Raw genomic sequence first — 275,841 nt, 5'->3', positions numbered from 1 at the left:
ATTTGCATCGTTTTGGTGCTATAGGTAATACATTGTCAGTCAATTTGCCTTTTTTTTTTTTTTTTTTTTTTGTTCTGTGCCGGCCGTCTGTTACACAAGAGTAGGCTGTATTGTAAAAAAAAAAGCCTGAGTGCCAGTCTGTTTGTGCTATCATGCCAGCTCCCTGTCACTCATTGTCATGGCAATGTTTGGCTTGACAATGATAGCAAGGGAGTTGGCTACAGATGGAAAGTAGCTGAAAGCTAAATCTGGTGCGACACATCAATTCTCAGTGGTTTGAGACTTATGTTTTTGTTGTGCATTGTCCCTGCCAAATAAACGTATTACACATTTTACAAAAAAAAAAGCACAAACAGGTCTAGGACCAGGCTAATGTTTCAGCACTATAGCTGTAGCAGCATATCATAGTAACATAGTGCATCTCACTACTACAGAGCTGACACAATATTAGAGGTGTACAATCATAACCAAATGCTTACTGCACTAAAACCTTAGGACTCTATTCAATCAGATCCCACATCTGCATAGGGGTTGTTTTGGCGGTGTCGGAGGTGGAGCTGCGTTAGTGCTGTGAAATCCACAAGCGGCTTTTGGCATTACACCTGAAGCGGACATTGCCGTTGGCTGCATTGGAGCCGCATTAAGAGAAATCCCATGCAGCCTTCTTAAAAAGGTTTGAACACTGGAATGTAAGATGAAGCCTACACCTCGATTAGGATGACAGAAATCCTCGTCATTTCGTTGAATGATTTTCAGCTTGAGTGTCATTATTTCTATACAGCCTACACTTTCTCATTCTGCACTTCTAATACCAGTAGGACGGATGTGGCTTGTTGAAAATGATCACAAGTAGCTGCTGACCGATTTGACACCTCCAACACCGGCCAAGCATCAGGTGTCGGCTATCACCGGTTAATGCTTGATCTGATTGAATCTAGGCCTTAGACATATTCCTGAAGTCTATAGAGTGCATAGCAATGCCACACTGAAGTGAATTGAATAAAGATTTACCAACTCATGTCTTAGATCATTTTTTTGCCTGGTTTGGTTGTATAGCTATAACATTTCAAAATACAAAATATTGTTCATTTCATTTATCATTTATCAATTAAGAATACACTGTGACCCAGAGGAGGCTGGTGGAAGGAGCTATAGGAGGACGGGTTAATTGTAAAGACAGGAATGGAATAAATGGAACACTATTAAACATATGGAAACAACGTTTGATTCCGTTCCATTTATTAAATTCCAGCCATTACAATGAGCACTTCCTCCTATAGCTCATCCCACCAGCCTCCTCTGCTGTCACCATAAATTGGTGGCTGACATAGTGTTCAGTTGGCTCAGCAGCCACTTCCTTCACAGTGCTCAACAGAGAGACTAGTATTGTAGAGCTAATAAATAGGATAGCATATATGACTCTTGATGTACTGTGTTTTTCTCTATTATGTCAGGTAGGAGTTCTATTTTGGCTATGCATTCATTACGTAAGGAGATAATCAGTGACAAATTCAAATATACCTGCAAGTTGAAGCTGCATCACTGCTGGGTATCCTGCTGTCGAACCAAAACTGTCATCCTGATTAAAGAAGCAATAAAACTGGCCTTCTTTCTACTATCTTTTTGAGTATCTGGAGTGTCAGCATTTGTGGGTTCGATTGCAGGCTCAAAATGGCCAGAAACAAATTACTTTCTTCTGAAACTCATCAGTTTAGTCTTGTTCTGAGAAATGAATAGTATTCCATGCGAGAAATTGCTAAGAAACTAAAGATCTCATACAACGCTGTGTACTTCTCCCTTCACAGAACAGCGCAAACTGTCTCTAACCAGAATAGAAAGAGGAGAGGGAGGCCCCGGTGCACAAATGAGCAAGAGGACAAGTACATTGGAGTGTCTAGAAGGCCAGCATCCTGGAATCGCCTCTTCACTGTTGATGTTGAGACTGGTGTTTTGCGGGTACTATTTAATGAAGTTGCCAGTTGAGGACTTGTGAGGCGTCTGTTTCTCAAACTAGACACTAATGTACTTGTCCTCTTGCTCATTTGTGTACCGTGGCCTCCCACTCCTCTTTCTATTCTGTTTAGAGACAGTTTGCGCTGTTTTGTGAATGGAGTACTACACAGCGTTGTACCAGATCTTAAGTTCTTGGCAATTTCTTGCATGGAATAGCCTTAATTTCTCAGAACAAGAATAGACTGACAAGTTTCCAAAGAAAATCCTTTGTTTCTGGCTATTTTGAGCCTATAGTTGAACCCACAAATGCTGATGCTCCAGATACACAACTAGTCTAAAGAAGGCTAGTTTTATTGCTTCTTTAATCGGGACAACCGTTTTCAATTGTGCTAACATAATTGCAAAAGGGTTTTATAATGATCAATTAGCCATTTAAAATGATAAACTTGGATTAGCTAACAAAACATACCATTGGAACACGAGTGATGGTTGCTGATAATGGGCCTCTGTACGCATATGTAGACATTTCATTAAAACAATCTGCCATTTCCAGCTACAATAGTCATTTAATTAACAATGTCTACACTGTTTTTCTGATAAATTTGATGTTATTTTCTTTCAAAAACAAGGATATTTCTAAATGACCCTGAACTTTTGAACGACAGTGTATATACACTACCAGTCAAAATATTTAGAACACCTACTCATTCAAGGGTTTTTATTTATTTTGACTATTTTCTACATTGTAAAACAACAGTGAATACATAAAAACTATGAAATAACACATGGAATTATGTAGTAACCAAAAAAGGGTTCAATAAATCCAAATATATTTTATATTTGAGATTCTTCAAAGTAGCCACCCTTTGCCTTGAAGACAGCTTTGCACACTCTTGGCATTCTCTCAACCAGCTTCATGAGGAATGATTTTCCAACCGTCTTGAAGAAGTTCCCAAATATTGAATCTCAAATATTGTCACGTCCTGAACTTGGTTATCTCTGTTTTCTTTATATTTTGGTTAGGTCAGGGTGTGACTAGGGTGGGTACGCTAGTTTTTGTATTGTCTAGAGTTTTTGTAAGTCTAGGGTTTTGTAGATCTAGGTTTTTTTATATTCTATGTTGGCCTGATATGGTTCCCAATCAGAGACAGCTGTTTATCGTTGTCTCTGATTGAGGATCATATTTTGGTAGCCATTTCCCTTTGGTGTTTGTGGGTTTTTGTCTATGTGTAGTTGCCTGTCAGCACATAGCGTCACGTGTCGTTTTGTTATTTTGGTTAGTTTGTTCAGTGTTCATTCTTATAATAATAAAGAATATACACATACCACGCTACTCCTTGGTCTCCTTCGTACGACGAACGTGACAGAAGAACCCACCACAAAAGGACCAAGCAGTGTGTTAATGAGGAGCGGACATCCTGGGCACGGGAGAAAGATGAGTGGAGGACAGCCTGGACCTGGGAGGAAGTAATGGCAGGGGACAAGGCCCTGCCATGGAAGCAGGTGGAGATAGCGCAGGAGGAATGGAGACAATACAATGGGACACGGTTAGCATGGAAGCCCAAAAGCAAGCCCCAATAAAAAAAAATTGGGGGGCACACGAGGAGATTGGCTGAGTCAGGTTGGAGACCTGAGCCAACTCCTCGTGCTTATCGTAGGGAGCGTGGTACTGGTCAGGCACCGTATTATGCGGTGGAGCGCACGGTGTCTCCAGTGCGCTATCATAGCCCGGTGCGCTCTATTCAAGCTTTGGCCGGGCTAGAATGGGCATCCAGCCAGGACGGATGGTGCCGGCTCCTGGTCTCCAGTACAACTCCTTGGACCAGGATATCCTGCGCCTGCTCTACGCACTGTCTCCGGTGCGTCTGCACAGCCCAGTGCGTCCTGTGTCAGCGCCCTGTATTGGCAGGGACGAAAATAAATATCCAGCCAGGACGGGTTGTGCCAACTCTACGCTCCAGACCTCCAGTGCGCCTCCACAGTCCAGTACGTCCTGTGCCTGCTCCCCGCACTTGCCCTGAGGTGCATGTCATCAGCCCGGTGCCACCTGTACCGGTCCCACGCACCAGGCCTCCAGTGCGCCTCCACAGTCCAGAGCTTCCGGTGACAGTTCCCAGTCCGGAGCTTCCGGCGACAGTTCCCAGTCCGGAGCTTCCGGCCACAGTTCCCAGTCCGGAACCTCCAACGACAGGCCACAGTCCGGAACCTCCAACGACGGGCCACAGTCCGGGGTCTGCAGCGACAGGCCACAGTCCAGGGTCTCCAGCGACGGGCCCCAGCATGGGGTCTCCAGTAACGGGCCCCAGGCCTGGGTCTCCAGCGACGGGCCCCAGCCCGGGGTTTCCAGCGACGGTCCCCAGTCCGGGGTCTCCAGAGACAGTTTCCAGTCTGGGTCCTCCGGCGATGATTGGCAGTCCGGATCCGTGTAAAGATGGGGGCTGCGTCCAGAAGCGGAGCCGCCACCGAGGGTAGATGCCAACCCGGACCCTCCCCTATAAGTTCAGGTTTGCAATCAGGAGTCCGCACCTTTGGGGGAGGTGTCACGTTGTAACGAATCTCTTCGTCGTCTGAGGAGCAGTAGGAAGGATCGGACCACTATGCAGCGTGGTAAGTGTCCATGTTAACTTATTCGACTGAACACACGAAACAAAATAACAAAGTGAAAGGAAGAAACAAAACAGTTCTGTCAGGTGAATACACAAAACAGAAAGCAACTACCCACAAATCATAGTGGGAACACAGGCTTCCTAAGTATGGTTCTCAATCAGACAATGATTGACAGCTGCCTCTGATTGGGAACCATGTATTTCAATAGTCATGCAGTAATGTAACAGTACAAAACCAACTTTTATTTGAAGCCTTTATTGGAGGTTTTGTACATGATATTTGCAGAAAGAGTACGGTTTGTGATAAATCACTTCTAAGCATCAAATTCTGATAGGTTATACTGGTATTACAGGAACTAATATCTCTTAATAAATAATAGATCATTCTAATAGAAAGCTAACAAATCACTATACAACAACAACAGCTGCAATGACAACACATTTTTTTTGCATCATGACAGTGTCAACACTGGAAAGTGGAACGAAAATGACCATAACTTCTACAGGGAGAGGAAATAACAAATCAAGTCAACGTAGTGACATAATGTTAATGAACAGAGACAGACTACTAACCTAATAGAGGAAGAACCTTCCAATGGCTTCCACTGTCCACCTACTATACTGTTTACTACAGCTAAAATGACCACGAGTACAGAGTAGCTTCACATTGGCATGTCCAAAGTCAGGTTAATCACCGTCAAAACATTGATACAGCACGGCATATAGTCTACTAACTACTGATTGCATGAAGATGTTTCTTATTTTAAAATGGTGGTGAAGTTTCCAAATTCTAAAATTGCTTTTCAAAATACGGAAAGTAAATCAGTCTTTTAGCTCAGTGTTCCGGAAATGTTTACAAGCATTGAGACAAAAGATGACACTAAAATGACATTATAATGACACTAAAAACAGACAAAACAAATATTTTTGAGGGGGGAATGTTATTCATAGATCCCATCCCACTATCCTCACATTTGGTGCCTTTATACTCCTATCTGTAATATGATGAGCACTCTACACCAAACACCAGCCTAAATAATTCCTCAATTTCCAACTACACTACTCTAATCTCCTCTATGACTGGCTTCCCTTTAAAGGAAGTGCAAATACAGCATCCTGAGATGGCAGTTTACATCTACTGCTCATAGTATCAACAGTTATCCAGCGTACACAATCTCTACTCTTCCATCCAATCATTAAGGGTGTATGTACAGTAGTTAAAACATTGTGGTTCTTGGTGCTCTGGTTTTGAGGGATCTTATGTAATTCTATTGAAACATGATATCTGAATTACATGACTTGGATATGCTAGAAATAGATGCTGCCATTTGTTTTCTTCAGTCTTATGTGTAGAGTAGAAGGGCTTGTTATGTCTTGGGTCCTGCCTATTCATGTATGCCAGTTGGGAGAGTTTGGAGGTTAGGAGGGACAACTGCAGCCAGTGAGCTGTTCAGCTCAAACATCTTGTTGCTTATCCATGTCTTTGAGGGCTTGAAGAAGGCGTGTAGGGGTGAAGATATTGGTTGATCCTGCAGCAGAGAGAGAGAGAGAACTACACATATTTTCTGAGTTTGAACTAGGCTCGTCTGTTAATTATAGTACAGTACAGTTCCAAATTGGAATGACATTGAGAGAAATACACAGACAGCAGAAATCACATATAAATACATGGGTTCAGCTTTTATATGCTTCTCTAAAACATTTTCAGCCAAACGACAAAAAAATACAGGGGCAAAAAAGCTTACATTTAAAAAAACGTTGCAAGAAATATTACATTGCTAAAAACAATACCGACATAGTGCCTTGTTGATTGTTAATACAGAAATGGGAGCTATTGACAACTGTCTGCATACAGCACACCACGAGGACAAATCTCCAAAGGACAGATACAGAGAGCACAGACAAGATAAACAGAATAGACGACAGCACCACTAACGAAGTACACACATACAGACAAAGAATAGAGGTGAGAACAAACAATCCACTGAACCGTGAGGAACAAAGGGATAGATCACAAATAGTAGAATCAGAATGTGCTTTCCTATGGGCCCTAGTCAAAAGTAGTGCAATGTAACGGAAACAGGGTGCCATTTGGGATGCACACCAGGGGACAGAGTCTTTGGCACGGTTTCCCGAAAGCGTCTTAAGGCTAAATTCATTGTTAGAACCTTTGTAGGGGCACCGTTAAATCTCCAAGCTGTTTCCCAAAACCATCGTTAGTAAAGTTGCACTTGAAAACTCTCGTTATTTTCCGACTGCCTCCAAACAGCGTCGTTTGATGCTTTTTTGCCCTTCCGTGTCACTTTATACATAGACGATCTCCACTAAACATAGAATCAAGATGTTTATCTGTCGCTCTGTGACCCCCATAACTTCGAATCGAAGTTGACTACAAATACAAAGTTGGCAATGAAGGATAACAGAAAACCGAGATGACTGCTTCAAAAAATAAATACAGTAGGCTACATAGGCCTCTGCATATACAGTATTTCTATCATATTGAAAATAATTTAAATGTTTAGTCAATTGAGTTCTATTTTGCTAATTGTAGGCTAAACTGTCTGGAATTTTTTGCTTAAATATATTTCATGATGTGTAACAATATGTGCGCGTTGATGTGTCAGATTTGTGATTTAATGCATTATTAGGCTCCAGGGTAAGCATTAGAATAATCCGCCACAATATTTGCAGCCATAAGGTGATAATATCTCTCTAGGACCTGATCCGTTGGCAGTATTGTGGAATAATTATAATGTTAAGGTAAGATTTCAATGGAGAAAGCTGATCCGAGAGCAACTGGGCCTTTCTTTCGAACCTATCAGTATTGACACATGCTCCAACGACACACTTAGCCAACATTCTTTCTGCGTAGTGTTTTGGGAAATGCATGTTACGTGTTCTGTTGTTGTAAGAACGATGCATCTTTAAAAAAATTGAACGCCTAAGTTCCATTGCTATCGGGAACCCGGGCCCAGGGCCAGAGGAGGGGAAGTGGGGTGAGGCTGAGGGAGATCAGAAAAGGTGGCTTCACATCACAACAACTATCTTTACTTCTCAGTGTGTGTTCTCATTCTGCAGGGGCAGGCTCTGGTTCCTCAGGGGCAGCGTTGGGGTCCAGGAAGTCAGGGTGCTGCAGCTCCTTTAGGTATTTGGTGGGAGTGAGTGTGTGGGTGGAACCTAAGGAGGGACAAAGGCTTTCACATTGCACCCTAATCTCATTCTCTGTATTTGTGTAAAATCTCCATTGTCCCCTGACAGATAACATTATTCTAACATGACTGCGTTGCCATGAACTGTAAGTGGAGATGGAGTTGTCGCACTTGATCTGATGCATAATGGTAAGGTCCCCTGAAAAAGATAAATATTAGTGGCAAAAAAAATGAATGTAAAAGCAGTTAACATGTGTGAAAGGACATTCTCCAGATAACATGAATTAAGCTGGTTTTCTTGTCCTAAATGGCACCCTAAAGTAACACACTATATAGGGAATAGGCTGCCATTTAGGATGCAAGTAAGTCATTTAACTTGACCTGGACTCCGCATTTGATAGATAACTCATCTGCAGATCAATGTAATTCAGTACCTTCGTAGAGTAACTGTGTCCTGTCCCTGCCACTGTTGGTATCCATTCCCTGCTGTCACAACACACACACATCCTCTATCTGATGCATTCTCAGAAATACCATCTGATCTGAGCCCACTAACACACTAAGCCGATTCCACCCAGTAGCAGCAGCAACAGCTGAGTCAGACAATATAGGATATCAACTGTGTGACGTCATGGGAGCCCATGAGCTCATGTTGAGCAACATTTCTATAGGCTATGAAATTTGCGAGAGATATTTAAGTGCATATTTTCTCCCACTGCCCCTGTTCGAGACAGGTGCATGAACGGTCCATTCTAAATCAAAACAAATTTCACACAAATATTATTTAGAATATGTGAAGATTAAATTAAGAATAGTCTGATGGGTGACAATATTGGCCTATCACTTGTGAATTATATAATATCACATGTGAATGATGCCAAGCATAAGAAACTGCCTTCTTTTTGTGAAACTTTTTCGAATCATAGTCACACCTCATGGAGCCCATATGTTTTGATGAGGTTTGTACCACAACTAAAGTGGCCAAATAACTTCTTAAAATTAAGCACATTGATATGCTTTACAAGGGGTTTACATCCTAACTGACGTACATAAGCAGCGTGTGAGTTTCAAGTTTGGGGAAGATCATTTTCACCATAAAAATGCAACTTTATCATAAAAACATTACATACATAATCGCATTGATAATGGTGTTTTCCCACTAATGGAACATCCTCACTGCTGTATGCGTATTGCTGAATTTATAATGTGAGAAATACCTAATAGTTATTCAACATTTTAAGCTTCATGTTCTGGTCAGTTGCGTCAGCCACATTTTATTTACAAAAAAAATGTTTTGATGCTAGTGATTGTATTAATTTGGAACCTTACTGCACCCCACAACTGTCCCAGACTAGGGGGGATAGTATTGATATAGGCTAGTGCTTTTGCTGTTTGTGAGGCCTATTCATCTTGTTGGCTGACAAAAACTAAATATGGACAGTTCTTCCAATATCTTCACTATGACCTCGGAATTGGATAAAGACATGTGCAGTTGCGTCCCGATGTGTCTGTGATGGAGAGCCATGTGCGTGAGAGGTGATTCGGGGCGCTCAGCACTCAGGGAGAAGGCCAAAATGGCCAATGGCCGCAAAAGGCATGGATTGTTTTAGGGTGCTTTACGGCCACACAAATCACATTTTATTGGTCACATACACATGGTTAGCAGATGTTAATTCAAGTGTAGCGAAATGCTTGTGCTTCGAGTTCCGACCGTGCAGTAATATCTAACAAGTAATCTAACAATTTCACAACAACTACCTTATACACACTAGTGTAAAGGAATGAATAAAAATATGTACATATAAATATATGGATGAGCGATGGCCGTGCGGCATAGGCAGGATGCAGTAGATGGAATAAAGTTATATACACATGAGATGAGTAATGTAGGGTATGTAAACATTATACAGTATAAAGTGGCATTGTTTAAAGTGACTAGTGATACGTTTATTACATTCAATTTTTATTATTAAAGTGGCTAAAGATTTGAGTCAGTATGTTGGCAGCAGCCACTCAATGTTAGTGATGTTTAACAGTCTGATGGCCTTGAGATAGAAGCTGTTTTTCAGTCTCTCGGTCCCAGCTTCGATGCACCTGTACTGACCTCGCCTTCTGGATGATAGCGGGGTGAACAGGCAGTGGCTCGGGTGGTTGTGGCCTTGATGATATTTTTGGCCTTCCTGTGACATTGGGTGGTGTCGGTGTCCTGGAGGGCAATTTGCCCCCGGTGATGCGTTGTGCAGACCTCACTACCCTCTGGAGAGCCTTACGGTTGTGGGCAGAGCAGTTGCCGTACTAGGCGGTGATACCCCCGACAGGAAGCTCTCGATTGTGCATCTGTAAAAGTTTGTGAGTGTTTTGGTGACAAGCCCAATTTCTTCAGCCTCCTGAGGTTGAAGAGGCGCTGTTGTGCCTTCTTCACCACGCTGTCTGTGTGGGTGGACCATTTCAATTTGTCCATGATGTGTATGCTGAGGAACTTAAAAACTTTCCACCTTCTCCACTACTGTCCCGTCAATGTGGGTAGGGGGGTGCTCCCTCTGCTGTTTCCTGAAGTCCACGATCATCTCCTTTGTTTTGTTGACATTGAGTGTGAGGTTATTTTCCTGACACACACTCCAAGGGTCCTCACCTCCTCCCTGTAGGCCGTCTCGTCGTTGTTGGTAATCAAGTCTACCACTGTAGTGTTGTCTGCAAACTTGATGATTGAGTTGGAGGCGTGCATGGCCACGCAGTCATGGGTGAACAGGGAGTACAGGATAGGGCTGAGAACGCACCCTTGTGGGGCCCCAGTGTTGAGGATTAGCGGGTTGGAGATGTTGTTTCCTACACTTACCACATGGGGGTGGCCTGTCAGGAAGTCCAGGACCCAGTTGCACAGGGCTGGGTTGAGACCCAGGGTCTCGAGCTTAATGACGAGTTTGGAGGGTACTATGGTGTTAAATGCTGAGCTGCAATCGATGAACAGCATTCTTACATAGCTATTCCTCTTGTCCAGATGGGTTAGGGCAGTGTGATTGCAATTGTGTCATCTGTGGACCTATTGGGGCGGTAAACAAATTGGAGTGGGTCTAGGGTGTCAGGTAGGGTGGAGGTGATATGATCCTTGACTAGTCTCTCTAAGCACTTCATGATGATGGAAGTGAGTGCTATGGGGCGATAGTCCTTTAGCTCAGTTACCTTAGCTTTCTTGGGAACAGGAACAATGGTGGCCCTCTTGAAGCATGTGGGAACAGCAGACTGGTATAGGGATTGATTGAATATGTCTGTAAACACACCAGCCAGCTGGTCTGCGCATGCTCTGAGGACGCGGCTAGGGATGACATCTGGGCCGGCAGCGTGGTGAGGGTTAACACGTTTAAATGTTTTACTCACTTTTTGAGCTTAAGCCATGACCGTTATTGGTAGATGGTGGCATTCTGTCATTGCACCACACTATCACAAGGGGGAGTTAGAACGCTGATATATCGGTAGTCTAAATTGTAGCACAAATGGACTTTAATGGGGGTGTTTTCAGTCAGAGTCGGTGGTGCTGGAGTTAAGAGAGAACTTGGGTACAAAATGTGGGAATTACACTTTACATGTGGACTGATGATTTTCGAAAAAAAGCCACAGTGGGCTTTTGGTTTCTCTCCCTCTAAAAATAGAAATAAATCATTTTAAATAACAAACTGGCTTTACTTACAAATTAGTAAGAATGCCTCACCCCATGTTCAAGAATGGCCTATTCCCCTTTATTCAGATTACAACTGCTCACTTCAGGTTATTTGAAAACAAAATAATCTCAAAAATATTGTTATTTTTTAAACAAGCCACAGAAAGTTGGTTGCAATTTCAGTTTAATCCACCAGAAAAGACAGAACAAATAATACAACAAATAATGTGGTTAAACTCAAATATACTAATTAATAAAAAATAAAAAATAAATGAGAACCATTACCATGTGGAAAAGGGAAAAAGTAAGGAAACTGTCTGTCTGCCCTGCATTAAAGATCAAAATTGGTTAAAGAAAATTGTGATAGATAAAAAATATATACCAGTTTCATTTAAGGATGTAGACTGCAAAATAGTTGGGAAGAGATTTTCTATATACCGATTCCATGGCACATGGTTTATGAATTGACACACAATTTTCAGTTTATTATAACCTACTGCAGGCCTGAAACCTTTGGGTTTAACCTTCTGAATTAATGATTATATCGAATATAGAAGCCGCTCTCTTAATCAGTTCCAAGAGCCGATCTGTTATCCAACGATTATTATTACTTCTACTGAATGACAGAGCATAAATCAATCAGACTTTTATTTGGAAATGTTAGGATTATTTTGTACAGCACCATATTTTCCTAACTGAAACCCTTAATTGAAATCGCTTTAGCTAGCCGTGATTGTAAAATGAAATCAGCTGATGCATTGGTCCAGAGCCAGGTAGTATAGATGGAGAGTCATGTCATTGGTGGGGAGTCAGGTGGCATTTGCGGCATTTACTCAAGTGAAGAAGGGGGCGAGGAACGAGATGAAGTCACGATCCATGCCAGGCACACCTGTGAGCTCTGGAACTCCACCTCTTGTTTGTGGACTCCGCAAACAATGTGTCCTTGATGAAAATACCTGTCTATTCACCCTGATTAACTCTTCAGTCATATCACAGTTTAACTATTTGCTTATGGGCACCCGTGCTTGAGGCGTCACTACAGACACCCTGGTTCGATTCCAGGCTATATCACAACTGGCCGTGATTGGGAGTCCCATAGGGCGGCTCACAATTGGCCCAGCAATGTCTGGGTTTGGCCGGTGTACACCGTCATTGTAAATAAGAATTTGTTCTTAATTACCTGACTTGCCTAGTTAAATAAAGGTTAAATTATGGTTTTGACTACACCTAGCGACCTGTTTAAATTATATGAGCAAAAAATATTCAATTTTATTTGGAATGGCAAGCCAGACAAAATTAAAAGGGCCTGTTTATATAATGAATATGAATTCGGAGGGCAGAAATGAGAAATTTCTTTATCAATTGGAACCTTTATGAGGAAGAGGGGAAAAGTAAGGAACTTGTAGACCAAAATGGGATAATAAAGCATTTAAAGGCTGACATTGGTTGATTTTAATACTTCTTACAGCCAAAATTCTAACTCCACCCATAACTTTTGGACTTTGAAAAATTCCCAGAAGGCATGGATTGTTATAACCTAGTGCAGGCCTAAAACCTATGAGTGCAAACATTGTTTCCATGATGGGTTGTTTGCAGGACAATAGACTCTTCAACATTTACAAGAGGATAGTTCGGGCTAGGTGTGAAAAAAAAATCTCCCCAATGTATTAAGTACTCTAAAGTTTTACATTTCTAACTACAAACATGCAACCGCATAATGTTGGATAAAGCATATACTGTACAGAATATCTTCATCAACATCTTTATGCTTTTGTTAATAAAATAATGATAAAAATACTCTCTCAAAATGCAGATGTTTGTCAAGTATCAGCAGGAAAATAGACTCTTGCCGAGTTTAGGGACTTTAAATATATTAATGGATCCATAACGAATTACTATGGGAATAAATATCACTGAATGACAGCATGCTTCATTTACCACAGTGTGAAAGAGTGATAGCCCCTCTACATAAGGACAACTCAGAGTATGCTATTCTGTTCTTCTGAAATAGACTACATTTTATTCATATCATACTTCTTTTGACCCGTCTAAAATAAATCATGGATTTATTGTGAAGGTGTAGGCTATATTACATGGATTTGTTAGACTTTTAAAAATGTAATGTTCCAAAGGTCTGCATCAGTGGCTTGTAGGCTATGTCTGGAAACCAGGAGATAATAAATGTGTTTATGTTAATTAACGGTCAATTACGTGAGATCGACAGTTATTTGCTTGACAATCACCGTCTGACGGAAGTTTGTGACCGCCATGCCCTACATGAGACCCCCAGCTGTTCCGGATGACTGTGATCCCACTCTCCGTAGCAGATGTGAGTAAGGTTAACAGGTCGCAAAGGCCGCGTGGCCAGACGGAATACCAGGACATGTACTCAGAGCACACACTGACCAGCTGGCAAGTGTCTTCATTGACATTTTCAACCCATCCATGACCAGGTCTGTAATACCAACTTAAGCTGCCTAAATGACTAGCACTCACATATATAGCCATGAAATTCTTTGAAAGGCTGGTCAAGGCTCATATCAACACCACTATTCCAGACACCCAATTCGCATACCGCCCCAAAAGATCCACAGATTATGCAATCTCTATTGCACTCCACACTGCCCTCCCCACCTGGACAAAAGGAATACCTAAGTGAAAATGCTGCTCATTGACTATAGCTCAGCATTCAACATCAAGCTCATCACCAAGCTCAGGACACTGGGACAGGACATCTTCCTCTGTAACTGGATCCTGGAATTCCTGATGGGCCGCCCCCAGGTGTTGAGGGTAGGCAACAACACATACGCCACGCTGACCATCAACAAGGGGGCCCCTCAGGGGTGTGTGCTTAGTCCTCTCATGTACTCACTGTTCACCCACAACTGTGTGGCTGCGCACGATTCCAACACCTGTATCAAGTTTGCTATGACATGACGTGCTCTCCTCAATGTCAGAGACAAAGGAGCTGATCGCAGACTACAGGAAATGGAGGGGCGAGCACGCCCCCATCTATATCGATGGGTCTGTAATGAAGCGGGTCGAGAGTTTCAAGTTCTTCAGTGTCCACATCACTGAGGAATTAACATGGTCAAAGCCACTGCTCCAAAACCCCCATAAAAAGACTATGGTTTGCAACTGCACATGGGGACAAAGATTGTACTTTCTGGAGAAATGTCCTCTGGTCTGATGAAACACAAATAGAACTTTATGGCCATAATGACCATTGTTATGTTTGGAGGGAAAAGGTGAGTCTTGCAAGCATAAGAACACCATCCCAACCGTGAAGCACAGTGGTGGCAGCATCATGTTGTGGGGGTGCTTTGCTGCAGGAGGGACTGGTACACTTCACAAAATAGATGGCATCATGAGGCAGGAATATTATGTGGATATATTGAAGCAACATATCAAGACATCAGTCAGGAAGTTAAAGTTTGGTTGCAAATGGGTCTTCCAGATGGACAATGACCACAAGCATACTTCCAAAGTTGTGGCAAAATGGCTTAAGGACAACAAAGTCAAGGTATTGGAGTGGCCATCACAAAGCCCTGACCTCGATCCCATAGAAAATTTGTTGGCAGAACTGAAAAAGTGTGTGCGAGCAAGGTCTTCAAACCTGACTCAGTTACACCAGCTCTGTCAGGAGGCATGGACCAAAATTCACCAACTTACTGTGGGAAGCTTGTGGAAGGCTACCCGAAACGGTTGACCCAAGTTAAACAATTTAAAGGCAATGCTGCCAAATACTAATTGAATGTATGTAAACTTCTGACCCACTGGGAATGTGATGAAAGAAATAAAAGCTGGAATAAAATCACTCTCTACTATTATTCTGCCATTTCACATTCTTAAAACAAAGTGATGATCCTAACTACATAAGACAGGGAAATTTTACTAGGATTCAATGTCAGGAATTGTGAAAAACTGAGTTTAAATGTATTTGGATAAGGTGTATGTAAACTTCCGACTTCAAATGTACATAGCTACCTAAATTGCCTCGTACCTCTGCACATTGACTTGATACTGTATTCCCTGTATATAACCATGTTAATTTTACTCGTTATTGTTATTCGTTATTTACTGTATATTTAAAAAATATATATTTATCTTTAACTCTGCTTTGTTGGAAAAAGACCCGTAAGGAAGCATTTCACTGTTAATCTACACCTGTTGTTTACAAAGCATGTGACAAATACAGTTATATATTTTATTTGATGACCAGGAATACATCCAACTCGTGCAACCAGCCCATGGATATTGCCTAGGCCTATGTATTTATTCACAGTTTATATTCCCATGTTAGATAAAGAAAAACAGGACACAAAACAGTAAAACATGTAACCCTACATATGCTGCCAACTCACCAATGATTGCTTCCCATTTTCCATTGGCTTGTGTGACCTCGTAGACGCAGCGCATCTCGCTGAAGGTCATGCCTCCGATGATGAAGATGATGACTCGGGGACCTGTCTTCATCTCTGTGGGGCCCTTGTTCTTATGCCAGTTACCGTACCGGGCACTGCAATGAGAGGGGAAGATATTCAAGTAACCATATTTGGATAGTCCATTTATGATGAGACATACTGTTGAGATGCTACTGAAAGGCTAAAGAAAAGCTGATGAGATGTTGATAATAGTCTACTGACAGTTTGTTGAGCATCTGTGGATGGACCAAAGTTCCTCTGTCCAGTGTCTGTGTTCTTTTGCTCATCTAAATCTTTTCTTTTTATTGGCCCGTCTGAGATGTGGCTTTTTCTTTGTAACTCTGCCGAGAAGGCCAGCATCCTGGATCGCCTCGTCACTGTTGACGTTGAGACTGGTGTTTTGCGTGTACTATTTAATGAAGCTGGCAGTTGAGGACTTCTGAGGCGTCCGTTTCTCAAACGATACACTCTAATGTACTTGTTCTCTTGCTCAGATGTGCAGCGGGGCCTCCCACTCCTCTTTCTATTCTGGTTAGAGACAGTTTGCGCTGTTCTGTGAAGGGAGTAGTACACTGTGTTGCACAAGATCTTCCGTTTCTTGGCAATTTCTCGCATGGAATGGCCTTCATTTCTCAGAACAAGAATAGACTGACGAGTTTCAGAAGAAAGTTCTTTGTTTCTGGCCATTTTGAGCCTGTAATCGAACCCACAAATGCTGCTGCTCCAGACACTCAACTAGTCTAAAGAAGGCTAGTTTTATTGTTTCTTTAATAAGCACAAAAGTTTTCAGCTGTGATAACATAATTGCAAAAGGCTTTTATAATGATCAATTCGCCTTTTAAAATGATAAACTTGGATTAGCTAACACAACGTGCCATTGGAACACAGGAGTGATGGTTGCTGATAATGGGCCTATGTAGATATTCTATAAAACATCAGCCGTTTCCAGCTACAATTGTCATTTATAACATTAACAATGTCCACACTGTATTTCTGATCAATTTTATGTTATTTTAATGGAAGAATTATGCTTTTCTTTCAAAAACAAGGACATTTCTAAGTGACCCAAAACTTTTGAACGGTAGTGTATATTTATATATACAGTGGGGCAAAAAAAGTATGGGAGAAATATATTTATCCCCCCCCCCCCTAACCCCCCATCACAGGTACCTAAGTAGTGGCTTGGATCAGAAAACCAGTCAGTATCTGTTGTGACTACCCTTTTCCTCATGCAGCACAACATCTCCTTCGCATAGAGTTCATCAGGCTGTTGATTGTGGCCTGTGGAATGTTGTCGAACTCCTCTTCAATGGCTGTGCGAAGTTACTGGATATTGGATGGAGGTGGAACATGCTGCAGTACACGTCGATCCAGAGCATCCAAAACATGCTCAATGGGTGTCAGGTCTGGTGAGTATGCAGGCCATGGAAGAACTGGGACATTTTCAGGATCCACAAATTGTGTAAAGATCCTTGTGACATGGGGCTGTGCATTATCATGCTGAAACATGAGGTGATGGCGGCGGATGAATGGTATAACAATGGGCCTCAGGATCTCGTCACGGTATTTCTGTGCATTCAAATTGCCATTGATAAAATGCAATTGTGTTCGTTGTCCGTAGCTTATGCCTGCCCATACCATAACCCCACCGCCACCATGGGGTACTCTATTCATAACGTTGATATCAGTAAACCGCTCGCCCATACAATGCCATTCACGTGGTCTGCAGTTGTGAGGTCAGTTAGACGTACTGTCATATTATCTAAAACAACGTTCGATACGGTTTATGGTAAAGAAATTAACATTAAATGATCTGGCAACAACTCTGGTGGACATTCATGCAGTTAACATGCCAATTGCGTGCTCCCTCCAAACTTGACTCCCTGAAAAAACTGAACATTTTAGAGTGGTCGTTTATTGTTCCCAGCACAAGGTGCACCTGTGTAATCCTCATGCTGTTTAATCAGCTTCTTGATATGCCAGACCTGTCAGATGGATGGATTATCTTGGCAAAGGAGAAATGCTCACTAACAAGCATGTAAACAAATTTGTACACAAAGAAATACATTTTTTTGTGAGTATGGAACATTTCTGGGATCTTTTATTTCAGCTCATGAAACAAGGGACCAACACTTTAGACATGTTGCGTTTATATTTAGGTTCAGCATAAAAACTATCAAATCAAAGTGTTGGGATATTGAGGCTGTTCCACTAAGACCTAAAACGAAAAATGTCATTAAGTAATTGGAATCTCAGAAGGTACAGAGCACAGAGGTGATGTAAAATGAATAGGGTTTATCTGTATACCTTGATGGAGCGCTGCTGTGGGTGGATGCAGTGCGTTGGGAGATGTAGGGGTACTGCTTTGGATCCAGTTTGTCCTCAATGGCATCCTGTAGAGAGACATAATTAGGTCAGTGGACTAACCATACCCCGGCTCAACCCTAGCTTTATGTCCATACCCTGGCTCAACCCAAACCCTAACCCTAGCTTTATGTCCATACCCTGGCTCAACCTAAACCCTAACCCTAGCTTTATGTCCATACCCTGGCTCAACCCAAACCCTAACCCTAGCTTTATGTCCATACCCTGGCTCAACCCAAAGAGCGAGAGACCATTTCTTCCATGCCAGTCTTAACCCACACTAAATTAATGTATGTTAGACCCTACTAACAAATTGATCATGTATATAACAGTCTACAACTGATATAATAATTTGTATGTTTAAGATTATGACTAAAGTATTCTACCCTGAAACCATTTAATTGTATGAAATGTGTTAGAGTCATAATTCAATCATGTGTGTGACTAGGCCATTGTGTTGCTATTTCGCAATATGAGCTGGGTATAGTTGAGACATTCAAAGCCAACTGAAATGTCGACTTGTGATAACTCTGAAACCTGTGTGTGTGTGTGTGTGTGTGTGTGTGTGTGTGTGTGTGTGTGTGTGTGTGTGTGTGCGTGCGTGTGATAAAAAGTGTTCTCATTTTGAAGTCAGACCGCTCTCTGAATAAAGTATTGATCTATTGCAGACTGGGACTTTGTCTAATTCTTCATTAACCAGGGCCTTACAACCTCTGGGAATTGGTCAAAGCTATAGTGATAGTTGAGAAAAACCATTGGGATAAAAATTCTCGTGACAACAACAGCAAGCTGGACTTGCCTCCATGATGTCCTTGATGAGAGGGGTCCATCGGGAGAGCTGGTAGGTCTGCTCACTCACTCGCTCCTTCCGGTCAGTCTTTTTCACTTTGCGGGTCGGGTTCCCCTAGGAAGTTCAGTAGATGATTGACGTACTGAAACACTATTCAGTTGAACCCAGATAGCATATAAACACTGCAGATATCATATTTATGCCACTATCCCAAAAATGGATCCCCAATCCACATGTTAAAATGTTTTACTAGTGTGTGAGAGAGTTGTGAGATAGTTCCACAATGGTTCATGGGTCATATTCATTGGGGCACACTGTAGAAAAACATAACAAAACATTTTACAACAGAAAACAAAAACAAGAGTTGCTTGTTAGACAAGTTAGCTAGTAGTTCCTCCCTGTTTCAGTCCATTTTCTTCTGTTCAGTGCCTAATGGATATATGTCCTGGTGTTACTAAAGTATGGTACTATAGGATCTCACCTCTAAGATGATGGGCATGCCCATATGGGCCATGTTGGCGATGATGTCACTGTCCTCAGGAGGGATGTTAGCATGCTGGAGGAGCTTACAGAGGTTCTCCTCCGAAACACCTGACACACACGCATGCACAAACACAGACATGGACACATGCACATGCCCAGAAAAACACACACGTGCGTGAAAACATGCACAGACATGCAGAAACATGCACACACCCACACAACAAAATCTGAATTGTAATGGTAACAGAGAAGTGGAGTCATGTACATCGTAAAATACAGACACACAGGAAATAGATTTCTCTCTCACCGTTCTTCATGAAGATGTACAACAGGATTATGCGGATCTTGTCGAAGACAGTGACATCTTTATCCAGCAGGACAGGTACGATGGCCCTCATTGGGTCCTTGATCTTCTCCCCCTCTGCATCTGTACCCATCGCTAGATCCTGGGGTAGGGCAAGACAGTTGGAGGGGCACGGGGTGGATTAGAGGATGAGAGGTCTAACAGATATACAAAACATTAGGAACACCTGCTCTTTCCATGACATAGACTGACCAGGTGAATCCAGGTGAAAGCTATGATCCCTTATTGATGTCACTTGTTAAATCCACTTCCAATCAGTGTAGAGGGAAGGAGACAGGTTAAAGAAGGATTTTTAAGCCTTGAGATAATTGAGTAATGGATTGTGTATGTATGCCATTCAAAGGGTGAATGGGAAAACAAAATATTTAAGTCCCTTTGAACATGGTATGCTAGTAGATGCCAGGCGCACTGGTTTGAGTGTGTCAAGAAGTGCAACGCTGCTGGGTTTCACGCTCAACAGTTTCCCATGTGTATCGAGAATGGTCCACCCACCACCTGCACGCTGACACTACAGTCAAATGGATATAAAGAACTCACTAAAGACTAAAGGAAATGGAGGTCATGACTCATGATATGTCGTGAAGGAATTATTTTGTTTCTTGTTCCCTCTTCTTGTCCCTATTAAGTATGCTGCACGACTATGGACTTCAACGGGATATTAATTATTGGCAGAGGTAGCCTAACGGTGACTATTACTGGTCACATGTGTCATGTCATTCAAACGGGACAATATAGGCTAACTGCATATACATTATTTGTGTTGATGAAAATATTATCTGACTAATTATAGACCCAATTTATTTGTAATTGTTTTTTTAATTATAGTTTTGGAATTGGGTTTGTAGGTGCGCTCGTCTCCATGCCAGTCGGGTCGGCCTGCCGGGTTGGGTCTCTCCCGGGTCCTTGGAAAATCCCTTTGGTCGAGGGCAGGGGCCTCCGCCGACCAGTGGCTCGAGAGCACCTACCTGTAGCGGTTTGTATGGGTTTATTCTGTTTGGATTTTCACATTGATGTGGTGACTAGGTGCCTGTCCACTTTCAGCATAAAGATTCCAAATTCCAAAGATCCCTCTCTTTTCCTCCTGATAAAGGATTAAATTTATTAGCCGTATGTTTTTTATGTCGGTGCTGAGAACTCAGTTGGGGAAAATGACTCGAGCTGGTCAGACGTCCATCATAATATGGCCCGAATAATCAAGATTGATAGATTAATGTGCCACTATAACCTCGCCCTGGCTCTCAGACTGGGATTCAAATATTGAGAGGTGGTTCTGTTTGATTTTGCTGACTATAATATGAAGCAGAATGAGATTTGCCCTGGTTTTGATTAAGAAGCCAGCTGTCATTAATGAATCCTCTTCTTTCTTAAGTCTATTTTGTTCTTATTAAACAATGAGCTTGTTAATTAAGGGACGTTTGATACATTTTCTTTTCTCCTTCCCAGCCCACTATTATTATTATTATTATGACTTTATCATTAGTATTATTAGGCTATAATGAATTAAATAGGCTAGTAAATTACTTGTCAGCTAATGGTTTTGCTGACTGAACGAACTATGAATGCCGTTTTAATTGCCCTAATTCAATTTGGGAAAAGGCCTCTGGGAAGGTAGACCGTACCAGGGTAGCTAACGGTAAAATCTAAACGTTTATTTGGACTAATGAACACAATGGAAGATGCGTCATAGGAGACGATGGCCTAGACAACGTTAAATCTATCTCCAAATGCGGTCAATATATCGTCGCTTTTTCAATTTTCAATGGGTTACCTTAAGCATGGTTTCATACGTAGTGAACATAATTTAAGGTTAGAAATGGGGAGGATTGAACGGTTTGGTGAAGAATAATGATTTCCATTTTCAAGACTCCACCTCCTCTGTGGCTTAACCAATCAGTATAACGTACTGATTCATTCTTTGTCAGGTGTTTTTATTCTGTTATGTAATGTTGGCTGTATACGGTGTGTTTACGTTTTCCTTTATCTTAATGTTGTCCAAACGTGAAATATTCCCAGATGGTTCTCATTGCTCTTTCATTGCATGTTGCGAATCCTGTAACAACAGCAAACCCCAATGAGTGATTTAAAAAATAACTACTATTCATTTGAAAGGAATTCATTTGCCTATCAAATGTACAAAAGTATTGGCTCAGTTAAAAAATTAAAAAAAAGGTACAGAAAAGGTACAGGACTTCCTCCAAATAGCCCTTTTAAAGAATTACAAGCTGCAAGATCAGCATTAAACCAACGGTTTACAGACAAAGCAGAAGCATCTATTTCCCAGTCTGGGCACAGATTATAGGAACATGGAAATAAGAAAGTCGACTGGCAAAGAAGAGAACTTCACCAGACGCTTTACTTTCAATTAAAAAGGATCAAACTACAGACTCCAGCAATCATCTGGCTGACGTACAACACTTTCTCGATAAACTATCTCTCCCAACAATACATGTGGGAGACAGAGAATTATTATGCAAGGAGATATCCAAAGACGAAATACAAGAGATGATTCAAACCCTTAAAGATGGGGAAACCCCCAGGACATGATGGGTTTGGACCAGAGTTTTATCGGAATGGTCAAGGTTTCATAACGGAACCCCTTCTCAAAATGTATACAGGCTCCTTTTTGCCAGGGGCGAACTCCCTCCCACTTTAAGCCATGCGAATATTGATGAAGACTGCTCTAACTATAGGCTGGTGTCCCTTATTAGTGTAGACAGTAAGATCTTAGCCAGGAGACTAGAAAGATTTCTACGAACTTTAATAAAGCCGGACCAAACTGGTTTTATAACACAAAGACATTAATTTACAAATATCAGTCATGAGCATAATACAACATTGTGAGTAATCAAAACATTGAGCAGTGTCTCTATCGTTGGATGCCGAGAAAGCATTTGACCGAGTAGAATGGCCATGCCTATTTAAAGGACTCCGCCTCTTTAAAGTTGGAGAGAATTTCGATAACCAGATCAAGTTGCCCTACAGGCTGCTGTGATAACAAACGGAATGCAGTCACCCACTTTATTTTTGGGTAGAGGGACATGCGAGGGTTGCCCACTGTCACCTCTGTTATTTTCCTTGGTATTAGAGCCCCTGGCAGAGGCTATAGGTACCCAGGATGGTCTTACAGGTGTCAAGATTGGAAAACAAAACTCACATTATATCTCTATATGCAGATTATAGTTAGCTATTTATTTCTTATTGACTTAAGAGGTATAGATCTTTTTTTGGCTTCAAAATATTTTAATAAATCAGAAACTATGACACTAGAGAGCTTGAGTGACAACAATTTGAATGACTTCCAATTCAATTGGACAAAAAATGGTTTTGTTTATCTTCGTATAAAAATGTTGAATAAACCTCACAACTTGTCTAACAGCAACTTTGCACCTGTACTTAGGGCAGACATAGATAGGTGGATGGACTTTCCATTATCATGGTTGGCTAGAATTCATCTGATTAAAATGAATGTTTTCTCTAAGACTTGATATGGCACTGTAAACTGCAGCTACCATATAATTTAAGAGGCTTAGCACTACCTATGTCATGCTCGCATAATTGCAGAATGGTTAAGAGATTAACATTGCACTAATTGGGTCAGTAACGACTCCTGCTTCACATCTCCATACTCATTAATCAGTGTTATGACTGAGAGCATCCTGTCGGGCTGTATCACCGCCTGGTACGGCAACTGCTCCGCCCACAACCGTAAGGCTCTCCAGAGGGTAGTGAGGTCTGCACAACGCATCACCGGGGGCAAATTACCTGCCCTCCACGACACCTACACCACCCGATGTCACAGGAAGGCCATAAAGATCATCAAGGACAACAACCACCCGAGCCACTGCCAGTTCACCCCGCTATCATCCAGAAGGCGAGGTCAGTACAGGTGTATCAAAGCAGGGACCGAGAGACTGAAAAATAGCTTCTTTAACAGGCCATCAGACTGTTAAACAGCCACCACTAACATTGAGTGGCTGCTGCCAACATACTAACTCAACTCTAGCCACTTTAAACAATGCCACTTCATAATGTTTACATACCCTACATTACTCATCTCATATGTATATACTGTGGAAGGACCACCAGAAGGCAGGCTGGGCTCACGGATAGTAGCCCAGCAAGGCATGGGAGACAAGGTAACCAGAGGCAATTAAGCACAGCTGACGGTACTAATGACATACTCTCCTTCCCCTATAAGAGAGAGAATGGAACCAGCAGAGAGAGAGGGGGGGGACTATCTCTGGAAGATGGCCACCGAGAGAGAGGAGCTATCCAGGAAGAACCACTAAGACTGTGACAATCCTGTGACTTTTGTTGTAGTTTAAAGATAATCCTATTGTGTTCCTGTTTCATCTGGGGAAGAGGATGTATGTTTTTCCTTGGAAGATTTTCATTGATTATATTGGAGTGTTTGTGTTGACCAAATGCCCTCAATAGAGAACTGTGTTCAATCAAGAAAACCTACTCCTGACTCGTTTATTCCACCTTCCCGCTTTAGAGTGACGCCCAATTACTTGGTCCGCTCACAATACTGTACTCTATACCATCTACTGCATCTTGCCATCTTGATGTAATACATGTATCACTAGCGACTTTAAACAATGCCACTTTTATATGTTTACATAGCCTACATTACTCATCTCATATGCATATACTGTACTCGATACCATCTACTGCATCTTGCCTATGCCGTTCTGTACCATCACTCATTCATATATTTTTATGCACATGTTCTTCATTCCTTTACACTTGTGTGTATAAGGTAGTAGTTTTGGAATTGTTAGGTTAGATTACTCGTTGGTTATTACTGCATTGTCGGAACGAGAAGCACAAGCATTTCGCTACACTCGCATTAACATCTGCTAACCATGTGTGATAGATTTGGTGATAGAAACTCAGTCAGCACAGAAGTGAAACATAACCTGACTCTTAACAATACCTTTATGATCTGGAGAGATATTTGCAAACATCTTGGGAGAAAGAATTGCTTTTCTGCTCTGACTCCCCTTATAAATAATGAAGTATTTTCCCCTGGCGTCTCTGATAGCATTTTCCACCTCTGGTACCAGAAAGGTATAAGGTCAATATCAGATATATTTGATGGTGACACGTTGCTATCGTTTCAGCAAATCCCCCCCAAAATGTGCTGTACCACATCTGCAAGTAAATTGGACAAAGACTATGCTCGAAGCAAGACAGTTGGTCATCTGCAACGAGGTGCAAGAGATGCAATATAAGATTATGCAAAAAGGGTTCATAGTACTCCCCTTATATGGAATAACATGAAAGCAGAATTTTCTGATAGTGTAAGAAGAAAAAGGCACTCGTGACCATCTGTTTTTGGATTTAGCCTATTAACTACGATTTTTTCTGTGGAAATTTGAAAACTGAACTGGAAGGCATGTTCATATGTGCTATAAGAATGAACCCATGGCTATTTGTATTGGGTGTCGTCGGGAACAGGCCCTCACTTACCTTAGCACAGCTCAATCTTCTTAAAAAATTACTATTTGTGGCCCACAAATGCATTCTACTTAACTGGATAAAAGACCAGCCATCAACAATAAAGCAGTGGTATAGTGAGATCTTTAAAAAGTGTTCTCCACTGGAGAACATTAGTGCTATATTTAGGAACACGGAAGGAGATTTCGATATAATATGGGACCCCATTTTGCTATCTCTTCCCCCTAATCTTACAGATACCCTAAGAAGTGTCGATATAAACATTTTATGAGTCTGTTGGTCAAATGGACCCTTGTCGCTTTCTTGTATAAAATGATTATGTTGTCGTATAGGCCTCAATACTTTGCTAATGGTATTTTACACACTACAGCCACACCTTTTGTGACAGTAACATTAATAAAGGCATGTAAGGAACATAGATTTGAAAAAAACATGAGCTGGCGCACACCCAGAAAACCTTGTTTATGTGGAGGTGCTGACTAATTTCAAATAAACTATAAATGATCAAAATAAAGAAAGTTGCACACTCCATATATTAACTCCCAGTAATTTAATGGGCATTGACCAACATTTTGGCAGCACTGTGCCTTCCTCAGGGTAATGTCATGAATACTTTAACCAGGTTATGTAGACAAACAGTGCAATTAGTGCAACCAATGACAATAGTGAGGGGTGTGATTAAGTTAATTAAAATGAATTAGTGAAACTGTTAAAAAAACAATAGTTTATGGCATATTAAATATATTACGCTATTGTTATCATATTAGAAACATAATTGAATATTGTACATCATATTAGCATCAAAATACATTATTGTTTAATTAAATTTCACATAATTGTTTCATATTTCATTTCAGATTTGTTACATGTAATCGTTTGGTTCAACCTTAATGTATAATGAGCATCATCAATGGGGGAAAATAGTAGGTGTACGCTAATAAGCTGTAGAAAGAATATATACGTTTATAAGACTTGTTCATAAAAGAAAGAATTGTTCATAAGAAGGGCCTGAGATCAAAGTCAACATTCAGACCAATCAGGGGTCAATGTTTTTAGATAGCATATCCAGTAAGCCTCCCTTTGTAGTAGTCAGATCTCGATGTTACCTCCTCTCCTTGGTAGAGCAACATGCTCAATGCCTGTGTATTTGAGGGAGGAGATGGGATGGTTAGCTTCAACAAAGTGAGCTGCTCCTGGATAGTCAATGTTCTTACACCTGATTGAGCTGCGGTATTCAGCTATGCGTTGTTTTAATTGTCTTTTCGTTTGTCCTACGTAGGCTTTTCCTAATGAACAGGTGATGAGATAGATTACTCCTTTGGTCTTGCATGAGATGACACCCCGAACAGGGATTTTTCGACCTGTGTGTAGTGTGGGTGTCTGAAGAAATACCGTTTTTATGGTGCTCTTGCACTGTGCACATGAGCCACATTTGTAGTTCCCATTTGGGATAGGTGTCAAGACTGTCTGAGTGGGCATCTCACCTAGCTATCTCCAATATTGTGACCACGCTTATAAACCACCAGTGGGGGTTCCTTGAAGAGGTGTGTGATTTTTATGTCTGATTGCAGAATATGCCCGTGCTTTTTCAGGATTGCTTTCATTTTCTCCGAACCCTTGGTGTACTTAGTGCAAAAGACAGTTTTTCTTCTTTGGTTGAGTTTTTAGTAATTCCTCTCTTGGTTTTTGAGATATTTTCATCATTGCAGCATCAAGAGTTTTGTCCTTGTAGCCTCCCATTTTGAATGTATCTGTCTTTTTTTAGCATTGCTGTCAAAATCTGTCTGGTGGCCACAGATTTGTTCAACCCTGCATAACTGGCTATAGAGTTTGGAGTTCATTTAGTTCCTGGTGACTTCCTTCCCAGAGCACAAAAACATAATCTATGTATCTCTTCCATAGGAGTATTTTAGAAAGTCAGGGGTGTGTCTCTGTTTTTTATAAAGGAGTGCTTCCAATGGGTCTACCTGGAGGAGGAGACACTTGTTTGTGTAATTTAGCGACTGTATAGAAAGTTGGTATGTTGGGAAATTTCACACATAGAAATTCAACTTATTTGTTGGTGATTTGTCCTGATTCTAAACAGTTTTCCACTGTGGATGAGATTTTATACTGGAATTCTAGGGTAGGGTCACAATTCAGTTTGCGATAGAAGTCACCTTTAGATAGTTGTTGGCGACATTCATTGACATAGTCACATTTGTTATTAGATTATTAGTGTACACCTAATATGTTCCCCCTGTTGATGATGCTCATTATACATTAAAGTTGAACCAAACGATTACATGTAACAAATATGAAATTAAATACAAAACAATTATGTGAAATTGAATTAAACAATAATGTATGTTGATGCTAATATGATGTATAATATTCAGTAATGTTTCTATATGATAACAATAGCGTAATATATTTAATATGCCATAAACTATTGTTTTTTTAACAGTTTCACTCATTTATTTTAATGAACTTAATCATTATGGCACACCTCTCACTACTGCCATTGGTTGCACTGATTGCACTGTTTGTCTACATAACCTGGTTCAAGTATTCATGACATTACCCTGAGGAAGGCACAGTGCTGCCGAAAAGTTGGTAAATACCCATTAAATTGCTGGGAGTTAATATATGGAGTGTGTGACTTTCTTTATTTTGATAGTCTATGTAAGGAACATTAAAAAAAATAATGAGAATGAAATTAATGTTATATTTTTTTGGATTAAAGTCATTAAAAATGAAGAGCAGAGAATGGAAATGGAATGTATAAGTCTTATTGTTTTGGCTATGTTTTGGTGTTTGTTGGTTATGCTATGTTTTGGTGTTTGTTGGTTATGCTATGTTTTGGTGTTTGTTGGTTATGCTATGTTTTGGTGTTTGTTGGTTATGCTATGTTTTGGTGTTTGTTGGTTAAGCTATGTTTTGGTGTTTGTTGGTTATGCTATGTTTTGGTGTTTGTTGGTTATGCTATGTTTTGGTGTTTGTTGGTTATGCTATGTTTTGGTGTTTGTTGGTTATGCTATGTTTTGGTGTTTGTTGGTTATGCTATGTTTTGGTGTTTGTTGGTTATGCTATGTTTTGGTGTTTGTTGGTAATGCTATGTTTTGGTGTTTGTTGGTTATGCTATGTTTTGGTGTTTGTTGGTTATGCTATGTTTTGGTGTTTGTTGGTTATGCTATGTTTTGGTGTTTGTTGGTTATGCTATGTTTTGGTGTTTGTTGGTTATGCTATGTTTTGGTGTTTGTTGGTAATGCTATGTTTTGGTGTTTGTTGGTTATGCTATGTTTTGGTGTTTGTTGGTTATGCTATGTTTTGGTGTTTGTTGGTTATGCTATGTTTTGCGTTACCTTGTTTCATTTTGGAATTCAAATATATGTACAATCTCTTTACGATGTTGACCTGAAACAAGGAAAATGATATAATAATAATAGTTGAAAAAGATGTATCTAAGAATGGTCCCACCACCCAAAGGACATCCAGCCAACTTGACACAACTGTGGGAAGCATTGGAGTCAACATGGGGCCAGCATCCCTGTGGAACGCTTTCGACACCTTGTAGAGACCATGCCCCGACGAATTGAGGCTGTTCTGAGGGCAAAAGGGGGTGCAACTCAATATTAATGTTTTGTACACTCAGGTTATATCCCGTATAGTGTATTTTAATAGCTCGTGTGCTAGTCTATTTGTGCTATAATGCCAACTCCCTGTCACTGGTTGTTTGGCTTTACAATAACAGCAATGGAGTTGGCAAGAGTACAAACAGATCACAAACATTTCACTTAAATGTATTCCAATTCCCTGGGCTCCCTGGTTATTCTGCTACCTGCTCAACACGACACAGCTTGTCCACCGTGCCCTGATATCGGTTCATACAGTCTTCAGCCAGGTGGAGGTGGGTAGAGTACTGAAACACAGGGAGGGGTGGACTCATTAGTGTACACAGTAGCAAAATCAATTTGCAGCCCGAAAAAAGGAAACAAGCACTTCTTATTGGACAACGTCAAGGTAGTCCCTCCGCGTTTCAGTCAATTGTCTCCCATTTGGTGTCACACATTCATAGTCTTAATAGTCCACAGTGAAGGTCTTCTATGTGTTATATGGCATAGCTGCCTGGGAAACCAGTTGTCTGTCTGAGCATATTGGGTGTATTATTTCTGTGCTGGGACATCCATACAGTATCATATGGCTCATCATGCTTACCTTGCTTAGCTCTTTCTGATACTGCGGCATCTTCTTCAGCATCTGAGACAAGTCTTTCATTGTGGTCTGTAGCAAACCCAGAACAGCACATCACTGTTAGACACATACAGCAGTCTATACAGTACAGAGGGTTACGAAGGACACATCGCAGTTCAATAATGCAGTAGGTCGGTAGGACTAATAAAGACTGAGTTGCATGTACCTTCTCTCCTGTGTTCATCTTTTTGGTGGCTGAGAATTCTTTGAGGGAGCGGGTCACAGCCCTGTGTGAGAAGGATTGATTTAAAAAAAGAGAGATAAATAAAAGACCTATACAGGGCAGCAGGGCTTCCGTGCATCTGTGTGTCCGTGCATGTATGTGTGTGAGAAACCACGGGACATCCTATTTTTTAAAGACTTACGTGGTGACTTCGGCAATATGCTTGTGTCTGAGACTCATCCACAGGTCATCATCCTCATCCAGCAACACTGCCTTCTCCTTGACCTCCCCCATCCCACTGGTGTCATACCTGACAGACAGAGACAGAGCGAGAGAGCAAGAGACGAAAGCGAGAGCAAGAGAGAGAGAGAGAGAGAGAAACAGGGAACAGAGTCAAACACAGAGAGGTGTACAACATAAACGCTCATAACAGCAAAGATTGATATGCCCAAATGTTTACTTATAGGAAGCTACCGAACAAGATGACAATTCCTATCCAAACAAAACGAGAGATGGACCTATTGCGAGGCTGTGCCAGAGATAGATCCTATAACATAGGGATAGAGATTTTATAATTCACATAGGGATAGAGATCCTATAGTTAATTCACATAGGGATAGAGATCCTATAATTCACATAGGGATATAGATCCTATAATTCACTTTGGGATAGAGATTTTATAATTCACATAGGGATAGAGATCCTATAGTTAATTCACATAGGGATAGAGATCCTATTGTTAATTCACATATGGATAGAGATCCTATAATTCACATAGGGATATAGATCCTATAATTCACATAGGGATAGAGATTTTATAATTCACATAGGGATAGAGATCCTATTGTTAATTCACATAGGGATAGAGATCATATAATTCACATAGGGATATAGATCCTATAATTCACATAGGGATAGAGATCCTATAATTCACATAGGGATATAGATCCTATAATTCACATAGGGATAGAGATCCTATAATTCGCATAGGGATAGAGATTTTATAATTCACATAGGGATAGAGATCCTACTGTTAATTCACATAGGGATAGAGATCCTATAATTCACATAGGGATAGAGATCCTATAATTCACATAGGGATAGAGATCCTATAATTCACATAGGGATAGAGATCCTATAATTCACATAGGGATATAGATCCTATAATTCACATAGGGATAGAGATCCTATAATTCACATAGGGATAGAGATCCTATAATTCACATAGGGATAGAGATCCTATAATTCACATAGGGATAGAGATCCTATAATTCACATAGGGATAGAGATCCTATAATTCACATAGGGATATAGATCCTATAATTCACATAGGGATAGAGATCCTATAATTCACATAGGGATAGAGATCCTATAATTCACATAGGGATAGAGATCCTATAATTCACATAGGGATAGAGATCCTATAATTCACATAGGGATAGAGATCCTATAATTCACATAGGGATAGAGATCCTATAATTCACATAGGGATAGAGATCCTATAATTCACATAGGGATAGAGATCCTATAATTCACATAGGGATAGAGATCCTATAATTCACATAGGGATAGAGATCCTATAATTCACATAGGGATAGAGATCCTATAATTCACATAGGGATAGAGATCCTATAATTCACATAGGGATAGAGATCCTATAATTCACATAGGGATAGAGATCCTATAATTCACATAGGGATATAGATCCTATAATTCACATAGGGATATAGATCCTATAATTCACATAGGGATAGAGATCCTATAACTCACATAGGGATAGAGATCCTATAATTCGCATAGGGATATAGATCCTATAATTCACATAGGGATAGAGATCCTATAATTCACATAGGGATAGAGATCCTATAATTCGCATAGGGATATAGATCCTATAATTCACATAGGGATATAGATCTTATAATTCACATAGGGATATAGATCCTATAATTCACATAGGGATAGAGATCCTATAATTTGCATAGGGATAGAGATCCTATAATTCACATAGGGATAGAGATCCTATATGTTCTCTGTAATTCTGTGGTGCGAGGCCCAGTGTGTTGTGTGCGATGAACCCATTGCTGTGCCAGGCTGTGCCAGCGTGGGAGTGTTTACTTGTAGACGTCGTTCTCGATGCCCAGCAGGTCATAGCCCATGGCTTGGAGGGTGAGTTCATGGAGGATGGGAGAGACTGGGTCAAAGCCTCGGTCCAGAATCAGGAGTTGAGAGCGAGATTTGTCCGGACCCTAGGCAGGGCGGAGAGAAAGAGGGGGCCATATTAGCTGACAGGGACAGAGAGACAAATGGCTGGACAAAGAGTTTTACATTATGATTTGACTGTGCTATTGCAGTTTCATAACCTCCAAAACGTCATAACAATCTACAATAGATTCAACTATTTCATTATTGTGAATGATACATTGATTTGACATAATGACATGTTTCACTGTAACCTAAAGGACAAAACACACAGTGCTGGCGAATGGGTAAAAGCAGCAGGTGACTGACCTATCGTACTTGTTTAATACCGTATTTACATTACAGTAGGTGTACTGTAATATGAAATACAGAATTATACTTGCAACCAAGCTGCCTGTAAGATACTGTCAAATTCACAGAAATCCCTTTACAGTGTGTGTTATATCAGTTGAATCAGTGTGGCTTGTTGGTTGGCTGCTCTCCTGTCTCACCTCTCCCATGGTGGGGTCGTCTGCCTTGTAGCCGTCTAGCTTGTCCTGCAGGAGCTGAGCCAGAGTGGCACAGTCTTTGTACTCCCTGAGTCAAGACAACAGAGTGGGCAACAAACAGGCTGTTAGCTTTCCATCACACATACAGAAGACTGACTCCTTCTAAGAATAATCTCAGAGGAGGATGAATAGGCTATGTCCCAATCCACAAGGATGCTATGTTTGGAGGTAGGTAGCTGCCTTGGGATTGATACATAGCCTATACATTCCATTCTGGTCTGTCTGGGACTCAAATGAACCACCAGCCACCACTACAGAAGCCATTATATATGAAACCGGAGCAGTAAATTATATTGCTGTAGCTCTCTCGCTCTTTCTTACCCTCTGTATCTGATGCCAGGGTATTCCTTCAGGGTATTGCAGAGAGTGGCGATCTGCTCAGCACAACGCGCCAACATGTTGTGCTTGATGTCAGCCTTGTAGGGGCTGTAGAAGTCCTGGAAGGCATCGGTCTTGTCCAGGGAAAACACCTAGATACACACAGAGAAATAATCAGATCAATCAAATGTATTTTATTAGGCTGTTTTTACATCCGCAGTAACAACTTGCTTTACAGTTACCCGTCCTATACACAAAAATGTTGGTCACTTTCGCAAAAATCCTAGGCTTTCCAGAAATCCTGGTTGGAATATTCCCGGAATCAGGATAGAATAAGCAAGAAATCTGTGAATCCTCCAACCAGGAATTTATGAATTTGGGCGAAATTAACAAAAGTTTGTTACCCTATCCAGTGGAGATGCAGGGCCAGACCTGCAGGTGGCACTGTAGCAGTGTGTGAGACTGTGTGGGTGAGACAATATAATCCTATTTGACTGCATTGATTCCCAAATGACTGACAATACAGTACGGTGTTGTAGGATCAGATGGGACATATTTCATTAATTCCCCCAGCCTTGAGAAAGGCAGTTAAACCCCAACAACAACTGCTCCCTGGGCTCCGACGATGTGGACATTAATTAAGGCAAAATGTGCTTTACAGAAAGAAAAGTAAAAAAAAAAAAACATTTAGAAAATAAAAGCTGAAATATTTACTACATAACAAACATAAGATAAGAACTAAATAATAACACAAACTGAACAACTAAAAAGCACCCTAAGGAAAAGCAAAGCAAAAAGAGAGGTGTGTTAAAATCTATTTTAAATATGTCCACAGTTTCGGTTCCCTGGCAGGCTATTCCAGAGGCTGGGGACATAATAACTAAAGGTTGCATCTCCATTCTTCTTGGTCCTAGGCTTTGGTATAGATAAAATGCCAGCGCCAGAAGGCCTGAGGGACCTAATGGCTACATAACTTAAAAGCATGTCTGACATGTACTGGGGTGCGCAATCGTGGATTGATTGAAAAACCAATAGAAACATCTTAAAATTCATTCTAAAACTCACAGGCAGCCAGTGCAGAGAGCTTAAAACTGGTGTAATGTGTGCTCTCTGGTCTTGGTCAGTACCCGTGCTGCAGCATTCTGTATGTTTTGAAGTTGACCAATGGTTTTCTTGGGTAGACCAGACAGGAGAGCATTACAGTATTGAAGCTTGCTTGTAATAAAAGCATGGATGAGTCTCTCTGTATCAGCCTGAGAGAGAATGATTTGATTTGATTTGAAATGGCCACACCTTGGCAATGTTCCTCAGGGGGTAAAGAGCTATTTTGGTCACATATCCATTTGAAATTTAGTTCAGAATCTAAAATAACACCTAGGTTTAATCTTTGATTAAAATGTGAGGCTAGATTCTCTCTCTGTGCTTTGGTTCCAACGATAAGTACCTCGGTCTTGTCTTGATTTAGCCAGAAGAAGTTGTGAGCCATCCAAGTATTTAAATCACTAATACAGTGTAATAATTTATCTGTGGAACTAAAATCCTCTGGTGACACAGAAATGTAGACTTACGTATTGTCTGCATAGCAGTGAAAATCAATGCTAGGCTTTCTGATAACACTGCCAAATGCCCCATGACATACAGTAAGTGACAGTTTATTTCAAAACTAAAACTTCCTATTTCTTCTCAGCCATGCCTCCCTTCATCCACTCTACTAAACCAATAATGTGTGTCAGTCAGGCAGGCTCTCTCTATCCCATGCACCACTGCAACCAGCACCTTCAAACGCTCGAGCCCATCTGTTGACCGTCACATGACAACAATCCCTCCCGCTGTCACACAACCCTCCTCCGGCTCCCATTGGCTCCCTGGCCAGCATTTTTGATGCATCCGCCAATGAGGTGAGGGATTAGAGATGGACTGGGTGGGAGGGAGGCTGGGCGATGTGGCATCCCCAACACACCCCTCATCTCCTTCTCATCCCCACACCGTCCCCTGTAGGATTAATTATAGAGGACAACAGAACAGCAGAGGATTGGAGGCACAGCAAAGCCATGGCCTGGCTAAAGCCACTCTGCTCTGGAACATTCCATCAGGAGAAAGAGGAGAGGAGACTACCCCAGCTCATTGAGCAATCCCTCCCCCACTCCTCCCCTACTCTTCCTATACTCCTCCCCCTCTCCCACTCTCCACTGGTGTTTCCTTCTCTGTGTCCCCTCCTGTTCACCCCCCTAATCATAATCCTTCCCCTTTCCTTCTCCTCCTCTCTCTCTCTCTATGTATCTCTCCCACAGTCTTTCTATCCCTCGCCAGAGACAGAGGGGCAGATAGGCTCTTACCTGTGACTCATAGGGCAGAAAGGCGATGTGGATCTCAGTCAAGGTCTTCATGGCTTTGGACGCACGGGATTTTGTCAACAGGTTGAACAATGTATCTGGGATTGCTGGGAGTTGGGGGGGAGTGAGAAAATGTTTTATGCAATTAAAGGATGAAAATAATAGGGAAATAGAATAGAAATCTATATACTCCTACAAAAAAAAGGTGATATCTAGAACCTAAAAGGGGTCTTCGGCTGTTCCCATAGGAGCACCCTTTGAAGAAACCTTGTTGGTTCCAGGTAGAACCGTTTTGGTTCCAAGTAGAAGCCTTTCCATAGAGGGTTCTACATGAAACCCCAAATGGTTCTACCTGGAACCAAAAAGGGGTTTTCCCTGGAACCAAAAAGGGATCTCCTATGGGGACAGCTGAAGAACCATTTTGGAAGAGAGAGTGTATTGTGTAAGGTTGACATTGAGTGTTGGCATTGTGGCAAAGAGGAGTTGTCTGCTAGTCTGTTCCCAGTACTCGAGGAGAATCAGATATAAAGGCATCATCAGACTGCTCCAAACTCAAATTCATATACTGTATACAATACGTGATGGTACAAAGTCATCCCATGTCTCTCCAATATTACTCACTGTCAGTGAAGAATACGTGAGCTCCTCTGTATCTGGGCGACCGCGGGTCTCTGAAGTCATCTATGAGTGCCTCCACAGTCTGGGTAGGGGAAGGAACATCACACATCTTGCCAAAGAAATCTAAAGCTTTATTGCTCCTTCGTGTCTCAGATGGTAGAGCATGGCGCTTCCAACGCCAGGGCTGTGGGTTTGATTACACTGGAACCGCCCAGAAGTAAATGTATGCATGCACTACAGTAAATCACTTTGGATAAAGACTTAAGGGGCGGCAGGGTAGCCTAGTGGTTAGAGCGTTGGACTAGTAACCGGAAGGTTGCAAGTTCAAATCCCCGAGCTGACAAGGTACAAATCTGTCGTTCTGCCCATGAACAGGCAGTTAACCCACTGTTCCAAGGCCATCAATGAAAATAACAATTTGTTCTTAACTGACTTGCCTAGTTAAATAAACGTTCTTTTTTTAAACGCATTTACTAAAACTAAATTCCAATACCTCATCATTGGGAGTTATTAGGTAGATGGCCTCCATACTGGGGAGAGGCTCTCGCTTCTTGCCAATGTCTTCAACAACTGTACAGGATAGGAGAGAAAAGCACAGTCATTCAGTTAGCCTTTGAACTGATGCTGAACGTTGAGCGTGCGTGTGTGATGTTGACGGAGTGGTACTCACTGGTGATGCCATCTGACATGATATCTGTCATCTTACAGCAGGATGACATCATCCTCATGCTTAGCTTGTCTACTACCAGAACCTGGGGGAGGACAGGGACGAGGTTTACAGGGGGTCAAGGGTTGTATCCTAAATGGCACCCTATTCCCTATATAGTGTGCAACTTTTGACTTGGGCTCATAGGGCTCTGGTCAAAAGTAGAGCACTATAAAGGTAATAAGGTGTAAGTTGGGCGCAGACAATTACTATCATGTACTATCACATACACAATCATTCATAACCAAGAATGTCATTGATGTAAAATATTTGGCATGGGTAACCAGATCCTCAAAAAGTTCTACAGCTGCACCATCGAGAGTGGTTGCATCACCGCCTGGTATGGCAACTGCTCGGCATCTGACCGTAAAGGCGCTACAGAGGGTAGTGCGTACGGCCCAGTACATCATTGGGACCAAGCTTCCTGCCATCCAGGACCATCCAGGACCTACATACTGTTCCTAGGCCGTCATTGAAAATACGAATCTGTTCTTAACTGACTTGCCTAGTTAAATAAAGGTAAAATTAAAAATTAAAATACTAGGCGATTTCAGAGGAAAGCCCCAAAATTATCAGACTCCAGTCACCCAAGTCATAGACTGTTCTCTATGCTACCGCACTGCAATAGGTACAGGAGCTCTAAGTCTAGGTCCAAGAGGCTTCTAAACAGCTTCTGCCCCTAAGCCATAAGAACACTGAACAATTCATCAAATGGCCACACAGACTATTTACATTGACACAACCCCCCCATTTGTTTTTACACTGCTGCTACTTGCTGTTTATTATCTATGCATAGTCACTTTAACCCTACATACATGTACAAATTACCTTGACTTACCTGTACCCTCGCACACTGACTCGCTACCGTTAATGTTCTTTTTAGTGTTACTTTTTATTATTTTTTATTTTATTCTGTAAATATTTTCTTAACTCTTTCTTTAACTGAATTGTTAGTTAAGGGCTTGTAAGTAAGCATTTCCCGGTAAGGTCTACACCTGTTGTATTCAGTGCACGTGACAACGTTTTATTTTATTTGCCCATACCTTCCATTCGCCCTTCTTGTGCACCTTCTTGATGACATCATTCATAATCTCTGTAAACGGAGGAATAATTGATTAGCACACACTTCAACTTACATTAAACTCTTCTGTGCTCAAAAGCACAAGCACTGTAGGCTATTGGCCCCTTGTGTCACACCCTGATCCGTTTCACCTGTCTTTGTGCTATTTGCCCCCCTCCAGGTGTCACCCATCTTCCTCATTGTCCGCAGTGTATTTATACCTGTTTTCTGTTGCCAGTTCGTTTTGTTTCGTCAAGCCTACCAGCGATTTTTCCCGTGCTCCTTTCTTTCTCTAGTTCCTGTTTTCTAGCTTTCCCTGTTTTTGGCAATCCTGCCTGCCCTGATCTTGAGCCTGCCTGTCGTTCTGTACCTTTCAGACTCTGCTCTGGACTTCTGACCGCTGCCTGCCCTGACCCTGAACCTGCCTGCCGTTCTGTACCTTTCAGACTCTGCTCTGGACTTCTGACCTCTGCCTGCCCTGACCCTGAACCTGCCTGCCGTTCTGTACCTTTCAGACTCTGCTCTGGACTTCTGACCTCTGACTGCCCTTAACCTGAACCTGCCTGCCGTTCTGTACCTTTCAGACTCTGCTCTGGACTTCTGACCTCTGCCTGCCCTGACCTTGAACCTGCCCGCCGTTCTGTACCTTTCAGACTCTGCTCTGGACTTCTGACCTCTGACTGCCCTTAACCTGTCGTTTGCCTGCCGTCCTGTTTTTGTAATAAACGTTTGTTACTTCAAAACTGTCTGCATCTGGGTCTTTTCCTGAGCCTTGACACCTTGTATACAGTTTAGTCTCCCAAGGTCACCCTTCCGAATCTCGTCTCGTTGACTCAAACTAATGGAACAACTTGAGCGAAGCCTGGGTATCTAAGCATAATGCTTCAGGTATAAAAGGGCATGTTAGATATTTTGGTCTAGTGAATTGTTAGTTTATGTGGGTGACAGATGGTGTTAGCAGTGACGGCACAGCCACAGTTGGAATTTAATGGGCTCCGGTGAGGGGTCTGAAGTGAGCAGTTATACCAATGTAACACTCATTACATCTGTGAGAAGTCTGGGAACCTGGTGCCCCATTGGAACCATCTGGGAGACAGTTCATGCATCCCAAATGCCAGTCTGTGGTAATGGAGAGGGGGGAAGGATCAGCTTTGAATCTATAGTTTAAAAGCTGGCCCATCTATCTACTGGAATGAGTCAGTGAGAGAGACACACAGCAATCACAAGACCTAATCTCTTCCAATCCTCTTACGCCACGGAACCGCCAGGGTCGCTATTTCTGGGCTCTTTCTGTGCCACCGGATGTGATGTCACAGGGAAACCTGTTGACACACACGCGCATGTTCGATTTGGCTAGTATCCTAAAAAAAACTCCATTAAATACATTCATCAGTGTTATTTGATTTTAAATAAGTATACGTATTAAATGAGTAGTAGCTACAGTGCCTTCAAAAAAAGTATTCACACCCCTTGACTTTTTATCCACTTTTTGTTGTGTTATAGCCTGAATTTCAAATGGATTAAATTGAGATTTTGTGGGACTGATCTACACACAATAACCCACAATGTCAAAGTGGAATTTTGATTTTAGAAATGTCTTGAGTTAAGTATTCAAACCCTTTGTTATGGCTAGCCTAAATACTTTCATGAGTAATAATGTGCTCAAAAAGTAATATAATGAATTGCATAATAAGTGTTTAACATTTTTTATGATTACCCCATATCTGTCCCCAACACAAACAATTATCTGTATCAACCACAAAGACCAGGCAGGTTTTCCAATGCCTCGCAAAGAAGGGTACCTATTATTAGATGGGTACAAATAAAAAAAAGCAGACACTGAATATCCCTTTGAGCACGGTGAAGTTATTAATGACACTTTTGGTGGTGAATCAATACACCCAGTCACTACAAAGATACAGGTGTCCTTCCTAACTTAGTTGCCGGAGAGGAAGGAAACCGCTCAGGGATTTCACCATGAGGCCAATGGTGATTTTAAAACAGTTACAGAGTTGAATGGCTATGATAGGAGATAACTAAGGATGGATAAACAACATTGTAGTTGCCTTAATGACAGTAAAAAGAAGGAAATCTGTACAGAATAAAAATATTAAAAAACATGCATCCTGTTTGTAATAAGGCACTAAAGTAATTCTGCAAAACATGTGGCAAAGAAATTAACTTCTTGTCCTGAATACAAAGCTTTATGTTTGGGGCAAATCTAACACAACACATCACTGAGTACCTGTCTTCATATTTTCAAGCATGGTGGTGGCTGCATCATGTTATGGGTATGCTCATCAACGGCAAGGACTAGGGAGTTTTTTTGGTAGGATAAAAATAAAATGGAATAGAGCTAAGCACATGCAAAATCCAAGAGTAAAAACCCTGTTCAGTCTGCTTTCCAACAGACACTGGGAGACAAATTCATCATTCAGCAGGACAATAATCTAAACTCAAGGCCAAATATACACTGGAGTTGCTTACTAAGATGACATTGAATGTTCCTGAGTGGCCTTGTTTTAGTTTTGACTTACATCTGCTTGAAAATCTAAGGCAAGACTTTAAAATGGTCACGATGGCAACACCCATCCGTAGCACGCGCTCCAGCAGGTGTATCTCACTGAGCATCCCTAAAGCCAACACCTCATTTGGCCGCCTTTCGTTCCAGTACTCTGCTGCCTGTGACTGGAACGAATTGCAAAAATCCCTGAAGTTGGAGACTTTTATCTCCCTCACCAACTTCAAACATGTGCTATCTGAGCAGCTAACCAATCATTGCAGCTGTACATAGTCTATTGGTAAATAGCCCACCCATTTTCACCTACCTCATCCCCACACTGTTTTTATTTATTTACTTTTCTGCTCTTTTGCACACCAGTATCTCTACCTGTACATGACCATCTGATCATTTATCACTCCAGTGCTAATCTGCAAAATTGTAATTATTCGCCTACCTCCTCATGCCTTTTGCACACAATGTATATAGACTCCCCTTTTTTTGTACTGTGTTATTGACTTGTTAATTGTTTACTCCATGTGTAACTCTGTGTTGTCTGTTCACACTGCTAAGCTTTATCTTGGCCAGGTTGCAGTTGCAAATGAGAACTTGTAATCAACTAGCCTACCTGGTTAAATAAAGGTGAAATAAAATAAAAAATTAAAAAATAGCTGTCTAGCAATGGTTAACAATGAACTTGACAGAGCTTGAAGAGTTTTAAAAAGAATAATGAGCAAATATTGTACAATCCAGGTGTGCAAATCTCTTAGAGATTTACCCAAAAAGACTCACAGCTGTGAACGTTGCCAAAGGTGATTCTAATACAGTATGTATTGACTCAGGGCGTTGAATACTTATCTAATCAAGATATATTATGGTTTTATTTTTAAATGGACTTTTCTTCCACTTTGACATTACAGAGTATTTTGTGTTGGAAAAAAAAGAGAATTCAATTGATTTTAATTCAATCAATTTTAATCCGAATTTGTACCACAACAAAATGTGGGAAAAGTCAAGGGGTGTGAATACTTTCTGAAGGCTCTGTATATCCTTCATCCCCAGCTTAAAATGATTGTTACATAGAGCATGGATCCTAAAAGCCAGTGACAGAAGTATTTGGCTGTTGTGTCAGGATACACGATTTAAAAAATTGTTCCAAAAGGGCTCTTCCGCTGTCCCCAACCCTTTTTGGTTCCAGGTAAAACCTTCTGTGAAAAGGGTTCCACATGGAACCCAAAAACGGTTCTACTTGGAACAAAAATGTTTCAACATGGAACCAAAAATAGTTATTCAAAGGGTGTAGCATAGTATGGCTCTCTGCTTTCTAAATTAATCTTAACATGCATTACCTCCATATAAAGACAAAACAAGACAATGTCACAAATATATAACAATCAATCAACTCAATCATTGTTAACATTTCAGAAATCAAGAACAAAAATGTGCCTATATGCTTCATTCAAACACTGTTGTTGTTTTGAATATGGGTCGGGTGGTTTGATAATTGAGGTGACATGTCTATCAGTGAATGAGTTCTGTATCCAATTACCCAACTGGATTAGTTAGGGGAAATTTCCCCAATGCCCCATGAAAGAGTCAGTCAGCATCAACAAACGAAGAAGCTGCTTTGGGATGGGAGATAATGTCTGTATCTCAAATGCCGCCCTATTCCCTATATAGTGCACTACCTTCGACCAAGGCCAATAGGGTTCTGGTCAACATTTGTTAACTATATAGGGAATAGGGTGCCATTTGGGACGCATCCACTAAACTCCTCCTGTTTGTCTGAGCCGGACAACCACAACTATTGTGTCTCAGAAGGTAAACAGAAGAGCCAACCTACTGGGCCAAAACTGGTCGAATCAACGTTGTTTCAATGTAATTTGCCAATGTATTGTGACGCGGAATCTACGTAGAAATACATTGGATTTGAAAAAAGTAATCAACATAAACATGTTTTTTTGGAGAGTTCAACTTCAACCAGGATTATTATGTCATCGTGGTAACCAAATTTCAACATAGACAAACCTTGTATACAATATGTTGAATTTGTACCTTTAAAACAACATCAGATCTTCAAAGTTATATCCACTATCAGAAATAAACAATAGGCTGTGCAGCATAATTGGTCTATCCACAGCTACACTTTGGTCTCCCATCTCGGGTTTTAAACAAGACCTGCTTAGCTATGATATTTGTAACTGACTATTACCAGTGTGATATTGTGAGAGTTAAATAATATAACTAAATCAAATCAAACTTTATTTAAAGTGCATTTAAAGTTTGATTTGATTTAGTCCTACTCTTTCATTGAGACTTGTTGGGGTGAGATGGAGATGTGAAACCAACATATCAATTATTAACTAACCCACTGCACACAAACTGGTTGATTCAACATTCCTTAAACGTAATTAGTCAACGTATTATGACGTGGAATCTACAATTTGTCACTGACTATTATCAATGTGCCATTGTGAGAATGATTGCTGAGAGATCTCCACTTGAAAACTAAGATTCACTCTTACTATCGAGGTAGATTTAAAAGAGCAAAGTAAATGGGACCATACTTTATCACTCATATCTCATCCATTATGCTATTTAGGCCTATATAGCAATTGCAAAGTCATCAACGGCTATTGTTTCAATTCAACCCAAAATTCAACTAAACATAGACAATACAATAGGCCTAGGGCTTTAAGCTGTGAATGCAATGATATTTAGTGATATTGAATTGTGTTCGGTTGTCAGGGCAACCAAATATCAACTTTTGAAGCAGCTGTATCTTCTGCTTGGATAGTTCAATCTGTTCCACTGACTTATTCTGGCTTTAATTCCAGCTTGTTGCAGCAATAATGTGCGCAGAATTTCAAAAGGCATTGATCACTTGCACCATGTACTTTTAAAGGGGCAATCAGCAGTTGCTACATACATTTTTGGATCGACACATAAATGATATATATACCTATTGATTCTTGAAGAATATAACTTATAAATGCCTCATGAGTCTAGCTCAACTGTTGTACCCCCATCAGGAACCAAACTATAAGCTTGTTTTACTCCGATGTTTGTAAACAAAGTAAATGTAAACAAACACCACATAGCCTCAAAACATGGTTTAAACTATAGTTTTAATATCATGGATGGTCAGTCCTTTTCCGTCGCTCTGTCTATGAATGAACGAGTGGTTAAATTTCTCCAACCCCCATTCCTCAGCTTTTTACCAAAACAGGGGTGGTGTCAGTGATAGATATTTGGTTGACAACTAAACCAAAAATCTGACATTGTTTTTCCATTGGAGTTTGGTTGTGCTTTTAGATTGTTGAAAGCAGTGAGAACACATTGGAAATTCAACAAACTTTTCTCTGTCTTTTTGAGTGGGTGATTTCCATCCATTTCTAATTTATTATACAGTATTTGCCATACCCATAGATATTTATGTCTGTATGACAATAAAAGTCTTCAGGATTAAGAGCAAAACAATCCATAAAATGTAAGGGACAGACTCAACAAACTGTGAACACCAACAGTACTCCTTGTGAACACAGTACTACAATGTGTGATTTTCAGGACGTCCAGCATAGCTAGCAGTTGGTGATGCTGAATGTTACTGGTGGCTGGGTGGAGTTGGAGACCACAGCTCACATTACACCAGTGGAACAAATTCTGAATCACCATAGCACCATCCTGTCTCACCTCAATCAAATACAGTGGGTATCTGTGGAGCAGGGTTGGGGAGTAATGGATTAAATGTACAAAAAAAGGTAACTGTAATCCTTTACGTTACCAGTAAAATAATATTGTAATCAGATTACAGATACTTTTGAAAAACTAGATGAATACTTTAAATTCAGAAAGGATGTTTCAATCTTTTTTTCTTTTGACACTTCTCTGTTTTCTCAATGACATTCAAATCTGCATTGAAAAAAGGCTCAAGTTTAAGGTGGTTCCACCTGAGCGAGTCTGACCACAAGTCAGAGACCACTATGATGACACACCGAATGTGTTTGATTGATCAAGGGAAAAGAGCGGGAATAGGCTTTTGTAGGCGTCAGTCCAAGCCATGGCTTCCAATGGTGCGACTGCTGTCGGCATCCAAAGATTATCCAACTTGAATAAACACTTGGAGGTTAGAATGACAGCAGTGGTTTAGTCTACGGCGATACGGATATCACTTATTATTGATATCTACATAGCGCATTGATGTGAATCACACTGCTGCTCTCTCATTTTGCTATTTGCGCCTTACGGATTGTGGTTGTTGTGGATGGCTGTTCACAAATCTAAATGTGTATTTGAACCCAATAATGGTTGAACTCAAATAGTTTAAGCTGCCTATTAATCATTGTTTTTGAAACCAGTCGACAGCCAGTGAAAAATGCGCTCTTGCAACATCTGCATAGTACGTATCCCAGCTTTGGGAATAAAAGAGGGGCTTTTAATTGCTCAGTCTAATTCATGCTGAAAAAAGAAATACATCCATAGGCCTAATGGACACATGCTCAAACTCGCACACTTTTGATAGATTTAAAGGGGCAATCTGTAGTTGCTACATCCATTTTTGGACTTGTAAAGATATAATGTAATCGTATTATTATATGTAGTAGAAAGCGATGGGTAGAAGAAGTGTACATATCCAACCCATAAAGTAAAATTTAATATCCATATATGGCCAGCTATGTAAACGTTAACATTGAACAACATCTATTGCAGGATAAATCAATTGGTAACATACATGTTTGTATTCTTCTAATGCCACTTAAGGGGAATGTAATCTAAAAGTAACTGAATGTAATCAGATTATGTTACTGAGTATGGATAATCCAAAAGTTACGTTACTGATTACAATTTTAGACAGGTAACTATTAACTGTAATGGATTACATTTAGAAAGTAACCTACCCAAGTGACCTACCAAACCCCACTGAGGAGGTATTAAATAGCAGATACCCACGCAATAACAACACACGTTAACCCCAATATCTCTATTCCCCTGTCTACCATACCATAAATAAATAAAAGACTGCCAGCCAAACATTTAACATATTTAAGACTGAAGTTGCATTGTGGAATTATTGTTTTCACTTTTTCATGCATGGATAAGGTCTTGCTTTTTATGTGCATAATGGGGAAACTAGGTTATATGCCCGTTCTTGAATTAATTGCCTTCAACACAGCAGATTTATTTTAAAAGCCACAATACAAAGTAATAGGCCTACACCAGTAGAGGCTGCTGAGGGGAGGACGGCTCATAATAATGGCTGGAACGGAGAAAATTGAATGGCATCAAACACATGTAAACCATGTGTTTAATCCCACTCCAGTAATTCTGCCCCAGGCATTACTATGAGCCTGTCCTCCCCAATTAAGGTGCCACCTGTGGCCTACACGTTTTCATCCACAAAAGAAGAGATTTTCCCCTTTTGTGGTGGCTTTAGGAAACTGAGTGTGGAGCTGTATTGTGGTGGATCCACGCAGCAAGGAGCACTATGACAGTGGAAGAGCTTAATCCGTATGGATTTAGCGCATGTGGATTTACCCGAAACTACAATTTCATAGTGCAATTTACTACAAAACAAATGCCAGTATTGAACAGTGCACATGATTAAAACCCAATATTAAAATACCAACATTTTGCTATATCTAATGATACAGAGATATAGGATAATTGAGAGTGCGGTAGTGCGCCTTTACGCACTTTGAGCAATCCTATCGAACGCGAGACGCACTAGATTTTTTACTTTCAATAGGTCTACTTCTGGACCAGTTTTTGGCCAAAAAATTTATTTAAATTATGTTTGAAATACAAATTGAGATCTAAATAAAATAGTAATTCAAACCAACTAAATAGCCTAAATTAATAGGATGTCCAAAATAAAGCAAAACATAAAATAGCCTAGGCCAACGCCACAATACAAAATAACCATAGCGCATGGACCTACATAATAAGTGATTAAACAAAAATACATGTTCTTACTTTCTCCCACAATGGCTTTTAGTCCGAGTGGTGCCATGGTGATGATGTCTCTGTCGTGGCCGTGTCTCTGCCTCCCCTTTTCTTTCCCTCTCTACTCTACCCAACCACCGCTAATACTGTGTAGGACTGTAGGCCGCGGGACAACATCCAAAGTGATTGCAGAGGGACTGTATTGCTTCGAAAATAATCCCTTCCACGCCTCCACAAACATGCCGATTTCAACTGTCTGTCATACAATGCCACGGACAACCTACTTCAACTTTTAATAGACATCCACATATTCTATGTTTAGCTGTTTGCAGTGGTATTATTTATCAAGTGAAATAAAGTTATTGTATTTATTAACTATTTTAATAGGTTAGAATAAATAGCAGTTATGGGCCTAGTAATTTATATACAACAAGTAGGATATTGTACAACCCTAATGGAAAAAAAGTAATGATCAGACCATTGAATTCTTATTTTAACATACTGTATTTTCACAGCAACTGCAGTAGGATAAAACACAATAGACTACATTGGCTACATTATCAATAATACCCACAGATGTCCACACAGGGGCAGTAATGTCTAAGTTGTAATGTCTAAGTAAATATACGCCTTTTATTCATCCTTATGCCTCATTCACACTGACAGTGTATTTGCGCAAAACTCAACATAATCTGGATATGTGTACAACAAAAGTTCAACATTCACCTTCTGCCAGCGGAGTAAAGTGCTTAAGTAAAGATGATTTAAAGTACTACTTAGTTAGAGTTTTGGGGTATCTGTACTTTACTATTTATATTTTTGACAACTTTTACTTTAACTTCACTACATTCCTAAAGACAATTATGTAATTTTTACTATATACATTTTCCCTGACACCCAAAAGTACTCATTACATTTTGACAGTAAAATGGTCCAATTCACACACTTGTCAAGAGAACATCTGGCAGACTCACTAAACACAAATGCTTTGTTTGTAAATATGTGTTGCAGTGTGCTCCTTGCTATCTGGAAAATAAATAAAAAACAAGAAAATTGTGCTGTCTGGTTTGCATAAGATAAGACATTTGAAATAATTGATACTTTTACTTTTGTTACTTAAGTATATTTGAAGAATTCCCTTTACTTTTGATACATAATTAAGTATATTCTAACCAAATACTTTTACTCAAGTAGTATTTTCCTGGGTGACTTTCACTTTTACTTGAGTCATTTTCTATTACTTTTACTTTTACTCAAGTATGACATTCTAGTACTTTTTCCACCACTACCTTTTGCTACCATTTCTGAAAATCCGTACACGCGTAAGTTCAATAAATCCAAAAGTATGCACCACGCAGAACGCACTGCGACTGCCTCTCCAACGCAATGCTGCAAGGCAAACACAGCATTCCATCAGAAATAAATATTTTTCTGGTGTACCAAAATGCAATGACGTTGTCAGTGTGATCGAGGTGTAAGGTCATGTCTTGTGCATGAACCAGGGGTAGGCAACCCTGTTCCTGGAGTGCTGCAGGCACTGCAGGATTTTGTTTCAACTAGTCAGCACACCTGACCAACTGAGCTAATTGATCAGTTCACTGATTGCCTAAATTTCAAATGGGGATGTGTGAAACTTAACCCTCACGCCTCGATCACACCTACAGTTTCATTGAGCAAAAGGGTATGCAGCATCATCTGGATATGTGTGCAACAAAACTTCAACATTCACCCTCTGCTACCATTTCTGTCAAGCTGTCTACGCATACAGTTTGACGCATACGTTGGGTTCGATAAATCCAACCCAACATTAGATTTTATTGGTCACATACACATGGTTAGCAGATGTTAATGCGAGTGGAGTGAAATGCTTGTGCTTCTAGTACCGACCATGCAGTAATATCTAACAAGTAATCTAACAATTTCACAACAACTATCTTATACACACATGTGTAAGGAATGAATAAGAATATGTACATATAAATATATGGATGAGCAATGGCCAAAAGGCATAGGCAAGATGCAGTACCCACACAGAATGCACTGCAATTGCCTCTGCAACGCAATGCTGCAAGGTAAACGCAGCTTTCCATTGGAAATCTGTACTTCTGGTGTACCATAATGCAATGACGCGGTTGGTTTGATCAAGGCATCAGCCTGAGGTGTTCCGCTTGTGTCGCCTCATTAGCTAGCTTTTTGCATGACGCCGACTGATAAGACGCTTCAGAAAGGCAGTCACACTAGATACCTATGCCTTGTTAGCACACATGACCGCCCTCCTGAAGCGTCTTCCCAGTCGGCACCATGCGAAAAACCAGCTATTCGCTGGTGCAAGTGGGGACACTTCAGGCTGAGGAGTAACATGCTGACCAGAACAGGCACGTGCGTGCACCATCGCGTGCATGTCGATTTTGTCCATCCACACCAGACGTGATCATCAGGACACACAGGTGGAAATATCTAGTTGCAAGACGACGCTGACAGAGATGGTCGCCTCGCTTCGAGTCCTTATGAAACTATGCAGTATTGTGTTTTTAGATGCATTATTTCTTACATTGTTACCCCAGGAAATCTTAGTCTTACATACAGCTGGGAAGAACTATTGGATATAAGAGTGACATCAACTTATCAACATTATGACCAGGAATACGACCTTCTCGAAGCGGATCCTCTGTTTGGACCACCACCCAGGATAATCAACCTGATCCCAAAAGCCGACCCAAAACAACGGCGCCGCAGAAGGGGCAGACGGAGTGGCCTCCTGGTCAGGCTCCGTAGAAGTGCACATCGCCCACTGCTCCCGAATATACTACTCGACAATGTTCAGTCTCTTGACAACAAGGTAGATCAAATTCGAGCAAGGGTTGCCTTCCAGAGAAACGTCAGAGATTTTAACATTCTCTGTTCCACGGAAACATGGCTCTCTCTGGATATGTTGTCGTTACAGCCACTGGGCTTCTCCATGCATCACATCGACAGAGATAAACACTTCTCTGGGAAGAGGAAGGGCGAGGGTGCATGCTTCATGATTAACAACTCATGGTGTAATCATAACAACATACAGGAACTCAAGTTCTGCTCAACCGACCTAGAATTCCTTACAATCAAATGCCGGCCATATTAGCTCCCAAGTTAGTTCTCGCCAGTTATTGTCACAGTGGTGTACATTCCACCTCAAGCAGACACCAAGACGGCCCTCAAGGAACTTCACTGGATTCTATGTAAACTGGAAACCATATATCCTGAGGCTGCATTTATCGTAGCTGGGGATTTTAACAAAGCAAATTTGAGAACAAGGCTACCTAAATTTTATCAACCAAGTGATTGCACTACACGCGGGTGGAATACTGCAACTCTAACTTCCGCAATGCATACAAGCCCTCCCGCGCCCTCTCTTTGGCAAATCTGACCACGATGCCATCTTGCTCCTACAGTCTTATAGGCAGAAATTTAAACAGGATGTACCAGTGAATAGAACCATTCAACACTGGTCTGACCAATCGGAATCCACACTTCAAGATTGTTTTGATCACGCATACTGGGATATGTTACAACATCGATCTACTCACTAACTCTGTGAGTGAGTTTATAAAGAAGTGCATTGGAGATGGTGTACCCACTATGACTATTAAAACCTACCCTAACCAGAAACCATGGATGGATGGCGGCATTCACACAAAAACTGAAAGCACGAACACATTTAACAATGGAAAGAGGTCTGGAAATATAGCTGAATATAAACAGTGTAGTTATTCCTTCAGCAAGGCAATCAAACAAGCAAAATGCTGGTACAGGGACAAAGTGGAGTTGCAATTCAACGGCTCAGACATGAGACATATGTGGCAGGGTCTACAGGAAATCACAGACTACAAAACAAAAACCAGCCACGTTACGGACACCGATGCCACGCTTCCAGACAAACTAAACACCTTCTTTGCCTGTTTTGAGGATAATACAGCGCTACCGTTGCGACCCACAAACAAGGACTGCACCCCCCCTCTCTTTTTCCATGACCGACGGGAGTAAAACATTTTAACGTGTTAACCCTCACAAGACTGCTGGCCCAGATAACATCCCTAGTCGCATCCTCAGAGCATGCGCAGACCAGCTGGCTGGTGTGTTTACGGACATATTCAATCGCTCCCAATCCCAGTCTGCTGTCCCCACATGCTTCAAAATGGGAAAAGTCTATATACTGTCTGTACAAATGAGGTGAGATAAGAGAGATAAGGCAATAAAATAGGCCGTAGTGGCAAGGTAATTACGATATAGCAATTAAACACGGGAGTGATAGATGTGCAGAAGATGAATGTGCAAGTAGAGATTTTGGGGTACAAAGGAGCAAAATAAATAAATAAATACAGTATGGGGATGAGGTAGTTGGAGGAGCTATTTAGAGATGGGCTATGTACAGGTGCAATAATCTGAAGTTAGTGAGGGAGATATGAGTCTCCAGCTTCAGTGATTTTTGCAGTTTGTTCCAGTCATTGGCAGCAGAGAACTGGAAGGAAAGGCAGCCAATCTAGGAATTGGCTTTGGGGCTGGCCAGTGAAATATACCTGCTGGAGCACGTGCTGCGAATGGGTGCTACTATGGTGACCAGTGAACTGAGATAAGGCAGGGTTTTACCTAGAAGACTTGTAGATGACCTGGAGCCAGTGGGTTTGGTGACGGGTATGAAGTGAGGGCCAGCCAATGAGAGCGTAGAGGTCGCAGTGGTGGGTAATACATGGGGCTTTGGTGACAAAATGGATGGCACTGTGATAGACTGCATCCATTGTTGAGTAGAGTGTTGGAGGCTATTTTGTAAATTACATCGCCGAAGTTGGGGATCGGTAGGATAGCAGTTTGGGTCTAGAGAGTCTCCCCTTTGAAGAGGGGGATGAACGCGGCAGCTTTTCAATCTTTGGGGATCTCAGACGATGTGAAAGAGAGGTTGAACAGGCTAGTAATAGGGGTTGCAATAATTGCGGCAGAAAGAGAGGGTCCAGATTGTCTAGCCCGGCTGATTTGTAGGGGTCCAGATTTTGCAGCTCTTACTTAGCATCAGCTATCTGGATTTGGGTGAAGGAGAAATGGGGGAGGCTTGGCCGAGTTGCTGTGGGGGGTGCAGGGCTGTTGACCAGGGTAGGGGTAGCCAGGTGGAAAGCATGGCCAGCCGTAGAAAAATGCTTATTGAAATTCTCAATTCTTGTGGATTTATCGGTGATGACAGTGTTTCTTAGCCTCAGTGCAGTGGGCAGCTGGGAGTAGGTGCTCTTATTCTCCATGGACTTTACAGTGTCACAGAACATTTTTGAGTTTGTGCTACAGGATGCAAATTTCTGTTTGAAAAAGCTAGCCTTAGCTTTCCTAACTGCTTGTGTATATTGATTCCTAACTTCCCTGAAAAGTTGCATATCACGGGGGCTATTTGATGCTAATGTAGTACGCCACAGGATGTTTTTGTGCTGGTCAAGGGCAGTCAGGTCTGGAGTGAACCAAGGGCTATATATGTTCCTGGTTCTATTTTTTTAATGGGGCATGCTTATTTAATATGGTGAGGAAAGCACTTTTAAAGAATAATCAGGCATCCTCTACTGACAGGATGAGGTCAATATGCTTTCAGGATACCTGGGCCAGGTCGATTAAGAAAGGCCTGCTCGCTGAAGTGTTTTAGGGAGCATTTGACAGTGATGAGGGGTGGTCGTTTGACCGCAGACCCATTACGGATGCAGGCAGTGAGAAAGTGATTACTGAGATCTTGGTTGAAGACAGCAGAGGTGTATTTGGAGGGCAAGTTGGTCAGGATGATATCTATGAGGGTGCCCGTGTTTACGGATTTGGGGTTGTACCTGGTAGGTTCCTTGATAATTTGTGTGAGATTGAGGGCATCTAGCTTAGATTGAAGGATGGCCGGGGTGTTAAGCATGTCCCAGTTTAGGTCACCTGAAAGTATGAACTCTTAAGATAGATGGGGGGCAATCAATTCACATACGGTGTCCAGGACACAGCTGGGGGCAGAGGGTGGTCTATAGCAAGCGGCAACGGTGGGAGACTTGTTTCTGGAAAGGTGGATTTTTAGAAGTAGAACCTCGAATTGTTTGGGCACAGACCTGGATAGTATGACAGAACTCTGCAGGCTATCTCTGCAGTAGATTGCCACTCCGCCCCCTTTGGCAGTTCTATCTTGTTGGAAAATGTTATAGTTAGGGATGGAAATTTTGGTGGTCTTCCTAAGCCAGGATTCAGACATGGCTAGACATCGGGGTTAGCAGAGTGTGCTAAAGCAGTGAATAAAACAAATTTGGGTAGGAGGCTTCTAGTGTTAACATGCATGAAACCAAGGCTTTTACGGTTACAGTAGTCAACAAATGAGAGAGAGCGCCTGGGGAATGGGAGTGGAGCTGTGCACTGCAGCGCCTGGATTAACCTCTACTTCACCAGAGGATGAGTAGGACAAGGGTACGGGTAAAGGCTATAAGAACTGGTCGTCTAGTATGTTCGGAACAGAGAGTAAAAGGAGCAGGTTTCTGGGTGCGATAGAATAGATTCAAGGCATAATGTACAGACAAAGCTTTGGTAGGATGTGAATACAGTGGAGGTAAACCTAGGCATAGAGTGACTATGAGAGAGATATTTTCTCTATAAACATAATTTAAACCAGGTGTTGTCACCGCATGTGTGGGAGGTGGAACTGAAGGGTTAGCTAAGGCATATTGAGCAGGGCTAGAGGCTCTACAGTGAAATAAGACAATAATCTCTAACCAGAACAGCAATGGACAAGGCATATTGACATTAGGGAGAGGCATGCGTAGCCAAGTGATCATAGGGGTCGCCGTGTCTCCAGCCAGCTTTCCAATTTGACTGGTACCCTTTACCACATGGAACCCTACTAATCCATCACGGCTGGTCTGCTGACGGAACCGCACGAGGAGGCTACAACAGATTTCTTCCGTTGCGACGTCCCTCTAAGGCCCTTCTGCTAGCTTGCTAACCCTGGCCTGCTAGCTGTCTGAGCTTAGCTGGCTGGAGACACGGCGATTCAGACAGCTAGCGCCCAAGAAACTGGCCGATGGACCTATTCAGCTAACAGTCCTATATGCTCTAGACGCTGCTTTCGGGCCTCCGCTACGGAGGTGCCTGTTGGAAAAAGAACCCCCAGGCAGATTACCTCGGTAGTCCAGTCGTGATGGATTAGCAGGGCTTTGTGTAGTAAAAGAGGTCCAGGGCAATTGGCAAAATAGGTATTGTAGCCCAAGGAGTGGCTGATGGACCTCTTCAGCTAGCCGGGAGATGGGCCTAGCATGAGCTAGCTCCAGGCTATGAGCTAGCTCTTGCTTCGGGACAGAGACATTAACCAGGAGTAGTTACTCGGATTGCACCTGCGATAATCCAGGAGAAAAGGTCCAGAGCTTGCGTTAGGAATCCGGGGATATGGAGAGAAAATAAGTCCGCTATGCTCTGGTTTGAATCGCGTTGGCGAGAGATTTCCAAGCTAGAGGTTAGTTGATGACCGCTGGCAGTGGTTAGCTGACTACTAGCTAGTAGCTAGTTAGCTGGCTAGCTTCTGTTGGGGGATTCCAGTTTGAAAGTAAAGAAAAATACTTTAGAAAATAGCAGATCCATACCACATTGGGTGAGGCGGGTTGCAGGAGAGTATATTGAAGTTGACGTTTAGGAAAAATATAAAAAAGATATGCGAAAAACGAAGACATATACACGGGACACGACAAGATGACAAGAAGAGGACAAAGACGTCTGACTGCTACGCCATCTTGGATAACTTCCGACCTCAACTGTATACACAGGTGAGGGCACTTGGAGTGTGGTGTCAGGAAAACAACCTCTCACTCAATGTTAACAAAACAAAGGAGATGGTCGTGGACTTCAGGAAACAGCAGAGGGAGCTTGTCTTTGGCATCCCAATATGAATAGCATAGCTGGCAATACACTCTTAACCCCTGCAACCAGCGAGTACATAAAATATCCTCCATTCAGGCTGCAAAGGCATCTGTTTCCTCCTAAACTAGTTGAATGTTGTGCCACCGAAAAGAAATCTGGAAAAATATGCATTTTACTTAATAAAACACAATTTCGATTACCATGCTCCCAAAGAACAGTGGCTTCCATCATTCTTAAATGGAATAAGTTTGGAAGCACCAAGACTCTTCCTAGAGCCAGCCGCCTGGCCAAACTGAGCTATCGGGGAGAAGGGCTTGGTCAGGGAGGTGACCAAGAACCCGATAGTCACTCAGACAGAGCTCCAGAGTTCCTCTGTGGAGATGGGAGAACCTTCCAAAAGGATAAACATCTCTGCAGCACTCGCGAGACAGAAGCCACTCCTCAGTAAAAGGCACATGACAGCCCACTTGGAGTTTGCCAAAAGGTACCTAAAGGACTCTCAGACCATGAGAAACAAGATGCTATGGTCTGATGAAACCAAGCTTGAACTCTTTGGCCTGAAAGCCAAGCATAATGTCTGGAGGAAACCTGGCACCATCCCTACGGTGAAACATGGTGGTGGCAGCATCATGTTATGGGGATGTTTTTCAGCGGAAGGAACTCAGACTGGGGAGAAGGTTCACCTTCCAACAGGACAATGACCTGAAGCACACAGCCAAGACAACGCAGGAGTGGCTTCGGGGAAATCTCTGTGTGGCCCAGCCAGAGCCTGGTCTTGAACTCAATCGAACATCTCTGGAGACCTAAAAATAGCTGTGCAATGACGCTCCCCATCCAACCTGACAGAGCTTGAGAGAATCTGCAGAGAAGAATGGGAGAAACTCCCCAAATACAGGTTGCCAAGCTTGTAGCGTCATACCCAAGAAGACTTGAGGCTGTAACCGCTGCCAAAGGAGCTTCAACAAAGTACTGAGTAAAGGGTCTGAATAGTTATTTAAATGTAATCTGTTATTTATTTTTGCTAAAATTTCTAAAAATCTGTTTTTGCTTTGTCATTATGGGGTATTGTGTGAAGATTTATGAGAGAAAAAACAATTGAATACATTTTAGAATAAGACAGTAGTGTAACAAAATGTGGAAAAAGTCTGAATACTTTCCGAATGCACCATGTATAGTCTGATATACCACAAATTTCAGCCAATCAACATTCAGGGCTAGAACCAGTTATATGATTGTAAATAAACAAATTTTGCCTATCTGATTAATTATAAATCCGACAGTTGAGTTTGAGTGATGAAAGTTGAACACATGGTGTGAAATCGTTATAAATGGCCCATTTGGGAGATTGACTTGTCATTTCAATAGGCATAGGCTACAGACTAAAATCGGCGTTCATATGATTGCATTTAAACTTTGCTTTAGTTTGCCTAGATAGATGCAGGTAGCCTATTGTTTTGTTGTTGAGAAATGTCATGGCGACCGCGGTCTAATCCGCAAACAAAATATTTTGACGACATCGTTTCCAATGTATCCCAGTGGGTTGAACCACTGGACAGATTGAGTCAACACATACAGTAGACTGTTAATACAAGACGTCAGAAATAATAACGCCCTCTAGGGGTCTCGGCGCTAATTTAATCATGATTTTAGGATAATTTGTAACGTATTTTATAGCTGAAACTCATCAGTTTGGTTTATAGTACAACATCGAATAAAACCCCACATTTAATGTAAGTATTTCACAGCTGGTAAGACTACCATCTTTCAGCTAAAAATAATTCCGTGTGTGCTATAATTTGTTTACAATCTCTTGACACGCCCTTTATGGCAGTGAATCGGCCCCATATGTCGAAGGACTACCTCTGTCGAAACCACACTTTCGACATGCCTAAAGAAATGTCTGACTGGCATAGTTCAACGAGTAGTGACTCACATTTAGGGTGTCTCCCTCCTGCTCAAGGCGAGCTCAACTTTTATTTTCTTTCCCTCCACCCTTTCACCACTGCTTGCATTCTTCCAATCATTCACCACGCTGTGTGCACGCGATTTCAAAATAGTTCCTGTTAATTTGTTTAGTATATTTGTGCGTTCTATTTGCCTTTGAAACGAACGGCATTGTTGTCACTGGATTAAGTTTTATTTGTTGTTATGGGGGACTTGATTTCGAGCCACCTGGATGAGGGCAAGCGGGAGATCATTAAAGGTGAGTGCGTTGGGATTTTGTCAACATTTGCTTTTACCACAGTAATGCATGTTTTGTGTGTACATACATACATACTTCAGATCATAAATACGTGAATAAGAACTAGGGAACTGAACAGTATAGCCGTCATAGTAAATGTTACCAGCAGCATTTTAGTGGTCTGAATGGAAACACTGTCGTTCTTTATCATGAATATAGCAGGTAAAGTAAACTACTAGGCGTGTGTCTAATATATGGAATAGTTCGATTCCAGTTCTCAAGTTTTAGTGTTACCATAGCTCTCGAAAACCGCTCTCCATTGGTAGGGTTTTCAGCTTACATTCGCCCAAGGTTGGCTCCATGTGAACAACAATTCTGATGCTGTCTTTTAACGTTCAGAAGCGTCAATCAGCGCTTTTCAAACTGGTTTTCAAAAGATATTCTTATCTTTTAATATAAAAAGATACACATACTCTCGCAGTTTTGAACAGATCCGATCCACAAGTTGTGTGCCCCCAGTCAGCATGGTTTCAGACTTGACGTAACATAGTAAATGTAATTCCAGGATACTTTTAAATGAGTATATTTTAGGTTTGGCATGGGTACAAAAGACAAAGGTTTACTTAAGGCAAAAGCGAAAGGTGGGTCGGTGGACATACAATTGAAGTCGGAAGTTTACATACACTTAGGTTGGAGTCTAACTCGTTTTTCAACCACTCCCCAAATTTCTTGTTTACAAACTATAGTTTTGGCAAGTCGGTTAGGACATCTACTTTGTGCATGACACAAGTAATTTTTCCAACAATTGTTTACAGACAGATTATTTCACTTATAATTCACTGTATCACAGTTCCATTGGGTCAGAAGTTTACAAACACTAAGTTGACTGCCTTTAAACAGCTTGGAAAATTCCAGAAAATGATGTCATGGCTTTAGAAGCTTCCGAGTCAATTGGAGGTGTACCTGTGGATGTATTTCAAGGCCTACCTTCAAACTCCGTGTGTCTTTGCTTGACATCATGAGAAACTCAAAAGAAACTCCCCAAGACCTCAGAAAACAAATTGTAGATTTCCACAGGTCTGGTTCATCCTTGGGAGCAATTTCCAAACGCCTGAAGGTACCATGTTCATCTGTACAAGCAATAGTATGCAAGTATAAACACCATGGGAACATGCAGCCATCATACCGGTCAGGAAGGAGATGAGTCCTTTCTCCTAGAGATGAACGTACTTTGTTGCGAAAAGTACAAATCAATCCCAGAACAACAGCAAAGGACCCTGTGAAGATGCTGGAGGAAACAGGTACAAAAGTATCTATATCCACAGTAAAATGAGTCCTATATCGACATAACCTGAAAGGCCGCTCATCAAGGAAGAAGCCACTGCTCCAAAACCGCCATTAAAAAAAGCCAGACTACGTTTTGCAACTGCACATGGGGACAAAGATCGTACCTTTTGGAGAAATGTCCTCTGGTCTGATGGAACTGTTTATCCATAATGACCATTGTTATGTTTGGAGGAAAAAGGGGAGGCTTGCAAGCCAATGAACACCATCCCAACCGTGAAGCACTGGGGTGGCAGCATCATGTTGTGGGGGTGCTTTGCTGCAGGATGGGACTGGTGCACTTCACAAAATAGATGGCATCATGAAGGAGGAAAATGATGTGGATATATTAAAGCAACATCTTAAGACATCAGTCAGGAAGTTAAAGCTTGGTCGCAAATGGGTCTTCCAAATGGACAATGACCCTAACACGGAACACAAACCGGCTGCGTGCGTGTGCAAATTTATTTTGCCCCCCCACCCACCCACACCAAACGCGATCACGACACGCAGGTTAAAATATCAAAACAAACTCTCTACTCTTTACAATTACATTAATTTGGAGACGGGTCGAAAAGCATTAAAAATGTATGGCAATTTAGCTAGCTTGCTGTTGCTAGTGTAAGAGTATAACTTTAAACTGTCCCATCGCCCATACCCGGGCGCGAACCAGGGACCTTCTGCACACATCAACAGTCACCCACGAAGCATCGTTACCCATCGCTCCACAAAAGCCGCGGCCCTTGCAGAGCAAGGGGAACCACTACTTCAAGGTCTCAGAGCAAGTGATGTCACCGATTGAAACGCTAATTAGCGCTCACCGCTAACTAAGCTAGCCGTTTCACATCTGTTACACTAGCTAATCTGTCCTGGGATATAAACATTGAGTTGTTATTTTACCTGAAATGCACAAGGACCTCTACTCTGACAAATTAATCCACACACAAAACGGCCAACTGAATCGTTTCTAGTCATCTCTCTTCCTTCCAGGCCTTTTCATCGTTAAACTTATATGGGGATCGCATCTAAACCTTCATAGTATTACCACGACTACAGGCAAAACAGTCCGTCTTCCGTCTTTCAACAGTTCGTCTTTCAATATAACCAATGAGGAGATGGGAGAGGCAGGACTTGCAGCGCGATCTGCGTCAGAAATAGGAATGACATTTATTTGCTGTTGTTATCGCAGACACTCTTTGGCTCGCGCATTAATTGAATAACATGGATTTTGACATTTTATTTTGCGACGCTCGCGCACGTGACGTGTCCGGTCTGGTCAGCATGTTAGCATTCTTCCAAAGTTGTGGCAAAATGGCTTAAGGACAACACAGTCAAGGTACTGGAGTGGCCATCACAAAGCCCTGACCTCAATCCTGTAGAAAATGTGTGGGCAGAACTGAAAAAGCGTGTGCGAGCAAGGAGCCCTACAAACCTGACTCAGTTACACCAGCTCTGTCAGGAGGAATGGGCCAAAATTCACCCAACTTATTGTAGGAAGCTTGTGGAAGGCTACCCAAAACGTTTGACTCAAGTTAAACAATTTAAAGGCAATGCTACCAAATACTAATTGAGTGTATGTAAACTTCTGACCGACTGGGAATGTGATGAAAGAAATTAAATCTGAATTAAATCATTCATAAATAATTGTATTTACCATAGGTGGGCATTAATATGTAGTTGACCCCCCCCCCCCCCCCAGGCTTTCTACTAGATGTTGGAACATTGTTGTGGGGACTTGCTTCCATTCAGCCACAAGCATTAGTGGGGTTGGGCACTGATGTAGGGCGATTAGGCCTGTCTTGCAGTTGGCGTTCCAATTCATCCAGAAGCGATGGGGTTGAGGTCAGGACCCTGTGCGGGCCAGTCAAGTTGTTCCACACCGATCTCGACAAACCATTTCTGTATGCACCTCATTTTGTGCATAGGTGTATTGTCATGCTGAAACAGGAAAGGTGGAAGCACAGAATTGTTTAGAATGAGTTAACTAGAACTAAGGGGCCTAGGCCAAACCATGGAAAACAGCCTGAGATCATTATTCCTCCTCCACCAAACTTCACAGTTGGCACTAATCATTTGAGGCAAGTAGCATTTTTCCTGGCATCCGCCAAATGCAGATTAATCTGTCAGACTGCCAAATGGTGAAGCGTTTCCACTGCTCCAGAGTCCAATGGTGGCAAGCTTTACACCACTCCAGTTGACGCTTGTCATTGTGCATGGTAATCTTAGGCTTGTGTACGGCTGCTCGGCCATGTAAACCTAATTCATGAAGCTCCCGACAAACAGTTCTTGTGCTGACGTTGCTTCCAGAGGCAGTTTGGGACTCTGGAGTCAGTGTTGCAACTGAGGACCGACAATCTTTACTCGCTTCAGCACACGACGGTCCTGTTAGCTTGTGTGGCCTACCGCTTCGCAGCTGAGCCGTTGTTGCTCCTATATGTTTTCACTTTACAATAACAGCACTTACAGTTGACCTGGGGCAGCAATAGCAGGCTAGAAATTTGACGAACTGACTTGCTGGAAATGTGGCATTCTATGACGGTGCCACGTTGAAAGTCTCTGAGCTCTTCAGTAAGGCGTTGCACCTTCTTCACCACACTATGTGGGTGGACCATTTCAGATTGTCAGTGATGTGTACGCTGAGGAACTTGAAGCTTTTCACCTTCTCCACTGCTGCCCTGTCGATGGGGGTGTGCTGTCTCCTGAAGTCCACGATCAGCTCCTTACTTTACTTTTGTTGACATTGAGGGAGAGGTTATTTTCCTGGCTCCACTCTGCCAGGGCCCTCACCTCCTCCCTGTCGGCCGTTAGCATCTATGAATGGGTTAGTGTCACTACAGACGCTAGTCTGATTAATCAGGCTGTAATACACAATGAATTGGTATATACAGCCTGTAACTTTTGAATGCAAATTCCTTAAATGCTAGAATGTTGAATAAAAAGTTATACAAAAATGTGTGGATTGTTCTCAATCTTCCCATGATTCAGAGTATATTATTTTCATTGTCATGGAATGCTTGGTTGAATAGTTATTGACAAGAGAACCGAATATCCAAAATAAAACTTTACCTTGTTGCCAAACCATATACCTACCGGCTCTCTAAAAATGTGGTGAACAATATTTTCCTGTGGATATTTTGTCTCAAAGTTTGAGCAGCTGAAGGACAAAATGCACAGAGAAATGTTAAGCTCAAATGTAACTTTTTTTCAGCATTCTGTCTTTTATGGAACATATTCACGATTTTGCACACGTTTCAGGCTCTATATACCAATTCATTGTGTATTACAGACTGATTAATTAGACAACACAGAGACATGGTTTAAAGTGTGTGTGTGTGGGGGGGGGTAATTGTTAATTTTCTATGTAAATCCCCTTTACTTGAGTTGATAGCAATGTAAAGCCCACGTGGCTGTGGCAATGGTGACCATAAGGACTGAGTTTTATCTCACTGTATAATCATACTCTTGTGCAGCAGTCTGTATAATCCCAGTAGCTTCAAGGGTCTGCCTGTAGAAACTTGTCCACAGGCAGCTGAGAGGATGTGCCTTCATCAGAGAGGAATAACATAACGCATGATTAACAGGGTTTCTTTTCTGAGTAGAAAAGTCTTGGGCCGGCTGTCAGTTGTTTTGGGCCATCTACAGTACCAGTCAAAAGTTTGGACACACCTACTCATTTCAGGGTTTAAATTTATATTTATTATTTTCTATATTGTAGAATAATAGTGAAGACATCAAAACTATGAAATAACACATATGGAATCATTTAGTAACCAAAAAAGTGTTAAACAAAGCAAAATATATTTGAGATTTTTCAAAGTAGTTACTCTTTGCCTTGATGACGGCTTTGCACACGCTTGACATTCTCTCAACCAGCTTCACCTGGAATGGTTTTTCAACAGTCTTGGAGTTCCCACATGTGCTGAGCACTTGTTGGCTGCTTGTTGGCTGCTTTTCCTTTTCCTTTACTCTGCGGTCCAATTCCTCCCAAATCATCTCAAATTGGGTTGAGTTCAGGTGATTGTGCGGGCCAAGTCATCCGAACGGATGTTAGTATTCGAATACTTGAGTATTCATTTTGTTGAGGGGGGGATATTTGTCCATATTTTAACACTGAAGCCTTTTTCTAATTTAAAATATCCATGTGACGTTACATACAAGTGTATACCATGACATTTCTAATTATTCATTTGAAAAGCTTGTCGATTTATTAAAGTCGTTTTTATGATGTGCGTGGTGCTCCCCCAAAAAAGACATGTGGCCGACCAGTAGCCTTGACCTGTGTAGCTTTGCCAAGTTAATTGGCCAACATAAACTACGAAGAGACTCAATGTGTAGCAAGTGGAGTGCAAGTTTACTAATGCAATGCAAGATGGAATAAAATTACGGAATTAAAAGTAAGCGACATGAGGAGTAGGCTACAACGAGCAACCAACAGGTAGGCTGCTGTTTTTTCTGAACCGGGCTGGGGAGAAAGCGTAGCAGGTGGCCTCCGTTAACCTAGCTAGCTTCTCTTGGCTACTCCAGTCAACAGGCACTGTTATATGGGATGATAAATAACATTGTGGCTTTCTACAAGTCTTAGCTGTAGCCGAGTTGCCTTGGCGTCTCTCTCTCCCTCGTTCTGCTCGCTACAACACAACTGCAGTGGCAGCTTCTCCCTCACTCAGCAGGGCTTAGGTAAAAATAAGTATTTAGAATATCAGGATATCCAACACACATTCATGATACTATTCGGATATGATGCAATGATGCATTCAGGAGTTTATTTAGTTGTCATGATATAAGGCCACCATTGATTTTGTTATAAAATTTGAGGCACTCCGATAGCATAAACTGCTGCAAAATGTGTAGAATTGCTGGAAATCTGCTTTAAAACTGCAAAATGTTATCTTCGCCACATGGAAAAAGGTGTAGAAATGTGCTTTAAAACAGCTTTCGGGCTCCGACTGGCACAGCGGTCTAAGGCCCCGGATCTCAGTGCTAGTGGCATCATTACAGACACCCTGGTTTGAATCCAGGCTGTATCACAACCAGCCGTGATTGGGAGTACCATAGGGCGGCCCACAAATGGCCCAGCGCCGCCAGGGTTTGGCCGGTGTGGGCCGTAATTGTAGATACAAATTTATTCTTAACGGATTTGCCTAGTTAAAGGTAAAAAATGTATTATGATAATAATACATTTTGTCACTGTGGCCAACAGGAGGGCTTCAATAAATACAGTACCATTGGCCATGCCACTGTCACGCCCACCACCTAAGCCCCATTTTGATCCAGAAAAGAACCCTGGGTAAGGGTGTGTTGGGCAACAGGAGAGAATGGAGGCTCCCTCCCAACATTGACATTTAGGATCAACACCTACCGAGCCGTAGCACACCAATGCTTATATTTTTCATTGAGGTATCCTGACTCCTAATCAACTACCGATTTTTCTTTTGACTGGCCATGTGGCTTTGTAAACCCTGGCTGCACACAATACATCAATATGAAGAATGTCGAGCTATCTTATGAAAAACCAAACATTTTTGTAGATAACAAGTGAAGTCTTTCTCTATTCCAAGTAATCCTGTGCCATTAGCAGGGAAACATCTGAGAGAGTGATCCTCTTGATGATAAAGGGAGCAACGTTCTCTTTTGGAGTCATACTTTTAATGCGTTGGCCAGTCAATCCAGAGACACATATCAGATGTGGAATTACAGGAATGCATGAAAGAAAGCATGTGTGCTTGTGGCTGGAAAACTAGAATATTTGGGGCCTTGGGCTGCAGTCAGTCTCTTGCGAGTCTCGGACAGAGAGCGGAGCGCCACACAGTCTCTAAAGTACTGACTGTCAAGGGCCTGAAGACGTCAAGGTATTCTTTCAGTCTGCTCTGAGGAAATGTCTGTTCGTTATTATGTGCTGAGGCGCACATACACACACATAGGTGCCCGCCTGTTTGCGCACACAAACCACATATTTACCTTAACAGCATGCCAGACAGAGAGGGACAGAACTCCTACTGAAAATCAGTCACTATATTCTGGATGTAGCCAAGGTGACTGTTCCCTTAGTTTGGATAGTTAATAATTGAATCATCAGATATCATTGTGTCATGACTCATTTCCCTGTTTTACTGGCTGCTTGGTGCGTTCTTCACGTGTATATTCTGGTCCAGCTCTGTTGAGAGAGTTAGAGTTGCCTTGATGCTGATAGGATCTACAGTCAGGGAATCCCTCCACACGTGGCCATGTTCCAAGACTGAACATCATAACTGTATTCCAGTAACCCTTGAACGAGGTCATCATCTTGAGACTAGTAGGATAGGGTTGCAGCAAGAGCTGTGGCGGTCATGACATTTTGTCAGACGGTTATTGTCTTGAAAATGACTGCTGGTCTCACAGTAATTGACCGTTAATTAACATAAACATGTTGAGAATCTCCAGGCTTCCATGCTTACAAGCCACTGATGCGTACCTTTGAAAAATCTATATTTAAAAGAATAATAAATTAATTTTAATATACACCATCACAATAAATCCATTATTTATTTTAGGCAGGTCTGAAGAAAGAACCGAAATATGAGTAGGCCTACTGTATGTTATCTGGCTATGCGCCATGTAAGGTAGTTAATTTAGTGGACAAGATTTGCTTAAGTCCCATGCCATTATTTTATATGATTTTATAGTAAGAATAATATTATTGAACTTAGCTGCATGAAATAGAAAGGATATTGTTCCCATTCATATGCTCAGTCGCTATGGAAGTGGCTATGTCGAGCGTAAAAGTGATAATTTGAAACAGCTCCTATACGCTAGATTTAAAGTTATTGGCTAATTTAGTTGTGAATGATACAAACCTTTTAGAATGTCTTAGAAATATATATGGGCTGCGTGATGTGATTAGGTTATTGACTATTTGAAAAAGCTTGCTCTCTGTTCCTTCCCTCAGACTGAACACGCTGTTCTCTCAAGGGATCATATTTTCACCCATCAGACTATTCTCAATTTAATCTGGTCTTTACTGATATGTAAAATTTGTTTAGATTTAGAATGGCACATTATCAAATGGGCAGGGGGAAAAAATACATGTCACCCGTAAGCACTTGAATAGTGAATGGAAGCAGTTTGTTTTCAAATCATGCCAGGGAGCCAACTCTGGTTTTCATAGTGGAACAGCAGAAAAATAAAAAGTTGCAGCTGGGATCCTCCTCATTTTAGTGGCAACCATCAAAACTCTACTATCACAAAGGAATGCAGATAGAAATGTCTGGGCTTATAAGAATACTTATTTCACTTCATTCATCAACCACTGTTTGAGGAGCATGCAGCCTCTCTCTGCATGAAAGGTGACATTCTGCCCAGATTCTGTATGCCATGGGCTCTCCAACCGTGATTCCTGCTGCTACCCAGTGGTTAATTTGGGAAACTAAGTGAAATCTGTTCGTGAACACTGACAGTAACTTTTTTGCAACAAAACATATTAAACTGTTTACAGCCCATATCTCTGCGCACTTGAGAAAGAAATTAAGGCGAGAGAGGAGATAGAAACGCTCGGTGGTGAGATATTCTGGAGCTAAAAGGTCATGTTTCAGCTAACATAAATGGAATAATGTTTCCCTGAACAAAGGGGGGTCAAAATCAGAAGTGTCCACCAGCTGCATTAAGTACTGCAGTGCATCTCCTCCTCATGGACTGCACCAGATTTGCCAGTTCTTGCTGTGATATGCTACCTCACTCTTACACCAAGGCACCTGCAAGTTCCCGGACATTTCTTGGGGGAATGGCCCTGGCCTTCACCCTCTGATCCAACAGGTCCCAGAAGTGCTCAATGTGATTGAGATCCGGGCTCTTCGCTGGCCATGGCAGAACACTGACAGTCCTGTCTTGCAGGAAATCATGCACAGAACGAGCTGTATGGCTGGTGGCATTGTCATGCTGGAGGGTCATGTCAGGATGAGCCTGCAGGAAGGGTACCACATGAAGGAGGAGGATGTCTTTCATGTAATGCTCAGGGTTGAGATTACCTGTAATGACAACAAGTTGGACAGCTGATCCAGACCATGATGGACCCTCCACCTCCAAATCGATCCTGCTCCAGAGTACAGGCCTCAGTGTAACGCTCATTCCTTCGGAGGATGAACGCAAATTCGACCATCATCCCTGGTGAGACACAACTGCGACTCGTCAGTGAAGAGCACTTTTTGCCAGTCCTGTCAGGTCCAGCGACGGTGGGTTTGTACCCATAGGTGACGTTGTTGCCGGTGATGTCTGATGAGGACCTGCCTTACAACAGGCCTACAAGCCTTCAGTCCAGCCTCTCTCAGCCTATTGTGGACAGTCTGAGCACTGATTGAGGGATTGTGCGTTCCTGGTGTAACTCGGGCAGTTGTTGTTGCCATCCTGTACCTGTGTGATGTTCGGATGCACCGATCCTGTGCAGGTGTTGTTACACGTGGTCTGCCACTGCGAGGACGATCAGCTGTCCATCCTGTCTCCCTGTAGCACTGTCTTAGGCGTCTCACAGTACGGACATTGCTGCATGAGGCAAATGGTGGTCACACCAGATACTGACTGGCTTTCTGTTTGCACCCCTACCTTTTTTGTGAACAACAGATGCATATCTATATTCCCAGTCATGTGAAATCAATAGATTAGGCTTAATCAATGTATTTCAATTGACTGATTTTCCTTATATGAACTGTAACTCAGTAAAATCTTGAATTGTTGTTTATTTTTGTTCAGTGTAGTTCACATATGCCAGTTGTGGACTAATCGAACGGCTGAGAACTGTAGGGAGAAGGAAGAAGGTCACCTAGAGTTTGAGAGCTAGTGCATACCCACCCACCCATAGGCAATTTAGCTGTTTAAGTGCAGTTGTTCAACATTTACTTCCCTAAAGTAATTAAGTAGTCAATTTGACTAGGATGTGGTTGGTAAAGATTTTGGCTGCATTCCAAAATGACACCCTAGGGTAATTCCACGCAAAAATATTTTTGGTATCTCAGATTGTTCTGGATATTCTCACACAGAAACTTCATTAGGAGGAAGGATGTTTGATATGCATTTTACATTTTGTATCACTTTTTTGAAAATGATTTTGAAAGTTGCCATTTTAGGCCCTTTTTAGACCTATACATGCCTCTTGTAAGAAGACTCTGTGAACCTTACATGATACAGCAACATATTGGTGTCATTTTACTCCCTATGTGCTCTTAAAAATGAAGTATGTCTAGATTCTTCATAACATTTTTCACATTAATTTATTCAACATTAAAAAATATTAATATGAATATCTCAAAAGTACTTAGTTTGGAACAATTAGCTCTTCAAACACATTACATTTCTGCTGCCTTTGGCCGCTTTCATGATTTTCAAAAAAATGGTTTGTGATACAAATGTAAAAAGCATATCAAACATCCTTTCTCCCAGTGAAGTTCTCCCTATTCCCTATATAGTGTTGCTATGGGGGACTTGAAAGTAGTGCACTAATATAGAGAGTAGGGTGCCCGTTTGGCTCTTTTCAAAATTAGTGGCTTATAAAGAGATTAAAGTGCTATTTGAGACTGAGCGTTCTCCTGTCTTGTCATGTTCCAATGACTCACAGTAACCCAGCTTTCACCCAGACTCAGCACTGCTGAGGCCCCCAACACAATTAGCTGGGACACGACGGCACACCAAATGAACAACCGAGCACAGCGTCAGCTAGTCTCACAATAACAGAGCCAAGATGCTCCCCATTTCTATTTCTTCCATCTTTTTAACTCGTTTATCTCTTCTTCTCCATGAAAATGGATTAAAGGGGAAAATGAAGTGTTTCTTTGAATTGAGGATGGTAATGTGGTGAAATGCAATTACCTTATTGCTCTCAGCCTCGGTGTTACTGCTTAACGGTGTAAAGATTAACTTTACAGTATACACAATCATGAATTTGACCTGGATTGCCAAACTAACACATTAAATAATGTGGCCCTGGTGAAACTCCCACATAGTTGCCACATAGCCGGGCTGAACATGTACACAATGCACAGAAGGATACTCTTCAATCCGGGCACAATAGCATATTGTATCTGACTGCCAATTGTCTGCAATAGTGATTTGAATTACAGTACTGATTTTCTCCATTTCAATTGCTCTTTTGTGTCTCCTAATTTGGGGTGGCAGGTAGCCTAGTGATTTGTGCGTTGGGCTCCCGAACAAGGCAGTTAACCCATTGTTTTCTGGTAGGCCATCATTGTAAAATATGAATTTGTTCTTAACTGACTTGCCTAGTTAAATAAAGGTTAAATACGTTTTTTTTATATATACACATACACACACACACACACACACACAGTGGGGCAAAAAATTATTTTGTCAGCCACCAATTGTGCAAGTTCTCCCACTTAAAGATAAGAGGCTTGTAATTTTCATAGTAGGTACACTTCAACTATGACAGACAAAATGAGAAAAAAAATCCAGAAAATCACATTGTAGGATTTTTAATGAATTTATTTGCAAATTATGGTGGAAAATAAGTATTTGGTCAATAACAAAAGTTTATCAATACTTTGTTTAAATACCCTTTGTTGGCAATGACAGAGGTCAAACGTTTTCTGTAAGTCTTCACAAGGTTTTCACACACTGTTGCTGGTATTTTGGGCCATTCCTCCATGCAGATCTCCTCTAGAGCAGTGATGTTTTGGGGCTGTTGCTGGGCAACACGGACATTCAACTCCCTCCAAAGATTTTCTATGGGGTTGAGATCTGGAGACTGGCTTAGGCCACTCCAGGACCTTGAAATGCTTCTTACGAAGCCACTCCTTCGTTGCCCGGGCGGTGTGTTTGGGATCATTGTCATGCTGAAAGACCCAGCCACGTTTCATCTTCAATGCCCTTGCTGATGGAAGGAGGATTTCACTCAAAATCTCACGATACATGGCCCCATTCATTCTTTCCTTTACACGGATCAGTTGTCCTGGTCCCTTTGCAGAAAACCAGCCCCAAGCATGATGTTTCCACCCCCATGCTTCACAGTAGGTATGGTGTTCTTTGGATGCAACTCAGAATTCTTTGTCCTCCAAACATGACGAGTTGAGTTTTTACCAAAAGGTTCTATTTTGGTGTCATCTGACCATATGACATTCTCCCAATCTTCTTCTGGATCATCCAAATGCTCTCTAGCAGGGGGACACGTCCGGCACTGCAGGATTTGAGTCCCTGGCGGCGTAGTGTGTTACTGATGGTAGGCTTTGTTACTTTGGTCCCAGCTCTCTGCAGGTTATTCACCAGGTCCCCCCGTGTGGTTCTGGGATTTTTGCTCACCGTTCTTGTGATCCTTTTGACCCCATGGGGTGAGATCTTGCGTGGAGCCCCAGATCGAGGGAGATCATCAGTGGTCTTGTATGTCTTCCATTTCCTAATAATTGCTCCCACAGTTGATTTCTTCAAACCAAGCTGCTTACCTATTGCAGATTGTCTTCCCAGCCTGGTGCAGGTCTACAATTTTGTTTCTGGTGTCCTTTGACAGCTCTTTGGTCTTGGCCATAGTGGAGTTTGGAGTGTGGCTGTTTGAGGTTGTGGACAGGTGTCTTTTATACTGATAACAAGTTCAAACAGGTGCCATTAATAGAGGTAACGAGTGGAGGACAGAGGAGCATCTTAAAGAAGAAGTTACAGGTCTGTGAAAGCCAGAAATCTTGTTTGTTTGTAGGTGACTAAATACTTATTTTCCACCATAATCTGCAAATGAATTCATAAAAAATCCTACAATGTGATTTTCTGGATTTTTCTTCTCATTTTGTCTGTCATAGTTGAAGTGTACCTATGATGAAAATTACAGGCATCTCTCATATTTTTAAGCGGGAGAACTTGCACAATTGGTGGCTGACTAAATACTTTTTTGCCCCACAGTATAGTAGAGTCCTGTAAAATGCCACACTGTATGTTACAGTATGTACTAGGACTATACAGCACACGCATTACAATCGGTTGAGGGACAAGTATTGCGTAGGAGTGACCCCCATCTGATGTGAGATAATACACATGCCCTGTCAGCACTCCCTTCCTCCCCCTCACCGCTCTTGACAGTGGGGGAGAGACTTCTTATTCTTCATGAAGAACAAGAAACCCTCACCCATCCTTGCACTGCAGAGAGAACTCACACACACATCTGAATCACATTTCTCACACTCGGGCTCCAAACCTCTAGGGCACAGGGTTGGTTATTATGGGATCTAGTGTCAACTAAGGCTGCATCTAAAATGGTACCCTATTTCCTATATTGACCTATGGGCCCTGGTCAAAAGTATTTCACTATATAAGGGATAGGGTGCCATTTGGGATGTATGTAAGACAGAAGCCCACAGTACTGTAGGTTAGTTTTCATACATCACAATGTTTTGAAATTGAGTTTCCATTTTTGATTCAGGTAAAGTTTTACGAACGGCAGCAACAGCACAAAGTCCGAGTTGGAGAGTTTGCTGTTCATCAGGAAAGATTTCAGTGGACCTTTTCACCTTCACAGAAAAGTTCCAGGAAAGTTTATTCAACTGTAGCCTACAAGACACTAAAGGCCAGTTGAATAGGGGCAGTATTATCTATGAGCCCAGATACCGCATGCTGTCGAGTTAGACATCATGTACTGAGAGAAATTAAGTTTTTCATTAAAAAAAAAGAAGTCCAGTGGTCCTGCCACCATGTGATCATGCCTCACAAACAGTAAATCAAAGGACAGTGTTGAGAGCATGTCAACTGTGTCATGCGCCAATTCAACCGCTCACACCTCATTGTGAATATTGTTAAGTGTTATGAAGTCTGCCAATGCCATACAGACTGCTCTTTCAAGTTACCTTGTGACTTCAATCACTGGTAGGTTTTCTAAACATTTAACAGAGGACAAAGACTGCTAATCTGGCTGTATAATGTCATTGTGATTGCTATTCTAATGTCATGTTTGGGTACAATGAGAAGTGTCACTGTCTCGCCTTGATCACATGAAACTAAGTCAGCATGTGACTCAATCAAGTGACACACACACGCACTGTTGTATTTTGTGGTTGTTGCTCCTCAGGCCTGTCATTCCAAGCTTTCAAAAGTGACTGTCAACATGGGAACCATTCCCAGGCCAACTCTCTTTCCTAGCTCCCTCTCACTGGTTGAGTTTTTCAAAGGGATTTTTTTTTTTTTTTGCTGGAGTGGGTCTAAGCCCTGAACTGATTTCCAGGTTTTGTTCCATCAGTAGCACTATGAAGACACTAGAGCCCCCCCCCCCCTGACTAAGTTGCTATTAATAGTTACGTAACGCAGCCACTTCCTCACCAGTCAGCCAGCTGGCCCACCAGGACATTCCCCGAGCTTTGTGTCATCTTATTCTGGGAGAAATGGTTGGTCATACTCGCATCCTAAAAAATAAAAACGCCATTCACTGTTTACTTAGTTCTAATTACCACCTTTTAATGACTTGGCCCCCTGAGTGGTGCAGTGGTCTAAGACGCTGTATCTCAGTGCCAGAGGCGTCACTGCAGTACCTGGTTCCAATCCAAGCTGCATCACATCCGGCTGTGAGTGGGAGTCCCATAGGGTGGCACGCAATTGGCCCAGCGTCTTCCAGGTTTGGCCCGGGGTAGGCGGTCAATGTAAATACGAATTTGTTCTTAACTGACTTGCCTAGTTAAATAAAGGTTACACAATAACAATGTTTTGATCAAGAAGATCTTCATCAGGTCAAACAGAAAAGTTTTAATTACAGTGTTTGGCCCTTTCTGTTCTTTAACCTTATTTCATTCCAATAAGTAATAATTAATTTTGGTGGGTGCTTATACAGTATTTGTCCTATTTCAAATGTTGTTGTTTTTTGCATATGGTCACAGCCAGTATTACTACTTCTGACCTGACCATATTTTTGGCTTTTTCTGCAACAGAGTTGCAGTGCATTAGACTCACTTTAGCTTGGTCCCAGATTTGTTTCTGCTATCTGGCCAACTACCTATGAAATGGTCATGTTTGGCATGACAATAGCTGACAAGGAGAGCAGAAATATACTGAAACACAGGCTCTGCTCACTCCACCGAGAGGTGACCTATGTCCGAATAGTTGTGGCCTGTTTAACCATCCATTGTCTTTGACCTATAACTAAGGGATTAAGCAGTCAGAATCTGTGGGAGAGAGTTTAGTTGAGCAAGCATCTGGTGACTGGATGGGTTTGGACTGACTGGAGGAGTGGAGGAGTCACTTGCAGTTTTAGTCCTCTGTCTACAGTCAGATGTTTGTTCAAGATGGATTGTGAGTCACTGCACAAACAGTGATACAGCTATGAAAGGCTACCCTAAAACCACCACCAACGTGTCACCTGCTATTCTTTCTCTGTACCATGGTCCTCAAGTCTCTGATAGACCCACACTCGACTCTGAGACACAGTACAGGGCATGGACAGCGAGAGAGTGGTGGGTGGCCCAGTTGAGTGGAGGAATGACAATGGATAGTTATTACTTTATTCCCTCTTCCACTGAGACACTGGGGGCCTATCAGCGCATCTGTTCAGTAATCTGATGGAAGGCCTGTGTTTTGTTGGAAGGCCATAGGAAGGAGTGGCACAAGGTGGACTTTGCTGTGAGCCTATCATTCCCACAAAATAATTGGTGATATTTCAACCCCTCCCCATGTCTTCTTTGCCTCGTTCCTTACTAACCCGGTTCGTTCTAATGTCCAGTCCCCCCAGACGCTGCTCCTGCTTGCCTAATGTCTTTACCAGAGCCCTTAATTATACTGTAGCCTCAGTCTTTAGAAAGCAAATCTGATCCATCTCTCATTATTTTCACCCAACCACCTCTCTCCCAGTCCCAGCAAAAGAAACATTCCATAAACTTAATGCAGAACAGATGGGATCAGAGGGAGATTATCTCTGCTCCAACTATAATTACTATCTAACATTATCGTATTTCCCGTGTAAGTGCTATAGTATCAGAAATACACATTTTGCCAATTTTGTTTTGGCAATACCATTTAGTCACTCACTCGGTTGGGCTACTACTCACACTCAATTATTTGAAGCAATTTTTCTCCTCAGCTGGGTCTTGGGTTGATGGTCTTAGATTGGTCTAAAGAGCAGCAGATGGAAGGACTCTTGCCGTCCTCTTTCAGGAGAACCCAAACTCTTTGGCACCAGTCAGGTGGTTCTTTATTTCCCCAATTGGCCTCGTTCCATTTCTCTCTTTCTCTCACCTTCTGGTTGCGCGTCCCAAATGTTACCCTGTTCGCTACACAGTGCACTACTTTTGAGCAGAGCCCTCTGCCCTGCCAGCAGACCATTCCTCGCCACGCTACATTTATAGCACCACTCTCTAAATAGACAAGAAAAAACAACATTTGACTTATTTTTTTCTTTATTCCCTTCTCTCCAAAATAGCCAAGACATAAAGAGACGATAACATCAGAAATAGCCTAGACATAGAGACCGATAACATCAGAAGTAGCCAAGACATAGAGACCGATAACATCAGAAATAGCCAAGACATAGATACGATAACATCAGAAATAGCCTAGATATAAAGAGACGATAACATCAGAAATAGCCTAGACATAAAGAGACCGATAACATCAGAAATAGCCCAGACATAAAGAGACCGATAACATCAGAAATGGCCTCGCTCGGTATGAGAGTCACATAAAGAAAATAGTTTGTTGGAGAAGGTCCATGATGGTGAAATAAATCGATAGTTAGATAACGGGATGTAGTCTTTGGTATATCATATTTTTTTGACAATATTGCAATATAGTTTTTGTGCTTGTTGGCTGTACCTGCACCAGAACTCCAGTATTTGTCCTTCATAGCTTGTTCTCCATCTTTTTATATTGGGACCCAATTTGGTTTCAGCACCGAAGTATCATGATAATATCCTATATTTTGGTATTTTAATATCCTATATTATGGTATCCCCATTAGCTGGTATCCCCATTAGCTGTTTCAAAAGCAGCAGCTACTCTTCATTGGGTCCACACAAAACATAATTTAATTTATTTTTTTTACCTTTATTTAACCAGGCAAGTCAGTTAAGAACACATTCTTATTTTCAATGACGACCTGGGAACAGTGGGTTAACTGCCTGTTCAGGGACAGAACGACAGATTTGTACCTTGTCAGCTCGGGGGTTTGAACTTGCAACCTTACTAGTCCAACGCTCTAACCACTAGGCTACCCTGCCGCCCCATAATACAGAACATCAATAGACAAGAACAGCACAAAGACAGAACTACATAATAAAAAAAGGCACATTTAGCCTACATATCAATACATACACACAAACTATCTAGGTCAAATAGAAAGATCCCTGGCAATTTCCAGCTCTAGTCCAGGATATAACTTTGAAGTCAGGGCCTTTTCAGTTTCACAAACAAATTGATAATGTGCCAGATTTGTTTCCATGCCAACTCCATTACTGGGTAGAGTAAAAGGATCTGTGAACTGAAGGCTAACTCCGGGTAATGCAAACATGACTGTGGACATTCTGATAAAGGACCGTGTGAAATGCTGTACATTCTTCAAAGCCTGTGTTTTACTTTCCACTTGGAATTTTTGTTTTGTTTTACACCGTGATGAACGTAGTAAATAGGAATTGAGGTAATGGTGTACTGGAACGAGAGAAAAGTTTGCTCTCTCAAAGACTATTACATACAGTTGAAGTCGGAAGTTTACATACGGCTTAGCCAAATACATTTAATCTCCTTTTTTTTTTTTTTTTTTTTTAACAATTCCTGACACTTAATCCTAGTAAAAATTCCCTGTTTTAGGTCAGTGAGGATCACAACTTTATTTTAAGAATGTGTAATGTCAGAATTAAAGGTCAACCGATTAATCGGAATGGCCGATTTTAATTCGGGCCAATTTCAATTTCATAAGAATCGGAAATCGGTATTTTTGGGCTCCGATTATTATTTATTTTATTTTTTATACCTTTTTATTTAACTAGGCAAGTCAGTTAAGAACACATTCTTATTTTCAATGACTGCCTAGGAACTGTGGGTTAACTGCCTTGTTCAGGGGCAGAACGGCAGATTTTCACCTTGTCAGCTCAGGGTTCCAATCTTGCAACTGTACAGTTAACTAGTCCAACTCTCTAACCATTGCACTCCACGAGTAGCCTGTCTGTTACGCGAATGTAGTAGAAGCCAAGGTAAATTGCTAGCTAGCATTAAACTTATCTTATAAAAAACAATCAATCATAATCACTAGTTATAACTACTAATCCAGTTGAGCAGGCCAATATTAACCGGGTGAAATTGTCATTTCTCTTGCGTTCATTGCACACAGAGTCATGGTATATGCAACAGTTTGGGCTGCCTGGCTCATTGGGAACTAATTTGCCAGAATTTGACGTAATTATGACATACATTGAAGGTTGTGCAATGTAACAAGAATATTTAGATTTAGGGGTGCCACCAGTTAGATAAAATACCGAACGGTTCCGTATTTCACTGAAATTATAGTTTCCAGATTCGATCATATTAATGACCAAAGGATCGTATTTCTGCGTGTTATTATGTTATAATTAAGTCTGATTTGATGGAGCAGTCTGACTGAGCAGCAGCAGGCCCGTAATCATTCATTCAAACAGCACTTTCGTGCGTTTTGCCAGCAGCTCTTCGCAATCACAGCGCTGTTTTTGACTTCAAGCCTATCAGCCTAATGGCTGGTGTAATCAATGTGAAATGGTTAGCTGGGTGTGCGCTAATACTGTTTCAAACGTCACTCGCTTTTGGAGTAGTTATTCCCCTTGCACTACAAGGGCCGCGGCTTTTGTGGAGCGATGGGTAATGATGCATCGAGTGTGGCTGTTGTTGATGTGTTCCTGGTTCGAGCCCAGGTAGGAGGAGCGAGGAGGGTGACGGAAGCTATACTGTTACACTGGCAATACTATAGTGCCTATAAGAGCATCCAATAGTCAAAGGTATATGAAATACAAATGGTATGCAGAGAAATAGTCCTATAAATACTATATTAACTACAACCTAAAACCTCTTACCTTGGAATATTGAAGTCTCATGTTAAAAGGAACCACCAAATTTCATATGTTCTCATGTTCTGAGCAAGGAACTTCAACGTTAGCTTTTTTACATGGCACATATTTTATATGGCACACATTTTTACATGGCACATATTACTTTCTTCTCCAACACTTTGTTTTTGCATTATTTAAACCAAATTGAACATGTTTCATTATTTATTTGAGGCTAAATTGATTTTATTGATGTTTTATATTAAGTTAAAATAAGTGTTAATTCAGTATTTTTGTAATTGTCATTATTTCAAATAGAAAAAGTAAAAAAAAATCGGCAGATTAATCTGTATCGGCTTTTTTGGTCCTCCAATAATCGCTATCGGTATCGGCGTTGAAAAATGATAAATGGTCGACCTCTAGTCAGAATAATAGTAGAGGTAATTATTTATTTCATCACATTTCCAGTGGGTCAGAATTTTGCGTACATTCAATTAGTATTTGGTAGCATTGCCTTTTTAAATTGTTTAACTTGGGTCAAACGTTTTGGGTAGCCTTCCACAAGCTTCCTACAATAAGTTGGGTGAATGTTGGCCCATTCCTCCTGACAGAGCTGGTGTAACTGAGTCAGGTTTGTAGGCCTCCTTGCTCGCACACACTTTCAGTTCTGCCCACAAATTCTCTCCAGGTTTGAGGTCAGCGCTTTGTGATGGCTCCTGCAATACCTTGACTTTGTTGTCCTTAAGCCATTTTGCTACAACTTTGGAAGTATGCTTGGGGTCATTGTCCATTTGGAAGACCCAATTGCGACCAAGCTTTAACTTTAGCTTTAACTGGTGTCTTGAGATTTTGCTTTCTATATAGCCACATAATTTTCTTTCCTCATTATGCCATCCATTTTGTGAAGTGCACGAGTCCCATCCTGCAGCAAAGCACCACCACAACATGATGCTGCCATCCCTGTGCTTCACGGTTGGGATGGTGTTCTTTGGCTTGCAAGCCTCCCCCTTTTTCCTCCAAACATAACAATGGTCATTATGGCCAAACAGTTCTATTTTTGTTTCATCAGACCAGAGGATATTTCTCCAAAAAGTACGATCTTTGTCCCCATGTGCAGTTGCAAACCGTAGTCTGGCTTTTTTGGGGAGGTTTTGGAGCAGTGGCTTCTTCCTTACGGAGCGGGCATTCAGGTTATGTCGATATAGGCCTTGTTTTATTGTGGATATGGATACTTTTGTACCTGTTTCCTCCAGCATGTTCACAAGGTCCTTTGCTGTTGTTTTGGGAATGATTTGTACTTTCGTACCAAAGTACGTTCATCTCTAGGAGACAGAACGCGTCTCCTTCCTGAGCAGTATGATGGCTGCGTGTTCCCATGGTGTTTATACTTGCGTACTATCGTTTGTACAGATGAACGTGGTATCTTCAGGCGTTTGGAAATTTCTCCCAATGATGAACCAGACTTGTGGAGGTCTACAATTGTTTTTCTGAGGTCTTGGCTGGTTTTCTTTTGATTTTCCCATGATGTCAAGCAATGAGACACTGAGTTTGAAGGTAGGCCTTGAAATACATCCACAGGTACACTACCAATTGACCCAAGTTATGTCAATTAGCCTATCAGAAGCTTCTAAAGCCATGACATCATTTCCTGGAATTTTCTAAGCTGTTTAGAGGCACAGTCAACTTAGTGCGTTTTAACTTCTGACCCACTGGAATTGTGACGCAGAGAAATAAACTGTCTGTAAACAATTGTTGGAAAAATGACTTGTGTCATGCACAAAGTAGATGTCCTAACCGACTTGCCAAAACTATGGTTTGTTAACAAGAAATTTGTGGAGTGGCTGAAAAACGAGTTTTACTGACTCCAACCTAAGTGTATGTAAACTTCCGACCTCAACTGTAACATATTAATTCAGAGTACACTAACTAATACATCACTGTTAACATGGGGAATGTGTCATTAAGTAAGCATTGTCGGAGCCAGAATGGCCTATAGAGCAGGAGCCTCTTGTTTGGAGCATGTGGCTGTGTGTCATTATACACCACTTAATTTGTAACAACTGACCCCGCCTCTCCTCCCTTCCCCATGCAGCCCGGACAGGTGAGGTGATTGGAGAGTTTGGCCGTCTGTATGAGCAGCAGTATGCAGTGGCCCTCTTCAACAAGGTCCGCTTTGACATTGAGGGAGGAGGGGGGCCCCAGCCACAGCTACTGCGCCGTAAGGTAATGAACACGTCCTCCTCTCCTGTCCCTGTTTTTTTTCTCCTCCTCTTGTTCCCCTCTTCCATACTCCTTTATTCCTACTGTGCCTTCCCCGAGAAGGCGATGGAATAATATCTGCAGTTTCTCATGAAGTGCTGACATTTGGAACACTTTGCCCACATTATGTTGAACCTGGAGCTCACATCACACTACATCAAATGAATGGCAGTCTAAGAGGGACTCAGGACAGATGCTGATTTACACTCCCATGCTTTCAGTGTGATCTGAAGATTTTAAGTGTGTTTAGATCACGAGATGGTTTATTATAAATACAGAATGACAGTCGCCTTGATTTTTGAAGGCCACTTCCACTTCAGCCAAATGAGTCTGCTTTAGAGTTACATGGTACGGAGGGAAAGATCTCAGTTTCCCTTGTATGGCTCTGTCTCTGTGTAGCAGATGTTAGCTAGCAGGCTAGTGAAGAACAAGCAGCCATGCTGTTTCGTGGTGACCTCATCTGCAGTGAGATCTCAAGTTAACCGTGCTACTGACAAAGTGAGAAGTAAGCTTGAACAGCTGCTACAGTTGACTTTAGGGCGAGTGGCGTCACACCTAGTAAACTCTTTATTTGTATTCTCCTGGATGTCCAGTGTCTCTAGCCATGGTTTAATTCACCTTTTTCAAGCCTGCACAGTGCCATTACCTTCTTTAAAGAGAAACCGTTACATTCTGTCTGGTGCTACCGCTGCACTCAGAATGCTACTGTAACTACATGAAGCTGTGTGGAAGTGACCGAAGTCTTGATCCGCATCAGAAGTGCAACACTATTCCGTATGCAGCTCTTTTCAAAAGTAGTGCACCACTAAGGAAATCAAATCAAATGTATTTATATAGCCCTTTGTACATCAGCTGATATCTCAAAGTGCTGTACAGAGACCCAGCCTAAAACCCCAAACAGCAAGCAATGCAGGTGTAAGAAGCACGGTGGCTAGGAAAAGCTTCCTAGAAAGGCCAAAACCTAGGAAGAAACCTAGAGAGGAACCAGGCTATGAGGGGTGGCCAGTCGTCTTCTGGCTGTGCCGGGTGGAGATTATAACAGAACATGGCCAAGATGTTCAAATGTTCATAAATGACCAGCATGGAATAATAATAAGGCAAATATTAACTAATCACAGTAGCCAGGTGGACTGGGGTGCAGCAAGGAGTCATCATGTCAGGAGTCCTAAATGGTCAGTTGGTTTTTCAGAGAAAGAAAGACATTAGAGAGAGCATATGTGGGGTGGCCAACCTTCTGGCTGTCCGGGTGGAGTTGAAAACAGCAGGTCAAGATGTTCAAATGTTCATAAATGACCAGCATGGATTCCATAATAATAAGGCAGAACAGTTGAAACTGGAGCAGCAGCACGGCCAGGTGGACTGGGGACAGCAAGGAGTCATCATGCCAGGTAGTCCTGAGACTTGGTCCTAGGGCTGAGGTCCTCCGAGAGAAAGAGAGAATTTGAGAGAGCATACTTAAATTCACACAGAAGACCGGGGAAGTACTCCAGATATAACAAACTGACCCTAGCCCCCCGACACAAACTACTGCAGCATAAATACTGGAGGCTGAGACAGGAGGGCTCAGGAGACACTGTGGCCCCATCCGATGATACCCCCGGACAGGGCCAAACAGGAAGGATATAACCCCACCCACTTTGCCAAAGCACAGCCCCCATACCACTAGAGGGATATCTTCAACCACCAACGTACCATCCTGAGACAAGGCCGAGTATAGCCCACAAAGATCTCCGCCACGGCACAACCCAAGGGGGGGGGGCGCCAACCCAGACAGGAAGATCACGTCGGTGACTCAACCCACTTAAGTGACGCACCCCTCCTAGGAACGGCATAAAAGAGCACCAGTAAGCCAGTGACTCAGCCACTGTAATAGGGTTTGAGGCAGAGAATCCCAGTGGGGAGAGGGGAACCGGCCAGGCAGAGACAGCAAGGGAGGTTCGTTGCTCCAGAGCCTTTCCGTTCACATTCACACTCCTGGGCCAGACTACACTCAATCATATGACCCACTGAAGAGATGAGTCTTCCGTAAAGACTTGAAGGTTGAGGCCGAGTCTGCGTCTCTCACATGGGTAGGCCATTCCATGAAAATGGAGCTCTATAGGAGAAAGCCCTGCCTCCAGCTGTTTGCTTAGAAATTCTAGGGACAATTAGGAGGCCTGCGTCTTGTGACCCTAGTGTACCTGTAGGTATGTACGGCAGGACCAAATCAGAAAGATGGGTAGGAGCCCATGTAATGCTTTGTAGGTTAGCAGTAAAACCTTGAAATCAGCCCTTGCCTTAACAGAAATCCACTGTATGGAGGTTAGCACTGGAGTAATATGATCAAATTTTTTTTTTGGTTCTAGTCAGGATTCTAGCAGCCGTATTTAGCACAAACTGAAGTTTATTTAGTGCTTTATCCGGAAAGTAGAGCATTGCAGTAGTCTAACCTAGAAATAACATAAGCATGAATACATTTTTCTGCATCATTTTTGGACAGAAAGTTTATGATTTTTGCAATGTTACGTAGATGAAAAAAAAGCTGTCCTTGAAACAGTCTTGATATGTTCGTCAAAAGAGAGATCAGGGTCCAGAGTAACGCAGAGGTCCTTCAGTTTTATTTGAGACGACTGTACAACCATCAAGATTAATAGGGTGTCATTTTGGATACAAGTTGTTTAATTGTCTGTGGTGAGTAAGTGAGGTTCTTGAGAAATGCCTGCTGTTTTCCTGAGAACAACAATACTGACTGGGTGGGCTTATGATTGGGTAAACTAAACAACACTACTCCCAGTGTCTAGGCTACAGTTGAGATATCACGTATACACAGTAGTATCACACATGGCATGCAGTATAAGTATACCTGATGTTTCTAAAGGAACGCAAAGGCTTAAAGTTTTAGGCCACTCCTTGGCTTTCTGGAGTATTACAAAATCATGGAATTTATTGTTGACGTAAAAATGTACTGCCCATGAATATGGCTCTATCCACACAGAGGTGATGTCCGTTCATGCCAGTCATCATTGGGATGTGTACTGATTCCCCTGTCTGTCCCACTCAGACCCCGCTGGAGAATAGGTCCATCTTTTCTGGAGCTCTGTTCCAGTTTCTGGAGGAGAACAAGAAATGGAGAAACCGTTTCCTCTTCGTTCCTGACTCCTACAACATGAACTACTATGACAACAAAGCGGTACGGGAGAATTTAATTCAAATGTCCCACGTCTATACACACACACAGTGTACTCGTCAAAAGGTTTGACACACCTACTGATTCCAGGGTTTTTCTTTATTTGTACTATTTTCTATATTGTAGAATAATAGAGAAGATCTCAAAACTATGAAGTAACATATATGGAATCATTTGAGATTCTTCAACGTAGCCACCCTTTGCCTTGATGACAGCTTTGTACACTCTTGGAATTCTCTCAACCAGCTTCATGAAGTAGTCACCTGGAGTGCATTTTCATTAACAGGTGTACCATGTTAAAAGTTCATTTGTGGAATTTGTATCCTCCTTTATGCGTTTGACACAATTAGTTGTGTTGTGACAATATAGGGGGGTATATAAAAGATAGCCCTATTTGGTAAAAGACCAAGTCCATATTATGGTGAGAACAGCTCAAATAAGCAAAGAGAAATGACAGTCCATCATTACTTTAAGACATGAACGTCAGTCCATATGGAACATTTCAAGAACTTTGAAAGTTTCTTTACGTGCAGTCGCAAAAACCATCAAGCGTTATGATAAAACTGGCTCTCATGAAGACCGCCACAGGAAAGGAAGACCCAGAGTTACCTCTGCTGCAGAGGATAAGTTGATTAGAGTTAACCGCACCTCAGATTGCAGCCCAAATAAATGCTTCACAGATTTCAAGTGACAGACACATCTCAACATCAACTGTTCAAAGGAGACTTGCATGAATCAGGCCTTCATGGTCGATTTGCTGCAAAGTAACTACTATTAACTTCTTGAAACTCCCCAAACCGGATCCGGGTTTGTGACTAAGCCTCAGGCTCATTAGCATAACGCAACGTTAACGATTTCTGAAAATCGCAAATAAAATTAAAATAATGCGTTTGCTCTCAAGCTTAGCCTTTTCTTAACAACACTGTCATCTCGGATTTTCAAAATATGCTTTTGAACCATAGAAATGGACTAATTTGTGTAAGAGTATGCAAAGCTAGCATAGCATTTTGTGTAGCATGTAGCACGCAACATTTTCACAAAAGCCAGATAACCAAATAAATAAAATCATTTACCTTTGAAGAGCTTCTGATGTTTTCAATGAGGAGACTCCCAGCCACATACCAAATGCGCAGTGTTTCCTGAAAGCGTCTGTGTGTAGGAGAAATCGTTCCGTTTTCTACATTGCGCCTGGCTACCGAAACGAACCGAAAATGCAGTCACCTACAACGTGAAACTTTTTCCGGATTAACTACATAATATCGCCGAAACATGGCAAACGTTGTTTGGAATCAGTCCTCAAGGTGTTTTTTCACATATCTCTTCATTGACATGCAGTTCAGCTTGCTTCTCTCTCTGTGCCCCATGGAAAAATACTGGCAGGTGACTTTTGCGCACCAATTTTGGCGCAGGACACCGGGCGGACACGTGGTAAATGTGGTCTCTTATGGTCAATCTTCCAACGATCTGCCTACAAATACGTCACAATGCTGCAGACACCTTGGGGAAACGACAGAAAGGGCAGACTCATTCCTCTTGCGTTCACAGCCATATAAGGAGATCATGAAAGACAGAGCCTCAAAAATCCTTGTCATTTCCTGGATGCCAAGTCATCTTGGTTTTGCCTGAAGCTCACGTTAAAGGGCACGCACAGAGAAGATATTTGTATTTCTGGACACGTCAGAGTGTTTTCTTTCGAACAGTAGCAATTATATGCATAGTCGAGCATCTTTTTGTGACAAAATATCTTGTTTAAAACGGGAACGTTTTTCTTCCAAAAATGAAATAGCGCCACCATAAGTGTAAGAGGTTAAAGGACACCAATAAGAAGAAGAGACTTGCTTGGGCCAAGAAACACGAGCAATGGACATTAGACCGGGGAAATCTGTCCTTTGATCTAGTGAGTCCAGATTAGAGATTTTTGGTTCCAAACGTGTGAGACGCAGAGTAGGTGAACAGATGTTCTCCGCATGTGTGGTTCCCATCATGAAGCATGGAGGAGGAGGTGTGATGGGATGGGGATGCTTTGCTGGTGACACTGTGATTCATTTCGAATTCAAGGCACACTTAACCAGCATGGCTACCACAGCATTCTGCAGCAATATACCATCCCCTCTGGTTTGCGCTTTGTGGGACTATCATTTGTTTTTCAACAGGACAATGACCCAAAACACAACTCCAGGCTGTGTAAGGGCTATTTAACCAAGGATATTGATGGAGTGCTGCATCAGATGACCTCGCCTCCACAGGTCCCGACCTCAACCCAATTGAGATGGTTTGGGATGAGTTGGACCGCAGAGTGAAGGAAAGGCAGCCAACAAGTTCTCAGTATATGTGGGAACTCCTTCAAAACTGTTGGAAAAGCATTCCAGGTGACGCTGGTTGAGAGAATGCCAAGAGTGTGCAAAGCTGTCATCAAGGCAAAGTGTGGCTACTTTGAAGAATTTAAAATGTTTTTTTTTTGTTTAACACTTTTTTTGTTACTACATGATTCCATATGTGTCATTTCATAGTTTTGATGTCTTCACTTTTGTTCTACAATTTAGAATGTAGTAAAAATAAACACACACCCTTGAATGAGTAGGTGTGTCCAAACCTTTGACTGGTTGTGTGTTTTTAAAAAAAAAAAATATATATATATATATATACACACACACACACACACACACACACACACACACACCTTAGCTCAGTTGCATTATGATGGTGTATTTTATGTCCGTATTAGCTATTAAAATGCTACTATATCTGCAAGTATCATTCTCTTAAGTATACCATGTCCTTGTGTTCCTGTCCAGTCTCATGAGAGAGGGCTGCACCCCAAGGGAACCATCAACTGTGCCGGATACAAAGTGCTGACCTCAATGGATCAGTACCTGGAGCTACTCAACAATAGCCTGCCTGGTGAGAACATGTTACGACTGAAAACCAGGGCGTGAGGCACATGTTGCAACTGCTCACCCATTTGTCATATATAATCCATTAAATTGGAAGGCTTAATACTGTTCTGATTATGAACATCTCAATGCCATTTGATGTTCTGAAGAACTTGAGGCTATAGGTGTGATCATATGTTTCTCAATTTCACAGTGTTACTTTTTATTTTGACCTTTATTTAACTAGGCAAGTCAGTTAAGAACAATGACGGCCTAGGAACAGTGGGTTTAACTGCCTGTTCAGGGGCAGAACGACAGATTTGAACCTTGTCAGCCCGAGTTTTTGAACTTGCAACCTTCCGGTTACTAGTCTAACACTCTAACCACTAGGCTAACCTGCCGCCCCAACTACCTTAAACTACTAGTATTCAAATACCATATAAAACACAGGAAAATCTGCTTTTTGACTATACTGGGCCTTTAAGTTGTTTTCAGTGTGAGTGTATGATTCCAAAACCATGCAGAAAGGGCTATGTGGACACCGACTGATAGAGGAATGCGTGTGTTTCAGATGTAAAGGCTAAAGTGGGCAACACTCCCTTCCTGAAGTGTGCCACCGAGTTCCTTCTGATCCTGTGGCACCCGTATGCCCGCCACTACTACTTCTGTGTGGTATCGGAGAAAGAGCAGAAGAAGTGGCATGCAGTTTTTCAGGACTGCGTGAGACATACCAATGATGGTGAGTCAAACCTTACACAAACATTCAACAAACATTCAAACCTAGACACACTGTAGAGCCCATAAAAAAATCCTATAATTCACATTTAATTATGTGGTAGTGGAGCACATATTAAACACAAAATTACACAGATCTTAGGGTCATTCCACCAATTCACCTCATTTTAAGTCTGTCATGAAGAGCATCTGTTAAACCTAAAGAGCAACTGCCCCTAAACTACATTTTTGAAAACAGTCCATGAGGCATTGATATGAATCATAAAGTTTTGTTCTACTGACAAAATTCACTACTAAGTGTAAATAGGATAATTTTGGTAAAAAGGTCAGTCTTGACTGCATCACGATGTAAATTAAGGTTAGGTTTGTTTCAACCCTGCCCACATGCCCACAGCTGGCAGCACACAAGTAATCATCAATTCAGAATGCAGCTGCACGCAATGTGTGTGGTGTGTCTGCGTAAGGGTTGGATGTGTGGAGAGTGCAAATAGTCTCTAAGGTGAAGATGGTCTCAAGGGTGTAATACTTACAAGGTGCAGGTCTGTTCAGGGAGACCGCTAAGGATATCTGTTCAACAGTCTGAAGGTGATAGAAGCTGTAGCAGAGTGAACAGTCAATCGATCGGGTGACTGGATTCCTTCATAACCTTTTGGGCCTTCCTCAACCACCGCCTGGTGTAGATGCCTTGGAGGACAGGGAGCTGGCCCCTAGTGAAGTTTTGGGACGTCTGCACCACCCTCTGTAGAGCCTTGCGGTTGAGGGCGTTGCCATACCAGGCGGTGATGCAGTCTGTCAAGATGCTCTCATGGTGCAGCTGTAGAACATCTTGAGGATCTGAGGGCCACCTCCGCCTAGCTGACTCTCAACACGGGGGCCTTTGAGGGGTGTGATCAGACCCCTCCTGTACTCCCTGATTTTCTTAAGTAGCCTGAGGTTGAATAGGCGCTGTTGCGCTGGCTTCTCTACGGTGTTGGCGTGATTGGTCCATGTCAGGTCCTCTTTGATGTGCATGCCGAAGAACTTGCAGCTTTTCACCCTCTCAACTACAGCCCCGTCAATGTCAACAGGGGTGTACTAACTCGTTACCAAACTTCTGTCTGGAGTCGAATGCGTTGGATGCAGGGGCGGGGATTTGTACCCCCTTTGGTCCCTGGGGCCAGGACTGGGGACACTGTATTGGCCAGATGGTATTTGAGCTGCTAGTGGAGAATAACTATCATTTTATTTCAGTATAGGCCGTTATGTCACTGGCTACAGTGTGCAGATAAAATTCCATTGTTATTGTGAGACCTAATTTATTTTATTCATTGTATTTTCTCTTTTGTCTATATTATTTATTTAATTTAAATTGTATTTTTTTTATCATTCTGCTTAAAAACATGTAAATAAATGATGTCTTGGTGGGGTGGGTGGGGGGATAAAGGGCTGGATATGTTATATTGATGTCAATGTCTCCATGTTCGCAAATTCAAAAACGTACAAATAAAGAGCTTCATCAATACAACATATCCAGCCCTTTATCCCACCCACCCCACCAAGGCATCATTTTATTTACATGTTTTTAAGCAGAATGATTAAAAAAATACTCGATCAAGCTCAATGGTTTTGCTGACGTTGAGGGAGAGGCTGTTTAACCTCCTCTCTGTAGGCTGACTTGGCAATCAGGCCCACCACCGCCATGTCGTTGGTAAACTTAATGATGGTGTTGGGAGTCGTGCGTTGTCACGGGTGTACAGGAGGCCACTGAGCACACACCCCTGTGGGGCCCCCCGTTTTGAGTCAGCGTGGCGAGGTGTTGTTGCCTAACCTTAGCACCTGGGGTCTGCCTGTCAGGAAGTCCAGGATCCAGTCGCAGAGGGAGGTGTTCATACCCAGGACCTTGAGCTTATTGCCATGCCTGGAGGGGACTATGGTGTTGAAAGCTGGGCTGTATTCAACAAAAAGCATTGGCACATATGTACAGTATTCCTCTTGTCCAGGTGGGAGAGGGCATTGTGCAGGCAATGACGATTGCTTCGTCCTTAGATCTGTTGTGACGGTATGCAAACTGTACTCGGCCCAAGGTGTAAGGTAAGGTGGAGCAGATTTGGTCCTTGACCAGCCTCTCAAAGCACTTCATGATGACGGAAATGAGTGCTACAGGGTGACTTTTGTTTGCTTGGGTACAGAGAAAATGGTGAACATCTTGAAGGATCACAGGGAAAGGTTGAATATGTCCTTAATCACTCCAGCCAGCTGGTCTGCGCAAGCTCTGAGGACACGGCCAGGGTTACCATCTGGTGCGGGTGCTTTGCGAGTGTTCACGCGCTTGAACGTCTTACTTACGTCTGCCACAGAGATCGAGCGCTCACAGTCCTCTTCAGCAGTGGGGGTCCTCATTGGAGGACCCAGGTTGATTGCCTCGAAGTAGAGCATGAAGTGTTTAGCTCGAGGTTAAATTATAAAATTACTATAAGTGCATTTTAAAGGCAAAATAAGATTGTCAACCCTGTTACTTTATCTTAAGCCATCAATCCCCTTGTGACCGGGGGAATGGAAGTTTGTTCTGTGCAACAGAAAACATTTCTAGTCTGTATCTATGGGTAACAGGGCTGACGTGTTATGCTCGACCTGCTCAGTTTACCACCACAAATATGTTTGTTTTTTTGCCAAACCAGCTCACCTGCTTTTACACTATGATTGAACTATTAGACGTTCAATGTTTCATTTGAATGTATCATTCTATTTAAAGGAATAGTTTCGCCATATTAAAACGAGAGTTCAGTTCACGAAACAAGGTTGGCCTTAAAATGAGGGACACATTTTTATTAACCTGAAATGAATCACCAACCACATGAAATCACTCACTGTCGTCAAAGAAACCAAATAATAACAGCCCTTACAATGACAGTGAAAACTCTGAGAAATGTTGGCATTTCAGCAAGCTTTAAAGTCAGAAGATATATTTGAGTTTTAGCAAGTCCGAGTTATAGAATTGTCCATGTGCTCTATATTAAAGGGCACTTCATTTAATGTAACAGACTTTTTTTAAATGCAATATTTGTGCACAATTTCCACTTAAAATATCAAAGGGATGCAAAAGGCACCCCTTTTTGCTTTGGTTATGTAGCTAGACTAGTTGTGGATGTTCTGGAGGTTGAATCAACATAAAATATGCCTTGCAGTAATAACCTTTCAGCTTCACTGTGAAGTCAATTTTCCATTTTGCAAGATGCATCACTAGTTGACATGTTCATTGGTTACTCCCTAACTTTAGATGCGTTGCCCTTCCGACAGTCTTCCTCTTTTTCCATTGTTTAGCTTTGTTTGCTTGCATTTCATGCCTGTGGATGAGTCTAGGCTCTGATTATCCAACCTTTTGTCTGCCCTGCACAATGCACCAAATTGTAAACAAGACCGTGTGACACATGCACAGACAAGTGCCTGTCAATGTTAAACCTGTAGTTTTACATACCCGTTCTCAAATCATGTGTGTGACATACTGTTTCATGTTCAGAAATATGGTCAGAAGTCAGAGGCAGCTCACCAGTCGTTACAACAAAAGGGACAGTTAAAGAGTGGCAGGCGGGTACTCCCGGCAAAATGTCTCTGCTGTCGTTACGGGGACCAGGTAAACAGCCGACATCATGTGCGGTCTATTCCATAGTCAAAACCTTTCCAATGCAACATCCACCGGAGTTTCTGTTTCAGTCCACTTGAAGATATTACAGCTAACTAACTGTATGTTACTGCAGATGTCAATGATCGTGTGCTGTGGTTGCTAATTATACTGTAGAGAAACGGATGCATGCCCAATGAAGTCATGCCAAAACCATAGAACTATGTATAATCTATGTAGTTATACTTTAGGCTGTACCAGCATCGTCGTTGCATGGCTCTTCAGAGCCAACATGGGTGCCCTAACCGACCCAAGACACTCAATAGGTCCCTAGAAGTTAGTTAACATAATGTACTGGACTGCAAAACCTACTAAGCTCTTTTATTTGACCCATATGTGGATAGGATCTTGCATGAGAAACATGGGAGCCATCATGAAACGGTGAGGCTGGTGAGCAGAGAACAGCTAGAAGCCACAGTGCCTGGGATGAGTGGGTTCAGATGACATCACTTCACCACCAGTCAGTGTACTTCACACTGCTACAATGTAAACTACCTCACTCACATCTCTCCCCCTGTTTGAGATATGGCTACTCTGGTATTAGGGAGCAGCTGTGACGGGACCTGGGTTCAAATACTATTTGAAATCGTTGAAATATTTTCTGTGTTTGCTTTAGCTTGCCACAAGTGCCAGATGGGCAGGGTTAGGTACTATTCCAGTGGTCCATGAAGCAAGGCAAGCTCAATCAAGCACAGATGAAGTATTTGTAAATGATTTCAAAGGGTAGTCGAACATAGATTTGGCTGTGATCGACCCTACCTGCTGCTGGAGTTCGCTCTGCGTGCACTGTACATGGACAGGTGAGCTAGCTGTCAGTGGTACAGACCAGGCAGTCAACACAACCAGAGATGGAGAACAGAAGAGACAGAGGAAGGCTCCGTCTGACTCACATGCTCTGGTACTCCTCAACACAGGACTCACAGTGCCTTTGATAGTACTCCAGGGGGAGTTGAATGTTGTGGGAGAGTTGTAAGAGGGTTCATATGAACACCTTGGTCAAACGTGGTGCACTATAGGGAACAGAGTGCCTTTTGGGATTGACATGGGTCAGTCAAAGCACATGGATTGACTTACTAAGCACTCCCATTCCAAAATCTGTGATGGCTTAATAGAAGTTATGTGACTAAATTGAGTTGTTAGTCGGCATGCTAAGCACAGTCTGTGAGGGAGTATGTGAGTGGGCGGACAGTTTGTTGTGTGACCTAACAAGTCAGGGTCGGCAGGCAAATTAGCCCAAACTGGAGGCATGAGCTGGCAACATGTTCTTGGTTGAGGTGAAGAGATAATGAAGGAGGTGACAGGCACCAGGGGCTTTCCGTAGACCCCTTTTTTAGGCAAATGGTTACATGTAACAAGCTCTAACTCGATAGAGTGAACTTGGTAAAGCAATCTGTTAGCAGGCAGCTGTCATTCTTGGGATTCTCGACCGACACAACTTTGTTACTTTTCTAATCCGATTTAGTCCTCAGTGAAAGATCTCATCTGCCTGGCGGCCAGGGCTTCCACAGATGTACAGTACAGCTCTTTCTTTCTGTCATATCAAGGAGTCTAGAGTCAGTGTTTCCCAACTCCGGTCCTCGAGTACCCCCAACAGCACACATTTTTGTTGTAGCCCTGGACAAAATCACCTGATTCAACTTAGTTGACAAGTAGAATCAGTTGTGCTTGGGGGCCGCAACAAAAAATATGTACAGTTGGGGGGTACTCGAGGACCGGAGTTGGGAAACCGATCATGCCCCAAAATTCACATTGTACTCACTTTAAGTACTATAAGTTTGCCTTCTCCCGAGCCAGATCAGCCCATAGAACATGAGTCCATCTCCATTTTCTGTAGCATCAGGCAAATACTTCAAGAACTATTTGATATGTCCCTGTAGCCTTGTATGACCAGAGCAAAGACACAGGCCAACCTAAAAACAACGCATCATTAAGTGTATACAAGCTCCAGCCTGAGCCTCATAAAGAAGGGGACCACAATGTTGTGATTCTGTAAAGTGCACATCTTGTGTGCTTCCCAAATGGCACCCTGTTCTCTAGATAGTGCACTACTTTTGACCAGGACCTATAGTGCCCTATATAGGGAATAGGGTGCCATTTGAAACATGCATGTCTTCATGTAGTCAAACCCTGAGTGGTCGGTCAGAGCAGTGTATGAACAACTGCTCTGTAGCTCGATGTTTAGACTGCAGGCTCAATAAAGTCTGGTATGTGGCGGCAATTAATTTCCTCAGGCGGTCTGCCCTGCTTTGGCTCTACCCACCCCCACCCTCCTTCCTAGAGCAGGCTGGGGGCTAGGGGCCGAACACAGAGGGACCCTGTCCAGCAGACGGACACCCTGCTGACCATGAATGAAGACTTCACCTTCAGGGGCCATAGGATTTACTCCTCATTCATCGCTTATGTCCAGCACTAGGGCTGTGTTCCAAATGGCACCCTGTTCCCAATGTATGTAGTGCACATTCTCATTTACAGCAACGATCTGGGGAATAGTTATAGGGGAGAGGAGTGTGGATGAATGAGCCAACTGGAAGCTGGCGATGATTTCTTTAGTGCCTCCTACTGGCCCTCCAACACCACTTCCTGCAGCATCCAGTGACTGACCAGGGCCAACACAGCTTAGTTTCAGAGGTAAGCCAGCAGTGGGATGCAGGGTGGTATGGACCTATCGTGGCCCAAACACAGTCGTGAAGAGGGCAGGACAACTCTTCTTCCCCCTCAGGAGTCTGAAAGGATTTGATATGGGCCCTCAGATCCTCAAAAAGTTCTAAAAATGCATCATCACTGGCTGCATCACCGCTTGGTATGGCAACAGCTCGGTATCCGAACGCAATGCGCTACAGAGGGTAGTGCGTTCGTCCCAGTACATCACTGGGGCCGAGCTCCTTGTATCTATATCAGGTGGTGTCAGAGGAAGGCCCTAAAAATTGTCAGACTACAGCCACCCAAGTCCGTCTGTTTTCTCTGCTACCGCACAGCAAGCGTTACCAATGCACCAAGTATGGAACCAACAAGACTCTGAACAGCTTCTACCCCCAAGCCATAAGACTGCTGAAAAGTTAATTAAACGGCTACCCAAGCGTTCTGCTTTTTACTGCCGACCTACATGTACATAGTACTTCAATTACCTAACCAAACCTACATATACTGTACATTTTACTTCATTCACCCCAACCACCTTGTACCGGTACTCCTTGTGAATTGCATCGTTATTGTTATTTTATTGTTGTTCTGTTTCTATTTTCTTTATCTATTTGTTAATTTTCTTACTTTTTAACTGCATTGTTGGGAAAGGGCTCGAAAGAAAGCATTTCATGGTAAGGTCTACAGCTGTTGTATTCGGCGCATGTGACAAATACGATTTGATTTGTATCTGTCAGTGGTTTCTATTGTCCTCTGTCTACATTGACAGTTGTGATCATGTTACTTTGTCCAACTGGAGAATATGATACTTCTTTATGGGAAACCCCACTGTAGGACTGTATATGATCTGGAAAATGTTGCAATGACTGGAAAAGCAGCTATGATCACCATGTCCGAAAAGCATTATGATATAGGGATTTTTAAGTTGATTAAAATCTCCATAGTCAGCTCTGAAGCTGGACCCTCTGACAACAAAGCAGACTATTAAAAATAAAATAAAAACTCACACAACACCACTCACTATAAGAAGGTGTTGCTGAACCACAATCAGCCTCAAACTGACCAGGCCATTCTTTCTCTACAGATGCTGATCAATTGATGTACAGTACTGGAATTTCAGCATAAACGTGTCTTTTAGTCTAGTTTGACTTTAGATCTGGGGTACAGACTTTATTGGGCTGGCAAAAATCCCCTCCACGTTCTCATGAGGCAGTGCCAAGATAAATGGCCTGGCTCCCAACCTCACACTCTTTCAACACACACACACACACACACACACAGCTTTCAGGGAGGGAGGTAGTCTGGGGCTGTGGACTTCCTGCCTGTAGCTAGAAGCTCTACTCCCCCCCCCCCCAATTCCCAGGCCCCACTCTCACTCACACAGCCCACACACCCCCCCACCCTGCACAACATACTTCCTGTCTTTGTCATGGCTAGAGTTAATTTATGAATTCCCCATTTTTATCACAAGACAGGATTTCACATGATTTGTTCTGATGCTGTCAGACTAGCTCTCTCCTCATGTAAAGTACAGTGCATTCAGAAAGTATTCAGACCCCTTGACTTTTTCCACATTTTTGTTGCGTTAGACTTATTCTAAAATTGATGAGTTTGTTTTTATTTAAGCCATCTACACACAATATCCCATAATGACAAAGGGAAAACAGGTTTTTAGATTTTTTTTTGCAAATTTATAAAAAAAAAAAAAAACTTATTTACATAAGTATTCAGACCCTTTGCTATGAGACTTGAAATTGAGCTCAGGTGCATCCTGTTTCCATTGATCATCCTTGATGTGTCTACAACTTGATTGGAGTCCATCTGGGGAAAATTTGGAAATGTACACACATGTCTATATAAGGTCCCACAGTTGACAGTGCATGTCAGAGCAAAAACCAAGCCATGAGATCGAATAAATTGTCCGTAGAGCTCCGAGACAAGATTGTATCAGCACAGATCTGGGGAAGGGTACCAACAAATGTCTGCAGCATTGAAGGTCCCCAAGAACAATATCCTCCTCCATTCTTAAATGGAAAAAGTTTGGAACCACCAAGACTCTTCCTAGAGCTGGCTGCCCAGGGAAACTGAGCAATTGGGGGAGAAGGGTATTGGTCATGGAGGTGACCAAGAACCCGATGGTCACTATGACAGAGCTCCAGAGTTCCTCTGTGGAGATGGGAGTACCTTCTATGCAGCACTCCCCCAATCAGGCCTTTATGGTAGAATGGCCAGACGGAAGCCACTCCTCAGTAAAAGGCACATGACAGCCTGCTTGGAGTTTGCCAAAAGTCACCCAAACACTCAGACCATGAGAAACAAGATTCTCTGGTCTGATGAAACCCAAGATTGAACTCTTTGGCCTGAATACCAAGCGTCACATCTAGAGGAAACCTGGCACCATCCCTAGGGTGAAGCAAGTTGGTGGCAGCATCATGCTGTGTGAATGTTTTTCAGCGGCAGGGACTGGGAGACGAGTCAGGATCGAGGGAAAGATAAACGGACCAAAGTACAGAGAGATCCTTGATGAAAACCTGCTCCAGAGCACTCATGACTTCAGACTGGGGTGAAGGTTCACCTTCCAACAGGACAGCGACCCTAAGCACACAGCCATGGCAACACAGGAGTGGCTTTGGGACAAGTCTCTGAATGTCCTTGAGTGGCCCAGCCAGAGCCCGTACTTGAACCCGATCGAACATCTCTGGAGAGACCTGAAAATATTTGTGCAGCAACGCTCCCCATCCAACCTGACAGAGTTTGAAAGGATTTGCAGAGAATGATGGAAGAAACTCCCCAAATACAGGTGTGCCAAGCTTGAAGCTTCATACCCAAGAAGACACAAGGCTGTAATCGCTGCCAAATGTGCTTCAACAAAGTACTGAGTAGTCTACATACCAGAGTCTGATTCCTGATCCAAACACAGCTGGATACATTAATAAATTTGTCAGGTTGACTCTTTCAGTCGAGGTGGAGAGGATCTAAGCGGGAGGTTTGTGTGTGTGTGTGCGCGCCATCTATTAGATGTAGCCTTGTTCACCAGTCACACTGGCCCAACGAAGATGCTTTACCTTTGCCATCAAAACAAACCCTGTTGCCAAAACAACATGTACAGTTATCATGCGATTACTGGCACTTTGTGTAGCTACTACTTTAATATATGGAAAATGATTGGGTGACAAAAACAGGTTTTTAGAAATGTTTGCACATTTACAAATAATAAAAAACATTTATCAGTCCCCAGTCCACCTGGCCGTACTGCTGCTCCAGTTTCAACTGTTCTGCCTTATTATTATTTGACCATGCTGGTCATTTATGAACATTTGAACATCTTGGCCATGTTCTGTTATAATCTCCACCCAGCACAGCCAGAAGAGGACTGGCCACCCCACATAGCCTGGTTCCTCTCTAGGTTTCTTCCTATGTTTTGGCCTTTCTAGGGAGTTTTTCCTAGCCACTGTGCTTCTACACCTGCATTGCTTGCTGTTTGGGGTTTTAGGCTGGGTTTCTGTACAGCACTTTGAGATATCAGCTGATGTACGAATGGCTATATAAATAAATTTGATTTGATCAGATTTACACAAGTATTCAGACGCTTTACTCTACTTTGTTGATGCACCTTTGGCAGCTATTACAGCCACGAGTCTTCTTGGGTATGATGCTACAAGCTTGGCACACCTGTATTTGGGGAGTTTCTCCCATTCCTTTCTGCAGATTCACTCAAGCTCTGTCAGGTTGGATGGGGAGAGTTGCTGCACAGCTATTTTCAGGTCTCTCCGGAGATGTTTGATCGGGTTCAAGTCCGGGCTCTGGCTAGGCCACTTAATGACATTCAGACTTTGCTGTGTGCTTAAGGTTGTTGTCCTGTTGGAAGGTGAAACTTCGCCCCTGTCTGAGGTTCTGAGCACTCTGCAGCAGGTTTTCATCAAGAGCTGTCAGAGTGACCATCGGGTTCTTGGTCACCTCCCTGATCAAGGCCCTTCTAACCTGATTGCTCAGTTTGGCCGCACAGCCAGCTCTAGGAAGGGTCTTTGTGGTTCCAAACTTTCTCTATTTAAGAATATTGGAGGCCGCTGTGTTCTTGGGGACCTTCAATGCTCCATAAATGTTTTGGTATCCTTCCCCAGATCTCTGCCTCGACACAATTCTGTCTCAGAGCTCTATAGACAATTGCTTCGACTTCATGGCTTGGTTTTTGCTCTGACATGCGCTGGTTTACTGTGGGAATTTATGTAGAGGATTGTGTGCCTTTCCAAATCATGTCCAATCAATTTATCACATGTGGACGCCTGTCAAGTTGTAGAAACATCTCAAGGATGAGCAATGGAAACAGGATGCAGCTGAGCTCAATTTCGAGTCTCGTATCGAAGGATCTGAATACTTATGTAAATAATGTATTTCAATTTTTTATTTGGAATACATTTGCAAACATTTCTTAAACCCAGTTTTCACTTTGTCATTATGGAATATTGTGTGTAGAGTGAGTTTTTATTTAATCAGAGTAAGACTAAAGTAACAATGTGGGGAAAAAGGTGTCTGAATACTTTCCAAATGCACTGTACTAGACCGTTCTCTTTCTGCACAAGTTGCAACAGAATCTAGGAATGCATGGAAACTCATTTTCAAGTATATTTCGGTCAAACCTGAATTCAAGATTTCAATTGAGATTAGCCTGGTGGAACCAGTCACAATTTGGTTTGAAATGTGAGCACAGCAGTCTGCTTGACCAGGCTGGTGCTGATTTATGATAAATTATCAAACTTGTACAATGTTTTCAAATCAACCTTCACAATGTCCACTTCCACTAACAATGCTAATCCTCTGTGGTTACCCCATAGGTTTGTTGGAGGAGAGTAAGGTGCAGACTCCAGCCTTCACAGACTCGGTGAGGCTTTTTCGCCAGGCCCATGGGCAGTATGGCACCTGGGAAATGATGTGTGGCGCACCTCCACAGGTAAGGATGGCACAGCCAATGACAGTGGCTGTGTCCCAAATGGCACCCTCTTCCCTATATAACAGCACATTCTTGAGCTTTCCTCAGTACGAAGTCCTCGTCCACCCACTGTGCTGTCAGGCTCTGCATGCTAATGAGGCTGACATCGCTGGTCCAAATGTCAGTTGTGAAGCTAATAGCAGTGACGCCCATAGCAAGTAGCTCCATGGATGTGCGTTTCAACTACACAGGGCAACATCTGAAAAATAGCGCCTAATCGGTAGTGTGTACCGGGGCTCGAGATGCTCGACCAGTTGGCAAAAGCCAACATCATCCACAACAGAGAACGGTTGATTGTCAAGGGCAATGAATTCCATTATCTTGGCGTGAATGGATTTTGCCTTTGAGTTGTCTCGCTGAAATGTTTTTACTCTTTCAAATGATTGCTCAATACACACAGCAGACATTTTGGGCTAGGTTAGGAATGCTGTGTTGCACGTGTAGAGCTATATTTTTCATGTTGTCATTACATCATCTACCTACATTATATAGTTATGCACGTCAGCTTTGACATCGGCAGTAAATTAGACATCAGGCCGATGTTAGCATTTTTAGCTAATATCGTCTGTTTTCGATATGCTTACCGATTTTCTATATTGCGCATCCCTAGCTGTAACGTAACAATGTGGAAAAAGTCGAGGGGTCTGAATACTTTCTTAGTGCACTGCACTACTTTTGACCAGAGCCAAATGGGTCTATGTAGGGAATGGGGTATAATTTGGGATACAATCAGGGATGTAGAGTCCAGCTGAGAGATGATGTCACTATGCCCCCTGCCCTGGTGACACAGCATCCTGTGGGCATGAGCTCACTGTGCCCCCCCCCCCCACCTTTCCCCTCTGCAGAGCTGAGTCTTTGTCTGTCTGTGTGAGTGTGATGTCTGTAGCTCTTACATCAGGGCCTGGGGGCCTTGACTCATACCCATCATTCTTAGTATCTCATAGACAGATTGCTCCAGTGGGAGATGGAGGGAGCCAAAGGCCAGACGAGGAGCCTTAACCACAGTCTATGGGAGTCAGGACTCCCATAGACCCAAAGGTCAGACACAACAGACAGACAGACAGACAGACAGACAGACAGACACAGCCTGTCTATATACAGTGTACAAAACATTAGGAAAACCTGCTCTTTCCATGAGACTGACCAGGTGAATCCTATGATCCCTTCTTGATGTCACTTGTTAAATCCACTACCAATCAGTGTAGATGAAGGGGAGGAGACAGGTTAAAGAAGGATTTTTAAGCCTTGAGAGTTGAGACATGTATTGTGTATGTGTGCCATTCAGAGGGTGAATGGGCAAGACAAAAGCTTGAAGTACCTTTGAACAAGGTATGGTAGTAGGTTCCAGGCACGACGGTTTGAGTGTGTCAAGAACTGCAATGCTGCTGGGGTTTTCACACTCAAACGCTTCTCATGTGTATCAAGAATGGTCCGCCACCCAAAGGACATCCAGCCAATTTGACACAACTTTGTGAAGCATCGGAGTCAACATGGGCCAACATCTTTGTGGAACGCTTTCGACACCTTGTAGAGTCCATGCCTCGACGAATTGAGGCTGTCCTGAGGGAAAAAGTTGGTTTAACTCAATATTAGGAAGGTGTTCCTAATGTGTTGTGAAATCAGTGTATACGAGATACATTTTGCACTCCTCTAAACGTCAATCAAAAAGAAAGGAAGACCAAGGCACTCTTCATATAATTAATTAAAATGCCTCACGAAGACCATGCAGCCGAAACACGTTGTTTAAAAAAAAAACTTTGTTTCTATTGAACATGCCATACTAATAAAGGCATTTTAATTAATCATAAGAAGATGGCCTTGGTCCGCTTTTCTTTTTGATGACCAATTTACCCCTTTTACCAAAGATCACCTTCTATCTACCAAAATGTACTATTGTGTACTATTGTGTACCTTAGTGGCGCTTCCCTTCCTTCTCTTTCTCCATCATTTTAACATTGTCATGAAGAGCACATGTTCAACTTATTAAAAAACATGTTTTTCAATCTCAAGTCGTTAAATTAAAAAATGACTATAAGTAAGTGCCAAATAAAGTAACAGAGTTGACAATTTCATCTTAAGTCAGCCATTAACCCCCCTGTGACAAGGGAAATGGAAGGTTGTTGTGTGCAACAGGAATGGGCAATTGAATGCAAGCTCCACCAAAAAACTATTTATTGGTCAAATAATTCTAGCCTGTCTATCTGTGGGTAACAGGGTTGACGTGTTACGCTTGACCCACTCAGTTTCCCACCACGACACACCAGAAAATGGACAAAAAGAGTAGAATGAGCTATGTTTATTTTTTTTATTTTTAAAAGAATAGTTTCACAATATTAAAATGTGAGTTCAGTTCACGTAAACAGGGTTGACCTTAAAATGTGGGACATTTTCTTCCTGAAAATATGAAATATAATGATTTTCAGAAATGACTTGGTCAAAACAACAAAATAACTATGGCTTTACACTGATGAAAATGCTTAAACATTCTGGTGCCAAGTGGGTTAAAATCTTCCTAGAAGTCAGTGCACAGAGGGACATGCCCAAAATCATTCAATAAAAATATGATTTATTGAATGTTCAATGTTCTATTAAATGAAGTGCCCTTTAATATAACAAGCTTTTAAAATGTAATGTCGACGCACAATTTCTATTTAAAATATCAAAGGGACTCATTTTGTGGAATGACCCAATAAATGTGAAAAGTATGATTTTTTTTTTTTTTTCTGTCAGCAGTGCACTGTGATACTGTTATTATACCATATCAATGTGTCACACACCCAACAGTATATCTAACCTTTTGTGTCAGTAAAGCCTTGTTCACATTGGTCAGTTTAAAGTGACTCAAATCCCCCAAAAAATGTATATCGATTTAGAATCTGAATCGACAACCAAAAGCCACATGGAATCGGATATTTCAAGCCACATTTCAAACCACCTTCATAAGTGGTTTGAAATCTGATACAAATCTGATTCCTATTATTTGCCCTCAAGTGGTTTTTAGACTGTTATTTTGCATATTTTGTTTTTTTGCTAGCTACTCTGTTGATAGTTTGACAAGAACATGGTAGCAAACTGTTTACAAATTAGTGAATGTGCTAGAAAGTTAAATGGCTACCTAGCTAGCTAGTTGGCTGTTGTTGCTCGACAAAACGGACTCATTTGAGGCATTTAAAAGTGTTCTTACACTATGATTTTGAACATTCAAAGCAACTGGGAAATGTCCTTGGCAGGCATTGTCAACTTAACTTGCTACATAACTTGCAATCTGTGCACATCTGTGCACTCCTTGGCTAACATTTTTACAATACCCAAACAGTGGTTGTCATTCATTGTGCCCTGCTGTGACACACCACCAATGAGACACCTACAGATAAGACCAGCACTCATCTTTCTGTTTCCAGTTGAAATACACCAGAATGGTAGAACAGAGATTCTCTGGCAGCATTGCCAACTCTACTCCTACACATTCCTCTGTCCCATATCATCAAGATCAGTAACTCGCATCCAATGCAGCCTAGCCCAAAGCTCTTGACTTCAAGGCCAAATAAGTACAATAGAAGATAGTCATGATAAATATGTTGTGATGAATGTGTTGGGCCCCTTATATTCAACTCTGGACCTCAAAGCCAGTTCCACTTATTTTAGACCTGGGGACACCAGGTGGGTGCAATTAATTATCAGGTACACAGAAAACCAGCAGGCTGCGGACCTCATAGGGTAAGAGTTTAATACCACTGATCTAGAGCAATCAGGCTAGAAAAACCAGTTCTCAGGTTTCGATAGCTCTGACATATCTGTAGTGTAGAGTGCCGACCACACCTGAGAGGGAAAAGTACAGTAGACTAATATACAGACTTCTGGAGGATGCCCTCCAGCAGATACAAAGCATGAATAGGACCTACAATGAACCACTTCCCATGTATAAATAAATACTTTGCCCCGAGGCCATAGATTAGCCCCACTGCCCAGAGGTGGGTAGAGGGTGAGCTGGTATGACCTTTGTAGGTCATAAGAATTGTATCACTCTGGAAGTATGGCTGTATTGGTCTTGGTAGTTCATGAATCACTTTGCGTCTCGTTTTGGGAAATGTGTCTTGCATCTCAAACAGCACAGCGTCACCACACTTATTGTTGTCATCTGATCTTGAACCCACTACCATCCCTGTAGATTCTGGCCAACTTGGTGATGGAGACACTTCTCCCTGAGGTCAGGGATCTCATCACCCCGGGACTAAAAGGCAAAATGCACGAAAGGCAGAGGAACTGGATGCTGGTAAGTCCTATCTCACACAACTGACCAAATACCCCTTTATAATAATAGGGAAAATGTCTTCTAAACCAGCTTCTGAGTTCCCTGTTTGTACATGAATCCATGTCATGTTGGGATGCAAAAATGCTGGTGATTTACATCTTTGTATTCCATGTTCACAAAGGTGGATAATATGGAACTTTGGTCAACGTTTCGGCCCAGTGGCTTTTCTCAATACAAGATGCAGACATAACAATCCTCTGTGTGTCCCCATGCAGATCTGCGATGCTGTTTATGGTCTGGTGGTGAGGCAGGCCCAGGCCCAGTATGAGGTTGTGGTGCAGAGCTGTGAGGCTGGACGCCCCCTTCTAGAGGCCTCCATACGCACAGATATGGACCAGATCATCACCTCCAAGGAGCACGTCAGCAACAAAATCAAAGGTGAACCCTCGGTGACCTGTGTGGTCCAGCTGTTAGAGCTGCAGACCCCAGCTCATGCACACTAGAGTCGGCATGAGTTGGAATCCACACCACTGCACTTCTGACTTGCCAACTTTTCCACCTTTCATGTCTCCTCTTCATTATTACATCTTTATAAAATAAATAAAATATCCCACAATAAATATATTTAAAAGGTTTGAGCCCCCCACAGTAAGATGAAGTTGAGCCCTAGTCCCAGACATTGACCCAACGTCAGTTTTACAGTCCACCCAGTAATGGATTTTGGGGGAGTAAGCAGATCCTAGATCTGTGCCCAAGCCAGGTCAACTTGCGACCAACAGTAGGTAAATACCGGTAGTTGCAGTACAATGGTAGATTCTAGTTCATACTCTGAATACCTACAGTACATGTCTGGCCTGTATGTCATTCTGGGCTCTTTGCCAGTGGCGTGACAAATATTTGCCAAAAGTTAGGCAGGTGGTTGTCACAGCCACAGACAGTTTTGTGCAATGTTGACAGCCTGCGTCAATTGAGTTGAAGTCAGGAAGAATAGCAGCATTCCATCAACAGTTACATGGGGGACTTAGTCTTGCGCAATAACAGTCTTATATGGAGAGGAACTGAATTCCTTTGGACGAATCATATCTTGAGAAAAGCATGTGTTGCACAATGAGTCACAGTGGAACTTCTGCCAGTTTATAAGGTCATGTAGACTAGTCTGTGTGTTGACATCCTCTCTCTCTCATTGTGTTTCCTCCCAGCGGTGGCGCTGCCAAAGGCAGAGAAGCTGCTGAAGGTGAGTATCCAGCCCTACATCAGCTCTATCCTGGAGGCCCTGATGGAGCCCACCAGTCGAGGCTTCTCTGAGGTCAGGGACGTCTTCTTCAGAGAGCTGGTGGACATGAGCAAGAACACAGTGAACGACAGCACCAAGGAAAAACTGGGAGAGGTGAGAACGTTGTTATTAATTTATATGGGTGTCAGTCTAATGATCCAGCATAACAGTGTAGCTGTATGCTTTTATTCCACTCCTTTGAGGTGATATCTGAAGTGTAGCATACAAATTGATGAGTGAATTGAAAGACGTATATCATCCAAGCCTGGTCTATATGGTCTATGTTAATTCTGTCAACCGAGCCTCACTCTTCCTTCTCTCCCTCCTTCTCTCCCTCTCTCGTCAGCACATGGAGAAGATCTCTATGCTGGCTTTCCACCCGGTGAAGATGCAGAGCTGCTATGAGAAAGTAGAGGACCTGAGTCTGGACGGCCTGCAGCAGAGGTTCGACGTCTCCAGCCCCTCCGTGTTTGTCCAGAGGGCACAGATCCTCATGAGAGAGGTACAACTTAACTAGCACATATTGAGGATGACAGTTTTACTTGCAATGGCTGTGATAGGTTGTCGTACCTAGCTTAATTGAATGTGATCCAAATGCAAATGTAAACTACACCCTCCTACACCTTATTACATTCTGCAAAATGTGACACAACCTCTTACCGATGATGTGGACAGTTAATCACTAAACTGACATATGGGGTATGAGTATGGTGAGGTACTAATTAAATAATTGCTGAAATGTCTCCATTTGAGTTCCTGGCTGGTGTATGAGTTCTGAAAGGATGTGGCCTGCAGGTCTATTTTGTGGTTGTTGGTTGTGCTGTTTTTGGTTGGAGAACAAGCACATTCTGGTTAGTGAGTGGTGGTTTACTGCCATTGGCTGGCTGGTCTCTGTTGACAGGCTGTTGGTTGTTGTAGAGATATCCTAGAGCCAAGTATTCACCACTCTGTCCCCCACTGTGAATCACATAGGCTGTCCTATTTGTAGTGGCTAGAAGCTGCTGGGGGTGAGACCTCTCAGACAGGGGCTAAGGTCTCAGAGAGTTCAACAATTGAACTTTGCTTTGCATCCAAGATTCTGTTTATAGTTCAGATATACAATAGCAAAGATCTACCCTCAGGGTTCAGAGTGTTATTAGTTTAGAATGGAGGGAGGGAAGGGTTTTATTGGACAGGATTCAACTAGTATATAGAAAGCAATCCTATTTTGTTATGCTACACTTTAAAAGGAATTGTTGGGAAGATAGTGTCCCCTTGTGGTGAATATATGAAAACTGATGGAATGTTTTGTTCTTGGCTTGGCATTTTGTGATTTCAGCAAACAGGCAAATCATGGACTTTATCTATACACTGTCGGATGACTGCTTAGTGGAGTTCACCAGTTTATTGAGTTACCAACATGCCCACATGATGATCCATTTTATAAACCGATTTGTCTGCGTTCTCTTTCTGTCTGGTAGAGTATAGACCATTTTAAAGATAGGTTTACTTGCAATGACTGTGATTTGTGGTTGTTTTTCCACTGTAAGTCACTCTGGATAACAGAGTTTGCTAAATGACTAAAATGTAAACTGATTAACAAACCTTTATCTGTGCAGCAAATGGACGATGCGGTGTACACCTTTGAGCAGATCCTCCACCAGAGTCTGGAGGACCAGGGGCCAGAGGGTCTCTGTAAGAACATCCAGCGCTGCCAGGACCGGGTCATCAAGGTAAGGCAGACAGGAAAGGAATGGCTGTTGGCCCAGTGCACACCATAACATAGGCACAATGACTAATCAAGACCATTGCGCTCTCCCCCAAAAAAGTTTAGTTGGTGCGTAAAACCAGTGAATCTAGATAAGCACAAAACATGTCTTATATGGCACGCTAGGCACATGGATGGGTAACATTGTATTTCTATACATTTTATTTAACCAGGTAGGCCAGTTGAGAACAGGTTCTCATTTACAACTGTGACCTGGCCAAGATAAATCAAAGCAGTGCAACAAAAACAACAACACAGAGTTACAAATGGGATAAACAAACGTACAGTCAATAACACAATATAAAATGTGTATACAGTGTGTGCGAATTAAGTAAGGAGCTAAGCCAATAAATAGGCCATAGTGGCGAAGTAATTACAATTTAGCAATTAACACTGGAGTGATAGATGTGCAAGTAGAGCAGACAAAAAACAAAACAACTATTGGGATGAGATAGGTAGTAGGTTAGATGGGCTATTTACAGATGGGCTGTGTACAGCTATACCGATCGGTAAGCTGCCCTGACAGCCGATACTTGAAGTTAGTGAGGGAGATATAAGTCTCCAACTTCAGTGATTTTTGCAATTTCTTCCAGTCATTTATTTATTTCACCTTTATTTAATCAGGTAGGCAAGTTGAGAACAAGTTCTCATTTACAATTGCGACCTGGCCAAGATAAAGCAAAGCAGTTCGACACATACAATGACACAGAGTTACACATGGAGTAAAACAAACAGTCAATAATACAGTATAAACAAGTCTATATACGATGTGAGCAAATGAGGTGAGATAAGGGAGGTAAAGGCAAAAAAAGGCCATGGTGGCAAAGTAAATACAATATAGCAAGTAAAACCCTGGAATGGTAGATTTGCAATGGGAAGAATGTGCAAAGTAGAAATAAAAATAATGGGGTGCAAAGGAGCAAAATAAATAAATTAATTAAATACAGTAGGGAAAGAGGTAGTTGTTTGGGCTAAAATATAGGTGGGCTATGTACAGGTGCAGTAATCTGTGAGCTGCTCTGACAGTTTGTGCTTAAAGCTAGTGAGGGAGATAAGTGTTTCCAGTTTCAGTGCTTTTTGTAGTTCATTCCAGTCATTGGCAGCAGAGAACTGGAAGGAGAGGCAGCCAAAGAAAGAATTGGTTTTGGGGGTGACTAGAGAGATATACCTGCTGGAGCGTGTGCTACAAGTGGGAGATGCTATGGTGACCAGCGAGCTGAGATAAGGGGGGACTTTACCTAGCAGGGTCTTGTAGATGACATGGAGCCAGTGGGTTTGGCGACGAGTATGAAGCGAGGGCCAGCCAACGAGAGCGTACAGGTCGCAATGGTGGGTAGTATATGGGGCTTTGGTGACAAAACAGATTGCACTGTGATAGACTGCATCCAATTTGTTGAGTAGGGTATTGGAGGCTATTTTGTAAATGACATCGCCAAAGTCGAGGATTGGTAGGATGGTCAGTTTTACAAGGGTATGTTTGGCAGCATGAGTGAAGGATACTTTGTTGCGAAATAGGAAGCCAATTCTAGATTTAACTTTGGATTGGAGATATTTGATATATTTCCCGCTCAGCCCAGTCAAAACTGTTCGCTGCTCTGGCCCCCCAATGGTGGAACAAACTCCCTCACGACGCCAGGACAGCGGAGTCAATCACCACCTTCCGGAGACACCTGAAACCCCACCTCTTTAAGGAATACCTAGGATAGGATAAAGTAATCCTTCTCACCCCCCTTAAATGATTTAGATGCACTATTGTAAAGTGGCTGTTCCACTGGATGTCATAAGGTGAATTCACCAATTTGTAAGTCGCTCTGGATAAGAGCGTCTGCCAAATGACTTAAATGTAATGTAAATGTAAAATGTAATGATATGGGTCTGGAAGGAGAGTTTACAGTCTAACCAGACACCTAAGTATTTGTAGTTGTCCACGTATTCTAAATCAGAGCCGCCCAGAGTAGTGATGTTGGACAGGCGGGCAGGTGCGGGTAGCGATCGGTTGAAGAGCATGCATTTAGTTTTACTTGAATTTTAAGAGCAATTGGAGGCCACGGAAGGAGAGTTGTATGGCATTGAAGCTTGCCTGGAGGGTTGTTAACACAGTGTCCAAAGAAGGGCCAGAAGTATACAGAATGGTGTCATCTGCCGATACACAGAGTCGAAAGCCTTGGCCAGGTCGATGAAAATGGCTGGACAGTACCGTTTTTTTTTATCGATGGCAGTTATGATATCGTTTAGGACCTTGAGCGTGGCTGAGGTGCACCCGTGACCAGCTCGGAAATCCGGATTGCATAGCGGAGAATGTACGGTGGGATTCAAAATGGTCTGTGACCTGTTTGTTCACTTGGCTTTCGAAGAATTTAGAAAGGCAGGGCAGGAAGGATATAGGTCTGTAACAGTTTGGGTCTAGAGTGTTTCCCCCTTTGGAGAGGGGGATGACCGTGGCCGCTTTCCAATCTTTAGGAATCTCAGACGATATGAAAGAGAGGTTGAACAGACTAGTAATAGGGGTTGCGACAATGGTGGTGGATAATTTTAGAAAGAGAGGGTCCAGATTGTCTAGCCCAGCTGATTTGTAGGGATCCAGATTCTGCAGGATTTGGGTGAAGGAGAAGCGGGGGGGCTTGGGGTGCAGAGCTGTTGGCCGGAGTCGGGGTAGCCAGGTGGAAAGCGTGGCCAGTTGTAGAGAAATGCTAATCGAAATGTTCTATTATCGTGGATTTATCGGTGGTGAGTGTTTCCTAGCCTCAGTGCAGTGAGCAGCTGGGAGGAGGTGCTCTTATTCTCCATGGACTTTAATGTCCCAAAACTTTTGGGAATTAGTGCTGCAGGATGCAAATTTCAGTTTGAAAAAGCTAGCCTTTGCTTTCCTAACTGACTGTGTATAATGGTTCCTGACTTCCCTGAAAAGTTTCATATCAAGGGGACTATTTGAAGTTTTTGCAGTGTGCAAGGACAGTCAAGTCTGGAGTGAACCACGGGCTATATCTGTTCTTAGATCTACATTTTTTGAAAGGGGCATGCTTATTTAAGATGGTGAGGAAGGCACTTTTGAAGAACAACCAGGCGTCCTCTACTTACGGGATGAGGTCAATATCCTTCCAGGATACCTGGGCCAGGTCGATTAGAAAGGCCTGTGTGTTTTAGGGAGCGTTTGACAGCGATGAGGGGTGGTCGTTTGACCGCGGACCCATAACGGACGCAGGTGATGAGGCCGTGATCGCGGAGATCCTGGTTGAAAACAGCAGAGGTGTATTTGGAGGGCAGGTTGGTCAGGATGATATCTATGAGGTTGCTCATGTTTACAGATTTGGGGTTGTACCTGGTAGTTCCTTGATAATTTGTGTGAGGTTGAGGCCAACTATCTTAGATTGTAGGACGGCCGGGGTGTTAAGCATATCCCACTATATGCCCTGGACACATATAGTGTCCAGGGCACAGCTGGGAGCTGTGGGGGGTCTATAACAAGTGGTAACAGTGAGAGACTTATTTCTGGACAGATTCATTTTTAAAAGTAGTAACTCGAACTGTTTGGGCATAGACCTGGATAGTATGACAGAACTCTGAAGGATATCTCTACAATAGATTGCAACTCCAACTCCTTTAGCAGTTCTATCTTGACGGAAAATGTTGTAATATGGGATGGAATTTTCAGAATTTTTGGTGGCCTTTCTAAGCCAGGATTCAGACACGGCTCGGACATCAGGATTGGCGGCGTGTGCTAAAGCAATCTTAGGGAATAGCAATCTGATGTTAACATGCATGAACACAAGGCTTTTATGGTTACAGAAGTCAACAAATGAGAGCGCCTGGGGACACACAGGGCCTGGGTTAACCTCTACATCACCAGAGGAGGAAAAGGATAAGGCTACGGCTAAAGGCTATAAGAACTGGTCGTCTAGTGCGTTCGAGCAGAGAGTAAAAGGAGCAGACTTCTGGGCGTGGTAGGATAGATTCAGGGCATAATGCATAGACAAGGGCATGGTAGGGTGCGAATACAGTGGAGGTAAACCTTGGCATTGGGTGACGATGAGAGAGGTTGCATCTCTGGAAGCACCAGTTAAGCTAGGTGGGGTCTCCGCATGTGTGGGGGGTGGGTCAAGGGAGCTAATCTAGGCATGAAGACTGGGACTAGAGGCTCCGCAGTAAAACAAAAACAATGAGAACTACCCTAAACAACAGTATACAAGGCATATTGACATTAGAGGGAGGCATAAAGCAATCACAGGTGTTGATTGGGAGGGCTAAGACAACAACGGGTAAAAAGCTAAGACCACAATAATGTGTAAATGGTGATGAATGGGCAGAGAGGGTCAGTTGGCTACACACAGGGCCTGAGTTCGAGGCTGGCACCGACAGATAAACAAAATAAAGTACTGTGTTAATGAACAGTCCAGTTGGCATCAGCTGTGTAGCCGAGTGATCATAGAGTCCAATAAGCAGCAATGGATGAAAAAGGGAGCTGCTCGGCAGTCATCACTACACTATGCGAGCGAGAGACACGGCGCTCAGAGAGCTAGCAGGCCGGGGCTAGTTGCTGGGTCCTCACCAACAACAACAACGCAGAGGCCGGTTGAGAGCACATTTGCCGAAATACGTCAGCAGACCAGTTGTGATGGATCGGAGGGGCTCCGTGACGAGAAAGGGTCCAGGCCAATTGGCAAGCTAGCTGCTACCAAAAACAAACACGTATTGCTGCTACTCCATCTTGGAAAATGTAGGATTGAGCTGATTGATACTACATAAATGTTCTTTAAAAAATCGTAACATCTCCTGTCTTTTATTTCCCTCCTGTCTGTCCACAGAAATTTGACTATGACAGCAGCACAGTCCGGAAGAGGTTCTTCCGAGAGGCTCTTCTTCAGATCTTCATCCCTTACATGCTGAAGCAGCTCACTCCCTCCGTCGCATCTGTAAGTCTATCAGCTGTAGCCGGCCAGACAGTGTGTCTAGGACGGGTCAAATGCATACATTGTGTGAAACTGACATTACACTTCCATGCAATAGCATTCCCCTTGACTGTTGACTTACTGTTTCTCTGCATGTCTCTCCTGAGTGTATTCCTGGGTGTGTATGACACCTTTTATGGGTCCTCTGTTCTCATACTTGTTCCTCTGCCGTGTCCAGGAGCTGCCTCGTTTCCAGGAGCTGATTTTTGAGGACTTCTCTCGTTTCATCCTGGTGGAGAACATCTTTGAGGAAGTGGTGCTGCACTCTGTCATGAAGGACATCATGATGGGTGAGTCTCACAATGGAAACAGTGGCTTTGTCCTTAATGGCACCATTACTCCCTTTGTATTGCATTACTATGGGCCCTGATCAATAGGAGGAATAGGGTGCCATTTGGGACACAGGCATATACTTATCTTATATTTCAATGCCTTATGTCAGGGTTAACCAACTGGCTGTGATTTCATTTGGCCCTCCAAGTTATCTGAGCAAAAAATGTATTCAACATAAATAGGGTTCAACATAAAATACTATAGAAACACAAACAAATCTGCACCCAGTGAGTGTACAAAACATTAGGAACTTCAGCTTTTTCCATGACAAACTGACCAGGTAAATCCAGGTGAAAGCTATGATTCCTTATTGATGTTAAATTCACTTCAATCAGTGTAGATGAAGAGGACGAGATCAATTAAAGAAGGATGTTTAAGCCTTGAGACAATTGAGACATGGATTGTGTATGTGTGCCATGAGGAGGGTGAATGGGAAAGACAAAAGCTTTACGTGCCTTTGAACGGTGATGGTAGTAGGTGCCAGGCACACCGGTTTGAATGTGTCATGAACTGCGACACTGCTGGCTTTTTCACGCTCAAAGGTTTCCCATGTGTATCAAAAATGGTCCACCACCCAAAGGACATCCAACCAACTTGACACAATTGTGGGAAGCATTGGATTCAACCTGGGCCAGCATCCCTGTGAAACGCTTAATTGAGGCTGTTCTGAGGGTGAAAGAGGTGCAACTCAAAATTAGGAAGGTGTTTCTAATGTTTTGTACACTCAGTATATGTGAGCATATGTGAGCATTTAAACGGTTCTGAACCGTTCTGATTAAGGCCTTGTTTTTCGGCTTGGGTCAATAAGAAATGCAGAGGCCATGAAATCGGGGTTTGGGCATTATATTTAATTAATATTATATGAATCCTGTAAATTGAAATTGCCTATTTGTTTCTCAGAATTCCAAATGTCTTTCAACAAAATAATATTGAAGTACATATAATGTTAAAACAAATAATGCAACTACAGAAACCATTTCACAACAATCTGAGATGGAAGGTGTCATTAATTTCTGAAATTAAATGGAACGAACCTCCGGTGTGTACAATGTCTTAATGACCTTTCTCTCTCTTTCTCTCTTTCTATCCTTTCTTCCTCCCTGTGTAGCTGTGAAGGAGGCAGCAGTCCAGAGGAGACACAACCTGTACAGGGACAGCATTGTATTGACCAGCAGTGACCCCAACCTGCACCTGCTGGGGGACAACCCTGCCATTGATTGGGCTGGGGAGTACGGGACAGGACCAGAGGAAGGACAGGGACAAGATGAGGTAGAGGGGGAAGAGACTGGTGATAGTGGGGAGGCCCATAGGAGGCGCAGGATGAAGCAGGTGGTCTCTATGATCCAGCTGGATGGCTCCCCCATCCTGGTCAACGAGTCCTGCCTCGAGGTGCCCAGTGTGGATGGCATCCCTGAGGAGAGGGAGGGAGAGGGGGAGGACCAGGACGCTCCATCGTCTCCAGAGATCGTCCACCAGGATCCAGTCAAAGTTAATGCAACCACTCCAAAAGAAAAGAAGAAAGCCCCTCCACCACCTGTCCAGCCAGAGAACAGTCCATCCGCTGCCCTAACGAACGGCTCCGTCCTGAAAGGAGGAGAGTCGGCGACGATCGTGAGTGTGGCCCCGGAGGTGCAGACCAAAATCTCAGAGGATGTGACCCAGGAAGCTGAGCGTGAGGAGAAGTACCTAGAGATTGAGAGCTCCTTGCAGGACTCAGAGAACACAGCATCAGCCATCGAGAGTGCCATACAGGAGATAGAGAATGCTGTGCAGGAAGAGGACAGCGAGCCAGGCGTGGAGGTGGCTGCAGTTTCACAGGAGACCGCAGCAGAAGTGTCCCCCTCAAGCCAGGAGGTTAGAAGTGTACCCTCAAGCAAAGAGAAGGAATCTCGGAAAACAGTTCCGGAAGAGGCTTCGGCACCAGCAGCTCTAACCCAAGGGGATACGTCTCCTAGTTCAGAGGCGGTATCTTCCCTACCCTCAACGCAGACGGAAGCAGTAGCAGTAAAACCCATAGCACAAGAGGAGATCCCCATACCAACAGCCCTGGACACAGAGCTCCAAGTGCCTGCACCCACACAAACAGAAATTCCTGCAGCCACAACAACAGCCCTGGAGAAAGTCCCTGTCCCTGCACCAATGCCAGAGGAGTCGGAGAGCACTGAGAGCACTTCAAATGTCCAGAGAGCAAATCCACAACTCACGGTGGATTTGAACTCCCTGCCCCCTCCACCTCCACATGACGACAGTGGCTTCCAGTCTCCCACCAGTGAGGCGGTGGAGAAGGCTGCCCCCAGTACAGAGGAGCCAGAGGCAGCAGAGGTGATCCCTGAGGCAGGGAGAGAGGGAGTGACTGTGGCCCAGGAGGGAGCAGCAGCGCAGAAGAAGGACTCAGAGAAGGCAGACGGCCCCAGTGTGGAATGAGTCATTGGTTGGGCTGTATGCCGGTTGTCAATTTGGAATTTGTTTTTTTACCAAGACCGGGATATTATACACAATTAATCTCACAATAGCATAGACAATTTCATCAATGGAAATGGTTTGTATACAGTAGTTTTGCCAATAATTTTACCGCTTAGTTTTCGTTGTCAAGATTATTCTCTTAATAACAGTTACTTTTTTTCACCAATATTATCCACCTCTACCAAATCATCAGTCTGTATGTACATTGATCGGGGGTTCAGGTGCAACTTCAATGCCTGTATATGTTGTTTTCCTATTGTTTCTATATTTTGACAGATTACGTCCACATTCCAGTTGATAGCATGTGCATTGTGGCTTGAGTGCCAGATGTTTGTGCGCTCATGCCAACTCTCACTGTCACTCATTGTCATAAAAAAAACATGGCTTGGCAATGGCAGCTTTGGAATTAGAAAGGCCACAAACTGATCTGGAACCAGATTTAGGGACTCACTCCATTGTCCTTTTTTTTACTATATATTCACTGGGTAGTGAATGAGGAGCACAATAGAAAGACCCAGTTGTGTCCATATTATGGTGTGCTGTAAATATGAAATTAACTCACACACTTCAGGTGTTCTTGGTGGGGTATATAACGTTCAATATCATCATTGATTTGTCCTCTATGATCTGCACTACTGCACAACCACTTGAATTGGCTTTACCCTGAATCCAAAAGCTGTCAAGGGTCTGACTTATCTAGTTTGTGTTCAATTGTATTTAGAGTGGACCATGACAACATGAGCAAAGCTACAGTATAGCTAGCCATGGCTAAATTCAAAATCACAGAGTATTTATTCCAATAGGTTCAACGACTGATATATGTCCATTGTTGTCATCTTATTGGTGTTCTTTCATTGTCGCTTTCGTACAGTTGCTCTCTACTCTGAAGTTTCCTGTCAGTTTTTGAATCTCTTTTTCTATCAGAGTAATTCCAATACTTTTATAATTGTGCATCAACCTCCAATAATATTCTTCTGACGTGTATTTATTGAGATATGTTGAAAAGGTGTCTGGGAAGCAAGCAATTTGTGCAAGCAATTCTGTAGTAACAGTGCCTTATGAAATACTAGAAAACATCTCATTCAAAGTACTTTTTATTTTCTGTTTCAAATTGAAATGACAATCCGTCAAACATATTGATGTTAACTGTTCTGTTATCGCAAGACATGGAAAGCAAGGCAAACGAGTAATGGTATTTGATATGTTGTCCTTAATATTTGACATTCTTATTGACATGAATACCTCAGTTAAAACATTGAGCTATTCCCAACAGAGAAAGCATCTGTACATACTGTATTTAATGCTATGTTGACTTCATACGTTTTTGACCCTTTTCACTGTCATATAGTCTTTCCACAGATGCTCGTCTTAGCAGCTGTGACAAGTTTTTATTTTTTTACTTTCTCTTCAGTGCCTTCATTGATACACATAATATGATCTCCTCAATTATTTGTATTTATTATGTATTGCACTCTGCATTTACGTCCCTGTCCCGCATCTCTTTTGATGGCTGTACTTTTAGATTTATTTTACTCAATGTTATACACAGGACTGTTACTGATAATAAATCATTGTTGATTCAATATGTTTGTATGTTTTTCCTTTGGAACACAAAGGTTTGTTAAAGGGGCAGTCTGGGATTTGAAAAATGACGTGGACATCTTGCCACTTTTTTTTTGTTAAACAGCTCAGGGATGGGACTGGAGATATTTTAACTACTCTCAAATTTTTAAATTGGATGGACCATCAATGATTGTTGGGTTCAAGTGGAGCAGTATTTAGTCTTGCATTCACATTAACTGTCATATTTCCATCTGGGCACAATCTACAGTTAGTCTGAAGAAAGACTTGCTACTACGCCTTGCATCGTTGCACCTTCCAGAATAGGACAATGTAGTAGCCTGCCATAGATTAATTGTGGTTTAAAAATGTTGTCTTGGGAAATGCCAAATGTATAGACCGGGGGTACACAACTCTTAACCTAGGAGGTCCAGAGCCTCCTGGTTTTCTGTTCTACCTGAAAATTAATTGCAAAATTAATTGCACACACCTTGTGTCACAGGTCTAAATCAGTCACTGACTAGAGGGGAACAATGGAAAAAATGCAGTGGAACTGGCTTTGAGTTTGAGGGGTACAAACTAGAGCCCTCATTCACTTCTGGACCTGGAAGCCAGTTCCACTGTGTGTTTTTTCCTCTAACTAGGGACTGATTTAGACCTGGGACACCAGGTGGGTGCGGTCAATTATCAGAACAGAACCAGCAGGCTCTGGACCGGACCTCGTAGGGTAGGAGTTAAATACCCCTGCTCTACAAACTATAGGCCTACTACAAATGTATAATATGTATAACCCACATTAAGTATTGATCTTCCACAAACCAAACACTTGAAAAACGATAATATTTCAAGAGATATTGGTTCAGCCACATAATTAAACAACAATGTTTTGTATCTCTTTTCCAGACTTAATTGATCTATTTCAGCCTTTTATTGTGTAACCTTGGTGTCATGTCATATTATGAATGAATCATCAGTGTGCCCTTATACAGATTTATTTTAATCCTTTAAAAAAATAGCAAAGGGCTTTTTATGAACACATTTCTTTCAGAACCGGGGAGGCACTAGAGGCACTATAGTCCATTAAAATGCACCTGCTTCGGTACTGTGGCTTGTATTTGCGGCTGTGCGTACGGTAAAGCTGATTAGGCGCGCATCGTGACGACATCTACGTAACTCTCTCACTACACTATAGAAACTCTGTAACAGACAGCAGCCCTGCCCTCATTCGTTTCTTCAACCGTCACACATAAAGCGACATAATGGGATCCTGCGCAAAACACATAGCAGACGAAATCGTTGACCAGCGCTCTATTACCGAATCTGGTTCTTGTAACTGAGCGCCTTTTCTACTCCGCATTCTGACTACATATTTACAAAAGCTGAGCACCTTTCCAAAGCTTCTTTCTGTTCTAAGGGGATGGGGGAATGATCAACCCGACTCCCCATCTCCAGCTCAGTTGTATCAGTTGTAAGAGCGCTTTGCAGTATGCCATCCCCGAGAAGAGGTGTCGATCACCGACGGAGAACCGCCGCCACGCTTCTAACCCAGGTTGCTGTCTTTGCAACCTTCGTTGCTATGAGCGCATGCATGCCAGGTAAGAACAGCTCTTTTAATATTTAAGTCTGCGTGTTGTGCGCACATTTATGAAAGTTGATCCCGATGTGGATGATGTCATATGCTGTCAATGTAAACATTAATGCGCAGGTGTTACCGCGTTCCCTACAAAAGGTAACATATGGTAGGACTCTAGGCCTCCACAAACTCAACAAATGGATTAAATACTATTAATTTCTGATCATATGCTTTTTTAGATTTGAAAAAGGGATATTTTAATTGGCATATATAAAGTATGTTTATATGTAGAACAAACATGCCTCTCTGAAATATAGAGTAAGGAATCATATCAGTTCTTCAAGGTATGTATATGCAATGCTCTAGAATACTTGGCAACTGATCCCCATTGTGATTGTTCTGGTCATTTCCAAGTAAAAGGACCCATGACCATGTCATATTGGGTGTCAATGAAAGCTAAGAGTCTACTGTATCTCTCTCACACACATATATTATACATTTTTATTAAGGTTTGTCAACCATTTTCCACCCAAAACATTTGGAATAAGCTAAAGCTTTTATTTCTGGTCAAACAGATGGAAAAGGGGTCTTAGACAACATCTACCATCATATGTCTTAAAAGGTATTAGAAATACATCAAAACACTCTTAAATCAAAGACCCATGCCAACTAATTCCAGCACTTAGTGTGTTCAGAAAGTATTCAGACCCCTTGACTTTTTTCAACATTTTGTTACGTTAGATCTTTTCTTAATCTACACACAATACCCCATAATGACAACGTGATTTTGTTTACTCAGTACTTTGCTGAAGCACCTTTGGCAGCGATTACAGCCTCCTTGGGTATGACGCTACAAGCTTGGCACACCTGTATTTGGGGAGTTTCTTCCATTCTTCTCTGCAAATCCTCATGCTCTCAGGTTGGATGAGGAGTGTCACTTTACAGCTATTTTCAGGTCTCTCCAGATATGTTCGATCGGGCTCTGTCTGGGCCACTCAAGGACATTCAGAGACTTTTCCCGAAGCCACTCCTGCGTTTCCTTGGCTGTGTGCTTAGGGTTGTTGTCCTGTTGGAAGGTGAACCTTAACCCCCGTCTGAGGTCCTGAGAGCTCTGGAGCAGGTTTTCATCAAGGATCTCTCTGTACTTTGCTCCGTTCATCTTTCCCCCGATCCTGACTAGTCTAGGAGTCTGTCTCTGAAAAACATCCTCACAAGCATGAGGCTGCCACCACCACCCTTCACCGTAGTGATGGTGCCAGGTTTCTTCCAGATGTGACGCTTGGCATTCAGGCCAAAGACTGCAATGTGACCATCCGGGATCTTGGTTACCTCCCAGAACAAGGCCCTTCTCCCCCGATTGCTCAGTTTGGCTGGGTGCACCAGCTCTAGGAAGAGTGTTGGTGGTTCCAAACTTCTTCCATTTAGGAATGGAGGAGGCCACTGTTCTTGGGGACCTTCAATGCTGCAGACAATTTTTTGGTACCCTTCCCCAGATCTGTCCCTTGAGACAATCCTGTCTCTGAGATATACGGACAATTTCTTGGACCTCATGGCTTGGTTCTTGCTCTCACATGCACTGTTAACTGTGGGTTGTCTTTCCAAATCATGTTCGTTCAATTGAATTTACCCCAGGTGGACTCCAATCAAGTTGTAGAAACATCTCAAAGATGATCAATGGAAACAGGATGCACCTGATCTCAATTTCGAGTCCTGTCGCAAAGGGTCTGAATAATTATGTAAATAAGGTATTTACGTGTTTTTATGATTGAGGCCACTGTGTTCTTGGGAACCTTCAATGCTACATACATTTGGATGCACCTGAGCTCAATTTCGAGTCTTCTAGCAAAGGGGCTGAATACTTATGTAAATGTCATTTTATTTTAATGCGTTTTCAGAAATCAGTTTTCACTTTGTCATTATGGGTTATTATGTGTAGATTGAGGAAAAACATTTATTTAATCCATTTTACAATAAAGCTGTAACAAAATGTGGGAAAAGTGAAGGGGTCTGAATACTTTCCGAATGCACAATACTGCTGTTGTATTGTGAAATCTTGGGTCGATACATTTAATTAAGATTATAGAAAGGTGAATGGCTAATAAATTAATAAATAAATGTACATAGATGATTACACTGTATTACTTGTAAGTTATGTGCAATGCAAATACTTCAAGGAATTCATTATCATGAGGTGTCCCTCAGGCTATGGCATATGCATATCTGGCAGTAATATTTGTGTTTTCCCTCCCCCCACCCAAAATAATTCCCACCTTTTTTTATATTATTAGTAAATGCACAGAAGTTAGGAATTGATTGAGATTTTATTTTAAAAATATCTTATTTGGGGGTATTTCTCACAGTAGAGGAGAAAGTGCATCTCTGTCTCTACTAGAGGGCGACCGATTATGATTTTTTTTAACGCCGATACCGATTATTGGAGGACCAAAAAGCCAATACCGATTAATCGGCCTTTAAAATAAAATTAAAAAAAATATATATATATATATTTTATTTGTTGTTGTAATAATGGCAATTACAATAATACTGAATGGGCACTTATTTTAACTTAATATAATACATCAATAAAATCAATTTAGCCTCAAATAAATAATGAAACATGTTCGATTTGGTTTAAATAATGCAGAAACAAAGTGTTGGAGAAGAAAGTAAAAGTGCAATATGTGCCATGTAAGACAGCTAACATTTAAGTTCCTTGCTCAGAACATGAGATCATATGAAAGCGAGTCGTCAATTATCCCAGGTAAGACGTTTTAGGTTGTAGTTATTATAGGACTATTTCTCTCTCTACCATTTTTATTTCATTAACCTTTGACTATTGGATGTTCTTATAGGCACTTTAGTATTGCCAGTGTAACAGTGTAGCTTCCGTCCCTCTCCTCGCTCCTACCTGGGCTCGAACCAGGAACACAACGACAACAGCCACCCTCGAAGCAGCGTTACCCATGCAGAGCAAGGGGAACAACCACTCCAAGTCTCAGAGCGAGTGACGTTTGAAATGCTGTTAGCGCGCACCCCGCTAACTAGCTAGCCATTTCACATCGGTTACACCAGCCTAATCTTGGGAGTTGATAGGTTTGAAGTCATAAACAGCTGCTGGCAAAAGCACGGAAGTGCTGTTTGAATGAATGCTTACGAGCCTGCTGCTGCCTACCATCTCAGTCGACTGCTCTATCAAATCATATACTTAGTTATAATATGATAACACACAGGAATACAAGCCATAGGTCATTAATATGGTCGAATCTGGAAACTATCATCTCAAACAAGATTATTCTTTCAGTGAAATACTGAACTGTTCCTTATTTTATCTAACAAGTGGCATCCATAAGTCTAAATATTCCTGTTACATTGCACAACCTTCAATGTTATGTCATAATTACGTAAAATTCAGGCAAATTAGGCGGTCCAAACTGTTGCATATACACTGACTCTGCGTGCAATGAACGCAAGAGAAGTGACACAATTTCACCTGGTAAATATTGCCTGCTAACCTGGGTTTCTTTTAGCTAAATATGCAGGTTTAAAAATACATACTTCTGTGTATTGATTTTAATTAAGGCATTGATGTTTATGGTTAGGTACACATTGGAGCAACGATATGCACCCCATCGATTATATGCAACGCAGGACACGCTAGATAAACTAGTAATATCATCAACCATGTGTAGTTAACTAGTGATTATTGTTTTTTATTGTTTAATTGATTGGCTTACTTTTATAAAGGCATGGAGTGTAATTATCAGGTGGTTAGAGCGTTGGACTAGTTAACTGTAAGGTTGCAAGATTGAACTTAAAACATTTACATTTAAGTCATTTTGCTTATTACTTACAAATTGGTGAATTCAGTGACATCCAGTGGAACAGCCACTTTACAATAGTGCATCTAAATCATTTAAGGGGGGTGAGAAGTGCAATGTTGAAATCAGGTGTCTCCGGAAGGTTATTGACTCCGCTGTCCTGGCGTCGTGAGGGAGTTTGTTCCACCATTGGGGGGCCAGAGCAGCGAACAGTTTAGACTGGGCTGAGCGGGAACTGTACTTCCTCAGTGGTAGGGAGGCGAGCAGGCCAGAGGTGGATGAACGCAGTGCCCTTGTTTGGGTGTAGGGCCTGATCAGAGCCTGGAGGTACTGCGGTGCCGTTCCCCTCACAGCTCCGTAGGCAAGCACCATGGTCTTGTAGCGGATGCGAGCTTCAACTGGAAGCCAGTGGAGAGAGCGGAGGAGCGGGGTGACATGAGAGAACTTGGGAAGGTTGAACACCAGACGGGCTGCGTTTCTGGATGAGTTGTAGGGGTTTAATGGCACAGGCAGGGAGCCCAGCCAACAGCGAGTTGCAGTATCCAGACGGGAGATGACAAGTGCCTGGATTAGGACCTAAACTCTGCGGATGTTGTAGAGCATGAACCTACAGGAACGGGCCACCGCCATGATGTTGGTTGAGAACGACTCCAGGATCACGCCAAGGTTCTTAGCGCTCTGGGAGGAGGACACATTTCCCCGGGAGGAAGAGCAGCTCCGTCTTGCCGAGGTTCAGCTTGAGGTGGTGAACAGGATATGTCTGCCAGACATGCAGAATGCGATTCGCCACCTGGTCATCAGAAGGGGGAAAGGAGAAGATTAATTGTGTGTCGTCTGCATAGCAATGATAGGAGAGACCATGTGAGGTTATGACAGAGCCAAGTGACTTGGTGTATAGCGAGAATAGGAGAGGGCCTAGAACAGAGCCCTGGGGGACACCAGTGGTGAGAGCGCGTGGTGAGGAGACAGCTTGGTAGGAGCGACCTGTCATAGGACGCAATGTGAGTTAACTCGGAGAGGGTGGAGAGGAGATCTGATGGTTCACAGTATCGAAGGCAGCCGATAGGTCTAGAAGGATGAAGCAGAGGAGAGAGAGTTAGCTTTAGCAGTGCGGAGCGCCTCCGTGATACAGAGAAGAGCAGTCAGTTGAATGACTACTTGAAACCTGACTGATTTGGATCAAGAAGGTCATTCTGAGAGAGATAGCGGGAGAGTTGCCAAGGACGGCACGTTCAAGAGTTTTGGAGAGAAAAGAAAGAAGGGATACTGGTCTGTAGTTGTTGACATCGGAGGGATCGAGTGTAGGTTTTTTCAGAAGGGGTGCAACTCTCGCTCTCTTGAAGACGGAAGGGACGTAGCCAGCGGTCAGGGATGAGTTGATGAGCGAAGGTAAGGGAGAAGGTCTCCGGAAATGGTCTGGAGAAGAGAGGAGGGGATAGGGTCAAGCGGGCAGGTTGTTGGGCGGCCGGCTGTCACAAGAAGCGAGTGTCAGAGCACAGGGTAGGGCAGTGTGAGCAGAAAGCGGTGTTTTGACTTAGCAAACGAGGATCGGAACCTTCTTTTCAAAATGGTTGTCATCTGCAGAGAGGGAGGAGGGGGGGGAGGGGGAGGAGGATTCAGGAGGGAGGAGAATAGCTTCCTAGGGTTAGAGGCAGATGCTTGGAATTTGATTTGCTTTAGCAGCAGAGACAGAGGAGGAAAATGTAGAGAGGAGGGAGTGAAAGGATGCCAGGTCCGCAGGAAAAAGTTTTCCTCCATTTCCGCTCGGCTGCCCGGAGCTCTGTTCTGTGAGCTCGCAATGAGTCGTTTAGGATAGGGGACATAGAGAGTCAAAGGATGCAGAAAGGGAAGAGAAGAGGGTTGAGGAGGCAGAATCAGGAGATAGGTTGGAGAAGGTATGAGCAGAGGGAAGAGATGATAGGATTGAGCGAAGGTTGGGACGGCGCGATACTATCCGAGTAGGGGCAGTGTGGGAAGTGTTGGATGAGAGCGAGAGGGAAAAGGATACAAGGTAGTGGTCGGAGACTTGGAGGGGAGTTGCAATGAGGTTAGTGGAAGAACAGCATCTAGTAAAGATGAGGTCGAGCGTATTGCCTGCCTTGTGAGTAGGGGGAAGGTGAGAGGGTGAGGTCAAAAGAGGAGAGGAGTGGAAAGAAGGAGGCAGAGAGGAATGAGTCAAAGGTAGACGTGTTCGCCCAGGACTGTGAGAGGTGAGCCCCTGAATTTGATGAACTTCCGAGGGAACCTGGAGGGCGATAAATGATAAGGATGTTGAAAGGGCTGGTAACTGTGACAGCATGGAATTCAAAGGAGGCGATAGACAGATGGGTAAGGGGAGAAAGAGAGAAAATAAGGAGGATGCTGACCAGAAGCTCTCGGGGTGTGCGAGAACACGTGGGCGGACGAGAGAGAGCAGTAGGAGTAGCAGTGTTATCTGTGGTGTTCTAGGACGTCATTGAAAATAAGAATGTTGTTCTTAACTTAAAGTTAAATAAAGTTGTTAAAAAAAAGAAGAGAAATTGGTACAAAATACCGATTTCCGATTGTTATGAAAAGTTGAAATCGGTCAACCTCTAGTCTCTACCTCCCCTGGCTGCAGGGACCACCGACACTCTTTGGTTAGCCCTGTCTTTTTGTGTCTCCCTCAGTCTCTGTCTTGTATCTCTGACATAGTAGAGATATTCTGCCAATTTGTATTACCTTTAGATTGCCAAATAGCAATTTAGTTTATTCTGTGTTTTGGTTTCATCTTCACAATTAGTCAAGTAGGTTTTCATTTTTGTAACAATTTGATGAATTTCCTTGTTTGGATAATAGGGTTGTTTAGTGTTTTTAACCACTGACAAAGGGGACTCTTTCAGGGTTCAGCTCTTGGGCTTCCAGTGCTTTGAATTGTAAGAATGTTTTGGGGCTTAATCTGAAATGATGCCAAAATGTTTGTCCTTTTATATTTACAATTTAAAGGGAATCGTCCGAGTTCCGCTCTGCATGCATTATTTGGTACTTTCTTTTGGATATTTAATTCTGCAAAATTCTGTATGTGGATTTTCTTTTTTCTCCCAAAGCTCATAATTGTAATTACAGGTTGGACCACAAACCTCACTTCCATATAGTGCAATTGGTAAAATTACACTATTGAATATTTTGCACCAGATTTGGATATGAATATCTATTTTTGAGAAATGTCTTTTTATGGAGTAAAATGGTTTGCAGGCTTTTTCTTTTAGTGCATTAACTGCTAGACCAAATCCACCAGAGGCACTGATTTTTAGTCCCAGGTAGTTGTACAATTGGGCATATTCAACCATGGTATTTCCTAATTTGAAGGAGTGTCTGCTGCTCTGATTCCTGGCCTTTTCCTGGAAAACCACAACTTTGGTTTTCTGTAAGTTGATGCTGTATTCCCAAATAATGTTACGTTGTTCCTGTAGACCTTGCTCTGTTGGTGACAGTAGGACAAAGTCATCTGCATAGAGCAGGAATCTGACTTCATCTTTGAGGGTGTGTCCAGGGGCTGCAGATCGGTCCAACATCACTGCTCGTTCGTTGATATAGATGTTGGACTTAAACTGCACCCTTGTCTCACCCCTCGCCCTTGTGCAAAAAAATATAGTTTTATTGTTCATTTTAATGCTATATGTGTTGTTCAAGTAAATAGATTTTATGATGTCGTATACTTCACCCCCAACGCCACTTTGGAGGGTTTTGTAATATTATCCATTATGCCATATGGAATCAAAAGCATTCTTAAAAACAGCAAAACTCAGAGACATGCAAAGAACTAAGAAGCAACATCACAAATACGCTATAGATTGTGTCGTAGAATTACAACATTGTTAATCACACTACTCTTATATTAGAATGTAATCCTATATTAGTACTCACACTGTCTTGTTTTTCTTAGAGGCAACACAATAGGATTGTTAGAACTTTCATGTGTCTGTGTGAAGGGAGAGAAGCCTGAGATTTAACGCTGACAAGTAGATTCACGCTTGGTGATAACCTAAAGACTGCATTACATTCCAAACCATGATTAGTGTCTGTGTTCCTGTCTGTCGGTAACAGGGAGAACCAACCACCTGTTTATTTAAGGAAAGGATTTAGTATTCTAGGTTGCATTAGTATTTTTGTGTAAGCAAGCAGTAAATAAACTAGACATGTTTTCCACAATGTAAATCTTGATGTCTGTTGCATGAGAGCACAATCTACCCTTTTGTATAATTTCAATGTATCTGTTCTTCATCACAAGGACTCAGGAAGACTATAAAGAGTTGTAACTGAATCCTGTTTACACCATTGGGTGGTTGTTAACGTTCCATTACTGCAATAATTACTAATAAAGTTTGATTGTTTTTGAAGAACTCTAAGTCTCTCCTTTGATTAGAATAATTCATGACAAATGCTACACAAAAATACATTTTACTGTACTATATAACATAATGAGCACAGATCTGTGTCAATTCATGTTTAACCCAATCAAATAGAGTGCATTCTGTGAAGATGATGATTTTCTATGCCATTCATGGTATGGCATGATCTCGCTCCTCAGAACAGAAGCAGAGAACATGTTGTGCTCTGAGTTTCCACTCTGATTTCCAGGATCGTTTTGTGTTTTCATTTCGCCTGCTTTATTGGAGTGCAGGACTGTTAACAGTGCCTCTCACCGCCTTGATTAGTTCCTTTCATCCCTGTTTCCCTGGCCCGGGCACAGGAGAGGTGATAACATTATCTGTGATATGAAAAGGGTTGCAGTGAGTGCAAGTGCGCGGCATAGCCCTGCCACGTCTTAGTGCTGCTGTGTTTGACGGGCAACATGAACCTGGATTTACTGATGTGAGCTCTTAAGCACCGGAATCAATGAGTTGGGCTGTGTCCCAAATTGCACCCTATTCCCTTTATAGTGTGCTACTTTTGACCAGGGCTCATAGGGAGAATGTATTGTGTGGTGTGCTGCAAAGTCCACTTTATAATTCGGGATTCCCCCTATAGCTAGCTCGCCATCTAGCTAATAGCTAGCTCGCCATCTAGCTAATAGCTAGCTCGCCATCTAGCTAATAGCTAGCCCGCCATCTAGCTAATAGCTAGCCCGCCATCTAGCTATGCATCGATGGAGGCACAGTGGGGCTGCTCATGTCGTGGCCTTAAGGGTGAATGAATGGCTGGCTTGCTAGCTAGGTGGCAATAGAGAACCACAGTATGAGTTGTCATAACCATATAACCTAGCAGTCAAGCAAGTAAATAGTTCCAATTGTTTTTCCTTCATACATTTTTCCCAAAGGGGATTTTTGAAATATTTAAAATTAGCGCTGTGTTTTGTGTAGGCTTACCCTGGCGTGAAGTTTTGTTAACCGTGTAAATCTCTCTAGGACAAGGTGACTTTTCAATATATTTGCCTGTATTTACCCCCCCCCCTAAAATTAAATGCTAATTAGCTGTTAATCTGGCTATCATAAAGAACTACAAATTCCATGATGATCTGGATGAGACTGCCTAATCAAGGCAAGGGTAAGAATCTCTGGATTAAATATGTTAGCTAAATTTAGTATGAATAAATATATTTATTTAAATTGAACATTCTGTAAACTTTCTTGTGCAAGTTTTAAATAGCAAAGGTATCAGCTAAAAATGTTGTGCAGGAGGTTGCAGGGATTTGTAGTCTTGCATGATGTCTACTTTGATGCTGATTAGCGTTTACGGAATCTGAGGGTAACTAGAGCCGAATATATTAAAGTCACCTTGCCTGAGAGAGATTTACATGGTTATCAAAACATCACGCCAGCCCTTATTTTAAGTGTTTCTAAAATTTGCTATGGGAAAATGAATGGTGGAAAAAAGATTGGAACCATTTCCCTGTTTTGACTGCTAGGTTTTCTGGGTATTATGACACCTCCACTGTGGGGCTCTATACTGTAAAACAAAACACTTTGTTTGGACTGTGTAGAGCAGGGCTCTCTAACCCTGTTCCCATGTTGCAATTACTTAGTGCGCTGGCTACCTGACTGACTAACTACCCATTTTATGTAATTGTTACTGTAGCCTGCACAACTTAATTTTTTTCACAGCTGTCACATCCTGTTGTGCTCCAGAGCAGTTTGTTTGTCAACAACAACAACAAAAAAATCCTAAATACATCTGTGCTCTCATTTGCCCATGTTTCTTGGGGATCCTGAATGGTTTTGTGATACTCTCAACTCATCATGTGGTACAGTATCAAACACATTCATAACTGTTTTATAACACCTCAAATGTCACTTTACTTATGGTGCCTGTGCACCACACTATAACTGCATATGACATGGTTATGCCGCCCATCATTCAATTCAATGCAATAATGTGACAGAGTTTGGTAGATTATATAAGGATGTTATAACATCTGGTATGTAGAAACGTATGTACAGTAGCATGTTATACTGACAAGTTGTCATGCAGACTGTGTAATAGCAGTTGTTTTTAACAGTTGACATTCTCTTTTGGAATCAACCTGGGTATGTGTGAGCTGGATAGAAGGGATGAGAGCTGGCTCCTGTTAAAGCTGTAGAAATTAGAACCTGATTTAGGACTGTGTGGAAACAAGAGAAATGGAGCTGTACAGTATACTGCTCCTAAAGGATATCTGCTGGGCTGGCACTCCTGTCCTGAACACACTGACTAACCATATGGCAGCATTATGTTAGGTCTGAAGAGGAGATAACAACTACAGTTGTATTCAGCTCCTAAAAGAGCTGTGCTGTGCTGGCACTCCTGTCCTGAACAAACTTTCACCTTTATGGCTAAATGTCCCCCAAAAAATGTTTTTGTTGAGAAGTCGTTTAGGGCATTCTGTTTTTGAGCGAAGTGGGTTCAGACTATAGGGAAGCTTTGTCCCTGTGCCTTGTCATTTTGGCAGAGAGAGACCCTATTGTTAATTTTAATGTAGATATGTGGGTTTGTTTCTCCAGTCTTTTTGATAGAAAACAGCTCTGGCATCACACAAAGTGTAGACATTCCGTTGAGTCCCAAATGGAAACATATTCCCTATAGAGTGTACTACTTTTGAACAGTGCCCATAGTGCACTGTATAGCGACTAGCACGCCATTTAGGATGCAGCTTCTGACTGTTCAAGGAAACCAGAGGCTATGTCTAGCACTTGGAATACCAGAGCACAATTTTCAAAGGCTCTCAATGATAATTGATAATTAGAGAATTGACATTTTAAAGTGTAGGAAACGCTCATAATAAATGCATGACCGTCTGTATCGATTGCTTTGTCGCAGTAGAGATGTCAATTTGTTGTATTGCTGCTGCCCCAAGAGTAGGGGAGGAGGGAGGGAGGGAGAGTTGAATTAAAAGGTTCTGCCTAAGTTTATTAGAAGCTGTGGAGCGTAACTGTGACAACCCGACCAGGGCAGGTCTGTTCCTTCTCCCGAAGGCGTTGGTTTTCAGAGCGTGACTGAATGTAGTTTCATATCACCTTCTTATTCTCGTCTCACCCAATCTGACGTCTGTAGAGGTCTGTGCTTGAGTCTCAACAAGCGAATGGACTTGATGTTAGACTGGCACAGCAGTCTTAGGGCCTTTTTCACAGTATGTGAACTAAGATCTGATTTAAACCTGAAGAAACCTTAATATTTTTCTTTCTAGGTATTTTCTGGTCGATCCTGTGCTTTTTGTATGGAAGTGTCTGACGTCACATGGTGAACTAACTGCTACCTGTCAGCAGCTTTCAGATCTTATCGTGTCACAAGACCAAACGCTCCATACGGTGGTTCCAAAAACATGTCTGTTGTGCGCGTGGCTGCGTGCCCCCAAGTAGGCTCGTCAGACTTGTGCTGGCTTGAAGATTAATCCTGTCAACGTGTCAGTGAGATGTTTAGTACTTCTGCTGATGTGGTGTGTGCTGCTGGCACTGGGAGGACCATCTTAGACTGTCTTTCTCCCAGCCTTCTCTTCCTCTCCAATTCTATGTCTCTCATTCTCTTGGTCTCTCGCTTTCTTCCTCTTGCTCTCTGTCTTCCTCTCGCTCTCTCTCTCTCGCTCTCTCTCCTATATTTTTGAGTCATTCCTCTTTCATGCTCTTATTGTCAATAACATCTCTGGTGCCGTAGGTACATTTTCAAGAACTTACTTATCTCTCAATGCTCATAAGAGTATTCTCTCTCTCAACCCTTTGTTACTCTTGAACCATCTAGGACAGGGGTGGTTTGAGTAAATCATTATTTTATGTTAAAAGATCCCTTTTTTCTCAGGGGAGAAACGATCTCAATCGACATGGCAATGACTCAAACTAAATCAAAACTGTGTATAAATGATCATGGACCTCCAGTTAGTCTCTCTACTCTGTCCAGCTTGCTAACATTTATCGAAACTAAAGCAAATTTTTGACAGTGAAGTACAGCCCTAATCTATAGGGTAACTAACTGCCTGGCTTTATAAATCATCAATGTATCTACAGAAATACAGTGCATTCTGAAAGGTTTCAGACTCACTCCTTTCCACATTTTGTTTTGTTACAACCATATTCTTTCATTTTTTTCCCCCTCAGCAATCTACACAATACCCCATAATGTCAAAGCAAAACAGGGTTTTAGAATTTGTCGCATTTATTTTTTATAAACTATTACATTAACATAAGTGGGGAGAACAAGTATTTGATACACTGCCAATTTTGCAGGTTTTCCCTACTTACAAAGCATGTAGAGGTCTGTAATTTTTTATCATAGGTACACTTCAACTGTGAGAGACGGAATCTAAAACAAAAATCCAGAAAATCACTGTACGATTTTTAAGTAATTAATTAGCAGTGGTTAACTTCCTTGTTCAGGGGCAGAACGACAGATTTATACCTTTTCAGCTCAGGGATTCAATCTTACAACCTTACGGTTAACTAGTCCAACGCTCTAACCACCTGCCTCACGAGGAGCCCGTCTGTTACGCGAGGTAATTTGCTAGCCAGCATTAAACTTATCTTCATAAAGAACAATCAATCATAATCACTAGTTATAACTACACATGGTTGATGATATTACTAGTTTATCTAGCGTGTCCTGCGTTGCATATAATCGATGCAGTGCGCATTTGCGAAAAAGGACTGCCGTTGCTCCAACGTGTTCCTAACCATGAACATCAATGCCTTTCTTAAAATCAATACACAGAAGTATATTTTTAAACCTTCATATTCAGCTAAAAGAGATCCAGGTTAGCAGGCAATATTAACTAGGTGAAATTGTCACTTCTCTTGCGTTCATTGCACGCAGAGTCAGAGTATATGCAACAGTTTGGGCCGCCTGGCTCATTGTGAACTAATTTGCCAGAATGTGATGTAATTATGACATAACATTGAAGGTTGTGCAATGTAACAGGAATATTTAGACTTATGGATGCCACCCGTTAGATAAAATACGGAAAGGTTATGTATGTCACTGAAAGAATAAATGTTTTGTTTTTGAGATAATAGTTTCCAGATTCGACCATGTTAATGACTTAAGGCTCATATTTCTGTGTGTTATTATGTTATAATTAAGTCTATGATTTGATAGAGCAGCCTGACTGAGCAATGGTAGGCACCAGCAGGCTCGTAAGCATTCATTCAAAAAGCACTTTCGTGCATGGTGCCAGCAGCTCTTCGCTGTGCTTCAAGCTCTGTTTACGCTGCCTTCAGGGTGGCTGTTGTCGACGTGTTCCTGGTTAACGCTGAGCCCAGGTAGGAGCGAGGAGAGGGATGGAAGCTGTACTGTTACACTGGCAATACTAAAGTGCCTATAAGAACATCCAATAGTCAAAGGTATATGAAGTAGAAATCGTATAGAGAGAAATAGTCCTATAATAACTACAACCTAAAACTTCTTATGTTAAAAGGAACCACCAGCTTTCATATGTTCTGAGCAAGGAACTTAAACGTTAGCTTTCTTACATGTCAAATGTTGCACTTTTACTTTCTTCTCCAACACTTTGTTTTTGCATTATTTAAACCAAATTGAACATGTTTCATTATTTATTTGAGGCTAAATTGATTTTATTGATGTATTATATTAAGTTAAAATAAGTATTCAGTATTATAGTACTTGTTATTATTACAAATATTATTATTTTTAAATCGGCCAATGTAATTGGTATCGTGTTTTTTTTGGTCCGCCAATTATCGGTATCAGCATTGAAAAATCATAATCGGTCTACCTCTAGTTTAAATGGTGTATTTAAAATACAATGTACAGCAGTATAAATATTTTATTAGCTATGTTGAGGAGAGATTTGAATATGTCCACAATCACTCCAGCCAGCTGGTCTGCACATGCTCCAAGGATGTGGCTTGGGATACCGTCTGGGCTGGCAGCCTTGCGAGGGTTAACACGCATAAATGGCTTACTCGCGTTGGCCACGGAGATCGGGAGCACACAGTCCTCGTGAGTGACAGGAGCCCACATCGGCGGCTCTGTGTTTTCCTCGACGCGGGTGAAGAAGGTGTTTAGTTTGTCCTGGAGAGAGGCGTCAGTGTCCACATCGTGCAGGCTTTCCCTTTATTGTACCTGAGTGCCTGGAGTCCCTGCCACGTTTCTCATGTCTGAGCTGTTGAATTGGGACTCCACTTTGTCCATGTACTGTCATTTTGGCTTAAGGAGGTCGTAGCTGGTCTGTTTGTACATGTCCATGTTCTCAGTCACCCTGCCATGGTTCCATGCGGTGGTTCGCACTTTCAGTTTTGTTATCCAAACCAAAAACCGTGGATAGGTTCTAATTGTCACAGTAGGAACAACATCCTCTATGCATTTCCTGATGAACCTAGTCACTGAGTCATAGTATATTTCGATACTATTCCCAAAAGTGACCAGTCCCCCTGATCAAAACAATTTTGAACCATAGATTCCGACTGGTCAGATCAACGTTGAACAGTCTTTACCACGGCTGCCTCATGCTTAAGTTTCTGCCTATAGGCGGGGAGAAGCGGGATGTCGGCTTGATCTCATTTCATGGAAGGGAGGGCTGGGAAGGGCCTTGTAGCCATCATGAAAGCAAGAGAAACAAGCAGAGAACATGTGTTGATAGAATTTCGGGAGCTTTATCCTCAGATTTATTTTATTAAAGTCGCCAGCTACAATAAATGCTGCCTCGGGATTTGTGGTTTCCAGTTTGCACAAAATCCAGTGTCGTTTTTGGAGACGTCGTGGTGTCAGCTCGGTGTACATATATACCACAGTGACAATAACCAAATATAATTATCTCTGGAGGTAATGTGGTCACCATTCTAGATCGGGAGAACAAAATTACTTGAGTCCCTGTACGTTATCACAATCGCTTGGGGGGAAAAAACGCCCATTTTCTAAAAAAATAACAAACATTTCATTAACTATGAAGTGTAAACAATAGCCACTTATTTCCCTTCATAGTTTGTTTGCCTAAGCATGCCCATCAACCACATACCATTTTTCTTCTGCAAACCTTGCTTTTTTGTGTCATCAATTGGACAGGAAGGGCGAGTCACCCCACGTTACTATGTCCTGTATTTATAGGAGTACTGAAAAAAAAAATCACTAAGAGGACACTTGACATGTCTAATACCATCTTCGCTCTTGAATTCTCCTTTTGTTTTCTGAAGAGGAATAAACCAAAGTACTTTGAATCATAGATGACTATTTACGAAAGATACTTACTTTACGCAACAAAGATTTTCCATTGCAGTGTTCCATTCCCATAAATGCTCATATCATATGAAGGTAATTGCATTTACACGTCCTCAAATTAAGGTTGAGGGATCATTTCTAATAATATAGCCACTCAGGCACTGGAATAGAAGCCTAACTCATTCCCGGCCGCTGTCAAACAACACTGATCAATGGTAATAATTTGAATCCATTCTATTTTAGTCAGTCTCTTCATCATTTAAACAGGAATATTAGTGTATAGAATAAATCATTAAAATCAGCCTAAACTGTATTCTGTATCACCTGAATCTTTGATTTAACATTTTAATGTTGATCAGTAAATCAACATTGCAGTAACCAGATGGACATTATATTATATTTTTGTTTTCGGTACCAGAAACATAAGGGTGCTACTACTCTGTTTATCCATACTAATTATTTTAAGTGCGTGTCAGTTTGCATGCGCAGTCCGGATTAACGGAGGTAAAATAATGTGAAGTGCATTAAGGACAGAATAAACTTGTTTTTGTCATATCTTTACACATTTCTGCCTAAAAACCATTTATCTGCTCTCCTGTGACATTCGGCACGGCTAAACAAGGACATAAGAAGTCTACCTTGAATATGGATTACCAGGCCAATCCAGTTCAGTGATTGCCATATGCAAGGTAGACTTGTTGTGTCCCTGTATTGCTGTGCAAAATGTCACAGGGGAGAAAATTAATTTAAGGATTAGGTTGTGTGGAAAGGAAATATCTGCCAGGCAGCTGAGGATAACTATAATACAACAGACTGGTTCTCAATGACCTTCAATGGTTCACATGGGTTCACACCTGTAGGTTCTCTCAGGGGAGATCACACTCACTACTGGACATTGTTGTAATGGAAATATTCAATATCTACCATAGAAATAATTACATTTGTATTACACTTGTACAATACTTCAGACCTAACAATACCTCAGACCTAATCTTGTCCCCAGCCGGATTTCCCTTTATGTGGTAGAAATTGAGCTTTGGGACGAGGTTACTTCAGACTCTACACCAGGGATCATCAACTAAATTCAGCTACTGGCTGATTCCTTTTTTTTAGTCGGTGGGCTGGAACTTGACTACAAATAATTATTACACTGCAAATTGACCACAAGATGCCCAAACAGATGTATTTGACTAAAACATAGTAATTTCAAACCTTGCTTATATTTGTATACGATCACGTCTCTCTATGTGTGGGAATACTTGAACAGATTTTCACTATTCAAATCAATTTTATTGGTCACACATTTAGCAGATGTTATTGCGGGTGTAGCAAAATGCTTGTATTTTAAGTAAAATCACTTAGTATTTTTTTGTTTTTGTATTCCAACAATGAAAATGCAAAAAAAAATATACACTGAAGAAAAATATAAATGCAACAATTTCAAAGATTTGACTGAGTTACAGTTAATGAAAGCCATTCAGTATCTGGTGTGACCACCATTTGCATCATGCAGATCAATACTTCTCCTTCACGTTGAGTTGATCAGGCTGTTGATTGTGGATGTTGTCCCACTCGTCTTCAATGGCTGTTGGAGGCAGTTTATGGGAGAGAAATGAACATTAAATATCTGGCAACAGCTCTGGTAGACATTCCTGCAGTCAGAAAGCTAATTGCACACTCCCTCAACTTGAGACCGCTTTGGTGGAGTGGAGTGGAATTCTATTGTCCCCAGTACAAGGTGCACATGTGTGACGATCATGCCGTTTAATCAGCTTCTAGATATGCCACACCTGTCAGGTGGATGGATTATTTTGAAATGCTCACTAACAGGGATGTGAACAGATTTGTGCACAGCATTTGATAGGAGCTTTTTGTGTTTATCGAAGATTTCCTTGATCTTTTATTTCAGCTCATGAACATGGGACCAACACATGACTTGTTTATTTTATAAACGGGGGGGGTTAAATTAAACCAGTTGGGGGACCCTGCCCTACAGTATAGCTTGCTCACTTACAAAACACCATGAACAATTCTATGTAATACACTTGAGACCATGGCCACTAGACACAGAGGGCAAGCAGTTGCCTATTTCAGGCCATTTCCCCCAGAGAACATTTTGAGGTAATGTGACATATTATTATTAGAGCATTGAGCTGCAGTATGACTCATATTTCTGTTGCCACTGTGTCCTTTGTCCCTCCTGGCCACCAGATTGTTGGAAATTGCATCTGGAGATGACTAGTTTGCATTAGTTTCAGGTGCAAACATTTCTGTCTCAAATGCATTGTGTCTTGCTATCAATAGGGAATCGATCAATAATATATGCATAACTGGCTTGTGTCATTACACCCATATGCCATCGACCAGAGCTAGAAGGGAGCCAGACTGAAAAAGGGAAATCTGTGATTTTCAATTCAATACATAATGACATTTACTCATTTCATATAACAAGACAGGAGACAAGCAGTGAGGCTTTTTCTCGTACTGTGTGAATAGAAAAGTTAAGCAGATTATCATGGCTCAACTACAGTGCCTTGCGAAAGTATTCGCCCCCCTTGAACTTTGCGACCTTTTGCCACATTTCAGGCTTCAAACATAAAGATATAAAACTGTGTTTTTTTGTGAAGACTCAACAACAAGTGGGACACACTCATGAAGTGGAACGACATTTATTGCATTTATACGGAGACTTGATTACACACAGGTGGATTGTATTTATCATCATTAGTCATTTAGGTCAACATTGGATCATTCAGAGATCCTCACTGAACTTCTGGAGAGAGTTTGCTGCACTGAAAGTAAAGGGGCTGAATAATTTTGCACGCCCAATTTTTCAGTTTTTGATTTGTTAAAAAAAGTTTGAAATATCCAATAAATGTCGTTCCACTTCATGATTGTGTCCCACTTGTTGTTGATTCTTCACAAAAAATACAGTTTTATATGTTTATGTTTGAAGCCTGAAATGTGGCAAAAGGTCGCAAAGTTCAAGGGGGCCGAATACTTCCGCAAGGCACTGTATATAGCCGTTTTTTTTTACTCAAAGATTTACAATTGGAGATGAGCGGCGACTAGTGTGGACTGACTGGAGCGCCCACGTCACATAAAATGTCATTTCTTAAAATTAAAAACACGATTTCAGCACCCACAGAATAGCCTGCCATTACACACAACATTGTTCTGCATCATAAATCATGTGGAGTTCAGTCGGCTACTATATGGGACTATTGAGCTCCACATTGGACGCATTATAATACCCATAAAACCTAGCGGTCAAACACTGAAATTGTTCCAATTGTTTTTCCACCATTTATTTGATTTATTGTGGATTTTAGAAACACTTAAAATAAGGGCTGTGTTTCGTGTAGGCTTACCTTGGTGTGATGTTTTGATATCCATGTAAATCTCTCGGACAATGTGGCTTTTATCAATATATTCGGCTCTATTTACTCTGATTCAAATATGCAAATTAGCATCAAAGTAGACATCATACAAGACTACAAATCCCTGCAAGCTCCTGCACTTCATCTCGAGCTGACACTTTAGCTGTCATGTAGCTAGCTAGTTACCTTAATCCAAAACAAAAGATATATTGAACATTTTAACATTACTCTTACATATTTTATTTAACTAATTTGTTTTTATTCATCCTTTTGGTCTTGTACAGAAGACTATCCTAGTAGCAGTCAGATATTTATAATGTGCCATGAATAGTAGGCTAGTTTTTGCAAAGCAGCAATATAAATAGTAAGCTACCTACCTAGGTGATATTAGCAACATACCTTTATTTTACCAGATCCTTTTCTCCTTCAGCCGGTGGAGGTCTTGATTTAATGCCTTATCATTTCTGACAACTATATGAACAAGGGGAAATCTCTTTCAATTCGTGGTAATAGAATGGACTGCTGTATTAAAGCAATTTCCGAAGTAAATTGTTGACATGTCCTGTTGCAGATTTTAAGCCAGTTTAACACACAACACATCTATCCACAATCATAAATGAATAAGCATATTTATTTGAGAAAAATGCACCTGGTCACCCATCGATCAGGTCAAACACCTGAACTCCAACAATTGTTTTTAAAGAAATCAAAATGGTAAACAATACATACTCACCGGCCAGTTTTAGGTACGCCATCCATTCTTGAAAATGGGCCGCACCTACAGACAGTGAGTCATGGCTTGTTATATGATTATTTTTTAAATGTTTTATTTCACCTTTTATTTAACCAGGTAGGCTAGTTGAGAACAAGTTCTCATTTACAACTGCGACCTGGCCAAAATAAAGCAAAGCAGTGCGACACAAACAACAACACGGAGTTACACATGGAATAAACAAACATACAGTCAATAATACAATAGAGAAAGTTTATATACAGTGTGTGCAAATGAGATAGGATAAGGGGGGTGAGGCAATAAATAGGCCATAGTGGCAAAATTATTGCAGTATGGCAAATTAAACACTGGGGTGATAGATGTGCAGAAGATGAGTGTGCAAGTAGTAGTACTGGGGTGCAAAGGAGCAAAATAAATAAATAAATACAGTATGGGGATGAAGTAGTTGGATGGGCTATTTACAGATTGGCTATGTGCAGTGATCTGTGAGCTGCTCTGACAGCTAGGGAGGCAGTTATGAGTCTCCAGCTTCAGTGATTCTTTTGCAGTTTGTTCCAGTCATTGGCAGCAGAAAACTGGAAGGAAAGGCAGCCAAAGGAGAAATTGGCTTTGGGTGTGACCAGTGAAATATACCTGCTGGAGTGCGTGCTGCGGGTGGGTGCTTCTATGGTGAACAGTGAGCTAAAGTGGGGCTTTACCTAGCAATGACTTATAGATGACCTGGAGCCAGTGGGTTTGGTGACGGATATGAAGGCCAGCCAACGAGAGCATACAGATCACAGTGGTGGGTAGTATATGGGACTTTGGTGGCAAAACGGATGGCACTGTGATAGACTGCATCCAATTTGCTGAGTAGTGTTGGAGGCTATTTTGTAAATGACATTGCCAAAGTCCAGGATCGGCAGGATAGTCAGTTTTACGAGGGTATGTTTGGCAGCATAAGTGAAGGATGCTTTGTTGCGAAATAGGAAGACGATTCTAGATTTAATTTTGGATTGGAGATGCTTAATGTGAGTCTGGAAGGAGAGTTTACAGTCTAACCAGACACCTAGGTATTTGTAATTATCCACATATTTTAAGTCAGAGCCGTCCAAAGTAGTGATGCTGGACAGGCGGGCAGGTGCTTGTCGCGATCGGTTGAAGAGCTTGCATTTAGTTTTACTTGCATTTAAGAGCAGTTGGAGGTCACGGAAGGAAAGTTGTATGGCATTTAAGCCCTCTGGAGGTTAATTAACACAGTGTACAAAGAAAGGCCAGATGTATACAGAATGGTATCATCTGCATAGAGGTGGATCAGAGAATCACCAGCAGCAGCAGCAAGAGCGACATTATTGATGTATACAGAGAAGAGTCGGTCGAGGAATTGAACCCTGTGGCACCCTCATAGAGACTGCCAGAGGTCTGGACAACAGGCCTACCGATTTGACACATTGAACTATGTCTAAGAAGTCGTTGGTGAACCAGGCGAGGCAGTCTTTTGAGAAACCAAGGCTGTTGAGTCTGCCGATAAGAATGTGGTTGTTGACCAAGTCGAAAGCCTTGGCCAGGTCTATGAATACAGCTGCACAGTATTGTCTCTTGTCTCTTATCGAGGTGCACCCATAACCAGCTCGAGGTGCACCCATAACCAGATTGTATAGCGGAGAAGGTACGGTGGGATTCAAAATGGTCGTTGATCTGTTTTGTTAACTTGTCTTCCGAAGACCTTAGAAAGGCAGGATAGGATAGATATAGGTCTGTAGCAGTTTGGCTCTAGAGTGTCTCCCCCTTTTGAAGAGGGAGATGACCGTGTCAGCTTTCCAATCTTGGAACAGGCTAGTAATAGGGATTGCAACAATTTCGGCTGATAATTTTAGAAAGAGAGGGTCCAGATTGTCTTGCCCTACTGATTTGCAGCTCTTTCAGAACATCAGCGATTTGGGTGAAGGAGAAATGGGGGAGGCTTGGGCAAGTTGATGTGGGGGGTGCAGGGCTGTTGACCAGGGTAGAGGTGGCCAGGTGGAAAGCATGGCCAGCCGTAGAAAAATGCTTATTGAAATTCTCAATTATCGGTGGCGACAGTGTTTCCTAGCCTCAGTGCAGTGGGCAGCTGGGAGGAGGTGCTCTTATTCTCCATGGACTTTAGTGTTCCAGAACTTTTTGGAGTTTGTGCTGCAGGATGAAAAATTCTGTTTGAAAAAGCTAGACTTTGCTTTCCTAACTGCATGTGTATATTTGTTCCTAACGTCCCTGAAAAGTTGACTATCGCGGGGACTACTCAACGCTAATGCAGTACTCCACAGGATGTTTTTGTGCTGGTCAAGGGCAGTCAGGTCTGGAGTGAACTACTGGCTATATCTGTTCCTGGTTCTACATTTTTTGAATGGGGCATGCTTATTTAAGATTGAGGAAAGCACTTTTAAAGAATAACCAGGCATCTTCTACTGACGGAATGAGGCCAATATCCTTCCAGGATACCCGGGCCAGGTCGATTAGAAAGGCCTGCTCGCTGAAGTGTTTTCGGGAGCGTTTGACAGTGATGAGGGGTGGTCGCTTGACCGCAGACCCATTACGGACGCAAGCAATGAGACAGTGATTGCTGAGATCCTGGTTGAAGACAGCAGGGTGTGTTTGGAGGGCAGGTTGGTAAAGCAGGCAGACAGGCATTGAAGCATTCAGGTGCTGTTCGATTGAATGATAGAATAGGAAATTGTGACTAAGCAACTTTGAGCGTGGTATGATCATTGGTGCCAAGTGCCTGATCCAGTGTCTCAAACGGCTAAACTCCTGGGCTTTTCATGCACGACAGTGTCTAGGGTTTACCGGGAATGGTGCGACAAACAAAAAACATCCATTCGGGGGAGTCCTGTGGGCAAAACGGCTTGTTGAGTATAGGCCGGAAGAGAATGGCAAAAATCGTTTAAGCTAACAGATGGGCCACAAACAGAAAAATAACGGAGTAGTACAAGAGTGGTGTGCAGAACGACATCTCGTAATGCACAACTTGTTGATCCTTGTCTTGACCACACCGGGTTCCACTCCTCAGCTAAAAATAAGCTAAATCAGCTTCATTGGGCATGCAATCATCAACACTGGACAATTGAGGAGGGGAACAACATCGCCTGGAACATGACCGCGAGATCAGTTTTCTTGAGTGGCCTGCTCAGTCTCCAGATCTCAACTCAATAGATCATATTTGGGATAAGATGGAATGGGCTGTAAGCAGCATGAATGGACCGCCTTCCAATCTGCAGCAACTGCGTGATGCCATCGTATCAGCATGGACCAACATCCCTGTGGGACATTTCCGACACCTTTGTAGAATGCCCCAAATAATTCAGGCAGTTCTGGAGGAAAAGTGGGGTCTGACTCAGTACTAGATGGGTGTCTCTAATAAACTCTTGAGTGTATCCCTTTTATACATAACATATAAACATCTGAAATTTTAAGTAAACATTAAATTATTTATTAATCAATGCCACAAACCTGGGACATCCCGAAGCACCATATGAAGCATTATTACTATCCGAGAGCGCACAGATTCTTATGCTTTTCCATTTTAGGAATTAGACCAGCACAAATGGCATGTAAAAACAGTATATTTTGGTGGATGAGTTAGAAATGGAAAAACTGGACAAGGAAGGTAGGTTTTATATAAAATACTAGGTCCGCTCCAGCAGAATGAGAAACATACTCAAAACAAGGAAGCCATGCCTAAACGCAGCTATATCAACACATTTCGTGTCAATTTACCAGGTCCATGTTGCTGCTGTTAATTGTGAGCAGCACGTTTACCACTGCATTCAGTCTGAACCCCAGAGTAAGCAGGAGGACAGCATTACACAGGTGAAAGAGGTAGCAAAAACGGTACACCACAACACCTACTTTTTTTTTTTAATGCTGTTGAGTCTAGATGTTATCAAATCAGGAGAAGAACAAGTGAAGGAAGCAGCGTAGGGAAAATGGGGGAAGGTAGGTTGGGTTTAAAGAGGAGATGGAGAGTTCCCGAATTGTCCGAAGTTCTGGCATCTTCACCTGTGGGATCAGGGGAGGGATGCCGAGGAGTGTTTCTGTCTGTAACAAAGCCCTTCTGTGGGGAAAAACTCATTCTGATTGGCTGGACCTGGCTATACCCTCCCAGACCAACCCATGGCTGCACCCCTGCCTCATGTGAAATCCATAGATTAAGACCTAATGAATTTGTCAGTTGACTGATTTCTTTACATAAAATCTAACTCAATAAAATCTTATAAATTGTTGCGTTTTATAGATTTGTTAATTATAGAGATTACGCCAGAAGATGAATGTACTTGTTGAACAGAGCTATAGCCAACAGTCTTGCGTGTTAATATGGTCATCACTCACTCACTGTTAAATTTGTCAAGGTCCCGACATCAGTGTTAGCTATCCTGCTACAGCGCTTTTTCATGTTGGGATGCGCACGCATCACTCGAACGTGCTGTTTGATGGTAAACAGAAAATGGCTCTAAACAGATGGAGCAGAAGTGAGCCAAGGGCCCAATATAGAACTGTCTTTTCTATAACACCCTCTGGAAGAGTGTAAGGTTGTGTCCCAAATGGAATCCTAGTATTTCCTATATAGTGCACTAGGGCACTGGTCAAAAATAGTGCACTGTATGGGAAATAAGGTGCCATTTGGGACATACTTAAGTCTTAATACTAAACAATTAGCCTAAAAGAGGATGCTAATCAGTCTGGACTCTTCCTGTTGACATGCCTCAAACGGATAGACAGACACAGCTTGATAGAGGCAGAGTCTTCTATTTGTAAATGACATGACAGGACACTGCCTGTCATGTTTTCAGATTAGCGCCCCGGTCGCCACCCTTCAGTGCCCTAGGTACACGGGGCTCAATGTCTGGCCTCTGACAGCAGCTTACAGCTAGCTTTCTGACCTCACACAGCCTGCCTAGCCCTGAGGATCACCAGCCCTAATAGGTGGCAGGTTGTGAAGGATCTATCGCACGTGCCGTAGTGCTTTGATAATCCCCATAGTCATATTTTAATTTGAGTCAATTAACCCTTATGTGGTGTTCGTGTCTGTGGGGCCCATTTTTTAAATGTTTACTGAAAGAAAAATGATCAAATGTAATTATTTTTTCAACTTGAGACACATTGGCCTTTGCTCATTTTATGTGAAGAACATTGGCTGCAGAGAGACAAGCTAGCTGCAATCCAGACAAGTGGGTGGACCGCCTTCCCTTGTTTTTACTGTTGCTGAGCAGCTTCTGCCATTTAGGGGCCGTTGCCCCTTCAAGCAGTACATACTGTCTAAACCCACAAAATATGGAATCAAGATCTGAGCTGCCTGTGATGTTGCTTCATCATATGTGTGGAACTTGCAAGGGTATACGTGGCAGTTAGATGGAGGAGCCCCTGAGAAGAACCAAGGGATGTGGGTTGTCCTGGATGTGACACAGGGACTCCGTGGCCACAACATCACGCAACACGTTTTTACTTTGCACAAGCTGGGACAGGAGCTCCTCGAGGAAGCCGACGATGGTAGGAACAGTACGTAAAAGTACAATACCATAAAAGGAGGGGTGGACAATTTAGACAAGGTGGTGACTGGCTCCAGCTGCAAAAGAAGAACCCTACGCTGGCCGTTTGTGATATTCATCAACGTCTCGGCGTACAACACGTTTGTCATCTGGATGGCATTGAACCCAGATTGGAACAGAGCTCCGGAGGGGACGGCTCTTTCTCGAGGAGCTGTGTAAGACCTCAAATCCAGAGGAGGCAACATATCCCAGGATTCAGGAGGAGGATACTGGTGCCCGACCCACAGAACCAAGAACTCCAATAGCGGAAGTAAGTATGAGTGATGGTGTGTGTGTCTGGACTCTCTTATTTTGGCTTGCTGTAACTATATATGTGAGTGAGATGTTAGTAAAATTCCTCAACTGTTTTCATCATTCTAGATTACAGCCGGTAGCAACGAGAAGAAGCGCTGCGACGTGTGTGTGTGGCCCAAAGAAGGGCAGGAAGACACACAGAACACATGCATCAAGAAATAAATTTGCAACACACACACACACAGTAAAACTCTGTCCATGTGGTGTGTAGACTGGCCTTAATTTGTGTTTATTGGGGCTCATTTATAGTTTCCATAAAATACAGTGTCAAATTTGTCCTTCCAATTTGTTCAATTCAAAGCAAAAAACATCAATAGTGATAACTTTTGCATTTATATTTGTTCAATATAAACATGATTTTATATATTTAAAAAAGGGGATAGCACTTTTATTGATGTATATGTGATCTAGCAGAGGTAAATGGCAAATGTTAACCATGTATGCTGTCTATATTGCTTGTAATTGATATGTCAACATTTTAAGTCTTTACGTAAAATTGTTACAGCTGTATTGTTTTGAAAGTCCAACAACGTTATTGGGTTATGAGACCCGCAAACATTGGGTGAATAACAAAAAACATGACCCATGACCCATGACACAAGGGTTAAATTTATATTCTGTTTATGAATTAATTGGAGTTCCCATAAAATTATTGCCATTGTTTTTCTATTCCAGGTCTTCAGTAGTTTTAAATGGAATTAACTTTGGCAGACAGTTCATAGGCATAAAACCCCTTCACATCAAAATGGAGTAGACAGTCTACTTGACTCACCTCAGTTAGGTAGAGTTGGAGAGATTGCAGTACTACATTTACGTCTTCTGTTTTGCATACAGTATGCTGCTAGATGGACTACAGCGCTTCCCAAATGGCACCCTATTCCCATAATACTAGGTCAAAAGTAGAGCATTAGATAGGAATATGATGCCATTTGGGATGCAATGTGTGCTGCCAGATGAACACGGCAACCTCAAGTGTACCCAGAGAGGATTTGGTTATATGCGTCAGTTGTGGATTTATTGACCCACAGATAGGTGTGGAGAATGATGGAAAACTTGTAGTCAGTTGTGCCTGCTTAGGCGGCAAGCAGCTGGATGCTGCCTATGGAAGACCATCACTAGTTGACATGGATGCTTTGTAAAGAACTGGGTCTTGTTGTTTGTTCATACCCCTCACAACCTATTTTCCCCTTTCAATGTTTTTGTCATTTTTAATTACATGGTTTACAGGGTAATCTCAAGTAGTTGTTGTTATTTTTTATTTTTTGTAACACTGCTGAGGAAACCGTATTCTGTTCTCTCTCGTTGTTTCTTCTAAAGTTTCATGTCCATAGCCAGGGTCTAGACTAGCATATTGTTGAGAGACCGTGCTCTCTAAGGAAAATTAGATGGGGGGGGGGGGATTATAGCCTGCTGGTGCTGAATGAAGATTACAGGAGATCCGCTCTCTGTCAGAACCAATTGAGAAGCCTGATTTGTCAAGTGCAAAAACAAGCCATTTGGGCCAGATATTTAGTTAATTAGTCAGATCAGGAAAACTGAACTTGTGTACCAAATTGCACCCTATTCCCTACATAGTGCACTACTTTTGACCAGAGCCCTGGACGAAATAGGCTGCAATTGGGGACGTAGACCATGACAATGAGGGAGAATAAATATAGGTCAGTATTTGTAGCTTTTTTTAGCTACTTTAAAATTACATTCAGATGAGATTCAAGGGTTTGTTTTTGCTTTTCAGGGTCAACTCATGAATATCTCATTGATAACGCTTATCAAAAGCAGACTGGAGCATAGTTTACTACTTAAAACAAACACTATGTCCTTTAAAGTTTACTAACCCACTTAAAATAAACGTTCTCTTCTCGCTATCGTTTGTCTTAATCTTAGTTTGTCTTAATCCCACCTTCCCCCACCCCTTCTCTCCATCCTCGGATTCTGCATTCACAGTTTGACTCACACCTGATGTCACGCTGTCTGTTGCCATGGCAGTCGTTATGGCAACCACAGCAGCCGAGAGTTTCAGTGAATGGCTGACTTCTTTTTGGGCGGGAGAGTCAGTAAGGGGTTAATATTGATAAATTTACTTTTAATTATTTGCTTCCCTCAGCCTATTGAATGCTTACAGAGCATTGGCAGGCAGAGAAGAACAAGCCTACTGCTGGTTGTATGAATCCTCTAACAGCCTTGCTAAGTCGAGCCCAGCCAAGACCTCTCACACACACACACACACACACACACACAAAGACTAAGGCTTCATCACAATTGGCTATTCCCTGGCCTATGTAGTGCACTACTTTTGACCAGGGCCTGTCATTTGGTCGGTTAGGAGTTTAATCAGCCTGCATAACAGTAAAAACACCAATCTCAACATGACACCAAACATACAACCCAACAGGAGTCAGGAGCCTTGGGCAGACTGACTGACTCACTCACTGTTCTGGTCACAGTGAGGGTTACTATTCCATGAGAAAAGGGCCTTTAGCTAACAGCACAGTCTTTTCCCTTATCTTAGCACCCACCTGCTGGCCCATGTAGTCCCCCAGCCCAGAGAGCCTGTCCACCTCCACCCCACTACACACCGGCCAGGTGGCGACAGAGGCCACATGACCATGGCCCCAAAACAACATCGAACACCGGTCAAGAAATACTGTAGTTTTTAATATTCTGTTCACATCAGAGTGAAGGATTTCAACCTCCTCCATGGTAGCCTAAACCTGCAGAATAATTTCTGACCCTTAGATAACAAAGTCTACAAACTAAAGACTGCCCTCAGACTTCTGAGGAGTTTGGTTTCTCTGACTGAGATTTGGTACAGTGAGGAATTTGGCTGGTTTTCCTGAGAGGTAGTGAAGTAGACTAGGTGTATCCTCAGCTAAAACTAGAGCTGTGACTCAAATGTCACCCTATTTCCTACGTAGTGCACTTATTGTGACCAGTGCTCTGGTCAACAGGAGTGCATTACACAGGAAATAGGGTGCCATTTGGGACGCATTATCTATTCTGATTAGCTGCAGCTCAGTGAGTGGTAGGGCTGGCCTGGAGGCGTATTATATTAGATGACGTACTGTCAGGCACCAGTAATTATGATTCTATTTTTTCCTTTGTCTATTTTCTCTCTTTCTCACTCACTCTTCCGTTGTCACCTTAGGCACCCTGATAATAGCTAGGCTATAGGACTCATGAGATGCCTCTGTGCATAATGTTATATGTTTAGTTCTCTAGTGTGTGTGTGTCCAATTTGTGTGGAAGCCTCAATGGGTATTGTCATAGAGACTGGTGTTTTGATTGACAATACATTTGATTGGCATTTTTACAGGAACATGTTAAAGTAAAATGTCTGCTGACGTTAGCACCAACAGTCAGGAAGAGATGGGCTCGCCTTTTCACTGTTAGCGCAGGTGCACTGGCGTTAAAATCCAAATGGATGTGAATACTAATGTTACTCTGTGTCTTACTATCTCCACAGGGTCTTCTTCAGTATGCCCGCGGAGCTTAGACTGTGCCCGAGCAGGGCGTCATTTCTGCCAGCCGGGCAGCTCACACTGCGGCCCCTGCCTGAACCCGCTGGTAGAGAACTCACATGGCAGATGCATAGTGAAGAGGAGACACACTCACGCCCCCCATTTTGGTATGTTCACTTATCCCTACTAATGCCAATGCATTGCTGTTTCACTGCTAGTGTAGAAACAGTAGCCAAAGCCACAAAGCACGTCTCGTTGCAAGCCTTGACCAAGCCTTTGGGCCAAATATCCCTTCTCCTTCCGAAATTCAAAAGATGCTGAATGTAAGTGTACCCAATGTTCCCTCTAAGCTTCTCCCTCAGGACTGCCGTGCAGAATAAATATCTGCCTGCGCAGAGAAGCACTAGTTTGAACTTCACTCAACTTTCTAGACTTTTCCCTGTTAGTTAACACTATCAACATTTCCCTTTACTGTGGTAATTGTGATTGAATCAACGCAATATTAGCCACTTCCAATGCAACATACCGAAACAAAACGAACTATGCCAAGACTTGGGGTGTTTCTCAAAAAGCATTCTACCATGCTCTGAGCACGCAAATTGGAGCATGGAAGGTTCGGAGTATGTCCAAGTATGCAAAATGGAGCATGGTGGGCACTTATTGAATGCGTACTCAATTTCTACATATTTTGAAGCATGCATCAATGCAAGCTTCAACAGAAAGTATGCAATAAAAAAAATAAAAATGCAACCAATTAAAAAATGTGGTAAAATTTCTTAAACAGTTATTTCATTATTTGAGCTGAAGCGAGAGAATATACACTCCGCCATCGGAATCAAATGTTTGATATGTTGATAAATACATGCTGTGTTAATTTTGGCATGTTTACCTGCCTACATACCGTAGATCACAAGCCCATAATAAGTCAATAGGGCGCTCTAGCTAGCTAGCCACGAAGAATTGGTAGGTACCCCCAAAATATTTACATCTACCTTGCATAACATTAATTTGTCATATTTGCCTGTTTAACTAGCAAGCTAGTTAGATTATTACGATTGAAATACCTACATTTACATTTAAGTCATTTAGCAGACGCTCTTATCCAGAGCGACTTACAAATTGGTGAATTCACCTTCTGACATCCAGTGGAACAGCCACTTTACAATAGTGCATCTAAATCATTAAGGGGGGGTGGTGAGAAGGATTACTTATCCTATCCTAGGTATTCCTTGAAGAGGTGGGGTTTCAGGTGTCTCCGGAAGGTGGTGATTGACTCCGCTGTCCTGGCGTCGTGAGGGAGTTTGTTCCACCATTGGGGGGCCAGAGCAGCGAACAGTTTTGACTGGGCTGAGCGGGAACTGTACTTCCTCAATGGTAGGGAGGCGAGCAGGCCAGAGGTGGATGAACGCAGTGCCCTTGCTTGGGTGTAGGGCCTGATCAGAGCCTGGAGGTACTGCGGTGCCGTTCCCCTCACAGCTCCGTAGGCAAGCACCATGGTCTTGTAGCGGATGCGAGCTTCAACTGGAAGCCAGTGGAGAGAGCGGAGGAGCGGGGTGACGTGAGAGAACTTGGGAAGGTTGAACACCAGACGGGCTGCGGCGTTCTGGATGAGTTGTAGGGGTTTAATGGCACAGGCAGGGAGCCCAGCCAGCAGCGAGTTGCAGTAATCCAGACGGGAGATGACAAGTGCCTGGATTAGGACCTGCGCCGCTTCCTGTGTGAGGCATACTCTGCGGATGTTGTAGAGCATGAACCTACAGGAACGGGCCACCGCCATGATGTTGGTTGAGAACGACAGGGTGTTGTCCAGGATCACGCCAAGGTTCTTAGCGCTCTGGGAGGAGGACACAATGGAGTTGTCAACCGTGATGGCGAGATCATGGAACGGGCAGTCCTTCCCCGGGAGGAAGAGCAGCTCCGTCTTGCCGAGGTTCAGCTTGAGGTGGTGATCCGTCATCCACACTGATATGTCTGCCAGACATGCAGAGATGCGATTCGCCACCTGGTCATCAGAAGGGGGAAAGGAGAAGATTAATTGTGTGTCGTCTGCATAGCAATGATAGGAGAGACCATGTGAGGTTATGACAGAGCCAAGTGACTTGGTGTATAGCGAGAATAGGAGAGGGCCTAGAACAGAGCCCTGGGGGACACCAGTGGTGAGAGCGCGTGGCGAGGAGACAGATTCTCGCCACGCCACCTGGTAGGAGCGACCTGTCAGGTAGGACGCAATCCAAGCGTGGGCCGCGCCGGAGATGCCCAACTCGGAGAGGGTGGAGAGCAGGATCTGATGGTTCACAGTATCGAAGGCAGCCGATAGGTCTAGAAGGATGAGAGCAGAGGAGAGAGAGTTAGCTTTAGCAGCGCCTCCGTGATGCAGAGAAGAGCAGTCTCAGTTGAATGGCTAGTCTTGAAACCTGACTGATTTGGATCAAGAAGGTCATTCTGAGAGAGATAGCGGGAGAGCTGGCCAAGGACGGCACGTTCAAGAGTTTTGGAGAGAAAAGAAAGAAGGGATACTGGTCTGTAGTTGTTGACATCGGAGGGATCGAGTGTAGGTTTCTTCAGAAGGGGTGCAACTCTCGCTCTCTTGAAGACGGAAGGGACGTAGCCAGCGGTCAGGGATGAGTTGATGAGCGAGGTGAGTTAAGGGAGAAGGTCCCCGGAAATGGTCTGGAGGAGAGAGGAGGGGATAGGGTTAAGCGGGCAGGTTGTTGGGCGGCCGGCCGTCACAAGAAGCGAGATTTCATCTGGAGAGAGAGGGGAGAAAGAGGTCAAAGCACAGGGTAGGGCAGTGTGAGCAGAACCAGCGGTGTCGTTTGACTTAGCAAACGAGGATCGGATGTCGTCGACCTTCTTTTCAAAATGGTTGACGAAGTCATCTGCAGAGAGGGAGGAGGGGGGGGGGAGGAGGATTCAGGAGGGAGGAGAAGGTGGCAAAGAGCTTCCTAGCTGATAATAGTTATTATATTTGCTTTGTGAATATCTTGTTTTGTCTTGTTGCTATTGTCCTGGCTGGAAGAAGGTTCAGTAAATGGGGAGGTGAAGCATGAGGTAATACAGTAGGGTGAGTGCGAGTGCTTCTCAAATGTAATGTTTTATGCTTTCTCCACATTCTCGTTCTCACAAGCGTACTCAAGAGAACATCGTCAGAATGCCCTCACAGCATGAGAGCGGAGCACTGTATTATGCATATTGAGTATGCAAAACTAACTATGCAAGATATTTTGTTGTAAGCAGAATGCATCGGAGTAAGATTCTATTGCATTGACAGATATGACAGGCCCAAACTCTACACAGATTGGTGTGTCGTAACCAATCAGAGCTGGAGTAGGCCTATTTGCAAATATACCATTGCCACATATGGATCTGTGCCATTCACTTTGAACTGGACTATGTTTACAGCATGACCGGTGTCATGACTCTCCTGTGAGGATCCAAAGATCAGGCTACAATCGATCAGCATCTACAGAGCCATTGGTGTGTGGGTTTTATGACACCTCAAGTCGATCGTAAATTGTAGGCAGCAGACAACTCCTTTTGGTCTTTAGTATTGGTGAATGGAATCTCTTTGTTACGGAAGGTTTTGCAGCCCAAAAACTCTAACGTCCAACCGTGAACACTAGGGACAGTATATTTCAACATCCGAATGTGGGGAATGATGAGAGATGGAATATGGGAAATTAATTTATATATGGTCATGTCATTAAAAATTATATAAAAGTGATATAACAAAAATATATTGTAACTAGAAGAGCTTTCACACTGTGTATATCAGGTTTACATCCTTTACGCTGTGTAGGAAATATCAAAGAGGACGATAATAATTTTGTTAAGATAGGAATGTGATTTTTAGATTTCTAACGAGATCATAGTTTTTGATGTTTTGCCCGTCAGTATGACAGAAATGCCTCTTTTTACCTAAGTGTATAAAAGACTGAGTTAAGAATTAACATACCAGACTAAAGCTGCAGCTCGGTCTCCATTGGTCACGACCCTAAAAAAACAACACAAGTTGAAGAAGACAAAGTAGCCTCTAATAATCAATGTTACAGTACTTAGAACAGCTACTCAACCCTAACTAAGAAAGTGAATAGGACCATCCGGTTTTCTCTTCAAATCATCGTCGACTACACTGCTTTCATCACAACTCGGGATCATCGACACAGCTGATTAGCTGTCCTCAGAAGACCACTCTTCCAGAATGAGTGAAAGTAAACACAGACAACTAAGGAGAATGACATTGTGACCTCTTGTGGACATACAGAGACTTACACTAACGAACTAAGGAGAAGGCCCAATCGAACCCTTTTCACAAAGCAGAACCCTTTTAACGAAGGCCTGGGTCCAACAGAGATACACGATGAAGACCTTCAACACGCAAATACATGCATTACTTCTTACCCAAATGTGCACCAGTTCGGGGCAAGGTATTAGGATTACTGTGAGCATAGTTCCCGACTGTATCTAAGTGTTGTCTCTCTTTAACTCTCCATCTTTTGTAACAAGTGTCATATTGTGTTAGTCCACTAGGGACCTGTTTTCATCTTAAGTTTCAAATCAGTAAGTGTGTGTGTGTGTGTGTGTGTGTGTGTGTGTGTGTGTGTGTCATTTAGTTTGTTAGTAAATAAATCATCAAATCAATTTGTGTGGTACGGAATGATCAGTAAGACTCAGGTTTGTGCAGTTTCAAGAAGTCTGCAACGTTCAGAAAAACTGATATGAGGTAATGGTTATGTGACTTATCGATTTATATAACTTGTGTATATATTCTTCAGTTTAATTCGGAAGATGAAACTCGTTAAACAACTTCCTCCATGGTTCCCCAAATTCCTACTGAGTTAATTGTTGCATGATTAATTTAGTCTGGTAACAATTAAACATGGTAGGTAACTATGAGATAAATAACACTCATCACATAAAGGAAAGTCGCGTCACGACAGTGGTCATGAGTAGATGCACTTGTTTTGAGATCAAAGCGAGAGCTAAATGTAGCCGCGTGCACTTTTGTTCATATCCTTTGCTAGTTAGTGAGTTATTAGCCCAGTTATAGATTATTTGTAGTCAGCAATGGGGGAGTGATTGCTTTATACAAGAGCTGCAATCATGTGTATTTCAAGCCATCCTTGAAAACTGAGTCAGGTAAAGTGCTTTTTCATGTTTTTAAAGGAGCAGTGTTGTATTTGAGACAGGCTTGAAGAGCTAAGTAGCCAATATGTGGAAGGTAGCATAATTTGTCTGATTCTCTGTAATAGTGGTTTAGGAATAATGATTCATTTTATTGTGTACAGTGGCTTGCGAAAGTATTCACCCCCTTGGCATGCTTCCTGTTTTGTTGCATTTACAACCCGGAATTTTTTTTAAAATGAGAGGGTGGGGTTGTTGTATCATTTGATTTACACAACATGCCTACCACTTTGAAGGTGGAAAATATGTTTTATTGTGAAAGAAACAAGAAATAAGACTTGTAAAGCCACCTTTTTCAGCAATTACAGCTGCAAGTCTCTTGGGGTATGTCTCTATAAGCTTGGCACATCTAGTCACTGGGATTTTTGCCCATTCTTCAAGGCAAAACTGCTCCAGCTCCTTCAAGTTGGATGGGTTCCGCTGGTGTACAGCAATCTTTAAGTCATACCACAGATTCTCAATTGGCTTGAGGTCTGACTTTGACTAGGCCATTCCAATACATTTAAATGTTTCCCCTTAAACCACTCAAGTGTCGCTTGAGTATGCTTCAGTTCATTGTCCTGCTTGAAGGTGAACCTCCATCCCAGTCTCAAATCTCTGGAAGACAAACAGGTTTCCCTCAAGAATTTCCCTGTATTTAGTGGCATCCATCATTCCTTCAATTCTGACCAGTTTCCCAGTCCCTGCCGATGGGAAAAAACATCCCCACAGCATGATGCTGCCACAAACATGCTTCACTGTGGGGATGATGTTCTCGGGGGGGAGGAGAGGTGTTTGCGCCAGACATAGTGTATTTTTTTGACGGCCAAAAAGCTCAATGTTAGTCTTATCTGACCAGAGTACCTTCTTACATATGCTTGGTGAGTCTCCCACATGCCTGTTGGTGAACACCAAACATTGTTGCTTATTTTTCTGGCCACTTCTGTAAAGTCCAGCTCTGTGGAGTGTGTTGCTTAAACTGGTCCCATGGACAGATACTCCAATCTTTGCTGTGGAGCTTTGCAGCTCTTTCATAGTTATATTTGGTCTCTTTGTAGCCTTTGTGATTAATGCCCTCCTTGCCTGGTCTGTGAGTTTTGGTGGGCGGCCCGCTCTTGGCAGGTTTGTTGTGGTGCCATATTCTTACAATTTTACAAAATTATCCCTGACCTGTTTTGAGTGCTCCCTTTACTTTCAGTGCAGATTCAGCAAACTCATACATGTATGTGTGTGTGTGTGGGTGGGTGGGTAGGGTCCAGAAGTTCGGTGAGGATCTTCTGAAGAATCAACAACAAGTGGGATCATGAATGTTGATATTTCAAACTTTTTTAACAAATCCTAAATGACTAATGATGATAAATACAATCCACCTGTGATGTCCACCTGTGTGTAATCAAGTCTCAAGTCGTATAAATGCACCTGCACTGTGATAGTCTCAGAAGTCCGTTAAAAGCGCAGAGAGCATCATGAAGAACAAGGAACACACCAGGCAGGTCCGAGATACTGTTGTGAAGAAGTTTAAAGCCGGATTTGGATACAAAAAGATTTCCCAAGCTTTAAACATCCCAAGGAGCACTGTGCAAGCGATAATATTGAAATGGAAGGAGTATCAGACCACTGCATCTCTACCAAGACCTGGCCGTCCCTCTAAACTTTCAGCTCATACAAGGAGAAGACTGATCAGAGATGCAGCCAAGAGGCCCATGATCACTCTGGATGAACTGCAGAGATCTACAGCTGAGGTGGGAGACTCTGTCCATAGGACAACAATCAGTCGTATATTGCACAAATCTGGCCTTTATGGAAGAGTGGCAAGAAGAAAGCCATTTCTTAAAGATATCCATAAAAAGTGTCGTTTAAAGTTTGCCACAAGCCACCTGGGAGACACACCAAACATGTGGAAGAAGGTGCTCTGGTCAGATGAAACCAAAATTGAACTTTTTGGCAACAATGCAAAACGTTATGTTTGGCTTAAAAGCAACACAGCTCATCACCCTGACCACACCCATCCCCACTGTCAAACATGGTGGTGGCAGCATCATGGTTTGGGCCTGCTTTTCATCAGCAGGGACAGGGAAGATGGTTAAAATTGATGGGAAGATGGATGGAGCCAAATACAGGACCATTCTGGAAGAAAACCTGATGGAGTCTGCAAAAGACCTGAGACTGGGACGGAGATTTGTCTTCCAACAAGACAATGATCCAAAACATAAAGCAAAATCTATAAATGGAATGGTTCAAAAATAAACATATCCAGGTGTTAGAATGGCCAAGTCAAAGTCCAGACCTGAATCCAATCGAGAATCTGTGGAAAGAACTGAAAACTGCTGTTCACAAATGCTCTCCATCCAACCTCACTGAGCTCAAGCTGTTTTGCAAGGAGGAATGGGAAAATATTTCAGTCTCTCGATGTGCAAAACTGATAGAGACATACCCCAAGCGACTTACAGCTGTAATCGCAGCAAAAGGTGGCGCTACAAAGTATTAACTTAAGGGGGCTGAATAATTTTGCACGCCCAATTTTTCAGTTTTTGATTTGTTAAAAAAGTTTGAAATATCCAATAAATGTCGTTCCACTTCATGATTGTGTCCCACTTGTTGTTTATTCTTCACAAAAAAATACAGTTTTATATCTTTATGTTTGAAGCCTGAAATGTGGCAAAAGGTCGCAAAGTTCAAGGGGGCCGAATACTTTCGCAAGGCACTGTATGTATGTATGTATGTATGTATGCTGAGATCATGTGACACTTAAAGTCCACCTGTGTGCAATCTATTTAAATAATTATGTGACTTCTGAAGGTAATTGGTTGCACCAGATCTTATTTAGGGGCTTCATAGCAAAGAGTGTGAATACATGTGAACGGACCACTTTTCCTTTTATTTTTTATATTCTTGAAACAAGTAATTTTTTTATCTTCACCAATTTGGCTATGTCCATTACATCCAAATAAAAATCCATTTAAATGACAAGTTGTAATGAAACAAAATAGGATAAACTTCAAGGGGTGTGAATACTTTTGCAAGGCATTGTAAAGTGGTTTCCTGCATCAAACAAAACATTTTCAGTCACCTCTTCCTTGTCTAAAGGACAAGTGGATAAATGGGTTAATGTCAAGCCCTGCATGTCTTTTTCCAATAGGCTAATCCAGATATTCCCAGACTGGGGTATGCCAAATAAAAATGTGATTCACATTTTTAAAATTCTAAAAGTGTTTTGCTCGAAAATGGATAAATGTTTAAAAAAGGCCCACGTCCATATAGGCACATACCAACTCTACTGGTTGTACTGCTACTACCAGCAGTACTACACCTGCACCTGTCGACGACACAAGTTGTTCTGCATCCACGATCACGTCCAATGCTAGCATCAGTAATTCTACATTTGTTGTTAGCCCAGCTAGCATGGACACTGACCGTGAATCTGATGCAGCCGATGAGCTACTGCCCCCTTACCCGGGAAAGCACCGCAAATATGATGAGAACTACATTGATTTGGGGTTCACTTATATTGGGAGTAGTGCCTTTCCTTAGCCACAGTGTGTTATATGTTCAAAAGTACTATCTCACAACACGATGAAACCTACACTCTTAGGCAGACATTTAGAATCCAAACATGCCAATTAGAAAAATAAGCCACGGGAGTTTTTTGAGCAAGAATTAAGACTTCAAGGAGTAAGACATGTATAAAAGCAACAGATACTATTAATAAGAAAGGGGCTAGAAGAGTCTTATATGGTGAGCTTCTGAGTGGCTAGGACAGGCAAGCCCCATACTATTCTGGAGAACTTCATTCTTCCTGCTGCCACGGATATGGCTGAAACAATGCTGGGGGAAAAGGCCCAAAAAACTATACAGAAAATCGCATCAGTGACATGGCAGGAGATGTTTTGAAGCAATTACTGCTTCACATACAAGCCAGTGAATTCTATGCGTTTCAGCTGGAGGAGTCAGCAGACGTGGCGGGCCTGGCACAGCTCCTGTTATATGTCCGTTACGTTTATGGGGGGTAAATTAAGGAAGATATCCTCTTCTGCAAACCACTGGAAACCAGGACAACAGAAGAGGATACTGGACAGCTTTGTGACATCAAATGGACGTTGGTGGTCGAGATGTGTTGGTATCTGTGGCACAAAAGCCATGACGGGAAGACCTAGTGGAGTGGTAACGCGCATGCAAGCAGTTGCTCCCAACGCCACATGGGTACACTGCAGCATCCATAGAGAAGCTCTTGCTGCCAAGGGAATACCTGACAGCTTGAAAGACGTTTTGGACACTACAGTGAAAATGGTTAACTTTGTTAAAGCAAGGCCCCTAAACTCTTGTGTATTATCTGCACTATGCAATGATATGGGCAGCAACCATGTAACGCTTTTAAAACATACAGAAGTGCGCTGGTTGTCATGTTTATTCGCCTGAATGATCTGAATCTGAAGGGGGCAAAGTGGCCTATCTGGGTGATGTTTATTCTCGCCTGAATGATCTGAATTGACATTTTCCATCATTGTATGATTTTTTTTTTTTTAAAATTGTCAAATGTGAGAAACTTAGTTTTTTCTCATTTTCGGACGACACAAACAACTGGATTCTGACCACTTGTCCATTTGATATGAACAAGAGAGTTTCTCATAAAGCAGTTCTGTGAAAATGTAACTGGCCTATCTGGGTGATGTTTATTCTATCGCCTGAATGATCTGAATCTAGGATTACAGGGACTCTCCTGTGCACTGAAAACTATATTCGGAGTTGAATGCCTCAGAATTGCTTCATCCGATGGGACAATATTGGACAATACACAGATTTTCCATCATTGTATGAGTGGATTTTTTTTTGTGTGTGCAAATTAACTCACACTTACGGACAATGTCAAATGTGATATGAGTCAGTTTCTCACGCACCTGAGTGAGTTTTTCCAACAGCCAGATTTATCACCTTCAACTTGAAAGCTGCATCATATGCATTTCTCCGTGTCTTTGCCATGATGAGGGTGACACAATTACTACCGTAATCAGAATGATGGGAAGTTTGAGCGCGCTCGATTTACGTCACATTATGTGACGGTGCTCAGTTTTTTGGCAGCATGAATCATGTGAAAGCGGGAAAAATCCATAAATTAGCCGCGCCATTGTATAAACCGCGAGGTTCAAAGTGTGGGAATAAAATAGCGGCTTATAGTCCGGAAATTACGGTAATCAGAAGCCACTGCCAGATTTCTGGATAGGGCTGCGCTCAGTTTCTTGCCTTGGCAAATCGCGCTGTTGAGACACTGTTGCCCTTTGCAACCACGTACCTATGTGAGAGGGGATTCACGGCCCTCACTAGCATGAAAATTAAATACAGGCACAGACTTTGTGTGGGAAATTATTTAAGATTGAGAGACTCTCCAATGCAACCCAACATTGCAGAGTTATGTGCATCCTTTCAAGCACACCCTTCTCATTAACCTGTGAGTTATTCACAATTGTTAATGAACAAATAAAGCTAATAAACAGCTGGAGGTTGAATGTTTGAAGGGGTTTGGGACTATAAAAAGTTGGGGAACCACAGGTCAAATGTAGGCCTACATTGAACACCACACATTGGTTGCTACTGTAGGCTGAATGATAGAACAGCTATTTCCATGTTAGAATGTTATGGGATCCATTTTCTCCATTGGTTTTGATGGTAGGCCACTCTAATTTAGGACTAAGTTATGTTCAAATAGCCACAGCAGTCAACTTGACCACTGTTAGAACTGTAAGTTAAAGCGGGTACAGCCACAGTGTTCGCAGTAAACAAGCGCCAGGAGTTGCACAGAAATTTCACAATGTTCAAGTTTGCGCTCAGCAGACCTTTTGAGGGAACGTTGTGTACCCCCACAAGATTCGTCCTAATAACCGGTTATACAAAACGAGGGCACAAGGAGAACTGTTCCACATTGTCTGTCCCATCTCACGAGAGACTAGTTTAATGTGAAAAAGAAGTTAATATTGCTCACTTTTTAATGGATAATAGCAGTCTCCCCTCCAGTCCCCCACTGCCTCAGACTTTAACGAGTGTTAATGAGACAGCGTAGGAGGTGCGTCATCAGGGGACTAAGAGCTGATAGCTCAGGAAAAAGGTTTTGTTCCAATGGAGAGAAAGAGCCAGAGCAATGGGAAAGGATTCATAATGGTTCAAAATGAGAATGGATGACTTTCACAGAGTGGTATTGATACAAAACAATTGTCATTAAAACCCATAAAGAAATATCTTAGATTAGATTTAGTCATAGGCCAGACAGACACTGGAGGGAGGGTGACTCCAGGAAAGCCCTACATTAAAGAAGGAAAGGAATTGAAAGACTGAGACCTGATTCACCACCGGTCTGTGAGATTACAGCCTAGCCACAACAAAGTCTAAACGAGTATCCCTCAGCACAGATTGTAAAGCATGGACTGTCTGCCAAGCAGGTTTTCCCTGATCCACTGACAGAAAATACATCCCAAATGGCACCCTAATCCATATAGAGCATGCTACTTTTAACGCAAGCGTGCCATTTGGGACAAATCCACTGACTGGCTCTAGAAGAGCTGATGGTAAACAGAGTAAATCACTAAACAGAAGGTTAGAGAGGACCCCTCTATTATTCTTTCCTCCTCCACATATCTCCCTTCCTCTCTATCACTCTCTATCCTCCTTTTCTTCTCTTTCTTTTCCTCTTGCTGCCCTTCACACACGGCTATCCTCCTCCTGAGCGAGCTCATCCGTGGATATTCTAGCCACTCCATACACACTGAGCACACTGATGTTGTTCAGTTTGCCCTGTTGGTAACGATCGTCCACTCGTATGGAGGGCCATGTTAACAGGGATGTTGGTTGTGATATAGGTCATTCTACCCATTTTAGACTTTGAGTATCTGTCATCTGGACATGTTTACCGGCTCTCATCCCAGGTTGCTTCCCAAGTGGTCCCTGTATGCACTGCTCTGACCATAGTCCGGCTTCTGTTCAAAAATAGTGCACTATGTAGTGAATACGGATGCCATTTGAGACCTCTGGATTTGCAGATGTACACACAGTTAATTCACCGACTTAGCCCACTACATTTAAGTGGTATCCATTTTCCTAATGGCCATTTAGTTCTTTGCAGCCACTTGGGACATGACTGGCACATGACTGAATTTAATAAGAATGCATCACATGCGAACCACTTTGTATGTTGTGAGGCCGGTTGGCGGGACTGCCAATTTCTCTAAAACGATGGATGGATTATCTTGGCAATTGATAAATGCTCACTAACAGGGATGTAAACAAATTTGTGCACAAAATTTGAGAGAATATTTTTGTGCATATGGAAGATTTCTGGGATATATTGTTTCAGCTCATGAAACATGGGACCAACACCTTACATGTTTCATTTATATTTTTGTTCAGATTACATATACGTTTTTCAGTTGCTCAGAAAACTTGGGGAGCCAAATTAAACCACAGCACGCGGGCCTCCATTTGGGGAACCCTGCCCTACAGTATAGCTCTCTCACTTACAAAACACCTGGAACAATTCTATGTAATACACTTGAGACCATGGCCACTAGACACAGAGGGCAAGCAGCTGCCTATTTCAGGCCATTTCCCCCAAAACAAGGCAATATTTGCAGACATTGGTCTTTACCCAGCCCCAACCACCCACTCGACAAACACAGAACATTTTGAGGAAATGTGACAGAATAATTACATTTGAGCATTGAGCTGCAGTATGACTCATATTTCTGTTGCCACTGTGTCTTGTGTGCTCCCAAACGGCACCCTTTACCCCTAGCTGTTGTTTAAGTCCGAGATTTTCACTTTCACTGTGGCCACCAGATTATTGGAAATTGCAGCTGGAGTTGACGAACTTGCATTGGTTTCAGGTGCAACCTTTTTCTCTGTTATCAATAGGGAATAGATCACTAATATATGCATAACTGGCTTGCGTCATTCAGACCCATATGCCGTCGACCACAGCAAGAAGGGAGCCACATTGAAAAAGGGTTCCGTGATTTTAAAATTCATTACTTACTGACATTTACTCCTTTCATATGACAGGACAGGAGACGAGCATTGAGGCTTTTGTTCTTACTGTGTGAATGGAAAATTAAAGCAGCTTTATCATGGATCAACTATATAGCCTATTTTTAAACAACGATTTACAATTGGAGTTTGGCGGCGACTAGTGTGGGCTGACTAGAGCTCCGTCGTCAGGTAAAATGTTCGGTGTACTTGCAGGCTATTCTTTAGGTGCTGAAATCAATAGTGTTTTTATTTGAATAAATAATTGTATGTGATGTCGGAGCACCAGTCTGCTCACACCAGCTGCTGCTCAACTCCATCGTATATCGTGTTGTTTAGTCGGCTACTATATGGGGCTATTGAGCTCCGCAGTGGACTTTTTAATTTTATTTAACTAGGCAAGTCAGTTAAGAACAAAGTCTTATTTACAATGACGGCCTACCAAAAGGCATCCTGCGGGGACGGGGGTCTGGGATTAAAAATATAGTGTAACAGGGTTATATTGGTGATTTCCCCTTGCCACTTTATTGTTAAGCCAATGGGTGTTTGGTTTGAGTTTGTCTTGCCTTCACCTACTCAACGTGGCATTTTATTGGCTGGTTTGCGTAGCTTGCTTACGAGGGGGGATGTTCCAGGTAGAATCGTCCCAGTGAACAAGCACCAAACCAGCGGTAAATTGCTGGTTGCCAAGCACTGTACATCAAAAGTGATTCTTATACTCTCAAGTGAGGATGTACAATTTATATCAAATTGTTTGTAAATGTTATTCGAACATCACATATAAGATGCAGCGGTTTTTGGAGAATATTTGTTGTGCATTTTGTTGTAAAGAATTCCCGCCAGTACGAGCTAGCAATTTACTGTGTCTGGTGGTGGGGTTCATATATTTATACAGTGAGTGCAGTTGGATGGTGAGACGTACATTGCATGACGTGCAATTTTGTGCCGTTCCTAACAGAATAAAGCTACATGACTGGTGCTACATATTGGAGTTCCGTGTCGATGACTGATTGTACACAACGCAAGAAGAGTACTGTTACAATAGGACAAAACACACATCGCGGCGAGACAACACTACATAAAGAGAGACCTATAAGACAACAACATAGCATGGTAGCAACACATCTGTCAGTAAGTGTCCACGATTTGAGTCTTTGAAAGAAGAGATTGAGATAAAACTGTCCAGTTCGTGTTTGTTTGCAGCTTGTTCCAGTCGCTAGCTGCAGCAAACTGAAAAGAGGAGCGACCCAGGGATGTGTGTGCTTTGGGGACCTTTTAACAGAATGTGACTGGCCGTGTCATATTACCCACAAAGCCTAGCGTTTCAAACACTGAAATGGTTCGTTGTTTTTCCACCATTCATTTTATCCTTTGTAGATTTTAGAAACACTTCAAATAAGGACTGTGTTTTGTGTAAGCTTACCTTGGCATGACATTTTGATATCCATGTAAATCTCTCGGACAAGGTGGCTTTTATCAATATATTTGGCTCTATTTACTCAGATTCAAAAAATTCTAAATAGCATCAAAGAAGACATCATGCAAGACTACAAATCTCTGCAAGCTGCTGCACGTCATCACATGTGGTCTGCGGTTGAGGCCGGTTGGACGTACTGCCAAATTCTCTGAAACGACAGAGGCGGCTTACGGTAGCGAAATGAATTTATAATTCTCTGGCATCAGCTCTGGTGGACATTCCTGCAGTTAGCATGCCAATTGCACACTCCCTCAACTTGAGACATCTGTGGCATTGTGTTGTGTGACACAACTGCACATTTGAGAGGGGTCCATTTATTTTTTCCCCAGCACAAGGTGCACCTGTGTAATGATCATGCAGGTGCATGGATTATTTTGGTAAAGGAGAAATGCCCACTAACAGGGATATAAATACATTTGTGCACAACATTTGAGAGTAATAAGCTTTTTGTGCATATGGAACATATTTTATTTCAGCTCATGAAACATGGGACCAGAACTGTACATGTTGTGTTTCTATTTTTGCCCAGTATAATTGGAGTCATATCTGTGGTCTGCTGCATACAATAGTTGCATTGAACTGAATAGGAAGAATTGATGACAGGGGGCCCAGCAGTTACTATTATTCAGAGCTGCTTGGAAGCCACCGGTCAATTCATCGCTATTATTGTGCACTTCACTTTACTGACCTCTAGGCAAATCTCTAGAGCACTTACAATGTGGTTGGTTGGCACAAGCTATGGAGGGATGATGTATATGGCCAAAGTCTCACATTTTGAAAATATTTATTACATCAGAAAATAATAATACCTTACAGTACTTGAAACGGCCTTTAGAAATGGGTCTTTGAAATGACCTGGGGAATAGTTACCTTCTATCCTCTCCCCTCCCTTTCTTGGCTTCTCTCTCTGTTGCCCTGGTTATGGTTTTCATTCATGATTGCTCTCTCGCTCTCCCTCCGTCTTACTCTATTGCTCGCGCCCTACCTCCTCTGTGCCCCCCCCCCACCCACACGCTCAGAGCACCTCTTCATGACAGAGACGCTGACCTATCCACCCACACACCGCGACACAATTCCCCCACTCTCACTAATATGTAATGGACAGAATCTCTTGCACACACAAATACACGCATGAATGCACACACACACTCTCTCACATACACACACTGCACCACTCTCCCTCACACACATATGCACGAAAGCACCTCACATTCACTCTGTCATAGACACCCACCCACACAGAGATTCTCTCACTTTGATCCAGCTAGCAACACACAGAATCACTGGTTTACTCAGTCTCATACATAGACACACAGGCATTACAGCACCACACACATTCTAACACTTACAGCACCGTACTGCTATGCAGTTTATCACCTCACTGCTCTCACCGCACCTGTGAAACCGACATTATTAATTACTGTTGCTATAGTAACCCTTTATGATTAAGCACAAACCAATCCAATGTAAGAAACATGCAGCGTGTCATCTCTGCAAATACAAAGATATTTAATGCTTTTACAAGGCTGCAGTTTGTGTTTGCGCAAGCCTTTTGTACTTGATGAATGATTTGATTTGGATCCTTACATGTATCATCCACTCACTTGTTGTTGTAGGTGTGTGTGTTTATCCACACTGGCCACACGAGGGCAGCATGGACCAGTTCTTTCGAACTGGAATTCCTCTGTGTCCCCTATGAGGACCAGTATGGATAAACACACACATGGAGTCAAGGAGAGCCATGTATTTACACTGAACAAAAATATTAACACAACATGTAAAGTGTTGTGAGCTGAAATAAAAGATGCTGGACATTTTCCATATGAACAAAAAGCTTATTTCTCTCAAATTTTGAACACAAGTTTGTTTGCATCCCTGTTCGTGAGCATTTCTGCTTTACCAAGATAATCCATCCACCTGGCAGATGTGGCATATCAAGAAGCAGATTCAACAGCATGGGGACAATAAAAGGCCACTCTAAAATGTGCAGTTTTGTCAACCACACCACAGATGTTTTGAGGTAGTGTGCAATTGGCATGCTGACTGCAGGGATGTCCACCAGAGCTGTTGCCAGAGATTTAATGTTAATTTCTCTACCATAAGCCGCCTCCAATGTCGTTTTAGAGAATTTGGTAGTACTTCCAACCGGCATCACAACCGCAGACCAAGTGTAAACACGCCAGCCAAGGACCTCCACATCGGGCTTCTTCACCTGAGTGATCGTCTGAGGTGGTGCTGAGGAGTATTTCTGTTTGTAATAAAGTCCTTTTGTGGGGAAGAATTTGTTCTGATTGACTGGGCCTGGCTCCCCAGTAGGGGCAGTGGTCTAAAACGCTGCATCTCATTGCAAGAGGCACCACTGCAGTACCTGGTTCGAATCCAGCTGCATCACATCCGGCCGTGATTGGTAGTCCCATAGGGCGGCGCACAATTGGCCCAGCTTTGGCCGGGGCAGGCCGTCATTGTAAATGAGAATAAGTCAAATCTTTGAAGTTGTTGCATTTGTATTTATGTTCAGTAATAGATGCAATATGATGCATTTACATGATGACACTGTAATTCCATGTGGTGGCCATGTTAGCTCCCCTTTAAAGTGTATGCGTCTGCAGTCAAGTACCAAAGACTCTGGATTTCCCTTAGTCAGCAGGGCTGTGGTTTTCCTGTTGATCTGCCACCCTGAACTACTGCACTACTATTAATACAATTATAGGACTAATACATGCCTGATCTCTACAGTAGTGTGACTATATGGCTCTGTGTTTCGTAGCCTTTCGTTCTGTATGGAAATCAATAGCTTGTGCAGTTGATTAAGTGTAGCTTGTGTTGTCAGCATCTGATGACTGATTCCCCATAGTCACTATGGTGGAGTAGAAGGTCATCATTGCCGATTGTAGATCTCTGACTCATACCTGCAATCACCTGGATGGTGGAGGAGAAATTGCTCGCTCTCTCGCTCTCTCTCTGCATCTACCTCTGTCTTCTCCTCTCCTCACATCGTTGTGTAAGTAATCATTGAAACCCAATGATCATGTTCTCCTTTCAGCGGGAAAAGTGACCACGTTCCCTGAAGTGGATGAGGAGATAGACTTCCTGTCCACCATCATCAGCCAACGGAAGGAGTCAGGGGTCAAACATCCAGGTGAGAGAGAACCTTTGGCTTTACATTGCCATATTTTGACCAAAGCCCTATGGCCTGCAGGCGCCCGGCCCGCGACAAGGAATCGCTGGAGCGCGATGAGCCAAGTAAAACACCCCCTGGCCAAACCCTCCCCTAACCCGGACGACGTTAGGCCAATTGTGTGCCGCCCAAGAGGGTGGCCAGTAGCGATGCAGTGCCTTAGACCGCTGCGCCATTCAGGAGGCCCAATTTGACAAAGCTTTTAGTTGCGTAGTTATGGCATAATGTGACCAGGAAGATCATATGATTTGCTATATTAGTAGTATAGTTTTCCTATCAATTACCATTAATTCTCTCATTTTTGTGTCTCCTAGCTCCTCTCTCTCAGGATTTTTCCAAAGCCAATGAGGAAGATGACCGATCCATGATCCTCACCCAACGGCCTACCACAGAGCAGCCTACGACACACAGTACCACTACAGCCCCGTATAACACGACGACAGCCGCCCCCACCACCACCCACATCCCAGCAGTTCGTAGTGGGCCCCTGATCATCCCTTACCCCGCCAACGATCATGTGTTTATTGGCATGTAACCTTCCTTATTACTTTTTAATGTTTTGATTTTAACAGCAAAATGCTTTCCTCTATATACATGAGTGCAGAACGTTCCAATATTATCTACACATTTCTCATGGAAATATTGAACAGGGGAACCATTGTTCTCCAATCTGAAGTTTTTCCACATCCTGATTATCTTATGAATGCTTTTATTGACTTTCACTGCTCTTGGCTCTTAACTGAGGTTTATAGTGACCCAAATGGCACGATATTCCCAGGGATGCAATTTGGGATGCCCATACAACCTTGTGAATGGATTATTTTTCAGCTCCCACTGACTTCTCCTAGTCTGTGAACTAACCTAGACAGTGCCTTTAGTCTCTTGTCTTCTCCTCTGATCTATACCCTCTACTAGATATGTCTTCCCTTTTCTCTACCAGCCGTTTTCATCCTCTTTTCCTAACACCCTTTCTTTTCCTCTTTACAGTCATGACCAGTGTGTTTGTGGTCATGGGATCTGTGGCCTTGCTCTTGGCTGGTGTCTGTTGGATCAGGTAAAAATTCTCCCTACATCTGCGTCTTGTTCCAGTCGGCTTTGGTTTCTTACATGTTGCGCGGTACTTTACTGTACACTGACTTAACTGTTTTTACGAACGGACAGTTTGGTGTGTTTTTAGTAGTCACATTGTCGCTTCGTTTTAGTGTCCGTTTAAGTTGCTGATTGTAAATTGTATGCACTTCAGTTGTACGGACTAGTAGAAATTTGCTCCATGTAACCATTTTAGTCTCGACTGACTCGGCATTAATAAACAACCGAGGTTTAACTTGCTACCTGACTATTTGTAAAATGATTACAAAGCAAATTCAGGGAGATTAGATTCATATTGGTCTAAACCTTAATCCAGAGCTCAAAATTGTGACCGAAATCCTTGAATTTGCGACCCTTTGACTTGGCAGTGTGACACCAATTTTTTTAATTGCTTTAGCTGGTTACGTTAGTTTTTGGTTCATTTTTTTAAATCAAGATTTATTCCAACATCAATCGGTATTTATTTTTTATTTATTTCATCTTTATTTAACCAGGTAGGCAAGTTGAGAACAAGTTCTCATTTACAATTGCGACCTGGCCAAGATAAAGCAAAGCAGTTCGACACATACAACGACACAGTTACACATGGAGCAAAACAAACATACATTCAATAATACAGTATAAACAAGTCTATATACGATGTGAGCAAATGAGGTGAGATAAGGGAGGTAAAGGCAAAAAAAGGCCATGGTGGCAAAGTAAATACAATATAGCAAGTAAAACACTGGAATGGTAGATTTGCAATGTAAGAATGTGCAAAGTAGAAATAAAAATAATGGGGTGCAAAGGAGCAAAATAAATAAATTTAAATACAGTAGGGAAAGAGGTAGTTGTTTGGGCTAAAATATAGGTGGGCTATGTACAGGTGCAGTAATCTGTGAGCTGCTCTGACAGCTGGTGCTTAAAGCTAGTGAGGGAGATAAGTGTTTCCAGTTTCAGAGATTTTTGTAGTTCGTTCCAGTCATTGGCAGCAGAGAACTGGAAGGAGAGTCGGCCAAAGAAAGAATTGTTTTTGGGGGTGACTAGAGAGATATACCTGCTGGAGCGTGTGCTACAGGTGGGAGATGCTATGGTGACCAGCGAGCTGAGATAAGGGGGGACTTTACCTAGCAGGGTCTTGTAGATGACATGGAGCCAGTGGGTTTGGCGACGAGTATGAAGCGAGGGCCAGCCAACGAGAGCGTACAGGTCGCAATGGTGGGTAGTATATGGGGCTTTGGTGACAAAACGGATTGCACTGTGATAGACTGCATCCAATTTGTTGAGTAGGGTATTGGAGGCTATTTTGTAAATGACATCGCCAAAGTCGAGGATTGGTAGGATGGTCAGTTTTACAAGGGTATGTTTGGCAGCATGAGTGAAGGATGCTTTGTTGCGAAATAGGAAGCCAATTCTAGATTTAACTTTGGATTGGAGATATTTGATATGGGTCTGGAAGGAGAGTTTACAGTCTAACCAGACACCTAAGTATTTGTAGTTGTCCACGTATTCTAAATCAGAGCCGTCCAGAGTAGTGATGTTGGACAGGCGGGTAGGTGCGGGTAGCGATCGTTTGAAGAGCATGCATTTAGTTTTACTTGTATTTAAGAGCAATTGGAGGCCAATGAAGGAGAGTTGTATGGCATTGAAGCTTGCCTGACATTGAATGTAAGGTATGCAACAATGGGCATGCAAACCAGGTATTCAAAAAGTTTGATCCGAAGTCTTAGTTGACTTTGTGATGCGCAATTCACCCATCATGCGCTGTTTGAATGAACATTGTCTAAAGGCCTTCGCCAAACAGCTTCCCAATTAAATGTTGACTGCAAAGTAGGCCTACCTGGCAGAATGATATCATAATGATTTGTATCAATTGCCCGGCATTTGTTTAACAAACTCCGCCATCACATCATGCAGTCTACACTGTACAGTACAAAAACGCAGCTAGCCAAACACAACTATCTCTTCTGGTGTGGTTTAAGCATTGTTAGAATATGCAGTTTTTGTAGTATAATAAATATAAATATATTTCAAGAGTGAAAACCTGATAAAACTGGGAAAGATTAAATAGGGCTCTGTTCAAAATTGCTAACAAGTAACACCCTTTTTGAGATTGCGTAAAGGTTATATTTTTCCTTTCAAACAATAAATGCAAATATGATATTGTCAAGTTAAAATGTCATTCTGTTTGAGGGTATGTAATCATAAGCTACTTGCTCAGCCCACAAATTAAAGATGACATTTAAATGATGCGCGAATCATCTGATTTAATTACATACCCTCAAACAAAATTACATTTTAACTTGACAATATTATACATACAGTGGGGCAAAATAGTATTTAGTCAGCCACCAATTGTGCAAGTTCTCACACTTAAAAAAGACGAGGCCTGTAATTTTGATCATAGGTACACTTCAACTATGACAGACAAAATGAGAAAAAAAATCCCGAAAATCTCATTGTAGGATTTTTAATGATTTGCAAATTATGGTGGATGAACAATGTGTTGGGTATGGCACAGAGCTAACTCTGTCCCTGTATCATCTCAGGTTGCAGAGAGGTGTGCGCCTGGCTCAGAAGGCAGACTACCCTGCTTATGGGGGTACAGGGCCCCATTCCTATGACAACAATGTGGTGAGTACAGAACACAATCGCATTACAAAGTCATGGTTACAATATAAATCATATAAATGTTTTTTTTTTATTTTTTATCCTATGTTATCTTTCCATTTAGTTTGTATTTTTATTCATCGCTTTTTGCCTTCATTTGATTGTTTTACTGTAAATTGTGTTTCAATTTCCAATGCAATACTAATCACATTGAAACAATCTCACGTTCTGTACAATAATGTTCTATTGAAACACATGGCACCTGCTTTTTATATAGTCTGTTTTAAAAATAGTGTACTGTGTAGGGAGTAGGGTGCCACCATGCCCTCTAATGTAATCGTATACCTTGCCTGCAGCCTGGGGATAAGAGGCTGGCTCAGAGTGCCCAGATGTACCACTACCAACACCAGAAACAGCAGATGCTCTCCCTGGAGAAGTGAGTCATGCCCCTGGCCTTCTAGCTCCACTCCGTCTGTCTGTCTTGTCTGCTACGTAACCAGACTTACCTGTCTGCCGTCTGTCCCTGGCTGTCTGAAAATGTTACCAGCTGTCAATTCCTTGTTTCCTCTTTTGTAAAGCTACTTGGTGGTGCTCCAAAGTGTTTTACCGGGAATTGAGGGGGAAAAGGACCGAGGAAGAAGGCTATTAACGTTTCCAGACACGGCCCACGTCTCGCCTCACCTCTCCTCCTCTTCCCTCCCTTCTCCCTTGTCTTCCTGTCAGTCTGTATCAGGGTGAATTGTAGGTTGTGGTGTGATGTTTGGATACCTCCATGACTCCAGTTTTCTGTTCTTTGTTTTTCCTTATCCTTCAGACAACGGGATGAGCCAAAGGTGCCTGACTCTGTGGCCACGTCAGATGAGGAGAATGAGGATGGGGATTTCACGGTGTACGAGTGTCCTGGATTGGCCCCAGTAAGAGACAGACACACATAGTGTACTGTGTACTACACAGACATGCAGGCATGGTAGAGGCAACGATACACGACTGACATCCAATATATATTTACCTCCTAGTTTGAATACATTTTAGTTAAATACTGTACATTTACTTTGAATACAATTGTATAAATAGTAGGCTACAGACTTCTCTTCTTTTCTCTCTCGCATTTGCTTTATTGGCGTGACGTATTGATACATATTGCCAAAGCACAGAAAATAGAGCAATTAACAATAGAAAAGGAACAGGTTATGTAAATCAGAACAGAATTATCAAGTAACAATTTTAATCAGGGGAGGAGGGGTGGGGGAAATAAATGGACTCAATACTACTAATCATTGTGTAGTTTATAAAACTTTCTTCCTCATCTCATGGCAGGTTGTCATTAACTCTCTCTCTCTTTAGACAGGGGAAATGGAGGTGAAGAATCCTTTGTTTGATGATTCCACCCTTCAGCGGAGCCACAAGTAACCCTGACAACCCTGGACATTCTGATATGCACCTATAAAAGATGTCATCCTACACGTACAGGAAGATCAAATCACACTTAATTACTCAAACACCTACAAATACACATCGGGTTTCTCTATACCTAGCCTGTCTCACATGATACACTCCTAACATGGTAGGGTGGCAGGTTTGTAAGGAGAGAAGGAATGAGCGGAGGTTGTGAGAAAGATGGACTTGAAAAGGAGGAGGTGAATCTCCTCTTGGATTGGACTGATATCTGGGACCCGTGACGTCTCTCGCACTTAGAAAACCTACACAACGTTGTATCTTTCCATCTGGCCTAAAATATCCATTCCTTCGTATTTTGTTATGTTTATCTTATCTCTGGTGTAATTGATCCTGTAAAATTCTCTCCATTTTTTTTTCTGTCAAACATGTGCACACATCTTCCAACAAACTGACTGAGAGATTGTGTATGACGATGGATAACATTCTCCAAGTACTGCTCTCCCCCTCAGTCCTTCGCGCTGTGCCACCCCTGTACAGAGGAACTTCTGGGTCGTATTCACTAGAAATCAAACAGAAGAAAAATTGACAGAGGGACTATACCTGAACTTTTCCAACAAGAAATGCTGTTTTCTTTTTCCATTGCAAAATGTATCGCCACAGTGTGCGCTAATGAATACAACCCTGCTTCATACGACAGATACCCACAGACAGGTTCAAGGAGAACAGAGAACTACAGTGGGAAAAGAAAGATGTGTTATGGGCCTATAGGTAGCTGTAGACTTGAAAACTGGTCCTAGAAATAATTATGGAACTGCAGACGTTAGTTCAAGCCTTTTGAAACGAAGAATGGTTGGCATAGTACAATTATAAGGCTGTCAATGCTAATCATTGGCCAGACTAAATGGCTGCATTACAAAAGTCACCTCATTCTATATATATATATTTATTTTTTATATATATATAGAATGAAGTTCCATTAATTATGGCTCTTAAATATCTGAAACTCATTGACTTTCTAATAATTTAACTTAAAAAAATAAATAATTTGTATTTTATTTTACTGTTTCATGTACACATGCAGTGCATACGGTAAACCTGACCTGTTAAAGCTCTCTTATATAGCCATTATATTATCATTATATATGGTCCCTCTATGCATGACTTGATGACACTGGGTTCTGCTGAAAAGGGATAAAAGTCTATATGCATTTATGATTGTTATTCAAGTTTCCTGTGTAAACTTGCTTATGCTATCTAGAGAACGTGAATGATTTCAAAGGAATTTGGAACCTCTTTACAGAACTCTGAAACAGAGCAACCCCATCGTGTACACAGATTTGTCCCCATGATTTGTGATGATCATGTAAATAGCCACTGACGTGTACTGTACAGAGATGGCCAACTGTCACTAATGATGTATTTGTACACATTATTAGTCTATATTTCTGATTGCTGTGTCAAATGAACCACCGTTTGCTTTAGCCTAATGTGAGACCCAAATTGCACCCCAATCTTTTGTATCGTGCGTTTTACTTTTTATGAAAGCCCGATTAGGGCCTGGTCAAAAGGGTCGCACTATAGGGAAAAGGGTGCTCTTTGGAGCACACGAGTCTTTTCAGAAGTTGCCTATTGCCGTTGACTCTCAGGAATGCTGATGTCATTAGCTCTTCTATGTACTTAACCATTTCTCTTACTCTCTCTCATACTGAAAGAAATGGTAGTCCGACACGTACTGTAACATGAATGATTTGTGGATGCAGTTATATTTTATTTGCCCAGTTAGGCTTCAAGAACTATGTATGTGAGATAGAAAGAGGATTCTCTTAGAATGGACTCATCCGTTGATGTAGGCCTAGATGACTCGTGAAGATGCTGAACATCAAACCTTGACTGTTTTACCACATACGTACAGGTAACTGTCAAAATAAAGAGAACCCCAATGCAAAGTGTCTTAATTGGAAGTGTTGCCACCACGAGCCTCCAGAACGGCTTCAATGCACTTTGGCATAGGTTCTACAAGTGTCTGGAACTCTTGGAGGGATGTGACACCATTCTTCCACAATAAATTCCAGAATAGAAATTTTGTTGATGGCGGTAGAAAAAGCTGTCTCAAGCACCGCACCAGAATCTCCCATAAGTGTTCAATTTGGTTGAGATCTGGTGACAGAGAGACACACACCAGCTTTAAACCCCCTATGCTCTTTCAATGTCACAGATTTCTGATTCTAGACATTGTAGCCAAAATAATGGCCAACTTGACATTTTTATACATGACCCAAAGCATGATGGGATGTTAATTGCTTAAAGCCCAGTGCAGTCAAATGTTTTATATATACACTGAATGCACAAAACATTAGGAACACATTCCTAATATTGAATTGCACCCCCTTTTACCCTCAGAACTGCCTCAATTCGACAGGTCATGGACTCTACAAGGTGTTGAAAGCGTTCCACAGGGATGCTGGCCCATGTTGACTCCAATGCTTCCCACAGTTGTGTCAAGTTCGCTGGATGTCCTTTGGGTGGTGGACCATTTTTGATGCACACAGGAAACTGTTGAGTGGAAAAAACCCAGCAGTGTTGCAGTTCTTGCCACTCAAACCTGTGTGCCTGGAACCTACCAGTTCAAAGGCACTCAAATCTTTTGTCTTGACCATTCAGCCTTTGAATGGCACACATACTCAATTGTCTCCAGGCCTAAAAATCCTTCTTTAACCTGTCTCCTCCCCCTTCATCTTCACGGTTTGAAGTGGATTTAACAGGTGACATCAATAAGAGTTCATACCTTTCACCTGGATTCACCTGGTCAGTCTGTCATCGATTTCCACACTGAGGTTAGAATAACACTAAAATTGTGAAAATGATAATGCCCTTTTAGTGTAAGAGCTGTTTGAAAAGACTGCCTGAAATGTTCAGCCTACTGTAGTTTTGGCCTGCCTGGTGTCATACCCAGGTGTTGTTAATAGACCAATAAGAAGAGAGTTCCAAACCCCTCTGCCAATAACAGCTAGTTTTCAGTTTTCCCCTCCTCACTCTGACCAATCCCAGACAGTCCTAGCAAAATTCTTGTTTGAGAAGTTGTTCTTTGCTAAGAAGCTATTTTTGTTTATTTTTGATCATTTTAATTGAACACAATCACAGTAAGGCACTTAATTGTTACCCAGAAATGATTTAATATTGAGAAAAGTTTTTTTTACCTTTATTTAACCAGGCAAGTCAGTTAAGAACAAATTCTTATTTTCAATGACGGCCTGGGAACAGTGGGTTAACTGCCTGTTCAGGGGCAGAACGGCAGATTTGTACCTTGTCAGTTCGGGGGTTTGAACTCGCAACCTTCCGTTTACTTGTCCAACACTCTAACCACTAGGCTACCCTGCCGCTGATTTGGCCCTTTAAGGAACCAGACCTGTGTGGAAGCACCTGCCTTCAATATACAGTACTTGTATCCCTCATTTACTCAAGTGTCTCCTTTATTTTGGCAGTTACCTGTACATCAATACTGTCCCCTAGGCCCTATGGTTGCAAAATGCTGATAACCTAACCAAAATTGCTAGGTTTTCCATAAATCTTTGTTGAAGGATTGACATTTGCTCTTTGCTTGCTTTCACGAATGTGGATGGTTAAGAATCTCCAGGAGTGACTAGTGACTACCCTTTTTTTGTACAGTAAACCACCCTCCTGGACTAGAGGGTAATTAACACACCAACCCTGAGAGACGAACAACCTCTTTTACTACTACTGGGATTGTTGACCGTGATGCATGAAGACATATCAGAAAAATGTAATAATATAAATATTTGATCTTAACTGCGACATGGTCTGCTGTGCTGTGTTTTTTATGACATAATGGACAATATTGTTGGAAGATGATCTAAAGCTTCAAGTGAAGATTGTTTTTAAAAGAAAATCAAGCAAAAATACTAGATTTGATGCAAACATCAATCTGGGATCTCATGAGAGAATCAAAATATACAGTACCAGTCAAAAATTGGACACACCTACTCATTCCAGGCTTTTTATTTATTTGTACTATTTTATAAAATTGTAGAATAATAGTGAAGACATCAAAACTATGAAATAAAGCATATGGAATCATGAGTAAGCAAAAAAGTTTTAAATTAGCCCTATTTGGTAAAAGTCCATATTATGGTGGGAACAGCTCAAATAAGCAAAGAGAAACTACAGTCCATCATTACTTTAAGACATGAAGGTCAGTCAATCTGGAAAATGTAAAAAAAAATTGGACAAATTCTTCAAGTGCAGTCGCAAAAACCATCAAGCGTTATGATGAAACTGGCTCTCATGAAGACCGCCACAGGAAAGGAAGACACAGAGTTACCTCTGCTGCACAGGATAAGCTGATTAGAGTTAACTGCACCTCAGATTGCAACACAAATAAATGCTTCACCGAATTCAAGTAACGGACACATCTCAACATCAACTGTTCAGAGGAGACTGCGTGAATCAGGCCTTCGTGATCAAATTGCTGCAAAGAAACCACTACTAAAGGACACCAATAAGAAAAAGAGACTTGCTTGGGCCAAGAAACACGAGCAATGGACATTAGACCGGTGAAATCTGTCCTTTTGGTCTGATGAGTCCAAATGTCTTTGTGAGACACAGAGTAGGTAAATGGATGATCTCTGCATGTGTGGTTCCCACTGTGAAGCATGGAGGAGGAGGTGTGATGATGTGGGGGTGCTTTGCTGGTGACACTGATTTATTTAGAATTCAAGGCACACTTAACCAGCATGGCTACCACCGCATTCTGCAGGATTACGCCATCCCATCTGGTTTGCGCTTAGTGGGACTATCGTTTGTTTTTCAACAGGAATATGACCCAACACCTCCAGGCTGTGTAAGGGCTATTTTACCAAAAGGTAGACGACCTGGCCTCCACAATCACCCGATCTCAATCCAACTGAGATGACTTGGGATGAGTTGGACCGCAGAGTGAAGGAAAAGCAGACAAAATGTGCTCAGCATAAGTGGGAACTCCTTCAAGACTGTTGGAGAAGCATTCCAGGTGAAGATGGTTGAAACAATGCCAAGAGTGTGCAAAGCTGTCATTAAGGCAAAGGGTGGCTACTTTGAAGAATTTCAAATATAGAATGTATTTGGATTTGTTTAACACTTTTTTTGGTTACTGCATGATTCCATGTGTGTTATTTCATAGTTTTGATGTCTTCACTATTATTCTACAATGTAGAAAATGGTAAAAATAAAGAAACACCCTGGATTGAGTAGGTGTGTCCACATTTTTGACTGGTACTGTATGTTAATAGCCTATAAAACAATTAATGATTTATTCTAAACTCAAGAAATCCAGTGGTGGAAAAAGTACCCAATTGTCATCCTTGAGTAAAAGTAAAGATACCTTAATTGAAAATGACTCAAGCTAAAGAGAAAGTCACCCAGTAAAATACTACTTGAGTAAAAGTCTAAAAGTATTTGGTTTTAAATGTACTTAAGAATCAAAAGTAAATGTAATTGCTAAAATATACTTAAGCATCAAAATATACTTCAGTATTATACAGAGGCAAAGCAGACAGCACAATTGTCTTGTTTTTTAAATTTACGGATAGCCAGGGGCACACTCCAACACTCAGATATAATTCACAAACAAAGCATTTGTGTTTAGTGAGTCACCAGATCAGAGGCAGTAGGGATAGCCAGGGATGTTCTCTTGATAAGTGTGTGAACTGGATCACTTTCTTGTCCTTCTAAGCATTCAAGTACTTTTGGGTGTCGGGTAAAGTGGAGTAAAAAGTACATTTCTTTAGGAAAAAGTAAACGTAAACAATTTTGAAAATATAAATAGTAAAGTACAGATACCCCCCCCCCCAAAAAAAACTAGTTAAGTTGTATTTTTACTTAAGTACTTTACACCACTGAAGAAAAGTAAAAAGCATATCTTTATTGTTTCCATATGTCATTCAGTTTTTAGGCAATCATGACATCTGGTGGCCAGAGCTATATGTGCATAGTGGTCAATTATTGTTCCCTGAATCCATAGATATAGAGATTATAAAGCAACATCTCCAGAAACTAAGGATGCATCCCAAATGGCACACTATTCCCTATAAATTACACTATGTAGGGAATAGGGTACCATTTGAGATGCAACGTTGGTGTGTGTAACTTTCATTGGAACTAGAAATCCAATAATATGCATCACTATTGGTCATACAGTTACATCAGGTTACAGAGGTAGTTTGAATTGAGTGACATGCAGAACTTTTAATGCACCATTTTTCCCCCTCCTTTTTTTATTGAAGTTTTAAGAATCCCGAAAATCCCTTGTTTGTCCTCTGAGCCTTCCCTATCCCTCCCACTTGCCCACCCACATTTGTCAACCTGATTAGATACAGAAAAAATACATACTACTACTAATAATAAATCAAAGCATCTAACATATGAACTAAAAATGTATTGTGTCAGAAAGATGGGTGTTAGAGGAATGACTTCCCTCTTTTACAGAAGTTGTGATTTTCCTGTGGTGTTTCTGAATTAGGGAACAAAAGTCAATGTTGTAATGTCATCAAGCTGATGTGAAAGTGGCCCACCACCAGAACTGAACCAAATCAAATTTATTTATATAGCCCTTCTTACATCAGCTGATATCTCAAAGTGCTGTACAGAAACCCAGCCTAAAACCCCAAACAGCAAGCAATGCAGGTGCAGAAGCACTGAATGCATTTCAAGTTTCACTGCAAACTGTTGTTTTGCATGGGGAAAAAAACAGGCTACTGTACAAGTTCTTGAACATATTGTAGTACAAAATAACCTACAGTAGCAAAAGCATCTGTGATGTTATCTACTGGCCCATGCCTCCAAATCGTAGTACACCTTGTTACCTGGTAGTCTTTGATAGTTGACACAGATATTACAGAGCCTCTCTCTCCAGTCTGTGTACATCTTGATTTTATGTGTCTGACGCCACTTGAAGTAACCTTCATAGCGTCCTCTGTCTGTGGCCAACTGCTGTAGGAAGACAGCCAACCCCTCTGTGCTATTGAAGTCACTGACATGGATGAACGAGCCTGGTGGCACAAGGGCCTCATAGTTAGCCCGAGTGGGCCCCAGAACCACAGGTACTGCCCCTGCTTGGTAGGCATTCCTCCACAACTTCTCAGTTATGTAGTCCAATGCCACTGAGTTTTCAAAAGCCAGGTAGAAGTTACAGTGGCCAATGGTGGGTATCAGACTTTGGTCGGTCAGTGGCCTCTTTGACCAGTGTCCATACACCTCTATGGGAATGTACTTACTCAGGCTCTGGTAGACTTGACTCCTGGCATGGTCCGGCCTGTAGTTGCTGACCACCCAGCTGGCCAGACAAGCCCCCTTCTTGGGGATCACATAGCTGCTACCGTTACTGATACCGTTATGTGGAACCGGAACTATCTTCCCATAGGGCATGGATATGTCAGCGTCGCCTCGGTAGCTCATGGTCCAGTTGAACAGTCCGTTGTACTGGGTCAGGTTGCCATTGTGCACCGGGGGCTCAAGGGACAGCCAGAGCCAGCGCTGGGAGACTGACCGGGGGAGGTGGAGAGGCAGGGAAGAGCGGCCGGTCTTCAGCTCATGGTGGTGGAAGACCACCACGTCTGCCTGGGGGAACAGGGAGGTGTTGTCACTGAGGAGGCAGTCTGGGATAGCGTACTCGTTGCTGCACACATCTCCCTCCAGGCTGTAGGGACGGCCGAAGGGCCAGTGCCACAGCAGGATGGTGAGGTTCCTGGGTTCGTGTTGATGAGTGATCCCTGTCTGAGCCAGCAGTAGGAGCCTCTGGAGGAGCACATAAGAGGAGATGCTGAGGATCATAATGGCTGAGAGGAACAAGGGCATGGAGGCAGTCATCTCTGATCCAGGGGATGACAGGCAGGCAACAGACTGACTGGTGGAATTGCGGCGTACTTTTGTTTCGTCCAGAATCACACAATCTCCTCGGGATTGTTACTCAAATAGTGTAATATTTCCTCCCTGGTAAGACATTAAGATAAATTAGTATGCAATAGATTCAATGGCCCAATCAAAACGCTTAGGAAAAGCATACATTTTCTAAGTCTGATTCGGGTCTTTAAAGAATAGGGTTGGAAGAAGCTCTTGGAGTTCCTTATAAATACAGACATGAACAATATGGCAGAAGAAAATAGTCACTTCTAAATAGTACATTTCAGGAAACTGCATCAGCTCCACTTTCACCTCTGCAATACCACATCCTCTCTCTTCTTTCTATTTTTAAGATAAAAATCACACTTACCATCAGTATTTCACAATCACTGTAACAGTTTAATACATTAAGTACAGCAAATTATTAGCCTTACCGAAGTTGGAATATACAATATCTGAGGATTGATTAATTGATTCAAGTAATCAGAAAATATTAATATATCACGACAAACGGGAATTCTCTCTTTTTTTCACATAGCCCATGTACATTAAACACACATTTTCTGCCTCTTCCATATAGTTTCAAAGGAGATGAAATGACAGTCAGAGGAACAGAAATGGTTTCAGATGGTACTTGTTGAAGTGCTCTTGATTTGTGCTGATTCATGCGGCGTGAAATATAATGTGGAAGCCTGAATGGCCTCCTGCTGTGTGTGGCTATGTAATGAGATACAATGTATCATGCTGTGCATAACAAGAACCTTATTCTCCTGCCTTCCCAGACCCCTGCACTCTTAGAAAAAATGAGTCCAAAAGGGTTATTCAGCTGTCCCCGTAGGAGAACACATTTTGGTTCCAGGGAAAACCCTTTTGGGTTCCACATAGAACCCCTTTGGGTTTTATGTACATCTCTCTGTGGAGAGGGTTCTACATGGAACCCAAAGGGGTTCTACCTAGAACCAAAAAGGGTTATTCAAAGCAGCCAAAGAACCATTTAAGGTTTGAGATGGCACCTTTTTTTCTAAGAGTGTAGCATTCAGAACCATTGCATTCAGCGTGCATAACGACACATCACAGAGATGTCCCAAAAAGGCCGCAACAACAAACATTTGATCTAATGCATAGATACTCAGCGGTTCTTTTTAAAAAATGTACCCAGATGAGCATCCCATTCCATAGAACCCTTTTAATAGCGCTGGCATTGTTAGAATACGTGTTAGATATTACTGCACTGTCGGAACTAGAAGCACAGGCATTTCGCTACACTCGCATTAACCTCTGCTAACCATGTGTATGTGACCAATAAAACTGGATTTTATTTGATTTGGCAAATAGAGATGTCTCCCGACACCAAGGCTCAATTGTACTCACCTGGGGGAGGTCTGAAGGGCGTCTGTCAGCGTTTGCTGCCATGTGGAGGTAAGACTCACTGAAGATGACTTGTCTCCTGTGAGATTATATCGTAACGTAGGCAGTGGCACATACCAGTGTGTAGGAAATCCTGTTTTTACCCCTTTTTTTGCTCCCTTTTCACCGCATCATCTTTCTGTTCTCTCTCAACATGCACTTACCACAGACCACACCCTTGGTTGTGACTTTCTGACAGTCATTTGGATAGTACAGCTGAGCGTTGGTAGGGCACTCTTGTAGTTACTCTAAGAATACATATATTTTACTCTCATTATTTACATTTTATATGGACTCATTCAATTGTTGGGAGCATATTTAGTGTGTGTGACTTTCTTCATTATTATTTACATTTTAGCCATAGATAGGCTAATTTATGAGACCAAAAATCTATCACAATAATGAAAGAGCCCAAAATAAGGGTGTTTCAATCATTGGACGAGGGTACAAGCAGAGTTTTTGGTCAACCCGGACTTTCTACTAGATCCTAATCAGTAGATCCTAATCGGTTTTCTGCTCGGAATTCATTTCATATGTTCAAACTTCCCTTGTTTTTACTGTATTTGAGCTTTGTTCCATCACTTTTCTCCATTAATAATCTATGCTGTAATTCTCAGAACAATCACTTCAGTTGAGGTCATCCGTAGGCACCAAGGGTGTGACTTTCAAATTGCTTAACCACAATGTTTTCTCATCATTGTTGAAAAATGGAGAGGAAAGAGGTACCACACCATGACCACAGAATAACGGTTTTATGTGGCCAATGCCACTTTTCTTGCAGTTGGCTTGCCAGCAATTTACTTCTGAATCTTACAGTGCATTTGGAAAGTATTCAGACCCCTTGACTTTTTCCACACTTTGTTACATTACTGCCTTATTCTAAAATGTTTAAATAAATAAAAATCCTCTGCAATTTACACACGGTGTAAATTATTCACATAAGTATCCTTTGCTATGAGACTCGAAATCGAGCTCATGTGCTTCCTGTTTCCATTGTTCATCCTTGAGATGTTTCTACAACTTGATTGGAGTCCACCTGTGGCAAATTCAATTGATTGGACATAATTTGGAAAGGCACACACCTGTCTATATAAGGTCCCACAGTTGACAGTGCATGTCAGAGCAAAAACCAAGCCATGAGATCGAAGGAATTGTCCGTAGAGCTCCGAGACAGGATTGTGTCGAGGCACAGATCTGGGGAAAAGCACCAAAAAACGTCTGCAGCATTGAAGGTCCCCAAGAACACAGTGGCCTCCATCATTCTTAAATGGAAGAAGTTTGGAACCACCAAGAGTCTTCCTAGAGAAGGGCCTTGGTCAGGGAGGTGACCAAGAACCCGATGGTCACTCTGACAGAACTCCAGAGTTCCTCTGTGGAGATGGGAGAACCTTTCAGAAGTACAACCATCTCTGGAGCACTCCACCAATCAGGCCTTTATGGTAGAGTGGCCAGACAAAAGCAACTCCTCAGTAAAAGCCACATGACAGCCTGCTTGGAGTTCGTCAAAAGGTACCTAAATACTCTCAGACCATGAGAAACAACATTCTCTGGTCTGATGAAACCAAGATTGAACTCTTTGGCCTGAATGCCAAGCGTCACGTCTCTAGGAAAACTGGCACCATCCCTTTGGTGAAGCATGGTGGTGGCAGCATCCTGCTGTGTGGATGTTTTTCAGCGGCAGGAACTGGGGGACTAGTCAGGCTTGAGGGAAAGATGAACAGAGCAAAGTACAGAGAGATCCTTGGTGAAAAGCTGCTCCAGAGCACTCAGGACCTCAGACTGGGGTGAAGGTTCACCTTCCAGCAGGACAGTGACCCTAGGCACACAGCCAAGACATTGAGGAGTGGCTTTGGGACAAGTCTCTGAATGTCCTTGAGTGACCCAGCCAGAACCCGCACTTGAACCCGATCAAACATCTCTGGAGAGACCTTAAAATAGCTGTGCAGCGGCGCTCCTCATATAACCTGACACAACTTGAGAGTATCTGCAGAGAAGAATGTGAGAAACTCCCCAAATACAGGTGTGCCAAGCTTGTAGCGTCATACCCAAGAAGACTCGAGGCTGTAATCTCTGCCAAAGTTGCTTCAACAAGGTACAGAGTAAAGGGTCTAATATGTATGTAAATGTGATATTTCAGTATTTTATTATTCTTTTTTTGCTAAAAATAAAAAATAAACTGTTTTTACTTTGTCATTATGGGGTATTGTGTGTAGATTGATTGATAGATAAGGAGGGAAACCATTTAATACATTTTAGAATAAGGCTGAAACTTAACAAAATGTGGAAAAAGTCAAAGGGTCTGAATACTTTCCAAATGCACTGTATCTGTTGAAACACAGCCCTGCCTAGTTTCTCTCCTGTTGAAGACCAGGTCCCGCCCGTGACCTTGCCCTCAGTTTGGCTACTGTGCAAGAGCTGTCTGATTTAAACTGATAACTGTACCAAAATGGAAGGCTTGAAAGGGCTATCATTTAAATTGTGTTTTATCTACTCACACCTTCGCAATAAACCACTGAGGAGCATTTCCCTATGTTTTTTTAAAACGTTTACCACACCCCTACGTTCCCCTGCTAACAAGTAGAACACTATTGTCGTGCCCCGATTGGAGCCCTAGCACACTATATAAAGGGAAAGGATAACAATTGTAGCAGTAACAATTTATAGAAAGATCACTAGATGGCAGCGGAAGTAAAGAATTTGCTTTGGCCAGGTATATTCTCTAGGAACAGGTAAATAAATAGATCATCCTCAAGTAGTAGAAGTGAATTGATATGAACACAATATTTTGTTTAAGATTTGACTAGAACACTTATTTGGGTCCTCCCAGACCCCTAGTATTTACAACCACTGCATAAAGACATGTCACAAAGATGCTCAGTCTGTCTCCGTTTTTGTATAATCTCTCTCTCTCTCTCTCTCTCTCTGCACACAAACACACACACATACAGAGTGACACATGAGTGCATGACTAAACATTTGGGAAAGCAATGGTCATCACAAATATTTTGTGTGGCAGAACAACATTTAGAGAGATCTAGAATTCCACAACTCAGAATTGGGAACACTGAGAGACTGTCTACACTGAAATGACTAGGTTAAAATCCTGGAACTATATGTATTACATAGACTACCAGGTTTTGTCTGGAAGAACTTTGTGTTTCAAAGAATAGTATCTAGATTACAGTGGGAGAAAAGGTAGACTACTGTAGCTGTCCCCGCCCACTAGACTGCACGACGGTGATATTTCTCCCTATACCCACCGTGCTCGGTTCATTCTAACGCATTGCATAAGCACGGTTTCCATTGGATGCGTCTGTATTTTTCCGCGGATGGTGATTGCATACAGAATACCAGCCTGGCTTGCCGCTGAAATACAGCTAGTCACATTTAGCCATCAGTGGAGGAAAACAGTCACCTGGTCTAGTTGAGAGAGAGAGATAGAGAGCAAGAGGTAAAATGGTCAAATAAGCCTATATCAAGTCGGTATAGCTTGTCCAAAATAAATGTATCTAAATTGTCATTTAATTACGTCGGAATGGTTAGTAATCCATTTCCAAAAATCCACCACTATATGGCAACTTAATTAACGGTGTCATAATTTAAGCGTTAAACCGCGAGCCTGTGGAAATGGGATTCCTCCACCAGCTACAGCTTCTGTTGTGGAAGAATGTGTCTTTGAAGAGGAGAGGACCGGTAAGGAAACATTTTCGTTGATATTCATAGATGATAATTAGAATGGAGACACTTGGATATGTGGGCCTTAGCTTGTGCGCTCGCCGGATGTCAGCGCGAGATCCGACAGGCGTCGGTCGGTTTACAATAGAATTCGGTTGCTGCCGCTGCATTGCATGTATTTCAGGATGGCATGATATTCAGAGCCACCATCATGTATCGACTGAACATTTAGCACCTCTTTCCTTTATTATCAATACATTTAATTCACTGATATGTTTGTGAAATTGTTGGCCAATTTGCGATTCCCGTAGTTGCCAAGATGTTTAGATGTGGTGGTGTAGCCCCGGGGGTTTTACTTGTCGTGCACATAGGACTGAACAGGTTGTTGCGTTTCAACAAACAACTATTAATATCAGATCATGCGCCTCAGTACATCAATCAATGTGGTAGGGAAGAAGATATAAACACACATTTAATAAACTTTTTTTATTTTAAATGCAAGTCATTCTGGTATCGTGAAAATGTATCATGATATGCATCTTGAAATGATAATAGATTACATTTAAATGACTAAATGGTATTCATATATATTTTTTAAATGCATAAGTATAGCATAACCAATTGCTTGTATGCATCTATTTGGGTCTTTTGGTTAAACACCAGCCTCACGTGTAGTCGAGGCTACCTGACAGACAATGACAGTAAGGACAGGACACTGAGAATGGGGACAGCTGGTGCTCAGTCTAACATCTTGGGAGGGGCACTTTCACAGAGGGGGCAGGTGCTCTTGCACCTATCTGTGCATATCCCTGGAAAAAAAACAAGATGCTCTGAGGTTGCTCTCCCTTCTGATAGGATAATAGAGAGAAAGGACCAGAATCCAAGGATTTTCGCAGCTCTGGCTCCTTTTCATGTTATAGTACATGTATGTCTGTGTTCTGGCGAACATGACTCGTCTACATGTTTTTTAAACACTGGTCTTCACATTGTTTTCTAAAACCACACAGTGGAACAAACAACACAACTTTCTTAGAGAGCTCCCCTTCAGTAGCGTGTGCATGTGTTAGGCTCCACAGTGTTACACGCTTATGTCAGATTAGTAAAGCTGCAGCAGCACCTAAAAGACCCTGATCAGTAATCAAACTTTTCCGTAACTACAGATACAGAATAGCATATTATTAAGTCATAACCTGTTATGATATGATTATTATTATGTAAAGCGGACTTAATGGGATTGAATGAACTCTTGCATAACTCTAATCATATTCATTTGGAATTTGGGCCTGAATATCAAATCAAATCCAATTTTGTTTGTCATATTCACCGAATATAACCTTATCGTGAAATGCTTACTTACAAGCCCTTAACCAACAATGCAGTTTTAAGAAAATAAAACTGGCCGTGCGGTAGCAGAGAGAACAGTCCATGACTTAGGTGTCTGGAGTCTTTGACAATTTTTGGGGCCTTCCTCTGACACCGCCTAGCGTATAGGTCCTGGTTGGCAGGAACCATGATATTTTGTTGGTGATGAGGACACCAAGGAATTTCAAGCTCTCGACCCGCTCCACTACAGCCCCGTTGACGTGAATGGGGGCATGTACTGCCCTCCTTTTGCTGTAGTCCACGATCAGCTCCTTTGTCTTGCTCAAGTTGAGGGAGAGGTTGTTAGCCCCTCCATATAGACTGTCTCATCGTTGTCGGTGATTAGGCCTACCACCTTTGTGTCAACAGCAAACTTAATGATGGTGCTGGAGTTGTGCTTGGCGAACAGGGAGTACAGGAGGGAGGGGACTAAGCACGCACCCCTGAGGGAGCTCCCGTGTTGAGAATCAGCGTGGCAGATGTGTGGTTGCCTACCCTTGCCACCTGGTGGCGGCCCTTCAGGAAGTCCAGGATGCAGCTGCAGAGAGAGGTGTTTAGTCCCAGGGTCCTTAGCTTAGTGATGAGCTTTGTGGACACTATGGTGTTGAACGCTGAGCTGTAGTCAGTGAACTGCATTATCATATAGGTGTTTCTTTTTTACAGGTGGGAAAGGGCAGTGTGAAGTGCAATTGAGATTGTGTCATCTGTGGATCTGTTGGGGCAGTATGCGAATTGGAATGGGTCCTAGGGTTTCCGGGATGATGGTGTTGATGTGAGCCATGACCAGCCTTTCAAAGCACTTCATGGCTACTGACGTGAGTGCTATGGGCGGAAGTCATTTAGGTAGGTTTACCTCGGGTTCTCGGGCACAGGGACTATGGTGGTCTCCATGAAATATGTAGGTATTGCTGACTGGGTCAGGGAGAGGTTGAAAATGTCAATGAAGACTCTTGCCAGTTAGTAAGCGCATGCTCTGTGTACACGTCCTGGTAATCCTTCTGGCCTCGTGGCCTTGTGAATGTTGACCTGTTTAAAGATCTTGCTCACATTGGCTATGGAGAGCGTGATTACACAGTCATCCGGAACAGCTGGTGCTCTCATGCATGCTTCAGTGTTGCTTGCCTCAAAGCTAGCATGAAATGCATTTAGCCCATCTGGTAGGCTCGCGTTACTGTGCAGCTCGCGACTGGGTTTCCCTTTGTAGTCTGTAAAAGTTTGCAAGCCCCGCCACATCTGATGTGCGTCAGAGCCGGTGTAGTAGGATTCAATCTTAGTCCTGTATTGACTCATTGCTTGAATGGTTCGTCTGAGAGAATAGCGAGATTTCTTATAAGCATCCGGATTAGTGTCCTGCTCCTTGAAAGTGGCAGCTCTAGCCTTTAGCTCGGTGCGGATGTTGCTTGTAATCCATGGCTTCTGGTTGGGATATGTACTTACGGTTAACTTATTGGTGAAGCCAGTGACTGAGGTGGTATTCAAGCTCAATGCCATTGGGTGAATCCCAGAACAATGTTTATAATGTATGGTGCCTAGTTTGTCAACAGCACCTGACAAACTTTGGAGTGAACCCCTTTAATGTACAGTGTTAAGTACCTACTTTAAAACCTAATGACCAAAAGGACTGTTTTTAGTTCATCAGTCAACAGGGCCTATTTATAGTAGTCTGTAGAGAGCACAATCTATTTCCATGCATTTTGGAGCCTTTCCATTTATAGCAGTGGGGGTTTTGCTTAAAGATCTTTTTCTTTTGCATGAAAAAGGGTAGATGCTAGAAATACAATTGGCGATGTCGAGCTCCGGACATATTTGTTTTGTTGTTCTTAAAGATGCTTAGTTTTATCCATCATAGCTTAATGTCTTTGCCTCCCGTGTCCTTTTTTTGTGCTATTTTTATCTTTGGTTCCCCCTTCAGAGATCACACACAGGATCTGTCTCAAATGGCACCTTATTCCCTTTATAGTGCACTACTTTTGACCAGGGCCCATGCCCTATTCCCTATATAGTGCACAAGTTATTGACCGGCGGGCCCTGTTCATGCACTACTAGTGCTGCACTACGTAGAGAATAAGGTGAAATTTAGGACCCAGCCTCAATAAAGACGTCAGATAGATTCCCTGGAGTACACTAGTGTTGCCACAGAGTAATAATAGTAGCAGCCACGTCATCTGTAGGTTTATTAGCATGCAGCCCAGCGCTGGGCCTGCAGGGGCTCAGGAAGATGTCTATAGCATTAGCCTAGTGGATTGATGGGTTCCGGGATGGGGCTAGTCAGCATTTGTCAGGACCAGTGGCATGCTTTGGTCTGTGTTCTAATGAGCGAGTCCTGCTATTGTATAGAAATTGGAAACTCTGTGGCTGTGACCGACTCTATTCCCGGGGACCATAGGGCTCTGATCAAAAGTGTTGCACTATATAGGGAATAACAGGTTGTCATTTGTGAGTGTACACTGTGACAGTGCACGTTTGACATTTTATGGACAGAGCAATGTTTGTGAGGAGAGTTGATAGTTTACAACTTTGTACTGTGCTTTCGAAAGGTCTGTATTTGCATAGCAGCCAACTGACGACATGGTGTGAAGACCATGGTTCATTGTTTTGTTTTCTGCCTGACAGTCCGTGCCACGCAGAAAAACCTTGTGATTATTTCCAAGGCAAAACAATGTCTGTCGAGGCGTAATGCAAATATCACTAAATAACGTAACCTAATCACTTTGTTGTTTGGTACAGGAAAGTCCCATGTCTGTAGCGTCAAACCTTTAGCTCCTCTTCCTGTCTGTCAATAACTCCCTGTCACTGCTCCTGCTTTGCAGGCATGTTTCTGTTAGAGAGAGAGAGAGAGAGGGAGAGAGAGAGAGAGAGAGAGATGGGTCAAAGCTGAGAGAGAATGAGCAAAGAGAGAGAGAGGGTGGTCAAACCCCTCTCTGTCCCATTGCACTCTCTTAGCTCACCACTAGCCTGCCTAGTGCAGCAGCAGCATCAGCACTCATGACCTAGTTCTCCCAGTCAGGCACTCAGCGTCCCTGAATGATTGGCTGACTGAGGGCCGTTCAGCGCCGGGCAGAGCTGGCTGGGTAACAGAGACAGAGAGAGAGGGTGAAAGGTTGAGAAAGATGCGAGGGAGGTAAAAGGGGGAGAAAGATTGAAACGGAGAAAGAGAGAAGGTGACAACTACATAGGAGCGCGTCACACTGGCAAGCCAATAAATGATACATGATATCTGTAAACTCTAATGGACTAACATAGCAGTAGCTCATAGATGTTGGGGATGTCATGCACACGCTATCTCTGTATGCTGATCTCACAGCAGGGACAGGACTCAGACAGGAGAGAGATGGAAATGGAGGTCAGTCTGGAGGGGCTGCACACAGATTTCTCACTTTGGAGTAGAGGGTTGCTACTACAGTACTGTACGAGCCTAATGTGGATGACTCTAATCCATTATCCCTCACTAATAGTGAGAGCTCATGAATGATGTCGTCAATGAGTCGTGACTAGAGCCTTCAGAATTATTTGGCCCAACCTGCAGTGGCTGATATGTAGGGTATGCAAAATGCATGTGAGGATATACATTTTTCTGAATGTCTGACTCTGAGTTTACTTCAGCCCCTAACTGAAACCGGTCCCAAAAATGAAAATCTCAAAATTATATTACAAATGTTTTATTTTATTTTTTACGAGTGCATATACATGCTTAGTTTGTTTTGATTTATTGCCTCTTTGTTTGTATAATTGAAGTGACAGAAACAGTTTAAATATTGAATTGAGCATAGAATATATTCAACAAGTCAGAAAAGATCATCTGCAAGCCCTTGGATAACTTTTTCTTACGAAAGGGGATTTGAATATTCCTGGATGTTCCAATTGGATGAATATCCAATAACTTGAGGATTTTGATTGACAGGTTATTCAATTTGAATATTACAGTTCAGTACCTGATTAATTCAGTTGTTACTCCAGCCCGAGGCATGCATTTGATGTTTTTTATCATGTTTAACAGCCTTTTGAGTTTCATCATTTTCAGGATTTAGAAAAAATGATTGACTTGGGACCAGTTGTCTTTAGAAGTATGACAGAACTTCCTGTAGTCTGATGCCGTTTGGCACTGTAATAAATATGTTTTATGACACACAATATAATAAGCACACACAGAGACAGCTTTATGGCTGATTGATAACACAACCAGTAAACATGGCCTTCCATACAGCACCTATTTTATTGGCTCACAGTCACACCTGGCATGGTCCATGAAGGCCCTCTCTAGGACTAGATGTTGGGTTAACCCAAGCCTGACACACACTAGCCTGGTATCATACTGTGCTGCAGCTCTTCTATTGTCTTCTATTGCTCAAATCTCTCGTAGAAATGATCAAATTCTTAACGCTGCCGTTCCAGGACTTGCATTGTGTGGCTGATTCGGGTATGGCAGACACTCATATCCATCACTTTGTTCTTTGTTCTTCATTGACAATTCCATCATGAGCAAAAAAAGCAAACCTGGTGTTGGTCTCTAAATGAGTCGCTAACGGTTAATTTAAAAAAATTAAAAAATTGAAGGCATGTTATAGTTACACATAATTTCCCCTGGGCCTGTTTGATGAGCCGGCACTCTCACCTTGGTAGCATGATGAGCGTTCATTCAAATGCCACTGTTCTCTTTCACCTTTGCTTTCTGCATGCAGATGTTCATTCAATGACAGATCTATCCGTGAGCTGCCAAATGTCTTTTAAAGCTGTGTGGCTTTGGATGTGAGACAGACTTCTCACACTTGTTGAGTGCTGTAGGCAAGTTGCTCAAGTTGCAGTAACCAGCTTTAGTCCAAACACGGTCGCTTGTGGAGAACAGCAGGAAGGGGAAGCAGTTGAGTCAGCTGCTAACAGCGCAGCCATAGAGCCAGTATTTCTGTTGATACCGCTCAGATTCAAATTATAGTGTTATTTTCTGTCCCTTCCTTTGATGTAGGTCGCTCAGGTGTTGGTCTTCCATCCCTTATAACAACTCCCTGTTTCGCACGAAAATCCAACGATGAAAACTGTTTCAGATGCAATATGTTAGTCATCCTGTTCAACTTTAGCTAGCAGTAAAACGAATGTAAACCCCATTACTTTTTTCACGCCAATTTATGAAAATGAATGGGACATATTGACACACGGAAGGCAGTGAAGCTTTCTGCCTGCAAATTTGGGACCTAAGTACTAGTTCAGAAATAGATTTTATCATGCAGAAAAAAGCATGACGATGACGAAATGATTATTGATCAAATGTAGATTTATTTATTTTCATTGCAGTTTTTTTTCTTCCTTTTTACACTCGTTTTCACAGGGTAAAACAATGCCTACCCTGTCTACCCTGACCACACGTCACTGGTTGGTGGTGGTGGCAGTGTTGGTGGTGGTTTTGGCTGGGCCGGTGCCAGAACAAATCAGTTGGATGGGCATTTGATTTCCATAGAGGGGAAGAAAAGAAAATCACAGGCCCTCTGATGGGTTTTAAGAGTCCTCTGCTCCGACTCCTTCCTTCCAGAGCCTAGTGTGCTGGAGAGAGACTGGGTTGAATATACGAGATGGAGAAGAAGAAAACATTAGGGGAGAGGGAGGGAATTCCAAAAGCTGCTGTTCACCACGCAGGGTAGAGAGAGAGAGAAAGACAGAGAGAGATTAGTAATCATAACATTTTGCCTGCTGTAACTGTAAGGATTAAGCGCAATGGTCAAGTGTTGACCTCATATTACCTGCTATGTGTTTGACATAACTGAGTGACAGTATGGTGAGTGTGGAGCCTTCCCTGTCAAATGGCTGTTACTGCTTTATAACTACATCTCATAAAGTCATTTCATAGTTAATCGGGGATTAGTAAAGCTTGACTACTGGGAATAGTAGACAGAGACTTGGTTCTAATGGTGGAAGGATCTACCACTGTGTATTCTCAAGTCAGGATGTGTGTGTGTGTGTGTGTGTGTGTGTGTGTGTGTGTGTGTGTGTGTGTGTGTGTGTGTGTGTGTGTGTGTGTGTGTGCGTGTGTGCGTGTGTGCGTGCGTGCGTGCGTGCGTGTGTGTTTTATATGACTGTATCTCGGCTTTGCATGGCCCCTTCCCCAGTCCTGCTATGTGAGCCACCTGTTTGCTGTTACAGATCTGTGGCCAGTAACAATGCTCTCACACCTACTGAGACCAGGGATAGCGGGCGTGCCTGTGTGTGTTCGTTTAATTACAATCATTATTGTCATCATTAGATTGGTTATATGATGTGGAAGTGTGAATATCAACGTGCACACATCCACACACATCTACAGAATGTGAAATGGTATGTCTGTCTATTTCTCTGCGTCTGTCCTCCATCTCTCTTTTCATGTGTTATCTATCTCCCTCCCTCCTCTATCCCTCAGCTGTAATCAGGGTGTCTTACTGTTAATGGAATGAAAATGGCCTCTCAGCTGCTTTATCTAATGTAGTTGCTGTGTTTAAAGCATACCATTAAATATTTACAGGTGTTGTACCATAACCATAATACAATGTTCATTCTTTTTAAATCGTCATGTTTTTACCTTTATAGACATCTTGAATTTTCTGATGTAAAACTAATAATGTGAAAGATAACCGTCTCCCAGGGCTGTGTCTCAATTGGCACCCTATTCCCTACATAGTGCACTACTTCACGAGAGTCCTATGGGCTCTGGTCAAAGTGCACTATATAGGGAATAGAGTGCCAATTACAGGCCATTATTAAATGCGTCCTCTCTTCTAGTTTGTTGTAAAAGGCAGATTGTTATTCTCCGGAAGGGTTTTAGTTCCAAGTTATATGAAGTGTCCTGTATGCCGAAGTGCCCTAAGTGAACATCTCGCTAAATGTTGTCTGTCAGATGGATATGACTTTGGGTGACAGGAGAAGGATAGTTTGTTTGTTCTATGTGTCTGCTGTGTCCAACAGCCTCTCTTCTTAGGATTGATGGCACCGCCAGCAGAACGTCTTGTTCACTGTCTGTCTGGTAAAGGGAAGCAGAGAGGAGCTTGTTTGCAAAATTCATGTTGTCTTGTCTGTCTAATGGGGAGTGGAGCGGAGTGGGAAAAAGGGCTGAGTAGGAGTGTAGAGAATAGGAGAGGGGGGAGTGGGAGAGGAGATGAGAGGAAAGCAGAGCAGAGTAGAGGAGATGAGAGGTGGGGAAAGGACTGGAGGGGAGAGGATCAGGATTTAGGCAGACGCTGCAGTAGAGTAGCTACTCATCTTTGTCACAACCTGTGGAGTCCATTGTTCATTTCTCCCGGCGATAACAAAAGCCTTAGTCTGGTATTCACATAGCTTTGTGCTTTAGCCAACTCCTCCAACTTTCCTTTTTTTGTGGCACCTGACCACACGACTGAACAGTAGTCCAGGTGCGATAAAACCAGGGCCTGTAGGACCTACCTCGTTGATAGTGCTGTTAAGAGGGTAGAGTAGCTCTTTATTATTGATATACTTCTCCCCATCTTAGCTACTGTTGTATCAATATGTTTTGACCATGACAGTTTACAATCCAGGGTTAGTCCAAGCAGTTTATTCACCTCAACTTGCTCAATTTCAACATGATTTATTACAATATTTAGTTGAGGTTTAGGGTTTAGTGAATTATTTGTCCCAAATACAATGCTTTTAGTTTTATAAATATTTAGGACTAACGTATTCCTTGTTACCCACTCTGAAACTAACTGCAACTCTTTGTTAAGTGTTGCAGTCATTTCAGTCACTGTAGTAGCTGACATGTATAGAGTTGAGTCATCTGCATACATAGAAACTCTGGCTTGACTCAAAGCCAGTGGCGTGTCATTAGTAAAGATTTTTAAAAGTAATGGGCCTAGACAGCTGCCCTGGGGAATTCCTGATTCTAAATGGATTATGTTGGAAAGGCTTCCATTAAATACACCATCTGTGTTCTGTTAGACAGGTAACTCTTTTTCCAGCAGCAGACTATGATCAATAATGTCAAAAGCCGCACTGAAGTCTAACAAAACAGCCACCACAATCTTTTTATCATCAATCATCAGTCATAATGTGTAAGTGCTGTGCTTGTTGAACGGTGGCTTGTCATTGTTGATAGACACCAATAATTTTCTCACTTCTTCCACACTCACTTTAGGGAATGCTAAATTACAATGCTTGTCTTTCATAATTTAGTCAGATATACTTGAATGTGTAGTGTCAGCGTATGTAGCTGGCATGGCATGCCTAAGTTTGCTAATCTTGCCAATTAAAAGTAGTTGACAATGTCAGTTGATTTTGTGATGAATTAGCCATCTGATTCAATGAATGATGGAGCTGAGTTTGCCTTTTTCCCCCAAAATGGTATTTAAAGTGCTCCAAAGCTTTTTACTATGATTCTTTATGTCAATTATCTTTGTTTCATAGTGTAGTTTCGTCTTCTTTTTATTCAGTTTGGTATCAATTTCTCAATTTGCCAATCGGTTGTGCAGTCAGATTTATTTGCCATTCCTTTTGCCTCATCCCTCTCAACCATGCCATTTTTCAATTCCTCATCAATCCATGGGGATTTAACTGTTTTTACAGTAATTTTCTTAATGAGTGCATGCTTAATTGTAACTGGAATAAGCAATTTCATAAATGTGTAAAGTGCAGTGTCTGTTTGCACCTCTTTACACACCACAGACCACTAACAAATATTCTTTACATCAACAACATAGGAATCACTACAAAACGTCTTGAATGACCTCTTATACGCTATATTAGGCCCAGCCTTTGGAATTTTGGTTTTCCTAGATATGGCTTCTATACTGTGATCACTACATCCAATAGATTTGGATACTGCTTTCAGCATTAGTAAAGATATGATCAATACATGTTGATTATTTCATTCCTGTACTGTTTGTAATTACCCTGGTAGGTTGATTGATTACCTAAACCAGGTTGCAGGCAGTAGTTACAGTTTGAAGCTTTCTCTTGAGTGAAAGCCAGTCAATATTTAAATCACCCAGAAAGTAAACCTCTCTATTGACATCACATACATTATCAAGCATTTCACACATGTTTTCCAGATACTGATGGTTAGCACTTGGTTGTCTATAACAGCTTCCTACCAGAATGGGCTTTAGGTGAGGCAGATGAACCTGCAGCCATATTACCTCAACAGTATTTAACATGAGATCCTCTCTAATCTTTGCAGGAATGTGGTTCTGAAAATATACAGCAACATCTCCACCATTGGTAATTCTGTATTTTCTGTAAAGGTTATAACCTTGCATTGCTACCACTGTATCAACAAAGGTATCATCTACGTGAGTTTCAGAGATAGTCAGAATATGAATGTTATCTGTTACTATTACATTGTTGATTTCATTAACCTTATTTCTTAAGCTACATATGTTAACGTGGGCTATTTTGAGCACTTTTCTTCCGGGATGCTTAGTTGTTTTTTTTGCTTTACTCAGAAGCTTAGCAACAATAGATGTGCTCATGTTCTTTATCCTTGTGCAGGGTGAGCTGCACACAGTGGACTTCCTCCCAGGGCACAACGGCTCAGTGCTAACAGTGTAAATCGGGTTTGGAGGCACATGATTACTGCATACAATAGCTGTAGGATCAGCAGAGGCATTCAGAGCAGTTCGTGGGACATACATTATGTTACTTATATTGTGTCTACCAATACGCCTGGTGTAATGTACATTTGCTGAAGCATTATGACTACACTGCATCACAATGCTAGGGATTAGCTGAGCTGGGCTTGGGTCATTGATAATTCATTGTCTCAACCCAGCCTTATAATGCAGTGAAAGGATCCAGGAACCAAAATGATTGGGGTGGATCCTATCCTCCTTGTTTCCAAAAGGTATCGAAATTGTCAGCAAACGTTACACCCATTGAGCTGCAATAATCACATAGCCAGTTGTGAAGAAAAAGAATCCTGCTAAAGCGTTCAATGCCACTATTAAGAGAGAGCACAGTGCCAGATATGATGGGTGTTTTGTTATTGTCTAGCATAGAGTCAATCAGCTCTTTAAAATCTAGTTTCAACTGTTCAGAGCTGCCCTTCATAATGTCATTAAAACCAACATAGACTACGATAGAATCGATTTCCATGTCCTGGCGTAGTACATTCGGGAGCAGCTTAGTAATGTAATTTACTCTTGCTCCTGGATAGGACATTGTTTTTGCACCAGGAACGGTCACATTTCTTACCACGGAGCTGCCCGAAATCACAGCTGGCGAGAAGGACGAGGAAATCCGCCCAATCCCACGCTTCACAGGATTCAGGCCTCCGACAGATGGAAAAGCCCCCGATCCAGAGCATGGACGGAAGGTTGCCGACGTTGACTTCAAAATTGTAATATTAGGCACTGTGGCCGCAGACACAGGCACCCCCAGCGACGAGGGTGCAGGAAGAACAGGCTCCAGGACGGCGAAACAATTTGTTGTTTGTAGCCCCTCCTGGCCTCTCGTTGGGAGTGTAGACTGCTTTGCGGGAGGTCGCTGTCTTCGGCTTCCACGACTGGTAACATGCGACCATCGTTGATTGCCTTTTTCCTCATGCTGTGCTCCTCCGCTGTCAGATGGGAGAGCTCCAGGCTACACCAGCCAGTCGGATAACGACAAACTACAAGGCTGAGATGCATACAACAAGCGCAAACGCCGTCCAGCCACCGGCGTAGAAAATGTAAACATTCCATTCTGCCTTTTCCCCAGTTTCATATGTAGGCTGGCGACCTGCATGATCAAGGAAGCCACCTCAAGCCTTGGCAAGTAAACAATTGCAGCATTGGAACTCTAGTTTGTCCCGAAACAAAGCCTAGTAGATACAGCGCTGGAACCGTTCATTTATTGCTCCAGACAAAGAGGGCTCCATTGCAAAACTCATCTGGTACCAACTTTGCTAGCTTGATGGCTAGCAGCTTAGCGTCTCTGCCAAGCAGTCTTCAACCTGTCTGTTATGTGAGATTCCGGGACAAGAAATGCCGGTCCGAGCTGTTAAAGCTTACCGCATCACGGAATCCACGCAAAAACAAGTTCTGTATTCGTATTTAATGAATAGAGGTTTTGTTTTAATAAAAAATAACAAACCAAGTGTTTTCCAACATACAATGTTCAGCTGCGCACTGTGATGCTTGTAGAAGGTCCTCTTCAAGTTGCTCACTCTTCTCCACTGTGCTGCTTGTTGAAGAGGAGTGCTCTTCTCATGCACTTAGATGAAGGCTGTGCCAAGTGCAGGAGGGAGGAAGGGACGGAAGGAAGGAAGGAAGGAGGGAAAGAGGAAGGGAATGTTAATGATTCATACTGTCATCTTGGATCCCAATTAATCATTTAAACTTCCGCCCAGAAACTTTGTGTGTGTGTGTGTCTGCGTGTGTGTCTGCGTGTGTGTCTGCGTGTGTGTCTGCGTGAGTGTCTGCAAGAAAGACGTGTGTGTGTGACTGGGGTGAATGTGAGGACAGGAGAGTGTCTGGTGTGCTGGTCTTTTTATCTTCCACTAATTATACCCAGACTGCTTTTCTGTCTACTGTGGCATATATTATCCAAAGCTGATTAGTACATTATTTAGAGTGTATGTATGCTTGAGGAAAACAAAGTCCCCATTTAGGAAATGGTATTTATTGAGGGTCGTCTTATTCCCTGGCTTACTGAAGAAGATAGAGGTTTACTGAAGGAGAGAGAGAGAGGGAAAGGGAGATTAGACAGCTATGGTTAGAGAGAAAGCCTGCCGTCTCAGGTGGCCATGTTGAAGAGGGAGCATTGATTCTGAATGAGTGTTTGAATGAGTTCACATCAAAGCCAAGGAAACTCCATGAGTAGAGCAGATATAACTGTTGGATAGAGAGAAAATCAGAGAGAATAGAGGGATAGAAGAGAGAGTGAGAGGAGGAAGAGAGGGAGGCTGAATGGTTTTCACCATGGTGAAATCATTTTACCCTCTGGATTAACACTGGCCTATTCACCTCGTATTCACTTGGAACAACAAGGACGCAAACAGGCCAAATCAAGGAGGTACCTACCTGAATAAGTCCAATAATAAGAAACGCCTATTTTTGCTTTCAGTTACAAAACATTTTGAAACGGTGTGTATTAATTATTTCACTAGGAACCAAACATAACCAAACTGAAGAAAATGCGACAAAACTGTGTGGGACTTACCTGAATTTGTCCAAAAGAAGCTATTTTCGTTGTAAAATGTTTTCCGTTTGGAGTAAACGTATCTGTTGCAAAACTTTTGGATTAATGATTTACGAACCAGCTGTGCCCAACATTGCAAGAGTGTTTCCAAGATGTTAGCCATACTGGTAGCCATACTAGCCCCTGCCTGCTTGTGGCTGCATCCAACATTGTTATAATAATCAGCGTCATTAATCATTCTAGACTCACTCTTTCTATCAGAGCTCACGATAAGACCCAGATGCAGACAGCTAGAGTTACATATGTTTATTGACCCAAACATGGGGCAGGCAAAAGACAGGTCAAAGGCAGGCATAGGTCCGTAATCCAGGGCAGAGTTAAGGTACAGAACAGTAGGCAGGCTCGGGGTCAGGACAGGCAGAATGGTCAGAACCGGGGAAACTAGGAAACAGAACTTGAGAAAGCAGGGAGACGGGAAAACACACTGGTGAGACATGACAAGACAGGACAACAGACAACAGAGAATACAGGTATAAATACACTGGGGATAATGAGGAAGATGGACGACACCTGGAGGGGAGCTCGGCTGGGAACGCTGGGCCTCACGGACCTGCTTTCCTATTCCCCAGATGAGTGCAACCGCCAGATATGAGGTGGGAAGGATGGTCTCGGGGTCCAAGGGTGTAGCAGCGGGGCTATAGCGGCTTGATGTTCTTGGATCATGGTCGGTAGGAGAGGGAGAAGTTAAACCGGGTGAAAAGCAGAGCCCATCTAGCTTGCCTGGAATTGAGACGCTTGGCAGTGCGGAGATTTTTCAGGTTCTTGTGGTCCGTCCACACAATGAACGGATGTTCCGCCCCTCCAACCATTGTCTCCGCTCCTCCAACGCCATCTTCACGGTGAGAAGCTCCTGATTCCCCACATCATAGTTCCTCTCCGTGGTGTTGAGGAGATGGGAGAAGAAATCGCAGGGATGTAACTTGAGGTCCAGGGCAGAACGCTGGGACCGAACAGCCCCCACTCTGACATCCGAAGTATCGACCTCCACCTTGAACTGATGGGACGGGTCAGAATGAACCATTATGGGAGCAATGGTGAAGCGGTACTTGAGGTCCCAGAATGCCCGGTCAGCAGCTGGGTACCATATGAATGAAACTTTGGGAGCGGTGACTGCAGACAGGGGCGAAGCCAGGGTGCTGTAACCACGACTAAAGCGGCAATAGAAGTTGGAAAATCCCAGGAAATGTTGCAGCTGCACTCTGGACGTAGGCTGGGGCCAATCCGCCACCGCTCTCACCTTCCCGGGATCCATCTGTACATTCCTTGCAGTGATGATGTAACCAAGGAAGGGGATGGTGGAGCAATGGAATTCTCATTTCTCCTCTTTCACAAAAATCTGGTTCTCCAGGAGGCACTGGAGGACCTGTCGGACATGGAGCACATGTTTTTGCGTGGGAGAAAGTGGGAGAAAACGAGGGTGACATCAAGGTAGACGAAAACAGACCGGTTCAACATGTCGTGGAGAATGTCATTAACCAGGGCCTGGAACACATCAGGGGTGTTGGTAAGTCCAAATGGCATGACCAGGTATTCGTAGTGGCTGCTAGCTGGGTTGAAAGCAGTCTTCCACTCGTCCCCTTCCTGTATCCACACCAGATGGTAGGAATTCCACAGATCCAAATTGGAGAAAACTGTGCCCCCCCGGGGCAGCTTGATGGCCGAGGCGATGACTGGTAGCGGGAAGAGGTTATTCACCGTGATGTCATTGAGGCCACGATAGTCGATGCACAGGCACAGGGTTTTGTCCTTCTCCACAAAGAAGAACCCTGCGCTAGCGAGGGAGGCAGCAGGACGGATACATCCTGCAGCTACGGAGTCTCCATAGCCTTGGTCTCCGGACCTGACAGAGAGTACAGTCGTCCCCGGGGCGGTGTGGTGCCTGGGAGAAGGTCGATCCCGCAGTCATAGGGTCGGTGCGGAGGAAGTGAAGTGGCCCGGGCCTTACTAAAAACCTCCTGGAGGTCCTGATACTCCCGAGGGAATGGCGGAGAGGTCTGGGGCAACTTCCGAGCCCACCAGAAGACATCCCGGGGAAGGCTGCGCTGACTTCAGACAACAGGAGTGGCAGAACACCCAAGAGGATGAAATTACCACGGGAACCTGAGGAGACTTAATCAGCATAAATTGGATTGCCTCGCTGTGGTTCCCTAACACTCGTAGGTTGATTGGAGTGGTATTGTGAGCGACCCGGTCTATAGAGTGCGTGTCCAGTGCTCTAACATCCATGGGAATGGAGAGGGTCTGAGTGGGAATTGCCTAGCTTGCACGCCAGGGAAGCATCAAAAAAACTCACATCGACCCCAGTGTTGATGAGTACCCAAAGAGATTTCGACTGGTTCCCCCACAGCAGGGTGGATAAACACCAGATTGTAGGCGCTCCTCAAGTCCAGTTCCGTGAAGTACTGCACCCCGTGCATTTGTATGATGATGGTTGGGATGAGGGGTAAAGGATAGCTGAACTTAACGGTGGCTTTATTCAGTGTTCGATAATCAGTCGCCCGTCTTTCTTCTTACAAAAAAATTATCTTGAGGAGGCTGGTGATGTAGAGGGGCGGATAAAACCCTCCTGTACATAGGTTTCCATGGCCTCGGTCTTCACATAGGAGAGGGGGTAGACGTGTCCTCTCGGGAGGGTTGCGTCATGCAGTAGGTCAATGGCACAGTCCCAGGGGCGATGAGGAGGCAGGCGTGTAGCCTGGGACTTAGAGAAAACCCGGTGCAGATCCTGATATTCCTCCGGGAAATCCACTTGAGGGGCGTGGTCCAGACTTTCCACTGTAGTGGTGTCAACAGACACCGCAAGACACCTCCCCTGACACTCCTGCGACTAACCTAGCAGTCTCCTCTCGGACCAGGAAATAACATGGTTATGCCAACTCAATCTAGGGCGACCTAAAACAACAGGGTGCATGGGGGTGTCTATAATCAAAAAGGTGATATGTTCTAAATGAGTGTCATAGGTCAGCAGAGAAATGGGAACAGTGATGTGATGTACGAGCCCTGTCCCTATTGGACGATTATCCAGGGCTCAAACCGGAATGGGTGACTGTAGTGGAACCAAAGAAATGTGTAATGCGGGCCAGTGTGCTATCTAAAAGATTCCCGCAGCTCCGGAATCAATCAGAGTGAGGGGCCCACACTTCCTGTTATCAGTCCTCTCCACAGGATATGACACATTCATAGGTGATTTGTGGAATGAAGAGGTGTATGTTCCAAATGGCACTCTATTCTCTATATAGTGCACTACTTTTGACCAAAGCCAGATGTGTCTTGGCCAAAAGTAGTGCACTATTATAGGGTGTTGTTTGGAACGTAACCTGCTCATTTTTTTCCTGGCTCACACCTGTCATCCCAGGCTTAGAGACCACCTGACCCTTTAGCATTAATTTGTGATCGAGGACACTCGTTTAACCCCGTTCTACACCTCTACTCTGGGTGCCTCTCTTTCGTGCTCACCTGTCCCCTTGACTAGTTACTTTTTCTGTCTTTATTTTTCACCTCAAATTACCTCCACAATTCTACTCTAGTCACTAATCCCAAAAATCCTTTAGAAATATGTTTAATGCTTACTGAAAATTACAACTGTAAAAGCAGTAGAGATGCTGTCCGCTGCAAGTGGCTGACTTCCACCATTCCCTGGCAAATGGCACCCTATTCCCGAGTGCACTACCAAAGTTGTGCACTGTATAGGGAATAGGGTGCCATTTGGGACGCAGACCCATGCACCAGTGTGGGTCAGGTTGGCCAGCCCATGTAGCTGTGTAACAGTGTTGCCAGACTGTAGTCTGTTTACCTAACACCTTGGAACAGAACAGAGTGCCGGCCCGGCCGCAACACTGTGATTACACTGCTACAGTTCCTGAACAAACACCCCAATGGAGATGTGTTGTAATGTGTCCAAACGATTTGTACTGTAGCATGGTGATAAAAGTTTGGCATTTGCAATAAGTCAAATTTATATTCAGGGATTTTTGCATGACGATGTCGTCATGTACTATCTGGAGCCTCAGAGATTATGTAATTGTATAAAAATGGTCTTTGGGGCTGGGTAGAGGGAGAGCTTTCTCTCTCATGGTGACACAAGGAGGTTGCTGATGTCACCCGTGTGAGACACAAGAGAAGGTGACGTGTATGTCTGTGTGTGACTGCTGACCTGTACATCACCTTCCACTTTCACCTTCCCTGTCATCAGCCAAAAACACACACAAACACACACACTGACACTTCTCACATTTGCATACTGCAGCAAACGATAAACTCCTTCAGGAGGATGGGATGTTCTTTTTTAAATTTCTGATCTTCATATTTACATAAGGCCAGCTCTCTCTCATTTGCCTGAGGAGAAGTTGCTGTTAATGAAACTCCATGGACATTAAAGTTGGGTGTAAGATAGAGAAAGCCAGTGAATGTAAAAGCCTGGGACAGGATTGTGCTGTGCGTCAGATGAGCATGAGACGACTGCACAATCCAACACTAACATAATACTTGTCGTGTTGGAGGCTTTTAGTCTGAGAGGAGAGGAGCGCTGCACGGAGACACCTGGTGAGATTTATCCTGCCTAGTCTGTGCTGTTGTGGTATTAGCAGAGGGCTGATATTATGATAGTGAGAGACAGTGGCAGAGGGTATGGCTGGTATTATATGCTAGAGAGACAGTGGTGGAGGAAGGGTAGAGTGTGTCGTGTCTTTGGCATCATTAAATTGAAGACTGTTATTTTACCAAATCAATTCTCTGTAATTATCATCACATGATTAAACTAATCATGTAAATGTAATTAACTAGGAAGTTGGGGCACCAAGGAAAATCTTCAGATTACAAAGATAGAATTTTCCTAATATAACTTTTCAGATATTTTGATATCTGATCAATTAGTCTTTTAATGAATTAATTATTCTTTACCTCACGTTCGTCCCATTCCAAACGTCGTAAGTTGTTGGTTATCTGTACGAACCCAGCCTTCACTATGAATCATCCATACATCAATTGTCTTCATCATTTATTTACTAACTAACTAAATAATCACAGAAATGCATAATCAAAGAAACAGTAGATATGGTTACAAGGAAATGATAGGGGATGTTCCCTAGTGGGCTAAGACAATATGGCGGCTTGGTGGACAAAGGGAAGTGGGGGTGGACTGAGAAGGGCGGGAATTACAAGTCACTACACAGTTGATAATTATATTGATTGAAATGCTAATCCTTTGCACATGAACGCTCACTCATTCGGGAATAATTGCAATCAATATATATTTCCGTTCAGTGTGTCGTCGTGATCTCTGTTGGAATCGTCCGTCTTTCCGTTGGAAAATTCACCCGCATGTCTCTCTCGGTTCCCATGAAGTCTCTCGTGGTTAGATGGATACTTCAGAGCACCACCCAGAAATGTTCTGTTAGAATAGTTGTTTCGGCGGTTGTCGGTCTTCACATTCAATGGTACCTAATTCCTAGCTGCAGACTAGTAATTAGTATCGAAGAGTTGCTATAATTCTGTCGGAATTGATAGTCTTAGAGTTTCAACAACCATTACAACCTTAGCTTATACTGAGATTCTTGTGGTCTCTACTCAACCTTCCTTCCCTCAGCTGACTGAGGTAGGCATGGTCTGAAGGAAAATTCTTCAGGTGGGTTTTTTATTCGTAACAGTAGGAAAGGGCTTTCCCATGATGCCAGATCAATGTCTGTGCTCATGGGGCGGGCCAATGACTTAGTTAAACTTTGAACAGAAATACAATTCTCTCACATTAACGGCTCAACATCACCTTACATAATTTCATAAATAGTTTAATCTTTAATCATTAATTTTATACAATAATTAGATGCAAACCTCATAACGGAGGCTCCTGTATAAACAGAGTTATGGTAATGCGACTGTATTGTCTTTCCATAAGGTCACAACATGACACAAAACGGACCAGTCGAAGCTGGTTTCTCCACCGACCATTTACACATTCTCCAAAACATGGATATTGTTCAGTTCTCAAGTTCTGTGATGTAGAAGAAGTTCCTTTGTTATACTGTGAAACTCTCTCTCCCTATACTGCCTGGCCAGGGGGGTGAGAGTCTCCTCCAGAAATGTATGACCTGAGATAACAGAACCTGGGTGTAGGAGGGAGAGAGAGAGGGAGGGGGAGGGTACTCCCAAAGAGGGCCACGTCATGACAGGTGGCTAGGGTCATGTGTGCTCTAACGTTGTGACATGCTGGGCAAATGGACAGGGATGCTGCCTTCCTTCCTGCCACATCATGACTGACGCTACAAAGCATTACATGGGTGGACTGAACTGTGTGTGTGCTGTGAAAGCAGTCAAAGTGATATGTGTTTTCACATAATCCAGCAGTATTATCTGGTTTGATATGAACACGCACACACATATCTCAATCCCCATGTTCAAACACACCCACACACATCTCATCCCCCAGGTACATACACACCCACACACACATCTCATCCCCCAGGTACATACACACCCACACAGACATCTCATCCCCCAGGTACATACACACCCACACACACATCTCTACCCCCAGGTACATACAAACCAACACACATATCTCTACCCCCAGGTACATACACGGCCACCCAAACACACACACACACACACACACGGCATTTCTCTCACACATTACTGTCCTATAGAGCGCTCCACATTGGATCCATCAACGGAGCTTTCTCATGATCAGCCCTCTTAATAATTGACCTGCAAATGAGTGCCGAGCTGCTCGTTAATAATTGATCAGCTGCATTGTATTAGACACAGTCAGAGCAGCAGCAGAAACAAGCTCCTATATGAGAGAGAACAGGGGAGAGAACAGAGGAGAACAGGGGAGGAAATAGGGGAGAGAACAGAGGAGAGAACAGGGGAGAGAACAGATGAAAGAAAGAGAAGAGAACAGGGAAGAGAACAGAGAAGAGAACAGAGGAGAGAACAGGAGAGAACAGATGAGAGAACAGAGGAGAGGAGAGAACAGAGAAGAGAACAGGGGAGGAGAACAGAGGAGAGAACAGGGGAGAGAAAGGGAGAGAACAGGGAAGAGAACAGAGGAGAGAGGGGAAAGAACAGAGAAGAGAACAGGAAGAGAACAGAGAAGAGAACAGGGGAGGAAACAGGGGAGAGAACAGAGAAGAGAACAGGGGAGAGAACATGGGAGAGAACAGAGGAGAGAACAAAGAGAACAGAGAAGAGAACAGAGGAGAGAAGAGAGGAGAGAACAGAGGAGAGACCATGGGAGAGAACAGAGGAGAGAACAGAGGAGAGAACAGGGGAGAGAACAGGGGAGAGAACAGAGGAGAGAACAGAGGAGAGAACAGGGGAGAGAACAGAGGAGAGAACAGAGGAGAGAACAGAGGAGAGAACAGAAGAGGAAGCAGGAGAGAGAACAGAGAAGATAACAGAGGAAAGAACAGGGGAGAGAACACAGGAAAGAACAGAAAAGAGAACAGAGGAGAGAACAGGGGAGAGAACAGAGGAGAGAACAGAGGAGAGAACAGAGGAGAGAACAGGGGAGAGAACAGAGGAGAGAACAGAGGAGAGAACAAAGGAGAGAACAGGGGAGAGAACAGAGGAGAGAACAGGGGAGAGAACAGGGGAAAGAACAGAGAAGAGAACAGAGGAGAGAACAGGGGAGAGAACAGAGGAGAGAACAGAGGAGAGAACAGGGGAGAGAACAGAGGAGAGAACAGAGGAGAGAACAGAGGGAGAACAGGGGAGAGAGCAGAGGAGAGAACAGGGGAGAGAACAGGGGAGAGAACAGAGGAGAGAACAGAGGAGAGAACAGAGGAGAGAACAGAGGAGAGAACAGAGGAGAGAACAGAGGAGAGAACAGGGGAGAGAACCGAGGAGAGAACCGAGGAGAGAACAGAGGAGAGAACAGAGGAGAGAACCGAGGAGAGAACCGAGGAGAGAACAGAGGAGAGAACAGAGGAGAGAACAAAGGAGAGAACAGAGGAGAGATAGGCTACAAGGAAAGATGCCAGCTGAAAAGAAATACAATTACCTAGGTGGAAAAGCAGATGAAATGAGGGTTGAAATGAGACCAGATGTTCTGTGTATTTTTGTGACTTGTCTTTCTATTGAGTAGAATCTCCAATTTTTAAGTACCTGACCATGTATCATATCGGTGGTTCTGTTCCTGTGCAACTTAGTCCTCTCTGCATTGTTATCTCAGTGGTAATGGCACATTGAGAACGAACTAGGCTGGGAAAAAAAGAGTGAAACAGAGAGATACGTAGAGAGAGAAGGTAAGAGAGAAAGAAAGCTAGAAAGAGGCAGAGAGAGAAAGAGAGATTGGAAGAAAGAGAGGCAGAGGGAGACAGACAGCAAAACAAAGGAAGACAGAGAGAGTGAAAGTAGAAGACAGCAGAATAGAGAGGATGAGAGTGTGTGCAGTTGTTCTTAGTTGCAGTGTAAAACAACGAAAGGCTCCAGAGACAGAATCTCCACTAATTGCTGTGATGAAGCTGCTAATTTGGATGTATTTCATGCATAAAGACCCATTCGGTCCTGAGTTGACTGGTATTGATTAAAAGCGACGCCTCCACAAGCAGAAAGATCAAAGTTTGTTAGTGATGCTCACAGTTTGCTTGGTAATTAACAACTCAGAGATGTGCAGAGTTGAGCAAAAAATACTCCTGTTTCTTCCTCCGTGGTACCCTTGTTTCCATCCAACCTTTTCATGCACGTAAAGAAGATAAAGGAAAATTGTCACGATAGGCCTGATGGAAACAGTCAATTTGTCGGTAAAACTTTCCAAATGTCAGCAAAACAAAATATGCTCGACAAGGTGGGATCCTTTCGTGTCGGTAAAATGAATCATGCGAGAATTGGCGGTGGAAACTCCTTTATTCGCCAACATTGACCTAATAACCATCATATCGACGTAACCTTGGTGTCACACGATGGATGATATGTTGTGTGGTCCTCCCACTATGACCTGGGAAAGCATGCAGTTTATTAGGCTACGTCATCAGTCATCGTGTCACAAGAATAAGACCCTCAATATTTATTGGGAAGGAGCATCAATCACCATGCACTCTCACCACACTGTGAAGTCAAAATAAAAATAATCTCGCTCTTTTGTCCATAATTATCTCATCATGGAGGCAAGTTTACCCACACTGTATCTCCAAGCTCTTGGCTGGAGCGCACTGAGCCTGCCAAGACCAGAGTGGGCACATTTTCTAAATTAATGCAACATTGTTTTTTACAAAGCCATCAGAATGTGATGAAACCCCATTTAACCACATCATCACCCACAGCCTTTTATCCAGAACAAGTCAATTTGATTGGGTGGAAAAATGCACAAATAGTTGTTAAAAATATAAATAATTACGTGATATCCAATTGGTAGTTACGATCTTGTCCCATCGCTGCAACTCCCCTACGGAAACGGGAGAGGCAAAGCTCGAGAGCCATGCGTTCTGCCGGCCCCCCAAAAAATATTTCGCCAATTCGATGGAAACCTAGCTACTGTAACTTTGTATACTTCTTACATGCTGACCACACCGCTCGCATGTGCGAGCGTTGCAAAATAACTGTTCACATACATGTTATTCAATCATTGCACCCACACTGCTCGCGCGTGTCCGCAAGCTTCTGCGTGGCCAGGCGCTAAAATAGAAATTGGTTCTATTTGTGACACTCAACGTGCTGCAAGTCCGGCCTCTCCCATCTCCTCATTGGTTTTTAGGAGCATATGCCCACGTGAGTGATTGAAAGATTAACTAAGGTCCGCACTCCAGTCGGTTGTAGTAATGCACCTTAAAATTGGTTGCCAACTGTCATATAAAGTCCAAAGAAGAAGAAGAAGCCTGAAGGAAGAAGGAAAGATGATGAGAAACTAATTTGGTTTCGGATGGGTGTAGTGAATTGTGGTGTCAGCCATAGTAGTACGGCGCCCGTGGAGCAAATTAGGGTTAAATGCCTTGCTCAAGGGCACATAAACAACTACAGTATCCAGGTGTCTACAATTTAGTTAGCCTGGAATGCGGCCATGGTGACCTGTACAAATTCATTCCAGTTCAAATGCAAACATCTCAATGTTTGATTGATTCTGCAGGTCAGAGGCAGACACTATTCATATACTAAGGCTATTCCTCTAAGCACAGACAGACAGACAGACAGACAGACAGACAGAGATAGAGAGAGATAGGGGAAATAAAGGTCTGTCTGCGGCTCAAGCTAGCCTCTTATTATGACGTAGTATGGAGAATCAATCCAGTGCAATTGACCATGGTTCCATTCCGGCTCTATTGTGCCCTCCAGTTGCCTGTTGAGTGACTGATTGAACCACTGCGATAAGCTGCTCTGCAATATTCAGGCATTTCATTTTTCCATCCCCCCCCACCCACACATCCTTAAACCTCAGACATTAGCTACATTGTGGGCTCGTCACAAATGGCACCCTATACCCTATATAGTGTACAACTGTTGACCAGAGTCCTATGGGCCCTGGTCAAAAGCAGTGCACTGCATAAGGAATTGGGCACTATGCAGCCTGTTTAATGAATCAGTGGGAAATGTTTGCATGGCATGTCAGGAATGCAATTCCCTAGGAATTTAAAATCCTATTTCCCTTCCAGTTCTCTCTCTCTCTGTTGGTCACTATTTCACTCTTTATATTCATTAGACTCTCCCTAGGTGGGAAAGAAACACACTAATGTTCTACTGCTTTTTGTTGTTTTGTAGAAACATCTGAAGGATGATCAATAGAAACAGGATGCACCTGAGCTCGATTTTGAGTCTCATAACAAAGGGTCCGAATACTTATGTCAATAAAACCTATTTTCACTTTGTCATTATGGGGTAATGTGTGTAGATTGCTGAGGATTTGCATTTATTTAATCCATTTTAGAATAAGGCTGTCACGTAAGAAAATGTGGGGAAAGTCAAGGTGTCTGAGTACTTTCCAAAGGCACTGTACTGAACACTGACCATTTTTATGCTGGATGGTTTGTCAGTGGAATAAGTAGGTTTTTAAAAAAAATTTTTATCTTGTGTGGAACTGCAGCACAGGAGGTTGTTGGCACCTTAATTGGGTAGGACAGGCTCGTGGTAATGCCTGGAGAGGAATCAGTGGAATGGCTATTCCATTCGCTCCGTTCCGGCCATTATTATGAGCCGTCCTGCCCTCAGCAGCCTCCTGTGGATTGCAGACCATGTCAGGTTCATATCTGACTGGTGTTTTGGTGCCTTAGATGGTGGTTAGTTTGTGAGTGTTTGTTGGATATTGTTTTGTGCTAAAGTGTATCTACTATGGAGGTGAGTGATGTTGTTTGTTAAGTGACACCAGATTACCTGTGAAGCCTGTAGTCCCAGAATCTCTTTATTGTGTGTGCGTGTGTCTGTGTTACAGTAAACCTGCACCTCTCTGAACTATCTCTGCACTCAGTATTGAGGACAGAAGGGCAAATAGATGCATTGGCACACCTATAAATAATGGAAGATATACCTTCGACATGCAAATTTGGGGAGGAAAAAACTCAAACAGGCACTATGAAACTCACTGATTCAGAAGGGAAGCTATTTAAAATCAAATTAAAGGTTTGTGTTTGTCCTTTCAGGGCATGGAAATCAATAAGCTTGAGGAATTCTAGCAAGAAACAAGTGCTCCCTCTGGACAGTGATTTCCTGCAGTGTGTTTGTGTGTGTGTGTGTCTGTGCGCTTGCATGTATGTGTTTGTGCATGCGTGCGTGCGTGTGTTTGAGTGTGTGTGTGTGTGCTTGTGCCTGTGTGTGTGCGTACTGAATGTGTTTGTTCATGCATGTGTGTATACACAGAGAGATAGCAGTTGGGTTTACTACTCAGGATCTTATAATGGAAGCTTTGTTGAGTGTGTCAGGGCATTGTGAGAGAAGCATGTCAAAGAGCTGTTTGTCCATCATGACCTTCACAGACAGACACAGAGACAGAATGTCTGACCCCCCTGTCTCTCATGTGAACAAGAGACGTTTGGGACAGAGCCGGGAGAAGAGAGTACATCCCTCACACACACACACACACACACACACACACACACACACACACACACACACACACACACACACACACACACACACACAGGCACACACACAGGCACACACACACACACACACACACAGGCACACACACAGGCACACACACGCACACACAGGCACACACACAGGCACACACACGCACACACACACACACACACACACACACACACACACACACACACACACACACACACACACACACACACACACACACACACACACACACACACACAGGCACACAGACACAGGCACACACAAACACACACAAACACCTGCATTGTCACTCAATCACCTATCCATCCTCCCTCTTTCCGGTGACTCAGCACTCAGCATCCAGCCTGTGATTGGACAGGTGGCCTGCATGCATGTGTGTGTGTGGGTGTTAGAGAGAGAAAGAGAGAGAGAAAAGGGAGTGGAAGGAAGAGGGAGAAGGAGACCTACACCGATGACTGTTTCCCTGGTGCTGTGTACCATGACACCATGCCATAAAATGAGGTAGTCTGTGTACTCTGACTGGGTCTCTGACACTCCCATTGTGTCAATAACGTCATCTGTCTCCCACACACACCATCTCTGACCCTTAAACCTTTCAGCAGAACTTCAGCTGTAGAACGTGAAATCAGGACAGGGTTAAACCAGGACAGATCTAGTTGGAAAGAGGGTTAGATCAGGTGAACAGCATAGATGAGAACTGGTCTGTGTTCCAAATGGCACTCTATTCCCTATGTACTGCACTACTTTTGACCAGGGCCTATAGAGACGCATTTGGAACACACACCATGTCCCCTCAGGTGACCAATGTTTGCCACTCCCATAAAGTGAGGCTAGCTTGGTCTATATGGGCCATGGGAGTCCCAGCAGAGAAGACTGTAGCAGAGGATGGAGTTAGGGTCAGAGTCTGCATCTCAAATGATTTCTCTTCTCAAGGAGAACACAGACTTCCCACGTGCATAGAGACCAGCAGCTATTTGAACACTCGGGAGAGAAGAGAAAATCAGCACACTGCTCTTTTTGTCACACACATTATTCCTCTCTCTCTCTCTCTCTCTCTCTCTCTCTCTCTCTCTCTCCTTTACTCTCTCTCCTTTCCTCTTTCCTCTACACTCTCTCTGTCTCTTTCTCTCTCCCCTCTCTCTCTCCCCTCTCTCCTTTACTCTCTGTCGTGACTTGGCTATCATTAATGTGATGACGATTGTTTTATCAAATCGATTAACTATGTTTTAATTATTGCTATGATTCAATTACTCATGTAACAATTCATCATCAGCAATTTTGGGGCACCACGAAAAAGGTTTATTTAACAAGTTACTGTTTCCCGAAATAACTCTTAAAGATATAAATATCTCTTACATTTCAGTCATCAATCAGTCATTAATTAATTGTTATTTACCTTCTATCATTCTCATTCTGAATGTCGCAAAATCCTTCTGCACGAACCCGAGCATAAATGATCGATCAGCGATATACAAATTGGCTTATTTATTTATTTAACTAAAATAACTAACTATAACTAAATAATCACACAGAATTACATAAACATACAAACAGTATAGTTATTGGTTACTAACACAATGCAATGAAAAGTCTAATAACCAGGACAGATCAGAATATCGGAATAAACCGATATGACGGCTTGTTACACCAAATGAAAAGGGAGGGGCATGTAAGAAAGAGCGGGAGAAAAGGCACAGGATTTCACTATCTACACACAGCTGATAACTATGCTCATGGAAATGCTATACTTTGCACATGGCCGCTCATTCGAAAAGAATTGCAATGTAAATATTTACAATTTTCTGCCTTTGTTGTCTCTGTTGAAATCGCCGGTCCGTCTGAGGAGTAATTTGACAGAAAGTCTCTGGTTGTGTCTGTTAGAACTGAGTTTCCAGATGTACCAATGGTCGTTGGATATGGAAATGTTCTTTAGAGGTACCACCATATGGTTCTCGGGCTTGGTTCATTAGAATAGATACTTTAGAGGTATCGATAGTAGAGGTCGACCGATTAATCGGAATAGCCGATTAATTAGAGCCGATTTCAAGTTTTCATAACAATCGGTAATAGGCATTTTTGGACATTGTGGCCGATTACATTGCACTCCACGAGGAGCCTGCGTGGCAGGCTGACTACCTGTTACGCAAGTGCAGCAAGAATCCAAGGTAAGCATATCTTATAAAAAACAATCTTAACATAATCACGAAACTACACATGGTTGATGATATTACAACTTTATCAAGCTTGTCCTGCGTTGCATATAATTGATGTGGTGCCTGTTAATTTCTCATCAAATCACAGCCTACTTTGCCAAACGGGTGATGATTTAACAAGCGCATTCGCGAAAAAAGCACTGTCTATGTAGTGGAAATTTCCTGTATTTACCAAATCATGAGAGCAAACCACACACAAGTCAGAGTTATCATAAAGTCCATCTTTAATTATATGAGCTCCATCACAACTCTGTGACTCTCAGATCAATTCAGTGTCTATAAATTAATTATCTGAGAGTGCTTACAAAACAGTTCTTAGTATTATTTATAGCCAAGACACACCCATTTCAACTCACATGACGAAAAACAGATCTTAAGAACATTACAAAGGAAGACTTTACTTGAGAGAGGAGTATTCCATAGCCAGACAGCATTAGCTATAAATTATCGTTCAGTTTGCTCTCCTAAAATGAGGTTCTACTTCTCGTTCTTGGTACAACATAATACCAAGACATCAGGATATATATCAATTGTCATTTTAGACACTCCCATTCTGGACAAGCTCACAGAGACACAGTGACTGGCACACAGACATTGTGGAGCCAAGAGATAATTGGTTCCCCCTCAATCATCCATTCACATGGTTTAAAAGATATGTTTACATATGAAGACAAGCTTGACCTCTCCCCTTTCTGCGGCCCAAGTAACTGAACCCTGACAGAGAACAGATAACAATTTGTAAGTCGCTCTGGATAAGAGCGTCTGCTAAATGACTTAAATGTAAATATAAATAACTGCAACCGGCCAACAGTATTATCCAAAAATAGACATTCTAATGACATATCTCACATAAGCATGAAATAAAATAAATAAAACATTTTATTTATAAATGTTACCTAAATAATTCTGATTCTGCCACGACACGTTGCACCAATGTGTACCTAACTATAAACATCAATGCCTTTCTTTAAAATCAATACACAAGTATATATTTTTAAACCTGCATATTTAGTTAATATTGCCTGCTAACATGAATTTATTTTAACTAGGGAAATTGTGTCACTTCTCTTGCGTTCTGTGCAAGCAGTCAGGGTATATGCAGCAGTTTGGGCCACCTGGCTCGTTGCGAACTGTGTGAAAACCATTTATTCCGAACAAAGACGGTAATTAATTTGCCAGAATTGTACATAATTATGACATAACATTGCAAGTTTGTGCAATGGAACAGCAATATTTAGACCTATGCTTATTGATGCCACCCATTAGATAAAATAAGGAACGGTTCCATATTTCACTGAAAGAATAAACTTTTGGTTTTCGAAATGATAGTTTCTGCATTTGACCATATTAATTACCTAAGGCTCGTATTTCTGTGTGTTATTATGTTATAATTAAGTCTATGATTTGATATTTGATAGAACAGGCTGACTGAGCGGTGGTAGGCAGCAGCAGGCTCGTAAGCATTCATTCAAACAGCACTTTCATGCATTTGCCAGCAGCTCTTCGCTGTGCTTCAAGCATTGAGCTGTTTATGACTTCAAGACTATCAACTCCCGAGATTAGGCTGGTGTAACCGATGTGAAATGGCTAGCTAGATAGCGGGGTGCGCGCTAATAGCGCTTCAATTGGTGTCGTCACTCGCTCTGACCTTGAAGAGACCTTGAAGTAGTTGTTCCCCTTGCTCTGCAAGAGCTGCGGCTTTTGTGGAGCGATGGGTAACGATGCTTCGAGAGTGGCTGTTGTCGATGTGTTCCTGGTTCGAGCCCAGGTAGGGGCGAGGAGAGGGACGGAAGCTATACTGTTACACTGGCAATACTAAAGTGCCTATAAGAACATCCAATCGTCAAAGGTATATGAAATACAAATGGTATAGAGAGAAATTGTCGTATAATTCCTATAATAACTACAACCTAAAACTTCTTACCTGGGAATATTGAAGACTCATGTTAAAAGGAACCACCAGCTTTCATATGTTCTCATGTTGCCACGAGTTCCGCCGAAGTTGGTTCCTCTCCTTGTTCAGGCTGGTGGCTCCACCTTTCATTTTCCATTTGTTTTTTGTTTTCCCGCACACCTGGTTCACATTCCCTCATCAGACTTAATGTATATTACCCTTTGTTTCCCCCATGTCTGTATGTGGAATTGTTCTTTGTGTAGGGTGATACGCTAAAGGCTGGCTTGCGCTAGATTTGTTTCAAACCTAGGTTTGTTTGTTTTGTTTAATCCGGTTCATGTTACCGTGGTTGTGCTTTTTGCTGCCTCGCCTGTGCCTTTGGGCCAGGGTGTATATTAAAGTTCTCCTCTTATCACCCATCTCTGCTCTCCTGCGCCTGACTTCCCGGCAACCAGTCACTCACACTGTTACACGTGTTCTGAGCAAGGAACATAAACGTTAGCGTTTTAACATGGCACATATTGCACTTTTACTTTCTTCTCCAACACTTTGTTTATTTTTGCATTATTTAAACCAAATTGAACATGTTCCATTATTTATTTGAGGCTAAACTGATTTTATTGATGTATTATATTAAGTTAAAATAAAAGTGTTCATTCAGTATCGTTGTAATTGTCATTATTACAAATAAATAAATACATTTTAAAACGGCTGATTAATCGGTATCAGCTTTTTTTTGGTCCTCCAATAATCGGTATCGGCGTTGAAAAATCATAATCGGTCGACCTCTAATCCATAGTGGTGGGAGGAAATTGTTCTTCTCTCTCTTCTTCGGTCGAGTTTCTTAGACTATTTTACACATACAGCTGCAGGCTGTGAATGTGTAGTCTTGTAGAGGTGTTCTTCTTCTCTGTTGAAAGTTTCAGAGTTTCAAGCCATTCAGTACTTTTCAGCTAATGCCGTCGGTCTCGTTGGCCTATAGAGTGGTAACCATTTCAGCGTGGGGACGCATGTCCTCACGTTCTCGGGTGTCTTAGTTTTGTAGATTTCTTAACCATTTGTGACTTCCAGTTCACACCATCCGCCTGCTAGGTCTAATGTACATTTTGTCAGAAGTGGGTTTTATGCACTCTGGGAAAAGGAGCGTTCCATGACGCCGATGTAATGTATGTGCTCACCTGGGTGTGGCCACTGACTTGGTTAAGACTTCATATGAAAAACACTTCTCTCATTTAGAAGGCTAACATCACATTACATCTTCTCACAAATAGTTTAGTATTTAATCATATCAGTTCCCCGACATTTGGATGTGAATATGGGAAATATATACATTCACTGGGAAATATACACATTCAGAGATACAGTTATGTTGTTATACTGCCCTTCGTGGGATCCCAAGACACAAATGATCCGACTTAATTGTTCTTTAAGTGCCCACGGACCACTCCAACCACTTGACTACAGAAATGTTGTTTCATTATTCAACCTTTTGATGTTAACGTTTTGGTGGGAGGAATTTCCTTGTAACAAATAGGTTTCTTACCCCTCAATCCTGCCAAACCCAAAGTTTCTACACAGTATTCACGACCAGTCATGACATCTCTTTCCTCTACACTCCCTCCTCTCTCTGGCTCTTTCTCTCTCTCTCCTCTCTCTCTCCCCTATCTCCTTTCTTCTTTCCTCTACACTCCCTCCTCTCTCTGTCTCTTTCTCTCTCTCCTCTCTCTCTCTCCCCTATCTCCTTTCCTCTTTCCTCTACACTCCCTCCTCTCTCTGTCTCTTTCTCTCTCTCCTCTCTCTCCCCTATCTCCTTTCCTCTTTCCTCTACACTCCCTCCTCTCTGTCTCTTTCTCTCTCTCCTCTCTCTCTCCCCTATCTCCTTTCCTCTTTCCTCTACACTCCCTCCTCTCTCTGTCTCTTTCTCTCTCTCCTCTCTCTCTCCCCTACCTCCTTTCCTCTTTCCACTATACTTCCTCCTCTCTGCATTTCTCTCTTTCTCTTTGACTCGCTCTCTTTCGCTCTTGAATACTGATCAGGATGCATAAACCCTACCTACCGTTCCTTAACATTCTTGATGTGATTCATGAATCATCACTGTTGCGTTCAAGGCACGTATAATTGAATGTTTAGAGAGTGGTAGATCTCTGTTTAGAGAGTGGGAGAACAAGAGAGTGGGAGGAACAATCAGACTCCCATATTTTTATTTAACCTATTATCTAATGAGGCAACTGGCAAGTCAATCAAATTCTTATTTGCAATGATAGCCTGGCAAGGGGCTGGTTTTATGTATTACATTTTTATTTATTTTGAAACTGTCTTGCTCTTCTGCTATGGCTCCACTACTAGATAACTTGTGTCAGTTGACGCGTGTGAAATTGAAAGTGCTAGTTCCTTTTCCTGCCAATATACACCAGGAAATAAACACAGATTACCTGAATTGTGTGTGTGTGTGTGTGTGTGTGTGTGTGTGTGTGTGTGTGTGTGTGTGTGTGTGTGTGTGTGTGTGTGTGTGTGTGTGTGTGTGTGTGTGTGTGTGTGTGTGTGTGTGTGTGATTTGTGTCAGTGATTTGTGTGTATGTGTGTGTGTGTGTTTGTTTGTGTATGTGTGTGCTGTTTCTTATAGTGCTGCGTCTTCCATCTTCTATACCCCCCCCCCTTCTTCATAAGTAATATCTGGAGCAGACCACTTTGGAAAGCACTGGCTGTTTTGGCACCCAGTCCATGAGCCAAAAGTGCTTGTTTAGCAAACTGGACAACCTTCACTCCAACTCCCTAATTTAATGGATCAATAACTGACACTGGGTAAAGTCGACTCAACCCATTTACCATGCTGATATATCACCAAGTAAATGAGAATCGACAAGGAGTGGTTCGTTGTGGAAAGAAAATAGTAGCTAACTAAATTCAACCTTGTCGCCACACCTGTGTGCTGTTTACAACTACTGTACCTAGACTGGTTTAGCTGTTCAGCGGTTTCACTCACTCTCTCTCTCCCTCCCTGCCCCTCACTCCCTCCCTCCCTCCCTCCCTCCCTCCCTCCCTCCCTCCCTCCCTCCCTCCCTCCCTCCCTCCCTCCCTCCCTCCCTCCCTCCCTCCCTCCCTCCCTGCCCCTCCCCCTCCCTCCCTCCCTCCCTCCCTCCCTCCCTCCCTCCCTCTCTCTCTACAGTGGGTGTTGGCCTTTGAGATCTTCATCCCTCTGGTCCTCTTCTTCATCCTGCTGGGCCTGCGCCAGAAGAAACCTGCCATCCCCGTCAAGGAAGGTAGGAAAGAAAGAAGGGAGCTACACAAAAGAGTGTAAAAATTGAAGAGAAATAGAAGTGATTTAGAAGTAGCCTAAGTGCCAGTCTGTTACCATGCAAACTCCTTGTAACTCATTGTCTTGCCAACATTGTTTGGCATTATTATTGTGTTTATTTGAACAGGGACAATGTACAACAAAACATAAGTCTCAGTACACTTGAGAAAAGATGCATTGTACCAGACTTAGCCAACAGCTGATTTCAGTCTGCAGTGAACATACAGTATAAATGTTATTTATGCGAACGGACAACATACAAACATCAGACATGGTTGTTGATATACAGTAACAGTCAAAGTATAGACACACCTACTCATTCAAGGGTTTTCTTTATTTTTACTATTTTCTACATTGTATAATAATAGTGAAGACATCAAAACTATGAAATAACACATATGGAATCATGTAGTAACCAAAAAAGTGTTAAACAAATCTAAATATATTTTATATTCTTCAAAGTATCCACCCTTTGCCTTGATGACAGCTTTGCACACTCTTGGCATTCCCAATCAGGTTCACCTGGAATGGTTTTCCAACTGTCTTGAAGGAGCTCCCACATATGCCTAGCACTTGTTGGCTGCTTTTCCTTCACTCTGCGGTCCAACTCATCCCAAACCATCTCAATTGGGTTGAGGTCGGGTGATTGTGGAGGCCAGGTCATCTGATGCAGCACTCCATCACTCTCTTTCTTGGTCAAATAGCCCTTACATAGACTGAAGGTGTGTTTTGGGTCATTGTCCTGTTGAAAAACAAATGATAGTCCCACTAAGTGCAAACCAGATGGGATGGTGTATCGCTGCAGAATGCTGTGGTAGCCATGCTGGTTAAGTGTGCCTTGAATTCTAAATAAATCATTGTTACCAGCAAAGCACCCCCACACCATCACTCCTCCTCCTCCATGCTTCACGGTGGGAACCACACAGGCGGAGATCACAAAGACACGGTGGTTGGAACCAAAAATCTCAATTTGGACTCATCAGACCAAAGGACACATTTCCACCGGAAACATTTCACCGGTCTAATGTCCATTGCTTGTGTTTCTTGACGCAAGCAAGTCTCTTTTTCTTATTGGTGTCCTTTAGTAGTGGTTTCTTTGCAGCAATTCGACCATTAAGGCCTGATTCACTCAGTTTCCTCTGAACAGTTGATGTTGAGATGTGTCTGTTAATTGAACTCTGTGAAGCATTTATTTGGACTGTAATCTGAGGTGCAGATAACTGTAATGAACGTATCCTCTGCAGCAGAGGTAACTCTGGGTCTTCCTTTCCTGTGGTGGTCCTCATGACAGCCAGTTTCATCATAGCGGTTGAGGTTTTTTGCAAATGCACTTGAAGAAACTTTCCACGTGTTGGACATTTTCTACGGATTGACTGACCTTCATGTCTTAAAGTAATGGTAGACTGTCATTTTGTTTTTACTTATTTGAACAGTTCTTGTCATAATATGGACTTGGTCTTTTACCAAATAAGAAGGAAAGACATTCCACAAATTCAATTTTACAAGGCACACATGTTAATTGAAATGTATTCCAGGTGACTACCTCATGAAGCTGGTTGAGAGAATGCCAAAAGTGTGCAAAGCTGTCATCAAGGCAAAGGGTGGATACTTTGAAGAATCTCAAATATAAAATATATTTTGATTTGTTTAACACTTTTTTGGTTACTACGTGATGCCATATTTCATAGTTTTGATGTCCTCACTATTATTCTACAATGTAGAAAATAGTTTTAAAAAATAAAGAAAAACCTTTGAATGAGTAGGTGTGTCTACACTTTTGACTGTTACTGTATATCAAAAAAATGTGTGTCTGATGTTTGTATGTTGTCTGTTCGTATAAATAATGTTTTCCTGGTTTCCTTGTGTGTCCAAACGTTTGACTGGTAGTGTATATAATAATACAAAATACAAAAAAAATACAGGTCAGGATAAACAGATACATTTCCAGACGGAAGTCAAGACATTGCACATAATAATAATCAGACACATTGCTATTGGAATTAAGAGTCGTAAAAACATAGTAAAAGAACAGCAAGAAAAACAAACAGCACCAGAAAAGGCTCACAAGTGGCTACAAGCCTGCTGACACTAGCCACACATTTACATTTTCCTAGACGTTGGTTCCAGTGGTGAACAGTTTTTTTTACAGAAAATGCAGATTGAGCAAAAGTTGTTCCACACACTGGAACTACAGTTTACATTCACTGCACAGCTAGTATTGGACCATGTACAATAGATAGTAAAGTAGTCACTGGACTACTTAAGGGTTGTGGATTAAGTCCATGTAAACATTTAAAAAGCAGCTTTGCATTTTAAAATGTACAAAATCTTCAAAACTTAACAAATTGTGTTGAGAATTTAACAATGGTGATGAATACTCGGGTTTCTGATCAAATAACCTTCAATGCACTCTTGTACTGAGATTTGCAATGGTTTGATTGGCCTTTTTTCCCTGCGTGTGACCCACTTGCAATGCAATAGAACATGTGATAAAATACCATAGACTGCATATAAACCTTAGCAGCATTAGTGTTAAGACAGTTTATTATACGGTGCCTTCATAAAGTAATCAGAAACCTTGACTTATTCCACATTTTGTTGTGTGTTGTATTCAAAGTGCATTAAATAGTTGGGGGTTTTTCTCAACCATTTTCACACAATACCCCATAATGACAAAGTGAGAACATGTTTTTAGACATTTTCACAAATTGATTGAAAATGGAAAACATAAATGTCTAATTTACATAAGTGTTCACACCCCTGAGTCAATACATTGTAAAACCACCTTTAACATCATGTACAGTAATTAGAGCTTTCCACGCCTGTTTTGTGCATTATTCTTTAAAAAATTCTCTAAGCTCTGTCAAATTGGTTTTTGATCATTGTTAGACAACCATTTTCAGGTCTTGCCAAAGATTTTAAAGTAGATTTAAGTCAAAACTGTAACTCGGCCACTCAGGAACATTCAGGAAAATTCACTGTCTTCTTGTGTTTTAGGTTATTGTCCTGCTAGAAGGTGAATTAATCTCCCAGTGTCTTGTGGAAAGCAGACTGAACCGGGTTTTCCTCTAGGATTTTGCATGTGCTTAGGTCCATTCAGTCATTTTTTTATCCTGAAGAACTCCCCAGTACAAGCATACCCTTGACAAGATACAGCCATCACTATGGAGAGTAATGTGTTGTATTGGATTTGCGCCAAACATACAGTGTATTCGGAAAGTATTCAGACCCCTTGACTTTTTCCACATTTTGTTACGTTACAGCCTTATTTTAAAATGGATTAAATAGTATGTGTTTCTTCATCAATCTACACACAATACCCCATAATGACAAAGCAAAATCTGTTTTTTAGACATTTTAGCAAATGTAAAAAAACAAAAAACTGAAATATCACATATACTGATTGGTGGAGAGCTGCAGAGATGGTTGTCCTTCTGGAAGGTTCTCCCATCTCCACAGAAAAACACTTGAGCTCTGTCAGAGTGACCATCGGGTTCTTGGTCAACTCTCTTTGTCATTACGGGATATTGTGTGTAGATTGATTTAAAAAAAATACAATTTAATCAAGGCAGTAGTGTAACAAAATTTGTAAAAAGTCGAGGGGTCTGAATACTTTCCAAATGCACTGTAACATTTTGTATTCAGGACAAAAAGTGAATTGCTTTGTCACATGTTTTGCAGTATTACTTTAGTGGCTTGTTGCAAACAGGATGCTTGTCTTGGAATATTTTGATTGTGTACAGACATTCTTTTTTACACTTTGTCAATTCGATTAGTATTGTGGAGTAACTACAATGTTGTTGAGCCGTCCTCAGTTTTTGCCGATCCCAGCCATTAAACTCTGTAACTGTTTTAAATGGGCTCCCGAGTGGTGCAGCTGTCTAAGGAACTGCATCTCAGTGCTAGAGGCATCACTGTAGACCCTGGTTCAGGCTTTATCACAACCGGCTGTAATTGCGAGTCCCTTAGGGTCCCATAGGGCGGCACACAATTGGCCTAGCGTCGTCCGGGTTAGGGTTTGGCCGGGGTAGGCCGTCATTGTAAATAATAATTTATTCTTAACTGACTTTCCAAGTTAAATTAAAAGGTTAAATAAAGTAAAGAAATTTAAAGTCACCATTGGCCTCATGGTGAAATTCCTGAGCAGTTTCCTTCCTTTCCAGCAACTGGGTTAGGAAGGTTACCTGTATCTTTGTAGTGACTGGCTGTATTGATACACCACCCAAAGTGTAAGGCAATGGAAAGGCAATGGAAAACCTCCCTGGTCTTTGTGGTTGAATATGTGTTTCAAATTCACTGTTCAACTGAGGGAGCTTACCGATAGTTGTATGTGTGGGGCACATAGATATGATAGTCTTTCAAAAATAATTTTAAGCAATATTATTGTGCATGCAACTTATTATGTGACTTGTTAAGCACATTTTTACTTGTTATGGCTTGCCATAACAAAGAGTTGAATACTTATTAATGACTCAATACATTTCAGCTTTTCATTTTTAATTAATTTTCCAAAATGTCAATAAACATAATTCCACTTTGAAATTATGGGGTATTGTGTGTAGGCCAGTGACACAAAATCTCAATGTAATCATTTTCAATTCAGGCTGTAACACAACAAAATGTAAAAAAAAACAAGGGGTGTGAATACTTCCTGAAGGCACTGTATGTCTAAAGTAAAAGTGCACAGTACTGAACAGCTTCTTTACATGGTATCTTAAAGTCAGTCAGAGTCTAATACCACACCCAGGTATTTATATTTCAGACACAATATAGATTTTTTTCTGACTTAATATAGATGTCAGAAAAGGTACAATGCTTTTTCTTTAATAAACATTGCTAGTTTAGAGAGTAGAATTTGTGATTTAGGGAAAGGGAAAGGGGGATACCTAGTCAGTTGTCCAACTGAATGTATTCAACTGAATTCGCCCTGATTTACAGTATCAAATGCTTTTTTGCAAAGCTCCTACCACTCCCACTTTGTCAAGTTTCAATTGAACCTTCCCTCCCAAAAATAACAGTTTGCTGACTCAGTAGAATGATTATCTCTGAAGCCAAATTTCATCGAGTGTAATGACAAATCACAAGTATTCAAGTAATCAATCAAATTGCTCAGCAACTACCCTCTCTGCAGCCTTTGAAATAATTGGCAAAATTCTTATACACTGAGTATACCAAACATTAGGAGCACCTTCCTAATATTGATCCCCCCTTGCCCTCAAAACAACCTCAAATCATTGGGGCATAGACTCTACAAGGTGTCGAAAGCGTTCCACAGGGATGCTGGCCCCATGTTGACTCCAATGCTTCTCACATTTGTGTCAAGTTGGCTGGATGTCCTTGGGGTGGTGGAAAATTCTTGATGCACACGGGAAACGGTTGAGCATGAAAAACCCAGCAACGTTGCAGTTCTTGACACAAACCGGTGCGCCTGGCACCTACTACCATACCCAATTCAAAGGCACTTGAATTTTTAGTCCTGCCCATTCACCCTCTGAATGGCACAAATACTCAATCCTTGTTTCAATTGTCTCAAGACTTAAAAATCCTTCTTTAACTTGTCTCCTCCCCTTCATCTACATTTATCAAGTGGCATCAATATGGGATCCTAGCTTTCACCTGGATTCACTTGGTCAGTCTATGTCATGGAAAGAGCAAGTGTTCTTTATGTTTTGTACACTGAGTGTAGGTCTATAATTATTGACCATAAAACAATCTCCAGACTTGAATATGGGGGTAACAACAACTGACCAGGACAGCAATGGATTTGGCAAGAGCACAAAGAGATCTGGGACCAGGTTAAGATGCAGAAGAAGATGAGAGGAGGCCAGGATGCAGAGGGTTGAGGAGCGATGGTGGTTAGTGGTTGGTTAGTTTACTGTGCTGTGGATGCGTGAGAATCTCCCATGCTTACCTCACTATTGCCTCCTTTCGGGGAAGTGGTCCATCAGTTCAAACACATGAATCTAACCATACCTTCATTGACAGTCCCACTGTGGAGTTCGAGAAGACAAGGAACAGTGCTGTAGCCTACAATGCGCCGTAGATACAGACGTAGATACAGACGCATGTTGGCCTAAATATGGAATGTATGCATCTCAAATGGCACTGTATTCCCTATATAGTGCACTACTGGGTCAAAAGTAGTGCACTTTAAAGGGAATAGGGTGCCATTTGAGACAGCCGACGTGTGTTGTTGTGAGTTGCCACGTATTTCTGTTTAGTTGTGGAAGGCCAACGTTAGCTTTGCTAATCTGCTAGTGAAGGGCTGGTTGCAAAGACACTACTGTCTAGTCGTGTTGTCATTCATAGTACTGTTAGTCATGTTTAGTCATGTTAGTTTGTGCACTGTCATTGTCCACAGACATACACACCTGTTTTATATACATGTTTTTTTCTCTCTCTCTTTTATTCTATGGCCCTCTACTCTTTCTCTCTGTTTATATCTCTCCCCCTCTCTCTCTCTCTCTGTCTTCTTTTTCTCTTCTCTACTCTCTGTTGTCTCCTCCGCATGACGCATGTTCACTGCATGCTAGAGCAGTCTGTAAGTGTCAAATACGTCTTTATTATTGTGGCTGTGACTGACTCGTTCATGGAAATCTCATCTATGGTTATATTTACCTTGACTCTGACTCGGGTCTCCTAATATTTGTGTGTGTGGTAGCCTAGCGGTTAAGAGCTCTGAGCCGACTAGGTGAAAAGTCTGTCAATGTGCTCCTGAGCAGGGCACTTAACCCTAATTGCTTCTTTATGTTCCTCTGGATAACAGTGTCTGTTAAAGAACTTCAATGTCAAATATTGAAAAAAAAAATGTGTGTGCATGCCTCCCCTCCTGGTCTCTGTGTTGTCAGCACCGTTGTTCCCTTTATAGTACACTAGTTTTTACCAGGACAGTGCATTATATAGGGAATAGGGTGGCATTTGGGACGTATTCTCAGAGACTGGGGTGGGATCTGTCTACAATGTCATCTCCAGCCAACAGATCCGATTTCACACATCTGACTAATACTAAAGAGCTTTGTGCCCAGGTTAGCGTTAAAAGGCACACACTGGCACCCTGCCACATATATACACACACACATACACACACGCGGGCGCACAACCACCGGCTCAAATGTGTAGGGAGCAAATATAAAATGTTATCTGTGACTGCACGTACACGGTCATGATCACAAATAAAGTCACTGGGCTGTCCGTGTGGATTTGAAGGTGAATGTTGTCTGTGTGTGTGAGTATGTGGGAATCAGTATGTGTGCCTGTGTCTATGTTTCTGTGTTTCTGTGATAACCAGTTACTGGTAGCAACATATACTACATCATGTATACATCACATACCTCTACCATAAATCTGTCTGGAACTAGATCTAACTGACTGACACTTGATCTACTTTTCCGCTGGTTGACTGATCTACTAAACCATTGACCTTTGATGATCTTGTGTCCTTTTATCCTGGGCTCAGTGTGTGAAGGGGGACCAGATGTCCGGACTGAACTGGGTTGTAAATGTGGAAGATAGGACTGTGTGCGTCCCAAATGGTACCCGATTTCGTATTTAGTGCACTACTTTTGACCAGAGCACTATAAGCCCTGGTCAAAAATAGTGAACTACATAGGGAATAGGATAACATTAAAAAAAATCTATACTAATCGTCACAGTTTACGGAGGGCATAAAAGATGCAGCGAAATACTTGTGTGCCAGCTTCCTCAATAATGCAGAACAATAATCTATATCAACAAAACCAAGAAAATAAGTCAAGGTCAAAAATACTGTATCAAGTAATAAAAGAGCTAGTATGCATAGTAATAATAGACCATATTTACTGATATAAAGTTGGCCGTGTCTTGGTCGCGCAGTATCATAAATTATATATAATAGAACAACAGCATTGACTGTGTGTGTGTGTGCGCATGTGTGTGTGTGTGTGTGTGTGTGTGTGTGTGTGTGTGTGTGTGTGCCTGAGTGTGTATGTGTCAAATCAAACTTTAATAGTCACATGCTTCGTACACAACAGGTGTGGACTAGCAGAGAAATGCTTACGGGCCCTTCCCAACAAGGCAGAGAGAAAGGCCCTTCCCAACAAGGCAGAGAGAAAGGCCCTTTCCAATAAGGCAGAGAGAAAGGCCCTTCCCAACAAGGCAGAGAGAAAGGCCCTTCCCAACAAGGCAGAGAGAAAGGCCCTTCCCAACAAGGCAGAGTGAAAAATAGTAGAGAAATAATACGTAATAATAAAAGTGTTAATAAATACACAATGAGTAACAATAACTTGGCTATAAATACGGAGTACCAGTACCGAGTCGATGCACAAGGCTACGAGGTAATTGAGGTGGATATGCACATATAACTAGGAATAAAGTGACTAGGCAACAGGATAGATAATAAACAGTAGCAGCAGCACATGGGATGTGTCATTATGATAAGGTATGATGATGTGAATGGGGGTGTGCTCGGGCCTCCTTACAGCACACTACAATGCATACACGTTTTATAAGTGTAGGTCTATGAAATCCCTGTGGGAATTGAACCCACAACCTTGGATTTTCCTTGTGTTCTGCTCTTACCAACGAAGCAACACAGGACTTCAATCCCAGCTATGCAGTTATCAAGGAACACTCCTTCAACATTCTCAGAAACATTTTTGACAGGCACGTTCTGTGGTTTAACATTTTTATAGTCTACTTTGCCATGACGCAGGGTTAGTAGTGCCTTGAAGGAGAAGCGGCATGATCCCTGTGTGTGTTGCTCCTTCTCCACCGTGGTAGTAGTATGGTTGGTCCATGTCAGGTCCTCTGTGATGTGCACGCTTAGTAACTTGAAGCTTTTGACTCATTCCATCGCTTCAGCAGCTCTGAATACTGATCTGGGATCAGTTTACCCTCTCCAAACCTTACAGTAACAATCAGAGGTGGGAAACCCAAAACAAACTGACCTTAGATCAGTGTCTCTAGGGGCTGCTTCATCCAAGACCATCATGAGAAGTGCTCACATAAGGACTCCTTCATCTGGAATTGGCTCAGAAGTGGGTATTTCCAATTTTTATAGGTTATTCAATGAGACAGTAATAGCATCAGAGTAAGTGTCAGCAGTTTAGCATCCGGTTTTATTAGGATAAAGCAACGTTGGTGAGATGGATAGATTTTTATAATCACAGGGGGTAATTCATTTTTATACCCAAGTCTTATATTAACAAAATATGCAAAATATCACTGCACATTAAGAACAATCAGACAAAACTGCATTATCATCAGAACACTAGTTGATCCGTTTAATAATTTATAGACCTAGATCCCTAACAGCTTTTAGTAATATCCGTAATACGTAGCGCTCTACATTGCCAATCAAGGCAACCGTTATATCAAAAAATACATTCTCAAAGTGGCCTATTTGTTGATAGCCAGGATATGCATCGTTAGGATGCTTATTGTTTTATCCAAAGGGATGCATGACAGTGTAATATGAGGGATGAACTGAATGTATCATTGAAGAGAATAGAGAGTGTTGTTGCGATGCGGATGGATGGAGCTGCTGAGAGAGAAAGGTTAAGAAAAACTCTCCACGGTAGCCATGGAAACATGGACCATTCCACTGTACAGTATTATTTTATTTAACCTTTATTTTATCAGGGAGTCATACTGAGACATGGTCTCTTTTACAGATGAGCCCTGAATTAGGGGAGGGTTTGGCCGGCGGGGATGTCTTTGTCCCGTCGCACTCTAGCGACTCCTGTGGCGGGCCGGGTGCATGCACGCTGACACGGTCGCTAGGTGTACGGTGTTTCCTCCGACATAGGGGCATTGTGTCAAGAAGCAGTGCAGCTTGGTCGGGTCGTGTTTTCGGAGGACACATGGCTCCCGACCTTCGCCTCTTGCAGCGATGAGACAAGACTGTAACTACCAATTGGATACCAAATTGGGGAGAAAAAGGGGTAAAAGTAAAAATCGAAAAGAAAAGTATCAATCTACGTGACATCAAAGAGGGCCAACCAACTTTCTGGTAGAGAATGTAGTGATGAGTAATAAAACTGTTGCCCGTAGTAAAGCACAGTGTGCTATGATAAACTGTATCCATAGTAGCTCACGGCTTTAATGAAGTTGCAGCTGTGTTCATATAGAAGATGTTGCCATAGTCTAGAACTGTTAGGAGCATCGACTGAAAAATCTGGTTTCTACTATTTTGCGAGAGGCATGACCTATTTCTATAGAAGAAACCCATTTTCATTCTTAGCTTTTTAACTAACTCATCAATATGCTTTTTAAAAGACAGTCTTTCGTCCATTCAGATGCACAGATACTGTATTTGTAAGAAGGGACACTATCAATATGAACACCATCCAAAGTACATATGCTTAAATTAAGTTATTTTTATGCACTCTAGAGAACAACATATATTTAGTTTTACCTGCATTCAATTCTAATTTCAGATCAATAAAGTTTTTCTTTAGTACAATGAAGGCAGACAATAGCGTACACAACAGTATAATTGGCATACAAGTGCAGGTAACACATTTTTTACAGACATCAATATTGTTGATGTAAACAGTAAAAAGTACAGGACCCAGAATCGACCCCTGTGGGACACCTTTCATTATGTCCAGACCTTGTTAGTATAGACCTAGTTTTTTTTGCAGGCTTGGTGAAATCGTGTCCAGCAGTCACCATTTATGAGTGGTTTAGGAACAAAAGCAGCATTTTGTTGAGACAGAATGATGACATTATGTCCAAGAATTCAGCCCTGACATCTTGGTCCCTCTCCTCTCTGGCTACTGACTATGTGTTATCTGTGTTCTGGGTTTTTCTTATTTCTTTCTAACTTCATCTCTCTTTTTCTCTTTACTCATTTGACATACTTTTTGGGGTTTGGTCTTCACATTCAAACCCTCCAACCTCCTCCCAACCAATCCTTTAATCCTCTCCCTTCTCTCTCTTCCTTGCTTTTCCTGTGAATCATATCTCTTTGTCCTGCCTATCTGTGTCCTGCCTATCTGTGTCCTGCCTATCTCCCCCTGCCCTTCTTTATCCCTGTCCTCTCTCTCAATTCTTGTCTTCCCTACCTACCACCTGTCCCCCCTGTCCTTCCCTGGTGTCCATCCTGTATGTCCAGCCTTCTACAGCGCAGCTCCCCTCACCTCAGCAGGCATCATTCCCATCATGCAGTCTCTGTGTCCCGATGGCCAGAGGGACGAGTTTGGCTTCCTACAGTACAAGAACTCCACGTGAGTTAAACAGTCCCAGCTTTCTCTCTCTCTCTCTCTCTCTCTCTCTCTCTCTCTCTCTCTCTCTCTCTCTCTCTCTCCTCTCTCTCTCTCTCTACCTCTCTCTCTCTACCTCCAGCTAATAGTTTAATGCCACTAAGCACTAATGTCCTAACAGTGTTAATGTCCATAACACTTAACAGTAGGATTGGATGGTGGTCATTACCTGTAATTGTATGCATGTGATTGATTAATCTCCTTCCTCTTAGTTTTTTGATTTGTCGCCCCCTCCTAATGGGAGGGGACTGTCATTGTGTCCTTACCTATAACTAGACCCCACACCTCTCTCAATACGCTCTCTTTTCTCTTTTCTCTCTCATCTGTCTGCTCTCTCTCTCTCTCTCTCTCTCTCTCTCTCTCTCTCATCTGTCCTCCCTCTCTCTCTCATCTCTCTCTCTCTCTCTCTCTCTCTCTCTCTATTCCCTCCCCCTCTCATCTGTCTTCCCCCTCTCTCTCTCACTCTCTCTCTCTTTGTCCCTTCCTTTCACTCCCTCCACTCTTTCCACCTTTCTTTCCCTCACTCACCTCTATTTCACCCCTCCCTCTCCCCTCCCCCAGTGTCACCCAGTTGTTGGAGCGGATCCGTGAGGTGGTGTTACAGAACCACCTGTTCACAGCAGACAGGCCAGGACTGGGCCAGGAGCTGGAGTCCCTACAGCAACACCTGGAGAGCCTCAGCACATCTGCAGGGACCTACCCACTGGACAACAATTTCAACACCAGCCAAGGTGTGTGTGTCACATTTATTTTTTAAAGGTTATGACAGTTATTTTATTTTCATGATGGTCCATAACCGTTGGTTACACGGTTATACAGCTCTATGTGTGTGTGTGTGTGTGTGTGTGTGTGTGTGTGTGTGTGTGTGTGTGTGTGTGTGTGTCTGTGTTACAGTAAACCTGTACCTCTTTAAACTACCTCTGCTCTCAATATTGAGGACACCAGCTGTAGACAGATTTGGAAGACAAGCAATTTAACCTTTCAAATCAAAGGTTTGTGTTTGTCCTTTCAGGGCACGGAAATCAATAAGCTTGAGGAATTCTAGCAAGAAACAAGTGCTCCCTCTGGACAGTGATTTCCTGCAGTGTGTGTGCGTACCACACCCAAGTGATTGATACACATGCACAAAAAAGTTTCAGGAGGACAAAGACCTTTGGGTTGAAACATTACACAATAAACTGCAGGAGCATTCATCTGTTTGCAGTGTTGGGGAGTAGTGAACTACATGTAGTTTAACTAGTAATTTAACTAGGTTTTGCAGTAGCTTGGTAGTAGTTGAACTAAAATCCAATCTATGTAGTATTTTCAGTAGTTAATTACTTATTTTGCCATGTAGTGGTGTAGCTAACTACTGGAACTACACAGTACTGTTTTTGGGTGAAGTAGGCAATCATTTTCTTTCTTTTTCATCATCCGACCTGCCTAATTCTCACTTGAAACACAGTTTTTGTGTTGAATATGCTAAATTACACATTCTTTTAGCATATGACCCCAAAGTGATCTGTCTTGCAATTTGTAGTCTATGACATTTCAGATGTACATATGATAATTCTTCAAAAAGTAGCTTGGATGTACTGAACTACTTTTTCAAAGTAACTTTAGTTAAGTCAATTATATTTTTCTTAAGGGTAGATTTAGTGTAGCTTAATTTCTTCCAGTGTGAAGTAATTGGTAGCTTGGTAAACTACATTTTCAGAGTAGCTTATCTATCTTAATCCCATTTGTTTATTTTTGTACCCGGCACCTACAAGTTATTGGATGTACGTGCACTGCATTTGACACTGTTCTACGCAATTTCTATTGGATAAGCAGTTCCTGGAAGTCTTCATGTATATTATCTGTGGTTGTGCTGTGTGATTCTTGCCCTGCAGGGTTCACAGTAGCCAGTGTGTTGAAGAACCAGTCAGTGTTCCATCAGTTCCTGGTCAGGAATCTGTCCCTCCCCAATGACACCGCCAGCCTGCTGCTCTCCACTCCTGTCAACCTCAAAGAGGTCTGTGATCCTGTCACATGCATGTGCACACACACATGTACACGCACACACACACACACACACACACACACACACACACACACACACACACACACACACACACACACACACACACACACACACACACACACACACACACACACACACACACACACACACACACACACACACTGTACCTCCCTAGTCCTCATCTACCCCCTGGGGACTGTTTTAGTTATGGGGTAATGCAGGGTTTACATTCAAATGTTGTGACATGACTGATGAACAAGGAAGTAAGAACCAATGTTAGTATAGACTGCCAAATCTGAAATCTTGGCGATTGGGTATAATTACATTTAGATAACACAATTTTGACATCTAAATTTGAATATACACCCGTTTGCCAAGATTACAAATTTGGCAAAGACGTATTGTCATTGAGGAATGACATTGAATCATACAGTATCAATATATGGCTCGGTGCCTCCCAACTTTCTGTTTCCCTCCATCTCTGTCTCAGTTAATTGTCTAGGCCTGGCATCAGGTCCTCATCTTTATCTTCTCCTGTCAGTCACTTTCTGTCTGTCCCTCCTTGTTTCTCCTCATCATCCTGTTTTTCTGACAGCTTTCCCTATGCGAACAAACGCTGAAGTCCTGTCTGCCACCTGTGTGTGTGTTTGCATGTGTGTTTGTGTGTGTGTGTGCGCATGCGTGTGTGTGTTTATCTTCCTGTTCTCTGAGTGTGTGGGTCCTCTATTTCACTTGCTGAACTGCAGGTATTCAACCTGATCTTTGGCCTGTACCCCAGAACTGGAGGGGGGAGTAGTCACAGTTCTGGAGGGGAAAAAGAGACCACACATACCCCTGCAGAGAAGATACTTCAACTGGAGGTAGGCTACTAATGGGAAATATTGAATTGAATTGATCTGAGTCTGTGTATTAGCTCAGCAGTAATCCCCTCCTATCGTCCCCTCAGGAGAAGATGCTGGGAGTCATGCAAAGTCTGGATGGTGGACTGATCCACAAAGCTTTACGAGACCCAACCAAAGCAGCCCATCGGCAGGCCCTACTCAAACTCATGTCCCAGGCTTTAGGCCTAGCAGGAGGAGGGGCAGGCCAGAGATACGACCCCCAGGGACTGAAGGAGGTGGAGGTGCACTGCTTATCTTATCTATCCTCCTCTATCTGAATCATCCCCCTTTTCTTCCCTCCTTCTTCCTGTCTTTTTTTCTATTGAATCAATAGCATTTATCGTATACCCTGAGTCAATTACCTTTATCAATAGCCTTTATTGTATACCCTGAGTCAATTACCTTTATCAATAGCCTTTATTGTATACCCTGAATCAATTACCTTTATCAATAGCCTTTATCGTATACCCTGAACCAATTACCTTTATCAATAGCCTTTATCGTATACCCTGAATCAATTACCTTTATCAATAGCCTTTATCGTATACCCTGAATCAATTACCTTTATCAATAGCCTTTATCGTATACCCTGAATCAATTACCTTTATCAATGCCTTTACAAGACTACCACTGAAATAATTGATACCATACATGATGATGATGCTGATGATGGTGAATTGTATTGAATGTGCTGTTGATTGTTTTTTCAAAGGGTGTTCTCCTGACTGGTGCCATGTTGGAAATGCTTACCTGTGGGGAGGATGGGACTAGTGAGCTGAGCAAGATCCTATTGGTTCCTGAGAAGCAGCAGTCCCTGCTCCAGGCCTATCGCAGCGCAGCATGTGGTGGTGGGGCGGGACAAAGGACTGAGCGCTTTGGAGAGATGAGCCAGGAGCTCCGAGAGCAGATAGACACACAGAGCCTCATTGACAAGGTACATTAGAGACAATCGCTTCATCCAAAATGGCACCCTATTCCCTATTCAGTGCTGTAACTTTAACCAGGGCCCATAAAAAAGTAGTGCACTATATAGGAAATAGGGTGCCATTTGGGACACACTCAATGGCTGCTTTGAACTGAGAATCCCTGTGGTGAGCTGCTTTTCCCTCATCAAACACACATAAATAAATACTGTGGATCTTGTCTTTGGAATTCTATGGCTCCTCAGTATCTATCTCAGTTCCCTATTTATCTCAGTATCTATCTCTAATACTCATTATTCTCTCTCCCTTTGATTCTTATCCCCATCTCTTTCTTTCTTTCTCCCCCTCTCATACTCTCCCCCTTTCTTCTGTCTCCCCACACCTTTCGGCCTTCTCTCTCCAGCTGCGTCTGGAGCAAGCCAACTCCTCGGCCCCTCTGTCCCAGTCCCACCTGGGTGCTCTCCTGAAGGACTTGGCTGACGTGGAGAAGCTCCTCAGGGATGTAGACCTGCTGTCAGGCCTGGCTCGCCTGCTCCCCAAGGGGGCCTGTGCTGGCCACGTCCCCCCTGGGGCTCCAGCCAACACCACCACATCCTGGTCCCTCAACGCCACCACTTGGGGGCCCAACACCACCGAGAATCCCTGGGAGGAGGGCGGAGAGGAGGGGAGAGGACGAGAGAAAGAGAATGTGAAAGAAGAGAACCCTCATTCGTTTTCTACCTTTGTGCAGCTGTGGGCAGGGCTGCAGCCTATTCTGTGTGGGAACAACAGGTTTGTGTCTATGTAATAGGATCATTCCTTCTGCCATTGTTCTTTAACTGCAGATCCAATTGCATGAGTGCTAGTCTGTTTATGCTATCATGCCAATTCCCTGTCACCCATGGAGTTGCTTGGGCACAAACAGATCTGGGACCAGGCTAGAGATCTAGAGGGTGTGCAGGCTTATGTTCCAGCCATATAATAATACACCTGATTCAACTAATCAAATTGATAAAATGCAAATCAGGTGTGTTAGAACTGGGCTGGTGCCAGAGTAGAGAAACACAGTTCTGTACACCTATGCCGTAAAGGCTGAAGTTGTTGATTCCTGTCTACTGTCTCCAGAATCATTGAGCCAGAGGCTTTAAAGCAAGGGAATATGAGCTCTCTGGGCTTTACCAGTAAAGAGCAGCGCAATCTGGGCTTACTAGTGCATCTGATGACTACAAATCCCAAGATCCTCTATTCCCCCATCGGCTCACAGGTGGACAAAGTCATTCAGAAGGCAAGTACATGACCATGTTCTTTCAAGCTCTGTCAACTGTATCGTTATCGTGGATGTACTGTAGCATTCACACAGTGACTTGTACCGAGACAGTGTACTGTAATAGAGTTATTCAGGTGTCATTTGGCTATAGAGCTATGCACACTGCTGCCCAGGCATTGTCTATATTCATTTGATAAAGTACGAGGAAAGCGGGTGCTTACGTACACAAGATGTGATCTATTTCCAAATGCCAAGAATAAATGGAGGATAGCCGGTGCTCCAGTTTTTTCTTTCATTTATACGGCCTCGCTGTTGTCAGACACTTTGAGACTCACAGTGTATTGAGAAAATGTTGGGAATTCACTAGGAGCCCCATGGTCATTTGTATCCCAGCCTTACACATTAATCACGTAGCTGCATGTTCTGTACATCGGGTTAAGGGCAAGATGTGTAGGAAGTCAGTGCGTGGCTAGATGAATCATGCGGTCCTCAGTCCCCGGAGGTCTCGCTATACCACAACATATGCAGAACTGGCCATTGATTCTCTGTTTCTCTGTACATCCCACTCGTTACCACCGGCTTGTTATTGGCAGATGGTCTATAGCTAGATCTGTTATCTTAGCAAGAGGAGGGAGTGGTTTTAAGGAATGAACAAAACTAGAGAGGGAGGGAGAGAGGCAGAGAGCAGAGGGAAGGTCCACAGAAGGGACTCAACAGAAAAGGACAGTTGAAAGGATGTGGATCGAGTAACGAGACGTTAATGGGACTGGGATAGCTCTGCTTCAGGATGTGGCTTGCTGACACTGGGAAGCCTCAGCACCAGCAAGCTGCACCTAACACCCTGGACCAGAGCTAGGCCTGGGATAGCTTCTTCTGTGTTGGTGACCCGTGACTCTGCTTCTGTGTGAAGGCCAATGAGACATTTGCGTTTGTGGGAAACGTGACTCACTACGCCCGGGTGTGGCTCAACATCTCTGCCCAGCTCAGGACTTATCTGGAGGAGGGCAAGCTGCACCACCACCTGGCCTGGATGCAGCAGGTAACACACAGCTTTTTACCTCTCTTCATATACAGTAACAGACACTATTCACCTCACCTCATAAGGTAATATTGTCTGATAAATGGCATAAGATTTATCTGGCGATCTTGAAAAAAATGATTGTCCCCCACACAGTATATTAATACAGTCCATATCTTGCCTGATAAGCCCATATGTACACTGTATCATAAACACATACACACTACTGGACAATAAGCCCATGGATATGCCTACCTGTGCATGAACTGCTTATGTATTCCTCTTCCTAGTTGACCTCTGACCTACGTGGTCACCCGGAACTGCTGAATGGGACAGACAGTGATCTGCTGCGTGGGTTGCTGGAGGGCAACTACACCCTGCCCAACACCTCCACCTTGCTGGAGCAGCTGGACACCATTGACAACGCCGCCTGTGGCTGGACACACTTCATGTCCAAAGTCAGTATGAAACTTGAATTAAAAAGAAAGAAAGAAACACACAAACACACACAAAACAACAGAGATGAATAGTACATCTAGTAGTAGTAGTCCTGGTTGGAAACGCCCAAGGTCACTATCCATTACATGAGAGCTTTATAAGATTGTGGTGTACAGGCTGGAAGAACTGTAGACATGGGCGTTTTGATTCAGACTGACACAGGAAGAGCAGTGGAACTTGAGTACTGTATATTGATCCGGACACAGACAGCAGGCGTGCAGTAATATGAGCACCGATAATCAGCTCTGGACAAGGACGCAAAGCTCCATTCAATAGTCCCAGGATTCATCCCAAATGGCACACTATTCCCCTATATGTTTGACTACTTTTGACCAGAGCCCAGGGCAGGGACTATTATTGCCTATGTTGTCGATATAGACGTTTCTTGTGCTCTTGGGGGTTGGCGCTGCACTGTGGCTGCCATCTGGTTGGGATCAAGGTAGAAGACAATTGCTCATTGACTGCAAGGATTCTTCTTTCTTCTTCTTCTTCTTGTTCCAGGTCAGTGTGGATATCTTCAAGGGTTTTCCGGATGAGGACAGCATCGTCAACTACACACTGAACCAAGCTTACCATGATAACATCTCAGTGTTTGCCAGTGAGTACACTCACCACTGCAGTGGGCAGACGACTTGATGTAATCATAAGAACTTTGTTGTCCATTACATTATCACAAAATGGAAACGTGTTTTTGGCACTCGATTAGACTTTACGGTTAAAAACAGATCGTGGCTAATGGCCAGGCCTGGGTGGCCAGATGGATTTTACTGAGAGGGCAGTGGCTATGGCATGCAGCTAGCCTCCGATCGGCAATAGCTTTCATATTATGAGGAAATAATGTCAAAGACATATTGTACATAATGTTCCCCCTCCCTCTCCCCCAGGTGTGATATTCCAGACCAACCTAGATGGCTCCCTGCCTCCTCATGTCCTCTATAAGATCAGGCAGAACTCCAGCTTCACAGAGAAAACCAACGAGATCCGCCGAGCCTACTGGCGCCCAGGGCCCAACACGGGGGGAAAGTTCTATTTCCTCTACGGCTTTGTGTGGATCCAGGGTACGTGACCAGAGTCCTCCACGTTGTCTACCGAAGTGTTGTAAATGTAGACTGAAATGTTGTCAATTCTTGCCAACTCTAGCCACGTTTAGCCAACTAGCTAACTTTAAACAACTCTAGCCAACTTTAGCCAACTCTAGACAATTCTATCCAACTCGAGACAACTTTAGACAACTCTAGACAAATCTAGCCATTATCATCAGCATCACAGCCACAAAGACATTAAACGGATTCTTCTGGATTTTGGCAATGAAGCACTATCTATTTCCCCAGAGTCAGATGAACCCGTGGATAACATTTTTATGTCTGCGTCCAGTATGAAGGAAGTTAAAGGTAGCCAATACTAACTAGTGTTAGCACAATGACTGGAAGTCTATGGATATCTGCTAGCATGCCAAAATCACAAAGTATCCCTTTAACCAAAGGAGAAAAGATTGGCACTTGGGCTATTTCAAATGAATTAATATGAAGAAAACGGTTGGCTCTAATTCGTGTTTTATACAGAATTGGAATGCTGGTATGGAATTTCCAAATGTTGTTTTGTCGTTGGTGTGTTTCTCATTCCCCTTGCTTAGTAGTAAAGAAGACGTCTCAAAACTCAAAGCTGTACTTGTTGTCTCAGCGTTATCTGTCGAAGGTCAAAACTATAAATAGGCTATACTGTACATAGACTATAAATCAGCTGACAAAATCAGGTTCACGGAGGACACAATTCTTATGTCAAACACATTTTTGCTGGTGTTTCATTAAGATAAGGGTTTATTGGGGTAAAATGCTTACCCTAGTGATCTTGAGGTGGGCACACCTGTGTGGGTACCAACGCCAAGCTGCAGATCCAGCACATTCTCTCCGTATGTTTTGGGGAAAACTTGATGGGAAGGCTTATTCACTAAGGTGTAGCGTGGCCCTGTCATCTCTGCCGTGTGTGTGTGTGTGTGTGTGTGTGTGTCCTCAGATATGATGGAGAGAGCCATCATTAACACGTTTGTGGGCCATGACGTGGTGGAGCCTGGCAACTATGTTCAGATGTTCCCTTACCCCTGCTACACAAGAGACGAGTAAGACTTGGAACTCTCTCAATATACCTCTCCTCTACTCACATTGGCTTTTTCTTATAGTTGCTCTGCCCTGGGACTGTGGCCAAAATAACCATTCATTCTGGCACTATTTCTATCTGAGGTAATCAAATTACATTGGCCCTGCACATTTAGATAGATAGGTAGATAGATAGTACAGAACATGATTAGTCAAAGACTGAAGTACATTTAAAATGTACTGTATGTACTAAATGTATGTTAGTACATACAGTACACACAATATCTAGGTCTAATACATAGTAAAGTGCAAATTACAATGCAAGATATATAAAATGGGTGTGTCTCTTCACAGTCCCCTTTATGCGTTTTTGTTAAACTGTTTTTATTGCTAGCTTGAGTTACCTGGGGTGGCAGAGAGTTCCATGTAGTCATGGCTCTATTTAATACTGTGCGTTTCCCCGCCTCGGTTCTGGACCTGGGGACTGTGAAGAGACCTCTGGTTGCATGTCTTGTGTTGTACCGATGAGTGTCCAAACTGTCTGCCAACTGCCAACTGACCAGACAGTTCTGCACCTTCAACACATCAATACCTCGCACAAAGACCATTAGTGATGCAGTCAATCTCTCATCAACCTTGAGCCAGGAGAGACTGACGTGCATGTTACTGACACTTACCCTCCGTGTACAACTACATGCGATACGTGCTGCTTTGTTCTGGACCAAATGCAATTGACCTATGTCCTTCTTTGCCGCACATGACCACAGTGCTGGGCAGTCGTCCAGGTGTGACAAAACTAGGGCCTGTAGGACCTGTCTGGTCGACTGAGATGTCAAGAAGGCAGAGCGACTCCCTATCATGGAAGGGCCTCTTCTCATTTGAGCAAGTTTTGACCGTGAACGTTTGCTACCTAGGGTTACGCCCAGCAGTTTAGTCTCCTCAACTTGCTCGACTGCCAAATGATTCAAGAATAGATCTAAATGAGGTTTAGCATTGAGCGAGTGATTTCTTCTGTCTGTCGTTGGTCCATAGCTTCCTGTTTGTGATCGAGCACATGATGCCTCTGTGCATGGTGATCTCCTGGGTCTACTCTGTAGCCATGATGATCCAACACATTGTGGCGGAGAAGGAACACCGGCTCAAAGAGGTGAGACTGCCTGCAGCTGCCTGCTCACCTGTCTACACTAGGCTCTCCATGTGTGTTCCAAATGGCAACCCATTTGTAGTACAATACTTTTGACCAGACCTCTATTCAAAATTTGTACACTATATAGGGAAAAGGGTGCTATTTAGAATGCATCTCCTATCCAATGTCTGTCTGTCTGTGACATTGGAGCAGCAACACTAAAGCCATCTACTCTCTGCCTCTGTTCGGCATCTGAGAGCAAGATGATGTCACTCGTATTTATTGCCTCTCTTCTGCCCCCTGCTGGAGAAATATGGATTTAAATTAAATGTTTTTCCAAGTTGAATTCCTATGATAATATTGTATGCGGGTTTTTTTTTCTTCATATTCAGAATATTTTGTTCATATCTGGGGAGGGGGATTTAGGTTACATTCACATCCATATGAGTGACTGTAAGAGTGTAAATAAGAGGAATAACCTCTTATGGAAAGTAACCTGTATCCTTCCTGCTTGGCCTGTAGGTGATGAAGATGATGGGCCTGAACAACGCGGTCCACTGGGTGGCCTGGTTCATCACTGGGTTTGTCCAGTTGTCCATCTCAGTGACAGCCCTGACAGCCATCCTGAAGTACGGTCGGGTGCTCCTCCACAGTGACATCTTCATCATCTGGCTCTTCCTCTCCATCTACGCCATCGCCACCATTATGTTCTGGTAATGGCACCACTACTGCTCTGACATTAGTCTAGTAAAAAGCATGAGTTGACACACAGCCAAAATAGTAGGAGAAGTGCAGACGAACATAATATTGTACTATAAAGAAAGTTGCACACTGCTCTTTTAACCATTCTAATCATTGGGAGCGTATTTGCAGCTTTCAACTTTTTCTATGTCCCAGACAGAAGTTGCCATGGCCTTAGGCACAGATATAGGATCAGTTTACCTTCCTGAAATGTTCACCATTTCACCACTAACAGTGTCTAGGGGGCAACTACAACTTCTGCTTTGACTGGTTTCTCTCTGACTGTTATTGCAGTCCTCCCCGAAAGCCGTGATCTCAAAGCAGCAGTGACCTTTACACACGTTCAGGGTGTTAGAGATGAATCTAACGGATCACTGCGGTGTTCAATGGCTGATTTGACAAAAGTTGTTTCCATTTCACGTCCACGTTTGTTGAGAAAGAAACGCGTTACATCTCCTTCATGTATCAGGCCGACAGTGACTCCACTCCTTTGCAAGACGCCCCGAGGAAACGTGCACGGTCGGTAAATGCTAGCAAATAGAAACACTCGCTACCTCACTCTTCAACCAAGGTGCGTGGATTTGAGGAGCACACGAAAGGGAAGAGGAAATTCAGCACCTGCGAATGCCTTCACCTCATCTTAACCTCTGTTGCTGCCATGCTATGTTGTTGTCTTAGGTCTCTTTATGTAGTTTTGTGGTGTCTCTCTTGTCGTGATGTGTGTTTTGTCCTATATATATATATATTTTTTTAAATCCCAGCCCCCATACCCGCAGGAGGCCTTATGCGTTTTGGTAGGCCGTCATTGTAAATAAGAATTTGTTCTTAACTGACTTGCCTAGTTAAATAAAATAAATAAATACAAATACGTCTCCAGGCTATTGTCCATTGGGCGAAAGTGTTTAGAAACAAGATTAGTAAATGCTAACAGTATTTCTCTCCGTTCTGTCTGTCTGTGTCCTGTCTGTGTATGCCAGTTTCCTGGTGTCAGTGATCTACTCCAAGGCCAAGCTGGCGTCAGCGTGTGGTGGGATAATCTACTTCCTCAGCTATGTCCCATACATGTACGTGGCCATCAGGGAGGAGGTGGCCCATGACAAGATCACGGCCTTCGAGAAGTGTATCGCTGTAAGATCGGGCCTTTGTTCTCCTCCCTGTCTGACTCTCTCCCTGTGCTTTCTTCATAACAGGGATTTTTTTGTTGTTAGTCATATACTGTGCCCATGTCTAGACTGTCGGGATATATTTCATGAGAGAAACATGACCCAGGGCTCATGGCTAGACTTAGTTATTTGTCTCTTTCACTGTGTCTAATGACCTATTTCTGTGTCAAATGTGTATCAAAATGTCGAGCAAAGTAGTTGAAAGTCCGGAAGAAACCAGACTTCAAGAGTCGTGAATTGCAAAATTATTTTCTATTCTCTGACACTACCAGTTTGAATCTGTCAGCACTTGAAAGACATTGATCTTCATACACGTCAACAGCTTTTAACACGTCCATTGTCCTTATTCCCATTCTCTCCAGTCTCTTATGTCAACCACAGCGTTCGGCCTGGGCTCTAAGTACTTTGCCCTGTACGAGGTGGCTGGGGTTGGTATCCAGTGGCGCACCATCAACCAGTCACCTGTAGAGGGCGATGACTTCAACCTTGGCCTGTCCATGATGATGCTCATCATCGATGCTAGTGTGTATGGAGTACTCACCTGGTACATAGAGGCTGTGCATCCAGGTAAACAGTCAACATCCAATATGGATTTCCATTTTTCATGTCTTTGGCTGCTAACTTAAATCCCTCCCTTTTGTGTCCCTGTTTTGTCACTGACTGTTTATGGAAGCAACTGGGCTGAATCACAAATGGGTTTTTTCACCCATTCTCTCCTGTCCTCCAGGGATGTATGGGCTGCCTCGGCCGTGGTACTTCCCCCTGCAGAAGTCCTATTGGCTGGGCAGTGGGCGTGTGGAGACATGGGAGTGTCCCTGGGGGGGAGGGGCCAGGCTGAGTGTCATGGAGGAGGACCAGGCGTGTGCCATGGAACACCGGCGATCTGGTAGGGCCAAGCCTGACCTTGGACTTGGTTAGTGGATAGTTAGTAGAAATATGGTTGATAGGTAGTTGAACATCTACTCAACATCTATAAAGCATTGATTTGGGACTATCCAAATAAGATGTTACCAAAAAAATCTAATCTCAAAATAAGGTTCTTCCCTGGTTCTGTAATAGAGAGCAGTTTTATCCTCTCTCCCTCTCTCTTTCTCTCGCTCGCTGGCTCTCTCTCCCTCCAGAGGAGATGCGTGGTATTGAAGAGGAGCCCAGCCACCTGCCTCTGGTGGTTTGTATAGACAAGCTGACCAAGGTCTACAAGATGGGCAATAAGCTGGCCCTCAACAAGCTGAGCCTCAACCTCCACGAGAACCAGGTGGTGTCCTTCCTGGGACACAACGGAGCCGGCAAGACCACCACCATGTGAGAGAGAAAAATGTGTGTGTGCCCACGTGTGTGTCAGAGGGTCCCCGGTCGTTTGTGTTGTGTTGACGTGTGGGTTTACAGAGAGACATGGGGAGATGTGTGTTGTATGTTTTGGTAAGAATTTGTTTGAAGGGCTATTCATCATCTGCTTATAAACCATATTGTAGATGAACTATTTGTAAACAATTGTCATGTAATGATAAATTATAAACAGGCCATGCATAATGTTGGCTACAACATCACCATCATGTTCCCGTCATCTTTCCTTGACGTTCCCATATGATTCCCATAACATCACCGTAATGTCCACAAAAATGGCCTTCAAATACAGTATAACCTATGTTTTACGTGTCCATTTCTTCCCTCTCTTACTAACCCTGTCACTAACTCCCATTGGTTCTCTACTGCGATCCCCAGGTCTATTCTGACAGGTCTGTTCCCGCCCACCTCTGGCTCAGCCACCATCTACGGCCATGACATCCGTACTGACATGGAGCGTATCAGGCAGAACCTGGGCATGTGCCCCCAGCACAATGTGCTCTTTGACAAGCTCAGCGTGGAGGAGCACCTGTGGTTCTACTCCAAACTCAAAGGCATGGCCGAGGAGGACATCCGCAAGGAGATGGACAAGTACGTCACATCCCATTTGGATGGTTTAACCAAGTCAAAGACCCTAAGGTGGAAATTAAACTATCAACGTGGCATTAGATTAGGATCTCACCTCTTCAAATTGAAGGGTGTAGATAGTATATAAGTACAGGTGACTGCCATTGAAGGATATGTATTGTTTGGAAACAAATTATACCCATCCACAGCCCAAAATAATGTAAATGACCAGGAGTTGTGTGTATGTTGTCAGGATGATAGACGATCTAGAGTTGAATAATAAGCGTCACAGCCTGGTGCAGACTCTGTCTGGGGGAATGAAGAGGAAGCTGTCCGTGGCCATAGCGTTTGTGGGCGGCTCCCGGGCCGTCATCCTGGATGAGCCTACGGCGGGGGTGGACCCCTACGCACGCAGAGCCATCTGGGACCTCATCCTCAAGTACAAACAGGGTGAGACATGATGCGTCAAACGCACACACTAACCCTCACACACTAACCCTCACACACTAACAACAGATGATACATGATGCTTCAAACTCACACACTAACCCTCGCACACTAACAACAGATGATACATGATGCTTCAAACTCACACACTAACCCTCGCACACTAACAACAGATGAGACATGATGCGTCAAACTCACACACTAACCCTCACACACTAACACTCACAACAGGTGAGACATGGGTCAACCACACTAAGATTGTGTCTCAAATGGCACCCTGTTCCCTATGGAGTACACTGGTTTGTCACCCTGTTCCCTATAGAGTGCACTGGTTTGTCACCCTTGTTTTTCTAGGTTGCACCCTTCTGCTGTCCACCCACCACATGGTTTGACATGTTTTTTTCCTCCAAATCAAATCAAATTGTATTGTATTGGTCACATACACATGGTTAGCAGATGTTAATGCGAGTGTAGCGAAATGCTTGTGCTTCTAGTTCCGACAATGCAGTAATAACCAATAAGTAATCTAACTAACAATTCCAAAACTACTGTCTTATACACACAAGTGTAAGGGGATAAAGAATATGTACATAAAGATATATGAATGAGTGATGGTACAGAGCAGCATAGGCAAGATACAGTAGATGGTCTCGAGTACAGTATATACATATGAGATGAGTATGTAAACAGAGTGGCATAGTTAAAGTGGCTAGTGGCTAGTTACATAAAGATGCGGTAGATGATATAGAGTACAGTATATACGTATACATATGAGATGAATAATGTAGGGTATGTAAACATTATATTAGGTAGCATTGTTTAAAGTGGCTAGTGATATATTTTACATCATTTCCCATCAATTCCCATTATTAAAGTGGCTGGAGTTGAGTCAGTGTGTTGGCAGCAGCCACTCAATTTTAGTGGTGGCTGTTTAACAGTCTGATGGCCTTGAGATAGAAGCTGTTTTTCAGTCTCTCGGCCCCAGCTTTGATACACCTGTACTGACCTCGCCTTCTGGATGATAGCGGGGTGAACAGCCAGTGGCTCGGGTGGTTGATGTCCTTGATGATCTTTATGGCCTTCCTGTAACATCGGGTGGTGTAGGTGTCCTGGATGGCAGGTAGTTTGCCCCCGGTGATGCGTTGTGCAGACCTCACTACCCTCTGGAGAGCCTTACGGTTGTGGGCGGAGCAGTTGCCACACCAAGCGGTGATACAGCCCGCCAGGATGCTCTCGATTGTGCATCTGTAGAAGTTTGTGAGTGCTTTTGGTGACAAGCCGAGGACACACTGAGTGTACAAAACATTAGGAACACCAGCTCTTTCCATGACATAGACTTACCAGGTGAAAGCTCTAATCCCTTATTGATGTCACTTGTTAAATCCACTTCAATCAGTGTAGATGAAGGGGAGGAGACATGTTAAAGAAGGATTTTTGAGCCTTGAGAGTTGAGACATGTATTGTGTATGTGTGCCATTCAGAGGGTGAATGGGCAAGACAAAAGATTGAAGTGCTTTTGAACTGGGCATGTTAGTAGGTGCCAGGCGCACCGGTTTGAGTGTGTCAAGAACTGCAAAGTTGCTGGGGTTTTTCACACTCAACAGTTTCCCGTGTGAATCAAGAATTGTCCACCACCCAAAGGACATCCAGCCAACTTGATACAACTGTGGAACCATTGGAGTCAACATGGGCCAGCATCCCTGTGGAACGCTTTCGACAACTTGTAGAGTACGCACAGTACATGCCCCGACGAAATGAGGCTGTTCTGAGGGCAACGCCTTCAATATTAGGAAGGTGTTGCTAATGTTTTGTGTACTCGGTGTATATTGAAAGAGAAACATTTCAACTGTGCTTCTAGGTCGCACCATCCTGCTCTCCACCCACCACATGGATGAGGCTGACCTGTTAGGAGACCGTATAGCCATCATCTCCCATGGGAAACTCAAGTGCTGCGGCTCCCCACTCTTTCTCAAGAGCACCTACGGAGACGGCTACAAACTCACCCTGGTCAAGAAACAGAGTGAGAGCGGAGGTGAGTCTTTTATATGTGTGTTTCTCTTTGTCATTTTGTCACAAGCTTGTCTCAGTCTATTATCAATGACAAACTTCCTCTGTCCCTCACTTTTAGAATATGATGGATTTGTTCTCTATCAGTGGAGGTTGTTGAGGGGACGATGGCTCATAATAATGGCCGGAATGGAGCGAACGGCATCAACACATGGAAAACATGTGTTTGATATAGTTGATACCATTCAACATATTCCACTCCAGCCATTACCACAAGCCCGTCCTCCCCAATGAAGGTGCCACCAACCTCCTGTGTTCTCTATAACATCCTTCACTTTCTCTTTTAAAAGTCTTTGAACATGTACAGCTAGTATTTTGCCTTTGAAAATGATCTTTGTCCTCTACTTTTCCCGCTGCCCCGGTCTCTGCATACACCTTATCCTCCTTTCCCTCCCTCCATCCATCATGCTGTGTGTTTGTGCCTCCAGACCAGGTCACCCAGCCCCAGCCTCCCTCCACCGTGTCCCCCTCCTCCTCCTCCTCCTCCCTGTCTCCCTGCTCAGAGACCCGGGTCACCCAGTTCATTCGTCAGTTTGTGGGGTCCTGTCTGCTGTTGTCTGACTCCAACACTGAACTATCCTATGTGTTGCCCTCTGAGGCTGTCAGACCTAGAAGACAGGCTAGGTACACCCACTCAGACAGACAGACACAGACCTACAGATGAGGCTCAGACAGACACACAGACCTAGAGATTACACCCACACAGACACAGACACAGACCTAGAGATGAAGGTACACTCAGACAGACAGACCCAGACCTACAGATGTAGGTACACCCACTCAGACACAGACCTAGAGATGAAGGTACACCCACACAGACAGACAGACACAGACCTAGAGATGTAGGTACACCCACTACAGACACAGACCAGACAGACAGACACAGACCTAGAGAGAGATGACCTAGAGATGGTACACCCACTCAGACAGACACAGACCTAGAGATGAAGACAGACAGACACAGACCTAGAGAGAGATGTAGGTACACCCACTCAGACACAGACACAGACAGACAGACACAGACCTACAGATGATGAAGGTACACCCACTCAGACAGACAGACACAGACCTACAGATGATGAAGGTACACCCACTCAGACAGACACAGACCAGACAGACAGACACAGACCTCAGACAGACACAGACTAGAGATGTACACCCACTCAGACAGTACACCCACTCAAACAGACACAGACAGACAGACAGACACAGACCTAGAGATGAAGATACACCCACTCAGACACAGACACAGACCTCAGACACAGACACAGACCTCAGAGATGAAGGTACACCCACTCAGACAGACACAGTACACCCACCACAGACCTAGAGATGAAGGTACACCCACTCAGACAGACACAGAGATCAGACAGACACAGACCTAGAGAAGGTACACCCACTCAGACAGACACAGACCTAGAGATGAAGATACACCCACTCAGACACAGACACAGACCTAGAGATGAAGTACACAGACACAGACCTAGAGATGAAGGTACACCCACTCAGACAGACACAGACCTAGAGATGAAGATACACCCACTCAGACAGACACAGACCTAGAGATGAAGGTACACCCACTCAGACAGACACAGACCTAGAGATGAAGATACACCCACTCAGACACAGACACAGACCTAGAGATGAAGGTACACCCACTCAGACAGACCCAGACCTACAGATGTAGATACACCCACTCAGACAGACAGACACAGACCTAGAGATGAAGGTACACCCACTCAGACAGACACAGACCTAGAGATGAAGGTACACCCACTCAGACAGACACAGACCTAGAGATGAAGGTACACCCACTCAGACAGACACAGACCTAGAGATGAAGATACACCCACTCAGACAGACACAGACCTAGAGATGAAGATACACCCACCTCAGACAGACACAGACCTCAGAGATGAAGGTACACCCACTCAGACACAGACACAGACCTCAGACAGACACAGACCTAGAGATGAAGGTACACCCACTCAGACAGACACAGACCTAGAGATGAAGGTACACCCAGACAGACACACCCACACAGACAGACAGACATCAGACAGACACAGACCTAGAGATGAAGGTACACCCACTCAGACACAGACCTAGAGATGAAGGTACACCCACTCAGACAGACTCAGACCTAGAGATGAAGGTACACCCACTCAGACAGACACAGACCTAGAGATGAAGGTACACCCACACAGACTCAGACCTAGAGATGAAGGTACACCCACTCAGACAGACACAGACCTAGAGATGAAGGTACACCCACTCAGACACAGACCTAGAGATGAAGGTACACCCACTCAGACAGACACAGACCTAGAGATGAAGGTACACCCACTCAGACAGACACAGACCTAGAGATGAAGGTACACCCACTCAGACACAGACACAGACACAGACCTAGAGATAAAGGTACACACCCTCCCACTCAGACAGACATACAGACAAAGACCCACACACTCAGAGAGACACATGACCTAGAGGGACTTGACCCACACACATAGACAGACAAAGACCTAGAGACTCTTTCAGGTACTCACTTAGACAGACAGAGAAATGGCACTCACTTAGACAGACAAATGTCACCCTATTCCCGTTATAGTGCACTACTTTTGACCGGAGCCCATATTTCCTATTCCCAGGCATTGGAGCAAAATCTGGCCATCTTGGCTCTGACCAGCTTCGGGGTGATGGACACCACTCTGGAGGAGGTCTTCCTCAAGGTGTCGGAGGAGGACCAGTCCCTGGAGAACAGTGATGCCGGTGAGACCAAAGAAATATGCTTTTACTTCTATGGGTACACTCAAAATGACTGCCAGTCCACCCATTATGGCATCATTGACTTGAATAGGGATGTCCATTCTAGTAATTCTATTTTTGTGTGTGGGACCAAAGCTTTGTGTGTCTGTCTGCGGCTACACGGATCAATAAAGTTATTTTGGGAGGGCTGCGTTACATTAATAATTTATGATACACATCATGAATTTCATTTCTGCTGAGTTTGCAAACAGTGTTTGCTTTGCCAAATAGCTAAATGCTGACATAGACGTTTCACAAGTTATCTATTTAGTGTTGGTGTTGCAAATCTTTAAATGTTAATCATGATCTCTTAAATTCTCTCTCCTCCCAGACATGAAGGATTCCCTAGGCGGTATCTCAGTGGGGAAACCTGCTGCTGCAGTGGGTGTGGGGGGCTCTGGAAAGCCAGAGGTAGTGATTAGTTCAACACATGCTTTTCAGAATGGATTATTAGTTGATTGCAAAACAGTTCATTATTTAAACAAATGAAACATTCTAGTAATTTCACAAATGTGTTTATTTTATTTTAGCTTCCCTTCTTCTCTAATTGATAAAAAACCCCTTGGTTGACTAATTACTTATTTGACTGACTTTCTCCCTATCCTCCCGAGCCGGGGCCTCTGCGGGGAGCAGCAGCAGTGTGGAGAGGCCAGAGGTAGAGCTCTCTAACCTGGTGATGTGCTCCAGGCTCAGCCAGAGCCAATCCTCCCTGCGCTCCTCCTCCTCCCTGGGGTCCGTGCTGGGGGATGAGGAAGGGCTCCACGCAGACTTCTACGGAGACTACTGCCGCCTCTTTGACAACGGACGGGACCCTCACTCTACCAGCCTGAGGGGTAAGAGTCCCACTGTTGTATGAGGAGACTGAAGGACATCGAGAGGATGTTACTCAGTGAATACCTTTTTTTTTTCAATCTTCATTATATTTTACCAGGTATGTTTTTAAGAACACATTCTCTTTTACAACACGTACCTGGCCAACTGGGGGCAATGAGATATATAGTATGGTTGGATGAGCTTATGAGAGTCATTTTCCTCCATGTGAGGTGTTTTTAGGCTTTTGCTAATGTCTCTCTTTGTCTCGCTCCATCTCTCTCTACCTCCAGAGGACGTGGAGGAGGCCTCCCCTGAGCCTGTGGTCCTGGAGGGGCAGGGCAGCTTCAAGCTGGAGGGCTGGTGGCTGAAGCTACGCCAGTTCCACGGCCTCATCGTCAAGAGGTTCCACTGTGCCAAGAGGAACACCAAGGGCCTCTTCTCACAGATCCTGCTGCCCGCATTCTTCGTCTGCGTGGCCATGACTGTAGCGCTCTCTGTGCCTTCCATCGGTGAGGACAACTACAAGTGACATTACATTTGAACATCTTAGTCATATAGCAGGCACTCTTATCTGGAGTGTAGTCAACTAAGTTTAGTAGGAGAAAACAACCACATATCACAGTTCTAGCATGTGGACTCTTCTTTGAAATACCCGCTGTGAGCAGAATCAGTGGCAGGAAGAAGAAGACAAGTGCAGGTGTGAGTGCACGACAGACAGGTACCGTTTGTTTCCCCTCAAGTTCAACTACAGCTGATCTTGACCCTGACTTGGCTGTTTGTCAGTGTTTGTAGGTCATCGTGGTGTGATGTCTGTCTTCTGTTCTCCAGGAGATCTGCCACCACTGATCCTGTCCCCATCCCAGTACCACAACTACACCCAGCCCCGTGGAAACTTCATCCCCTACGCCAACGAAGACCGCCCACAGTACAGGTCAGACAGACAATGGGAGTAGGAGACTGCATGTCACTCGAGTATATCGTTGTTTTACACATCCATAATCGTGTCCTTCTTTCTGGCCGGTAACATTATGCGTTCATTTGTGCATCTGAGTCTCAGTTATCACCCATCGTACACAACATCATTAGTCTAATCTACAGGACATGGATGTGGTAAAGCTTCCTTCTGTAGCTTTATAACAGCCTCCTGTTCTTCCTCTCCTCAGGAGTAAACTGTCCCCGGATGCCAGCCCTCAGAAGATCGCCAACACGCTGCGTCTGCCATCGGGCGTGGGCGCCACCTGCGTCCTCAAAACGCCCTTCAACAGCACCCTGGACCAGCTGGCACAGACGCTCAACCCCAGCGCCAACAACAGCAAGACCTTGGCCGCCCGCTACTTTGACTCCATGTGTCTGGACTCCTTCACCCAGGGAGTGCCACTGTCCAACTTCGTACCCCCTCCCCCCTCGCCAGCCCCCTCCGATGACCCCGACACTCACTTTGAGGATGGGCTGTGGAACTTCACTGCCACCACTCCTACCACTGTCAGGGGTACGTCTTTGCGCCCCTCCCACCGCCGTGCTCAATGCTCAGGTGGTAAAAACTGTCTAAAAGGATATATGTTATACTTCGTATGTAGGCTAATGTTTTATGTGTCATATAATTGCATTATATCAACATTATATAATTGTATTTGATAGCTACAGTTGAGTCCTGTGTCGGCCATTCTGGCTCAGACAAGGCTTACTTACTCTACTTGCTTACTAGAGTCCTCTACAGTAGCCTCCCTAAAAATCCTGCCTCTGTCTGTGTCTGTCTTTAGAAATGGTGACGTCTCCTCCCACCCTGCCCCTGTTCATTCGGGAGCTGGTTCGTTGTATCTGCTCCATGCAGGGGACGGGCTTCTCCTGCCCCAGCGGGGTGGGGGGGCGGCCGCCCCTTATGAAGGTGGTCACCGGGGACATTCTGGTAGACATCACTGGGCGCAACGTGTCAGAGTATCTCCTCTACACCTCTGACAGACTGCGTCTGCACAGGTAACAGACTCACTGGGGTCGGGCACAGGTAACAGACTCACTGGGGTCGGGCACAGGTAACAGACTCACTGGGGTCGGGCACAGGTAACAGACTCACTGGGGTCGGGCACAGGTAACAGACTCACTGGGGTCGGGCACAGGTAACAGACTCACTGGGGTCGGGCACAGGTAACAGACTCACTGGGGTCGGGCACAGGTAACAGACTCACTGGGGTCGGGCACAGGTAACAGACTCACTGGGGTCGGGCACAGGTAACAGACTCACTGGGGTCGGGCACAGGTAACAGACTCACTGGGGTCGGGCACAGGTAACAGACTCACTGGGGTCACAGGTAACAGACTCACTGGGGTCGGGCACAGGTAACAGACTCACTGGGGTCGGGCACAGGTAACAGACTCACTGGGGTCGGGCACAGGTAACAGACTCACTGGGGTCGGGCACAGGTAACAGACTCACTGGGGTCGGGCACAGGTAACAGACTCACTGGGGTCGGGCACAGGTAACAGACTCACTGGGGTCGGGCACAGGTAACAGACTCACTGGGGTTGGGCACAGGTAACAGACTCACTGGGGTCTGGATGAGTTGTAGGGGTTTAATGGCACACAGGTAACAGACTCACGGGAGATGGTAACAGACTCACTGGGGTTGGGCACAGGTAACAGACTCACTGGGGTCGGGCACAGGTAACAGACTCACTGGGGTTGGGCACAGGTAACAGACTCACTGGGGGGGTTGGTCACAGGTAACAGACTCACTGGGGTTGGGCACAGGTAACAGACTCACTGGGGTCGGGCACAGGTAACAGACTCACTGGGGTCGGGCACAGGTAACAGACTAAACCGGGGTCGGGCACAGGTAACAGACTCACCGGGGTCGGGCACAGGTAACAGACTCAGACGCATACACACACAATTTCAAAAGAGGAGAAATGTAGTCGCCCAGGACTGTTTATCAAGGCATCAAGCTCTCTCTCCGAGGGAATGGAGGACAATAAATGATAAGAATGTTAAGCTTGAAAGGGCTGGCACTGTGACAGCATACAGAAATCAGTCCCAGCTTGGGAGAGATGAGGATCCTTGGGAAAAACCACCCCGCTGACCAGAAGCTCTCGGGGTGTGCGAGAACACGACTGGGCGGACAGTAGTGCCAGGAATATAGGGACAGAAAGGCAGATGAATGCCAGCATCCTTTGGGAAAAAGACTCCGCCCATGGTTCGCAAAATAGCAGTCCGCCGATCAGCTCAGGTCAGCAGAATGGCATTTTCTTGAAAGGGGGAGGGTGTAGCGCACTATATAGGGAATAGGGCTCTGGTCTACAGTAGTGCACTATATAGGGAAAAGGGCTCTGGTCTACAGTAGTGCACTATATAGGGAAAAGGGCTCTGGTCTACAGTAGTGCACTATATAGGGAAAAGGGCTCTGGTCTACAGTAGTGCACTATATAGGGAAACAGTGCACTAAAGGGGGCTAGCTGGTCTACAGTAGTGCACTATATAGGGAAAAGGGCTCTGCCATTTATAGCTAGCTAGATGCAATACGTTAAAAGAACGACAAAGCTGGCCAGCTCTAGAAAAGTGTCAGTATGATGGACAGGTTTATTATTACACTTAGCTATTTGCGCTGCTGTGTCATTGCCAGTGACAGAATTGTCCCCTCCCAATAGGTGCTGTTCAATAATAAAGGGTACCACAGCATGCCAACCTATCTCAACGTCCTCAACAATGCCATCCTGCGTGCCAACCTGCCTCCAGGCAAGGGCAACCCTGCTGCATACGGTAAGAGATGCTGTCCATAGGGAGAGGGGACATACAGGTAACTGCCAAAATAGAGAAGACACTTGAGTAAATGAGGGATACAAAGTATATTGAAAGCAGGTGCTTCCACACAGGTGTGGTTCCTGAGGTAATTAAGCAATTAACATCCCATCATGCTTAGGCTAAAGTTTGAAAATGCCCAGTTGCCCATTATTTTGGCTACGCGATGACTAGAAGAGACCTCACTGACTGTTAAAGAGGGCTTTCAAAGGAGCATAGAGGTTTTTAAAGGGTGTGTGTGTGTGTGTGTGTGTGTGTGTGTGTGTGTGTGTCACCTGATCTCAACCCAGTTGAATACTTATGGAAGCTTCTGGAGAATTTTCCAACACCATCAGAAAAACACAAAATTATGGAATTTCTCATGAAAGAATGGTGTTGCGTCCCGCCAATAGAGTTCCAGACGCTTGTAGAATCTGTTCTGTTGGCTAGTTGTGGCCCAACGCCCTATTAAGACACTTTATGTCGGTGTTACCTGTACATGCTCAGAAGACTGGTTCCAGATCAGTTTTTTATCTTGCCAACTCCATGACGATGAGTGACAACAAAGATTATCTATGTACTGACAAGATACTGCACTGACCACTCTAGCAATGGAAATAAATGAAGGCAGATGAGAGGAGGCAGAAAAATCTGAGCCAATGAGAGGGCCGATATCTGTGTGAACAAAAGGCACAGCTCCGATATAAAATAGTTTTTCTCAAAGTTGCCGGAATGCCACTGGCGTACACTTATATCAATACATTCGTAAAAACCTAAACATTACCAACTTCTTTTAGATCAAATAAGCCTCACGTAGCAATTTGCAATCATATTTTATGTTGACCAAATTCCCACTTCGTCTGCTTCACGCTGTATTTTCACACGGACAGATTTAGGGCGGAGTCAAGACTCTTACTTCTCCCTTTTCTTCTCAGGCGACAAGGAGTTAGCATTATAGCACAGGCTGGCACTCTGGCTGGGATTATTTGAATTGGGTAGTTGTTTATGTGAAAATGTATTTTCTTAGTTCCTTGTATTAGTATCTGGGGATCAGTATCTGTTCCCATCTAAACCATGTTGTTGATGTGTGCTTGATTCTGCAGGAATCACACTGACCAACCACCCCATGAACCGTACCAGTGCAAGCCTCTCTCTGGACTACTTGTAAGAATTTATGCATTCAGTTACTGTATATTATACTATATGTGGTACAACATTTCTGAAAAGTACCTGACAGTGTCTCCAATGGCACACTACCCCCTATTGGGCCTTTTATAGAGGATAGGGTGCCATTTGGGATGCAGACACTGTCTTAGTAGCTTTCTTTTGGTCCCTCCAGGCTCCAGGGCACTGATGTGGTGATAGCTATCTTCATCATCGTGGCCATGTCCTTTGTACCAGCCAGCTTTGTGGTCTTTCTGGTGGCAGAGAAGTCGACCAAGGCCAAGCACCTGCAGTTTGTGTCTGGATGTGACCCTGTCATCTACTGGCTGGCTAACTATATATGGGACATGGTGAGGGGGGGGGGGTGAAGTTTGTTATTGTGTGCGTTGTGCGGGCAAGTGCTCCCTATAGCCGTACTCTCTGAAACAAGTCCTACCAGGGCCTGTCTGTCTTCTGTCTGTTTGTACTGTTCATCCACAGAGGGTCCTATGAATATTTGAGAGATATTGTCTATTTCTGCCAGCCTATCTAACTGAAACTCTCCTGTCTCACTCTGTCTCTTAGTTGAACTACTTGGTGCCTGCCACGTGCTGTGTCCTTATCCTGTTTGTCTTTGACCTTCCTGCGTACACATCCCCAACCAACTTCCCTGCGGTCCTGTCTCTCTTCCTCCTCTATGGGTGAGTGCACTTCACTGAAGACACATCAGCACTTCTCTTATCTAAGACCCATTATGAGGGATACACAGAAAATGTGCTTTTGGATTCAGGTAACCTGGAAAAAAAGCATAGACATTGTTCTGTTGATCATTTATGAATAATGCATTACTGTTCTTAACTGTCTTTGATGATATCAAGAAACTGTAATGAATGTTTAATGAATATAGCCTATTATCATACATTCTCTCTCTCTCTCCCCCACTCTTTCATTCTCTTTCTCTCTCTTCAACCTTCTCTCTATCTCTCTCCCTCCCTCCCTCTCTCTCTCTCCCTTCAGGTGGTCTATCACTCCTATCATGTACCCGGCCTCCTTCTGTTTCGAGGTGCCCAGCACAGCCTATGTGTTCCTCATCGTCATCAACCTTTTCATAGGCATCACTGCCACAGTGGCCACCTTCCTGCTGCAGCTCTTTGAGCACGACAAGGTGTGTGTTTTACTGTGCTGGCGGTATTGGTGTACTGACAGATTAAAAAATTCATAGAACTTTCCCCAAGGTTTTTCTGAAATTCCATTTGAAAGTTGCCCGAAATCAGGAGGGAAGAAGCAGGAAATCCCAATACTTCTAAACAGGATTTCTGAAAAACCGAAGAATTTGGGGAAAATTACCAGAATTTAGCAACCCTATTTGAACATTTCCTCACACCACTGTGTTTTGGTCTCTCCTTGCAGGATCTGAAACTGGTGAACAGCTACCTAAAGTCCTGTTTTCTTATCTTCCCAAACTACAACCTGGGTCACGGCCTGATGGAAATGGCCTACAACGAATACATCAATGAGTACTATGCTAAAATAGGTATTGTTACAGTTCAATTATATTTCAAGTTCTGTACATTTGAATCCTGCCCTCCTCATGTTGAATTTAATCAATCTATTCAATCTTTCTTAAATATTTAACTCTCAGGTCAGTTTGACAAGATCAAGTCTCCATTTGAGTGGGACATTGTGACTCGAGGGCTGGTAGCCATGACAATCGAGGGCTTTGTAGGATTCTTCATCACCATCCTGTGTCAGTACAACTTCCTCAGGAAACCCTTGTGAGTGTGTGTGTGCATGTGTGTCTGCTTGTGTGTGTAGGTGCATGCAATGTGCTATATGTGCAATGTGCATGCATTTGTGTGTGTGTGTGTGTGTGTTTTTGTGTGTGTGTGTGTGTGTGTGTGTGTGTGTGTGTGTGTGTGTGTGTGTGTGTGTGTGACACCAATAAGATCAACTGTAGTGTTCTAGGTCTGTGCAGACTCTGAGTGTGTGTGTGTGTAGGCTTCTGGTCCCCACAAGCATAATAAACAAACAAACATTTGACCAACTGGGGACATTTTGTTAATCTCCACAGAGTCAAATGCTATTTCTAGGGGGTTTAGGGTTAAGGTTATAGTTAGTATTAGGGTTAGGAACTAGGTTTAGTCTAAGGGTTAGGGTTACAGTTAGATTTTTGGGTTAAGACAAGAGTATGAGTTAGGGTTACATTTAGGGTTAAGGAAAATAGGATTTTGAATGGGACTGAATTGTGTTAGCTGTACAAGACTGTGTGTGTGTGTGTGTGTGTGTGTGTGTGTGTGTGTGTGTGTGTGTGTGTGTGTGTGTGTGTGTGTGTGTGTGTGTGTGTGTGTACTGTAACAGGAGAGTACCAGTGAGCAGCCAGCTCATAGAGGATGATGATGTGGATGTGGCCTGTGAGAGACGGAGAGTACTGAGAGGAGATGCTGACAACGACATGCTGAAGATTGACAACCTCACCAAGGTCAGACAGACACAGAGATCCCAATGTGCTTTATTTAGATTCAGGACCAGAATAGATAAGTGTATAGTAGGTTTAATAGCATTAAGGTCAATTGAGTATCACTAGACACTAGTGGTAATGCTGAGCGATTTGTGCTTTTTGAGGTCGTTTCGCTTCAGTTATTAAAAAAATTGATTTCTATATTCTTTTTAAAACATGAAATGCACTATGCATTATGTGGGTTGAATGCTATAACAACACAGAATAAAACAATTAATAAAAGTCCCATGATGATAGTGACTGCCCATTACTGCTTACTACCATAATTTATTCACACTACTTTACTTTAATAAAATATTTCAGTTGTTGTGTATAGTGCATTTTTTTATTTGATGACTTTATTATTTCATTCCAAGTCGTCCTCTTATCTCTATAAAGCTGCTGTCTGACAAAATCTCTATTTTAGTAGCTATTCAAAGTAAATAAGGCATACTTTTATGCCTGCTGACCTATCAATCACTTAGATCAGGGATGGGCAACTGGTGGCATGCCTCTCTTTTGAAGGCCCTCGGATCAATTCCTCGGAGCCCCACCCCCAAAGAGACATATATATCCATATATGGCTATATAATTGGAGGGGCTAAACGACTTAGAATAGTGGAATACACAAGATGCAATTTCGAAATTTGGTTGTTCATCAGCAGTTTCTCTCTTGTTATGTCAGTCATTGACAGTCACTCAATTAGCCCATGTCAGCTTCAATGTTATAGATGTATTCTAATGGCCAGCTATCTAAATTTAGTAATCATGGTCGAATTACCGGCCCGGGGGGGCCACCATTGATTTTGTTAGTCAGTCTCACTCAGATATCATACTAAACTGCAAACATTTCTCTCCACCCTATGGCAAGTTGTGTAGAATCCTCTTCGCTCAATGTGTAGAATCAATCGCTCAATGTGTAGAATTGCACATAATTAACTATAAAATGTATGGATGTGGGTACGCAGGCCTGTGAGCAACTGCGGCCCCTCATGATCAAAGTTGCCCATCACTGACTTAGATAATGTATATTCAGGTAGAGATATTTGATTTGAGATACCTCGTGAAGCAACTGCTCTGTCATTCTCTGTCATGCTAAGCTATGTAGAATATTGGCCTGTTGGAAACTCCATACTGCATCGCACAGTTCGGGCTTGATCTGATTTATGTGAAGAGAAATTGCGCAATGTGCGCATTGAGTTCACAGATTTTTTTTTACAACTGGAATTAAATAATTTAACTGATGTCATCAATTAGTTGTTTAACAACCGAAAAATAACCAACATTTCGGTCAATCGCTCAGCACTAACTAGAGGCAACATTTTTGTGGTGTAAAACAGAACAGATCTGTGCAAAAAATTCTATGCACCTCATTGTAATCTGGCAGCATGATTTAAATAGACATTTTTCTTCAACAATGTGCATTACAATGAGGCTATTTAAACTTTAGAGTTATGTAAAACGCGCAATGCATAAATAGTCCCCTCCTTATACCATGCTCTGTGTCACTAGGTGTACAAGTCGAGGAAGATGGGTCGTATCTTGGCTGTTGACCGGTTGTGTCTGGGCGTGCGTCCTGGGGAGTGTTTTGGCCTCCTAGGGGTGAACGGAGCAGGGAAGACCACCACCTTTAAGATGCTGACTGGTGACGAGAGCACCACGGGAGGGGAGGCCTTCATAGGGGGAAACAGGTATTTTACATATACACCAGGTCTTGCGTACCAAATTGCACCCGATTCCCTTTATAGTGTACTACATTTGATGGGCCCTGGTCAAAAGTAGTGCACTATATTGGTAACAGGGTGCCATTTGGGACGTACACCAGATGGGTCTTTAATCACAATGCTAACACAAATCTCAATGCTCTATGCTAGTCTTAGTAAAGGTTTATATCAGATACTGGTACTGTAGCCTACCTGAGATTGATACAGAAGTGGTTATTGCTAATTCCAATACACGTCTCAATGTGTTTTGCTAGTTTTAGTAATAAATCTGTACATCATGGCCCGTATTCATAAATTGTCTCAGGAGTGCTGATCTATAATCAGTTTAGCCTTTTTGATGATCATCAGTAAGACTATATGGACAGGGAGGACGTGAGCCTCGATCAGTGCTCATACTCTGTTGAGCTGGATCTGTGTTGTGTTGTCAGTATCCTGAGGGAGCTGTTGAGAGTGCAGCAGAGCATTGGTTACTGCCCTCAGTTTGATGCCTTGTTTGAAGACCTGACAGCCAGAGAGCACCTGGAGCTGTACACACGCCTCCGAGGCATCCCCTGGAAGGACGAGCAGAGGGTACGGCTACAACACACACACACTCTCAAGCAGGACACACACACACACTCCACATTTCACATTCAAAATATTATATTACTGTGTTATTTTTCTGAATCGATGTTGTTGAAAAGTTCCTCGTTTACTTTTGTCTTCCCCTCTCAGGTGGTCTCATGGGCCCTAGAGAAACTGGAGCTCTCCAAGTATGCAGACAAGCCCGCTGGCACCTACAGTGGGGGAAACAAGCGCAAGCTGTCTACTGCCATCGCCCTCATCGGATACCCCTCTCTCATCTTCCTGGTTAGACTCACTCAACCCCATCACCATGGGTGGGACCCAAATGGCACCCTATTCTCTATATAGTGCACTACTTTTGACCAGGGACCATAGGACTCTGGCTAATTTTTATTTTATTATATATTTTTTGGTTCTCTTCATTTAAAACAAAATATTTATATTGTCTTTTGTTTGAAAAATTCTAAAATACTTACAAAAATACATATTCTCCTCTGGATAAGATTGAATACCCTCAGTTCTGATTGTGTCCTGTTCTGTGTTTGTCCAGGATGAACCTACTACAGGGATGGACCCTAAGGCCCGCAGATTCCTCTGGAACCTCATCCTTGATATCATCAAGACGGGACGCTCTGTGGTGCTGACGTCACACAGGTGAGACACTCATTCTCATCAGACATGTACTGCATACTGTGTGCTGCTAATGTATTTACTACTATCTGTATTATTGAAGTGTTGTGGGTAAGACGTCTGCTATCCCCTGCCTTGCACTCACACCCACGCTTGTTTTGTCCTCCTGGCACTGATTCTGCCGATAGCAGTGACTGTCAGTATGTCTGCTAAATGACTAAAATGTCAACTGTGAATGTCTCTGTCTCTGCAGTATGGAGGAATGTGAGGCTCTGTGCACCAGACTGGGCATCATGGTCAACGGCAGGTTCAAATGCCTGGGCAGCATCCAGCACCTCAAGAACAGGTCAGCAGAAGTGCACACTCACTCAGCTAATGCAGGGTGTGGCCTCACTCTGTTGCTAGGCCAACCAGAAGCTGAAGACATTATGGGATGCCAACTCATCTGTAATCATCTTTGAATCACCCTTCTTTTTTTTCTATTTCCTCCTTCCTTCAACTTGTCGTTTGTCTATACGGTTACACGACCTGTTATGTCATCTGTGACCCTGTTGAAATACTTCAGAAATGCATCCTTCCTTCCTTATTTCCTTGAGGTAAGCACAGATCCATATGTGGTTAGATAGATGTAAGCAAGGTTACCACCCTATTACTCTCCCAATCCAACCAATTTAGATCTGGGATTACTTCAAGGAAGAAGGTTGAATTTCTAAATTAAGCAATCATGGCCTGTGTGTCTTGTCTACTCTCATCCTGGTTGTGTCCCTTCCTTAGGTTTGGTGATGGTTACATGATCACAGTGCGGACTAGAACCAGTTCCAATGTGAAGGAGGTGGTGAGATTCTTCAACAGGAATTTCCCTGAGGCTGTACTAAAGGTACACATTACATTTGCCATTTAGCAGACGCTCATGTGCTATTTTTTTGTACTGCATTGTTGGGTTTGGAGCCTGCAAGAAAGGCATTTCACTGAACTTTTGCACGTGACATTAAAACTTGATACGCGAGACTTATCCAGAGCGCTTACAGTCAGTGCATTCAATTAGGGCTCTATTCATTCCGCATCGAGGAAGTTCAGCTTTACAGCGTGATTTAAATTTAAAGGCAATGTTCCTACTCTAGCAGAGAATGCATTCGCGATGTATGTTGTCGGCTCAATCGGAAATGACCTTAAAATGAAAGCTTCAGCTTTACAGAATGAGTAGAACCCTAAGTTTAGTTGGATCACTTATCCCAGTTTTTTCAGGTAGACTCTTCTTTGACATAACTGCTATCAGCAGAGTCAGTGGCAGGGAAAAAAAACGCGATTGCAATTAAGACAAGTTGTTTGAATTGAATCCACCCCCAGGAGCGCCACCACACCAAAGTCCAGTTCCAGCTGAAGTCCGACAGGATCTCCCTGGCCCAGGTGTTCAGTAAGATGGAGCAGGTGGTGGGGGTGCTGGGGATAGAGGACTACTCTGTCAGCCAGACCACACTGGACAATGTGAGTTACTGTTACACTGTGTTTTAGTCATTTCCAGTGGTGGGGAAAAAGTACCCAATTTTCAAACTTGAGTATAAGTCAAGATAACTTAACAGAACATGACTCAAGTAAAAGTGAACGTTATTTCTCCCTTTCATGTTTGTTTATTGACTTGAGGAAGGCCTTGCAGCTGAAACATCTCAAATAAAAAGTCTCAATTATATCCCCTTGTCTTTGTTTCTCTGCGTTCTCTCCCTTCCCTAGGTGTTCGTGAACTTTGCCAAGAAGCAAAGTGACAACCTGGAGCAGCAGGAGAGTTCCCCCCCTGGTGGAGGCCAGTCACCCCTGCAGCGCCTGCTCACCCTGCTGAGGCCCCGGCCGGCCAACACGGAGCTCAGCGCCCTGGTCAGCGAAGAGCCGGAGGAACTGGAGAGTGACGACGATGAGGGCCTCATCAGCTTTGAAGAGGAGAGGGTGAGAGGCAGGAAGAGAGAGGAGAAAGAGGAGGAGAGGGTGTAAAGGGAAGAGAGGGTTTGAGTGGAGAGGAGAAGACTGAGAAAGTGAGATGGGATGTTGTCTACATAGATACAGTTATGTACTTAAGTGTGATCTGCACAGTGTAAGTAAACTTGACTGTATTTTATCCTTTACTAATCACCGGTATGTCTCCATGGCAGGTGGAGCTCTCCTTTAACACAGATACTGTCTGTTGAACTGTGGAAACTCAGAGAGGGGGCGTGGCTGGACAGACAACGTGGGAGGAGGAAACTCAGGGAGGGTGTGGCTAGATATACAAAGTGGGAGGAGGAAATTCAGAGAGGGTGTGCCTAGAAAGAGAGGAGGAAATATACATCAGAGAAGGCTGGTGGGAGGAGCTATAGGAGGCAGGGCTCATTGTAATGGCTGGAATGTTTGAGTGAGTCCATCCTTCTATAGCTCCTCCCCCACCAGCCTCCACTGATTTACATGTACTAGGAAGAGAATGGACCGTCTCTATCTCCCCAAGGGAAAAGTAAGATACATTTCATTTTTAGCCTCAAGCACCTAACAGTGACAGAGACTGGGGCATTGGACTCGGAGAAGGAGACACAGTGGGACAGAGAAGAGAAGGACAGAGAAGTGAAGTCAGCCTCTCAAAGCTGTCACAGAGTTAGCCATGGTTAAAGGCTGAGGTGACGAAGAGATCGGTCTTCTGTCTTGAGGAACATACTGCTACGGTGAGAATGCTTGCATTTTAATGGAGATATGTTATTATAGGAATGTTTATATGTATTTTTTTAAATATATATTGATAGATGGGAACACTGAACCAATGTGGTCCATCTAGAAAGGACTGAAATCAAAGGTCTGATTAGGTATGTCGCTACTAGTAAGTTGGCTTCATTCACTGCCGATGATGTCACAAAATATCATATAATTCCTTCTGATATGACCACCTTACTGAGTCTAATCTTTTATCAGATGTTTGACGCAGTGAATTTGTGATTCAACATTTGTCAAATTTGTTCCGTCCCTGCCAAAGTACAAGTTGCATCCTAAATCGCACCCCATTCCCTATATAGTGCACTAATGCATCCTAAATCGCACCCTATTCCCTATATAGTGCACTACTTTTGACCATGGCCCATGGGGCTCTGTTCAATAGTAGTGCATCATGTACTGAATGGAATAGGGTGCCATTCGGGATTCACTGTTCCTATTCAACCAGAGATTCCACCCCCCCCCTTTAAAATCCTCTACCTGCCTTGAGAGCATGCTGTCATGAAACCAGTCAAACTAGTGTTGTGTCATACAGTATATATATCTATATTTTTCTGTGGCAAGAAGAATGATTTATTTTCAAAATGTATACAGGACAGATACCTGATCTGTGATTGATTTCGAAATAACTGATGATGGTTGATAGCTAAGTAAGTTTTGACGTGAGTCCTGAATCGTTGGCCTTTTATTTGAAATCACTTTACTAGACTAAGTGAGTCAGAGGATAGCTGCACCAGATTTCCTCTTTTAAGAGAATGTAACAGAATGATTCTATATGTTGATGATGATGATGGTGCCTCCCAAATCTCTAGCCTCTTCATTTGGACACTGTATATTTTTGTCTCGACATGATAATTAGAGCACTTTCTACTGAATGCTGAATTTTGTGCTTCTACAACTCATAATGATTTGTTTCTTTCAACAAGATCCTATGTTGGACACCATGTAATAACTTACTTTACAATGAAGGTAATCAACAAGATAATTTAAGTAATCAAAAACCGTGAAAAGAACTGAACTTAATAATAATTCTATCCTGTAATACCGATAAGAAATGACGCATACAGGATTTACAATAATAAGCATACACTACTGCACTACCATCACTGTGAGAAAAAGAAGTTGAACTTTCTGATCATTGTTTAGTTTGAACTTGAGATTGTATGATTTACAAGATGCTTTCAAGTCAGCTGACTTTTTCTTTTGGAAGTTGGAGCACATTAGGAATTTTGAAGAACACCCACACCACGTCATTAATGAAGAGAAATGTTTGTCATTTCTTGAATATGTATGTTGCCATGTGATTTGAAATGGATATGTTCATGGGGTGTTTGTGTTGTAAAGATATAGTTGTGATCTCTCTTAATTCCTCTCAGAAATTGCTTAAGTTATTTCGTGGACTAATTCTATGTAATTTAACACATTGATTTCTTAATGGGTGACCTATTTGGACTTATTTGAAAAAAATATCTTGACTGGGGTGTTTGTTATCCTTTTACTATTAAACAAGGAAACAAATTGTTGTAATTTGTTTTCCTCAGAATGTAAAGTAGGTGAAATTATTTTTCATGTGAACTAATATGAGAATGCCTGTCTTTGAAATGTGTTAATTAATGCTACCTGTATATGTTGGGAGCTGAAAAGCCGTGAGGAAAGATGTAATGAACTTGAGGTTAACTTGTGTCCTTTAACTCAAGACTAAATGATGACCGTGATGCTCTGCTTTAACTAGAGTTCTGTGACTCTGGACCTCAAAGGAACAGCGATGTGGTTTAGAACCATTTTAGATGGTTTTGATCATTATTTGATCTATTGCAACTGTTGTTGCCACCCAACATCTCTGAATACTTAAAAAGGTATTTGAAGTTTTCCCTGAGCAAAAAAAAGCTTGATTTAAAAAAAAAAATGTAAAATTGACAAGAACTTATTGTTCAAAGATCTCTGGAGTAAAAGTAAAACAAAAACAGTTTTTTTTAAACGACACCAGCAAATATGAGAATTGGGTGCAATTCTACATGGGTGCAAATACGATGATTTTTTTTTCTTCATCAATCTAGTGATTACTTGGCTTTGCTCTAAAGCGAAAATGCTTTGGAATTTACCCAGGTAGTGTATGTGTGCATATGAATATAATATATATCTATATATTTTATGAAAATGTGTCTGACATTTTTCTGTTGTAAAGCATCTGTTCATATTTGTTCTTCTTGCGTTACATTTGGACTTGTTGCTGAATCTACTGTTGTTTCTGTATACTGTGCTTCACGTTGGGTGATCTGGATTTTTAAACAAGAAAATGACAAATAAATCAGGTATCAATGGGTTATTTTTATCTATGGTTTTAATCATGCATTTAATTCTAGTATTCTAGTAGCTACCTTCAACATTAGGTATTAGAACCAAATATTTTACTGTGCATGCTCTTTGAAGGCTTGCAGTCATTTTGCTAACAATAAAAATATGAGAATCAGCCTGATATACACTATCAATTTCATGGTTTCCTGAGCAGATTTGACTAACTTGTTAAAAATTATAATTATGTTATTAGAACAAATCGACATGAATGATTGGACAAGGAGAATAGCTTTAAAAAGTCATGCTTATTATAAAGTTAAAAGATTAAAATATGAGACTCCCGAGTGGCGCAGTGCTCTAAGGCTGTGCCACTAGAGATTCTGGGTTCGAGTCTAGGCTCTGTCGCAGCCGGGAGACCCATGGGGCGGTGGTACACAATTGGCCCAGCTGCGTCCGGGTTAGTGGAGGGTTTGGCCGGCAGGGATGTCCTTGTCCCTTTGCGCACAAGCGACTCCTGTGGCAGGCCGGGCGCAGTGCACACTGACACAGTCGCCAGGTGAGCGGTGTTTCCTCCAACACATTGGTGCGGCTGACTTCCGGGTTAAGCGGGCACTGTGTCAAGAAGCAGTGCGGCTTGGTTTGGTTGTGTTTCGGACGACGCACGGCTCACGACCTTCGCCTCTCCGAGTCCGTACGGGAGTTGCAGCGATGAGATAAGACTGTAACTACCAATTGAATACCACGAAAATTGGGGAGAATTTTTTTGGGGAAGACATGTTTCAAGTCTTCCCACAGTGATTGAGGTAATGATAAGAGTGCGTCTAAAATTGCACCCTATATAGTGCACTACTTTTAATCATTACCCATAGGGATCTGGTCAAAAGTAGTGCACCAAATAGGGAATGAGTGCCATTTTGGATTTTTTGTTGAAGCTGTATGGCTTAGTGTTAGTGGATTAAAAGAACATTCATGCACTATATTGTTTGTATGCTGGATAAATGTGACAGCAAGGATGGAAAGCAACTGTGGTCATTCCTCTTAGCAAATTATCATTGATCGTCTTCTTCATCAAATGCCACCCCGGTTGCTTGACGCTTTCTGAAAAAGGTCAGAAAAACATAAATAATAGTGAACTTGTTTCTTTACATTATTTGCATGCAGATGCATGTAAATACAGTATGTAAAGACCGTCTGTTCTCTACGTCCCAAATGCCACCCTCTTCCAGTTATAGTGCACTACTTTTGACCAGGGGTCAGCCTTTTAAACTAGTGGACTATTTTTGATCAAATATATATCCATTTATAGTGCACAACTTTTAAGCTGAGACCTATGGGCCCTGGTAAAAACAAATTGTACACTATATATGAAATAGGGAGCCATTTGGGACACAGTCACTGTCCTGATCTCAGTGAGAAGGTGATGTATAGGTGATGAACCTCTTAGTTCCTGGGTTGATGAGAGAATCTCCTGGGAGACGCTTCTTGACTGCCATAGTTTGGCCACTCTGCTGGTGTCTCCTTGGCTCAAAGTCTGAAAGAGTAAGAGTAGCATTTACTATACATCATTGTTCCTAATACACCTCTATGAGGATGAGCTATGTGGATAGCTCATCCTCATACGTTAGAGGATGAGCTATGTTCTATTGTAATTTACCAAGGCAACTAAAAATACATGTCTACAGAAAAAAGAAGATGAAGAGAACTTGTCACACAGCACCTGTATTCCGTTTGTGCGGACTCTTCCCAGGACTGAATGAGGCAGGGCCTGCTGGAGAGAACATAGTAACACAACAGAGAACATAAAGACAGTGCGGTAAGAGTACACATGCATTCTGTAACAGCAGTTAGCAAGGCCTTCCCTAGATAGGAAAGAGTACAGTATGTGAGGAGAACTTTGTATGCTGTATAAGAGCTTTGTCCCTAACCTCACCAGTATTGTTTAAATTGGTCAGGCTGTCTGCCATTCTAAACAGCAGCTCTCTCAGGACCTCTTTAGCCTCTTGTTCTTTTAGTCTGGACAGAGTCACACTCAGGTCTCCTGGACTGGCCGCTACATAGAGCACTGCATTGGTGTCCTCCACCGATACCGACACACTCCCACTCCCACACGCAGACCTGGAAGAACATAGGAGAGGAGAGGGGAGGAATATGCAAGTATTGTAAAGGCATGGGAAGTGTAAAGGATCTTGTAAGGATCTCAAGGAGTCCATGAGGTCCTTGGATTAAAATATACTGGGAAATGGGATAAACATACCTGATTTTCAGGATATAATCCTCTGTTGACTTTAAGGCAAACTTCTGTCTCTGAAAATAAATGTGCATGTCATTTTGTTATCATATACAGAGGGGAAATGCCAAAATAATGCATTAAGAACCTACATATTTTTACAGGATACATACAAACTGGTTCAATGTCTCCTCAGTGAAATCTGTGCTCCACACATCAAAGGCATTTGTCAAGCTGAAAGAGAAAACAAGTATGATGTTAGCTGCATTATTATAGCAATATCTATATGGTACCACTGGCGGCAGCTTTGTTGTTGTTATTGTTGTTAGCACTAACCTGAACACTCCAGCACGAGCTTACTGTGATTCACCCGAGTCGATGAGATCACCTCTCTATTTGAGCAAAACTGTATAATAGCTAATGTATAATAAATACCTACCTACATGTCCACAACTACTGTAGCTCGCTAGGTCAGTTTTCTGGTCAGTTTACGTTGTTATAACGCTTGGTTTCTATCCATACGGAAATGGCTAGATAGCTATCAACACTCACCCGACATTGAATATCCCAGATGCTGTATGCGTGTAGCATATTAGTTTAGATTGGTCTTTTTTATCTACCACGGTGCAATACGATGATTGGGTCAACGGTAGATTTCCATCCATGTTTTGTGTTGGTGTGGGCATGAGCTGATGGTCAGGGAACATCCACTGTGTGTGGTTGCCAGTGGGTGGCTTGTGATACCCCACGTCTATGTAACATTGTGCAACGTTTCGATGCTGAATGTGGCCCCCAGTCGGTGACGTGGCAGCGTCATTCAGGAAGTGTTTGCCAGCCGAATAGCTGCTTCACATGTATGTTTCTAATTTCTTTATCAGAATATATGTTGATCTGCAAACAAATATAGCTTATTGGGATATTATGTGCGTTGTAATTCAATCGAAATACTATAGTTGGAACTGTGTAGCTAGCTAAATGTTAGTCTAGGCGCCTGTTGCTAGCGAAGTAGGGAGGTACATTATAGCCTGCTAACAGTAACGTTAGTGCTGGTTTTGCTAAATATGTGCGCTAGCTGGAGGCTAGCTTGTTTATGTTGCATGTATATCAACCAGCAGTTAAATAGTTAGCTAGTTAACTAATATTTGATCCAATCCTATGTTACCCGTGTTCATGTTGTTGATGGTGTTATCTTGGCATACTAATTGTTGACACTGTCCATATTTGCATATTTGACTGGTACTTTGGTCCAGTAATATGCAGAACATATTGCGATGGCTTGGAAATCAAGGACCCGCAGTCTTCAGGTGTTCGACACAGAGCTGAGTGCCGACACAGTGGAGTGGTGCCCCATCCCAGAGTGGCACAACATACTGGCATGTGGAACATATCAACTGCAGAAAGGGCCAGATGCGGTAAGATTGTAGACACTATCGTTAGACCAACAGACAATCAAAGCCAAGATACTTTTGTATATATAGTGTATGTGGATTCTTCGTGAAATGAGTGGATTCAGCTATTTCAGCCACACCCATTGCTGACAGGTGTATAAAATCGAGCACAAAGCCATGCAATCTTCATTTACAAAGTCAGTAGAATGGCCTTACTGAAGAGCTCAGTGACTTTCAATGTGGCACCGTCATAGGATGCCACCATTCCAACAAGTCAGTTTGTCAAATTTCTGGCTGGCTAGAGCTGCCTCGGTCAACTGTAAGTGCTGTTATTGTGACGTAGAAACGTCTAGGAGCAACAACTGCTCAGCCCCGAAATGGTTGGTCACACAATCTCACAGAATGGACCGCTGAAGCGTGGAGCACTTAAAAATCCTTGGTTGCAACACACTCTTCCCGAGTTCCAAACTGCCTTTGAAAGCAACGTCAGCACAATAACTGTTCGTCGGGAAGCCGACAGTCGCACACATAAGCATAAGATCACCATGCGCAATGCCAAGCGTCGGCTGCAGTGGTGCAAAGCTTGACACCATTGGATTCTGGAGCAGTGGGAACGCGTTCTCTGGAGTGATGAATCACGCTTCACCATCTGGCAGTCCGCCAGACAAAATGTGGGTTTGAAGGATGCCAGTAGAACACTACCTGCCTGAATGCATAGTGCCAACTGTAAAATTTGACTAGGCCCCTTAGTTCCAGTAAAGGGAAATCTTAACGCTACAGCTTACAATTACATTCTAGTCTGTTCTGTGCTTGGAACTTTGTACTAGTAGTTTGGGGAAGGCCCTTTCCTGTTTCAGCATTACAATGCCCCCCGTGCACAAAGTGAGGTCCATACAGAAATGGTTTATCGAGATCGGTGTGGAAGAACTTGACTGGCCTGCACAGAGCCCTGACCTCAACTTCATCAAACACCTTTGGGATGAATTGGAATGCCGACTGCGAGCCAGGCCTAATCGCCCAACATTTATTAAAACCTCTTACGGCTAGGGGTTTCGCTAGCGGAACGTTTCGACAACATCCGGTGAAATTGCAGAGCACGAAATTCAAAATAAATTAGAAATATTTAACTTTCATTCCAATCACAAGTGCAATACACCAAAATACAGCTTAATTTATTGTTAATCCAGCCACCGTGTCAGATTTCAAAAAGGCTTTACGGCAAAAGCAAACCATGCGATTATCTGAGGCCAGGACCCCATCAAACAAACACATGACAATCATATTTCAACCTGCCAGGCGTGACACACAACTCAAATAACGATATAAATTCATGCCTTACCTTTGAAGATCTTCTGTTGGCACTCCAATATGTCCCATAAACATCACAAATTGTCCTTTTGTTCGATTAATTCCGTCGTTATAACCCCAAAATGTCCATTAATTTGGCGCGTTTGATTCAGCAAAACACCGGTTCCAACTCGCCCAAAATGACTACAGATTATCTAATAAATGACCTGTAATCTTGGTCCAAACATTTCAAACAACTTTCCTAATCCAACTTTAGGTATTTTAAAACGTAAATAATCGATAAAATTTAAGATGGAATAAACTATATTCAATAGTGGAGTGAGCGCCAGGTCGTGCGCCCCAAACACAACAGTACGCTAGACTCGACACTCAGTCTGTACAGCCATACTTCTTCATTACTCAAAATAAAAATATCAACCAATTTCTAAAGACTGTTGACATCTAGAGGAAGCCCTAGGAACTGCAACCAGATGCCTCCAGAAATCAAGATTCCCATAGAAAAGCAATTGAAAACAGTCAACTAAAAAAAATAATTCCTGGATGGTTTGTCCTCGGGATTTTGCCTGCCAAATATGTTCTGTTATACTCACAGATATAATTGTAACAGTCTATGAAACTTTAGAGTGTTTGCTATCCAAATCTACCAATTATATGCATATCCTAGCTTCTGGGCCTGAGTAGCAGGTAGTTTACTTTGGGCTCGCTTTTTATCCGAACGTGAAAAGAACGCCCCCTATCCCAAACAGGTAATTTTTCATTTAACCAGGGAAAAACACATTGAGACCTACAGTGGGGAGAACAAGTATTTGATACACTGCCGATTTGGCAGGTTTTCCTACTTACAAAGCATGTAGAGGTCTGTAATTTTTATCATAGGTACACTTCAACTGTGAGAGACGGAATCTAAAACAAAAATCCAGAAAATCACATTGTATGATTTTTAAGTAATTAATTTGCAATTTATTGCATGACATAAGTATTTGATCACCTACCAACCAGTAAGAATTCCGGCCCTCACAGACCTGTTAGTTTTTCTTTAAGAATCCCTCCTGTTCTCCACAACCTGTATTAACTGCGCCTGTTTGAACTCGTTACCTGTATAAAAGACACCTATCCACACACTCAATCAAACAGCCTCCAACCTCTCCACAAAGGCCAAGACCAGAGAGCTGTGAAAGGACATCAAGGCTAAATTGTAGACCTGCACAAGGCTGGGATGGCCTACAGGACAATAGGCAAGCAGCTTGGTGAGAAGGCAACAACTGTTGGTGCAATTATTAGAAAATGGAAGAAGTTCAAGTTGACGGGTCAATCATCCTCGGTCTGGGGCTCCATACAAGATCTCACCTCGTGGGGCATCAATGATCATGAGGAAGGTGAGGGATCAGCCCAGAACTATATGGCAGGACCTGGTCAATGACCTGAAGAGAGCTGGGACCACAGTCTCAAAGAAAACCATTAGTAACACACTACGCCGTCATGGAATAAAATTCTGCAGCGCACGCAAGGTCCCCTGCTCAAGCCAGTGCATGTCCAGGGCCGTCTGAAGTTTGCCAATGACCATCTGGATGATCCAGAGGAGGAATGGGAGAAGGTCATGTGGTCTGATGAGACAAAAATAGAGATTTTTGGTCTAAACTCCACTCGCCGTGTTTTGGAGGGAGAAGGATGAGTACAACCCCAAGAACACCATCCCAACCGTGAAGCATGGAGGTGGAAACAACATTCTTTGGGGATGATTTTCTGCAAAGGGGACAGGAGGACTGCATCGTATTGAGGGGAGGATGGATGGGGCCATGTATCGCGAGATCTTGGCCAACAACTTCCTTCCCTCAGTAAGAGCATTGAAGATGGGTCGTGGCTGGGTCTTCCAGCATGACAACGACCTGAAACACACAGCCAGGGCAACTAAGGAGTGTCTCCGTAAGAGGCATCTCAAGGTCCTCGAGTGGCCTAGCCAGTCTCCAGACCTGAACCCAATAGAAAGTCTTTGGAGGAGCTGAAAATCTGTATTGCCCAGCGACAGCCCCGAAACCTGAAAGATCTGGAGAAGGTCTGTATGGAGGAGTGGGCCAAAATCCCTGCTGCAGTGTGTGCAAACCTGGTCAAGAACTACAGGAAACGTATGATCTCTGTAATTGCAAACAAAGGTTTCTGTACCAAATATTAAGTTCTGCTTTTCTGATGTATCAAATACTTATGTCATGCAATAAAATGGAAATGAATTACTTAAAAATCATAGTGTGATTTTCTGGATTTTTGTTTTAGATTCCGTCTCTCACAGTTGAAGTGTACCTATGAAAAAAATTACAGACCTCTGCATGCTTTGTAAGTGGGAAACACTGCCGATTTTGCAGGTCATCAAATACTTGTTCTCCCCACTGTAGGTCTCATTTGCAAATGTACCCTGGTAACAATACAGGAAAATAAAATTATACACAACTTAAAACACACAATTAAATAGCAAATATTATATACACAATAAACAAAACACATTTATCAATATAAGGATCCCTTTCTCCTAAACTGACCCAGTGACGACAACAACATCCAAATGAAGCATTACTTGGAGATTATTCAACATGACAGGGGCCTAGTAGGAAAAGGAAAGGGAAGTCTCCGTCATTAACCAACCCTGTGATCTAGTGTTGTAATCCAAGTTTCTATATTTCAACAATGATGTTAAGTAAATTGGTAGTTTGAGCAAGGCTTTATAAACAAAAACAGAACGACGTGTTTTTAGCGAGGTCCAACAACCTTTATGTTAAAAGATTCAGTGGTGATTATCAAAACGGTCAGATGTTATAAAACGAAGTGTGCTATAATAAATTGTGTCCAAGGGCTTCAAAACACCGGCATCTGCATTTATGTATATAATATCGCCATACACTTCAACAGGAATAAATGTAGACTGAATTGTCTGTTTTCTACTATTTTTAATGAAAGGCAAGCCCTATTCCTATAGAAGAAGCCCAACTTAATTCTTAATTTCTTGACTAACTCGTCAGCATGCTTTTCGTCAATCCAGATGCCCAGATATTTTTATGCGGGGACACGATCAATGGGGGCACCATCTAACGTACTTATGCAAAAATCATCAGTTCCATCATTACATGATTTGTAAAATGTACTTGATTTTACCAGCATTTAGTACCAACTTCAGGTCAACCAAGGCTTTCTGCAAGGTAGTAAAAGCAGATTGAAGACTCAACAGAGCCTGAGGTGCCGTAGGGGCAGTAGCGTATACAACAGTGTCATCTACTTACAGATGACAGTTACAGTTTTGTACAAATAGACCAATGCTGTTAATATAAATTGTGAAAAGAACTGAACCAAGAATCAAGCCTTGTGGGACACCTTTTGTTACGAGTAGAAATCCTGAGTTAACGCCATCAGTAAGTACACACAGTGTTCTGTCTTTTTAAATAATTTTCAAACCAGCTACAAGCAACCCGATCTAAGCCAATCTTAGCCATCAGTGCCCTACCTCACTAATGGTCTTGTGGCTGAATGGAAGCAAGTCCTCGCAGCAATGTTCCAACATCTATTGGAAAGCCTTCCCAGAAGAGTGCAGGATGTTATAGCAGCAAAGGGGGCCCAACTCCATGATCTTTGGAATGAATTGGCCCAGCGTCGTCCAGGTTTGGCCGGTGTAGTCCATCATGTAGTGTATGACTGTATACACCATGATGTATGTCATTGACTGTATATCAGAAAGTTGTTACTTCTCATACACGTTGGGACTCTGGTGTGTGTGTATAAGGTGGCGTAACAGTTCTCTCATTGTGCAATCATCAGGGACCAGAGGACGCGGCTACTCGGATTGGCCGACTGTACCTGTTCAAGTTTCGTCAACAAGGACCTATGTGTCCGCCCCTCAGTGAGCTGCAGCGGATTGACACACCAGCTATATTAGATATAAAATGGTAAGATGATGCAAACCGCTACAAGCTTCTTTTCAGTTTGGGCTGGTTTCCTTGACACATTAGACCTTGTCCGGAACAAAAAAAAGCTATTTCAATGGAGATCCTCCACCTGGCCTTGATGATTACTTTGTTGCTATACCTCTATTCTCAGGTGTCATGTGCCAGTGTCAGAGAAGCCTCTGTTGGGCATGGCTACAGCCAGTGGGGAGCTACAGCTGCACAGACTCATAGAGAGTCAGGTGAGATACAGATTCATTCACTGTCGAATATCCATGTCCGTTATGTTAAAGAGTGTTTGGGTTAGGGTTGCACAATTCTAGTAGCTTCCCCAAATTACCTATTTGTCCAGATATCCTGATTTGCAATATTACTGGAATCAGGATGGAATAAGCACAACATCCGTAATCCTCTAAACAAGATTTCAGAAAAACGAGGTAATTGTGCAACCCTAGCTTTGGGCACTGCTCTTATGGATACGTGTCTCCAGTAGGAAGGCCGGTGTGCTCTGCAGACTGTGACCAGTTTGGGACTGGGACGTGATAAGTTGGCTCTGTCATTAGACTGGTCCACTGGAAGAGGTAACAGGTGAGGATAATGGCTTCATTTGGGATATACTGAACACTGCATGGGAGGTTACTAAAGACCACAGATTGGACAACTAATGTTCAAATAGTCAGTAAAATGTAAAAATGTAAGCATATCCGTGGTAAGTTTGTTTGTCTGTTTCAAGTTCATTATTTGGGCTCCCGAGTGGTGCAGCTGTCTAAGACACTGCATCTCAGTGCTAGAGGCGTCACCACAGACACCCTGACTCAAATCCAGGCTGTATCACAACCGGCTGTGATTGGGAGTCCCATAGGGCGGCTCACAATTGGCCCAGCGTCGTCCAGGTTTGGCCGGTGTGGTCCATCATTGTAAATAAGAATTTGTTCTTAACTGACTTGCCTAGTTAAATAAAGATTCAATTATAAAGCATTGCATACATCTATAGTCACATTTCCGTAGTGGCATACAGTTGAACAGAGGCTTTTTTTTTTTTTTGATTTCCACACATGGGGATTTGCTTTAGCAGGGCCTTGAAATAAGTGGGCCATTTCATGCAATTCTACGTCATTTACATGTTAAAATACATCATTTATGCCTCCCGAGTGGCGCAGTCGTCTAAGGCACTGCAGTGCTAGCTGTGCCACTAGTGATTCTGGTTTGAGCATTGCCGCGACCGGGAGACCCATTTGGCTCAGTGTCGTCCGGGTTAGGGGAGGGTCTGGCTGGCGGGGATATCCTTGTCCCATCGCGCTCTAGCGCCTCCTGTGGTGGGCCGGGTGGTTGCACGCTGACAAGGTCGCCAGGTGTACGTTGTTTCCTCCAACATATTGGTGTGGCTGGCTTCCGGGTTAAGCGGGTATTGTGTCAAGAAGCAGTGCGGCTTGGTTGGGTCGTGTTTCGGGGAACGCACAGCTCTCGACCTTTGCCTCTCCGTACAGGAGTTGCAGCGATGAGACAAGACTGTAACTACCAATTGGATACTATGAAATTGAGGAGAAAAAGGGGTAAAAAACAGAACAAAAATACATTATTTGCATTTTATTTTTATTTTGTGGGGGTAGATCAACTTTAATATTGCAGATTGTAGGTTCTATCAATTTAATTGTTTGCATCATTTCTAATCCCCCTTTATTTTATTTTTAAACCTTGAGACAATTGAGACATGGATTGTGTATGTGTGTCATTCAGAGGGTGAATGGGCAAGTCAAAAGATTGAAGTGCCTTTGAATGGGGTATGGTAGTAGGTGCCAAGCACACCGGTTTGAGTGTCAAGAACTGCAAAGCTGCTGGGTTTATCACGCTCAACAGTTTCCTGTGTATATCAAGAATGGTCCACCACCCAAAGGACATTTGGCCAACTTGTCACAACTGTGGGAAAACATGGACCATCACCCCTGTGGAACGCTTTTGACACCTTGTAGAGTCTATGCCCCGACGAATTGAGGCTGTTCTGAGGACAGAGGGAGTGCAACTCAATCTTTTTTACACTCAGTGTATATTATAGGTTGCAGTAGGCTACTAAATAACTTTCCAGTGGCAATGAATGATGAAGATGAAGCCTAGGCTACTAACCGGTGATGGCCGATGCACTCATGCCAAAAGCTTATTTCAAGATAAGCTACTTAGAAAAAGTGTTGTTCGCTCAGAATCGCTCAAAAAGTTGTTGCAAATTATTTTTGGGGGCTTCTACAGACAGATTAGTCTTCTATTTTCAGCAGTAGGCATTTGCTTTCCAAACTTTTTCTCGCAATTATATCTTGAAATTTGCGAAAGGCCAACTGACAGCCGCAACCAACCATAGTAGTATAATCCATTCAAGTCAGGACTGGCAGCAATAGCTAGTGTACCCATGAGTTTAACAGTGAAATTGCCAGGCTTAGAGGTTTTCAAAACCCTTCTTTGGATTATATGTCTATGGCCACAATGCCACGAGCTGTTCTATATTTGGCGTGCATGCTGCCCAAATTCTGGCCTTCCCGACTTTAAGTGCTTATGATTAATCTTAATCCACAGCAACTTTTTTTTATAAAGCTATTGATCCTCTGTGGCTAAATTAGGCTCTCTGATGTAGTATTTTGAATGGTTTTGTCTGTTCAGACAGGAGTAATATCATTTTAGGAATACATATTCCTAATAATCCATTTAAGTCATTTTAATATTGTCAGAGAAAGAGCAGCGCAATAGAATTGCTTAGGATATAGTACTAAGTTCTGTGATTACCTAGGGTTTTCATCCCCGTGGGCCCTGTTTAAAAGTAGTGCACGATATAGGGAATAGGGTGCCATTTGAGACCCATTCATGGCGTATCCTCTCCTCTTCCCCTCTGCAGTAGTGACGTGCGTGTGGTGTCCAGTGACTCTGCAGGCTGTGTCAACGTCTTGTCCCTGGGGGAGAACAGTCTCACTGCTGTATCACAGTGGAAGGCCCACGACTTTGAAGCCTGGATCTCAGCATTCTCATACTGGGATACTCAGCTTGTCTACTCCGGTAACACTCCCTCTCGAAAACACATCCAGCTAATACAGGCCGCTTAGTGCTCAATACCCTCCTGTCAAGTTCTGTGTTAATGTATTCCCCTCCTTGTGTGATGATGATGTTTACATGTTGCCTTAATAAAATGGTCAGGGTTGTCATGCTTTTTGAGCAGACGGGATCCTCATGTTCTTTAAAAAGTATTGTGACATGCGTCCTATGTTTTGATCTTCCATAGCAAGTTCAGTTGGTGACCTCATGTTTATTGTTGTCTGCGTGCTTGTAGAATAATTTAAGCATGACCAAACGTATGTGTGTGTGTGTGTGTGTGTTGTCTGAATGGAATGCACCTGGCAGGCGGGGATGACTGCAAACTTAAGGGATGGGATCTCAGGATGGGTCCCTCTTCCCCCACATTCACCAGCAAGAGGTGAGCATGTTGACACAATACGCAGTCAAAATGCATTCGCCATTCCCATGGCCAAGTCCGTGGGTGCCTCAGAAACATGTCTTAAATGAACATGTAACCAATACTGTTTCTTGAAGGCACTCGATGGGTGTATGCAGTGTACACAGTAGCCCACACCGGGAGCGCATTCTAGCCACAGGCAGGTAAATCAACATTGATTTTGACTACTTCAGTCAGGGGTTTTATTTTCAAATGGCCAGGCTGATATTATAATATACTATAATCCTTGTATTCATCAAGCTCCCCTTTATATTCACTATGTGTTCCTGGGAGAAAAGCTGAGTAATCTTTTTTTTTCTATCAACATACTAATTGATGTTACTTTCCAGATGTGTGAAGGATCGAACCCTGAGGCCCATACGAACCCTATAGTGCTTGCGTCCGAAATGGCACACTGTTCTCAATGTAGTGCACTACTTTTGACCAGAGCCCTTAGGGCTCCTGTTCAAACGTAGTGCACTCTATAGGGAATGATCTGGACTCTGGACAAAAGTAGTGCACTATATAGGGAATAGTGTTCCATTTGAGTTGCAGTGAATCATGTGAACTCTCTCCTGTCCTGTAGCTATGACGAGCAGGTGCTCCTGTGGGACGAGAGGAACATGCGTCAGCCTCTCAGTGAGAGTGCTCTGGGTGGCGGAGTGTGGAGACTGAAGTGGCATCCTACCCATGAGCACTTGCTGTTGGCTGCCTGCATGCACAACGACTTCCACATCCTTCACTGCCAGCAAGCTCTGGGTGAGTCTGACTGTCTGGGACGTGATGCTGCTCACATGAAAACTTGCCGCTTTGCCACAACTACCATGTCTGTCTGGTTGAAGAGCTGGGTTGTATTCACAAGGAAACAACTGAAGCAGGGAGGAGCCTACCTGAATTTGTCCAATAAGAAACACTTGTTTTATTTTTTTTATTGTAAAAGTTTTTCTACCCTGTGTTAGCATGAATAAGACCCAAGTTATGTCTTGTCATTTTGTCAAACCTGTAATATTTACTTCTTCCTCTAGAGGGCAGCGGAGGAGCGTGTTCTGTCCTAGCCTCCTATATCCTCCACAATTCCCTGGCCTATGGGGCTGACTGGTCTCAGCTTTCCCTGGAGGAGCCTCTTCCCTGCTCCCCTCTGGAGACCACAGAGTCAAGACAGTCCCAAACAGAGAGCCGTACAGGAGGACACCTAAGGATTCAGTATGAATCTCCCACTGCCAGCTTCGACACCTCCTTGGAGGATGACACAGGACGTTACATACCTGAGAGTTTATCCCTGTCATCTACTAGCTCTGTGGCAGGCCCACCTGCCTGTCCTAACCCTGCCGTGGACAGCCCTGCAGTGTCCTGCCTGATGGCCAGCTGTTCCTTCTATGACCACATGCTTCATGTGTGGCGCTGGGACTGGACCCCACAGGAGGCAGGCTGCACTGGGACGGCCCAGGGGGAGGGAGAAAGAAGGGTTGTGGGTGAAGGAGATGGTGGCCAGGCAGTAGCACCAGCGAAGTATGCAAAGTGCACTACACGTAGGGAATAGGGTGCCGATTGGAATATGCTGCCGAGGTTTAGAGACATGTTTTTGCTTATTGGTCAAGCCCATTAAATCAGGAGGCAAAGACCGAAGAATGCATATGATATCTCACCATAGCGGTCTCTCACTACTACTAGAGGAATATTCACCTTCAAACAAAAACCACAAATAACATTTTTGCAAATTTTTTGAATGTCAATTGTTGCAAAATTTCAAATGTTTACCTTTCTGTAAACATTATGGTTTCGTTCCAATACTGCACACATGATGCGAAAGCACCTGGCATTTATTCAACCTTTCTTGGATAAAATAGGCCTACTTTCAATCACTTGCAGATATCTGAACTATTTATGATTGTGCAGATCAATATCATTCCACCCTGATTAATAATGCATTTTAATGAAAAACCAACACCTTTTAGGTTAGTATACATATTGGATCTTAAAGATTCCCTGATAAGTGGGTCATGGATTTGTTACAACTGTTACAATGCAGGAAAAACATTTGTTTAATCCACTTGTACAATTTGTTCTTTCACGTGTATACTTTTTTGAGCAATACATTTGCTGTGTTTGAATCCCCTGGCTTCTATTGTTCTGTTAACACTGATTGTATTGATTTAACCTTTACTTATCCAGGTTCGTCACATTGAGAGAGAATTGATTTTTCAAGCGAGACCTGGTTCAACCAAGAAGGCAGCAGAGAAAAATATTTGAGACAAATATCAGACAAACTGTAGCAACTTGCAGGCATAGACACACCATACATTTTTGTCGTTGAGTCCCAGTAGTTGGTGTTGGATATGAAAGCGTAGTAAATTACACAGTGAACGAGAATAACTTGCCTCCAACCAAATTCATTTGAATTTGGAATAATTTAGTGAAAAATCGCAATTTCAGTCTTTATTATTACATTTTGGGAGTTTATGTGCAGTTGTAAATCAAACAATAACACAAGTTTTTTTAATTTCAATGTATTTAAAAAATAAATAGTGAATCGTACGAGGGTGCCAATATATTTGACCCCAACTGTATCTGTCTGTATGATGATCAGTTGACCATAATGATTTAGCTTTTAACCTGTAGCCATCATGTGTACTGCTCTGGTAAAGAAGAAGACAAAAATTGTAAAGCAATACAATGTAGCCTAATATACATTTTGTTTTAATTACAATAGCACATGCTAGTGCTTTCAGCATGTACATTCACAATACACCAGGGTCCAGTAACACATTATTAGCTCAGCTGTAGCACATGTTTAGCAACCTATTGACCTCCCAACACACAAAATGGTCCTTGATGCTCAGACAGAGTTTCAGATGGATCAGTCTGTGGGGTCCAGTTATTGTATAAAGTTCTTGGGGTAGAGTTTGAATAACATGTAGGCCTACGACTAACTAAGTATACCATTGTACCCTGAAAATGACACTCCTTCCTCTTTACTACATTGGAGTACAAATACTTCCCTGATGAAACCCTCTCAGAATAAATACTGTTCCTTTTTGTCCAGCTGGGAAAGGGCAGTGTGGAGTGCAATAGAGAGTGCGTCATCTGTGGATCTGTTGGGGCGGTATGCGAATTGGAGTGGCTCCAGGGTGTCTAGGATGATGGTGTTGATGTGAGCCATGACAAGCCTTTCAAAGCATTTCATGGCTACAGCTATGAGTGCTACGGGGCAATAGTAATTTAGGCAGGTTACCTTGGTGTTCTTGGGCACACAGACTATGGTGGTCTACTTGAAACATGCAGGTATTACAGACTGGGTCGGGGAGAGGTTGAAAATGTCAGTGAAGACACACACTTGCTGGTCAGAGTGTGATCACACAGCTGATGCTCTTATGCATGATTCAGTATTGTTCGCCTCGAAGTGAGCATAGAAGGCATTTTGCTTGTCTGGTAGGCTTGCATCACTGGGCAGTTTGTGGCTTGGTTTCCCTTTGTAATGCATGATAGTTTGAAAGCCTTGCCACATCCGACAAGTGTCAGATTTGTAGGATTCGATCTTAGTCCTTTATTGATGCTTTGCCTGTTTGATATTTCAACAGAGGGCGTAGCGGGAATGTCTTATAAGCGTCCGAATTAGTGACCCGCTCCTTGAAAGCGGCAGCTTTAGCTCAGTGCGGATGTTGCAGCCTCAGTGCAGCCTTTAGCTCAGTGCGGATGTTGTCTAATCCATGGCTCCTGGTTGTGATAATTACGTATGGTCACTGTGGGGATGACGTCGTCTAAGAACTTACACTCCTCAATGCCATCGGATGAATCCTGGAACAAATTCCAGTTTGTGCTAGCAAAACAGTCCTGTAGCTTGGCATCCGCTTCATTGGACCATTTCCGTATTGAGCTCTGCACTGGTTCTTCCTGCTTTAGTTTTTGCTTGTAAGCAAGAATCCATAAGATAAAGTTATAGTCAGATTTGCCAAATGGAGGGCGAGGGAGAGCTTTATGCGTTTCTGTGTGTGGAGTAAAGTTGATCTAGAGTTTTTTTTCACCTCTAATTGCACACGTGAGATGCTGGTAGAAATGAGGTAAGACTGATTTCAGTTTTCCTGCATTGAATTAGTCATATGTACGGGAAACACATTGTCCAACGAAATGCTTACTTGCAGATTCCTTTCTTGACAATGCAGCAATAATAATAAGAAGCTAAATATAAAATATAAGAATATGAACAAAGTAAATGTCTCAGTTGAATAGAAAACATTTTTTTTAGCATTGCGGGTATAAGGGGTTAGATTCAATCTGTAGTGTGGAAGATCTGCCTTATAACTGGATCATTTTCTATTGAACCGACATATGCAGTGTTTCACCGTTTATGGTGAATGCAGTGGGAACATTGCCTTCGAATTTAAATCGCACAATAGCGTGGATCTTTGGTGCTACGGATTGAATCTAGGCCCTTTGATCTCTGATCTCTTCCACCTGCAATGTGTAACACTTAACTGGATAATGCAAAGCAGCATGGAGCATAGCTCCATAACATCAAAGATCCACCACCATATTTCACCATAGGTATGACATACTTTTCTGCATATTCTTCTGTTTTTCAAAATCAACATTTTGCAATGGTCATCTCAGTCTCTAGACTTGAACCCCATTGAAAGTGTGGTTTTAATTTAAGAGTGCAGTCCATAACTGCAGGTGACGGGCAACTTTTAACAAACAGGAAAACCATTGCCGTGGCCTTCAATCAAGATTGGGCTAAATATTATAGTTGTGATTAGAATAGTTTTGGTGCTGAAAATTAAGATGATCTTGATCCCACTGGAAGGGGGAATTAAAGGTTTAACTAAGGTTTAGGGAAATGTTGTTAAATCTGAAACCCAAATATAATTAACTGTTAGGGATGTGAAAAATGTAAAACATTTCTTAATGTTTAAACTGACATTTTTTTAAATGTATTTTTTATTTTTTACTCTGCCACTATTTCAACGTAATTTCCTGTCCTCGAGATGCACTTTCAGGTTCCAACTCAGTATAGCTAGTATGCCAATCTGTAACGATCGTTATAATGAATGTCGGACCAAGGCGCAGCGTACGTTGAATTCCACATAATTTATTAAAGAAGTGAAACTTTAGCAAAGACTAAACAATAAACTAACAAACAACGAACCGTGACTAAAATACTACTTCAAAACATAAACAATATCCCATAACCCACAGGTGGAAAAAATGCTACTTTAGTGTGACCCCAATTAGAGACAACGATATACGAGTGCCTCTAAATGGGAATCATACCAAAACCCTAACATGGAAAAAACAACCTAGAACCCCACATAGAAAATATAAACTAGAATAACCCTCCAGTCACGCCCTGACCTACTCCACCATAGAAAATAAAGGCTCTCTATGGTCAGGACGTGACACAATCTTATCTAGCTCGCTAATGTTATCTGTTGTTGCTTTTTTGCTTTTACTACACCCTGTTCAAATGTTTAGCCATCTGGCCCTATGGCTGGTTTTGAAGCTGGATTTGTCATAAAAAGATAGTTTTCCCTATATCAATGCTTGTTAATGTCAAAGTTTTGGCATCTTCCATAAATTGTGGCCGTGAATCTGCCATAAAAATAGAATAAAATGAAGCTCCAGTAATATGGATAACTATTGTGTTTTTCTACATTGTAATGGACACGGTGCAAACTTTGGTAGGCTGCTGGCAGGCTTCGGCTGTGGAACAGCAAAGCAAAGTCAGCCCATGCTCATGGTTCTCACAGAGGAAGTGAAATGATTGGCTATAATGACTTTTCTCATGATCATGTACGTCGCAAATGACGTGTAACTATTAGTTCCTTGAATTGTATTTTGCGGGTGCCTTTTTATTATCTGGATAGACACTCTGTGGCGATTTTAGCATGCAAATCTTGGTG

General features: G+C 42.8%; 7 protein-coding genes across 9 annotated transcripts; 4 read left to right on the top strand and 3 right to left on the bottom strand.

The window, feature by feature from the left end:
• Positions 1-4,810: 4,810 nt before the first annotated feature.
• On the bottom strand, positions 4,811-45,939 carry LOC135545000 (syntaxin-binding protein 1-like). The gene is made up of 19 exons (XM_064972672.1): positions 45,903-45,939; positions 37,413-37,462; positions 36,334-36,415; positions 36,157-36,233; positions 35,667-35,745; positions 35,049-35,152; positions 32,716-32,864; positions 32,338-32,422; positions 31,763-31,893; positions 29,850-29,957; positions 29,651-29,711; positions 29,449-29,514; positions 29,072-29,152; positions 19,732-19,870; positions 19,423-19,532; positions 18,951-19,055; positions 18,095-18,180; positions 15,728-15,882; positions 4,811-6,088 (listed from the first exon to the last, which is right to left on the bottom strand). The coding sequence occupies exons 1-19, from the start codon at positions 45,937-45,939 to the stop codon at positions 6,015-6,017; spliced, it is 1,779 nt and encodes a 592-aa protein (XP_064828744.1). The 3' UTR covers positions 4,811-6,014.
• A 9,686-nt stretch (positions 45,940-55,625) lies between these two features.
• On the top strand, positions 55,626-112,118 carry LOC135544990 (protein Niban 2-like). The gene is made up of 14 exons (XM_064972668.1): positions 55,626-55,956; positions 77,296-77,426; positions 80,503-80,631; positions 83,424-83,529; positions 84,073-84,240; positions 95,367-95,482; positions 99,690-99,794; positions 100,049-100,211; positions 100,973-101,160; positions 101,393-101,548; positions 102,645-102,758; positions 107,596-107,703; positions 107,918-108,029; positions 109,181-112,118. The coding sequence occupies exons 1-14, from the start codon at positions 55,902-55,904 to the stop codon at positions 110,494-110,496; spliced, it is 2,967 nt and encodes a 988-aa protein (XP_064828740.1). The 5' UTR covers positions 55,626-55,901; the 3' UTR covers positions 110,497-112,118.
• Positions 112,119-113,336: 1,218 nt separating this feature from the next.
• LOC135544979 (neural proliferation differentiation and control protein 1-like) lies at positions 113,337-170,652 on the top strand. The gene is made up of 9 exons (XM_064972662.1): positions 113,337-113,690; positions 142,513-142,674; positions 160,198-160,293; positions 160,647-160,859; positions 161,320-161,386; positions 163,950-164,034; positions 164,367-164,446; positions 164,825-164,924; positions 165,355-170,652. Exons 1-9 carry the CDS (start codon positions 113,582-113,584, stop codon positions 165,418-165,420), a joined length of 978 nt encoding a protein of 325 aa, XP_064828734.1. The 5' UTR covers positions 113,337-113,581; the 3' UTR covers positions 165,421-170,652.
• A 1,331-nt stretch (positions 170,653-171,983) lies between these two features.
• Positions 171,984-174,832, bottom strand: LOC135544961 (alpha-(1,3)-fucosyltransferase 7-like). 2 transcript variants are annotated; one of them, XM_064972656.1, is made up of 2 exons: positions 174,673-174,832; positions 171,984-173,196 (listed from the first exon to the last, which is right to left on the bottom strand). In XM_064972656.1, exons 1-2 carry the CDS (start codon positions 174,712-174,714, stop codon positions 172,222-172,224), a joined length of 1,017 nt encoding a protein of 338 aa, XP_064828728.1. In that variant the 5' UTR covers positions 174,715-174,832; the 3' UTR covers positions 171,984-172,221. The 2 variants fall into 2 exon arrangements, with proteins under 2 accessions (XP_064828728.1, XP_064828720.1); XM_064972648.1 differs by having other exon boundaries at positions 171,984-173,391; positions 174,673-174,781.
• A 3,164-nt stretch (positions 174,833-177,996) lies between these two features.
• On the top strand, positions 177,997-257,658 carry abca2 (ATP-binding cassette, sub-family A (ABC1), member 2). The gene is given in 51 exon segments (XM_064972641.1): positions 177,997-178,401; positions 211,175-211,268; positions 222,399-222,510; positions 223,108-223,277; positions 224,418-224,539; positions 225,295-225,408; positions 225,495-225,671; positions 226,142-226,363; positions 226,756-227,123; positions 227,457-227,616; positions 228,509-228,637; positions 228,907-229,074; positions 229,616-229,712; positions 229,999-230,172; positions 231,128-231,230; positions 232,240-232,354; positions 232,856-233,046; positions 234,052-234,202; positions 234,600-234,804; positions 234,965-235,123; positions 235,359-235,539; positions 235,960-236,172; positions 236,402-236,598; positions 238,454-238,627; positions 239,091-239,286; positions 241,194-241,203; positions 241,314-241,434; positions 241,802-241,891; positions 242,082-242,303; positions 242,574-242,792; positions 243,112-243,214; positions 243,447-243,772; positions 244,044-244,285; positions 245,418-245,504; positions 245,923-246,034; positions 247,156-247,216; positions 247,392-247,566; positions 247,781-247,896; positions 248,213-248,360; positions 248,606-248,729; positions 248,838-248,970; positions 249,554-249,674; positions 251,205-251,383; positions 251,845-251,986; positions 252,131-252,265; positions 252,531-252,634; positions 252,864-252,956; positions 253,385-253,487; positions 253,958-254,095; positions 254,339-254,548; positions 254,752-257,658. Coding segments are annotated over 51 exon segments (7,608 nt in total). The 5' UTR covers positions 177,997-178,335; the 3' UTR covers positions 254,788-257,658.
• LOC135544933 (protein PAXX-like) lies at positions 257,658-260,610 on the bottom strand. Of its 2 annotated transcripts, none has more exons than XM_064972631.1 (7): positions 260,409-260,610; positions 260,030-260,090; positions 259,884-259,933; positions 259,560-259,744; positions 259,347-259,397; positions 259,067-259,160; positions 257,658-258,727 (listed from the first exon to the last, which is right to left on the bottom strand). In XM_064972631.1, exons 1-7 carry the CDS (start codon positions 260,561-260,563, stop codon positions 258,679-258,681), a joined length of 645 nt encoding a protein of 214 aa, XP_064828703.1. In that variant the 5' UTR covers positions 260,564-260,610; the 3' UTR covers positions 257,658-258,678. The 2 variants fall into 2 exon arrangements, with proteins under 2 accessions (XP_064828703.1, XP_064828704.1); XM_064972632.1 differs by having other exon boundaries at positions 259,347-259,394.
• Positions 260,611-260,616: 6 nt separating this feature from the next.
• On the top strand, positions 260,617-272,055 carry dph7 (diphthamide biosynthesis 7). Its single transcript, XM_064972630.1, has 10 exons — positions 260,617-260,710; positions 261,107-261,268; positions 266,351-266,478; positions 266,630-266,717; positions 266,969-267,063; positions 269,354-269,511; positions 269,854-269,926; positions 270,043-270,108; positions 270,531-270,703; positions 270,970-272,055. The coding sequence occupies exons 2-10, from the start codon at positions 261,128-261,130 to the stop codon at positions 271,482-271,484; spliced, it is 1,437 nt and encodes a 478-aa protein (XP_064828702.1). The 5' UTR covers positions 260,617-260,710; positions 261,107-261,127; the 3' UTR covers positions 271,485-272,055.
• Positions 272,056-275,841: the final 3,786 nt, after the last annotated feature.

The sequence above is a fragment of the Oncorhynchus masou genome, chromosome 1, assembly GCF_036934945.1.
Source record: "Oncorhynchus masou masou isolate Uvic2021 chromosome 1, UVic_Omas_1.1, whole genome shotgun sequence".
Classification (NCBI taxonomy): domain Eukaryota; kingdom Metazoa; phylum Chordata; class Actinopteri; order Salmoniformes; family Salmonidae; genus Oncorhynchus; species Oncorhynchus masou.
This window is presented reverse-complemented; position numbering and strand designations above follow the sequence as displayed.

What these genes read in the sequence shown, in the direction of transcription:
- LOC135544961 (XM_064972648.1), bottom strand. Translation starts at nt 173,268, where the DNA reads ATGACTGCCTCCATGCCCTTGTTCCTCTCAGCCATTATGATCCTCAGC.
- LOC135544979 (XM_064972662.1), top strand. Translation starts at nt 113,582, where the DNA reads ATGCCATCCCCGAGAAGAGGTGTCGATCACCGACGGAGAACCGCCGCC. An exon ending in TATGAGCGCATGCATGCCAG is followed by an intron (nt 113,691 to 142,512) that starts GTAAGAACAGCT and finishes CTATCTCCACAG; the next exon opens with GGTCTTCTTCAGTATGCCCG. An exon ending in AGTGTCCTGGATTGGCCCCA is followed by an intron (nt 164,925 to 165,354) that starts GTAAGAGACAGA and finishes CTCTCTCTTTAG; the next exon opens with ACAGGGGAAATGGAGGTGAA.
- LOC135544933 (XM_064972631.1), bottom strand. Translation starts at nt 260,563, where the DNA reads ATGTTCCCTGACCATCAGCTCATGCCCACACCAACACAAAACATGGAT. An exon ending in TCTGGGATATTCAATGTCGG is followed by an intron (nt 260,091 to 260,408) that starts GTGAGTGTTGAT and finishes TTTCTCTTTCAG; the next exon opens with CTTGACAAATGCCTTTGATG. An exon ending in GATTATATCCTGAAAATCAG is followed by an intron (nt 259,745 to 259,883) that starts GTATGTTTATCC and finishes ATGTTCTTCCAG; the next exon opens with GTCTGCGTGTGGGAGTGGGA.
- LOC135544990 (XM_064972668.1), top strand. Translation starts at nt 55,902, where the DNA reads ATGGGGGACTTGATTTCGAGCCACCTGGATGAGGGCAAGCGGGAGATC. An exon ending in CAAGCGGGAGATCATTAAAG is followed by an intron (nt 55,957 to 77,295) that starts GTGAGTGCGTTG and finishes TTCCCCATGCAG; the next exon opens with CCCGGACAGGTGAGGTGATT. An exon ending in ACTACTATGACAACAAAGCG is followed by an intron (nt 80,632 to 83,423) that starts GTACGGGAGAAT and finishes GTTCCTGTCCAG; the next exon opens with TCTCATGAGAGAGGGCTGCA.
- dph7 (XM_064972630.1), top strand. Translation starts at nt 261,128, where the DNA reads ATGGCTTGGAAATCAAGGACCCGCAGTCTTCAGGTGTTCGACACAGAG. An exon ending in TGCAGAAAGGGCCAGATGCG is followed by an intron (nt 261,269 to 266,350) that starts GTAAGATTGTAG and finishes TGCAATCATCAG; the next exon opens with GGACCAGAGGACGCGGCTAC. An exon ending in TACTCAGCTTGTCTACTCCG is followed by an intron (nt 269,512 to 269,853) that starts GTAACACTCCCT and finishes TGCACCTGGCAG; the next exon opens with GCGGGGATGACTGCAAACTT.
- LOC135545000 (XM_064972672.1), bottom strand. Translation starts at nt 45,939, where the DNA reads ATGGCACCACTCGGACTAAAAGCCATTGTGGGAGAAA. An exon ending in AAAAGCCATTGTGGGAGAAA is followed by an intron (nt 37,463 to 45,902) that starts GTAAGAACATGT and finishes CTCCGTTTACAG; the next exon opens with AGATTATGAATGATGTCATC. An exon ending in ATCAGAAAGAGCTAAGCAAG is followed by an intron (nt 29,153 to 29,448) that starts GTAAGCATGATG and finishes CCTGTGTTTCAG; the next exon opens with TACTCTACCCACCTCCACCT.